The following is a 248,677-nucleotide window of genomic DNA, read 5'->3' as shown; positions in this document are numbered from 1 at the left end:
GCTGGGGCGGATCAGACCCAAGCTTGCATCCAGATGGTTTGCTACTTTGATGGTCTTGCTGTCCTCTCCTTAGCAAGAAGTCATCTGGAAGCTCTCTCTGCCACATCTGTGGATGACTCTCCCCTTCCTCAGTGCTCCAGTCCCCTGAGGGCTCGGCCTCAGGAACTGGCTTGGAACCCCGACACGTAACCTCCACTGGGGTGCACCTCACGTCACTACCTCCCTTGATAACAGATGCCCATTTGTACAATACACTTCCTTTCAAAGACCTCCTCAAGCAATATTCTGATCGGTTTGTCAGCTTCTGTGATGCCGCTTGTGGCCTCACGTATAATTTGTGGTGAGTGAGTGGTAGGCTGCTACATGAACGAACCAAATCTCCAGATCGTTTCTGTTCGATCGAAAAATGCCAGATCCCCATTTGGCTGGTTATCCAATAACTATTGGCACATGTAGACAAACAAACATTCACACCTACAAACAATTTAGAGTCTTCAATTAACCAAATGTACATCATATTTTAACTTGAGTGAAAGCCAAAGTAGCTACCAGCCAAGATTCAAACCCAGAACCTCCAAACTGTGATGTGTGCCAAGCATTAGTCTCCCGTTCACATTTAAAGCCAGATATTCCCGGGCCTGCCCAGCAGTTTTCCGACTCTTTTCTGATGCCCCTCTTGTGTCAAATTATGCACAACATGCCAAGTGAAAATGTACATTTTTTTCCCACCTTAAAACTCCAAAGCAACAAATCACAGTTCATTAGGAAAATGTGAGGTTATAAATGTATCCCACCTGATTGTTTGGTTGAATAACTTTTATGATACATATACAGCATCATAAACCCGGAGACATAGCGTCACCGTCGGGCAGAACCCTCATAAGACCTAATTTGGTGAATTGGATCATTTATTTTTCACAAATTGATACTACTGGTCAGTCCACGATGCAATTTTAAAAGCTGAACAAACATGTTTTGTTGTTTTCATGAAGCAAAAATGGTCCTGGAGATGCGACGATTTTGCCAACAGTGACGGGGGACTGATTTTCAATTAGAAGTGGAGCTTGAACTTGAGACAAGCTGTCGGGCGTATAAACACGAGTGCATCATATAATGTGTAACGTGTGAAACCACTCGAGCTTTTGTTCTTGGATCAATATATTTTCCTCTCCCATCATTGTTGTCACTCTTGATGCTCTGATGAAATCCATCGACTAAAATGAGCGGTTTTTGAATCTTGGTTCCTCCAGGTGTGATGGCGCTGGTTCATTTTGGGCGATATGATAAACAACTCGGCCAATTTGTATACAAAACAGATTCGACAGATTCAATCGGGAGAGGCAAACACCATGTGCAAGTGTATGGGTTGAAACATCTGCCCACTGGCATCCCCCACACACATGCTGTAGGATAGCGTTGTTGTTGTGAGAGGAAGAGGGGTTAATTACTTACATTCTTCAATTGGAAACATCTTTCCGCCTCCCCCCCCCTCAATGACTGATTTAGCATTTTTGTGCTTCCTTTTTTCTTTAATTCTTCATCCTGAAAGAAACCAACATGGGCATAACAAAAATGTAAATAAGGTTAGGAAACAAATGAAGAGTAGTGTGCTACTTGGTTGCCATCTCTCCTGATTCTGACATGATCAACCATAGCGATGAATGAATTGGAGGAAACCTACAACGCAAATATTTGAGTGTAGCTTCCAAAGAAACTAATTCAGTTTTGATGATAAGGCAAGTTTTAACGCAAGCAAATAATGGGAGGTTGTCATGGACTGGGTTGGTGCTCTGTAAAGGGCTGGACTGTGAGCTACTCGTTCATTTTGATGGAGCTTTGCTGCCATCGTGTGCTTGCAATATGGAAGGGAACTTACAGTTTGTGCCCTTTTTCTGCAATAACTTGACGTGTGGGTTTGTGAAAGTCAGGTTTCAGGAACCTAAACCATATATTATTATTTATAGAATATAGCAGGTATTTTAAAATGCGTGGCACCTTTAGTGTTTGTCATCTGTCCTTGTTTAGTGCTATTAAGAATCAATCATGACTTCCCATGACAGATTAGGTTATCTTTTTCAGTTTGTGAATTTAGTGTTCCGTGTTGTGATCGATGCGCTTTGCGCACGGCCCTCTGGGAGCGGACTAATGACAGGTAGTACGTGGTTTTAAATATATTCGTACTATACTTGGAAACCCACGATATCAAGAAGTGTCAGTCCCATGTGATGTGGTCATAAAAATCACTTCATATACAGAAAGAAGTCAGAAGTCAAGAGACTATTTAACTATAACCGAGCCATTGACCTATATTTCGCTGGCGTTGGGCCAAAACCTCATAAATCACATATTGGTGTAATTTATCTGGACTACTTGTAAGTCCACATGCGTGGGTGTAATTTTTTGTTTGCTGTTTTTCACGGCACAATGCTGAAGATTGAACAAAGTTGCCATTTTTAGGTTCTCCTGAAAAGTGACTATTCTGGAGGTACAAGGTTTTGGCTTGACACCAGTGGTATTTTTATTACAGATGGCAAAAACTTTGATATTCTTAATTTCAGACCATATTTATACAGCATACTCACACATAGGATCGAGTAAAGCAAAAATGAATGGTTGCAGGTTTCCATTTAGCTTTACTGCATAGCCAGCGGAGTGTAAGGAATGTAATATTTATCTCTCCCGGAAGCTGCTGCCATCTGCTCGTGTTTTGTTATTACATCATTGCGAGCTGTCTATTTCAGACTGGTGAAAAGCGAGGCGCACGCGGAGTTATCCAATGTGTCTATAATAAACAGATTGCCGCGAGTATGACTCATCATCTGACCTGAGCTCTTCCTCCGTTGGATTATTCCAATATCGGTTCCCCGTGTTTTTAATGGGCTTCATTAATACAAATGGTCCTGCCGGATCATCATCCTGCGGCTGGGAAAGAAAATAAAAGCACAAAAGGACTTTTTTTTTTTTTTAATTCATGGTTACAATGTGAATTACAAGGGTCCTAGTAAAGTCATAATTACAGTGAACATTTATATTAAAAACACTTCTTGGCCATGAATATAAAACAATCAGTACTGCAGTAAATAGGCAGGCCTTCTTGACCACATATTTTTTTTACGACCCCATACATGTAATGGAAGCAGTGTAACAAGGAAAAATGCTAAAGAGATTAAATTGATGTGAACAAATTCATGTAACAAATATGATTTACATTACAACTAGGTCAGTGCTTTTGGTAATGAGTAGCCAGCATCACTGAACAGTTTGACCCAATACTTCATCGTATTGGTGAAAATTGGCCTTAAGGAAAATTTGCTCTCTCTACTAAGTGATGCTCTATTTATTTATTTATTTATTTCTAGTTGTTCCTGTATATTGGGAGGATGTAGAAGAGTCTCATTCATATTATCCATTACGATAGTAAGGCTTATATTAGCTGCTTATTTACATAACCAGCCACGCACTTTGCTTCTGTGGTATTAGCTGAACAACCCAAAATAGAAACAGAAAAGAGCCCATTTTGGAAAGAAAATGCAGCCAATTACTTTCAGAGCACTCGCTAGCAACAGCATTCGGGCAACGGCCCAATGTGCGTGCGTGTGCGCTGGGGGGAGGCTAAGAGCATCTTGTGTGTCCCTAACCTATTCACTCTCTTTCTTTTTATCCTCGTCATGACCATTCCTTTGAATATCGCATTATTAATTCGGAATGAGTTGGCGTGGAGAAAACTGATTGACATGAGTACGACACAATGGCTTGGTAAGGGAGCGTAATCAATGCACGCTTGAATTTGCTCGAGCCTCATCTAAATCTTCAACCACATTCACGAGATAAAGCATAATGGAACAATAACTAAGTTTAATCAAAACATGGCATTGTATTTCAGGTACGGAATACTGATGAGGTAAAAGTCAAATAGTTCAATGCTCACAGAGAAGATTGACCTTCCAGACTAAGAGTGGCGACATTGATTTTGCAGGGGTCGCTGAGAGGACAGCTCATTCATACATTTCGAAATTGTATCACTGTAACACCATTGCTTTAACTGCCAAAATATTGACAACTGTATGGGGCCATCCATTATTGTAGCAAAACTATTTACAAATGCGTATTTCAATCCACAAATGTGTAAAAAAAGAATGCGTACCTGTAACCAGAGTCACAAATGTGTACCAAGAATTTACAAATGCGAAATTGAAGTCACAAACGTGTACTGATAATCTGCAAACGTGTACATTAATTAGTATGCGCACTGGGCCTCTTGATTGGCTGCGTTCTTACATGTGACTTTTGCAACAGTCCTGCCGTGAGCAAATCACAAATGCGTGTCGCGATTTGCAAAAATCTGGAGATTTGTGTGGCTCCGTAGCTACACATTCAGACCACAAGAGGACGCTATTACTCTAGCAGCTCAGTACCACCAATATATACAAGAATGGAAGAATGGATCGTATCGACCCACGGTCAAGTACCATTTATTTAACATTCTTTAAATTTAAACGAATGCAAGAATAAAGTGGAACTAATTGCATTGTTTGTACATCACACATCGTACTCACTTGGGCAGTGCGTTTCTATTTCCTCATTCCTCCACGTTAACATCCGGTCATAGAACTAAATACCTTGGGCACGATTGCCCTCTAGGGGTAGTAACGGGAACACTACATATCCATACGGTAACAAAATGACACAAATAATATGATCACTGAAGAAATAAAAACGGATGAAACTTCCCTACACCTGCCAAATAACACATCAACAATGCTTCCCTTTATTGCATTTACTAAACACTTCTTTTTTAAACCAACTAATTTATCTATTTATTCATTGAGTAAACATTGCACGTCATCTGATCATCTGTCTGGTTGAAGCTATAGAGTACTAGCGCAGCGCCCTCTTGTGGTCTGGGTGTATAGCTACGGAGCCGCACAAGTCTCCAGATACGCATTTGCAAATCGCGACACGCATTGTCAAGAGGGCCAGTGCGCATAGAAATCAATGTATGAGATTTTTGTGACGCATTTGTTACTTCAATTACGCATTTGTAAATTATCTGTACACGTTTGTGACTCTGGTTACAGGTACGGATTCTTTTTACACATTTGTGGATAGAAATACGCATTTCTAAATAGTTTTGCTACAATAATGGCCCCACACAACTGCCACTGACAAATTTTTGGTCTGAAAAGGTGGGTGGAAAGCTGTAATCCAATTACAAAAGTGCAGAATTCAACCCAATTCTCAACAAAAGTGACACAAAAAAAATGTCACCCCAAAAAGTCAGGCTTGGGGAGTAACAGAATAAAAAAATATGTGATGTTACAGGAAAACATGAATTGGATTACAGGTAAATGTTTTGGTGTCATGGTGACTATTGTTTAGCGTGTCGGCCTCACAGTTGTAAGGTTCTGGGTTTGATGCTCAAGTACGCCAGCTAAAAAGGACTTTAGTTTTGTGATCGGTATTCGGCTAAACTTAAATGAATTGTAAACAAGTTACGTTGCTGCCATATTATGGAGTTTGGATTACATACTGACAAGTTTTTAACAGATGACTCTCACTGTGACTAAAACCACACAGTGAATCAGCCATCAGATATAAATACTTACTCATTCACTGCCATTGACGAATATAGAAGGCAAGAAGTCCATTCATTTCACCTGGGCCGGCAGTGAATGAGTTAATTGGCTTTCTCGTAAAAATCGGAACGAATGTCTTTTCTTTCTTTTTAAGAGTCTCTTCCTTACAAGTGTTATACCAATTTGGATTGCGGAGGTGGAGGGACTCAACCTTACAAATGGTTGGAAGAACCATTGTTCCGTCATGTGGGTGTGTGGGCTACAAGAGGACGTGGGTTCAGACGGAGTCGAAAGAGCTAATGCAACAAAGAAGCCCACTCCATTTTTTAATGCCCTTATGCGATTGCGGCTTTTTACTTGCAATGTGGGCTGAGCTGTGATTCTTCGCCGGCTTCCTACTTGTTTTACTTTCAAGGCACCTGTGGAAGGGTGTGCTTTAATTAAAACAGTCATACGATAGTTTCATTTACAGTGACTTGAACTTTTGGCGGTATTGTAATATTTAGCTGCCACTCGTCTTTCAGCTCTGGAAAGTGAACATCTCTCAGCTCACTCCGTTTGTTTAATGAGCCAAACGTTTTGTTTTACTTAATGGTCAGAGTCATTCCAGCTGCCATGGCAACAAAACAGTCTCTCATAAAAAGTAAAAAGTGGATGAGGCATTAGCATGGCATCATTTTTAGAAATGTCTCTGTAATTGCACTTTTACAAAGAAACTGGTGATTTTCAGCCATTGTCCGGTGAGCAGACACATTTTTGCTCCTCCTGGAAACTGGAAAAAAACGCACAATGGAACAAAAACAGAATCAGCCTTTGTAAAAAATCTTCTCGATTTTATGCAGCCCATTTATTCGACATCCGCAGCAACCTGTTGCCATGTGATGCTGCTGCCAGGTGGCTGTGACATTGTTAAACCTCAAGGTAAAAACCACTTCTCCATTCTCAATGACTTTGGATATTCTTTAATCACAGCCACTTAACGCAAAGCGTGCAAAACAATCTCATTAACGTCGCGATCTGAATTCCACTCTCTCCCTGACTGATAATTAAATAATGTTGTTTATATTTTCTGCACAGCTTCCCCCTAATTGCAAATCCTGTGATGTGGTGTCACTTGTCCACACCTCACCGTATTAAAAATCAGAGCTATTAGCAAATGAAGAAATTGTTTCAACTAAGGTTAAGTGGTTAATTTGTTTTTGTTTTTACCCGTTAAGTGGAAGAAAGGAATATCATGAAAAATTCACCTGCTGACAGTCATCAGACACATTTCCGTATCGAAATGTATGGAAATTCCATTTATGTCTTTGAGTCGCACAAAAACACATTTTAATGTTTTTAATGAAAGACATCTCTATATAGCATTATCATTTTTTTAATTAAAAGCAATGACACAATTTTAGTCACTTGGTGGCATTATAAGAAGGAGCGATGGTAATGGAACTGGAGGCTTAAATCCTTCGTTGGCTTTATTAGTCATTCTTCACAGAGGATAAACACCGCCCCACAAACACCAATTGTGAGCCCTTGTATTTATTCTATCACAGCACACGAGTAATTCCGTTTAAATTTAGTGTGACAGCAACCCTATACAGCATATGAACAAGAATATTATCTAATTATATCTGCCAAACTCCTACTTGGGAAGTGGCTTGAGTGTGCAAGCTAGCCAAGTGGAAAAAAAAAATCCAGAATGGATCTGCTTTAATCATGGGCCCACTAATAATTTGCATTAGTGTATATACGTACAGTTGCGTGAAGCGATTTGTTTTTGAGAGGGGCCATTTTCGAAAACAAAATGCAAGCATGTGTAAACAGAGGAGCAGACAATCTGCAGTCTCCCTATTCACTAAAGCCTCGCCATCATTGTGTTCTCCCATTGTGTTTGGGGTGCTCACACTGTCAATTATGAAAGGACGCATGCCATTCTTTGCACAATTTATGCATTTTTATCTTGAGGGAGATTAAGGTGACAATATGATTAAATATGCTGTCGAAAGTCTTGTTAAATTGACAATCTACTACATAATCATTCATACATATATATATATTATATTTATTGATGAAAATGTTCATTATGCATCTTAGACTGAAAAATAATACTTAAAAGGTAGTTTAAAGTTTGACATTTCAATGCCCAGCATAATTATTTCGCAAAGCTAAACTTTTTTTGCTTTTGGTATTTATGGGGCGTTTGCGCCGTTGTGGGAGTGAGCAGAGCCATCTCGATTACCAACAGAAGCGACTTCAAATTCACTAAAATTACACCACCAGCGCCATAACTTAGACCTGCTTTGAACTAGTCTATTCTATCACCAAATTGATGTGATGAACGCTACTGGGCTAGGCTCATAAGACTTCTTCAGAAAATCAACGATGGGTCACAAAGTAGGAATAAATTCAGACATCAAAATTATGTATCAAAAGATTTATTGTGAATTATATCATTTACAAATAGATATTTATAATCATACAATTGTAAATTAGATTAGATTTTTAAATGAGATTTTGTGCGATTGCATCATGACATTCTCCCACCACAATGTGCCGCTTTAATTTTGGTTTCATACATTTACTGATCATTTTCTTTCCACTTTTGATTCCAATCAGCAAAGGCTGACTACTGTTGTTAAATAGTAATTATAGAAAAATTCACATGCATGTGACTACTTTAAAAAAACATTTCTCATGTTTGCAATCTTTTTGCCTCAGTACTGGTGAATAGAAAGCTAAACCAGCAATTATACTTCATGAAACAAAATTCACTTCCAGATAAAAGGTTTGCTACGCCACAGGTGGAGAGCATTTGAACATGAAAGATGAATATTATTTTTCTGAAAATAATTTGACCACGGACAACCTCCGCCGCGGGAGGGGGGGGGGCCTAGGGGGGAGTTTATTCCAGTTTTACAAATACATCATAATTAGCAAGTCATTTCAAAGGGCCACAGATGAACTTGGTCTTCATTGACCACACTATTTCACCAAACACAGGTGATGCAAATGCTTTAGATCCCTTCAGAAGACGACCTTTCATCAAGGACAATAAACAACCCTCCCATTCACACCCAGTTACTGCGACCGCCGACAGTAAACGTCGGCAGTGATAAATAGCTCCCTCTCAGCACAATGGGTGGCATTTCCGTCCAATTTGTGGCCGTCACAGATTATAGTGAATGCATGCAATTGCACAATTAACCAGAACAACTGGCCCAGGTACCGACACCAGAGCAATCTATTCTTCTTGCGCAAATAAGGATGAAGAGGATTTTATATATTTTTTACCTCTCCCTGCAACAAGATAATTTTGGCTGTGTATGTTTTTTTTTTTGTTTATTTTGGGCCTTGTAAAAGCAGTATATGCAAATAGGTTCATTTAGCATATGCAAAGTAGTCCATCCATCAGTAAATGATCCCGTTAAAGAGAGCAGGACTGAATCACGAACTGAAGGAAAATCACTAAACAATTTAATGAAAGAATGCTTTTGACTAAATCTTTAAAAAGAACAAATTCCCGTAGTTCTGTACAGTCAAATTAACTGTTGTTTGCATCACTAGCCTTCAAACATCATTAACACTTTTCAGATTTAGCAACCCCAATTTGGAATCTTAGTCAATCACGCACAACACACACAAAATTAAGTGCCTGCTATTTGGAATGTAAATCAGGCCTTTCATGTATTATTTGGCATAGAGACCTGTTAGTGTTGCCCCCCATAGGAAGTCTTGGTCTTTTTTATTTTTATTTTATTTTTCTATTTATTTGACCGCAGAACACATTTGCAAACAGTCTGTGCTAAACTAGGAGGGAGCGACGTGAAGTACATCAGATTAGAGGTCCCGCTGAGCAGCCTAGCAAAAAGCAAACCATAAAATAAATGTATTTTATATACCTGTCTTTATGGCTGTGCAACCATGCATGCAATATATTATTTTTGTTTAACTGCTTTAATTAAAGATATTTTCCCGCAGAGGAAAGAATGGCAACCCTCACAAGCACGCAAAAAAAGCAAAAATATTCAAACAATGCTGTAACTCTAGAGCAGGGGTCTTCAATCCTGTTCCCCGAGGTCCCCTGTCCTGTCTGTTTTCCTCCCCCCCCTGCTGCAGCAGATCTGATTAAAATGATCAAATAATCAGCAAGGTCTGCAGAAGCTTGATAACGATCCTGATCATTTGAATCAAGTGTTTCAGCAGGGAGAGATGGAAAATGGATAGGACAGGAACAGGATTGAAGACCTCAGTGCTAAAGCTACGGTTCATGGGTTTGAGGTCTACTTAATGTCATTTAATTTTCAGTTTTGCTTTCTATTCATCATCTGTGGAGCCTGAGTAAGCACAGGCCAAATGGATAATAACAACAGTCCTGTTCTCACACGCCAGGAAGACCGTGAATGGTAACAATCCATCAGAAAACCTGCAGGGCAAATGGCCAATCACTTTTCAAAATGAGCTGCTTATCTTTCCTTTTCACCCACTTTTACTGTAGCTTGTTTGAATATCAAACCATTTTGCTCCCTAATAGAAAATCACTTCCTTCATCCTGAGCAGATGCTACTCGGAGAGCGGTGCAAAAATCAAGCCTCTGCAAATAAAACAGAACCTGGACACCAGAATTTCTCCGGAGCTTCACGATGAGAGATAAGTCAGGTTAAAGATACACCCACGCCGGAGAATAGCTACAATCTCACAGGGGAGACCTGGAGGCTGGCTCATGCGTCTCACTGTCATGGGGAGAGGCGTGATAAACATGGCTGCTGACTGCATTTGGGAGGGAATGTCACACATGGCGGTTGGTCGTGAGGGGTGTGGATGACGCACACAATGGAAGTTGGTGGAGGGTGCAATAGAAGAAAAAAAATACATAGCAGATAGAGTTCTTATATGTGGACTTTAATTGCGTAAGAAAGTATAGTAATGGTCATTTGGTAATGTGAGTGCATTAAAATGGTACCGTAGAACAGCATGATTTTTTCCCCCCAGCCAATTAAAGCAATATCAATCATGCACTGTCGTCTACGACATGCACAGTATGTACTATACGTCTAACTCGGCATCCTCTCGTATCCTCTGCGACCATGAAAAATGCGACTTATCCTTCCAATAAAACCTCCAAAGATGTGAGCCGCGCAGTTAAAGTACACTCCACTTTTTCATGAGGCTCATGATCAAGTTGAATAATGCATCAGCGGCGCTGAATGAGAGCACTCAGCTATTAACGTCACCCAAACCCGTCCTTCCTGAGACCTCTCAGCTTCCCGAGCCTATCGCATCGCAGCAAAATTCCCACCGCTTCCGATAAGCCCCTCCCTCTCTCATCTGTGATTATAAAGACCCCGGACAATGGCAACGCGGGTGCACACGCACGCACGGCGCGGCTCGTGCTACGAGGCTGCAGTGAAGACATCACACATTGATGGACAGTGACGAAAAAGGGTGAGTGGATTCTGTTTGGAGCGTGTGTGCGTGTCTAGGTGTATGTGTGTGTGCGTGTGTCTAAGAATAACTCAGTGTCTTTAATTTCCATTCACTTAAATGCAAATGTTTTTAATTCTAATCCCCATACCTCTTCTCCTCCTATCTTTCAATTTGCAGGCACACGCTGGCAAGTAGTGAGGGCAACAACCAGAACAAGAGTGACACAGACAGTGTTGGAAGCGGCTTGTGTCGTGGTGCGAGCTCCAGCAGCAATCAACCACGACCACACGCTGCGAGGATCCCCTTCGTGAACGGGCGTCCGTTCCTGCATCGTTACCCAAGGACACAGACTCGGAGATGGGCTGCTCCTCTGGCCGCCAGCCCCCTGCCCCGGTGCTTCACCCCGACTTGGACTGCAGCCACGGAAGCGAAGCAAACACCTTACCCCAGGACTCGGAAAACCAGAATGTAAACATCTCCGGAAGTGTGGAGGGACGAGAAGTCAAACCTCCGGAGACTCTTCCCACGCTGGAGCGGCTGGCTCAAGCAACGGGCGGCACGGAAAAGTCCTGGTACCGCTGCGTGTTCCCTTTCGGGGTGATCTCGCTGGTTATCGGGATGGCGGGCACGGGGGTGACGTTCACTTTCAACAATCTGCTCCAGACCAAAGTGGTGTCGGTGGCGTTGCTTTGCATCGGTGTCGTGATGCTGCTGGTGGCTGCCGTCTGTTGGCGGGCTCACAGACTGAGGAGGAGGAAAAAGAAGGAGGGCGGGTTCTTTACCACTGATCTGGGTACTTTGTGATGGAAGGTGTCAGGCATATCCCAGACGGAACACTTTGAGCCAGACAGATGAATGACAATACATTTGGACCGGGTGTATTATTCTAAAATTGGTGTAATACTGTGACTGGACCGTACCATCGCAACGAGGTTGACACTTTAGCAGAGAGATCGCCACCACTTTGATCACTTAAATAGTGTGTGTCACACAAAATACACCATCATGCCACCCAGACTTTTCATAGCTTCACCCAAAAGTTGCCTCATCATGTCCGGGGACTGATGTAGGGATATGCAACAGTAGTGATGGGAAAATGAAGCTTCAAATTTGCTTCATGAACCAGTTGTTGTATTTTTGAGTCTTGTAGATGGCACTGTTGATTTAAGGGTTTAAAAAATGTCAAGTCAGTGTGCTTTCAGCCCAATGTTAAACAGAGAGCGCCATCTACTGGAGTCCAAAAATACTGCAACTGGTTCATGAAGCAGATTTGAAGCTTCAATTGCCCATCATTATGCAACAGTCCTGAATCCATCCTGATCCTTAACCTGAAACTTGATACAGCAATGTTTACCTCCAGGAAAATTGTGTAGCAAGGTAAATATGAGGGCATGAAGGTTTTTTTCTATGTTGACTGTCTAAAAATGTGGAAAAATGCAAGCATGGCATGACTGATTGTCAACCAGCGTTGTGTTGGAACTCGGGGGTTGCGTAATGTAAAATGACCCCTAACATTTGGAAGTTTGGCTCAACGAAGGCTTGTAGTGGACAGCTGTTCGGCCCAATTATTTGATGTCAAGAAGAGTCAAAACGTACTTTGTCATGGTAAATGGATTAAATGGAGAAAAACCAGAACCAATTTTAGAGCTGCTGAATGTACGCAATACCATTGATGCACGCGACAATGTTAATAGACATTCCCAAGGTAGCTTTACTACTTCTTGGCATGCTACAAATTGTGGCATTTATTTACTTAAATGCAGATGTTTGCCAGCGGTTAGGGGTAGTGAGTGGTATCGAGCCAAAAATCAGACCATTATTTGTGACAGGAGAACCTCGAGATCCACTGAAATTGTAGTAAAGGCGTGAATTTATGTCCCTTAAAGTACATTATCGGATATATGTGCTATATGTTACTATGTTCCAAAAGTCCAATGTCAAGGGTATAAAGCATTTGATGCAAAACCAAAAAAAACAAAACAAAACAAACAAACCCGTGAACAGAGTCAACCTTTTCTGTTTGGTAAAAGTGGGCTATTTCTTTCTTTTTTCTTTTTAATGACTTCACATCTATCGAGAATCAGGAAATATCCTTTTTTAAAAAAAAATGAATTATGCCTGTGTGGACAACTTCTAAAAGCTTCAGTCTCTCAAAGGTCAACACTTTCCCCCTGCTGTCCCCAGCGCTTTGTTGGGATAACCACCATCACGCTGTGTGGGATCAATAGAAACCGCTATGATGTGAATGATGAAGCCTTTGGGGGGGAAATGGACTGTTTTCTGTTCCTGCGAATGAAATTGCTTTGCCTGCTGTATGGCCTCTTGATGGTGACCGTTTTATTATATGGCAAGCAAATCCCATTCCAGACATACCTCAGTGAACACAAAGCAACAACAACAGGAAAAAAAAACAGCACGACTGTTCTGTTGATCCTAGCTAAATCAAACACAGGCTACTACCGCTGACGTTAACAGTTGGTGTACAAAACGAGGGAGCGCCTCTCTTTCAGTTCTCCCTCTGTCCAAGAAGATTCGCTCGTTCACTGCCATTGATGGGTTTAGAAGCTAAAAAGTACATTCATTTTATTCAGGCTGGCAGTGAATGAGTTAATATGGACGATGGCTAAGCTAATGTTAGCATTTGTGAGAATGCTATCGCTAGTGCTAGTGTTCTTTTTTTGAACACCCAACAATAGAACGTCTAAAGCCAGGAAGAGGTGATTGTGGAGCCGACATGTAGCATGTACTGTTGGTCAGCTTGTGTACAGTAGAGCACAATGTCGTGATGATGTAATAATGGCTTTTAGCAGCAGGTGATGTGGTTAGAAGACCCAGCAGCATCTACTTAGCTGTAGCAATGTATTTGATCGTTAATTGCTTCGACTAAATGTTTACTGGGTGTCACGTGTTTTTTTTTTGTTTTTTTTTTAGCATAATATGATGTCTCATATTTTAGAGATGTGTTCTCCCTATGCTTGGGGGGGATTATTCCAAACTTCATATTACATTTAAAAAACAAGCAGGTTAGGTTGATTGAAGACTCAAAATTATCCGCAGGTGTAAATGTGAGTGCAGAGAGCACTCCACCTCTCTCTCAAAGTAAGCTCATCCATGACCCCGATGAAGACACGCGTTTACAGAAAATGAATGCATGGATGGCTCAATTGAATCTGTTGCCATGTTTCCATGCCATGGGTGGTGACCCAAATTCTTAAACAATCCGAACAAAGCGCAAAATGAACAAACACGTGTCAAGAAAAAAAATCTACTCTAATGAGAACAAGTGTGTTTAAAAGTGGATGGATGGAACATTATAAAAATGAAATAACTTTTTTATTTTTTTATTTTTTTCCTCTTTTGTGCCCCTTACAAGAAAAAAATGAATGTACAATGAACAGTGTCTTATTTGTACAGGTTGTAAAGATGTATCTTCTATTTTGAATAGATAAAAAAAAAATGTGTTTGTATATCGGAATCCGTCTGCTTTTATTTTGTTTAATATTTCTTTCGTATTCCTTTCACCTGCAGTGATGTGAGTAGAAAGCGTTTTTAAGATAAGGCAACTGTCACTTCAGGTAACTGAAAGAGGTCAAATAAAACTCCTCTTTGCCTTCTCCTGTGTGACGGTTCGGGCCGGGGAGGAGGGCGTGGCAGTTCTGTTTGTTACAGGTTCACGATCCACCCAGCCAGGCTCTCCTCCGGAGAAAGTGGGCGTCGGCTCCGGCGCACCTGCAGCTCGTTGCCGGCAATCAGCGCCGGCTTAAGAACCAGCCACGCCAGGAGTCCGACGCCGGATTATCTTGTCACCTCACGTGGTACTGGCTCATGTCTCGTCTTGTTTCCCGTTCGCCTGACTCGCCTTGCTCTCGTGCTTGCTTGACCCCTGCTCTGCCGTCTCCCCCCTCTAGCCGACCTGAACCCGTCTGGTCCCGCTCCGCACGCCAGCGCCTCCGAGATCCCGCCCGGCAAACACCCCGCCAGCGCTCTCCGCTCCGCCGTGCTTCGCGCTACCACGCCAGCCCGACTTCGCCTCCCGACGCGTCTCGCTCGACCGCACCCTCGTCCGCGCCACCCGGCACTTGCCCGTCGGCTTCCTTCGACGTTGTCCTGGACGACGCCTGCCTTGTGGTGAACTCTCTCCAGCTCGCATCCCCACTCCAGCCCTCAATAAACCCTGTTTCCCACTCACCTGTCGCTTCCGGGTCCTCCTTCCTTCCCTCACGGTTCGTAGAACCGCGACAGAATAATCCGGCCAAGTTAATGGACCCCGCGACCACGGACCCCCTGGGCGAAACGCTTGCCCACCAGGGCAGCGTGCTCGAGCGCCATGATCGAATGCTGCAGGAAGTTCCGGGCTCCCTCCAGGTCATCCAACACCAGCTCTCGCACCTCTCTAACCAGGTGGGTTCACTCGCTCCCCCCTCCAACCTCCCCAGGGACGCGACCCTGGCCCCCCCCGGCCGCCGCATTGCATTATGCGGGCGGTCGAGAGCCCCACGTTCCTACTCCCGAACCCTACTCCGGGGACTTGGGCTCGTGTAGCCAATTCTTACTCAGCACTTCCCTGGTTTTCGACCTCCAGCCCCACAGTTACGCTACCGAGCGGGCCAGGATCGCCTATACCATCAACTTGCTTCGCGGCCGCGCCGCCAAGTGGGCAACCGCATTGTGGGAGGCGGCGTCTCCTGCGATGTCGACTTACGCGGATTTCAGCCAGGAGTTACGCCGTGTCTTCGACCACCCGGTGCAGGGGCGCGAGGCGTCCCGCCGGCTTCTCTCCCTCCGACAGGGTTCCCGCTCCGCGGCCGATTTCTCGGTGGAATTCCGCATCCTGGCCCACGAGAGCCGTTGGAACGAGCCGGCTCTCCGCGAGGCGTTTCTCAACGGGTTGACCGACGCCCTCAAGGACGAGCTGGCGATCCGAGACGAAACCACGACGCTCGAAGAACTAATCGCCCTGGCCATCAAGGTGGACCATCGGTTGCGGGACCGGCAGGCTGATCGTTTCCGACGCCCCGCCAGAGTCGCCGCCCGGGCAGCCATTCCCCGACCCGAGGTTCGCTCGCCATCGCCGGTTCAGCTATCCACCGGCGCGGAGGAACCGATGCAGGTAGGAAGAACTACTCTGGACCCTCTGGAGCGCCAGCGCCGTCGGTCCCATCAGCTCTGCCTGTATTGCGGCCTCCCCGGCCACTTCTTGATCCACTGTCCCAGTAACCCAAAAGAGCAGGCTCGTCGTTGAGGGAGAGCCCAACGCCGAGCCTGCTGGTCTCCGCTTCTGGCTCTTCTTCCCGGATGTCCATCTCCGCCCGGCTGCTGGGTCCACACACCCCCCGCTCGGTCACCGCGCTGGTCGACTCGGGGGCCGACGGCAGCTTCTTGGACCTGACCCTTGCCCGCCAGCTCGGCATCACCATGGAACCCATTCTGTCTCCCCGAAGAGTGGTCGCGCTGGACGGACATCTCATCGCCCGGGTCTCCCAACAGACCGCTCCCCTGACCCTCATCGTCTCTGGAAATCACCGGGAGTCCATCAGATTTTTTCTGATTCACTCTCCCCAGGTCCCCCTGGTCTTAGGGTTCCCCTGGCTCCAGACCCACAATCCCACCATCGATTGGAGGAGGTGCGTGCTGACAGGATGGAGTGAGTTCTGCCACTCCCACTGCCTGCGTTCAGCGGATCCGCCCCCTTCCTCTACGCTTCCCCCCCCCCCTCCCCCTGACGTCTCCTCCGTTCCCCCGGACTACCACGACCTGGCGCAGGTTTTCAACAAGGACCTTGCCCGTACCCTCCCGCCCCATCGTCCGTACGACTGCGCCATCGACCTCCTCCCGGGGGCCCCCCTGCCCAACACCCGGCTATACAACATCTCCAGGCCAGAGAAGGAGGCCATGGAGACGTACATCCGGGAGTCACTTGCGACCGGTCTCATCCGTCCCTCGTCTTCTCCTCTGGGCGCGGGCTTCTTTTTCGTAAAAAAGAAGGACGCCTCGCTCCGCCCCTGCATTGACTTCAAACCATTAAACCAAATAACGGTCAAAAACAAGTCTTCGCTCCCCCTCATCGACCCGTCGTTCGAACCCCTATGTGAGGCCCAGATTTTCTCAAAGTTGGACTTACGAAATGCTTACCACCTGGTCCGCATCAGGGAGGGGGACGAGTGGAAGACGGCATTCAACACACCATTGGGGCACTTTGAGTATCTGGTGATGCCTTTCGGACTTACCAACGCCCCCGCCGTCTTCCAGACCCTCATGACGGACGTTTTCCGCGACATGCTCAACCGGTTCGTATTCATATACCTCGACGACATCCTCATATTCTCCCGCTCTCTCGCAGATCACCGCCGGCATGTCCGACTGGTCCTCCAGCGCCTCCTGGAGAACCGCCTCTACGTGAAGCCCGAGAAATGCGAGTTCCACGTCCCTTCGGTGCCCTTCCTTGGCTACATCATCGCCAGGGGGCAGCTTCGCCCCGACCCGGCCAAGATCCAGGCCGTGGCGGAGTGGCCCCAGCCCACCACCCGGAAGGAGCTGCAACGTTTTCTCGGATTCGCAAATTCTACCGCCGTTTCATCCGGGACTACAGTAAGGTCGCCAGTCCACTCACCGCGCTTACGTCCACAGCCACCACATTCCAGTGGACCCCGGCGGCCGCCCAGGCCTTCACCCACCTGAAGAAGGCCTTCACCAGCGCCCCCGTACTCCGGCACCCAGACCCCGCCCTCCAGTTCATCGTGGAGGTGGACGCCTCCGACACCGGGGCGGGGGCCGTCCTCTCCCAGCGGGATCCCGGCACCCAGGTAGTCCATCCGTGTGCCTTCTTTTCCAGGCGCCTATCCCCCGCCGAGCGAAACTACGACGTGGGCAATCGAGAACTCCTCGCGGTGGTATGGGCTCTCCAGGAGTGGCGGCACTGGCTCGAGGGCACCTCGACCCCTTTTTTGGTCTGGACCGACCACAAAAACCTGGCATACCTGCAGTCCGCCAAGAGACTCAACCCCCGCCAGGCACGCTGGAACTTGTTCTTGAGCCGTTTCAATTTTACCCTCTCCTTCCGCCCCGGCTCGAACAATGGGAAGGCGGACGCCCTCTCACGTCAGTTCTCGCCCCCTGCCAGCCCTGACGCTCCGGAGCCCATTCTTCCCGCGGCCTGTCTACTGGGGGCGGCCACCTGGGACATCGAGCAGGTCGTCCGCAACGCTCAGGAGCAGCAACCAGACCCGCGCCCAGTCCCTTCCGACCGCTTGTTCGTTCCCGACACCGTGCGGTCACAGGTACTGCAATGGGGGCACTCATCCACACTCACCTGCCACCCGGGGGTGGCACGCACTCTCCGCTTCCTCCAGCAGCGTTTCTGGTGGCCCCGGATGGCTAAGGATACCCGGGAATTCGTGCGAGCCTGCTCCGTCTGCGCCCGCGGAAAGGCCTCCCACGCGGTCCCCGCCGGCCTCCTCCAGCCCCTGCCGATTCCAAGCCGTCCATGGTCGCACATCGCCCTGGACTTTGTTACCGGTCTCCCTCCGTCCAACGGACACACAGTCATCCTCACCCTGGTCGACAGGTTTTCCAAAAGCGTCCACTACGTCCCCCTGCCCAAGCTGCCCACCGCGCTTGAGACCGCCAAACTCGTCACCCAACACGTTTTCCGACCCCACGGCATCCCGGAGGACATCGTGTCCGACCGGGGCCCCCAGTTCGCTTCACAAGTTTGGCAGGAATTCTGCAAGGCAGTCGGGGCCACCGCCAGTCTCTCCTCGGGCTACCACCCCCAATCCAACGGCCAGACGGAGCGGGCCAACCAGGACCTGGAAGCCGCCCTCCGATGCGTGGTGGCCCGCAACCCGGACTCCTGGAGCGACGCACTACCCTGGGTCGAGTACGCCCATAACTCCCTCTCCACCACGGCCACAGGTATGTCTCCCTTCATGGTCTGTTTCGGTTACCAACCACCTCTCTTCAAGGACCAGGAGCATACCGTGGCCATTCCTTCCGTGGAGGAGCATCTCCGCCGGATCCGGGGGGTGTGGGCCGAAGCGAGGGCCGCCCTCATTCGAACAGCCCAGAGGACCAAGCGACTGGCTGATCGCCGCCGGTCCCCAGCCCCGGACTACGTGCCTGGCCAAATGGTGTGGCTCTCCTCACGCGATCTTCCCCTACAAGTCGAGTCTCGTAAGCTGGCTCCTCGCTTTATCGGTCCCTTTCCCGTCGAAAGAATCATCAACCCATGCTCTGTTCGACTCAAACTTCCCGACTCCCTGAAGATTCACCCCACATTCCATGTCTCCCTCCTCAAACCGGTATCCTCCAGCCCTCTGAGCCCTCCGGCGGCACCCCCCCCACCCCCCATGATAATAGACGACCACCCGGCTTACACGGTGGCAAAAGTCCTGGACGTTCGGCGCCGGGGCCGGGGCTACCAGTACCTGGTGGACTGGGAGGGTTACGGTCCGGAGGAGCGCTCCTGGATCTCCCGAAAACTGTTTTTGACCGACGCCCCCATCAGGGAGTTTTACGCACTTCACCCGGACAAGCCGGGTAGGACGCCAGGAGGCGTCCGTTAGGGGGGGGGTACTGTGACGGTTCGGGCCGGGGAGGAGGGCGTGGCAGTTCTGTTTGTTACAGGTTCACGATCCACCCAGCCAGGCTCTCCTCCGGAGAAAGTGGGCGTCGGCTCCGGCGCACCTGCAGCTCGTTGCCGGCAATCAGCGCCGGCTTAAGAACCAGCCACGCCAGGAGTCCGACGCCGGATTATCTTGTCACCTCACGTGGTACTGGCTCATGTCTCGTCTTGTTTCCCGTTCGCCTGACTCGCCTTGCTCTCGTGCTTGCTTGACCCCTGCTCTGCCGTCTCCCCCCTCTAGCCGACCTGAACCCGTCTGGTCCCGCTCCGCACGCCAGCGCCTCCGAGATCCCGCCCGGCAAACACCCCGCCAGCGCTCTCCGCTCCGCCGTGCTTCGCGCTACCACGCCAGCCCGACTTCGCCTCCCGACGCGTCTCGCTCGACCGCACCCTCGTCCGCGCCACCCGGCACTTGCCCGTCGGCTTCCTTCGACGTTGTCCTGGACGACGCCTGCCTTGTGGTGAACTCTCTCCAGCTCGCATCCCCACTCCAGCCCTCAATAAACCCTGTTTCCCACTCACCTGTCGCTTCCGGGTCCTCCTTCCTTCCCTCACGGTTCGTAGAACCGCGACATCCTGTCTCCTTTAATTTAATCAATTTAATTTGCTTGACATTCATGTATTTCTGTGCAAGTGCCAGAGCGCAGAAATAAAAAGCAAAGCCGTCACCATGCTTGGGGAAGCGCTGTGGAAATGCCGCTTGCTGCCATTTAAAAGTGTAGCGGCAGGTCAAATTCAAGCATCATTGCTCACTTTTTACTTATAATTGCGTCTGCAGGTGGTTGCTTTATACTGCGGATAACGCAGGTATCAAATCACGTTAGGCAATTTTAGCGCAATGCACAGATGGGGCAAACAATGGCTATAACAAAAGCCGTTGCTATTGGCAACTCTCTGATGGCCTTCTGTCCATTTTACATGTTTTTTTTTTTCTGAAGTGTTCAGGGATTATATTAACAAAGTTTTGCTTCAGGGGCATCTTTGGAATGATGAGAGAATTAGCAACCAGCAGGATAGCAGATGGGCTGCCGGTGACGACTGTTAAGTTTGATTATTTGAATAGTCATTTAGTTTGTAGTTTTCAGAAACAAGGCTTGTGCAAGAAAAGATGCCATGTATAATGAACAATATTCCTGTATATTAATATTTATTTATATATATATTTATCCTCTGCATAGAATGATCAATATTAGTGCCGTACTGATGAGCTGAGAGAGTAGCTACGATGTCAATATTAAGCAATTTTATATGAATCCCACTTAGTTCTGGGCGGTACACCGTTGCAATATGATTGTCAGCTGTTTAATTATAATTAATCAATTATAAAATAGTTTTGTGCAACAAGCGTGGTCACTGAACAATTTAAACTCAAATCACAAGGCACCACTGTCACTATTCTGTCATTCACTTCAACTCCATCCGGCAACTCAAAATCCTCAAAGAATTCAATGCACACTTTATCCTCATCACCTAAACGGTTGACAGGCAAGAACAGAACGGAACGTTTTGCCCCAGAGAGGCCAAAGTGTCTCTGGGGAACAAAATGCAGACCAAGTCTGATAAGAAAATTAAATTCATGAACGCTCCAATTAAGTCTTCTACTTAGCGATCTATTGATTTAACCCACCGTGTCCGTGCCCATCACCTTTTGTGAGCACAGCTGTCAGCATGAGTATCCCAATGAGAACACCCAGCCCCCCCAACCCGTTACGTGCCCACGCGTTCTTCTTCCCACTCCTCCTTTTCCTCCTCTTCACATCCACCCATTTATAAGGGATTGTGTCATCCCTGCTCCCTCTTTGCTCCCCCCCCCTGGAACAGTCTAAAAATAAACGGAGGCTGACTAGAAAGCAAAAGGAAAAGAAACTGGCTAGCTCTACAGAATTGGCTGAATGGGTGTCAGCTCTCTTATATGAAATGCTGGTAATATCTCTTGAAAATATACCCAATTGCTATTTTTTATGTTTAGTAGGAATTTCTCTCTCCGCCGGAGTCAGACATAAGCCGGTAAAGACAATGAATGAAATTTTCAGTTCAATAACAAACATGGTTCGTATGTAAATTATCCCCAACATTTTGCTAGGCGCGGCGGCACGGTGGCCGACTGGTTAGCACAATGGCCTCACAGTGAGAGACAGCATCGGCCGTGGGTTCGATCCCGGCTCCGGCCATCCTGTGTGAGTTTGCATGTTCTCCCCGTGCCTGTGGGTTTCCTCCGGGTACTCCGGTTTCCTCCCACATTCCAAAAACATGCATGGCAGGCCGATTGAACACTCAAAATTGCCCTTAGGCATGAGTGTGAATGCGGATGGTTGTTCGTCTCTGTGTGCCCTGCAATTGGCTGGCAACCAGTTCAGAGTGTACCCCGCCTACTGCCTGAAGATAGCTGGGATAGGCTCCAGTGCCCCCCGCGACCCTAATGAGGAGAAGCGGTACGGAAGATGGATGGATGGATTTTGTTAGGGTGGGCCGTGCATTTCTCACATCGGCCTTCAGTGAATCCTACTTAGTCTGACTTATTAGCGTCAATTATGACACCACGGCTGGACTAATAATATACAGAAACACACTTACGAACTACTGAGTGAGTGTTGGACGACCTAGCTTCTCTTGAAAGGTCCGTCTTGAAAATAGCCTTGCAAGTGTATCTGCAATCAAATCGCCGTTTCCCTCATTCCGCCATTGTGGTTTAAAAAAGCAACTGTAAAAGCCCCCTCACTCACACAGATCAAACGCCCTCACGATTGTATCTGAATACCTCGGCCGAATAGTGTGTGCTACTGATATTATGAAATCTGCCTGGCAACACGAGCTAGCTGAATTCTGATTGGATAAAAATTCTCCCCTAAAAATACAACCCTGGGATATAATAAGACATCAATGTGAAGAATATGGTCATGATTTCTTGATTATGTTCGGCCAGCATAGAAGGCCTTGACCGCCTACCACTGGGTAGAAATGCAGACCAGCTAACTGACTCATTTTCAGAAATAGGCAGAGGATTTTTCATTCATTCATTCATTCATTCATTCATTCATTCATTCATTCATTCATTCATTCATTCATTCATTCATTCATTTATTTATTTATTTATTTATTTATTTATTTATCGGGACACTTCAAGGGTGTATTTATTATTTATTATTTATTATTTATTATTTATTATTTATTATTTATTATTTATTATTTATTATTTATTATTTATTATTTATTATTTATTATTTATTATTTATTATTTATTATTTATTATTTATTATTTATTTCTGTAACATCAAGCAATTCTTTTCACAGTGGGGCTGCATCCACTCTGCAGTTTATGGCTGGTCCAACACTTGTTCGTGGACTTCACGTGTCTCATATCACCCACGACGCCTTCCTCCAGTTGTTACATCTTGTGCACAATGGGTAACCTTCTTCTCCGATCCTCCGTTTGATCTTTTAAATGTTGCAGTACTGTAGGTCAGCAGTTGCATCATTTATGGAGTTCAATCTCATCAGCTTTGATGATATGATTGGTCGGCACATCTGTATGTAAGGAAAGTATCAAACATCACATAGTGTTGAGGATGGAGGAAGCTGCTCTGAGTCACTTTGAACCATTTATTCAGCAGCGTTAATTAAAATGTACTTTAAATTTTTACCCTTATGCCTTCAAGCAAAGTAAATCATTCCTCTTATTTGTTCACCTCCCTTGTCTGTGTTTTCTGGGGGAAAAAAATCTACAATCAACAGCTTCAGCTAATTAGCCCACATTGAGTCCCTTTCGCTCACTTGAGGCTTGAAGATCCAGAGTTAAAGGTGGTGCATTACCGCAGGAAAAAGTCACCGTTGTGTTTTGTCTGCCAGCATCGTTGTCACTTCCTTTTTCTCTCCTCTTCAACCTCCTCCACTCGATTCGGAGAAGTACAAGAAAATAGCACCTCACTTTAAAAAAGGTTACCACTCATTTTCAAAAGGCGATAGAAGAGACAGGCAGACGTCTTGGTTTCGTTTTGTGACTGTTGTGACGCTGCTGCAGAAATGGCTCATTCATTTCCTGCATCAGCATTATGAGGTGATCGTATCAATTATTAAGTTATGTACACGCGTCAACAGATTCGCAATGGCTTATCTGCATCATTGCATGGACATTATTGTGGAAAATTGCAATCGGGGTCAGCATGTTTGCCGCGTGAAGCTTCACTGCATCATGTTTTATTTATTTATCAATTTATGACAGCTTTAATATTTAACCATGAAATGACTCATGAGATTCGGCTTACAAAGTGTCCCGCAGCGGCCAAATGTTTTTCCATATATTGCAAAGAGCATGACATTCAGAATATGAACTAGAAATGTCAGAAAGAATACGCAAATGAAGACCTCAACATGTCTTTTAAAATACTTAAAAGCATCCAGTAAGGCCAACTCTGAAAGTATAATAATAACAGTGCACTTTACACATCCTATTTTTTGTGTTGTTGAAATTAGCCCACTTGAGAGGGCTGCCCTGTCTCTTGCAAATGCGGTGAGCCAGTTTGGATTTTGTTGTCATGACAGTGTTTGCGGCACCACAAATCTCAAAAACAAGAACGTCATCTGCGAAGCACAAGTGAGCCCCGACAAGACAGCCTGGATTATAGTTTCACTTGTGGAAGCAGCATCAAGCCGCCAAATTATACTCATCAATTGATGCGCGGACGCTTGGATGCAAAAATGACCTGAGCAATCACAGCGGAGCACAGAATGTGTCTGCCTGCACTTCAATCGAATCCTGCAAAATCTAGACACCACCTGCGCCGCAACTTAGACCGGCTTTTCTCTCACCAAACTATCATGTGCACTGTGGTGATGTAAAAGAAAACACCCTCAGTCTGCCAAATTTCCAAATACGATAAACTAAACTAAACCTGTGAGATCAGATAGAGAAAAAAAAATCGCTTGCCCAGGTTTGTTCTAATCACAAATTGCCAATATCGATTGATTGTCTCAATGTGTTTAACAGGCCTGAAATTAACCCCAAAAAGATTCTGGTATGATATTTGTTTTTTAACGTTATTTAATGTCTATGATCAAATATGATTCTAATGTTACATAAATATATTTGGGGCATTGAAATAAGAGAACATTTGTGCTGTAGTTCACAGTTAGTTTTGGTTGTCATAGCGACCCTGGTAAAAGTGGGGAAGGATTGTCGAGATGAGAAGTATAGATAAATAGAAGATAAAAGCGGTGAACCTCCAGAAAGTGAAGAATTTGATGAAGCTTCTAATCAGACTATAAATGGTAAACTTCTTATATTCTAGAGATCATTTTGATTGATATTATTCATATTTTGATGACGATGGTTGCTTCTGATTAATCATCAAGAATAGAATAAGAACACATTTGGCGACTGTCTTATTTTATCCCTGTTGAATATCACCGTGAAAATCAGTCCGCTGATTGCGAAAGTGCTGCAATCGGGAAGTCAAAAATAAGAAGCAGCAATTAGAATTGAGAAGAGATTTTTGCGACATTGTGCTTTTTAAATATGATTTCGATGAATAGGAAATCAATCCCAATATGCAAAACGGTGTCGGATGTCCGATGTTAATTGGTAGCACTGATTGGCTGCTGGCTAGCAAATAGAAATCTGCAAATTAGTTAGTATCAAACTCTAAAATGGATTAAAAAAAAGGCTTATGAAGTATTATCTGGAAAATTATTTTTGATCCTGCGTGTAATTATAAATGTTTTGGGCAGGATATGTGTGAATTTATTTATATATTATATTATTCATACTTTATTCATTTCATGAACCCCTGGCTGTGGATGGTATGACAAACAATGACTTCTCACTTACGGAGGGTGTGAGAATGGTGCCCGGAAGTTCCCGCCCTCTGTTCTCAACCTTTATTTATTTATTTTCTTGTTATTTTATTTTACCATTTTTTTATTTATTATTTTTCTATGCCATTGTCATAACTGTAACAGACAAACAAAACTTTTCGACTAAATGGCAGAAGTTATCTCACCTATGTATTTATTTACCTGTTGCCATTCAAATGACAAATGAAGCTTCATGAAGCACTTGGGATCATTTTTGTCTCCTCTAGATGGCACTCTTGGTTAAACAACACAGAGGAAATGTCATAAATTTCCAGAGCACCTTCTAGAGGAGAAGAAAATATCACCGGTGCTTCATGAAGCTTCATTTTCCCAGCACGACTACAATTGTAGATCACTGCATTGGGTTGACTTTCTATTATTGGGAAAATGTGTTATTTATTTATTTTTTTTATTGAAGTGAGAATGCTTCCAAAAGACTGTCATAAATAGGAAAAAAAAAATCAATAAAACAAAAATAGAGCTGAGAGGAAGGCCAATGCAGGAGAATCTTAAAACCTGCATTATTTTTTTATGATCGGCAAGGGTGGTTTCTGGTGCTTTCCTCTGCCTTTCTTTTGTCCTTTCCCGTCGCCTCTCCAGATGACAGCCTCAGTGGAAGACCTGGCCTGCTGGCTGCGATCTGCCACGCTTCCACTCTCGCATTTCTTTGCTCACTGCCTGTGCCATTTGTAGTTTCAACATATAGGCTTGATTAACACTGCCGACCTATTTTAATGCCTGTATCAGATTTTTCTTCCATTATAACCAAGATGTATGCACAGACATCCAAATTGCCATACGGAACAGATGTGTTTTCATATTTAGAAGAGGCCTGATTAAAACAGTGTTATTATTCTATTGACTCTACCATTATTGTGCTATTTGAGAGCAAATTGAATGGTGTCACTTGAACCATGCAAGTGTAAATCCAGCCATACGCTCCACAAATAACACAGCGGCTGCATTCATAACTTGCGATGAGTGCACGTGTGGGCGTAATTGTGGAAATGACACGCAGCTATTCGATTTTGCACTCATCGACAACATCTCAAACACATGTAAAGAAAACAAGCTTTGACTTTGCATTTTCCACCTTGTGGGTTCAACAAACACAAATGTGAATTTAAAGAGGAATGTTATTAGCACACTGCTGGAGCTTGCCACCTTTTTTTTTTTTTATTTGGTTGTCTGTTATTGTTGTCACTCCCAGCCATGCAAAACACCCACAGGGGATGTGGATTGGAGTTTCCTCAAATGACAGCTTTTACTTCTGGAGAAGAGAAAATAAAAAGTGCAGATGACCATGATAGTGGAGCGTATCACAAGGAAAGTGATAATAAAAGCGATGCTTTCTTGATATAGCTTTTAGGAGGATATGGAGAATCACGAAGAAAGAAAAAGTGGAATTTCTCATTTTATTCATATTCTAATTGGAAGCCCTTGCTTCCAGTCGGTGAGTTTTCAGCTCTCAGATATTTTTTTAAGAGCTAATCGACTGAACAAAATGACGCAAAAACGTTTTCGGTCATGAAATTTGTTGTACTTAAGTTGGATTTTATGACATTTTGTTTCCTTGCATCAATAAAAAAAAAACTGATTGAAATGTTTGTATTGTATTATGAATAGCAAATTCTAAATTCTGGTAACAGTTATGTCACTTTCACTTGGTAAGACGAATTAATTAGTCCTCGACATGGTGAAGCAGCATGTGGCTCATTCCCAAAGGTTGTTTTCTTTGAAAAATCTCTCATCTATCGTTCAAGGAATAACGGAGAAAAACAACTCTTGGTCCTTCTCCGCATTCATTTACAGAATTTTGACACACATTGAGTCATACTTTATAAGAAAATAATTTCTCCATACGTCATGATGATATAAAGACCAAAATAAGAATGTATCACCGCTCACAAACAGAGCTTGTGTAGGCCCAATCTCATGTAAAGTGTGTAGGAAGGTGTGTCTTGAGTCATGTAACAGAACTATAAAAAGAGAATTAAAGGGAGAAAAAAAAAAGTCAACTAAATTGCCTTTGTGCCCTGCTGTGGGAAATTACTGTACCTCTTTTATGGTCCACAGCACCTTCCGCCTATTCATTGGCCCGGCCCACCGCTTTCGCGAAATAGGTGCTAATTACGGGGTCCCAAATGACACTTGAGGTGAGTTTTTGCGTTATGTCAAACAAGATGTGTTAACATGAATACATTCTTGTGTACTGGAAGAGCGATAAAACAAAAAAAATTACTGATATAACCCTGGCTTTAATGTGAAGACGTAATTGGCGTCACAAAAGCGGTACACGCTATATTATACTGGGGCAGCTGAAACCATCAACACAAAGGTTCGAGACAGCTGATTTAAGGGGAATGAGGCATAGGTGTGCGTAGAGAAGGCGTGGGCAAACTACGGCCCGGGGGCCACATGCGGCCCGTTAAATGTTTTAATCCGGCCCGCCAAACTTGAAAAAAATTAAATGAATCAACCTTGTTAATGTTTTATATTCTAAATATTGTGGTTTTACAAATACATATTTATTGTTGTAATGCTTTTATTCACATTCATTTAAAATTAAATGTATTTATTTTCTCTGATGAGGTGAGGTTACCAAAACACTCCGTCCATCTGCTCCTGGTCCGGCCCCTCTGTCAAATTTTATTACCCATTGTGGTCCGCCAATCAAAAAGTTTGCCCAACCCTGGCGTAGAGCAATAGCTGATTCGTTGGAAAATATTCATGGACAAGGCTGATGACACACAGGTGTGTTTCGATTCCATATTGAGAGAGTTATTTGTACCTCTCTTGAATGTTTTGTAATGTGTTGAGTGAATGTGTGTGACATTTACGCTCACGAAGCATCACAAAAACATCTGGCCATATCCTTATGTGGCAGAAATATTTGGATTACATCATAAATCTGCTGATGAGACATTAAGGTCATGATTACCGCTCATCATAATTACTTATGTGGTGGAATTATTGGATATTTTTTAATGTAGATTAATGACAATGAGGGAGTGCCTGAAGAGTGTGTGTGCATGTATTTGGGAATGTTGCGCACCTTGCATGCTAATTGGCATCCTTTAAAGAGATCCGAATTCTACTATGCTATTTTTCTTTATTTTTGCTGCAACAAACTGAGTGGATGTGGAATGAGATTTCAAGTTCTGCGCAACTATTATTGAAGGGTGCTTGAATGTTGTCATGCACACTCAACGGGCAGTTCACTCCGCACACCTACATGATTTCATCCTCAAAACAAGAGCTGGATCAAAAATTCGACTTTTACGATGACGGCAACGCTCAATTTGAATTGATACTAATCATTAACAAACTTTTATGACCTAAGTCAGGGGTGCCCAAGTTGTGTCCAGTTTTAGATGTTTCCCTCCTTTAATCAGGTGTGTTGGAGGAGGGAAACATCTAAAGCAGGCAGGAGAGGGGATCTCGAGGACCAGACTTGGGCACCATTGGTCAAAGTATTGCACTTTAGAGGCGTGGCAATGGTGGGAAAAGCATGCCTGAGTCAATCCTAATCTTTGATTTCTGCTCACCTCGAGTACCACCACCGCCACCCTCACTTTCAGCTGTTTTACATATTTTATTGTTTAATTTGGACATTTGTGCGTGTTTTTTTTTTTTTTAATATTCCATCCATGTCAACACAGCCATATCAGTTACTTGAATCGGTCACCTGGACCTACAGCTTTATTTAGCTACATGATAGTGGCCTCCCAGCGCATTAATGGCTTGTTTGTGCTCCGAAAAAAATAAATATAAATATGAGTATGATTGTGGCCAAGTGGCACTTGAGAGCACAGGAGAAAGCTTAATGGTCTTGACGCATGCGTCACTGTAATGTCATGTGTTGCTGAGTTGGCTCAGGTGCTGTTGAGGTTACAGCTCAGCTCGTATACTCTCGAAAGCATCATCTGTGGCAAGTGTCATGTGATTCAGGTGGTTGCACAAAATAATCATACGGAGAGTCTAAAAATAAGACATCTGGATCCAGATGATTATGTTTCGCGCAGCATTAGACGAATAAAATTGATTTAGTGTGGTGGTCCCCAACCTTTTTGACGCCACGGGTTGGTTCATACGACTTGTTCGCGCGTGCTATTGTTCGCTAGCTAGTGGGTTTAATAATAGCAAAATGTGACCGAGAAAATTAGCATCTTGACATGAGTCAATTGCAAGTTTAGTTTTTTTTTCCATCTAAGCAGCCCGGTCCGAAGTCCCCCACGGACCGGTACCGGGCCGCGCCCCAGTGGTTGGCAACCACTGTCAAATAATATCTGTGGCTGGACATCATCCTCAGGTTTTTTTCACACCGTTAAACCGCAGACTTGCAATGTCTTAGGTCTTCTCGCGCTTTCGATGATTAACTTGGTCATCTTGTCTGTGGGAAGAAAATGCGTTGTGATGAAACCAAACTTGCGTGGATGTGTCGCCCGTTATTTTGCTGCGTATTTTCCACAGTCTCCAGAATACACTATTTTTGTTTTGACGGCCGCATCCATCTGCTTATCGCCCAGTGTGACGTTACATGAGAGTTGGAATCAACAATGAAAGGATGGTTTCAAAAAGTAGAGTTTGTAGACGGTATACACACACACCCACACACACGCTCATCGTCAACTATCCGTTGCCTGTGGACAAAAGCACATAGTTTTATTCTTAAACTCCTGCTGTCTGCCAACACTCACAATCAAAGCATCCATTCTCTTCATTTTTTGTTGTTGCTCCCTTCGCAGAAGCCTGTCTGGGCCGCCGCAATAAAATAATTGCATTTTGCAAGTTCATGAGAAATTCTAATCAGAACTCCAATGATGATCCGATGATTACCATGTGCCTAACGTCGCCTGGAGAGCTCGGCTTTAATAAACCGTTTAAAATGACTCAAGTTGCATCACTGAAGAAATGTACGTTTCCCGTAATAGTTCATCTTTCCTCTCGGCTAAAAGACATCGGAATTGTCTTTATTACCCTCAAGTGAGACATCCTGTTATCATCCCGCCACTTTATTGTTCTTTGAGAGAGAAATACTTTGGGGATCTCTTCCGTTTTGTTTTGTTTGGTCTTCATAGCATCTATTGATTTGGAACGGGAACGTCGTTTTTTTTTTTTTTTCTCACTACAGATTACAATGCTGTGTAATAAACCACTGTTAACATTAAGATATGAAAGTGTTACATCACAGTCGTTCTCTTTTAATTAAACACTGAGCACATTTTCATTTGTGGAGTCAGCACTTCATTACCAAGCCACCAAAGTACCCTTTGGAATTAATCAGGGGATCCACGTTTATGGCGCATGCAGCAAAACTCCCAACCTGCTACTGTGCTATGTTCATTCCTATACTAAGCAACAATAGAGATCTTTAAATTGGAATTATAATTAAAAAAAAATCTGCTTTGATATCCACTGGTTTTATCTGAATAATTTTCATTAGATTTTAGTCGCCTTTATTTGGCTCATTTTTCTTCATACTAGTTTTTTTTTTGGGGGGGGCGGTTGTTTCTGTAATCAAATTCCAGATTGTTTGTCTGTAAAGGATGGCGAGTGGTTAGCGGTGACTCATCCACGCGCTCGCTCGTTCTGCTGCAACTGCCTCTCCCTCATTTCTACATCAGCGCCCACCACGCCAAGCTTATCCACCCGGAACTTTTATGTCCCACATCGCTCTTTACTGCGCAACCCTCCACACTCGTCTTGCGAACCCAATGCCCCCCATCTGTCCTTTTTGTAATCTGTTCAACCAAAATGGATGTTCCTCTTCTCCATGTCACGGGATGACTCACCGTATATTTTTTTTGTGGGCATGGTGGCAAAGTGGCCAAATGGCCGGTCTTGGCAGAGATGATGCAACAGGGGCAAGTAAGGATTAAAACCAAGAGCAGATGACAGTCCTGTTTCAAATTTCACATTTTTATTTATTTTTTTTTTTAAGACTGCATCTTTTTAACATTTGTCCAGCAGCCACATAATAATCATTTTTTTCATCATCACTAAGTGTGAATTATTTATTTATTTATTTATTTTTATGTCTACTGACAAACACAAATACTGTACAGCACCAGATTCTTAGCCTGACTTGATTTATTTCTTCTTCTAAGCTTACTCCTTCTTCTTCGTTGTACTTTATGTCCGTGAGTCAAGTGAGTCAGTGACTGGCTGCAATCTCATTGGTCATGTCTCTTAGCGCAAACAAAACGACAGGAGAGAAATAATCAGAAGTAGAGGAGGAAAATGTTTTTGCATATTTCGCGTGACATAACTCAAAGAGGAACGCATTCTGTGATTTACATGTAAGAAGTTTATGCGCCATATTTTAACTTCTAATATCCCTCCAGCTTTCTCCCTTGCATATTTGGAAATTATACAAAAATGCAATAATAAGCAATGATCACTGAGTCAGCACAGTGAAGAGAAACTCAAAGCTATTTCTGCCTCAGGATTTTCAGAATTAAATAGAATCTTGAATGCTAAATAATGAAGTCATTATTTCCAGCCTCCACCACTGAGCTGTGGCGAATACTTTTTGTGTCAAGGAGTTCCTTGTCGTCTTAAAATAACAGAATAAGCAGTGTGAACATGACCTTACATCACCATGTAATAGACCACAGACTATGCCTCAATTTGATTTTCAGGTTATGATTTTACTTATTATTCCTGGGTAGTTGATTCAATTCAATATGGCCGCTGGATTTACACTATATATGTTACATCGTATTATATAACGATTTAAAGAACCGAAACAACAACCTGGAGTTTGCATTGGTCGCCAATCGATCGCAGAGCATGAAGAAGAATTCACACTCACGCGCACTGGCCAAAGGTCGACATTAACAGTGGGCCGATGGCCCGGGGCCAGTTCGCGACTATGTCAGGCCACGCAAAGTTTACTGACGCTAGCCTGATTGCACCAGTACAAATTTAATGAATAAATAAGATGAAATGAACAATTGTTTGGGGGGATTCAATATTTTGAGTTTTACCCACTTTTTACTGTGCAGTAGATATTTCTTTTTACGTTCCTTCAGGAACGGCAGAAACAAGACATGCAGGCCAAAAAATGTCAAATGTTAAATATACTTTTAAATATATTTCTATAAAGTTTTGTGTTGCAAAAAAACAAGTAAAAAAGTAATATACAGAGGTGATGTTTACGAAAAGGCTTGCTAAACACTAAATATTAAATAAATCGTTGAAACGTTTTTTTTACAATCGATTATTGGATTAATCAAATAATCTGATCAACTTTTGTCGCATTAGGGTGTATTAAAAAAAACATTTTTCTTGATTACCATTTACCAAACAATCATTGTTTATTTTGTATTTTTTGTAATTAAAAAAAATAAACAATTAAGCGGAATCACACAAGGTGGGAATGATGCTGTCCTACCCCCATTTTTTTTAAACTTATTCAGTTTGACCATTGTTCAAAATAAAATAAGAGCTTTGCAAACGTTTTATTTTGATGAAATACACAATACAATCAGCGTTCTTTCACAAAGGACTACGATAACATCAACGAAACGACAAGGTCCGAAAGAAAGCATGGAACAAAAATACAGACAAGTTGACGAGACACAAGGGTAACAAAAGAACACAAAGAAAGCACACCATGTGCGTTCTTCAATACTTGTCTACCTGCACGACAGAGTTTATGAATCCGTTTCTGCACCGTAAAACTCTGTAAGAGTATGTAATCTTCCTCTATTCCTCAGCTGGTTCACAAGTCGAATTTTTAATATATTTTGGAACTCTGGGTCCGCCATATGAACTCGAGTGTGTATTACACGGCCTGACATGAGGATGATGACAGTGAAAAATGAATGAGGGGATATTGCAGTGGGGATTATGAAAAAGAGAATGATTGTGTCAGGACCGAGACGAGTGTGCGCTCACGTTGACTGTCGGCAAACAAATGAAAGCTTGAAAATCATTTGCTGGGCTTAAACCTACTGAGCCTCCATTTTGTGCTTAAAACTATTACAGCCCATGTATGTATATCCAACGCAAAATAAATAAAACCACACATAAAAACACATTTATGAAAAGTAATTTTTTATGTACCTTTCCGAAATTAGAGTTTATTCAATACCTCTGAGCCCGTTGCAGTGATAAACATAATAATCCTCTTGATCTTCACTTACGCTTGGCTACACCCAAATCGGATCCCTCGGAGGTGTGGGTGCCTCATTATGTTGGTAATGTGTCTCTTCGCTGCTAAAAATGTGTTCTGCCAAGAGCGATGAGGCTGAGGGAGGACCGGAGGTGATTTTTCCGTCATGGCAGGCGGCAGATAAAGGCAGCAGGGTGGGTGGCACCCGTAGAGCCGTCTCCTGTAACTGCCCTCGGTCTGCAGTCTGCACAGTATTTATCGCATCCAAGAAAATGGTGTGGGTGCTTACCAGGCTCGTGATGACCGACATTTTGTGGGCTTGAAAATGTGATCCGTCTTCCAAGGTCCAGTTAAAACATGAGCAGCAGCATTTTGCACCAGGTGGAGGCGCTTGAGGGAGTGCTGGCTGGCTCCAAAAATAAAGTGCATTACAGTAATCTAGCCGAGATGTAACGAAGGCATGGATTACTGTTTCTTAGTGCAGCTGGGAAAGACAGGGCTTCACTTCAGTGAGCAGCCTAAGGTGTAAGAAGCTGAATCAAACAACAGCACCGATTTGCTGATCTAATTTAAAATCACTGTCCGGTTTAAAACTTTGCGAGAAAATAAAATACAGTATTATGGCCAGTATCTATCATGCGTAATGCATTACCAAACAAAACACTGACCCGCCATAACTGATACTTGTGTGGCTTTTTAAAAAAAATCTTTATTAGAGTAGAAAACAAGTACAGAACAGAATATGTTCATTAAATTAACATATTTGAAAGAGGAAATAACAGTATATTAGTATGGAATGTAGGGGGAAAATAATGGCAGGGGTGTCACATACATTCAAAGAATTTAAAAGTTTTACAAGTATTAATAGTTTTCACAGCCTTTATGTTATTAGAGTTATTCAAAAATTTTATATCGTAAATAGTATCGATTACCATACTTGCATTCATGAATAAAAAAAATACCCTCAAGCATGAGCAAATTAATTATGAGAAATACATTTAATTAACATACTTCTGGGGAAAAAACAGACAACAATAATATCCCACTTCAAAGAACAGTCTTTCTTGTGTTGCACCCAAACACCCCCCCCCCTCCAGTTCAAGATGAGCTCCTTGACGTCATTCGCTTGGACGCGGCGCCTTTAAGGTTGCCAAGGGTTACGGGCTCACATGTCAGAACGAGGAGAATTGACGTCAGTGAACGCCTCTGATTGGCTTGCAGTCGTATCCGGTGGGGCTGCGGTCCAGGGCTCGGAAAAAAAAGATCGAAGGAGCGCTAGCTGCTAACGGTTACTGCCATTGACAAACGCCACCCGTCCCGAGTCGCTGTCGAAGGGCTCGGTAGGATTTTACGACATCTTGTGAGTATTCATCTTCCCCTGCGCTGACGCACGACATGACCTCTGCATAGGTGAAATTTGTTTTCTCTTGTCTCGCGTTTGTTTATGATGGAACCCAAGATGGCGTCAAGAGGGCTTTGCCTTTGCACGGAGCTAGCAAGCTATACATCAAAACCTCTAGCTCGCTTTTAACGCGGAATTTACACAAGGCAGATATGCAAAGCAATTCTAACGACGGCTTTTTATTGTCGAATGTAGGATATGTGTCGTTCACCGGTTGGTCAGGCTTTGCATTGGACAAACACTCCCTGACCTAGACGTCATTGCACACTGCACACAATGATAACTCCAATGATAACTTCATTGACCAACGGCGGTCTTTTCATACTGCATATTCAACTGCCGCTTGTTTGGCAAGGTCACTGAGCATCCCAATAATTTATTTCGAATAACTGACTAAAGATAATGAGACGAATTTAATGTTGTAGAAATTATTTCACTTGACAAATAAATATAATAATAATAATAAATAATATCTCTAGTACATCTCACCTGGTTTGTGTAGTATTCTGAATAAATTACCTGCCAATATTCACAATATACACCATGACAAAAAAATATGAACAAAGACTGTTCTTTCCAACAATGTTGATGAATCGCCGATGTGTCAAGCAGCGACTGCAGAGGAGCACATATTTGATGCCAGATTTATTTATTTTTTGCCTTCAGCATTGGTGGCGAGTATCAGCAGCCTTCTGATACCCGATACTTAATATCGGTTGTCTAGAAGACGCTCACGACTAAAAGACTCTGTAAGCTGCAGTGATATTTGTTTTTCACAAACCATAAAGAATATATGCTTGTGTACTAGTATATTGTTTGTCTACTTGTGTTGTTGCACCATGCGAAAAGGTTTATAACTGCCACAACATCTTGCTAATTTTGTTAATCAGTCTATGACATTTTGCATTGTGTATTCGCATTAAGATGAGGACTTTTGTAAGGCAAATGGATGTGGTTTGGTTAAATACACAATGTGTAAATCTCTAAAGTTTTAGTTTGACAGTAAATGTGTCTTGGCCTCTTTTTGGAAGTTTTGCTCACTGCGTGCCAAATTTCCACTTGTTGATAAGTTTATCTCGCAATTGTAATGAAAAAATTGTTGCGCAACTCAAGACAAAAAAAAAAAAATTAAATCAGCCAAGTCTGTTCATAAGTCAAGGTAGCACAGTGTTTATTTTGCCTTGTATAGAAACAGTGGACAGTAATTTTTGGGCTTGACCATGACCTGACGTTAAGCTTCTGATGAAAAATAGAATGTAAGTGGCTGTGCTTATTTATTTGTAATTCAAATTGCATGTAAATGACGCATAGTCTTGCAGGCACAGGACGGATGTGGTTTACAGATACTTGCAGTTTCGAAATGTAACTTTAGAGGCCTTCCTGTTTGATACAACTCCGCTGTCATCTAAGAGTTTGATCATATGATCATGACCAGCTTTTCTGAGAAGCAGTTTTGGAACCTCAAACGAGAGACATGTCACGCTTCTGGTTTGTGACTTGATTTAAAAGCAAAAATGCGCATGCGTTGTGCATGACGCACACACTTTCATAGCCAGTCTTTGTGACATCAAACTTGACTGGAGGAGATGAAAAATGTTGCGGTCTGAAGACAGACATCATATGACCGTCTTTGGGCCTGCTGCTACACAACAAGGAACGTCTCTTTGCCTTCTCGCTCCGGTTCTATTTTTCTCACATTCTTGTTATTTTTTTGGCCCATTTCTCACATTGAAACTAAAATAGACCTCATTTGTAATCCTGTAACTTCTTGTGGCATTGTGAAGATCTCATCATCTGTTTTTTATTTTCTTTCCCTCTTCCTGTTGGCTCTCTCTCCCCGATTCCCAAGGTTAGAGGTCATCAAGCAAGGTTGCGGTTGTCGTCATGGCTTCTGGAAGCACGAGCAGCGAAGAGGAGCGGAGCCTGAGGGAGTGCGAGCAGTACGTGCAGAAACACAACATTCAACAGCTGCTGAAGGACTGCATTGTCCAGCTGTGCACCTCCAGGCCCGATCGGCCCATGGCCTTCCTCAGGGAGTACTTTGAGCGGCTTGAGAAGGTGCGTACCACCACATTATTGCCCGCTGGACAGAAAGAAGGGGATTATAAAGTGAAAATCATAGATTTTTCCTTTTTATTTTAACAGCCTCTTAACTCATTCACTACCAGCCAATTAAAAAAAATGTATCTTTGACGTATTTATCCGTCAATGGTAGTCAATGAGTTAATTGTGTAAATGTAAATGGTCACTCATTTCTCATCTTTAACCTCTCAAAAGCCAATGAGAACAGCTGAACTTTATTTGGGGTTGAGCAGAAGCACTTTAAATGGTGCGAGTGTGTTCTGACTGGATATAGGCAGATATGCTTTTTTTTCGAGTTTGAAACCGATTGTTAGTGGTTTAGTAGGCCGAGAACCGATATATGGAGCCGATATTCATTTTCAGTTAGTTTTTGTTACTTTGTATGTAGAAATGTATATACTTTAATGTGTGAACATATGAGTCGTGGTTTCTTCGCGTAACATTGTTTCACACTTTTGCTTACTTAAGACTTCAGGAAAAAATAATTAAATTACATTCACAACATTTCTTAGCTCGGCATTAAACAAGGTATGGGCCATGTGCTTGATTTTTTTATTTATTTATTTATTTTTTTTAAATTAATTTATTATTTGACTGAAAAACTGTCACAATACACAAAAACATTTTTTAGTATGAAGAACTAGGTATCCAATCATTGTTTCCGTGTGTGTTTACATATGTTTTACTGCCTAAAAGCCGCTTTGGTATTTTTGACTGCAGTTCAAGTTTTCGCCACCAGATGTCGTTATCACTGAAGCCTTTAATCTTCAAACCATTTTGAGCGATTTCTTTAAATGGTTCCGTGGTTTATAAAATCTTCATTTGCCCATCATTAATCTACGCCATGGCTATAAATGCACAGAATCACCAACCCATGTCACATAAAACATTGTTTTGTTGTACTTTACACAAATGGTAAATCCTTAAACTCCCATTTTGCGATTTACACTCAACTCAAAATTTGCAGTTGAGTTCGTTTCCACGCTGTAGGAAGCAGTCACTCTATTGACTCTTGCATCCCTCCTCCCCGCCAGGAGGAGGCCAAGCAGATCCAGAACCAGCAGAAGGCCAGCAGTTCGCGCTCCGACTCCCGCGATGAGGAAGTGTCCCCGCCCATGAACCCCGTGGTGAAGGGTCGCAGGCGGCGGGGAGCCTTCAGCGCTGAGGTTTACACAGAGGAGGATGCCGCCTCCTACGTCAGAAAGGTGCACACATCAGATGTTCGGTGACATGCTTGGTTGAAGCGGTTCCTTCAATCCATAGTGACTGACACATGTTGTTACTTCAGGTCATTCCGAAGGACTACAAGACAATGGCAGCCTTAGCCAAAGCTATTGAAAAGAATGTGCTCTTCTCTCACCTGGATGACAATGAGAGGAGGTACTTGACGTGAACTTGATTTTCCTTCTAAGCTGAGGTCCTCAAACTTTTTGGGTCATGGGAACCATGAGAGGGGCGAACATTTTCCCCAAGGAGACTCTAAGACTCCTAACGTCAGTCAAACAAGGAACTATGTTGAAGTAAGAGGAGGAGTTTCATTTAGACAATTAATAGTGTCTCAATGTCATTTTGTGGCATCTTTTGGCGACTAGAAACCTTTTGGTGATTGGAAGGGGGGTGGGGGTGCGCATTTTTGCTATTTGCAGCAGGTCTCAGTCCTTATAGCTCGCGGCACCTCAGTTTGAGAACAGCTAATCTAATCTTCATGTTTGATCAACTCTGGCTAACTCCCAAACGTTTCTTTGCAGTGACATATTTGACGCCATGTTTCCTGTCACCTACATCGCCGGGGAAACCGTTATTTTGCAGGGTGGGTTTGTTTTGACGAAATGACACGATCAAATCAAGTCCCAGCTTTATGAGGGTCAATTGTGAATTATTTTCTGTCCGCAGGCGATGAGGGCGACAATTTCTACGTTATTGATCAAGGGGAGATGGATGTGAGTATTTTCCCGTTTGATTTCTGAAGATTGACAAAATTAGAAATCGGGTAAACAAGGAAGTGCTCTGTCATCCCACGCAAACACAATGCCTTAATAGATTTTAGGCGTCCGATTGTAAAAAATGTACCTCCTTTTCAATTGTCCAGGTGTACGTGAACAATGAATGGGTTACAAGCATCGGCGAAGGCGGCAGCTTCGGAGAGCTGGCGCTGATCTACGGCACCCCGAGGGCCGCCACTGTCAGAGCCAAGACCAACGTCAAGTTGTGGGGCATCGACAGAGACAGCTACAGGAGAATACTCATGGTGACCAGATTTTGGGATTCGCTTCTCGGGACAAAGTCACATGGTTGCTGAGAATATTAACAAAAATATGTTTTGTTTTTGAATGTAGGGAAGCACTTTGAGGAAGAGGAAGATGTATGAAGAATTCCTCAGGAAAGTGTCTATTCTAGGTAGGTTTTGTTTTTTTTTGTTTTTTTTCCCCCCACAATCAAGTGGTAGTCCGCCTTCTCAAACAATGCGTCATGGTGGCTTGTTCCTTTCTGCGTTCCCTTCAGAGTCACTGGACAAGTGGGAGCGCCTGACCGTCGCCGACGCACTGGAGCCGGTCCAGTTTGAGGACGGCCAGAAGATTGTGGTGCAGGGAGAACCCGGAGATGAGTTCTTCATCATTTTGGAGGTAAATGCCCAATCCGTTGCACCCACCAAAGAGGTGTGCTCAGCATCAGATGGAACTCAAGTGCGTATGTTTTGTCTTCATATTCCAGGGTTCTGCTGCGGTGTTGCAGCGTCGCTCAGAGAACGAGGAGTTTGTCGAAGTGGGAAGATTAGGACCATCGGACTACTTCGGTAAATTATTGTGTGCCTCCAGCTGATTTTGGATTTCTAGCTATTCCTTGTTGGGATTATCAATTTCTTTCATTGGTGCAGTGTTCACATTTTAGCTATTGATAGCAATACTTCCGCCTTTATTTTGAAAAAATTGACTGTTTTTGTCAAGGTGGTTTAGGATTCATTGAAACTGACAGATTTTTCACCACTAGGTACATGCGCTATTTTCATTTCATTGTTGTGCTTTTGTCCACTTTAAAGTGTATAAGTTTGCACGCTTTTCGTTCTGATGAGTTAATTTTCACCAACTATTTAATTTAGATGTGTGCTTGTGTGTGATTATTTTTTTTTTTTGTTTATCAACTAATATTCCAGCCTCCTATTGAGTTTTCTCAATTGTCTCTAATATACTGCCCCCATGTGGCCAAGACGCGCACACCAGAAGGAGACCACTGAACTGAAGCAAAAAAAAAAAAATCAAAATCACGTTTATTTCTTTGCATATTTTTATAAAGTTGAATATTATATAATTCTGTCTGTTGTTACGCTCTTCACGCAGGTGAGATTGCTCTGCTGATGAACCGCCCCCGCGCCGCCACCGTGGTCGCCCGCGGCCCCCTGAAGTGCGTCAAGCTGGACCGGCCTCGCTTCGAGCGCGTCCTGGGCCCGTGTTCGGACATCCTCAAACGCAACATCCAACAGTACAACAGCTTCGTCTCGCTGTCGGTCTGAAGGGGCTCGCGTCCCTCCCCCTCAAGTCCCTCCCCCTCAAGTCCCTCTCTTTCGCTCTTTTTCGACCTCGGGTCCACCAACGCAAGTTGCTTTCCGCCACTTTCTTCCTCTTCCCTCTCTCTTGCGGCTCCTCTTGAGTTACCCTCTTTTCTTTCCCACGTACCCGTCACCCGGAGGTGACTTTTAGCCGTTCACCAGCGCTTGTACCAGCTGCTGTAACGTTACCGTGTAGGCACAGTTGCATCACGCTACCTAATGTCATATATCCGCTGGTTCTGCTTTGTTTTTTCAGCGAAGGCAAAGCAACATTCGTTAGGAAGATGTGGGCTCTCAAAAGACAGGACAATCAAAAACCTCACATGGCGAATTTGTTACAGACCGATTTTTCTTCTTTCTTGACTTTTTCAAGTCCCGTTAGACTCATGCAGCAGAAGCTGATGATTGCACCAAATGTCAGTCAGTCAGACGTGATGGCTCCTTTTTGAATTATTTTTTTTTTTTGTTTCTTTGCTTTCTGAGCGATAAGATGAGTCGATGTCAAGACATCTCAAAGTTGAGTTTTAGTGTGCAGCTTCCAGGCTGGTGCCAAATGTTTATTGCGCGATAAAATGAAACGTTACCTTCTATTTGGAGCGTTACCGTGAATAGGAATTTTTTTTTTTCCCCCCGCTCAAACCCTTTTTTGTCCTAATCAGTAGAAAACCTCTACTTGAAGTGAAAAATCTGCGAAAGTATATATAAAGGGGCAAAAAAAAACACAAGTATTGTGTATTTCAGTATTCAGTTTTTTATTATCTACCAAATAACTTGGTCACTTATGCTATGGTTTGTAATCAAAATGTTCTAGTTAAATGATCCATGACTCAATGACTATTATTATTCTTAAATTTATGGTTTGGAGTGATGGTAATCTTAAAAAAAAAAAATCTTCTGTCTTTTGTAAACACTTATTTTTCCATAAATTCTATTTTAGCTGTCCAGTGCCACAAAGTAAATAAATGCTTCTTGTCAATCGACACAACAGTATGTAATTGTATTGTGTAATAATGGGTTCCGACTCCGCCCACACACAACTTAATGGACATCGGAGGTATTTATGTATCAGGAGCGAGTTATTTATTTCAACCTTTTGCTTTGTTGCTTACTGGAAAACGGCGGCTGTCTTTTCATCTGCTTGTGATTTGTTCTCTGCGCTTATTCGGCATGATGTTGTTCCACATCCTCAGCACGAGAACAGCAGCTTTGTGCAGAAGCGACAGCTTCATTGAATATTTGATTTGTTACTTCTTGAGTATGCTACTATCAAAGTGATTTCAGCTTCTCTTCATACTTGTCATTTTTTCCTGATACTGATTTGCCGTGTAGTCATGAGTGAATTTATTTTTTTTTTTTTCGATTACAACCCGATCATCCTCACGACGTGTTGCCCTAACGCTCAGGCGGTCCTTTAGTCGCTTCCTATCCATCCCGCGCCACAGGACAAAGATTCTCGGTAGGGACAAAGGCGTTTGTCGGACTACTGTCTCCGTGTAAATAGCAGCAACATCAGCAATGGGTTTTAAATGTTTTAGCCACACTGCAGTTGTCCCGGTTTGCCTTAGCTGAACTTTTCCTGGGCTTACAGTAGTCGTCAGTCACCCCCGCTGGTTCCGACCTTGGAGCGGATCCGTGTGGGCCTGTAGTGCTCTGAGCTGCAAGTGATCAGAGGACCATTCTTTTTCTATTCTTCCCTGTATTCAGTTTGATCTCCTATATGTGCAAAGATGTTTATCCTTTTTGGTATAGATTGTTCCAGATGGCAGTTTAAGCAATAAAAAATTAAAAAGAATTCAAATCTGCCTCAAGCGTTGTTTATTATGTGTATTACGTCGCAAGACTGATAATGAATTTAAAAGTGCATTTACGTTCCTTTTTGTTGTAAAAATGTTCATTTTCAAAATTGGCCACTAGATGGAGACAGGGAGCTGTTTACACATCCTTCCTATTAATTTTCCAGGTTTTTTGGATGCGCAAAAAGTTTAAATCATACCGCCTTTGTCACCAGTAGCTTATATAACACCATTGATGGAAAGCCAGACGAAAAATTATGTACATTCACAGTGAAACCGTTAAAAACAAAGTTATCACTCGTGCCAGCCTCTGATTTTCCCAAAATAAATTTCAGCTTTTCTAGATTTTTCTTGTCTCTAACAGAAGCTCGTTAGTTTATTATTATCACTGACGTCTATTTGGAATGGATCCTAACTCCCTTCAACTTGCAGATGGCTCCAGCTGAAGAATAAAATAACCATAAAAAGTGTTGGTGACCTCACCATTCTTCACTGCCGGTAAGGTGTTCTCTCTGTGATGAGCTGCATCGTGTTCGTGCAAAACATACCTTACGGAATTTTGGCCTTGGTTCCATTGTACCAAAAGGCAAGGCAGTCCTATTTATAGGGCACATGTCATTCATTCAAATGATGATGGAGCATATTTTTTCGCCTGGATTTAAGACTCTTGGTGCTGACTTTACTTGTGTTGGCAGTGTATTGCCTTTGCGTGCAGCATAACAGCTAAATGCTACTTCATCATGTTTGCTTCGGAACCTGGACCTCATTAATTGACAATGTCCTGAACTGAATCTCATTCTCAAATTTTGTGTTGCTGACATTTTAAATCCACTTGTGTCTTTAAAACCACAAACACACAAAACAACTTTGCTCGAAGTTTATTGCACACCAATTGACTATATATTCCAACATATTCACAATCAAAAATGCCCAGCCATTCCAGTGCATCTCATCCTTGAATAATAATATATTCTAACGAGTATGGCAGCAGTCTATCGCTTTCTTTATCAAAGTATGATTTATTTTCAGTATTTAGAGGTTATGATATGTGCGCTTGCAACCAACAGGCTTGTCAATAATGCACCGGTCGATGTATTCAGATTCCCTCACTCCACCCCCGTTTGTGGCATTCACAGCATCTTGCATTGATTCCTGGCTTGTTCCATTAAAATCGAAACGACTGCACTTCATCATGAAGTCTTAAAAAGCGGAGTAGATTTCCATCCCCCGTCCGTTAGCTGGCCTTTTTGCTCTCTGCGTTGGCCCAAGGATTCACTGTAGCTGTAAGAAAGTCATTAGTGATGACCCGGTCGTCGCCCAGCTTGCGCGTACAGCGTTGGACCGTCCGCAGGATCTTTACTAGGCGGCGATCCAGGGCTGAGAGGTGCGCTTCTGTTAGGATGGGCTGCAGGGGGTCATTTTGCAGGGATTCCCTCATCATGTCACTTAGTCTGTACTGTGGTTGGACCAACAGTTGCAGCCTCAGTAGGGTGGAACGCTTTATCCTGTGGAAGGCAAATAATATCATGGATACATAAACATCAATTCATTTGGGATTATAATTTTTTTTTTAGGATTTTTATTTTCGCAAGCAAGCATTTTCAAGTTGTACTTACATGCAGCATTGAGATAGGGGAGCAAGAATCGACATCTCATCTTGACTGTGCCTCCCAAATCTACAATCACATAAGGTACCACATTCACATTTTTTTTAATTATAAAGAAAATGTTTTTGCTCTCACCCTCTTGCATTGTCCAAATGGAGAAGAAATCCTTCATCGCCAAATTTGGTGAAAATCTCATAGTGGTGTCGGTCCATGTTGCCTGCAAAAAAAAAAAATTCACACATTGGCAGTGTTATCTGCTTATATGCCTCAATACATGTTTTGAAATTTATTCACGACACTTCCACAAACGTTTTTTTTAATGAGGTAATGCTTGAAAACATTGATAAAAGCAATTCTCTAAAATTAAAGGGCTAAATTAATACAAGTAAATTATTTTAAATGTACTCTTAATTATGTGAAGCACATTGAGATACCTTGTTGTGTAATACACTATGTAAATAAAACTGCCTAGCATTAAAATTTACTATAGCATAATTGGACTATATTTGTACTTACAAATATCAACATGAATCATCTCAATGTTGCTCTTTTTTTAATATAATTAAAATTATTATGGATAAATATGAGTGTTGTAATGAAGTGATCATTTATCACAATAGTAACTTACCCATAAGAAAGTCAAAGACGGACATGTCAATGATGTTGAGGAGCCGGTTACCCGAGTTGTAAGGATAAAGCTTCTTTACGGTGTCGCAGTAGGATGGATTCACCTGCCACCTTTTACGGGAAATTGACAAAAAAAATGATCCAGAGATGTTGACGAGGTTCATAAAATAAAATAGAGGATTCTTACTCTTCCTGTCCCGTGAAGGTGTAGGAGCGTATCCAAGGGTTTGGGATGGAGATGCGGGGGGCGATGCTGAGGCCGGGCAGGTAGGCCGAGAGGGAACCTTCCAGTAGGTCGGGGCTCCCACAAACTGCGTATTCTGTCTTGCATACATACAGGCATTTGGCAAAAAAACAAGTGTTGTTTGCTGTAAAGAGAGGAGAAGAAACAAAAAATATGTGAACAGCATTCACAAAAATATATATATAACTTCAAGATGTTCAGCTCTTTTGTGATATTGGGATCAACTTTCCTCATTTAAAAAAAAATGCCATGTTTTCCAAGATATTTCCAAATATGAGCAGCCATTTAACATGTTGCCTTCCTCCTTCTACGTTTCTGTGATTAGGGAACATTTCAGTTTATATTCTTTATCATTTTCAATTTGATTTGTTCCCTTGCAATAATTCTATGTATTAACCACGCTCTTCCACTAATCCCTAATCAATCGACATTTTACACATAGTCCTCCTGCGTCTCCAATTCAAAACCATTTCAACTATTTTCATTACTTCACCGTTTTAGAAACTCTCCATTCTCACATTGTATATTTCAACATTTCAATTAATTAAGCATTTCATTCCATCTTCAGATTTTCACCATTAACACAATTTCAATAGAAATTTCATGCCAAATTTACAAAAAATATCAGCCTTCTTTCCATTAGGATGTGTTCTCTCTTTAGCATATTTGTTGAGTAAATTTGTGTTTCTAATATTTGACTTAGTGAAAGACGTTCCTTCTATCTGGATGCATTGCTGTTATTTGACCACTAGGTAGCGCTAATTCCCCACTGGATAATGCGGCGTAAATCGAAGAAGCCGAGCTCAATAGTGTCAATGAACGTGAATAAAAGTGAACGACAAATCCGTATTACATGGCCTAAAATTAGACTACTAAATTATTTATTTATTTATTTATTGTTCTACCAGGTGAGGTGAAAAAGACAGCCCGTAGGTCGTCATTTCGGGTCACTTGGAGCACTTCGCCAGTGACGTTCAGAAATCTGCCCACAACCGGTGGAACTCTTCGGAAGTCCAGGATCCTAACAGGAAAAAATAAAGTAAGTTGTTTTATTATATAATTTCAAAGAAAAATGGTTATCTAATGAAACATTAAATTGTGTGTTTCCTGCAGAAATTACAGGCTTATTTGACTCCTTCCCCCTCTCAGAAAATGACAATAACAAACTCAAAACATATTCGGTATTTAAACCATATCAACATTTTAAATGTCAATAATTTAATATAAAATTGTGCCCCTCTCGTATCGAGTTTTCAATGCGATATCGCGAAGTCATTGCATCTGCAACCTATGCAAACCCATGTTTGTATTTTGCCTACATTGAAAAAGTGTTTTGCGCTTATATTTCTGACCAATCTAACTAAGTGTGATTCCAATATTTGTGTGTTCCACCCAGAAGGCCATTCACTCCCCCGAGGAAACATTTTAGTCATTGATCAAACAATTCAAGTGTGACGCTGGAAAAGTGCGGGAGATGGTGAGTTAATGAGAAAGACCCCAGGCAAGACTGAAAAATACAGGACATGAAAATAAGAGTCTTAGAGAGGAAATGTGTTGGTCTCATTTGTGTTAAGTGAACTGTTTGCAGCATAATAACAGCCTGGATGAAATTATAGCCTCACAGTGTACAAAAAAATGTTTTTGTGACATCTTAGTTGTTGTCTGGTGCTGAATTGATGATTTTGCATCCTTATGTTAAGTGCCATAATGATAATGTCTAGTCCTCATGACTGTATTTACGTTAAATCACCCTGCCACCCTGTTGTTAAAATGAAATTGTCTTCATCTGGGAAATTCTAGGCTGACAAACATTTTGCAATCATAGTTGTCGGCTATGTGTTCTGCAATTGAGCCATTTATCTATTTTTTTTTTTTAAAAGTGCAACAGTTAATTGACAGTCATTCATCAAATTTAATCGATGAGTCCACACACACTGAACCGAATGAGCCGCATGAAAAACCGATGGATGGATTTATTTTTATCAGGTGTTTTTATGCTTAGCTTACTTTTTATGTCTAAAAAATATATATAAAAATAGTACTTTATTTATTGACTACCTAAAATATTATATATACTCACATATCCTAACGCTTTGCCGTTTTAGTACTTTTTCTGAAATGCCACAAGAAGGCGCTAAAACACTGTCTAAATAGGAAAATAGTACAGTAATTGGTCCAAGGAATTTCACCTAAGTGATAGATACTTTGATGTGAGGATAAGCTAAGTATGTCATGGAGGAGGTAACTTTAGTCTGGGTTGTTACTGGAAGTAGTGGGAATTCTCTGCCACATGAATTGACACACACACTTTGGGTGCATTTTTTTAAAATAAAATTATGAAAAATTAAACATTTTAGGGAGTGCCAATTGCAATTTTTTTTCCAGTTTGAGGCGTTGCTTGGTCTCTTCAAAGTTTTTTAAATGACAATTTTAACCATGTATTAGATTAGCATTAGAAACTCTAAACCATGTGTTTTCCTTAACGAAGAAATTAAGCATATTGTGTTCCCATAAAAGTAAGATTCAATGGAGGATGTGTATGCAGGTTTTGTACCTGTCCAGGTGAAAGGCAGCAATCTCTGCATTGTGTCTCTGGACATCCACAAAGAAAAAGACGTCATCTGGAGTCTCCTCATCCCTCCGCTGCCTGATGCACAAAAGCAAAACATACATTTGTGCTCATGAAGAGCTTCATGAGGCTCGGCAGACGTGAGCTCACCTCATTGGCTTGAACATGGCCTTGCCGAAGTTCTGCATCTTCAACGCCAGTTTCAGGTGGTGTCCACTGGGCTTCACCACTGGATAGATAGACAGCAACCATTACCCTAAAACTTCTTAGAAAAGGGGTCACTTTTAGAAACCTGATAAACCCGATTAGTGTCAAGAGTCAGTATTTGTAAGCGTTAGAGCTGGAGGACATTTATGAAACTAACTGCGGTGACAGCTGAGGGTCGTTAGGAATTAGTTGGTTGCATTATGCCCCATTCAACTTAACAAGCACAGCATAAAACAATTTTTTGTACTTACAAAGAGGATCAGACGGAGATAAAAAGTGTAGTTGATGACCGTTGTCACCAGATGGTGAGACTTAAGTCGCAGATGTTTGTGTGATATGAATTGATGGACTAAGCAGGGTTATTATAGTTAACGAAAACTAACAAAATAATGAAAACACAGACGTAGTTAATATATTGCACGTTGATAAAACTAACCCATTATTGTCTTTGTCAATAATTATCATACGTTTAGGGTTTAGTTTGAAAAAGAACATTAATTATTACTGTACAGATGAAGGAATGTCAAACAGTTTATAGGGAATTGTTTATTAATTGCTAATCGCTTTTGAAATGAATGTGAGTGCCATTAATCTGTATCAGCCTTCCCCCCCAAAAAATATTTATTTATTTTTTTTAAAGGCTAACAGCGCTCTATAATGTATTTCATGAAACATACACTACTGACATTCATAAAGTTACATTATATTAAATGGCATGTAAAGAATGAAACATTTTTGGCCCCAATTCAATAGATATTATGCTGCTCCTTCTGGAGTCTGCGCCATGGCCACCAGGGGGCAGTGTAATTCACATATCGACACAAGAAAGGTTTTACAAGTGACTCAATAAGCTGCAATTTTTTTGGGGAACTTTACATGAGGCTACTGTAAATTTAAAGGTGAACTGACCTTACCTTGGCTGCAGTCACACGCTCCCTTCAGGGCCTTCTCATCTTGAGTGTAATCTGGAACAAATTTCCATGATTACAACCGTGGCTGTTTTAATACATGCAAAAAGTGACAATTTGCGAACATTGTCCATCCCGTCACCTGCGTTGACCACTGTCATCTCGCGCATGTCGAGGAGGAGCCGTGTAATAGCGGGGTCGTGGCGGGAGTACAGGGCGTGGCGGTTTATTCCCGCGTGGAACTTGAGCCAGTTGGCGTCGGCATCGAAGGCCACTTGGTATTCGGTCACAGTGATGTTGGAAGCGGCTGCGGCTTCATTGTACAGCTTCATGTGTCTGAGGAAAAATTGCAGTGCAGACAGAAATAATTATTTGACAGTTTATTTATTTTTGTAAAAATAAATTAAAATAATGTTCATCTGTTGTCATTTGAAGGCAACCTAACCACGCTTTAAACGGCACTAGAAAAATGCAAATAGCCATAAAGTACAGCCCGACTGCTCGTAATTCTTCTCCCTTTCCACCTCAAGGGTCCAAAACTCTCCCAATCTTGCTGAACGAGCAGACAGACAAGCGTCACAAGCCAAGACCGCTTTGTCTCCCGCAGATGAAGATGGGCGTGAGTTCTTTCAAAACCCTGTTTACCTTCAAGCGCGCCAGACGTGGGATCTCAAAATAACACGTTTGCGGTATGGACTGGCTTGGCGCACGAGGGTTGCCTTAATCGCTTTGCTACCAAAGCAAACAACTCGCGATTGTCTGTGGGATTTTACAGCTGTGGGAGCGCATTTGTTATCAGGCGCCGATGCAAAAGAGCATTCAGATTCCTGGGGGTCTGCGTGCGGTGGGTTGAACGTCCGTAAAATCAGTGACTCTGCCCCTTGACCGTCGCCGGTGCGAGATTTGACCAAATATGTTCTTCCTGATGCAGTATCACATGCAACACGTGTGGCAGACATTCTTCGGTAAACATCTTAAAATAACGAACACGCACGGAACATAAACCACGTGGTTGGATCAATGTGTGTGCTAAGAGCGGGAGGTCATTGCGTAATTTGGCTGAAGCGACAGAAAAGCTCCCTTTTAGACTTCCATGAACTTGCTCCCTCTGACATGTTTCAGTCAAAAAGGAACAAGGAAAATGTCATTTAATTTTGAATTTGAGTATCTGGTGCCCAAAAAGTCAGGAAGTTAAACATAAGTCTGACCTCAGAAGTTCAAACCCTTTGCAAGGATCTCGGACTTTGTACCTGGGAAAAGTGCTTCAATTTGGAACGCGACAACCTCTAATCAAAACTTCACAAGGAATTTTAGAACTTGGAATTTGGGTTTCTAATTTTAAGGGTGAAAAATGTGAAATATGGCGCGGTGGAATTGATATTTGCTTCCTACAGGCGGACCCTAGACTCCGGTTCCCTTGAGAGCAATATCCAGCCTGTTTTAGCGCTCCTTACTCCAAACACACCTGATTCAAATAATCAGGATTGTTTCAGGCTTGCTGATTGTTTGAATCAGGTGTGTTTGGAGTTGGGAGGCAGGATATGGCTCTCGAGAATCCGGAGTTCCCCCCCCTTGACATAGATAGATGAACATTTTTAAAGCAGTCTAACAATTTTCAGACAATGAAAGTGAAACAGGATAATTTCTCACGATCTCCCACGCCACAATCAAAGCCCTAAAAAGACCGAAGCTGACCTTTCCCATCGTGTCACTTTCTTTCTGTAGTAGTCCATCAGCTGATCCACCTGGAGCAGCTTCTCCTCTTGTCCTACCACGGGGTTGTGGATGTTATACAGAGGATGGGCGAACAACCCGTCAAGTTTGGAGCCCCCATTGCTCTGTCCAGAAGGGTCCGGGTCCTGGAGCGTGAAAGAAGTCCAGTTGGAGAACTGACTCGGGAGGCTGGAGTTGCCTCGGCGGCACGGACAAAAGTGTCCCGATCCTTCTCTTGCGTTGCGCAGCTTTGGCAGGAGGATGAAGTAGAGATCAGCAGAGAAGATGACGGTGAGGGTTACGGCCAAGAGGAAACGGTCTTTTCTCATTATTGAGAGGGGGAGAAGAACAAGTTGACTATCGGGGCGCTCTCCGGAGCGGGCGAGGCATCACTGCATGGTTCGACGCCACTGGTGCACTGAGTTCCTGTGTGCACTCACCGCCGGCACGTTCCTCGGCAGCCACTGAAGAACTGATAGCATGCGCGAGCGTGCGTCGGCAAAAGTCGCTGACAGCTGGGCTGCTTCCCGTGAACTGCTGCACTGAGAGTGAGCGAGGGAGAGACTGTGTGTGCATCAGAGTGAGAGAGCGAGGGAGAGAGAGGAACGGGTGGAGGCGCCTGTGTACACCGATTAGGAGCGTCGTCGGGGTGGAGATCTGAGTGACAGCATGTTAGGCTTACTCTGTGTGCAGTTTTACAGGTCCAAGTTTGGCCTTTCGTTATTGGGACTGTTTGCATTTGTGCTGGTTTTCTAAAGGATTTTGTTTTCTTTGACCAGGGATGCTTTGCAAGGGAATACTTTTTTCCAAGGATTTCTTTTGTAATAATAATAATAATAATAATAATAATAATAATAATAATAATTATTATTATTATAATAACAATAATAATAATAACAATAATAATTATAATAATAATAATAACAATAATAATAATAATAATTATTATTATTATTATTATAATTATTATTATTATTATTATTATTAATTTTATTATTATTATTATTAATAATAAGAATAAGAATAATTAGGCCAATTAATAGTATCCATGCTTAAACGCTCGCCAATAAAAGACGATCGGTTTGTAATCTCGATATATAGAGTGGAATTTTTTTTCACAGTTTGGTTCCGTTCTCACTCGAACTAACAACCTTGTTGCGAAATGAGAGGAGCTGATTTATGAAAGCAAAGTCCGTATGACCAACCTAGTGATTTGGTCATCATAGTGGACATCCCGCTGTTTCAGGGGGATATGCAACCTTGCTTGACCGTGTGTAGTGAAACTCCGCAAATAATTGACATCGATGTCAGATTTATGCAATAGAATTTCTGAATCATTTTAGAGATTTTTATTGGCTCAGGATATGGAGACATAATTTATTTTTTCTATTGGCAATCCACAACTGTATGTATGCACATTTTTATAGAGGACATTTATTGCAAACTATTCCCTCATCTCCATAAACCTCATTACATTCCAAAAAAAAAGCTAAAACCAAGACTAAAACTAATGAAAGGCCCATCCTGGAAAAATACATAGGCAGGTTTGTTGCTGTACTTCAACAACAACAAATAGTGAAAACATCAAGCTGCCTTTTTCTTGACTCTCCCTCGGCCTGGTTCTTATGAAAACACTCCGCTTGCTGGCGATGTTTGCTCTTTCTAGCCCTCAGCTCCTATAAACTGAGCTAATGAAGATCTCGCACAAGTCGTGTGCACGTGTGTTGTTGTGGCATTTTGGAATAAGTGTCATCTGTTTGGGTGTTTGCACGTCTGCTCGCGTGGGTGTGGGTAGAGAAAAAGCCACACGACAGTGTCTGGGAGTTGTTTTATTTTTTCTGGAGGGATAACAAAATGAGAAGCATTTTTGCCAGCATGCCTTTAAACCAGATCAGAGCACGCAGGTCTCGCCAGCACAAAAATAAATTGAGTGGGTTGATGTTTACTATGAAATTTTAGTTTTTTTTCTTTAACCAGTGTGAACAGTGATCAAGCACAATTTTAATTTTCAAATTTTAATTAACCCTTACATGCTGTTTTGAAATTCGACAGCAGTTCAAAGACTCTAAATGTCATTATTTCATCCTGAAATTTGAAAACTTGTCCTAAAGTGACAAAAATTCATGAAGATGCAAGTAGAATATATATTAAAAAAATAGTTATTTCCTCACATCCAACAATATTGGAGGTCGTCTTGACACAAATTTTGACTTGTCGACCAAAATGGAGTTTTAGTGTCAGGAATCGTGAAAATGATTGTATGGCAACAAAAATTGTTCTAGATGGGAGCAAAACAGTCCAGTTCTTGCAGAAATGTGCACCTGTTGGTCTTCAAAGGGTCATAGGGGGGGGATCTTGAAACAGTAAAAATAAAGGGAAACAGCATAATCTAGAGGTCACGTAGAGGTCAGCGGGTGCCTTGACACAGATCTGTACCTGCAAAAACAAGTACCTGCAACTTAGTGAAGAGAAAAAGGCCATAAAAATGTCATCACTTATGAATATGTATTACTTGTCCACATATAGATGACGCGGCCGCGGGGTCAAAAATGTCTGCACACTTTTGCCTCTTCCTTTGCTTGAACAAAAAATGTTTTTCACGGATGGCTGCATTTCAAATGGAGGCAGAACAGACAAAAGCGGAACACCAGCGTGTGCAGTGAGTCCAGCTAAATTGATAGGATGCACATGGAAGAACAATTCTGGAATTGTGAAATAATTAGATGAAGATGAGCCAGATTTTTTTTTTTAAATGTGTTGATTAGATTTTGTGGAAAATGCAAAGCTAAAAATAGTCGCTTAAGGGAACGCCCGCCTTGCAGTCATGAGGGAGTTAACGTCGGGTACCCTTTAATTTAAGCTGAAATCGAAAATATCATTATGTGATTTCTATGTTTACACTGTCACAGAGAGGGGAATCTCGGCATGTCTTCTTGCACATTTTGTTCTCATGAAGAATCAAATTTACAGCCAAGGAGAGGTTTTTCAAAATATATATTACTTTGTTTGCAACAACCACTGTTATCACATTACACGCTTTTCTAAAAAATCGGTGTCACTATTAGTAGATAAGTCACCTAAACTCAGTGTCTGGCATAAGCAGAGTACAGCTTTGGAATGAAAATGTGAAAAAGAACTTTGTGGTGCGTACGCCTACACCCTGAAAAGGAATCTTCCCCTCAGATGGTCGCTTTAGAGTGCCTCGTTGTAGGCTGTGAGTGTGAGCAAATCATGAAGAGAAATTCGGCAGTCGGAGTCAGATGTGATAGCCAGCATGTGGACCAATAGCGCGGCTGTTTTAGAGTGCCTCGTTGTTGCATTATGGAAAAGCCTCAGGGTGACACGGTGGAATATTTCCAGCTACTGGAAATGGACTGTACACAAACTTGTAGTTATGTGTAGGCAACAGAAAGATGCTGGACAAAGTAGGATAATTTAGAAAGCACTCATTTTTACTTCACGGGGACTTTATGGTAAAATGTTTGTTTTTAAATTTTACCGTCAACTGTGTTTGTTTTCCTTTTACACTTGCATGACTTTTCAGGATACCAAAAGTTTGGATGTAATTCATTATCTCATTACGCCTTCACTATTTAATTTAGTGAAGGCAATACAAGTTTTACAATGTGGACCAATTGAGCCTGAAGTGAATTAATTATATTTCCAATATTTCCTGGTGCCGTTGAAAGTGTTTTATCTGAGAGGGTCCGCTGTATTCAATTTACCTTTACAAAGTGATAAAAAGCAGTCCTTATGGCTGAATCTTTGAATGACTGCAAAGAAAGCTCATTTTTCTCCAGCTTTGGCTTTTTGACAACTCTCAGGGGGCTGTGGGTAAATTTTCACCCGCCTGAAGACGAATATGAAAAAGGAAGTAGCGAGACATCCCCATCAAAGCATTCCTTACATTTCCCTCGGACAGAAGATCTTTTTCACGTCTTCTACAAGCCCACAGCAATCGGTCTAGACGACTGGCACTCTTGGCCACAAACTCACAACGAAAGCCGAAAATCACAGTTTAACAGAAAGTAAGACGGACGCAAAGAAGACACGCATGCATTAGAGGAGCCCAGCCCGGACAATGAAAAATATACTGTGACTGGCCACAATTGGAGGAATATTTTTTTTTGCCCTACCCCACATCAAACACGCCTAAAATACAAGTTATTCCTCTTCCTTCCTTTCCTTGCGGGCAACCAACGCCAAACAGTGCAAGTCTGCAGCCGGAGTGCTTGCCCAAGAAAGTGGCCCACTAGTTTGGCGCATTCCTGCACACTTGATAGAGCCTTTTATAGCGACTGACTTTTATAGTAGCTGACCACTGCTAGGTGTGCATAAGCCTAAAACCTGCACACACATGGCAATTATTCTTACTGAGAAAAATGAAGAGCATCTTTGCAGAGATTTATTTTTGTATTTATCTATTTGGGAGTTTATTATGCACCTTACAGTCAAAGTTATTGATGGAAAGAAGAAAAAAATGCAATGAATTTATTTTTTAATTTATTCCACAACTCAATGAACAAACTAAAAACAAACTAATGAAATATGAAGAATATTTAAAAAAAGATAATTAAACATCAGCATTCTGTTTATGAAAGTAATTAAAATGAACTATAATTAAAGTGGTTAACACATTTTTATTGCATTTTTTTTTATTCAGAAATGTAGATAAACCTTTCTTAATGATTTGTTTTTCGCGCTCATTCCAAATCCGTGCAATTTTTTTCTCAAGCACATGAGGTTATAATAATAATAATAATAATTATTATTATTATTATTATAACAATAATAATAATATAATATGTAATATAGTAATATTCATGAAGTAAGGGTTGTTAGGTTCAGCATGTGTCATTGCTATAAATTACAACACACTTCTCAGTTAAACTTAAAAACAAAAATGTTTTTGAATGAGAAAAAAGTAAAGATTTGAAATCAGCGTCAAAAATACATTTTGGGACACATGTAGCTATCTCTGACATTTGTGAAAGTAAACATGGCTCTTTTAAATTTCTTGAATTTTACAATAAAACTGTGCCTTTTTTGGCTTTGCTGAAAAATACCTTTAGGATGTTTTAGCATAAAGCTAAAACTAATACTAAAACTAATAAAAAAAATCTCTGAAACAAATTAAACAATTTGGGTTGAAATGAAACCCTAAAAACTTGCAAAACCGCTCTATAAACAAACAGAAATAAGAGTCCAAAGAAAATCAAAATAAAAACTAATGACGAATCCCAAACTACTCCACCCTTGGTGTCTGTCTCTGCCAGAGAGCGGTTGCAAAGCACCTATTTGCTATTCTGTGCTCAACGAGTTTCCGTGACAGGAAAATAAATTGTTTGCAGACGACATGTGCACACCCCCCCTGTATCACTGCCATATAAAACATCTGCACCTCCAGATGGTCTTGACTCCGCATATAAAAAAATCCTCAGGCTAAAAAGTGGATTAAAGGGGAAAGTTGAGCTGGAGACCTTTAATTTTTTTTGTGTACTAAAGGACTGGATTGTTCCTGTGAAGTGTGGTGGCATGAAGTGGAGCTCCTCAATTCACTTTTGGCCTTGCTGTCATCAAGCTTGAAATGCATCACTTCAGCATACTTCCTTGACACCGATTCCTATTTAGAAAGGGCTTTGGTAGCATCGAGTGGCAGGCATCTTGTGTGTGTTTTTCCGTCTATTTCTTTCCAGCAGCATTCTTTTGAACATGGATATTTCTTTGATAAACCGTTTGAAAAGAAAAAAATGTTTCAACACAGCCTGAACGGAATAAGTTGAATTGCAAACCCACAGAATTTGGTGCCATGAATGTCCCACTATGCAGCCAAACATTTTCTGTTTCTCATTTTCTCTGTTTCTCCCTTTTATATCCGACATGTGTCCCAAAAAATGTAAAATTACTGAGCCAAACCCGAGTTTATGAACTTAAGTCAGACTTCAACTTCTGGAAAAGGAGTAAGAGCATGTGGGGTGAACAGAGCTCGCTGAATTTAACTTTGAGTTCACTTTGTGCCCCATATCAGCTGAGGTAAGGGACCTATGATAGGTATAAAAAGTCTACACACCCTTTGTTCAAATGCCAGGTTTTTGTGATACAAGAAAATGAGACCAAGACTATTTGTCCACCTGTAATGTGACCTATAACATTCATCTGGGAAAAAAAAATGGGAATTAAAAACAAATCATGGACATTTTACATTTTTCTTCATTATTCCTTTTTTTTTTTTATATCCAGAGAATGTCTGCCCTTTTCCCCGCAGAATTCGGACTATATAATTTCAATCCTTAACTTTTGTTTGTTTTGAGTCCTTTTTTAGCATTTATGACTTTGTTTACAACTTCGATGACCGTGCACCACCTCGACTTGTACACTTCAACTGGTGGGTCACACTGTTAACCCTCAGTGGCCCCAATAAAAACATCAGTCCGCTTTGTTTTCCTCTTATGTCTTAACGATTAACGCATACTTTTGGAGCAACCACTGCAATTCTAAGTATGCCCTTAAACATTTGGCTCTACTTGAGATTGAGCCAATGTAGAGAAATTTATGAGGTTCACCTCTGGTATGTTGTTGGCTCTATGACGTTTCGCATCAAGTTCTGTCTAGAAGAACCCACATGATCGCCCTCCGTCGTTGTCCACAGTCCAACTGAGCCATCTGTGCAGGCCGTGAGGACAAAGTTTTTCTCTGCCATCTAAAATCTATCAGTTTCACCATTGTGATTTTTTTGGAGAAGAGGTGATTTTGTGAATACTATAAACCGGGATATTTTGGACTTTTAAAACAAATTGTTGCCTTTGTACTTACTTTTGTTTCGTCACAATCTCATACTATTTTTCGGAACGTAAATGCCTTGTACGCCACAGTTTACTCCACTTCCCCAGCGACCACAGTGCACCAAGCCCACACTGCTAAACACAGTTCTGGAAAGGGACATAGCTGTGGTTTACTGGAATTATTATTCTGGTTCAGTTCAGGCTAAGTGTCACTGCTGTTACGGCCCAGATGCAGTCGGCAGGCTCCGCAAGCCATCAAGGTGCCACCACATCCCATCTGCAGGTGCGCCATAATAGTGGAAGGGAGATAGGTTGGAGAAAGCCAACAAAAAACTTTGATGGATAGGGTTGTGCATTTTGCAAAATGTATGATTTATAAATTTGACGCTGATGTCTTTGTTTTCTAGTTTCTCAGCTGCTGCCCAAAGTTGAAGTCAGACGTGAAATCAACTGTAGATGCTGCTGGACTTCCACGTATTTTTTCATTTTTATTTTAAGTCCTTAACTGCATACTTATGAGGTAGCGTTGATTGATATTGAAAAGTCATTTTTTTACTCCCCTCAATATGGTGATTGTGATTTCATGTGAATATTTCATCAAGGTCCGCTTCACTTGTATTTTTTTTAACAAACACATTGGCCTAAAGTTTGAATTCATTCATCACTTCCTGTTGAATTGTGGCAATGCTGCTTTTTTCCTTTCACCCGAATTCAGTGATACAGTCGAAACGTCTGGGCAAAAAAGTTGCAGTCATCCTTTTAAAACGGACTCTTGGAAAGCTCAGCATTGTAGATGCCAGTGAAATACTGCAGCACGTGATTCAGCACAAACCTCCTCCATCTCGCCAAGTGTGTGCCGTAAATGTTATTTTATCTTTCACCTTAAAAGCTAACCCTCTGCAGGATTCCCAGGCATTAAAATCCCTCTTTAAAATGTCCAAAATACGAAGCTAATGAAAAACTGAGTTTCCGAATTTTAATAAAAACGACTGTCAACTTTGAGGAATGAGCCTAACCACCGAAGAAATATTGGAGACGAGAAGGTGTAACACAAGAGCGTGAGGTGATAAAATATGCACATCTGCACAGCCAGACTGTCCAGCCTGTGTGTTTATGCTGGCTCATACATCATTGGATTCGATGTGGACAGAAGACGTGGGAGTGCAACTCCTCGAGGAAACTACTCCAGACATGAACTCTGGTCGAAATACTGAACACTGTGAGGATGACAAGACATCCATTTAATAATGACTGCATTTTCCGGGCTATAAGTCGCACCAGTATATAAGCCGCAGCAACTCCTTTTTGGGTGAAATACAATTTAAAAAACAATAAATAAAAAATAAATAAATTAATTAATTAAAAAAAAAAACTATATACAAGCTGCACCAGACTGTAAGCCGCAGTTTAAGTGGAAAAAATGTGTTGTTTACCGCAACGATTTTGGTACATGAAAAGATTCTTAAAACAGTGCCTTTTAACACGGCAACAACTTTGCAAATTAAAACAGAACAGACCCAAGAGAGAAAAAAAAAAAATCGAGATTTATTTAGCGTATTTTCTGAACTATAGCGCACCCCTAGAGGTGAAAGAAAAATCTACAGAAAAGCTGCACCGTTGTATTAGCCGCATGGTTCAAAATCTAGGAAAAAAGTTGTGGCTTAAAGTCCGGAAAATACGGTAGATGGAGCCTTTAGTTTGATGACAGAATACACAACACAATGAAGACATCAGAATCATTTTTATTGGCCAAGAAAAAGTATACACTATGGGATTGTGAGTGAACAGTTTCGGGAGTTAATGGCTTGAGGACCTATTGCGCCTCCCTCACGAAAGGAGCTGGAAGAGGTGGTGACCAGGATAGAGAGGGTGTAGTTCAATTTGATTTTGACACTTACAAACCCCAAATTTTTCCCTCGAATTATATCAGAAAAATTTGAACCAACTAAACATGCTGAGTTAAAGCCAAATACAAATTTATTGAGCGCCACGCCTGGAACAATGACTATCTCATCAGCGCTATATCCTTCATGTTAACAGTTTTTTTCTTTTTTTTTTCCACAGGAAAAAAATTTTGCAATGGAATCAGGATGATCAGTCTGCACCCGTCTCACGATTGGGCTATATAACGAGAGAAGGGGATGGCACAGCTTCCCGTCTATCATCAGTCAACCATCCTCCCTGCAGCCTTTGTGTGTTTGTCGGGTGGAGCAATGCCAGGTAATCATTGGATTCTACCACTAAATTGGGCTCAGCAGGAAGTAATGATAACATGAAAATGGATGACACGCGCCGTGTGGAGTAGCTATGGAGCTATCGTGAAATATTCAACACGGGTGGAAAGCATGTGCGGGTACATATCAAATCCACAATTGGACGTTTCGGTTGCGACCTCATGTGAGCCGCCCGCTGGAGTGAGGCATTGTTGCTTTTGTTTTTGGCTCCCTGAAGAGCAAGACAAGACAGAAACTAAAGTATGTGGAGGTTTTAACTGATGCTGCCCACAAAATATTCCATACATAAAATGTGGGATCATTTCAGGACAATGCAGTCTGTTGAAGTTGCAGCAACAACAGCATAAATGGGACCCAGTAGCTACATTTGAACATCCTTGCACATTCTACAGTAATTGCAATCGTACTTTTGCAAAGACATTAATGCTTTGTTTTAATGTTTGAGAGGTATTACTTTAATTTGTAAGTTTTTATCGCTTTGGGGACCTCGTTTTGCAACAAGTCAAAATACAAACACAATATTGTCAAATGAGTACCTCTGAATGTATCAATCAAAAAAGAGCTAAATATTTTCAAAATATAAAGGTAGAATCTTCCATGCAACTCTTGCGTGAGTACCTAATGCTGTGGCAGAAGAGTGTTTTTGTCTCGTAAAGCTCCCATTTCTAACCCCTTAGCTAGCGCATTATAATTATTGTGCAGTCACTCAATGGAAGTATGCCAAAGAATGAGCACCCCGCTTAAACGCAGCACGTGTTTGATGATGAAAATCAAGAAGTTACGTAACAGTCCGGTGAGAGCACAGCCTCTGCTTTGAACACGTTTTAAATTGATTGCCAAGAGATGACCCGTGATGTGAGGTCAGGATCACCTGATGTGGGAGAGCACGCTGACAGAGGCCTCTCTGACCGCAACCTGATCAGAGCTTTCTAACAATTACATGTTTAAATTCAATTAAACTATTTGGTTGCGTTTTTACTTCCCTCCTCAAAAAGATTTTAAAAAAAATCTATTGAGTTGTAACAGGTCACAATAATGGTGAAAAAAGTTTTGAAATGATCTAATTTTGTCTCGTTTTAATATTTAACAAACTTGCCTTTGAACAAGGTGTGTAGACTTTCACAGTTTGCAGCTTGTGCCACGTCCAGATTGGAGAAAAGTACGGTACATTTTATGATGATAACAGGTCGGCAGTGGGGGGTGGCAGTGCTCTTGAGATATGACCGAGGAAGTTTATGGATGGCCTTAAAAGTCAGGATGAGTATTTCAGATTGGTTGCGGTATCGAATGGCGAGCCAGCGGCAAGGCCGCAGTACGGGAGTGATGTGGTGGATGGAGGGGATTCTGGTGATAACACAGATGGAAGAGTTCTGGAGAAGCTGTAATTTGTGGAGTGAGTGATGGGAGACCAAACAGAAGAGAATTGCAGCAGTCGGTATGGTAGGTGATGAGGCTGCAGACCAGGAAAGCAGCAGTGTGGGAGGTTAGGGATGGGCCGACGTGATTAATGTTTGGTAAATGTAAGTAAGTGGACCGGTTGCTTTTTATTTATGTGGGCTACGTGTTTGTGTTTTTTTTCCCCACCTTTTCCTGTAATGTCATTTGAACAACAAAGTTTTTAATTTGTATGTGTTTATCACAGTATAGTATCTGCAACATAGGCCACAAATGGCAGCTCTTAATTTCCCTTTGTGACATTTTGTGATGAATACTTCTGAATCTACTTCAGGTGAATTGCACTTTCATCCACTCGGCAAATGGAATGACTGGTGGGATGCATTTTTTTAGAGAGTTAAAATGACGTGACCTCATGAAGCAAACCCTACAATAAGTTACAAAGTGGCAGTGCATGGAAGTTGAAACTGTGGATTCGGGTTTAAAGAGATTTGGCGCCCTCGAGTGGAGAAGTAAGGTATCGCACCATCAATGTGATTTTTTTTTTAACCCACAAATACCACATAAAAAAATTAAATAAAAATACTACACATAACTTGTGCACTGTATACCATTTCTACCTAGGCTTAAAACAACTATTAACAGCAAAAACAATCTCACAAGTATATCAGGAAACACACCCAATGCACATCTTACAAAAACTGGTCTTGTAACATAATTTAACACTAATGTGTAATATTTGAAAGCATAACGGCACTTGGTTTGAAGAAACTGTGAATTTGTCTTCGTCCATATATGTGATGATGAGGTGGACATGCTACATTTGTATTTATTTAGTTATCTTTTCTAGTTATTCATCTGCTCTGTGTACATTTTGCATCTCTTACACAAACACACATACTCACAGTCATTAACTTCAACACACACTTAAATTCCCACATTAATTTTTTTGTGCTTGGGTCGCTTGAAATGTGCCTTATAAATCATATTATGTACATAATAGTAGATGTGATTTTTTTTAGCAAAAACTCTTAAAAACGTTTATAATATAATAATTATGATGATGATAATAATTATTATTAGTTTATCATGTGTTCTAGATCAACATTACAAACGCAAATAATAGGCACGAGAGCAATCACGTGACCAGGCAGCTGGAACCAAGTGTATATAATTTGCCACCTTGCAATGAAATGAATGTAGACACCAACAGGAGGTGGTTGGCGGGTATAAATCGGTGTTAAAAGTGCAATGGAAGGTATTGTACTTTGTATTTAAATTAATATCCACCTTTTGAACTGATTTTTTATTTTAACCGTACACAAAAAGATCGAGATCCACGGTACAGTACTCGTGGGTTGACGGTGTAGTAGATCCATGTGGCCACTAGATAGAGACAAAGTAAAATATATTCGTTCAAACTTGTTGGGGTGGAGGGGAATGAAAGTGAAGGTTTGTAGTTAATTTTTGTTTAGTGCTGCCCAAAGTCGGTTTTACAAAATTAATATTTTACGAAATTAAAACTTCCCCGATTACGTATTTGCTAGTTTAAATTCATGTCAGTGTCAATGGCCTCGTAGGAGGTCAGCAGCTGCCCACGATCTGTCCCCACTCAGGATAATTACACGCCCGTGGTCCGCCCTCATTTCCACTTCCCAACGCTACACTTGAAATCAACTTTTGTCTGCGTCCCGGACGCGTCTGCGAAGATGACAGGGTGGATTATTTCTCCAAGGATTAACCATTTCTCTCACTAACCACCGTTTGTTACTTTTTTCCTTTCTTTCCACTCTGGATCATCATGTTGCGGATTTTGGTAGAATCAGCTTCAGGTCTGCCAAAAAAGAAGGTTGGAAGTCCTGATCCAATCACGACAGTGGTGTTTAGAGGTAAGGCTCTTTAATTATTGCTACAAGTTATTAAAACAAAAGAGAAGTGCAGGCAGGATTAAAAAGTAAACAATTAGAAAACATCAAATTATTCTGTCTTCAATGTCATTCGTGCTGTGATATCTACTTTTTTTTTGTAACCTGTGCTTCAATTAATTTAAAAGTTTTCAAAAGATACTATGTCATCTAAGGATAAACTCCAGCAATCAGTCCCAACATGTCCAAACATTCCCAGTTGGATGTCAGACAGGAAAAAGAATGCAGGGTCGGGATGAGACAAGTGATACATGGCTTTCAAGTTGGGTCACAGCTTTCATAGTAAAACAAATGGTGACCGCGGGCAAAATGGCTTCAATCACTGAAAATGTCAGTTCAGCAGTCACCTATAGCCTACAGGTGTGACTGCTTGTCTTTTGTTTTTTTTTGCTTCCCCTTATAGACAAAAATGCAGCTCACTGGTTTATTTTTCCTTTTCAGATGAAAAGAAAAAAACGAATGTTGTTGATAGTGAGGTGAATCCGGTGTGGAACGAGGTAAATGTTTGTCCAATAATACCCTGCTTTGATATAGTGGATTTTTTTTTTTTTTTTTTAACATTCATTTATTTCTTTGTCCAATCAAATCGTAGCCTCTATCTGTTGCCATGTGACTCAAATCTGTCAATGCAATTTAAGCTATTTGCAGTGAATTTCAAATTGGCCTTGCTAGCTCGACCAATAAAACATGAGCAATTTTACCTCCTCTGATTGGCTGTTCTGAGCAAGCCAAATTGGATTAGCGGAACATATTTGTAGCAATTTGCACACATTTAATAGATTTTAAATTCAGCATCTCTAAAGAGTATGACTTTATATTTACAATTTTAAATGTTTGAATCATATTATTGGATAAAACCTGATCACTGTTTGGCAGACTCGCCGCTACAAGCCCCCGTCCCCCTTTTTTTTTCCTTTTAATAACAATTATGGTTACATTTTATATGAAGAGACTCACTGCAGTCTTTCTTTACCGTAGCTGACGCTTGCTTAATTTTCCCTCCAAGGTCCTTGAGTTTAACCTGAACGGAGCCGCGCTCGAACCCAACTCCCATATTGATGTGATTGTGAAAGACTCCGAGACCTTTGGGAAAGATAAGTAAGTTGCGTATAACCCCGACTCCAGAGATTTGGCTCCCTGTTTTGGCCTCTGACTTTGTGCGAGGGGGTCGTTACGATAGAATCACCTCCTGGGATGAACAGCCCCCAAAAAAAGTCTATAAATTGAGGCAACTGACTGAATTGATTGTACAAATCTATGTGGCTTCTGAGATAAGTAGAAAAAAAAGTGTTTTGTTGGTTGCCCCTGCCCCCTCACACCCTGCTTACCATGCCGAGACTTGCCGAGTCGTGTGGGACGACTGATCCTGATTGGGCAACAATGGACGGATGAATCGCTGTTTGTGCTCTCAGCCAGCGGGGATGGGGCAAATTCTCTCCAGGATTCTAGTTCAATCATGCCATGTTAATGTTCGGGACTGTGCAAGAAGAAGTGTGTAGTTGCTCCAGAACAGCTTGTGGTTGGAGTTGAAACTGTACAGTCGCATATGGGACTAATTCGGAGCAGCCTCAAAGAATGTTTCCTCTGGCTCACTAATTACTGCTGTGCAACTCTTGAGTTTATGAACAGATTTCTTGTTTTTTTTTTTTCCTCTGTATGTTTCTTTGCATGACTTTTTTTTACCAAATGTAAAATCCCCCCCCTCCTTGTGTGTGACAGTCGTAAATGTGGGAGGAGCATTTCCAAATGTCTCCACTGCATGAGTCCACGTTGAGCAAAGTTTTCCACTGGCTTGTCTGACACACTCCCCAAAGATGTACGCAGTCATAGCACAGGGCTTTCCCCCCCTCTCCCCTGAGTAGTTTTCCAGACTGTTTTTGTGTTTAATCTGCATTGGTATGGCAACCCAAAAAAGGGGAGGGGACACACCAATCATTGCCCTCTGGACTGATTAGATTTTCCAAATTAGAAGCAGCACTGTTGTGATGGAATCATGTGATTGGCAGATTCCTTCAGTGATGACCCTGCTAGGTTAAGGTCACTGTTCACACTAGTAAAAAAAAAAATGTTGAAGAATGGCGAAATTAGTTTGATGGGAACATTTATTCATAAATGACAGAAGCTTTATTAATCATTTCCATCAACGCAGTGATTTCTTTTTAAAGGGGAAGTCAACCCAAAAATGTTCCGTACATGAAAACGTTCCATGCAGGCCCACTAGTCGAAGCACGGAATTTGGATATTTATTGCGTTTGTGGAATATGATTTAAGAAGTAAAATCCGCCCGTTTTTGTACATCTCAGTGGGCGGCCCTTTTGCATCTTGATGTCGACCAAAAATGATATCACAGTTAATGGCCAATCGTGGCTCAGCTTCAGAAAACAGGTCAGACGTGATTGGTCATTACTTGAGCCCTGAGCAACTGATGTCATTCTCATTGGTCGGAAGTGACAAAATGGCCGCCTGAGATGGCTTAAAAACTGGATTTTGCTGCTTAACTCAAATTTTACAAACGCAAAATTAGTCAGAATGACGTTTTTAGACTCATGACGCCGCATAGAACATTTTATTGCAAATATTTTGGGGTTGACTCCTTTTAATGATTGTGCGACAAAAATTCTCTTCACCCATCACTGATTAGCGCCTTTTTCCTCTTGTACCGGCTCTACCTAGAAATAGCCTGCTTCCGCTCTGTGTCAAAAGTGACGCCAACTTTCCGTGAATCTTCCATCGATGACACACAGAGCAGCCGGAAATTTGTGGGAAAACCTTTGGTGAAGGCTCTTTTCTCTTTGGTCATGACTGTGCCCCTAGCGACACTCCTGAAACTTGTGAAAAGATTTAAATGCATGGTTTGCTCGGAAAACAATTCAGCCATGGTTCAACCTAGCACTGAAGATCATCAGATCACCGTCGTTACTTATCGGCTATTAACTAAACAGGCCTACTCTGTGATGCAATCCGTTTTAGTCGGAAAGCAACATAGGAAGAGAAGATAGAAGATATCCAAGGCCACCTTCTTGACTTGGGGAAACATCCGAAATGTTAGCTTGACTTTCAATGGGCGGCTTTGCCATTAAAATATCGTCGGACACTCGCGCGTCTGAGCAAACATACCAGGCCTGTGGAGTCACTCACACAAATCAGCGTCCCTCTTGATGAGGGACGCAAAGTGCGGCCAAAACCGCAACACTCTGTCTACCCCAAAAAAAGGCCTTGTCCAGCTGTTTGGCCGCAGCTGGAACATGCGCAGCTGTTGGCATCCCTCACGAAGAATACAAAAGTGTATGTTTTTGTGTAGATTAGGGGCTTTTATGATGCGTTGTCATTTTTATATTATTTAATTAGCTGAAGGATCATTTCTAAGGGATGCTTTAAAGAATTGCATCACCTCTCAGCAATTGACACAAATTATCCATTTGGGGGTAAATGGAAGAAATTGCTCCAATGAGAAGCTATTTTATGGGTTTCTCTTGCTCACTATTTTAGGGATTCTATATTTTGCAAAAATGGATGAATCCAAAACTGGCTGAATGTTGAAATTGTTTTTTTTATGTTTTGGATCGTGAAGTGTGTTGTCACTGGCCACATATAATGGGAGTCAAGACTCCATTTTGGCTTTTGATGTTCAGTGACTGAGATTCACTACTCCAGACTGAATTTGTATTCATTTCTCATATAAATTGCTGTACTTAAAAACAAAACCTCAATTTCTCCGTGACGTGCCTTAAAATGCATCTCAAGTCGACAGCAACTTAGAATGCAGAATCGCTCTTGACTCTTTTCGAGTCAAGTTGCTCAACTCTGCTTGGTTGTTGAAATTGTCGATTAAATGTGCTAAATGTTGTTTACTCGCTGCTTTGTGAGTGCTTGGCTTCTGTTTCTGCGTTTGTTTGCCTCTGCAGGCAGGGCTTGTTAGCTCTGGGTGGTGACCTCCATCGTGCCGCTTGTTGTGAATGACGTCTTTTGAGCACATGTACATCATTTAATGGCTACGAAGGGGGGGCGGCGTACATTTATGGAGTTGACTTGACACAGGAAATCAGTGCAGAGGTGTCACAAAGTATTTTTTTTTTTCCTGGTAGATTCATCGGCTCAACAAGAATTCCTTTGAGAGATCTTGCCTCTGGCCAACTTCGATCCCAACCGGCCAAAAATGTGCATTTGCTTGATGAGAATGGCCACAATATTGGTGTAAGTACATCTCGCGATGTTGCAGACGTTTGAAGAACATAAAAAGATGAACGTTCCCTTTTGCAGGCGACCATGAACCTCGTCATTGGCTACGATCCTCCTCCAAATGCAAATGCAGACCAATCCCCTGATGGTGACTCCACCGTGGATTCGGGTACGTTCATACGCAATCCTCGATTTCAAGGGCAACACCAAAATGTGTGTCGCCTTCATGTCTTAACATTCAGGCGGCGGAGAGCAAGGTGACGAGATGGTACCTGATGGGGCTCCGAGTGGTTCGGCAGCCAGCCCCTCCAACCCCGGGCTGTCCGCTAGTCTCCGCAGGCGGATCGCAAGGTCGCAGAATCGACACCGGCTTGTCAACAAACCGCAGGACTTCCAGGTAAGTGTGACTGCGAATTGAGATTTAAAACGATGACAATTTGTGGTCTGGCTTCATTGTGGATTGGTTGTCATTTGAGTTGATTAAGCTCCTGACAGCTTTTCAAGATGTCGCCTGAGGAAATGCATCTGTGCTTGTGACATATATTGACAGGCAGAACAATAAAATTAACCTTGAACACACTTTCTTCTTGGATGCTAAGTCCACCCACATTTTCCGATGTCCGGTTCTCAGATCCGCATCCGTATCATCGAGGCCCGTCAGTTGCCAGGCAACAACATCAAGCCGGTGGTCAAGGTCCAGGTGTGCGGCCAGACCCACCGGACAAGGATTAAGCGAGGAAACAACCCCTTCTTCGACGAGGTACTCCGAGTTTTATTTCTTTTTTTTTTTTTTTCTTCTCCCCTAATCCACCTGAACGGGTTTCAAATATTGAACACATTTTGCTTTTTAACAGATGTTTTTCTATAATGTCCACATGCTTCCATCAGACCTGTTTGAACAGAACATCAGTTTTCGGGTGAGTAGATTGAAATGAGCGTTGCCTACTTTGGAAGGTGATTTAAACAAAAAAATATATATAATATATAATATAATATATATATATATATATATATATTTTTTTTTTTTTGATCCTCCCTACAGGTTTACAATTCCTACTCCCTGAGGGCTGACAGTCTCATGGGAGAATTTAAGGTACCATTCTGAATTTATAAGAATTTGTTTAGAAGTTGTTTGGTGCCTGTCTGTGAGTAGTCTTGCTCATCTGTTTTCGTCTTCTCACACAGCTTGACGTTGGCTACGTGTATGATGAAGCAGGTAAGCTGTTTACCTACACTTTGAAGTCAAAATGCTGTAATGTATGGCAATTTATTAAAGTACAATTCAAGAAGTCTGTCGTAAAGTGTACACAAATGTGGACTTTTGCACAGAGGTATTCCTTTAAGAATGTTGTTGTTGGATTTCATGTTTGCAACGGAGTGCAACCGCCATGTTTTCCCAAACACGAGCAGCCAATCAGACGATATGCATTATCTCAAACTGCAGGCCACTGTGTCATGAGAAAGTGGCTGCTCCTGAATGATCCGGATGACTCCAGCTCTGGAGCAAAAGGATACCTGAAGGTTAGCCTTTTCGTGGTCGGGATCGGCGACGAGCAGCCGGTAAGAAAGAAAGAGCTTGTACTATCTTTCCTTTTTGTCGCGTAAATAAATGTTGGCCCTTTTCTCACACAGTCGGAGAAGAGGGAATCCAATGATGACCAAGATGACATAGAAAGCAACCTGCTGCTTCCAGCTGGTGTCACGTTACGATGGGCCACGTTATCGCTGAAGGTGTTTCGGGCGGAAGACATACCACAAAGTAAGAGACACCTGGATGAAAGCTGTTGGATTTAAGCCAAAAGAAGACGGACTCACGGTGGATTGTCTATTTTAGTGGATGATGCCTTCATCCAGTCACTGAAGGAGGTCTTTGGTGGAAATGAAAATAAGAAGAACCTGGTGGATCCTTTCATAGAGGCCCGTTTTGCCGGCAAAAAGGTTTTTTGAAACGGCATTCTATTTATACGCCGGGTACCGTGAGAAGACACTCATGACTCCTCTTGTCCATGCAGCTGTGTACTCAGATCATCGAGAGGAACGCCAATCCCGAATGGAACCAAGTGTTGAATCTTCAAGTCAAGGTAATGAATTGTACTTCTTGTACCAAAGTACGTCATGACGAAAGAATGTTTTCCGTTGTAGTTCCCCTCCATGTGCGAGCGTGTCAAACTGACAGTCTTTGATTGGTAAGTCGCAAATGAACTGCCACATTTCAGCATGCACCATTTCTGCCATGTGCTCAGCTTTCCTTTCCAGTGCACGGGTGCGCTCCATCACCAGCCATATGAGAATTATGTGGCCTATGAGTCAGACTGTGCTGGCCCCTCCCTTCCCTCACAATAACAAACTCTGTAATCCTGTTGGCAACGTCTTCCTGCTCATTTTCATCACCATGCACTCCTGAGCGAACAATGTCTGATAAGGCAGGAGGGAAATAGGTGCAAGAGGAAGTGCGAGAAAACCGTTTGACTGATTTGCTGGTGAAAGCTGCCCGAAATACTTTGCTGTCTACTACACGTGAATGAGAAGCTTTTTTTTTTTCCTATTAAATAAACCAGCAAACTTGCAGCTCACATTATTTAATGACATCACTCAAATTAACCTTAAAGATAATGTGGGAGTGGTTTGTTTAATATTGTGGCTGGTGATTGCAGATCTACCAAACGATGATTTTTTTTTTTATACAAAAAAAAAAACCTGGTAAAAACATTATAGGCTTTACACGCTCTCACTCACATGCATGAGTTTATCTTGCCACATGAATGTGTGCGCTGAGCTGTGTGTTAATGAATGTGAGTTATGTGTGACTGCAGGGATCGCGTGACTGGGAATGATGCTGTTGGCGCCACATACCTCAACCTGGCCAAAATCGCCTCATCTGGGGGCGAAATAGAAGGTGTGTGTGTGTGTGTAATGATTCTTTTTTCCTTTTTTTTTTTTTTTTTTTCTTTTTTTTTTTTTTTTTTTAAATCCAGTGCTTTCCCCCCCCCCCCCCCCATCTCACTTGAAGCAATGTTAATGATTTTCCGCTAGGGGAAATGCAAATCTGTAAATAATAATAATAATAATAATATTCCTCCCGACTTCTAAATGGCGCCTTCATTCTTGTCTTTTTCCGGAAATAGAGGAACATGCAGCAAATGCGGAATTGTCGTCATATGAAGGTTCACCTGTTCTCTCTTTTGCTGTGTTGCACGTGTGCTTTTAATATTGTGCAGGCTAATTGCTCAGTATATATTGCAGTTCATCCGCTATGTTCGTTGAGTCTCCGTAATTCAAATGCTGTGTCACAGTGCCTTTTTTGTGCTTTCGTTGTCAAACATGATTCCCCCCCCCCGATGTGCAGTCTTGTCCTCCATCACACCTGCCTGATCAAACGCTGCTTACATTGCTTACCACCAAGCTTTTCTCTACCTACTAACAAGCTTTCTATTCTGCACCGTAACATTCAAGTCTAAGTTGTGTTTGTATGTACATGAAGCCGGAACGGGAGAGTCGGAGGTTGGTTTCCTGCCTGTTTTCGGGCCCTGCTACATCAATCTCTATGGCAGCCCCCGAGAGTTCACTGGACTACCCGATCCTTATGAAGACCTGAATTTGGGAAAGGTAATGGTGACCAACGCACTGTTGTGCAACCGTTTTAGACAGAATTACCTCATTTTGGTGTCGTCCACAATTTTGCAATTTATTTGGCAAGCTGCTGAATATTGAGATTCACCTTTTCATGGGGGAAATGTATCCTGTCGATGAGAACTATGAAACGTATGACAGAAAATGAGTTGAAATTGAATTAAAATTCTCAACAATGCCATGCTTTTGTACAGGGTGAAGGCGTGGCCTACAGGGGAAGGGTCCTGGTCCAAATGTCTACTAAGTTGGAGGGCAAAGTGGACAAAGCAGTTGACAGCATCCCTAGTGATGACATCTTGGTCGTACAGGTAATTCTCAGTCTTCGTGGCGAAAATACAATATTAGAAAATGATAGATTTAACTTTTTTTGCTATTTTCATTTCTTACGTTAGAAGTACCAGAGGAGACGGAAGTACTGCCTCTGTGCAGTCTTCCACAGCGCTTCCATGATCCAGGAACCAGGCGAGCCAATTCAATTTGAGGTCAGCATCGGTAACTATGGCAACAAGCTGGACACCACCTGCAAACCGCTGGCCTCCACCACTCAGTATAGTTGCGCCGTGTTTGATGGTGAGTGAGCCACAATTTGGATGATTGCTCACTTCACGATGTTTTATTAACAGCTGGTTCTGTTTCAAGGTAACCACTACTATTACCTGCCGTGGGCGGGCACCAAGCCAGTAGTCGTGGTCACCTCATTTTGGGAGGACATCAGCCACCGCATGGACACTACCAATATCATCCTTTACATCCATCGCCGCTTGGTAATGCCGCATTTTATTCTCCAATCAAACATTCCTGTTTTTGTGACAATAGCTCACCAAGGCAGGCTGCCAGGATGGCCGAGTGGTCTAAGGCGCCGTGTTCAGGACCCAGTCTCCCCAGGAGGACTGGGTTCGAATCTCTGGCTGCCAGGATGGCCGAGTGGTCTAAGGCGCCGCGTTCAGGACCCAGTCTCCCCAGGAGGCCTGGGTTCGAATCTCGAATTTCCCCATTGTGGGACTAATAAAGGGAATATTAGTATTAGTATTAGTATTAGTATTTGGTTCCTTGTTATAGAAATCTAACCTGGAGGTCTTCAGAACGGCTGTCTTGGCTAAAGCACCCGACAACCAGCTGTCTGGCGTGTGGGTGAAGTTGCTCAGTCAGCTGATTGAAGACTTGGAAACGTAAGTGAAGGAGAGAAATCACATTAGATTGTGAAGAAGGTTTGGTCCCACATTGTCTACGTTCTCCAGTTTGCCGACGCCGGAGCTGGAGGGCCGCTCCAACCTGACGTCCTTGGACTTCCAACTCAAGAATCTGCGAGACAGTGGCTTGAAGAGCATCACGCAGGCAGCCAGACGCATGAGAGAGGAGGCCCAAGACATCGCCGACACGCTGGCCGACATCGAGTCATGGGCGGAGAAACTCGCAACGCTTGCGGAAGAGGTGAAAGCACAAATGCTGAGAATCTAATTAGAATATTTGTTTGGTAATGCTTATTTCCAAGTGGTTGGGAACTTGCGTTTGTCGCGTCATATGCGTGATTCTCCACTCTAAGATGATTTGTTAACTTCAGCCCCAGAACAGCATGCCCGACGTGATCATCTGGATGCTACGCGGTGAGAGGAGGGTGGCTTACAGCCGCATACCAGCTCACCAAATCCTCTACTCCACTTACAGCGAGCATGCTTGTGGGCAGCACTGTGGCAAAACGCATACCGTCTTTTTAAAGGTACAGATTACGGTCAAAATATCGATCCTGTCGTTGCAAGTCTGAGCGGCTTGTCTTGTTCCTTTCAGTACCCCATGGATAAAAACAGAGGCTTGAAAGTGCCTGTTCAGATCCGAGTCAACATGTGGCTGGGTTTGTCTGCACATGAAAAAAAGTTCAACTCCTTCTCCGAGGGGACCTTCAGTGTGTTTGCAGAGCTGGTAGGTTAAATCAAATAAATGTCAACGTCAGGCACAAGCTTGGCGCGCAGAGAATGCAGCAGGCGGAAAGGACATTGTTCACTTTGTTTTTATTATGAGTCCTGCAGCAAGTCCGCAGTTTGAAACTGACTTTTGGTGTTTGCAGTACGAGAACCAAGCCAGTATGTTTGGAAAGTGGGGAACCACAGGACTGGTGGGACGCCATAAATTCTCTGACGTAACAGGCAACCTCAAGCTGAAAAAGGAGTACTTCATGCCCCCCCGAGGATGGGAGTGGGAGTCGGACTGGTTTATAGACCCGGAGAAAGCGTGAGTGCAACGACGGACCACTCAGCCGGCAGGCATTTGTCCTCCATAAAAGCGGAGAAAAAAAAAAAAGTTACACTGCTTATGAATGCTTTCAGGATGGTTATTTGTAATGCTCTGCAGCGGAAATGAGTCGGCCTCTTGTGTTGACATTCCTCTTGTGCCACAGACGGAGATTTATTGAGAAAATACTAAGTCCTGCCGGGGAGGTGAAAGGGTTACTTATAACTCTTTTTGTCTTGATGTGTGAATACTCAACTTTACCGATGTGGCGACTTTTGAATATCAGGTCATAAAGAAAATGAACTTGTGATCACGTTCTGGCTGAAATGTGGCTGCGGGTTTAGTCACTCAACATGTAAATAGCTTTATCTCAGTACACGCAAACCTTTCTTCCTTCAAGCTGTTTTGAATTGGATTCCGTTTTTGGTGTCATATGCTAACTGTGTACTTAATTTTGGCTTTTTGGGTTGAAGTCTCTTAACGGAGGCGGACGCGGGACACACTGAATTCATGGATGAGGTTTTCCAAAATGAGACCCGCTTCCCTGGTGGAGAGTGGAAAGCGGCCTCCGAGCCCTTCACCGACGTGGTGAGAAGAACGTAGACATGCAAAGAATTGCACTCGCAAGCATGAACATAGGTGATTTTCTTCTCGTCAATAAAATGTCTTGTCACGCAGAATGGCGAGAAGAGTCGAAATCCCGGGGAGTTTGATTGTCCGCCTGGATGGGCGTGGGAGGACGAGTGGACGGTTGATGACAACAGAGCTGTGGATGATCAAGGTGCTGTCGTGAATCCACCGGGTTGGGTCGTGCAAATTAATTCTGCCACTGTTAATAACTGGCACCGTTGTCGTCTGGAGTATTATCAAATAAATATTACACACCCTAATATTTTTTTATTTTATTTTTTTTAATTTATGAGTGTACGTTGCTTTGTATATTTCAAGTTGAACTTGGCTTGCTATTATAGTTTAAGTTACATTGGCCAGAAATGCTAATTCTGAAGCCATGGAGCAGAGCAGATTAACATAGCAACACATAGGCTGAAATCTGATCGGATTAAAAAAAGAAGAATAGAAAAAAACAAATTGAATAACACAAATTCATGGAGCAAAAAATGAACATTTTTATTGTGTTTAGGCCAGCTGATAAAACCTGACTGGCCCTGCCGATAAACTAAAGGGAAAAATGTTTTCCACAGGGTGGGAATATGGACTGACCATTCCCCCAGATGACAAGCCTCGGTCGTGGGTGCCGGCAGAGAAAGTGTACCATGTCCACCGTAGACGACGCGTGGTGCGACCTCGCAGAAGAGCCGCACTTCCCACAGGTGCAACCGTAGAGGTCAGCATCACTGATTTTTCATATTTCTGAGGTGAATGTTTCGAACAGCATGTCGCTTTGTGCGCAGAAGCGGGACCACGGGGATCCGGAGGGTTGGGAATTCTCTTCGCTGATCGGCTGGAAGTTCCACAGGAAGGAACGGTCGTCAGACACGTTTCGTCGGAGGCGATGGAGGAGAAAAATGGCGCCGGAAGACCGCTTAGGAGCGTCGGCCATCTTCAAACTGGAGGGTGCTTTGGTGGGTACAAATCAGCAGTCGCTTCACTACACACCTGACAGAGATCTACACTTGTGGAATAAGAGGAAGTCGGAAAACATGAACCAGTTCTAGTTTTAAATATTTACTCATGTATTAAATGGGAAGTGGCGTTTTCCCTCCGCAGTCTTTGAATTGGATGTTGATTTACTTCACAGGGTGTTGATACGGAGGAGAAGGAGAAAAGCTCCAAGGGCGATGTCACCAAAATGTTTGGCGCTAACACACCCACTGTGTCTTGCTCGTTAGACAGTGAGTGATGAATGTAGGCATAAATAGAACTGACTGCTCACAGCATGTTCAAGTGATTGTCCCCTCCTTCCCCCTTTAGGGTCATGTATGTATCACCTGCGTGTTTATGTCTATCAAGCAAGAAACATGACATCAATGGACAAAGACAGTTTTTCTGGTATGTTGGCACCTTTTGGTGAAATATATTCATGCAAACTTTGGCCAAAATAGAAACTCTTTTTATTGATTTTATTTATTTTTTTTATTTTGCTTGACAGATCCCTATGCCCACGTCTCCTTCCTGCATCTAAGTAAGACAACCGAGAAGCTGCGTGCAACGTTAAACCCAACTTGGGACCAAACCCTCATTTTCAACCATGTGGAAATTCACGGGGACCCGCAGGCTCTTGCGCAACATCCCCCGGATGTTGTCATCGAGTTCTACGACCATGACCAAGTGGTAACGCTACACAAAGGGAGTCATTTCGTAAATCCAGTCTGAGGGGGGGGGGGAAAAAATATTCCTCCACTGACGAGATAATCACTGTCCAGGGCAAGGATGAGCTGCTGGGTCGATGCGTTTGCGCTCCAATGGTGAAGTTGAATCCCAACATGGATCAGATGCCCAAACTGCTATGGCACCCTATCATGCAGAGGGGACGCGAGGAAGGGGAGGCACTCGTGGCCGCTGAACTTATCCTCAAAGATAAGGTCTGCAAGCTAAAATTGATTCATTTTCAATTTTTGCCAACTTGCAGATAATAAATTAAATGACATTTTATTCCAGGATCATCTAACGCTTCTTTACTCCATTACCTTCTTCTCTACAGTCAGGAGAGTCAGATCTTCCTCTTGTTCCCCCAAAGAGGGCAGAGAACCTCTACATGGTTCCGCAGGGCATCCGACCTGTTGTGCAGCTCACTGCCGTGGAGGTAGTAACACCTTTCGTTTGGTCGTCCGACAACTTTAATCGCGAGGTCTCTGAATGCTCATTTATAATTGCCACGCGCAGATTCTGGCATGGGGTCTGAGGAACATGAAGCCCTATCAGCTGGCCACGGTGTCCTCTCCCAGCCTGGTGGTGGAGTGCGGCGGGCAGAGGGTGGAATCGACGGTCATCAGGAACATGAAAAAAAGCCCCAACTTTCCCAGCTCGGTGCTCTTCATCAAAGTGGTAACGTACAACCACAGATTGTGTTGAAATGGGCATGTTTCCTTTAACGCCCGGCTCCTGAGCTCATTTTAATCAATCCAGCGGCATTGTCAAAACTTGTGGAGTTGGGTTAATTGCAGCTGATTTAAATAAAAAAAAAAAATAAAAAAAAAAAAAGCTATGCACATTTAAAACAAAGTAGATTCTAAAACAGGGTGGGTTCTAAAATTTGACAGAGAGGCCGGACCAGGAGCAGATGGATGGAGTGTTTTGGTAACCTCACATCATCGGAGAAAAAAAAATACATTTAATTTTCGATGAAAGTGATCAAAAGCATTACAACAATATATATGTCTTTGAAAAAAACACAGTATTTAGAAACTAAAACATGAACAAGGTTTACTCATTTCATTTTTTTTCAGGTTCGGTGGACCGGATTGAAATATTTAATGGGCCGCATGTGGCCCCCGGGCCGTAGTTTGCCCACGACTGTTCAAAATCTTTTTTTTAATTTATTTTTTAATAAATCAAAGCGGCACACACAGATTCAGTGATGGCATTCTCGCTACTATTCAGGAAAGCAATAAAACACCATCTTGTTTGAGTGTACTGTCTTTTGACATCTGCTGGCACAAGCCGTATTCTTTAAAAAAATAAAATAAAATCTTTGATTTAGGTCAGAATTTAAGTTGGGCATATCACATTTTTTTTTCTCAAGTCAACAAGAACAAAACCTGTTTTTAATTTACCAGTGTTTGTTCAAGCGTTGCCGCAACCGTTGCAGGTACCAACGTGTTTAATGTCTCTTTCCCATCAACCCTCCAGCTTCTCCCAAAGGATGAGATGTACACGCCTCCCATCGTGCTGAAGGTGATCGACCACCGGCCATTTGGCAGGAAACCGGTGGTGGGTCAGTGCACCATCACCTCTCTGGAGCGCTTCCGTTGCGACCCATATGTCATCACGGCCGAGGGAGCAATGGCTTCAAAGAGTAAGGACACGAAATCACTCCGGTGACTGAGCATCTCGACAGAATGAGTTTACTGTGCCAAAAAAAATCATCGGTCATGAATGCCAAGTCAAAGTGGAATCGTGTCTTTTACAAGTTGTAGCATACCGAGTCCCAAATGTTAAAATTTGTTTTTGTGCTCTTGCAGTGGCCCTCATGGCAGCGACTCCTTCCAGACACATCTCCATCAATATGGAAGAAACGAGATTACTGTTAGAAACTCAGGTAACTGATATGAAGACTATTTCATCAGATGTTTTAATCACACGAAACCTTTGACTAAAAAGTCAGAATTTGACCCGTGGAGTCAAATTTGACAAGTGGTGTCACTCTGGCTTGCAGTTTACGTGCAGCATGTCAGCTGCTGTCAACAAAATGACTCCCCCTACCTCCTACGTTGTATGTATGGATGCACGTTGTTGCTTTTGTTGCTCTGTCACAAAGCTGGACACTAATGACACTGGAAAGCGCATAAACCACAGCTCTAATCTGTGCAGGAGATTATTGATCGTTTATAATTGCATTTAATGAGCACAGCAAACTAATGCAGCTTTTCACTGGAGGGGAGTTTGCGTGACATTGGCCTGGAGCACACAACCAGGCTTTGACATTTGTATCAGTAGCAAAATGAAAAAAAAAAATCCAAATATCCAAATTGAATGCTCATGTTGAAGTCATGCATTTCGTTGACAAAAAAAAAAAGGTCTTGAGCAACATGACTGGTCTACGGTTGGTGGTCAATGTGCCAATGTGCTGTGATACAAATGCGTTGTTGTAGGCCCCCTAGTGGCCTTGTACACTGAGGGCTTTGTCAGTCCTCATTTTCACAACAATTCACTGCCACTACAATATTTGTCATTTGATAAAAATGTGTTTTAATAATATAAATGACTATCTTTCTATTCTTTTTAATCCCATTTGCATCATGTATGCCGTATGCACAGCGCATAGAGAAGGTACGTAACTGTCCATTGATTTCTTTTCAAACTGAGAATGGATTGATTGTAAAAATTTGTGCGTAATCCGTTTCTTAGGAAAAGCAGACGGTGGATTGGTGGAGTAAATTCTACGTTTCAGTGGGAGAGAATGAGAAATGTGGCCCTTATCTCAAGAAAGGATATGACACCCTCAAAGTAAGATAACGCGTTATCATATGCATGCAAGTTGTGGCGTTTCTAGTTATTTGGGGCAAAATATTCTCGATAAAAGCAGTTCAACACCACTGTAAGCAATTATATAAATCAGGGGTGGGCTAACTTTTTGATTGGCAGGCCACAATGGGTTCTAAAATTTGACAGAGGGGCCGGACCAGGAGCAGATGGATTGAGTGTTTTGGTAACCTCACCGCATCGGAGAAAAAAAAACCAAATTTAATTTTAAATGAAAATAAACAAAAGTGTTACAACAAAATGTCTTTGACACACCAGAGCATTCAGAGAATAAAGCATTGACAAGGTTTATTCATTTGATTTTTTTTTTTTATTTAAGTTCGGCGGGCCGGATTAAAATGTTTAAAGGGCCGCATGTGGCCCCCGGGCCGTAGTTTGCCCACACCTAGTGTAAATGGTGTAATACTTCTTGAACTAGACTGTCTTAGTCTTCTTGGTGATTTCATGAGCTTTGTCTTTTCAGGTGTACGACTGTGAACTAGAAGACATTCCACAATTCAAAGGGCTGACAGACTTCTGCAGCACTTTCAAACTGCAACGAGGCAAGAACGAGGATGGTGATGATGACCCGAGTGTCGTCGGGGAGTTCAAGGTGCTTTGACACAATCACATGTATATTTTAAAAAAAAAAATTTAAAAAAAAATGGAACTCGTAAACCGTGAGTTGGTATTTGTGTTTTTTTGTGTCTGCAGGGCTCGTTTAAAGTGTACCCGTTGCCAGATGACCCCAGTGTCACGCGTCCTCCCCGGCAATTCCGAGAGCTGCCAGATAGTGGTCCGCAGGAGTGTCTGGTCAGGATTTATGTGGTTCGGGCCATCGATCTGCAGCCGAAAGACAATAACGGCAGAGTAAGGATGAAGTGGCAATAAAATAAATTTTTAGAACAGTCTACTCAATGTGTTGAACTTTTCACTTTCCTGTAGTGTGACCCATATATGAAGATATCCCTGGGAAAGAAAACAATAGATGACAGAGACCAGTACCTGCCCAATACAACCAACCCAGTCTTTGGAAGGTAGATAATTCAATCGAGGGATTCGTAATTAACACGCGGCTCAAAGATAAATGCAATTTTTTTTTTTTTGCTTTTTGTCATAGGATGTTTGAGATGACATGTTTCCTACCCCAAGACAAGGACCTGAAAATCTCCGTTTATGACTACGACCTCCTGAGTCGTGACGAGAAAGTCGGGGAGACGGTGATCGACCTGGAGAACCGCTTCCTGTCCCGTTACAACTCCTACTGCGGCCTGCCGCAAACCTACTGCACGTAAGGCAACTGTGTCCAGGCCGATTAGTGACATTTGCTCGTCCTTCTTTTCCTACTTTGTTTCGGATATCATTCGGACAAAAATTGATAGTTTCAGCTTTACAAATTTTGTAAAAATATTATTCTCTTGCTGATGGCTAGCCAATTGGAAAATTGTCACCTAGCAAGTCGCTTCTCTATCCCTGACAGAATTTATCCTATCCATAGCAAGTTTTGTGAAACAGGATCTGTTCTTGACAAACGCATAACGTTCAAACAACCTGAAATCGGGACGGCTAACGTTAATGTCGTGCACATGCATATAGTCTTTTCAGATTTTTTTTTTTAATTATTTATTTGCTGTCAGTTCTGGAATCAACCAGTGGCGGGACCAGCTGAAACCATCCGAGATCTTGGAGAACCTCGCTCGTCTAAAAGGCTTTTCCAAACCCAGGAGCGAGGACAACGGCAATTCGCTCACCTATAATGGAAAAGAATACACTCTGGCTCAGTTTGGTCAGTTCTTCTCTTGAGTTCATGCGAATTAATCCAAATTTGACGTGCTGCACTTGAAGCCATCATTGTTTTTTTTTTTTGGGGTCTCAAATTACAATTGGAACACTGCATGACTCGTTCCCCCTTCCAGAGGGCAAAAAGGAGATTCATGAACACTTGGGTCCAGCTACTGAGCGTCTGTGTCTGCACATCCTGCGAACACAGGGACTGGTGCCTGAGCATGTGGAGACCAGAACACTGTACAGCAGCTTTCAGCCCAATCTGTCCCAGGTGTGTCCACATTGTCATACACGCACTTGCACTTTTAACTTTTTTAAGCGGCTTATTCTAATAATAAAACTGTGCGAGTATAGGGAAGGCTTCAAATGTGGGTGGACGTGTTCCCCAAAAGCATGGGTGCGCCCGGGCCTCCCTTTGATATCACGCCACGCAAGGCCAAGAAGTGAGCATACCTAAAACGTCCTTTTCGCTCACCAATCACGCCACCAATGCTGATGTCAGCTTAATTTCATTGTTTTGGTTCATTTCAGGCATTTTCTTCGCGTTGTTATTTGGAACACGACAGATGTGACTCTGGATGAGACCAGCCTCACCGGAGAACACATGAGCGACATTTACATCAAAGGGTCATTCTGCTTTACCTTCTTCCCACATAAAAAAAATAATCCCAACCCCAATCAATTTTTTAACACAATGCTGATCTGTTGTAGTTGGATGCCAGGAATGGAGGAAGACAAGCAGAGGACCGACGTTCATTACAGGTCTCTCGACGGAGACGGCAACTTCAACTGGAGGTTCGTCTTTGAGTTTGACTACCTTCCCGCGGAACAACTCTGCCTCGTCTCCAAGAAGGTGAGCACCACTCCTTGTCAGTTTATAAACCTCTGGAGTTAAGACCAAGTGGTTCTCAAAGCAAATGTACAAATGTGGGAGGGGGGAAAAAATTGTGCTGGAATATCCAACTGACAGTCACAAGCGGTTTGTTTCAACAGGAGCACTTTTGGAGCCTGGACAAAACTGAGTTCAGAATCCCACCCAAGCTGAGTATCCAAATATGGGACAATGACAAATTCTCACTGGATGATTATCTTGGTGAGACGTGTCCACTTTAGCAAACATTCTGTTTGCATTAGAATAGCATATGTTATTACATGTTATTACAATGTAACTATTTATTACAGATTGTACAGTGAGTTAGTGTGAAATGCAAGTAAAGTAGTATATAAGCATATATTAGACGTATGCCGCGGCCTACAGTAAAGCTTGAGAAACTCTGCCAGTCAACTAATTCCCCAATGTGTTGTTGCTTGGATCCCAGGAACGCTGGAGCTCTATTTGCACAACTTGATTCCTCCTGCAAAGACACCAGAGAAGTGTACACTGTCCATGATGGATGACGTGGACACGGACGTGCCACACAAGCCTGAAGCTGCCAAGTGTCTGTTTACCCAGAAGTCAGTGAGAGGCTGGTGGCCGTGTTCTATTGAGCAGAATGGGGTCAAGTCCCTCGGGGTGAGGATGGACCAAATTGGGCTCGATCAGCTAATAATGAGATAAGAGTCTCTGAGCTGTTGCTATGCGTCCACAGGGCAAAGTAGAGATGACTTTGGAAATTGTGAGCGAGGCAGATGTGGATGAAAAACCGGCAGGAAAAGGCAGGGATGAACCCAACATGAACCCAAAACTGGACCCTCCCAAGTAGGAGCCTTCATATAAACCTTTCTATTCTTTAGTAGATGCCATTTTGTAAAACATCTCTGACCAACAGGCGCCCTGAAACATCCTTCTTTTGGTTTACAAACCCATGCAAGACCATGAAGTTCATTGTGTGGCGACGGTTCCGCTGTCTCTTTGTTGGTCTCATCATTCTCACCATTGTCATCCTCTTCCTCGCCATCTTGCTGTACTCTCTGCCGGTAAGCGTTATCACTCTTGTAGGTGTAGCATCCAACATATTATTGGTACTAACGCTGCAAAAACTCAAATCTAACCAAGATCAAATATCGTAAGGCAAAATAGCATCACTCACGCATGTCAAAATGTGGTTAATTTCATATTTAAAAAAAAAAAAAAAAAAAAATGCCAAATTGAATTAACATCGTTTGCTGTTGCACTATCAAGCAAATCAACATGGTCATAATAAAAAATAGCTTGGAAAAAAAAATGTATCTGCAATGCTTGTCTTCCTGCACTCTGCAGGAGCCGTGCAGCATTACAGCGCCTTATGATGAATGAAAACTGTTTTTTGCAGGAGCATTTCACATTTTAGAAAAAATCTCAAGATATGAGTGTTTAGGAATTTATTAGTGGTTATGAATGTTTATTTTGAAATAGTGTAATTTTAAAGTTGTAGGTGATATACACTATATTTAACACATTTTTAAAGCTAAGAAATCTTGCCAAGTCCAATTTGCCTGTTTTATTGGTAGATTATCTTAAATATAAAAAAAAAAAAAACATTCCTCATGTCATTATTTTCAAGCAGTATATCCCGAGAGGGCTTTGTGCTTAATGTTTGAGTGATGTCAAATGATTCCATTTCTTTTGCATTTTCCAGAACTACATCTCAATGAAAATAGTGAAGCCACTAAAATAGTGTACAGCGGACAAGATGCAGTCGACCAGTCGAGGACGATGGCAATGTCAAAAGGATCAAAATGCAGTACCGCCAAACAATCGCCGTCTTTTTAATCGCTTGTAGTTTTTAAGAAGAAAACAATTGTGAATGGGAAGGGATGCTTACTTGTTGCACTATTTACACATTTTGCCACACACACAACTGTGATTGACTAACCAGGAATGGTGATAAACCTTTCCACACAAACACTGGGAGCACTCCAGGGGTTCTATAAACATTAAAAGCACAACACTTAAAAAAAAAAAAGTTATAAATTTATTACATTTCTTAAATTAGGAATATCAAGATGTTTTACATTGAACATCAGCCAACGTTGTGGTATTGGCTTAATCATAATCAAGATGAGCTACAAACTAAACATTTTAACATGTTACCATGTTTTTTCTGTGTTATAATTGTTAATAAACTATGAACTATCCATGGCTGGATTTATTCTTCTTGTGAGCTATGCTGGTTGCAGTGTTGTTGCAATAACGCTTCCACCTCCCCTCTTTTCGCCAGGCTGTTCGCTTTGCCTTGGAAACGGCCATTTTTTCCAGCTCCCTTCCCTTGAAGCAGCTCTAACAACCTGGGAGGATTTTTAAAACGGATATTGTCCGATAATTGGCACTTGAGGACAAGAATACTGCAGCTTGGGTCATTATTATTTTTCCTACCGTGGTCCCATCTGTGTCACTTGCTCGCTGGGTCCAGCCAGCAGAAACAAACCTGGCCCCTTTTCCTCTCCGACAGTTAGGAAAACCAAAGTTTCCTGGGGGAAAAAAGTCAAAAGAAATGAACAAATCATCTAATACTAAAATGGTTTTCCATTCTTACCTGCGTGTTTATTTCATTGACAATGATGTTCATGAACTCATTGTCCCCTTCTTTTCTGTGGGTTCAGAGGAGATTTTTTTTTTTTTTGACGCTTAGGAAAAGTTGACAATGTAATGTGAAAAGAAGCATCTCTTACTTATGCAAACTCAAGAAGTTCCCTCTGTGCGGGTCATTCTTAAAGTTGTGAGCGATGAGGAGGGCCATGTCCCGAAGTAAGCTCAAGTTAGTCTGCCCAAACAATTTTTTTTTTTAACACGTCTCAACAATAAAAAATGATGACAATGACTACAAAGAAAAAAATTCTGCACTCTCACTTTCTGCACAAGCTTCATAGACTTCTGCAACTTGTCCACAGCCTCAACGTGATCATCGGGGCCAGTTCTGGCGACAACAGAAGCGGTTTTATTAACACAAATGATTGATGGTGTGAAGTAACAACATACCAATCCTTTGTCACTGTATTTAAGTAGTACTCTAATTTCCATGACCATGTGCACATTAAAATACAACTCAGTTCATGGCATTGCTAATTAGGAAAAAGAATCTTTTTAAAGCTTATTACAGGAAAAATGGCCAAATTATTTTCTGGACCATCTTACTTGAGCAGAGCCACCAAAGAACGCTCGGTACTGTAGCTCTTCTCTGCATATCTCAGCACCCTGTTTCCCGCCAGGAATATCAGGTTAGTTTTGTTTTTCTTCCCTTTCTCTGTCCCCAGCAGCTTAACTACCTAAAAAAAAAAAAAATGCTGGAAGTTACGCTAACAATCTAAAACCGTAGAGTTCTAAGCAAATGGGAATAAAGGCAAATGTATTTTTAGGTACCTGCAAGTGACTGAGATTCGCCACGTGTGTTCCACAACACATGTTGGTGTCGACTCCCTCAATATCAACAATTCGAATAGGCCACGCGTGGTCGTCTGGCAGTCCTCGACTCCTCACCTGCATAGTACACGCATGACACAGATAAGCACTCAATGATATCCAGATAAAAAAAAATCCAAAATCGGTGGGGGGGTTTGAGGTTAGCTATGCTATTTTAAATATTGTATTGGCAGCAAATTTTACTTCATTATTTTTAAGACTAATTCCACCAAGATCTGGATTACCTGAAAATTAATGCACCGTCTAATAGAACTAATAGAAGCTGGGGGTGGTTGCTTTCATCAAGCTCTTCCCCTCAGTCCAACATTAGGTGCTTTGGTATCAAGATGCCACCAAAGCAAAATTTACTGAGACACAATTTGGCCTAAGCACAAAAGCCTTAATCAATTAGACAACTTTTGATATTAAATTGAAGATGCTCAAAATATTCAATCAAGCACTGACATAGACGCACCTTTTCCAACTCAGGGCTGTCATTATAAAGTAACTTAACATTGACAGGGATGTGAGCTCTGATCTTCTCATTCGCAGCTTCCTCCAGTGCTTGTACTTGAGCTGCTTTAACAGACGGGGTGTCCAGTTCAATGGTGCTTCTCTGACGCCCAAGCTCCCTAAAAAACAAGGATGCGGGTGAGTACAGGCAGAATTGTGACAAGTGGTTTCATTTTATATATGCAGCATAGTGTTCCTGCGCTATATAATGATGCAAATACTTGCTAGGCTGCATGTGAAATCAGCACATCTGCGTGAGTGTCGGGGCGTGCCAACAGCCCCTGTGTGAGTGTACTCAAAGGTAGAAATAATATTTATAGAAAATACAGTACACAGTACAACCAGGTTTAATATTTCTCAACAGGAATTCAAGCCACAAATCCACTTTAGAAGTTGTGACTATACCAAGATGTGGTCATGTATCCAAGCATATTTTCTGCCAAGGCTGTGATCAGATGTTGCGCTAAAAGGGGTAAGGAAAAAAAAAAAAAAACAGCCATTAGTGTAAATATTTGAACTGGGAGATTCTTTGTGAGGCTCACCTGAATGTTGCTGCATGTGGTCAAACCTTCTCTCCCAGTCCACCTTCACTCGCACCTCCTGACCCACCTCCAGGGGTGAGGCCACGAAGTGAGCGGCGTCTTGGCCCTGTCGGGTCACCCTCAAAACGGGGATGTCCGCTATCAGCCCGTGATCATCTGGCTGGTGGAGAAAGCGGTGAAACAATATAAAGCTCCAAGTGGAAAATAATTTGCTTGTATTTTGGCCTGTTTTACTGCGGCGCCTCCCCCCCCCCCCCCCCCCCCCCCCCCCCCCCCCCCATATACCTGGCCGCCTCCCTCAGGAAATAAGATGGTGTCTTGCAGCTTCACAGTGAATCCATTCATGGTTTCTTTCTTTCCACCGATTTCCTGCTTGAGCTCCGCAGGGCAGCAAGAAGCTACAGTTGTGACAAACTGAGGAAGTCATGAAATTAAAATGTGCACCTGCAAAAGATTATGTAATGTTGTCTATTGCGGTGTTGGGAAATTAAGTACATAGTCTTTGTATGAAGTTGAAATTTCACAAACTGTACTTTTTACCTTTACTACATTTGAAGCAGATATTTGGACTTAATAATTTGTAAATATAGGCGTGTTTCTTTTGTTTCACCTATGCAGATAAAATATGTAATAAAAGACCTTTTGGAAAGATGTCATCAGTTGTGGTTGAGAGTTTTTGCTGAGGTTTTCTCCATCGTGCGAAATTATCAAAATGATTGTGTTTAACTGACTGTAACAGTTAGATGTGCTTTTCACTTTTGTACTTGTGTACATTCAAATTTAGTCAGCACTTTTTTTTTTTTAAATAACTTGCACACAATTTGAATTAGTACTTTTACAACTACGTCTACTGAAATACAAAGAGTGAGTCCTTGAACCACCTCTGATCTCTTATACATTAAAAAAAACATTCTTTATGCCAAAACTCGGAAATACTGTATTGTGCATCAAATAAATGTTATCTAATCTTTACTCGTATATTAAAAAACACGAACATGTAGTAAAACTTGAAATGTGACATCATAGGTCCATGAGGGCGACTTTGAACATCTTTCACAATGAGTCATTTCTTTAAACTACATTTGAACAAAAAATAAATAAAAAATAAAAAATATAGAAACGTAAACAGCAACTCATCCGATCCAATGCTAATAATAATACAAGACAGTCCTGTCACGACTTTTGACAGCCGTTAGCAACTCTACTAACCACTCTAACGTCATTGTGATAAACAATTAACCGTTCACATATCACCTGTAAAATGTTTTTACCTCTTTCATATAGCAATCCCGCTGACACTGGAAAGCCATACTGCCTTATTTTGTGGGGAAAGGTCCTAAATGATGAGACACGAGCTGGGGCAGTGGGGGTGTAGCTAGAGAGGAGACATTTTTTTACGGATACTGGGAAGGCCAAACTTCAAATAAACGAAACCTAAAAACATAACTACTCTTCGATTTCTTCATGTAATAAACAAAAAAGTTACTTCATTAGAGAATAAATTTCAAACATACATACAAAGACAAATATAAATTTATTAAACGTCTTTTAACAAAAAGAAAAACGATGTTTTGGGGATATGCCTCATTTATACATTATATTTAATATTTCTACGGATAGCGGGAAGGCCAAATTGAACAGAACATGTTTACGTGCTGCTACCGGTAAAGAAAAAAAATTATCGCAGCAAAACAAACAAAATAAATGAATAAAAATTTGAATTAAAAAAGAACAACAACATAGGAGTAAATTAACACCAGGACAACGTTTTATTCAAATGGACAATGGTTGCCGGTAATAAGTACTTTATACAAAGAAAAACAATCAATGAATACATCAATTTACAATATACAATCAAATTTAAAGTTGAATAATTCAAAACACAGTCACAAGCACCAACAAACGTTCTCCTGTGTAACCTGAACAGTAAACAGTTGAGCGGGTAGCTTCCACCTATGGACCAAGATTTTTTTAAATGTAAATTGACAATGATATACTGTATGCATGGGGGGGGGAAACACAATGAATAAAAATAAAATTGAAAAAAATTCACATTTCTAAATTCTTCTCAAGCATTTAACAGTGTGGTGTTTCCAAACCGCAGAAGAGCCTGAGAGTCTCAGTCAGACTGTGCCGCAAGTGAGATGATGACATGTTCAGGACAATGTATTATACAGCAATTTTATATTTGCATCCAACTGGACTCACATCACTAAGATCACCCATGTCTGGTGCTGCTCCTTTATTACTGGTGGACATGTCCTGGATCATCTAAGGGGGAAGAAGTATTCCATGCGCAAAAATGCTTTGAGAAATGCTACTAAATGACTTTACTTACATCAACGTATTTTTCATACTCTTCCCTCCCATCATCTTCTTCATTCTCCCAATCCCTCCAGTTATCAAAGTCTACAGAAATCCAACTGGGCTGCGTAAGACAGGAAAACATGCACAGCTTTGTTTTATCTTTACTGCAAATGCAATCCTACTGCAGTTAAAAAGAAAACATTAAAATAAAGATGTACCCTTTCTGGATCCTTCTGAAGACGAGGCCACGCATAATCAGGCTTTATTTTCCTCAACAAGACATTGATGGTGCGGTCATATACTCTTTCCCTGGAGTCCTTAGGAGAAATAAAAAAGATACAATCACTGTTTGTAATAAATGTGTTAGATTTGATTTGATACGACTACTGACATGGATTTGGACTTTTTCATAGAAGTGGATTTCATTGTAAATCACATCATCTGTGTCATTCTTGCAGCTGTTGGGAAAGATAAAGCAAGGCAGCTTTATCCAACAACACAATTTGTTTGCAATTTCCAAACTAGTTTGACATTTTTAAACTCACCATAAGATCATTTTGTCTGTTTGGATGTCAACTTGGACATCTTTCGGTTTCTGCACCTTAAAATTAATGGTGACATATTTTTTCCTGTCAAACCACACTGCATGTGCTGGCTGACTGTAGGAAAATAGAGGAAAATGTGGAATTATTTTCACGTTATAAATAAAGCCAAAAAATGAATTACTTACCTTTCCTCTGGTCTAACAATTTTTGGTTTGTTCATTGTAAATTTTTAGGCAAAACCACAACAGAAACAACTTTACTGGGTAATCCTCACTCTTCCAAGTTGTCTGCTCAAATGCAGTAGAAAGGCCTGGAAGATGCTATTTATAGTATCCCGGGGAAGTTGGTATCAGCTGTTGGAGGGGTGGTTCCCCACAACCTTCTACGGTCATCCAGTGGATTTCTCGAGGACACATGCTTTTCTGGATCTTTTTAGGCTACCCACACCTGTGCGGCGCAAACACAGTACACCTACCATTGCATGGTTTGTTAGTCATAAATGTATTGTGCTGTTGTTTGGCTTTATTCATTCATAATTCAAAGCACATAACATAAGATAACCTTTATTAGTTCCACAACGGGTACAAGGACGCTTGAAGATAATTAAAATACATTAATATTCAGCAAATTCATGATGAATCCATCTTAAATAAAATGCAGTCATTTATTTTACTCGTTAATAAATCTTGCAGTAACGCACCCTTCTGATATAAATTCATTTCTGCATTTCTGCAATTTTTGAGACGTTTATGAATAAGGGCCATAAAACTAACAATTTAAATCAATGAAAACAAGTGAATGAAACATGCGCGCAATCTACACAGCTATCCACTAAGTGGCGGTAATGTATATTAAGTTGTCTGGCCCACTGGTAATATCCACCACAGAAGAAGAATCAAAAACAGAAGTTGGCGCGAGGTCGCTCCCTGCTGGCCGGTTGGTTATTTGTTTTAGTCTGTTCGGGCGATGTGGCGCCAGATCCAGACTACGCTGTTTGCATTGAGCTTATTCCTGGGCGGTTTTACATTCCTTTAACTACCTTTAATTTAACGGAATAGTCTCAATTCTTTTGAACGCGCGTCGGAGCGAATCCTCCCCGAGCTGAACATGCCTCGCAGACGACAGGTACGAAAAATGAGGTGTGCTAGTGACAATGTTAATGGGTTAGCTTGTTAGCAACACCGTTTAACTCGCCTTGTGGGAAGAATGTTCCACCATTTCACAATACACGTCTCACTCTATATTTTTTCTAATTTAATTTATGACGTATTTATATGTAACAGCGTTAGCATTTTACAATTAAAGATTTCCGTTATAATTAATTAGAAACCCTCAGTGAACGTTCGCCGCGACAGCTGGTTGACGGAAGCTAATCAGTGTCTATCACTTTGCTCTTGAAATGTTAGACAAAGCGTGTTTTGGTGAAAAGGAGAGACGCCGAACTGACGGAAAGATCCACGGTAAATGTTCGACAAAGGAATTGTTGCATACATGGTTGCTGGAAGTGAAACTAGTCGGTGTAACGTCTGAAATGTTTGATTTGCTGTTGCTGTTTGGTAAGTGCGGGCTCGAAACCGGGTGCGAACACAGCTGCGCTAAACGCATTAGGATACAGTGACACAAAAGTCTACCCTTAATGTGATTTTTTTGTTTCTTTTTTTAAATTACTGAGTGTTCTGTTGGTCACATAACATAGGCGGCTAGCTGTAGCCTATCGCAAAGCGTGCCCGCACAGGTTTCGTAATAAAGAAATGCAGTTCTAAATTACCACGTAATTAGTTGCTTTGTTGGATAAACACAGTTTTCAGGTCTAAACAGAAAAAAACTTGGCAGTCATTTGAGTTGTTTATGTCACACACACAACAATGTCTTACATTCATATTTGTTCATCACAATAGAGAAACATGCCAGGGAGTGGTTCGGATGGAACTGAAGATTCGGACTCCTCTGCTGAACGAGAGCAGACCAACAGTTCGGAAAGTGATGGGACCCGGACCAAGAGGCAGCGTCTCACCAGAGCCTCCACTCGCCTAAGCCAGAGTTCTCACGGTTTGTGTACTTGAAATACCACTCTCGTAATATTCTCTCGCTCTCTCTCTATTTGGTGAATAAGTATTGTGGTTTGACTTCTTTTTCCACAGATACGGCTGACTTGAAGCAGGCTGCGGATCACGATGAATCCCCGCCACTGACGCCAACAGGAAATGCGCCATCCTCCGAGTCTGAGCTGGATATTTCCAGCCCGAATGCCTCTCATGATGAGAGCCAGGCCAAAGATCAGGTTAACAGAGACTCTGATAAGGACCTCTCACACCGACCCAAACGTCGCAGATGCCATGAGACGTACAACTTTAACATGAAATGCCCGACACCTGGATGCAATTCATTGGGTAAATTTCTCTTACACTTGGCTCAAGCTTCTTATGAACATGTCTAGCAATTTATATATTGTTTCAATGTCTTCAAACAGGTCACCTCACAGGAAAACATGAACGACACTTTGCTGTGTCAGGTTGCCCTCTGTACCACAACCTGTCTGCAGATGAATGCAAGGTGAGAATTTGGAAAGTTGTCATCAGTTTTTATGTGCACATAACAGATCGCTTCACATACATTTTTGATGTAGCTAACGCCAGCACCTCTTGCTTTTTATTGTCAGGTAAAAGCTGTCAGCCGTGAGAAGCAAGACGACGAGATGAAGGGACAGGAAGAAAGCAATTCCCGCCATGCAACCCGCCACCAGGTCTGTTTATTGGCGCAATTATAAGCAAATTTAGTTGACTTTGTAAACTGTAGAATTGCTTATCTGGATGTTTTTGTGTTTTATTTAGACACCAACATCGAAGCAAAGCAGATACAAAGAGCAGGTGGCTGAAATGAGGAAGGGGAGAAACTCTGGCCTGCAGAAGGAGCAGAAAGAAAAACACATGGTACCACAGTGGATCTTCTCTGTTACCATAGCGACTGGGGGTTGAGTTGGTCTTCATCTGGTCTTATCCATGATTCGCCTTTCTGCGCGATCTGCAGGAACATCGGCAGACGCACGGCAACACCAGGGAACCTCTGCTGGAACACATCACCAGCGATTATGACTTGGAGCTTTTCAGGAAAGCTCAGGCTCGTGCCTCTGAAGACCTGGTAAAAATTCAGTTATTTATACAATGTTTTATATTTGTCTCTACAGTGATCCACTAAACTGCTTTGAGTTGTTGACATCCTTACATTTCACAATGAGTTGAGTGCTCGAGTTACTTTATGTTACATGTGGCTAATTTATTGAAATGTCTAAATGTTTTGCCATGAGCATCAGGTTCCTGTGCCTAAGAAGTTGTAAATATATTTTAAAACGATTGATAGAAAATCATTTATTAATTGAAGAAATATTGCAAATATTGAAAACAAAATCATATTCCAACATTCAGAATGACACAGCAGTACTAAACTAAGCAAAGGATACCCGCAATTTATATCCATATGTTTCATTCTTTATTTTGGGCCCGCCCGCAGGAGAAGCTGCGCATCCAGGGTCAGATCACGGAGGGCAGCAACATGATCAAAACCATTCTGTTTGGCCGCTACGAGCTGGACACCTGGTACCACTCACCCTATCCTGAGGAGTACGCCCGCCTGGGTCGCCTCTACGTGTGTGAATTCTGCCTCAAGTACATGAAGAGCCAGACCATCCTCAGGCGGCACATGGTGAGAATGGCAAACGAGTGGCGTCACTACTGTTAACGCCTACAGTATAAATTGTTTTGTATTTTTCCATTTTTCAGCTGTTGACCATTTAAACTGTGTGTTTGTCAGGCCAAATGTGTTTGGAAGCATCCACCTGGAGATGAAGTGTACAGAAAAGGTGGCATATCTGTGTTTGAAGTTGACGGCAAAAAAAATAAGGTGGGCCTTTGCAGATGAATACGCAACTGTATCATTTTACTAATTGATGGAATTGGGTTTGCCATCTCCACAGATATACTGCCAGAACTTGTGTTTACTCGCCAAACTCTTCCTGGACCACAAGACGCTATACTACGACGTGGAGCCTTTTCTGTTTTATGTCATGACCGAGGCCGACAACACAGGCTGCCATTTAGTGGGATATTTTTCCAAAGTAAGTACAGAACCGAGCCCTGCTGTCAGTAGTGAACAATCGCAAGTCAATGAATTAAATGAAGCTCCTCTCATCACGTCAGCTTGGTTCCTTGACATGAAATGCCACAGGTTGATGTCAAAGCAATACTTCTGTTAGACAGGGATTTGGCCTGAGCACAAAACGGCAATAAATGAGTTTGTCAGTGAATAATGGCAGATCGGTTAAAGAATCAAATAACTGAATATGAAATTGCAGAAATGACACGGAGATAGCTGCATTGCTGTCACATTTTGTTAAAATGCCAACAATAAGACCCACGTGGTTTAACTTGAGCTTTTTAATACACTTAGCATGGGGGGGCATACACATTCAGCAAAGACACTCCACTAACAACCCGGGCTAAACTTGACTCTGCACCATAATATGAAGCTTTTCAGTCTCTCAGGTGAGATTAATCACAATTGTGACACCAATTAGTACTTCGAGCTTGTGCTTACGTGCCAATTTGTAGTACCTTAAGGCATTACAGAAAGAGCAAAAATATGCAGTGAGCCGTGAATCTGACGATAGGTTCTACAGGAAAATAAAATGTGAATAGTTGAAGAATTGAATGTTATTTCATTTGTGTTTCTAGGAAAAGAATTCCTTCCTCAACTACAATGTTTCTTGCATTCTGACGATGCCCCAGTACATGAGGCAGGGCTTTGGCAAGATGCTCATCGACTTCAGTATGCGCCAACTCAATAAATTCCTCCTAAATATGAAAAGTACACCATGTTGACTGTTATCTGCTTTTCTTTTAAGGCTACCTGCTGTCCAAAGTGGAGGAGAAGGTGGGTTCGCCAGAGAGACCTCTGTCTGACCTCGGCCTCATCAGCTACCGCAGCTACTGGAAGGAAGTGCTACTCCGATACATGCACAACTTCCAAGGGAAGGAGATCTCTATCAAAGGTAAGACCGTATACACTGATACATACAGGCAGCGTGCACGGTTACAAAAAAAAACAAACCAAAAGAAAAAAAAACCAAAAGTACTTAAAAAAAATCAGTTTAGCAAAAGGCTTTGAACCAAGTTGTGCTGTCTACTTGATGCACAGAGATTAGTCAGGAAACTGCCGTCAATCCCGTGGACATTGTGAGCACGCTACAGTCTCTTCAGATGCTCAAGTACTGGAAGGGGAAGCACTTGGTGTTGAAGCGGCAGGTAAGATCTTCCACCAAGTGGTTGTTTTTCAATTTCCCTTTCCATCGCATGTAGTTTGTTTGTGTAGTCAAGGGCCCCCGATCATTGTGTTGATGCTAATGCATGTCATGATATATGTAGACTCTCCATGCATGTAGACTTAAATTTGACTTAACTAATTTAATCTTTCGGCTTTTAACATGTGCCTGTGAGTTTTACTTAAGCATGCAACGTCATTGTTATTCGCTTCAGCTCATACTAATGCAAATTAACGCATGCTCCTGTAGTTGTGCCATGTGATATAAAAAAAAATGGATCTGACACTCTACATACGTCGTCTCAATCCTTAGTTTCTTTCTTCTTCGCAGGACTTGATTGATGAGTGGAAAGCAAAGGAGGTCAAAAGAGGCAACGGCAACAAAACCATTGACCCCAGCTCACTGAAATGGACCCCTCCCAAGGGGACGTAAGCACTCACGTCCTCAAGCTACTCGATAAACTCGCCTTCAGCCTCACCAGTCGCAAGACACCAAACCATCTTTCTTTGTTTTTTTTTTTAAGCTTTTACGTTTTTTATTGGACCCATTTTGTTCATATCTCAGTCAAGTCAAAATGTGCAGAATCTCAAATTGAGTTTTGAATGTTAAATGATCACGTGAATGTTTTGCTCTTACAATACATTAGGGAGAAGTTCCTGACTTATTTTTTTCTAACATTTCACGCAATGTTAAGCTAAAGAAGAATTATCATTGGGATTTCAATCTAAAGAAAGCAAAGCAGAATAACAAAGGCCTTGTCATCATCTTTGATTGGTCTAACATTGTAGCAGTCTTTATTCCTTTTACACTCTCCCTCCCATCAATACAGGATTCATACCCATTTATCTGTTTAACCTGCCTAATGAAAGAATATAATTTTTGATTTGCTGCAAATTGAAATTCTGAAAGTACCACTGTAAAAAAAAATGCACATAAAATCAAATAAAAGAACCTCAGGTTTTTATACTGATATAAACAGCCTGTTTGTGTGGTTTATCTAAAGTGTGTGTTGTTGGGAAAGGGGGGAAATGTGTTACAGATACTATTATCCTATAATCTATTCGGTCTTCACATGGATTTGAAGGATGTGATGATTTTTATATTGCATTTCAGCAGTCTATTTTTTTTGCATTCTTGCTCACCTCTGGGGATGTTCCTCAATTGGCTCGCTATCTCCTCTTCTTTGTTGTCTGGGAGGAAGAAATTAGGTGTAAAAGTGCTTCTGAAATATGTTGTTCAATTCCTTGCTCAATAATTGGCTACTTAGTCACATATCTGCACAATTTTCTACACTCGTGTATCTTGATGACAACGTACAACCAAAAGTGGCCTCGTAATGAAAGATGACATGCACAAATACTTGCCACATGCTATGCTTTTTCAGGAGGCGAAGGGTCACCTGAGCGTTTCCCCATGAGTCCAAAGAAGCGAAAGGCTTTAGATCTTTTCACGAGGTTTGCAATGGGCTGCAGCAGCACCAACTCCAGTGATTTATCTTCCCCCTATAACCCAGTAAAAAAAAAGTGGGGTAAAATCAATGTAAAACGCCGTCTAGCACAAACAAACCCACCTCCCTGTAATGCGGTAACTGCTGCTGCTCTTCCCCGTTGTGAGACTCTCCTTCATAGATTTGCAGCAAAGTGCAAAAAAGCACAAAAATGAACACAAGCCGCCATTTATCCATTTCTCTTCCTTAGCTACGGAATGAAGCAGCTCAGTGTGAAAACGTTACAATGCGCTAATACTTCCCTCTCATCTCCCTCATCTGGAACTGCTGCTGCCTTTATACCTCCGTCTCCACCCCATGCCGCCAGACCCCGCCCCTCTAGACAGGATTATGCACAAGTCTCCAAATTCAGGCCCTCCCTTCAAATGTGTCAGGGATGAAGGATTTAATTAAGATTAGCACATTTCATTTCCCTTGAAGCTTCCATGTCGATGTTCCGAGTTGATGGAGTAATTTGCCAGGTTTATTCGACATCTGTCATGTCATTGATCTACAAATATTCTCCGTGTATGTTTGTGCTGATTTGGAATCACAGTCAGCAGGTGGACGATCTGAGTGAGCTTTAAATGTTAAATTGGCCGTCTGTGATTATATTTCCAAATGTATTATACTAGTTGGAAGAGTCAATCTTTAGCAAAAAAAAAAAAGGGCAATTACTGTAGCCCACAAATTGCTCATGGTAGGAAAAAAAAACACTTGTCAATTACTTTATTGTTTAATGTGTAATCCCATCATACTAAATAATTGCCCTTGCATTTGATAACACGGAGAACACAAATTTTGTTCTCTGATCTGACAGCGTTTCCAATTGTTGTGTGTGGCATCCAAATCTGGCCTCAGTTTTTCTCTCCTATCAAGTTTTTGAGCTATAGGATCCTTGTTTTCTTACATATGAAATGTGTGCATGCGTAAATAAAAAAAAAAAAAAACTTGAAACGGTATATCATGGCTCCGACGATGCTTGCTTTCTGTTTTTAGATATTGATATTACTGACCTATTGGGAGCTGCACGCACCTCTCACTCGTAATAAGATAGCAAGTCATACACTGACTGCAATTTGTGCAACGCGACAGAATTTTACTTTTCCAAATTGTTCCCCATTTATCATTTTTATGATAAGTCAAGGAAAAATTGCGGCAAGCTTTTTCTGACCCCATAATTACATGGAAGGCCGGTTCTGCCCCGCAGGCCTTGATTTTTGACACCGCATGTAAAGCTTGAAAATTATATTGGCATATCAAAACTGACAGTCGTATCAATACTTATTTCTCGAACGGGTTCATCACTGTGAGATGTGTGCTCTCTGAAGCCTCACAGGCTTTCATCTAAGCGCTGGTGCTTTGAGAAACTAGAAAAGCCGAGGCAATTAAGCCTGAAAGGCAATTAATTACAGCCGGCTTGGCCCACGTGACCTCGCGGTGTCGGGCACAGTTTAACCCGGACTGGCGAATCAAAAGAAATGCATATGCAAATACTGCCTGCATTTGCATTTCAAATAGTTGTCTCAAAGACCTGTCGTGATGACTGAGCACGGCATTTTCAAATGACGCAGTTGAGCTGGTCATTTTAACGTGTTCATCTCACTGCTTTCTGATGTATTAGAGGTGAAGATATTGATCTCACCAAAGGTCAAGTTAGTCATCGTGTTCTCGGTACCATTTAGACCGAAGAAATATCTCGTAACATATATTCTGTTCCTTAAGCTGTGGTTGCATCGCAAGCATGGTCTATACGATGCGGTCACACTGGGCTGAAGATGATCTAAAATTTGTTTCAAGTTGAATTGATTTATTGTTGCTAAGATTAAAAAAAAGTGTTGAGTTTGAGATTGCAATGTCGACGGAGAACAAGATGCCGTCTCCAAATGGCTTGATTGGGATTTATTTTGACTGAACGGAGTCGCGTTCTGTGACATAACCTCATTTCTTTAGCTAGTGGGTCTTTCAGCATCGGAATAACCAAGCAAACCGCCAGAGCAACAAAGGAGTGCCTCAAGAAGAAACATGTCAAAGTCCAGACCTCAACCCTGTTGAAAACCAGTGCAGGGCAAGCTTCCATGTCCAAGTGGCAGACAAGAAACGTTAGAGAATTCCTGTGGGCTGAAATCTCCTCTTCTTCGCTAAAATATTTGCGGTACTTGGGAATTAAATACCTTATTTCACTGGGTATGTCTATTTTGTATTTATAGTGCACTTTTTGGTTGACCGTCTCGCTAGTAGCATAAAGACCAATAAAATTGAAACTTATAAACGTGCAAATTCAGTGGAGGTTCAAATAGTTTCTCTCATTTTGTATTCGACGTTATATCAAATATATAATGACGAATACAAGATGGGAGGTAATATTTGCTGAACAAAATATTTGTGCTGGAAACAATGAACACCAATTCCAGTAGGTGGCAGTGTTGCCCTACTCATACGCTGAGAGCAGTCGTTTAATTGAATTTCTTTTGGGACAAAATGCTTCCTCCTACACATTAAGGACCTATTTGTAAGTTATATCCGGAGTATTATTTTTCTAAATAACTGGCCAATATGTATTTCTGTACTTTAACGTTCTCTTTGCCAAAAGACAAATATTCTATCCATTCAATAAATACAGAATATTTAATATTTTCCTGTAATATCACAAAACTATATTTCCCCAACCCCGAAAATGTTTATATTGAAATGACAAAAGTGGTCAATTCTGAGCTTATGAGATTCTAGACTGTGTGTTATGACCCTTCAATGCTTTTTTTATTTTATTTGAAAACGATCATCTTTGGGGTCAGTCTTACTCTTCAGAGTTCAAACGAAAAACGTTTGGAGCAAACAAACGAATATGAATAATTGATTTTAACTTTAAATTAAATCAGAGGCACAAGTTTGCACCAGATGACAAACTAGTTTAATGTTGGCGTTCAACACACCAAACTAGAGCAGTCATGATGTGATGAAGACTGCATCCATACAATGGTAGGCGGTGCAGCCTCGCTGACATGACGTCGTAAATCATGGTAGTTTTCACTCAGTTGCCCGAGTGCCGCCGACTCTCTGGTTCCCTCAGTTGTTTTTCTCGTTTGCTGCCCTGTGGCACTTTTCTGTGGGTTTTTTTTTCCCTCTGTCGAGAAGAAGAATAAAAAATGGCTCATCAATGTTCTCTTTTGAGTGAATTACTACTTTTGCGTGTTGCTTTGACGGGCTGCTTCAAACTTCTATCACACAGGCTCTGTATGCACCGTGATGTATGTGTCTTTTGGGTCCCTCGGCCAAAGGGCTGAAAGAGATGCAGTGTCGTCGACATCACACGCTTCGACATCAGCAGTCACGCTTTTCAGAGGCGATATCATTCGCAAACAGATCACCCTCAGAGGCCTGAAAAGCAGCTGACTTAAAGTAAATCACAGTGTGTCGACTTGTGACTATGCGGTCATAGCCGGTGAAGTGATTCTTCATACTTCATCCGTGTTCCACTACTGCTTTGGCGTCACGCTTAATTAAAATGTCATTCTTTCTGAGCCTGACGCTGCAAAGTAGTACAGCTTCAGTTTGTTTTACAATGCCATGGCAAGGTGGCAATACTACTTAAAATAGCATTACGCTATAACGTGCATGCACTTCTCTTCTGGGATCCTCCGCACCGCCCTCTTCATGTCTATCTTGATCCTCCACGTCTTCAGAATGGGTCCCATTCTGAACTCCTTGAGCTTGTAGAGGGGAAACAAAAAAAAAAATAATAATAAAATCCTCTTAGAGTCACGTCAGGTGAGTGGGTGGGTTCTACTCAGCCAGGAACTGTCCGATGCTCAGGGCACTGCAAGTTGTCATGGTAGCCACAACTCTAACCTCTTCTCACGCACTGAACAAAGCAAATGGAACAGGATATATTTTTAAACTTGCTGGTTGATTGTCTGACCCACGTTAAAGCAAAATATAGTTTGTAGTTTGGGTTTGAAATACTGTGACACCAGTTCTGCAACTTTTCCTGACGCACCTCGCCAATATCAAGCTTAACGACATATTCATTACAGTTGTGGTTCGCAGTGGTATAGAATTGCACTGCGTTATACCGAGAGCCGTTTGTTTTATCTTTGCGCCGTTGATTTGACTGCATGATAGGCTCAAATTATTTGTCGCTGCTTTCTGCTGATGCAGTGTAATTCTACATCATTCAAAACTTAAGCATCGTTAAATTTGGACATTCTTTATCTAAGAAAGATGTGATTGGTCAATGTATATCGGCATTAATTCCGTCAATTTTATTTTGGTCGTTGCGGTTTGGAAGCGTCATGTTTTTTTAATTAGTTCTTTTGACATAAAAGATTAAGAAAAGGACAAGCAGCACGCCATAATCCATACAAGGGAACATTTTTTTTTTTTATCTTGTTCTTACATTCACTTCATCCATGCCTTAAAGCCATCTTTGGGTTTTTGGGTGAAATTATTTTTCAAGGCCTTGAATTTGACCATGTTATCAGAGTTCTTGTTTGTATGTGTCTTGTGGCTTCCTTGACACTCTCAGCTGATGGCACAGCCTACTTTGGTCAGATGTGCTTACTTTGTCCAGGAGCCACTCACCGATTCATTCCCAAAGCCTCAGAGGCTCAGAAGCCAAGTGCGTAATTGCTCCTTAAGTCAATCTGCAAATTTTGTGGCATCCGAGCAGCAAACATTTGGCCCGGAATCATTTATTCATAAGCAGTGGCTGTCCGCGGTGTGTTTAAAGTTGGTCTCGGAAAAATCACATTCGAATCAGAAAATATACCGTAAGTTCAATTATAGGATTGCGGCTTGCCTACATTTTTCATTGAGCTGGATGCAATTCATTTAATTTGTGCGACCTTTCTGGGCATCATTGTGTTTTTGTGGTTCTGTGGGGAGAGCAGTTCTGGACCCTGAAGGTTTCACCCAAACTTTTTGAATACCCCCTTTCTAAACAGCTGCTGCAAGTTTGTGTGTGTGACTCATGAGGCAACAGTGCGGTTGCAGCAGTGTCACATTAAAAAACAGATGCATCTCAAAGCCCTCCATCTTTCTAACAGCTCTTCTGACACTCGGCTTTTTTACGAGTCTCCTTCAGTGTCCACCGTCCTGCCCGCTGATCCTTTTCTTTCTCGATATTTCTTTCTGTCTTCTCTATCCCTCCTTCCGTCATCCTCTCTGTCTCCTCAATCCGCCTCCTTTCCCTTGCTGTATTTGCAGGCAGCTTTAGTGCCAGACACCCTGAGGCAGCGGTAGCGCCAGCGAGTCTTCCCACCTCTGTTTTTGTGGTGGGAGATGACATGTCAAAGCTTTGAAGGGCAGGAGGGTGGGAGGGAAGGAGGGAGGAACTGGAAGGAGGGGAGGGAGCACATCACTCGGCGCAGAGGCGAACGAAGGACCCGGAGAGAATGTCATGTGGCTTGCAGTCAGCCTCAGATACACTCTCTTTCTCCGTCTGTCTATGTGGGCAGGCAGGAATGGCGACAGGAAGCAACCCCCTCCCCCCCCCCCCCCTTCCTCCTTCCCACACCCTCCCTCTCTTCCTCCCTTCCCTTCAGCGCTCGCTCACTCCCCACTGTCAGCCACCATCCACCTTTCCCACCACCCCCTCCCCAACTCCGAACGTGGGCCCGATTTTGGCGTAGGTGAATTTCCCTCATAATTCCTCTCGTGGCCCACAGGCGTGCCCGTGCGTCGTAACTCATTCTGTGATGAAGTGTGCTGAGGTGTATCGAGGTGTGGTGAGGTGTGAACGGAGGGCGGTAGCAGACAAAACATGTTGGGTTTCACGTCCTTGGGCATTGCTGTAGCCTCGTGTAAAGGGGAAGAACAAAATGTGCAGCAGCCATACACAGTACCGTATGTGCAATATAAGGCCCACCGCTATTTATTTTGCCATTTTTAGTTCTTTCACCTCTGACTCGGTTCTTGCATTTCTACGTTTGCTTTTATATCATGTGAATTGGTTTATTAGCGACAGGTTCGCCCAAAACAATTTGGAACATGTTCTAAATTTCCTTGCGATTCATCGCTTCGCTAACAGTCGTATGCATTTGGAAACCGTCTTCGGGACTCTGAAAATGCAAAGATTAAACATCGGAAAAACATGATTTTCTTCGGAACACTTGAGATACGGATGCATGTTGGGTCTCGATTGGTCTCGGCAGTCGCAAGTGCGTCACTGCAAAAAAATGGTGAGCCATAGGCACCAAAAAAGGTTCACGGCTCACCGCTTGCTCCCTTCTACTGTGACAATTTAAATGCCCAACTGCTACTGGTGTGGTATGCATATGACGGCATTTTGCTTCATAATGACTTTTTGCTCTTCCGTCGTAGATTTCGCATCGATTTTAAAAGTCTTTTGTCATAATTGTGTCCATGATTGTGACTGACAGAGCTTGTCGTTTGTGGTTAACTGTTTCTGCGTTAATTTGAGTATCAGTGCAGCGAAGCAGACGGGCTGGGACCACACAGTCTTGATCTTATATCTTCATTGATGTACTCGGTTTAAAGTACGGCCTTTGTCGGCATAAATAGGCGATCCAAGTGATTTTTCACAGTCAAATAAAATGATGAAAGGAAAATGGAGGCCTTTACTTGTGGGCCTTGAAAAAAAGTTTACATTTGGCTTTGATAAGGCGCCACTTGAAGTCTACCTTATATGTGGCTTCTTCTAAGTTAAAGGTTTTAAATCGTCATCCAAAGAGAACAACAACTGGGACATTTCTTTCACAAGTGTGTTTTTCAAATATACAAAAAAATGTACCTGACAACACACCTTACAATATTTCAGTTATTCCTCTCTCACTTTGAGCCGGAAAGACCAGCTGCAGGCCAATAACCTAAAGCTAAAGCAGAAGCCTTGCCTCTCTGAAATACTCTGACAGGATGCGTTCTTTCCATGAGGCTTAACGAGGCCATGCAAATATTTGAAATGCTCTTTGCATGATTCAATGCAATTCTACACAAATAAAATGTGGAGGCAGAGGTCTAATTTGATTAGACGCTTTCTGAGTGCAAACGTACATTGTCATGTGCATTTTAGTACTCCTTGAACAGTTCTGGGCTAGTTTGATATTTCTTAGTCATTACCAACATGTGAATAGTGAGCGATTACAGGGTAGTGTAGCACTAACATTCACCATTAGCAAGACAAGGTGTTATTATGAGATGTCAGCCCTTGTGTCACTTTTACAATTGCTGTATCAGCACTCTTGGCATCATCCACAATTAAGAGAGCCATATAAATCTTCCCTGCTGACAAAAGTCTACATTTGATTAACGGTTTATTCATTGACAATGATTCATATCATTTTGGGACGCCGTTCTAGTCACCAACTATATCCACTGTGTAGTTTTGCCCCATTCCCTTTTGCAGTTAATGTGCTAAAACCATTCAGAAAACGCTCTTGGCTGCAGATGTGAATGAGCATGAGAATGAATTCAGCCTACGTCTCTTTTTATTCCCACCACCCTCCCCGACATCTTTCTTGTTGCGTCTAAATTTTCCATGCCTGGCCTCCCTACTGCTGAGAGTGCTGTTCCTTGAAGCCGCAGTATATTTTGAAGCAAGGTCGGGAGAGAGACAAGAGTCTCCAAAATCAGGCACAAGTCTCCTAGTGTTCCACAGTTCGGCTTGCTTTTGGCAGCGACTCCTGACCAGAGAGGTCTAGCTGGCCACAGCCTCTCTCTGTGTGTGTGTGTGTGTGTGTGTGTGTGTGTGTGCGTGCGTGTGCGCTTGTGCATGACCATATGCGTCCCCCAAGCCCTCCTATAGCCAAATAGCTTTGGTTGACTCATTTATGAGCTCGCCCACGCAGCAACAGTACCTGGATGTGAGTCAGACTTTTTTTTTTTTTTCTTTTTAAGCCAATTTTTTATTTGAATCCCTAAAATCCATACCCTTCTCCTGTCGCACCCACAGCAGCAGAAGGGTGAACATGCAGGAGAGTGGATGTGGCTCTGAACGTCTTAGTTTTGACAAAGCTGAACCAAACGAATGATTCGGGGAGCTCCCCTAAATTGGTTCCATACCTTGTCTGACAGTGGTGAGGTCATCCCCCGAAGGAAAGGCGCTCAACAGAGTGATTCTGACGACGCTCAAATTGCATGCATATTCTACCGCTGCCATTTTGACAATCACACAGAATGTCGAGTCATAAAAAAAGTGGGGCTGTTTGTCTTCTCTCATGGGCTGACAGACTCTGGATTTAAAAAGATTTTAAAAATGGGGTATGGACCACACATCAAAACCTCACATTTGATTAACACATACAATATGGCTGTGACATTAATCCCGTACAGTTTGTTTAGTTTATAGTTATAGTTTTTATTATCTACATCAATGGAACGCCATCCATCCATCTCCATCCTCAGATGGAATATCCACCCAGGGTCTGGAAGTCTAGGACGTAACACGCAAAACCACAGCGAATATAAATAAATTGGCAGTATTTCGCTCCCTGCTTTTGTCTGGTCAGGACAGTCCATGGAGAGTCTGCCAAGTTGAGCATCTACATTTGGGTTTGGCTGTTCCCCTCTCCTGACAGCTCAGCCCGGGCCAAACCACAGGAAAAGGAAGCAAAAGGTCCTCTCTGAAGGGCTTGTAAAATATTATACCGAGTTGAAATGGCCGAAATGAATGGCAACCCTCGGTCCTTTCACGACAAACAAAAAAGTTTTTGAAGGAAGATGGTAGAGGCAACCGTTTTTCCTTGTTGTGTTCTCTCATGGCTCAGGCGTTGAAGTTTGTTTATATCTTGTTTTGTCTTTTATATAATACTGGAGCACTTTCTCAAGGAGGATTTAGATTAATAAAGTAATATTTTGGGGTCACTGAAAGGGGAAGTCAGGCTAAAAAAAAATGTGTTCTGTGATCCCAGACTACTCTTAAAAACAGTTCTGAATAATATTGCATTTATGGAACATAAATGAAGCAGGAAAATCCAACCATTATCATTTTGCCACTTGTTGTCGACTGAATATGACATCACGCTACCTCAGGGCTCATCTCGTAAACATCACATGATCAAAGTAAACAGATGAGTCGCGACGGTCGTTACCTGAGCCCTTAGGCACTGTGATGTCATTGTCCGTCGACAGCAAATGTCAGCACAACTCAACCACTTTCAGACAACAACCGCCAAATACAGTTGCTAATATATGTGGCCTGCGATTGGCTGACGCCTCTCAGCCTAAGTCAGCTGGGATCGGCTCCAGCTCACCCGCAATCCTGGCTATGATAAGAAAAAGGATGGATGGGTATTCGTTGTCTTCGTTCAAAATCCATCACAGCAGCTACAGTCTTCATTAAGTAAACCCACAAATGACAGACAAAATGATGTGCTAACTGCTGCGTTTACTGGAGAGATAACTGATCAGTTTACCAATTAGTGAGTCCGTGACACAGCATGTTGTCCTTGAAGTGGGTGAAAGTTGCTGATGCATGACGGCTCATTAGTGCATTAACGCGTGGCTACTCGCACGTACGTCAATGCGAGGGCTCGGCGTGCACAAACGAACTGAGCCCAGGGCCATCTGGTCACCGTTGCCTTGCCGTGGTCCTTGTGAAGTGCTTTCTGCGTGGCCGCTGTGGTCTTCCGTGGCGACTGGAGACTTGCTGTACAGCACTTCCAGGCCAGGCAGCAGACCTCAGAAAAGGAAATTTGGGTCGCTGAAATGGAGGGGTTGCTCCAGTGCTATTTACAGAGTCTTCTACCGGTCCAGCGCCACCCACGATATTCCATATGAGAATTGCTGTGTGTGTGGTGCCTGTGGTGTGGTATGTGAGTGTTGGGGGTTTAGGAGGAGAAGAAAGGCGGGGAGGGAGGGTTCGTTTGTGTGAGTACACATAAAGTTTATGAGGAAATGCACAAGAGTATTTCGCGATCGTCCGTCTCTTGCATCTGCATTCATTTTTTAAATTAAAATACCAAGTCTCCCTCACATTATAATCACAACTAATAGAAGCAAAAGTTTGGCTCTCAGGTGCATATACATGTCAAATGTGACAGAGCAGATCCCCCTCATAAAAAAATCACAATAAGAGCATCAAACCACAGTTCATATTCCTTTAAGAGACACCTCATGAATCACTGTCACATTTCAGGATATTGACTATTCAGCATGCCTTCTTGAGCCGAGGCTTAGTTGATCCTTCTCTAAACTTGCCTGTATAAATATCTGCGGCGTCATGGTTGGTGGTGATGGAAATAAGATGAGGATATGGAGACGAGGAGCCTCTGATTAATGAGAAACCTGCATGACGGAAACTTTGCTTCTGGTGAGCTCATGGGCATTTCTCTTGCGATACCCATCGCTGGGCTTGGTGGATTTTTCGATGAGCTCAGTTTTCTATGACCGTGGTGCAGAGGATCTGCTGTCTATTATATATGGACTTCCAGTGATGAACCACATTTTATGGCGGATACAAACATGACTCATAATGAGAGTCTGGAGTGGATGTGTAGATCATGCTCGCTGGATGTATTTGGGAACGGTTCACGTACGGTTCATTGAGCAATCCGTCTACAAGCCCTCGATGTATAAGGAAGCTAATCAAGTAAACAATCTCCGAACGACCTGCGGTCTTAAGACGCAGCCCACCGCCACCCAGGGGGAGACCTCCAGCGTCTCTCAAAGTCTCTCGATGTTGTGAATATTAGGTTAAGGTTATTTTAGGGTGACCCACTGCAGAAGCAAATTACAGTGCAAGAAAGGGGGTGAAAAACCAAGTGGGTTGTCCACCATGTAATTTTCCTGTTTCTCTTTCAAAGGATGAGGTATTCCTCGAGGAAGCCTTGTGAAATTTACAAGCCATGACCCCACATCAGCGGGGAGGAGGCTCCTCTGACTAGGCAGTAGGAAAGCAAGGATGGAGCGTCAGGATTTCACATCTTAGTGCTTTGTGGAGCTTCTTGGATCTTAAGCACGTACAAATGTCTCACAACACCCTCTAACTTCTCTAGTCGGAATGGAAACGTCTTTCTTTACTGCAAAAACAGCTTCCGCTCCTCTCTAAAATTCTGGAGTGGAATCTGGGGGAATATCTTTCCATTCATCCAGAAAAAAAATTGTGAAGTCAGAATTGTTGGGGTTGGTCTTTGTGGATTGTCAACAGGATTAGGGTCTTCCCTAAATTTTTAATTTTTCATTCCACCGAGACCTTGGTACCTCCAGAAGCAACTAGTTGTCTGTCACGAGGCACCGAGTGTAGGGATTGCAAATTTCATAGCGGTAAGGTGGGACGAGACCATTAAAAAGGAATGCAAGCATCTTAAAATGAATTTAAAGATGCACATGCAGCCCGTGAAGGGAGTTATGTGCTTTATTTTCGGCAGCATTATTTTGAGCCAAAATCTTAATGAACTGAGGAACTTTATATGAACTAAAGCTCAGGTATCCCAATGCCGGCGTCGTCGTGATTACGATAATAAAAAAACCTCACCTGCATACATCTCAACCACAGTCGCACTAGATGCTCCATCATTGCTTTTAATACACAAACAACTCCTCTTATCATACGCCAGTGCTTCAACTCTTTGATGTTTGTTGCTTTAATTATATGTTCAATATTGCGTGCTCATTTGCCACTAAGGAATTCATGCCCTTTAAGAGAGTGTGACGGCAAGCTTAAACAAATAAGACTTTGACTTTCTTTGCTTGCACACATAATGTACAAACTCATGAGTCCAGAGCATCCTACAGTATTCGGTACGCGTTTCAAAGGGGGCCCTCGCAATACTGTGGGGAGTGGGGTAGAGGATGTGCACTGCAATGCGGCTTGCTGCTTAATTATGGGTCGCGAGCTGCAGCTCGGTTGGCCTGGGCGGGTGTTGGAGCCAGTGGGTCTGGCACAGGGAGGTCTGGCCACAGACCCCGGCGGTGACGGCATGAAGTCTGGGACGAGTCAGAACACCAGCCTGGGGTTTGGAGCATTCCTCACATTCCCTCCACCAATGGCTGCCTGGCTGTGTGTGCGCTGTGTGTGTGCCAAATGGCGAGGAAGGAAAAGGAAATGAGTGAAAGATGCAATGTTTGTGCATATGGATTAGTGCATGTACACAGCTGTCCCGTGTGCATGCGTTATACATCATCGTTGCATGCGATGTGATGTCATGATAAAATATTTTGGAAAACTTAAGTAATCTTTTGGCAATGTTTTACCAGTAAAACATCTTACATTATAATTGTGAGCTGAATGTAACTTAGTCCAGAGTATGCAAGTCTTTCTTTAACCTAAAAGTGTAAAAAAAACCCAACATATATGACACATATATAACACACATTTATTTATTCATTTCTTTTATTGAATTTATTTATTTATTTATTTATTCCAAAGCAGGTTTCCTCAGGACATGCTGTTTAGAGGTGTGTTTGTTCCATCTGTGTCATCGTATAACAATGTTGTTCACAACCTTTGACAGAATCTATTTTTAAATCCCTCTGACAATTGGTGAGTGATTCTATTGCAACCTACTTGGACACCTATCTTGCGCAGGTGTAGCTACATTTATGGTCAGTAAAGTGTTGGCACATTATTTGGCAAATTGGCAACTCTTGTTTTGTGTTCGAGAAACATTGGTGGTTATGTCTTCAGTTTTGTGTAAAAATACATCTAACGGCCAGACTTTGTGGTACTTGCACCCACGTCTCCGCATCACTCAGAAGACCTTGTTGGCGGCTCATTGGACCTTCAAGTCATCGTTTATTGTTCATAAGTCATCCTTACCTGCCAGTCAGACTGGCTCCTCGCCACTCCCAAATCCAAACAGCCTGCCTGTCATGTTGTCTTCCAAAGCAGGTGTGGCGAAAAAAGGGATGTCTGAGCATTGCGTGATTCCACTCGTGACATTTGTTTTGTTTCCATCGTTACAGCAGCTGTCAGGGAGTGGCTTTGCAAGGCAACCAGCCAAGTGCATTCTGGTTGTTCTATTTTTTTTTTCTTCCTTTCCTTACTTTTTTGAGCAAGTTTTATAAATAGCCTTTCCAGGTATGTAATGAACCGTAACAACCAAACCGTACGGATGAGTGACTTTACACTTATGTCTTGCCTACAAATCAGTAAAACACACACAATCTCAATGTTTTTCCCTTACATCTTGCTATGCCTTTCAAGTACAAAAATATAATACGATATAATAATATAATTACAATATAATAAAAACTATAAAAGCCTCTCTGGCAGCGCTCAGTAACTGTATCGGTGGCAAGTATTGTCAAACGTTGCCCAGTCATCTGGGTTAAGATCCAGTTTTCCCATGAACAGAAAAATTAGTATTTAGAAATGTATATTTTATATTTTTCCTGGAATAGAGGCACCACTTATGCACAACCTTATTCAGCTAATAGTCCCAATTTTTTTCTTTCATATCTGCTGTTCATGAGAGGAACCAAACTCCCAAGTGACTTATCACAAAACCACCCCATACTCATGTCCAATTGCTAATTTATTTTAATTAAAAAGAAATACATCTCACTTGATTAAAATGGTAGGACATCATTAGGTGAGATCCGGCACTCACAAATGTATGGACCTAACCCATTGAAAGTGTAAACTTTCCCTTGCATTAATTTGTTTGCTCTCCACACTAAGATTAATTTCGATAATAGAAATGAAGCCCCGAGAGAGGTCATTGCCTTTCTTTTTGTGCCTTGTTTCCTCTGGATAATTATTGTAGAGAATGGGTGCTGATAACTAACTGAGTGGCGAATGCTTGCACATAAATGAGACGGCATGTATTGGAACCGTGGTCATGTGGTCTTGAGCATTGAAGAATAAAAAAAAAAAAAAAAAAAAGGAACTTTGTGGACACATCTTTGAACCATTCACAAATGCTTTTGTTTCGCTAACACTAAACACTGTTAGCGAATTCATTTAGTTTGCAAACATATTTGCAACCTTTTACCAACCCTGACAAAATCCCAAATTTGCTAAGTTTGCAAGCATTCTGCACTCAGTGAGATACAGGTTTTAGAACCACAATTGATGCAGCTTATAAAACAATGACCTGATTAAGCACTTTAATAGATGAAAATGACACTGTACATGCTTACTGTTGTGCCTGACCAAATTATTCTGTGCAGAATTATTACAGCGCCCCGTTTTAAATAAAACAGGCTTAGGCGATATAATGTCTGTGTTTTACTTGACGCTTCTCAGGTACCGGTAATTAAGTGTTCAAGAGAGCTAGTAGATTTGAGCTCAGGCTGCTTTCAGTAACGACACCATGGGGATAGACCAATAGTACCGATTTGAGAGAAATTGTGTAATTGACCCCAAAAAATGCAAATAAAATATACAAGACGTGAGCTACTGAAATGGGTTCATATGAGTCTTCTTGCTCTTTCCTCTTTGTGTATTGCATTTATAAAGAGAACAGTCAAGAAAATAATAAGCAATCTCCCGTCTGTGGTGTCATTGTGGTATAAGAAAATATACATTGCTATAAAATCACATTTTTGAGTGCCCATTGAATCCAACTTTTTTTTTTTTTCTTTTTTACTTCCAGTAGAAGTTAAACAATGACGTTTTAGCGTTTAAGCCGAGTGTACCTGTCAGAGGCAGGTGACGAGAGCCCTTTCAAAGCATTTTTGAGTGGCGACTAGACACACACTGTAGACACAGACAGGTAAGTGCAATGAAAACGAGGAAGTCTCAGCCCACTAAAAACACACATCAAAGCGCTCGCGCATCAACAGTATCTCGTGTACTCCCCGCAGCTTAAGGCCTTTCCATACACGTCACACTCGCATCACATCAACTCACCTCTGACTTACGTGACCAACGTGTCAAGTCAAATACGCTACTGACTTGCAACATTTGTTCACTTTAGTTTTAGAACAAAAAACATGCATTATTTTTTGGGGGGTGTTGACCTACACTTGAAAATAGGAAGTAACCTCCTCAAATATGTCTTGATTTGTCATATCTTCGCAAGTTCACCCGCAGTTAGTTGGCTCCAAAATAGCAACAAAGTGGGGACGATAGGCACCAAACCAAGCCTTATTTCTTTCTTCCCGCACAACCTTTATTTTGACAAGGCTGGAAGAAAAGGGTATTTATATATGGGGCTGTATGCTGTGGTTTCTCCACAATTACAGAGTGGCAGTGCTTAGACTGGGAGGCGTGCTCAAGGTTTATAGAGGGGGACATGAGGTAAACGGCCCTTACTACCTGCTATATAGACACAAACACCACACATTCAGACATTATCATGACGGATGCATAAAATACAGTAAAGCACACAAGCGCTGCAAACAAATCACCCGCTGAAGTGACGCCAAGCTGTTGTTATAAGAACACGTGTACACCGTGTTGCCAGGCAAACTCAAACCTCAGTAGCCTCAAAACGTTACATTGCAACGAGGCTCAATTTCTTTGTTTAAAGGGTGGTCAGTCATGTTTTGAATGCGTCGGGTTTGTAGGCTGGAGTGCCTCTTTGTAGACCTGCTGTATTATGGTTGCGATATAAACAAGGAATTTCTACCAAACGTCTTGCACAACCGCAGCAAGCCACGTCGGGGAGATCAGCGGTAGTTTGTGTTTGTTTCGTAAATGCAGTGTTGAATCTGGCGTCGGCCTCTGTGGGGGTGAGCGGAGGGAGTTGGAGGGAGGGAGCGAGTGGGGTGTGGGGCAGGATTTTGCGGTTCTGCCGGGGAGCCTGGAAGTCACTCAGGGCGGTGGCTGCACCACCTTCCCTCCACAACATCCACCTCACTCCTCAAATGTACACACACAAGCATTCTAAAGTGAACACGCATATTTTCATATTACAGCATTCATGTACAGACAAAATCTCAGTGTTTGGCTCCTCTTCTCAGGGTGTTTACACAACAATAAACATTGCATTGCAATTATCTTCTATATTCTATTATGTCAAATGGATTAAAAAAAAAGGAATAAGCTCCCGTAATAGCCGTTCCCACAGAAAGAGAAAATACTGTGAGTATTGCAAACGCTATTTGCAGAGCTGAGCACTTGACCCTCTTTTACCAGTCGGTCCTCCGCCCTCTGTCCGCAACCTGGATAACCTTCCGGCCTCGACCTTGCGGCCTTATTCAGAAAAATTGTCACCCCGCACCCCCGTTTTTTATACTGATTTCTTTAGCCCGTCTATGGCATCCCGTATTAAGATCGATTGTGTATCTGGATGCTTTGACCTTTTCCACTCCATGCCTGCCTTTGCTGCGACCATTGGAGACGTATTATCCACAACCCAATAGGAGTATTGTCGCAAAAAAAAAAAACAAGCTTTTGGTTGGGACAAGAAGGTCACAATGGTAATGGCCCAATTGCAAATTAAAACGTTTTCATGTGTTTGCTTGAAAGTGAAATGGATCCAGGGAAAAGGCATGCCTGGCAGGCAACAGGAAATACAAGCCGGCCTTGTTTAGAGGACGCTATGTTGCAACCAGAGCGACTTTTGCCACACGAGTTTAACATTAATTATAACGCCCTGTTCCTTGACACTTTCAATCTGAAGCACTTTTGATTACTTTTATCCCAGTGTCGTTCTTTCAGCTTGCTCTTGCTTGTATGTCTCCAGGGGTGTGAGCGACCACAATAACAGGCCGAATGCTTGTTGTCTCTGCTACGATGACACACACTTACAAGGGCAAAGCAAACAAGTGGAGCAGGCGATGAGAGATTCACCTTCAACATGTGCCGCCACTTATGTTTTTTGCTAAGCTGCTATTGGTGTCACTTAAGTGTTACTTGGTGATGGTATACTGGCGTGGTAGAGGGAAATCAACAAAATGAGACCAACGTGGTTAGGAAGTCTTTATATGGGCACACTGGTAGTTTCTTTCAACACACAGGTCTTGAACTACTGCAAACACCACTGACGTCAACTAAATGAAATGATAATGAAATTTCAAGAACAAAAAAAAAAAAAATCTAACAATGCACTTTTATATAACCACTTACAATACTTAACTATATGTAATAGCATGCTTACTTTTTATACTTATGAGCTGCAAATATTGGATACTTTAAAACTAAAGTGATATTCTACAAGGTGACATTTACGTCTCCCTAAGTGATTTTCTGTTTAGATAGTTGTACCGTATTTTTCAAAATATAAATTGCTCCGGAGTATAAAGTGCACCGGTCAAAAATGAATCATTAAAAAGATAAAAACAAAAAAACATATTAGTTGCTTGGAGTAAACGTTGGACCAGTCAGATAAATGCCAACCTGTTAAAGTAAAAAACATGTAATTCCGATGAGTATTAGTCCAAATTGAATTTTGAGGGAATTTTTTTTTTGACAAAAACGGAGACCAAAAATCGTAGCACTCAAGACGCACACCCAAAATTGCCATTTCCTAATCTTGTTGACGGCAGCCAATGAGTTCTGGTTAGATTAAAAAATTCCGCTTCTAACGACTGAGATGTTTTCTTTTTAATTCAAAATTTCTTACTTTAATGAGAATCTTGCATTACATTGTGACCAAAGGTAGAATCTGGAAGTAGTAATTCATTAAGTGTTTTGGGTGCCAGTCTCAGCTCTAATTTTAACATACACAAGTCGTGCCTGAGTAGAATTATTTGCAAAAAAGAAAAGTGTGCCTTTTTTTTTTTAACTCTAAAAAAACAATACTCAAGTCACACTTCCAGTTACTTCATACAAACTGACAGTTGGTTAGTCGCTTTAGTTTGTCCAAATGAGAAAAATCTTCAGATTATTCTCCGAAGGATTGGTTCAATGTGTGGCATTACGATTTTAGCCCCTCAATCACAAACCGTGCATTTCTACCCTCATGAAGGCATCTTGTGGTTTCACGGTGGAAACAAGGGTTCATCAATGTGTACTGGATGCTCTGTTTGACTTTGTGGTTCTAAAGTCTTAGGCCGTGTTGCGATACACACAACCTGGTTTGAAGTCAAATGAATATTAAAAATAGAAATGTAGTGTGTAGTATGTGGTGATCGATCACATTTTGTCAAATTGTTTGAATGCCCCATGCACATTTGTACCTCCACTCACTGTTTGCCTACAGGCGAGCCATGTTTACAGCTTCAACCCCTGAGATGTATGCACAGGAATTTTATTTTTTTCTGCTCCTTCCTGTTCTCTCAGCACTCGCTGGCAGATCAAATGAGAGCTGCGCCCGTCACCTGTCAGCGGAATGTTCCAGCGCTCTCATCCGTCAACACGACTAGAACAGGCATAACTGTGACCCAGTGTAGGCCTCAGTGAGCCCCCAGGCCACATCACCTTACCTGGCGGATCAGCCGCGCACAATGTGTATGCGCACAGGTTTACCCTCACGCGTGCTTAGCGAAGGCCTCGAGACAGCCACTGGCTCCATCTCGTAACCCGACGTGTTCTGCCCTGCTTGCCGGCCTATGTGATGTGTGAGCTTTAAACAGGGCGTTCCTGTTTCTTCACCACCAACCTGGGAGAAAAGAGGAGGATTTGGCATGTGTCAACAAGCATACCTGTAACCCAGGAGATGCGCCCCGAGGCCATCTTGTGATTTGCTCATGATTGTGATGGCCAGACGCAGACGACAGGGCTTGCAAACGTATACTCCTCAACAGGACCGAGGTGGCTTAAAGTGGCGTCAGACGCACATGCGCCACGGCATTCTGACGGGATGCTCGTTTTGTACAAGAAAAGAACGTAACTCCGTGCATGTACGCTCACATGAATGTTTGCGTGGGTCTTTCGCAATAACTGTTTGTGGCCGCCAAGGGCCCACATGCCCAACCCTGAGAACATGAGGAACCCGAGTAAATGTCAAGTGATTAAGAGAGTCTAAGGGGCTTAAACCCTGCCCAACAAAACATTAACATACTGTGTTTAATGCCTCTCTTTCACTGTGCGTTGCGTACTAGAAAGCCAAGGGGTACCCCAAGGCCTCTTTCTGGGCCTTAGCTTATTTGACATATCTCATGCAACTTTCTTCAAACACATAGAAAGTATTTAGAAACACATTCTTAAATTCACTGGTCGTTTTTTTTTTTTCAGTCATGCAACGCTACTTTCGGAGGCAACCAAGCTAGTTCGATGGCCTATTTTCAAGTCTGGGAATAAATCAGAAATACAAGAATACAAAAAGTCCTGGAAATGTCCCTATGTTTGTTAATGGTGCCGTTTTGCTTCTGGGGAAGGACTGCGAACAGTTTATGCGTCTATGGATCTGCATCAAATGAAAAGGATTTTAATTGTTTCATCCTTGTGTCACAGCTTGACAAAAACAATGAGAGTGGTTGGAAAAACCTTATAATGTTGCAGTCGGGTTGCGTCACTGCAAACTACAACCACAATAATACATAAATGGTTTAATGAATACTTTTGTGAATGTCAATCAAATCTGAAAGTTGGATTTTTGGATCTCATTAGATTCGCTAATAAATTCACTTTCAAAACTTATATTATTCATCCCCAGTAGTTTTCAGCATGTCACGTGAAGGTTATTAATGTACCTCCGGCATTCCAAAGACAATTGAATGTTGCGTTAATGGATGATGGTTGCGTGTGAAAATCCAGGGTGGGGTTGAAGGGGCGTCTGTGCAACAGGTTACGTTGCAAGACGGGCCAATGATTGCTATCAGCTGTCATGAACCTCAAGATGATGGCAAGCGACAAAGACTGCCGCTGCTGTTTGAGTGCCGTCACTTCTAACGACGCGCTTTATTTGATGTCGCTTTTCACCTTTGCAAGTAACAGACAGGGGTGCCGGCACGTACGCTTTGTTCTTTAACTGAGCGCTTGAGCCTTTCAGGCCGCACATTTCTATGGAAACATGCATGCAAATAACGATCAATCAATTATTGGGTTGTCACCTGTGTTGGGCCTTTATACCTTCGGTACGCATAGTTCACACTATTACTTAATGTGCATGTTAATATCTTCGATCTCGTTTTCGTATCTGCCTCATGATAGCAGTCATGACTTTCTCCTCTCACTTATTTAAATCAGCTAAGCATGAGTTGTTCTTTCATATCGACCCATGCAAACTGATATGATAATTAAGATAAGGCGACTGCAGACCCCCTGAGGAGCAGCTTTCTGTTTGAGTGTGTTACAGTAGTAGCGGGGCTCCTCCACAAGCAGGCACGGTGGAGTAGGGAATCTCTAATTGCCCCAATTATCGAGGGAAACCGCCATTCCAGCTGGGGGTTGCGTGGACAGAGATCGCTCTTGAGTGTTATGTCATTAATTGAGTCATTAACCTCTCGCAAAATTACAACTCTTAAGTGACTGCAGCTCAGATTCACCTTAGCTCTAAGCTTTCCGGCTCTGGATTTGAATCACGTTTGCATTTTTGTCAGTTCATGACCTAGCCAAAGAAATGATGACGGTCATTTAAAAGTCTCGTGAGTTAAAACAAGATGGCACGAACGCCATTTGTAAAAAAAAAAAACAAAAAAACAGCATACTGACAAAATTAAATCAAATATTTACCTCAGATGAACCTCATGTCATTAACTTGATGTGCTGCTTAAAGCAATGTTCTAACGGCCCGTTTCTGTGTTGTGCTGCCAGGTTGTCACTCTGGTTGGATCAACTGGTTTCAAAGTTGACATTTAAAACAAAGCAGACATACGTGATGGTTTCAAGATTTGACTCTTGCCGCTCTGTAGTTTGAATGAATAAATGCTCCTTTACTCCAAACATCTCTAGGTTATTTGATTAGAAAAATACAATTTTAAAATAAAAATGTTTAAAAAAAAAAAAAAGTCACCCAAGGTGAATGTGACACATTCCTGTTGCGTGTCAAGAGGTCTGGGTTAGTCACACTCATTTATCAACAGGTCTCCGTTCTCACTTCCCTCCATACCGCCTCAGCCAGATTGTTAGAATTTATACCTCATGTCTTGCCGACAAGCACGTTAGAGTTAAGAAAATTGAGACCTACAGTAGCTAGACCCACAATGTCTTCGGCTATGTCCGTAAGCGCTAAAAAAAATGATCAAAGTTGACAGCAGTCAGCAATGATGTGTGAAAAGTGCAGCGGCACGGCATTCTGATGCTTGCGGTGGGGAGACACGCTCTCTTGTTCTCAACAAGCTACACAGTACTGTTAGGCCAGAGGTCTTGGAAGAACTAATTGGCGCCGGTGAAGGAGTTTCCGAGTTGTGATGAATATTTAATAACGATCAGGTGTCCGCTGGCGCTTGTATACATCCAAATGTTCAGGCACATGGGACCGAGACCTTGGTTCTTCTTGCACAGTGGAAAGAAAACTAACACCTGTAATCCCTACAAGATCAGAACGTTGAGTCCCGAGTGTATTTTCCGCATGAGTGTTCCACCACGTGCATGTACTTATCGAAGATGAAATTAGTGCCGGATTTTCCGTCATTTATTGAGCCATGGCAGAAAAATGTCACGGCGCACCACAAAACAAATAAATGCCAGCTAAAAGCGTTGTGAAATAATGTCACGTCTTGATTTGCTCACAAATTACTCAATGTCAAATCTGGCCTTATTTAATTGAACGGAAAGCTGAGACTTATTCTTTTGTATGAACGCCAATGGGTGACACTTTTATTGTCACCTTCAGCCATCCAATTGAAGAGCGTTTAATTATTCCAGCTGCCATATATGCCACTGGCATAGTCAAACAAATGTTTGTCATGAATGACAAATTCCAGACTTAATTTGGTCAAATTGAATCATTTCAGTGACCCACGCATAACGTGGTGATTAAAAGTCTCATTTAATGATTCCCATTTAATGTGTTTGTAAACCAAATGGAGGGGGAGAAATCAGCAGAAGTCCACTTTGAATAATTCAACCACCTTGACCGTCTCACATCTCACGCACCCACCCCCCCCCCCCCCCTCCAGCTCCTGTTTCCTCCCGGTTACTAATTACAGCAACATTCTGACAGCTCGTCTGCCTTCCCACTAATGAAGTGCTTTCTATTAAGATAATAGCGGAAGACAATGTATGAAGTCTTTGAAGGAGAAACCATTTTGTTAATGCCTCCCAAATTAGTTGCTCTGTCCTTTGCCTCGTTTACAGCCCTCCACATAAGTGAACATCGCCATTTGTCATTACCTTTACCCCCTCTTCTGCGCTGGTGTTCAACCTAAAGACGCTTTCTTTGGCGCAATTAGTAAATACGTCCAACGAAGCAACAATTGGCTAATTGCCCTTGCTTGCGTTAGGAAATAATTGCCTTCAGTGCACATTGCCGAAAAGAAACTTGCTAAGCTACTTTCCGATGCCAGCGCGGCCAACTCTGTTCATACACATCATAGCTGGAACGCAGGCCTAACAGACAGTCACCGCTGAGGAATGTATTTGAAGATTGGAGTAGGACGGAGGAACTCTTTCTGCAACCTCCACCCTTTTTTTTTTTTTTTTTTTTGGAGAATAGTAACAACACTCATTTTGAGAGATTTTCAGAACACTGTTAGTTTATTCTGCGTGGATAATGTGAGATTTAGGGTGCAATTAAAAATCTCACCTCCATTCTCTCCTACTTTTTTTGACTGATGTGATGTCTACTTCAAGACAGCAGACTGTTAATACTCCAGGCTATATCACTAGGGGGCAGTCTTGAGCCAGAATGGAGAGAAATGGTAGTGGGAGGGGACAAACCTCCATGCAGACACAGCAAAATATTTCCACACATGATAGAGCAACTTGAAGCTACCAGTTGGCATCTTTGTCCTGTGGTGGGGGGGGAAAAAAGAAGACATTTGGTGACTTTGTTGGGAATATGCACAAAAAAAAGAAAAAAAAGAAAAGGAAAGCCATAGCCGTCAGCCACCTGTCAGCTTTAGGTGTAAAGGCAGTCAGTACGCAGGATGCCCGCACAACACAATCTTTTGGATTTGAATGAGAGCATTGTCCCACTGGGGTCTTGCGAAAGACTGGGTGCATTGTGCGCTGCCGCTAAGTCTGAAGGGACTTAGCTGTCACCAGCAATAGCCCAGAGGACACGCCGCTGTCTCTACTTTGTTTTAGCCGGTGACAGGGGGACAAGGGGCTACTTCTAGCGGGGAACCTCGTTTCCCTGATCAAATGATCAAGTGAGCTGCTCGGGATTCCCAAGCGTCGATGACGGCTGTCAGCGCTTGTTTGATGCTGGATGTCTCTCCTAAAGGCCAGCGGATTGATAGCTGATCGAAATCAGGGCTAGAATAAGACCTTGTGTCAATGGGTCTCTGTTTTACATGTGTCCCATTTGTTTTTGGACAACTACGTCATTATTTCATAACTTTATTTCTTTTTTTTTTTTAAAGCTCAAATGACATCTTTCAGATGTCTAACCCTTCGCATGCTTTTTGCGAGTCTCTCAGTCAGTCTCAGTCATTCTGGAGTGGAGACATGCCCAGTTCTCCTTAATGGCCCTTTGTTCAACCTGCAGGCTTAGAGGTCAGGGGTCAACTGCACCTGAGGCCGATTCCCACAAACAAAAGCGCTTGTGTTTACTGGCACCAGGCCACCACTTCCATGTCTCCTGCAGAAAGGAGCCCGCTGAAACGGACGGGACATCTTGATTAAGCACCTTCTGCATGATAATGTGACGATTATGCTTGTTTGTTGTAAATTGCGTATTTGTAAATCATCCTCAATTTCCAATTGTTTTTAATATATTTTTAAGAGGATTTGATATAATGTCTTATAGTTACAGTTTGAGAATATATAGAAATTACATTTATAAAACGTCCTCAGTATCCTTAAGCTATCATACTAAAATGTAAAATAACGCTGAGAGATGCAGTCATTGAAATTACAAACAATGCAAGAAATTAAAGACAGTATAGTGTGATTAAAAAAACCCCACAGCATTTATATATCATTGTTTTTATGTAGGCAGCAAATAATCCAAGAATAGTTATATATAATTTTACTGGAAGGAAGTGATTGAAGGCATTAAAAAAAAAGTGTGCAGGTGCGCCTTGGCTGCCCACATTTTTTATTTAATTGCGATGAAAATTATTTACTACAAATGCATGTATGTATACTTAAAGTTATCTATGCTGGTGACATTTAATGCAGCACAGGCACAATTAAATGCTCTTCTATTAAATGGCTGAAAGTACAGTGGATTTAAAAAGTCTACACACCCCTGTTGAAATGCCAGATTTATTTCATGTAAAAGAAAATGAGACCAAAACAAATAATTTAAAGACTATTTACACCATTGTGACCTATAACCCTGACAACATGATTGTAAAAAAAAAAAAATCATTTTGAGATGAGAAATTAAAATAACTGAAATAAATATACGGTTGTAAAAGTGTGCACACCCACTGATAGAGTAGCTGGGATGTTGCTGCGTACACAATTAACCACTCACTTTTAAACTTAATAGTACATCTCATTAATCCCCAAATAAGTGTCAGCTGTTCTATTGGACCACAACAAAATCGCGCTAATTTTATGGTCTGACGAGACCAAGGTTGAACTTTTTGGCCATAATTCCCAAAAGTATGTTTTCTGCAAATGCCACCAAAAGAACACCTTAGCAATGAAGCATGGTGTTGGTCACATCATGCTATGGGACTTTTTTTTTCTTCAGCTGGAACTGATACAAAATTGACCTATGTATCCACTTTTCGTCCCATTTTCGTTTGGTGGTGTGCCTTGATATTTTTCTAACGTCATGTGCCTTGGCTCAATGAATCTTGTGTTAAGGTATCAACATGTCTTGACCCCCTTATCCCCACACCTGTAAAAAAAAAAAAATGTACATTTTGCAAACTAGTATGATGAATATTTGTGCTAGCAAAAATTCTCACTGATTTTACCAAGTTTCCTCAAACCTGTTGAGAGATGACCGTCATCATTAAATTACAAAACTATAATGATTTTTTTTTGTTTTGATGCAGAACAGCATGTGAAAGCTTTTCTCTCAACTGCCAGACAATAACTGACTCCATGTTGCTGCTGTCGCTATTTTTATGGGACATGTGCAACAGTGAGAACAGACACATCCAAGGAACGATTGCAAGCAAGTTTTTGATATTCCAACAACAATGACAAGTATCACTATTTCCCTCTGACTCCAACCCAAATCATTGAAGGCTTTCTCGGATTGATCATGGAAGAAAAGTCAACAATTCCACTTCCTGGCATTCCCAGCTTCTCTCCGGCACCGATTCAAGGACAACAGATGGGAATCTTTAAGCTGCCACACATCCGCGCCTGAGCTGAAGCATACTAGGGGGTTGAACAGGACAGATTGAACTCCAGGACGGATGAAAAGAATTGTTGGGTGCTGGGGACCGGGTGGCGGTGGTTGCGATTGGGGGCGGGTTGATGGAGGGTGGGTCGTACCTGTCGGGGCATGAGCGCAACAGGTGAAGCTCGTCCCTGAGGCCCTGCCTGGAACACCCAAATGGGCCAGCCCCCTCCACCTGTCACATTGTCACTCGGATTGGGAAGCAGCAGGGTGCATCATCCCCGCTTTGCCCCCCACCCCCACTCCTCTATTGCTGTTTGTTACTCCCACTCTTAATGCATCAGAACCTACATGCTTGGAGATACCATTCATTTTTCAAAGTGATGCAAACTTTGTTTTTTTTTTTCGCCAATTTTGCCAACGTAAACAAGAAAAAAAAAATGCAATTATTCTCTGCGTTGACTTCCAAAGATTATTCTGCATCTCACATTCTCAGTGACGGCAGTTAGCATGAGAAGTGACATCTGCTACTTTTGGGAAGCAAAATAAAAGAAAGACAACATGTGGAGAAAATCCCAAGAAGACACCACTGTTCTGCCCAAACTCTTTGATATAGCAGAGGATGTCATTGCTATAAAGAACAGAAATTCTCAGCACCAAGACTTCAGACCGGTAATGATACAGATTTGCTCTGATGATCTACGACTCGGAATCCTTTGTGACATCATGCGAAAGGACCCAGCAGCTACTCGTCAGTACTCAGTTGGGGCTTTCTCATGTTGTTTGACTTCAGACTGCGGGGCAGGCCTAGCGAAATCCTTGACGCGTTTATAAGAACTGATTAATTCATTTGCGAATCACATTGGACAGTTCCGTGTCAATTGCGCTTTGATTTTTTTTTTTTTTTTTTAGATCTAAAAGCCTCAAAGACAAACTTGCAATGGAACACATTACAATGGAGAGTTGAGTCAAAAAGCTACAACAATAAATAGCACATTATTATGAGTCTTGGGCGAATGGCTTTTGAGGATCTTGTGAGGATCGATTTTAGTGTATTGAAACAAAAATGCAATAATCAATGATTTGCCGCAGTACGGTCATCAATATGAGCAGTTTAATGTGATTGTGTAAATATTTGTTCGTGAGTAAGAACAACACGCGTTGAAATCGAATTTTTTCATTATTCTAACAAGCAATTTTCTTTAAGTTGCTATAAATTGAAAACTGTGTTCTAGATTTTACAACCCTTGCATTTGAGTGATTAAAAAAAATAAAAAATGGGTTCAAAATCTTGGAAAATTACTTTCTGAATGCTCTCAAATCATGCTCCACTGAACTGTCAACTGTCAATCAAATGCCTGTTCAACTACAAAACATGAATGCTACTTTTTTTGTGACACAGCTACACATTTAAGCGTGAAAATATATCAATCAAAATCCTCCGGCGGCTGTAATCTACCCCGCTGTGCTTTTTCCACGTCACTATAACAAGGTGCTCAAAAGTTTCCTCACCAGTGTGGAAAAAAAAGTCCCTGATCTTTCTCTGTGTAAAATGCATACACTCACGATTGACAATGAGGCGCTCTAAACCAGCCAAACAGGCCCAAAGCTCAGGCCCACACACTGTTCAGTCCGACTCCGCCCCATTTCCCCCCTCCCCCCCCCTTGCTATTCCGCCTCTCACTGCTTGACATTTGCTTATACACAGTTGACAACGAGGCGCTCTAAAGCAGCCTCGCCACCGTACTATCCGAAGGCTGTTTTCAGGGTGTATAGGCATAGCTACACTTGCTAGCTAACGGCACATCAGAAATGTGCCAGGTAAATCCTGGCGCCAAGGAAGGCGCTCAAGTTCTTATAAGTGACAAAGTGGGTCACCGAGTTTTATTTTAGCCGGAGCCCCAAAAAATCCCAAAAATTTAAATGGTGGAAAAGAGTCACTTTTAACTCATTCACTACCAGCTAAGTGAAAAAAAAAGCGCTTTGACGTCTTTAGCCGTCAATGGCAGTAAATGAGTTAAGTGAGAAATTAATAACTCAGTCATTGCACATTTTCTGGAACTACTGTCTCCAAATTCACCTTACAAGGTCTAAAAAATCTTTCCAAATTAGGGAACATCTGCAGTTGTGTGCATCTTGACATTCACTTTTACGGGATTTGTAATCGCAATTTCTTCCTGAATTCTGAAATTCAGGCTGCAGACGGTCGCTTCCACCCTTAACACCCAAACGAGGCCAGTTAACGTCACTAACGGTGTTATGGCGGTGAGATGACAAGCTTGACTCACCTCAACTGCTCCACAGCTGCAGTTTCGTACCGAGTCGTCATTTGAGTTCCTTTGCTAACGTGCATGCTGAAGAAGAATTCCAATTATTATTGCGGTTACGAAGGGTGGCCCTACTTGACCCGCCCTTTGCGGCTGGATCAGCTAGCTAACACCCTGATTCTCTTTTGTTGAACCTGATCTGCAGTCTCTGCTCTACGAGCAACCCTAAACATACCAAATTCTTCTACATTCATTTCCACCCAACCTGGCTGGCAACCAAAAAAAAAAAAAAAACTTTTTCAAAACATGCAATCAAATGAAGTTTATTTTTATTCACTTGACTGACTTATCGGAGAGGATTTGTTGCAACAGTCGTGTTCATATCATAATACCTGTATGCTAAGTAAAGTTTCCTGAGGTGGTTTGCTTGTTTTACGCGGCCTTTTAAAACTTTCGGTGGGATTAAAAGAGGTTTGATGCGCACAACACACTGCTATTTCCCTCTAGGCAGGAGAGGAGGAACCTTTCCACTCTCGGCTCTAACACTCCACGCTAGTCACGCAAGCCTCATCAAAAACACACACCGATATATACACACACACACATATACGGAGTCACAGAAATACACACAGACGAAACCTCACACTCAAAGAATGAGTCAGAGTTGCAACCGGGGTTGGTGAAGTCTCATATTGTGAAAGGTTGTGTTTGTGTTTTATGTGGCTATTTGAAATTTTAACCACATGTTACTGTTACGACTATGTGGGTGACTTAGCGTTTGTTGCATTGCTTTGCAGCCAATTGACTTCACGATTCAGAGGTTGCCATGTCATTTCATGTCACATTTGGATGTATTTGCATGCCAGAATGTACAGTAGAAATATGCTGCAGGCACACTGAATTAGATACGCTTTTGCATGATCCGATGAAATTGAATACAAATATAAAAACTATTCTATAGGGAGGGCAATTTGTCTTACCGACACACATTTCCACATGATGGAGCACAAAATACAAATCCTGAGGTCTCTGTAAATCACAAGTGAAAATACAAATAGCTCCAAATTGTTTTAAATGTGTTTTGGAGATATTCACAAAATAAAGATTTGGAGGGAAATGCTTTTCATTGGATTGTTAATTCATTTCAAAACATCATCGCATTGTTTTAGAATGCAATTTTCAAAATCACCAAGGCTGTATTTCGGGTCCAAAACAATTATGTATAAAAACTCTGAAATTGTCTCTTGTAATTCCGATTAATTTATTGCTTCTGTTTGTTCAACAAAAAAAAAATACATGGGAATAAGACACTGAAAAAAAAAATCAAAATCACATTTAAAATTGCAGTATTGTGCGTGTGGTGGGGAATCCCAATTTTTTTTTTTTCAAAATCGTTCAACCCTTTTTAATGGGCAGCACTGATACATCAATGATTGTGACCCAAAAAATCCAAAAGCTCTCAGTAGTGGAGTTCAAGACAACTACATACTGCGACCATCCTAATTAAACATTTTTTTAAATGAATCCCAAATTTTCATCTGAGTCTTTGTAACGGGAGAATCTGCAATACTTGTGTTGGCTCTTTCTGATGTGCATGTGTACCGAATAAAGTGTCCTTTCAGTGTGTATTGCATTGATTAAGTTGGATGGCACTATGTTAACATTCTGGCTTGCCAGATTGTACAAAAACAAAGCAGTAAAAGCAAAGCTGGCAGCGCGCTTCAAAACGACCTAGAGGGAGGGCATTCATTGCTCAATGTCTAAATAGAATGATGCACCACACCACAGTCGACGAATAATAGAAGTCACATCCCCCCCCCCGAGTTCACATGAACTTGCCGTCAGGCCGCACGGCATTGACTGTAGACACGTAATTCAAGCGGCTCACGCATACACAAACACTGTCATTTTTCATCATCTTGTCTACACAAAGCAACCATAGCGGTGTGTGTGTGTGTGTGTGTGTGGGGGGGGCTTTCAAACCCGCTATTTTTATGCATGACGAGCCCCCATGCCATGTTCTAAGTAAGAGGTCAGACGCTGTCTTATTTGAGGTAGGAAAGTCCTTGAGCGCACATCTAAATTTCAACTCTGCAGTGGTGGGGTGTCGACCGTCCGATTTCAAAAGTTGTTTAAATGCTCTCAGATGTGTGTGGTGTTCGTGCGCGTGAAGGTGGGCTTGCACCCATCACACAGTCAGGATGGGGGATGAACAAAGATTGAAAGTGAGTCTGACTTTGGCTTTAATTAAAAAAAAAAATCAGTCGCTAAACCGGCTTGAGCTCTAATGCCTATTAAAAAAAAGAATACAATCTTTCGTCTGTTCCCTGCATTCACTTCATTAATATTTGTGACTTTAGACCAAGTACTACCTAAAAATAATCATTTGCTCTCGGAGTAGCACGATCATGACCAACATTATAATATACATTTTAATATAGTAAGCCAGTTTTGATTAAAAACATGTTTTTGTTTTTATTTATTTATTTATTTTTTATTAAAAGCATGTTTTATTCCTAGAATTGTTAATGTAAGCCATTGTAAAAAGTTTGGTCATCAACACTCTACTGAAATATAGTAAAATGTACATAAAAATGTCTCAAAATAGAAATAAAAAATCAGTACCTCAAAATTAAATGGCATTGTACTAAAAAGTTAAATACAACTGAAATGCACTTTATAAATGAGACAAAATTGAAAAAAATAAATGTTTTAATGGCCTCATAGAAGTCTGCTTCGCTGCCTCCAACTTTGTCTCCTTAATGAAAACTTCATTAATATCTCCTCCATGGTCATCAAGTTTTGTACTCTTTGTATTTTGGGGAGCTCCAAATCCTTCGAACAGCTTTTCTCTATGCGCTCGTCGTACGGGAACGCTGTATATTTGCCATTATTAATTTGCAGAATTCATTTACATAAAAAGTCTGCATTATTAATGCCGCCTATGATGGCAGAAATAATTTCTTCAATAGTTTGTTTCTTCAGACAACAGCAAAAGCCCAATTTGAAATGTCCCATTTGCGCCAAAGCCGTTGCGCAACTGAACTCAGCGTGGTAATGCATTTTTGGACCTTACCCTATCAAGGTCAATCTGTGCTTGCTGTTCCTGGAACCACACGTTGTGTCAAATGTTTCTCCAAGTCTGATGATGCAGAATTTTAGCACATTGTGTTCTAAGCCGTTAGAGCCGTCAATGCGTGACGATTGGAAGGAATCCGATACTTCTTTGCCTCCTCTGCATTGAGAACCCAAGATGGCAGCTGGGCCCTTGGTGTCGTTCACATACAGTGCCGCTGCAGGAAGTGATTAACAGTAAAAGATCAAAGTCAGCGAGTCAGGATAAACACTCCTACTCCTCTGGGGTAAACAGCACCACTTCCTCTTTTTACAGACTGACGGCTGTCTCCTCTGCCACAGCACAGCGCACACATTGTCCCCACATGAGGCGCTGAACCAGCAGCCAGGAAGCGCGTGTGACAGCCTGGCACCGATAGAGAGACGGAGAGGTTGCCCAAATAGTAGGAAGGGGAGGAGAGTGTCGCCATGGAAGAGTGCGTCTGAGAGATTCAATCTACAGTTTTGAAATTTCACTCTGCACTTAAGTAGAAGTACAGATTCAGATACTAACTTGCATCGTGCTCTTGCTGAGAGGGGGGGGGGGGAATGCTATAAACGCTATATCAGGCCACGATTCAGTCAATCGAAATCTCATCCAACTTGACGTTACGTCGTCCTCTGCGAAGGTTTAAAAAAAAAAAAAAGTAACGAGTAACAATAGAAAATCCGACAGAAAAACCCTCAAGAAAAATAGTACATATTTGTGCTTGAGTACTCGCAGGCTTATATGCTTGATCCTCTGTGGAGAAAGAAGAAAAATGACTCCAGCTTACTGAGTCACAGTAGATGTGAAACTCTTCTTTAATAATGGCGCATTAACTTCATTTAAAAAAATTTTTTTTTTAGATTCTCTTTTTATTTTTGCAGTGTGTTTTTCATGAAGTACAATATGTGCTGAGTGCTGCCTTCCCTATTAAAAAAAAACAAACAAAAATATTCATTGCTTTTTTGGGGGAGGACAGTGGGGGGGCTGAAACATATTCATGGCATTACCATTTATTTCATGAGGGAATTATGATTAGCCATACGAGTGTTTTCTACGTACAACTTTCTGAAATTTAATTCCTGAAGTATTTGACCGTCATTACGTCCCACCCAAGTCCTTTGTGCATTATTTTTGCTGTTGTGACCCCACATTATGCAAATTTTCTCAATTGGATGCATTCACTGGTACCTCACGAGGCAGGAAACAGCAGCAGAGGCTATGAAGTGCAAACTCAAACTAAAGTAGTCGTCGCGGTGCATGTGAGGGTGTCAATAACAAAAATCAGGGCAACTGTTACACATTCTGATGTTGAAAATCATTGTAACCACATTTTGAACTGTTTCTGGAAAGCCGTCCTACGAGATGTTGGAAGAACATTTGTGTGGTCAGAGTTTGCTGGGCTTTGCTTCTAGTCTCTCCCAAGTCAAGTTCTTCCAAGACTGTGCTGGTCGAGAATGGTTCCCTCTGTGAGCTATCTGTCCCCAAAATGTTGAACACATACGAATGCCTAAAATGTCTTCACAGGAATAAGTTGGGTCCGTCGTATCTCAAATCATCGCTGTCCATGAATCGTTAACATTCTGATCGTCGGAAAGAAACCTTTTAGATATTTAATATGGCGTTCGGAATGACTACATTCCACATAAGGTGATACAATTATTTGTCTTGAGAATCTCGTAGTAATCTTTTGATCTTGATGCTATGTTTACATCAATGTCAAGGCGGCCCTTGTTGAATCCCCCACGTTCCCCCCTTCCCGAGGTGAAACATAACCTCCTTTCGGGCTCAATGGATGGCAGATCACAGGCCCTCGAGATCTAAAAGAGACAATTATCCTCAATTGAAGGTTGACAGTAAGAACAAACACCGTGCAAGCGGCGCAGGGGTCTTTCTTCTCTCAGGGAAGGGGGCAAGTCCACTGACCAGGTCAAACCGAAGTTTCATGAACGACCTGGCCGGGCCTGTTAAAACATTCCTGGGAAAAAAATACAAGACAAAAGTGCGAGTGTTGGTAGATCCAGACTGTCACTACTCAGTCAGTCAAGGTTTTGCAAGTCAGTGTGGGCGAGAACCGGAAAGTAAAAATACACTATTTGGCCTTGTTGGTGCTTTTGAGGCTCCAGCCTTTGACATTGTCTTTGCGCTTGGCTTCCATGATGGATCGAGCAGCCTTTGCTGTGGTAGGCACGCGGCTCCGAGGCCAAATGTGGATTTAAAAATAGCGAGCCCTGTGGATGTGCGGCTTGCTCTCACTGTTTCTCTTGGCGCGTCGAGGCCCCAACATATTGCCGTTAATCCGCTTCATATGCAAAGCAACACAAAATGATTCCTTGTCATTGCAGCTTGCCAGCCCTGCTCACAGTCAATCACATTTGAGTTGCTGATAGAACAGCGCTGACAAACTGAGGGTTTGGTCCCACTGTTTTTCTGGAGCCACTCACCAAACACACACCAAAAAAAAGAAAGAAAACCTTCACACACAAATGACTTCCAGTAATAGAAACATATTTGTGCTTCTCTGCTTGCCATTAAGAAAAAAAAATTAATCTAATAGAATCATTTGTCTTTGCGCCTGACAGGTCCAAGGGACGCTTCCATCGTTTAATTGGACGAGAGGTTCATTGACATCACAAGAGGTGAAAGGTCAGTGCGGGACAACCTTTACTGCTTCTTTTGGTGCCAAGTTGTGTTTGAGAGTTGCCAGGTGTGAAAGGTTTTTGCCTTTTTGGGCGGGACTCTGATGTGAACATCTGCGCCGGAATTCGAGTTTGTGCTAAAGGTGCAGGATTCGTGTTGAAGCTCAAATGTGGACTCGTTTAGATTGGGTGGGGGTTAGATCTGGGGTTGTGTGCGTGGAAGTTTTTTTTCACATTTTTAAAAGTCCAACCAAGAATTTGCCTGCAAAGAATCCTGCTCTTCCAAATGTTCGGTTTACTTGACATCACGCTCTCCCATGACAATATTTTTCATCTTTTCAGTTTTGTGATTTTTGTGATTGCAAAAATGCAGCTCCCTTGTGGATAGTCCGCCATGGCCATTTTAGAGCGCCTCGTTGTTGTCCGTGAGTGCGCGCACGTCATGCAGAGAAAGGTGGAAGAGCAAACGGGGTGGGAGAGTTATTTTTGGGTTGGGTCTTCTACGACGTGACAACTAGGGGCTTCACACCAGCAGTGCCACTTTAGAGCGCCTCATTGTATTCCAGCCACTCGAAGCTTTAAGATGATATATTTTCACGCCCCACAATGAAAGAATGTGTAGTCATAAGAAAGAAAGTAGCATCCGTTTTTCCAGGTTTTAGTAGTTGTATTTGATTGACAGTTGAGCAGAGTGTGGTTCCGCTGCCTTCGGCGGACACGCCCACTGTGTTTGAGAGGGGGGAGAATGGCTTGATTTTTCATGATTTTGAAGCCTCGCTTTAGATAGAATTTTTTTTAGCCATTCGCATCTCTGTGGGGTGTCAAATTTAGAAGACATTTTTCCTTTACAAGGATTTTTAACATCAACTTTTTAATGAGTAATTAAATCTGGTTTACGTACTGTCAGTGGTTGGTATCTAGGACGTATTAAACTTGATATTAATCCAAATTATTGTATCTTTTTGGTGAGTCTAGTCTTAATTGTGTTTAGCATTTTCTTCCCATCACCAATTTCTGTGAATGACAATCAATTTCCACATGCATTGACTACATCCTCTTCACATAAACCATTGCCAAGAGCATATAGACCTGGTGCCACTGTTGCATCCAAAACACAGCCCGCTTTCAGCATCCTGATATAAATAGACAATGTTTACTCACACGTCCAGTTTGGCCAACAACCGTCTAACTCTGCGCCTGACCCCTAACATAAACACAACATGGCTCCTTTCCCCAGCGACCCAGAGGGGTGCAGGTGGTCCACATGGACACCTCTATACGGGTTCTGACCCGGGTTCAAAGGTCAACACCCCTCAAATGACGACCTTCCTTGCCGCCCCTAATTGCCCTGTTTATTTTTAGTCCACACCGGGCTGTGTTGAGCTATTATAAGAAACATGAACATGAGGCCGCGTGCTAATTACCGTTGGGCTAGCAGACCCCCACTTTCGCTGATTGCTCCCATATGCCAGCCCACTCAGAGAGCGCGGTCTCGTCTGTCACCTTCACTGTCTCTCAGTGCTGCGGCAGGATGGCACTTTGCACAGAGTGTGCATTATTACGAATGCGGGTTGGAATCAGTGAAGTGTTGAATTTCACGGAACAAAAGTTTAGCACTTAGTGTGTTATCCAATTTCTGCATGTAATGTGGGCAAAGCACGCTGGTAGCCAACTTTTAAGTGGTTCAAATCAAAAAGTATTGAGCCCATAATGCATAAGTAAGGTTTTCTGACCTGTTGAGTCAATGCAATACAAAACATTTTTTATTTTATTGAAAATAACTAAGTCAATGTAAATGAGCATATAAATGTAGAATAATTGGGTTGCATCATCAAAGTTAAAAAATGTCTTTTAGACAATTGCTGATTTGGTTGCGCGAAAATAGAATAAAAATGCAAATCCAAACACAAATACGAAGTTGTAAAACGGTCATTCTCGGTTTGTTATGACACCCTCTAGTGGTACGTGGAAGAATCACTGCCTAAGTACAGTTCCGTTGTATTTAATTTGAAGCTCATTTAAACTTTTTGCACTTTGTCAGCATTTATTGAGCTACATTTTATTTAAAATTGATATGCAACACTTAAAAATCTGATTTTTTAAAATATTTTTAATTTCCAATATCTGAGGTGCAATATATGTTCAAACTGTGCTTAAAAATCAAGTGGCTTACTGTGCAAACACGACAGTATATGTGTTGGAAATAAATCCCAGATTTTTGTAATGTTTCCCAGTGATGTTGGATGGCAGCTCACAAGCGGAAATCAAATAAAAAAAAGAGCACATTATCACAGAGCCCGTTGCTGGAAAGGATCAGTAAATGTGGTGCAAGTATTTAAAGAGGCACTAAGTAATTGGGTCGATTTAGGCCTATTTGTGGTCTGAAAGAGGTTTTGAAATAAAGCAGCCGAGGTGTCGCTGGCGCTGAAGTTGTGAAGTTTACAAAAGGTTTGATTGGAGTAGGAAGCTGGTTGTGTGGATTAGCACAAAGAGAGCGCATGCTTCTGTTTGGCACTGCGGACATTCGATCTGACGATTACCGAGCTGTTAGAGAATGAGCGGCGAGGTGTAGAAACTCTCAGTTCCAGATTAAAGTTCAATCATGCGGATCATTTGAGTTTGTGTTCATATAGCTCTTCGTGTGTTCTGTAATATTGGATGCTGAGCTTTCATGAATGTTTTGCAATTTCAACCTGAATTTTCTCTGTGATATAATATATAGTTTCCATTCCGTTTTTAATTATTTTTTTCCATACATTTTCATAACCGCGTCCCCTTTTGGCCTATGTAACGCGTGCATCAGTGCCGCAGCAGGAGCTGTCACCGAGGCGTCTGGCCAGTATCAGACAGCGCAGGGCCACCCGCCTCGATCTTCCCTGATGGATTAGGTTTCCATCGTGCCTCAGACCTGCAACTTCCTGCAGAAATGAATCACCGGGTGAAAGAAAACAATACGTTATGCTTCTTCTCAGACCTGCTAGTTAGCTATGATGTGATGTTTCCTGAGTGTATAAATAACTTCAGGGAAGCCAATAGCACACCTGTTTCACGGCCCATTTGGGGATATATATATATATATATATATAAGACTGTCATTTTATTTTATTTATTATATTATTTGTTTGCTATGGGTTTAAAAGCTTTAAAGCTAAGGCTTTAAAATGCTCTTGAAGCAACAGATATTTGAACACAAATGGTACCTCAACACATGTAGACGGACAAAATAACAATCCTCGCGAGCATATTTTCTTGATCCTGTGCGAAAAACGATTTTTGGTTTTTGTCTGCGTGACAGTACACTGCCCCCTACTGGCCAAATCACGCAAATGAGGAGTCACCGCAATTAATTTCTCATGATGCACACACTGTTAAATTCCTTACATTTTAGTAAAAAAATTTCGGAGACAATATTTTGCGACACAAAAAGATTAGTATTTTCCCTATTAAAAAAAATAAATAAAACAAAACATACTAAGACATTTTTAGTATTTTTTGCGGAGGAGAGGCTCGTCCATTCATTTCAAGAGGATTTAAGATGCAAATGTTTTGAGGTACAAGCATTGTCATTTAACAAATTAAACGTGACTCATTATTTTGTTACTCAAATTCATCCACATGTCACGTAAAACGCTTTATCTTGAGATTCTAACGAAGGTGTGAAATCCAAATCCTGGTATTCACATTTCAACAGTAATTTGTAATTCCGTGGAAATTGGAGGGGCAACATTCTTGTAATCAATGGGGAAGAGTCTCAAAATATTTAAGATGAAATTCTTTTGCCATGTAAATATGCAATAACAGTCCAATTTTTCACCGTTTGTTTTGCACCGACATTAAATTTCTTGTTTGTAGTAAGTCGATGGTTTACAATGGTAGCATGCAGTGCACAGGTGGGTTTTGCAGCTTCAGCGTTACATTTACGTTAATGGCGCCTTGCCAATGTAAGGAGCTGGAGGCTTTTTATGACCTCGTTGCTCCTTTTTTTTTTTTTTTTTTTTTTTTTTTAAACCCTCGGGTATAACTCCATTTACACAACAGAAACAATGTCACACGCATTCGTTGAAATATTAATTTGAATGATTAATATTCCATATATGTTTAACCAATGTTTGTTTATGCAAAGACTTGAAAGCCAAGATAGGATCGAGCGCTAGTCGTGCTATTGAAGCATCTGGCAACACTTTGCAGTAATGGTTGCTAACTTTGGTTATCAGGACTGAGCTCCCTGGATTAGGCTTTTATCCCAACGCTGGAATTTCAAACTTTCTGCTTTGTGAAAGCCTTAATTGAGGAAAGAGGGTTTTTTCTTTTTTGTTGTGTTTTTTTCTTTTTTTTTTTATTTGGTCTGCTGAGGTCACACCCAGCTGTTGACGAGATGTTAATTTCTAGAGTGTCTCGGGAGCTTTTCTAATCACCTTTTGCTGTTGTTTGTCTTTTCTGCTTTTCTTCTACTGCTGCTGCGATTTTATTTGGTTGAGGTCATCCTTCAATGTGCCAGGCAGCTGTATAGTAGATTTTAGTGTCCTAGTCTTTAGTGAAAGACTTTGTTTGCCACCACTCAACTACAAAAGGGACGTGAATGCATAAATATCCATTATTTCATTCTTGACAAAAATATGTTCAATGCATTGATCAATATTGTGTTTGTGGAATATGAGTTGAGCAGTAACATTTTTTAGCCATCTTAAGGGGCGACTATTTTGTTCCTTGCTGTCAACTGAAAACGACATCCCTGCTAATGACAAATAATGTCTCCGTTTCAGAAAATGTTGAGCCATGATTGATCGTCACCTTAGTCCCGAGCAACTGTGACGTCATTTTCAGTTGACAAAATGGCCGCCCCCCTGAGATGGCTAAAACGTGTGAATTTTGCTCCTTAACTCATATTCCACAAACACACTATTTTTAGACCACTGAATGCAATTGGAACATTATAATATTCCCTTTATTAGTCCCACAATGGGGAAATTCGAGTTTCGAACCCAGGCCTCCTGGGGAGACTGGGTCCTGAACGCGGCGCCTTAGACCACTCGGCCATCCTGGCAGCCGAATTCGAGATTCAAACCCAGGCCTCCTGGGGAGACTGGGTCCTGAACACGGCGCCTTAGACCACTCGGCCATCCTGGCAGCCACGAGATTCGAACCCAGGCCTCCTGGGGAGACTGGGTCCGGAACGCGGCGCCTTAGACCACTCGGCCATCCTTATATTGCAAAGGATTTCTTTTTTGGGGGGGGGGGGGTTGACTTCCCCTTTAAAAACCTGCTTGAAACATCGGCTCAGGAAATAACTTATCTTATTTGTTTTTTTTTAAAGAGTAACATATACTGTCTCTTAACCCTTGGTAAATTAAAGTTTCCCAATCAGTGACGTGACATCTGTTGTGGGCCACCTGATGAGCACCTAAGCAGGACCAACACACCTGACGGCTCCCCCTGTGGTTCTGTCCTCATAGAAGGCTCCCAGACGGCCCAAAATCTTTTGGGCATCGCTCCAACAACAACAACAACGGCAACACAGAAGTCTCTAGAACTCTGAAAATAAATCCCAGCGCCTCACCACTCGCCTTTCAGTTTGGGATGTCTGCTGCCATTGAGGAAAAGCCCCTTCAATGAGACTGAGTTTGGTTCTTCATAATGGAAGGGCTGGTAATAGAAACCTGCTGTCTCGCTGCGAAATTGGTTTCACATTTTTGAATGATAGCCAAAGCAGTGAAAGATAAAAAGCTTGCAAGGTTGTTTCAATACAGCATGAAATTCAAGACATGAGTTCTCCTAATTCGATGTCTGGTCCTCCTCCAGAATAGTGCAATACTCCCCAACCAGGTTTGACTGCTGCACCCAATTCCTGGACTTTTTTTTTTTTTTTTTTTGTCCCCTCGGTAATCTTCCTGAGAAACCAAGGTGGGACTCTTGGTTGAAAAGGTCACTGTCCTCCAGCATTCTCGGCTTGGCAGGGGGGCAAGGGTTGGGTTGAATTGGAAGGGCAGGTAAGGAAGGGCATTGTATGTCCAGGGGGAGGTACCTCAAACGGGTTTGGCCCTTTGGCTTTTGTTGATGTTTTGTGGTCATTGTTGGTCGGGTTTAATGCAACATTCCTCCCTGGCCCAATAGTCCGTTTATACAGCAGGAAGGTAGACGCGAGTGGGGGGGGGGGGGGGGTGACCATTTAAAAGACGGGCTTTAAAATCTTATCAGAAACAATAGACGCTCACCCCTGAAGCAATTTTCGCTGTTCGGTATCTTGAGCAAAAAATCAATCATGTGACATTGAAGGAGGACGGGTTTTTCCGTTATCCTGCTCTGATTGCACGCAGCAAAAACTTTATGGCTGGCTTAGGCAGAATTATATTTTGTCTTTTTTTTTTTTTCCTCCATATTTGCTCCATTTTCAGCAAATATTTCCTGAATCTTAATGGCAGAATGTCATGAACATTTGACTAATACCTCATCTAGTTTGTCAATAACTCTAAAAGCGACTGAAAATGACAAAACTTTATTTATTTATTTTTTTTTCTGGTTCATCATGCGCCTCAGAGTCGAGCGGCATCAAAACAATGCCGTTTGCCTGAAGGGAGGCAGCCAGAGCAAATGGGGTCAAGCCGTGGTCAATTGAAGCGCCACGTAACCTCTCGTCTTTCTATTTTCCAACACTTGACGAGAGTCTCCTAAGGCAGAGCTCTTCTTAGACAGCTTTGTCGTCGTCACGGGCCCGCCTCGCTCCTCCTAGGCGCTTTTTAAAACGGATTACAGGTAAATGGGTTGTTTCCCCCTGGAGCCTGCTGTCATTGAAATATGGATGTGTTTCAAGTGTTCGCCCGTACACAGTCAGCTCAGAAGTTACATGTTTTGGTATGAGCGGGATCAATCATTCCCATGGCGTTATCGTTACCTCTTTGTCATGTGACGGTGAAGCGTGGCCAAATTCCTCGAGCCACTTGCTATTCTCCGGTTACTGCTTGCTCATCGCTTTCCCTCTGTGGCTTTGTGGAAATGAGAGATGAAGCCAAAATTTAAACTGTGGATTGATGGATTGGTTTGTGTTGATTAATTAAGGTCTGCTTGCAAAACAGCCTGCCCACTGCAAGGGACTGTAAGTATCTGCAGTTTTTATTCTCAGAAGCCAGATCTGTAATCTGCTTCCATACAGGAAAAGTTCCAAAACCTCCATGCATCAGATAAGCGTTTTTTTTTTTTTTTGTTTTTGTTGATCTGGGTCAAGCACATTTCGCTCGGAGCGTTTGGAGCGATGCCGTTGCCAGACAGAAGTTATTCAAGGCTTGCCTACAGGGAGCTGATTATGACTAATGAGTTCCAAGTTAATGTGACCAACCAGAGGCGGCAGCTGTCGGGAAAAGCGGGCCCAAACTTTATCGTGAGATCTCGTCACGGGCCAGACTGGAGGACCAACCCACAGGAAGCGCGCCACTGCCGACGCCGGTCACGTCCGACGAGATGTTGTGCGCTACTTCGACTTATAAGGAGATATGTTAAGAAAAACGTTACATCTCAGATATTTTCATTATTCTTATGATATTCAGTATTTCTGTACGTCAAACCAGATGATACAATGTAACCACCTGTTGCCTTTCCTTAATCGTCCGATTCCACACAATGGCATAAAGGCAGAGCGTCACATGTGGCGATATTTCAGCTCCAAACAGGCAAGATGTGCTTCGTGTTTGTTGTGGAAAAATGTTAAGCGTTGTGGGAACACAACAAACCTCAGGTTAAACCATAAACTATAACACCAGGCATTTACGACGATGTGGCGTCATGGAAAGCGCAGTCGTTCCTGCACCGCTGCAGGCAGGCGCTGACGGAGAAAAAGTCTTACTTCTGAGTTTAAAATAAATATATTTTTAGATATATTGAGACACAGTAGGTGCATTTGCACAAATGATCTGAATCTGTTGAACATCACTCGTTACTTTTTATAGCCACTATATGGAGTCTTCAATATGGACTTAACTGTTATTGCTTTGCACGGTTAATTGAAAAAAGAAAATGAAAACTTCAACACGTATATGTTCTGCAGGCAAGCTGACTCCAGTTTGATTTTCCCAGAAGGGAGACGCGATCCCAAAAGGTCTACTTTTGTTTTCCCCTCGACTAGGTTTATTGAAAACTGCGGCAAACAGAAATAAGTGATCAGTAATTGCTTTGTGGTTCAGGGCCCTCGAATCAATTATTTTGCCTCGCTGGCAAAAATGACAGCGGTTTATTTGAACACAAGCTCCCTTTAACTGAGTCATCAGGGTTAATTGAAACCTGGGGATTGTGACACTTAGAGGCAAGCGATAGAAAATGTTGGCGTGAAGATACCAAATTGACACCAAAAATGAACTGAACTGTGGCACAGGACAGCCGGTCAGACTAAGTGAGAGCAACAGGTGTGGAAATAATCCGTTTGCCGGGGCTCCTATTCACCCCTCACCTAAACTGCCGTACGGGCATTGTGGCTGACGAGGAGCAGAGGAACATGACAATTATAACATTACGGCTGGCTGACTGAGCAGCGTTCGCAGCTGTTGAGAAACAGAAGGGAGAGAAGGGCCAGCACGAGCGAGAGAGCGAGCGTTCCCACCGGAAAGCAATCCAGCACATACAGTCTGGAGACTGTGTTGATGTGCCTCGAGAGGGCCGGGGGGTGGTCTATGATGCCACACCAATCCTTGGGGAGCAAAGGGGTGTGACCATTTAATCCAACCGCGATTTGCTGTAGGTTGAAAATCCGCCATTTACTTTCATTGTGATTCATTAGATTCTAAATATTTTTAGGAAATCATGTTCCTTCCTAATTGAACCCCTTCAAATGTGGGGAAAAAAAAAACCTTTGAGGCTCTCTGACTTTCAGATAATTACTGCAAATAATTCAAATTGCAGCCTTCGTATCGGGGTGGATTTTCAAAAAGTCGAGGCCATCATTTGAGTTGCCCAGATCATACTATGAACGATCACGTGCTTCAATAATTTACAATATTGCATATTATGAGGATGTGCAATGTCATTTATTTCTTTTTCATAATGCAACACAACATTTAATCAAACAAATCAATTGGGAAGCTTCTGCCGTTTTAAATAAATTCAAGTCATCCCGATCCAACTCAGATGGACTCACCCCACCTGAACTTGACTCCACCCAACTCATCTTAACTCCCCATACTTCCCTCTAAGCAACCCCCCCCCCCCCCACCCCGCCTCAACTGCCGTCTGTAGCTTCAATTCCAATTCCAATCCAGTTTTGAAGTGAAGTCACTGGCTACATAAAGGCTATACTTGTCAACCAATTTATGATCAATTAATTAAAAATAATTTTGTGCCCAATGTTCAGTCCTTTTTAATGATCATCTTTTTTTTTTTTTTTTTTTGCGCTCTCCTGTGTCCACTTGCATACCTGAACTGATGCTTTAAGTAATAAAATAGGGGCCTTTGATGTGATGTCCCACCCAGAGGCTGCTTCTTCTCCCTCGGAGGAGACAATACGCCAATTCATTACCGGAGCTACCTCTTCAAAGCTCAACCACTCTGCATCGAGAAACTCTAAACTCACATCCCAGACAGTGCTCCTTTAAACACCCACTCAAACCCCCCCTGGGCGCTGAGGTGGCGGCTGGATGAGTCCACATAAGTCACGGTAGCCTGCACATATCCCCTCCTTAAAGCCTGCCGCGCCACACCTATCCCCCTCAGGTGACAGGTGGATTATTGGGCACTGGTATTTTTTTTTTTTTTGCATTCCCTTGCCCATCTTGAAACACGCCCGTTAACTGCGGGAAAGGCAGCCCTTAAGATGTGGGCGGGTTGCAGCCCTGATGTTGAGTCTTTATGTGAGATTGAACTGTATTTTAGATTCTAGTGGATAGCGTCAATTTCTCACAGCCACCCGTACAAAAACCACAACTGGACGATATATTGCATGTAATAAAGTAGTATTAAAGTAATCAAATTATATTATCATACTGGGGGTAATGTAATAGTTGACCAGTTTCAATATAGCAATTACTAATTGGTCTCAATATTAATTACCACACCACCACCATCACATGTTGGTACCAGTCATTTTAAAAAGAATTCTAACCAACTAGTAGCGCCAATTGTCTTTGTTTCATTCCTTAGGAGGGAAAAAAAGGGACTTTAGATGAGGTGTTCATTTGAGGCAATAACTAAGACCCCCTATTTGAATGATGATGTTTGCTTGTTGTAACGCGCTCAAAATTAACTTTTAAATGAACATTTTTTTCCCCCAACTTTGAATCTGATATATAGACTATAAGTAGCAAGTGTTTTAGCCTAATATTATCAAGTAAATGAAATATAGCTACATGGCATTTATTTATTCTAGTTATATTTAATGTCGCATTTGCAAAAAAAAAAAGGTTGAATTAAAAAAAAAAAAAATTTCTACAGAGCATATTACAGTGATTCAACCCAAAAGAAAAATGTAACAGGAATGTGGCAAGATTTTTATCCCTCTCAGTCAAAATTGGATTATCATTTAAACATATAAAAATGTAAAAAAATGGTCTGAACTTACTTTTGGCCTGCAGAGGATCTTGATGATGTAACTTCAGGTGGAGCGTTCCAAATTTTTCTGAATGAGATGCCAAGGACATGACTAAAGTTTGAATTTAAGTTTTTTTTTTATTTTAATAAAATAAACAAAGTGAAATTGTAAATGAAGTCATGCAAATTCTGTATAACATTTCTCAAGAATTTTAAGATAAAGTCCAGTTGTGTTGTTTTCCAATGTTTAAGGTCTACCAAACAGGTCGTCAAGATCTTTAATGCGGCTGTAATCAAGATTGAATTCATAGAGTACTTAGTCCTCTCATCAAGCGCATTCAAAGTAACTCCTTCCACTGTTTGTTTTTGCTTCGTAATCCTTTGTCACGACCTCAGGAGGCCATTGAACCACTTGAGGGGAAACAAAAGTCGCTTGACCCGTGCGGTGGAAGGTATTTATGAAGCCAAGCACTATTTGTTCACGACCCGGGTTTGAGCTTAACTCGGCACGCGTGGTTTTGTCTTGGTATTTTGATAGCGCTTTAAGAAAGTTTATTTATTTATTTTTTTTTTTTTACTATGAGGCTTTTTTTAAGATTGTAAAGCCTGAATAAACACAGCTCGCTTTGACTGAGCATCTTTTCATCTCCGGAGCCAAGTCTCATCGTTGTTATTCTTTGGGGACATGTTTGCAACTCTGCAGATTAGTTTTAAGCACGCTCACAATGACACAACAATTTAAGAAGCGCTTCCCTCAGTGGGTGGCAGAAAAATCTCTCTGACTTATTGTGTCTCTTTTTCTCTCCCAGTTTATCTTGTTCTTTGCCAAGTCTGATGTCAGTCCATAGCGCACACGTGTACAGTTTCTGTTTTGACACCCGTTCCTAATTACACACGTAAATGATTGATCACCTGGTCTCTCGATAAAGGCGGGTTGGGGGCGGTGGGGTAGCGTAGATGGAGGTCCTTGTTACAAAGATGTTTTAGTGGTCATGCCCAAGTTCAGGACATTATTTCTGCTGCCGGGCACGGTTGAAAGCGATATCAGCGCAGGCCCGTGAGGCACCTGCCATTTGGACCAAAGTTTATCCCTATTAGTGGTCTCGAGGTGCGAGCTCCACAGGTGTGATCGGACGCCTGTGGCTTTTTGTTTGGCCTAATCCCGCACAATTTAAAGCCAAGCTGGCCGCTCGCACCTTTAAGCCGACTCTTTGACACCTGAGGGGCCTGACCGCTTGAAGGCACAACGGAGCGACTTTTGTGAAATGCGATTTGGCTAATTGATTTTGGAGTGGCTAGTTCAGAGCGCCCGTGGTGGTAAACTGAAACCGCTTGTGCTTCAAATGAGCCCCTCTTTGTGAGCCGAAAGGATGCTGGATGCAAAATTCTTCTTGCTCATGCTGTCGGGGGGAAAATAAACAGAGGGACAGAAGTAGCCACCATTCACTGCTTTCACAGATGGGGTTAGAAGCTCCGTTTCCTTTCTTCGCTCGGCAACAGCTGTTGATTCATCTGCACTTTGACTCAGGTATGGAGCCAATCTGCGGGCCAGGAGGGTTTTAACCCCAATCTTCTCCTCTCCTCCGTCTCGCAGCCTGGCACACATGGGCCGAGCAGCTGCGCTTCCCATTGATGTGCCGGGCTGCCTGGATGGCTGCCTGGCTGGAGGGAGATAGATTGGAGGGGAAATGGCTTAATTGTCCTCACTCTCACTGCTGGAATGCAAATCGCCCTCCACTGCTAAGCCTCCTCGGTGAGGAAAACCCCACGCTGAGGAGCAACAAGGGTTTTTTTTTCCCCCCTCCTTCCCATTTTGTAGTTTTTCTTATTTTGGTGAAGAGGGAGACAATGACTGCTTTTTCCCACCCAACAATTCCACCCCCTCTGTAGTGCTAATGCAATTTAACGTGATTTTTTTTTTCACGGTCCTCTTTCCATTCATTTTATTTATTTATTATCATTTTTTTTTAGCAAACACAAGCAATACATTAATCTCTATTGTTTTATATGCAATATTACATATGTAGAATATCAGGAGTGGAGGGTCTGTGGATACCCCACCAACACCTCCCTTGCGTGGATGCCTGGGGCCCCTACCCCTTGGGCGCCCCCTCTTTGGCACACCCCTGCTTTATTGGTTTGCCAAAAGATTACTGAATTACATGTTCAAACTGTGCAGATTAAATTTTTTTTTTTTATTAACCAACACAGTACGTTTAAATACAGTTCAGTTCTATTTAACTTTGAAGCACAACAGAATTGAATTTATATGTTAAGGGATTATTTATCCTATACGTGTCATACATTTTAATTCAATCATTTATGCACAGTTTGTACAAATCTAAGTCAACAGTTGATGCTGTAAACTACCAAAGATTCACATGAATTCCCATGGATAGTTTCCAAAGTCAATTAAAATGTTCTGAGAGTGTCCAAAGCATTAAACTTTGGTGAAATCAATCAATATTTTATTTATTTATTTATTTTAATCGCACAAGTGAAGCTTCTGTGAAAATGAGAATGAATGGCCATCGGTACCCACTTTGTAATGCGCATTACTGCCACCTGTAGGACTGGAGTGGAACAGTATTGACCAGAGCATCTTCAAAGGAGTCATGTTAAGGATTGTTGGGTGTCGTTATACCTGGATTTCTTTTTCTCGTCATGCAAAAATCACCTTTTCATAGCCCAGTAGGCTTCACCAGTCATCATTGGGAGGTCAAGCAGATAGACAGGTGAGGGGTCGTGACTCGTGCAGAAAAGGTTGGAGATGAAAGAGTTAAATGCCAAGGCCTATGTATCCTGTCTGACTTTGATCTTTGCCTCAGGTAGCTCCTTCCCGGCCATCAATCTTGGCCCCGAGCTGACGGGAGGCTGCGCCTTTCTCAGAACGGGCTTGCTCAGACTCAGACCGTGATGCGTCAGCATACACGCGAAGCTACATGTGTAAGAAGTGTTCTTCAATAAATTTCACTTCGGTCGCATTGTTTTGGTGATTGTCAGCTCAGTGTTGAAGCTTTTAAAGAAAATAGGCTCGAGTGCAGGGAGGGGTGGTGTGTTTTGTTGCGGTTCTGGAGTGACGTAGATATCAGGCGAGCTTTGATGTTTGTTGGCCGGCTTCAGACAAACGCTGACAGGCTGATGATGCAGCAGCCCAGGCGGCTATTTTGACTTCTGTCCCATCCTGGCCTCGTTCCTCTTGCCCTCAAGTCACAAACGCTGTTATAGGACATGCTTAAACACTTGAAGCGCTCCAGCAAAAAGCGCATGACGAAGATGGGGGTCAAGAGAGCAAACCTAAAATGGCGGCCATCTTGGTGAATCGTACCTTACCTACTATGACTTGTTGTGTCATCCTTGAATTGGGACATGTTGGATGTACAAGTGTACTGAAAGTGAATTATGCTAGGAGTAGTTATTGGGCATTTCTTTAATTATTCCTTTTATTTATCGGCTGCTTTAAAATGTCTTGCAAAAAATCTTAGATGAAGAAAAGTAGTGAAATGACACATAACCCCAAGTGTAATATCTGATCGCCGCCCTACTCTCTGAAAGTTATTCTATTGTCATTTGATCATCCGTGAAGTTGAGTCTGGCTGCTGCAGAGCCTTTGTGTCAGATTGTACGTTACAACGGAACTTAACACTTGAAAGAACCAAGGCTTCTTGTCTGCAGCTGAACTTGATCCCCTCAACTTGTTCTCATCGAAGAGGGAAAGACAAGAGATGTGACTTCATCTCGATGTTGACACTATGATGACATCTGGCAGCCTTTTTTCTATCAAGGGCCATATTTTTTTAAGTTCTCCAAGGGCCATACAACATTTACTGTATGAAAGAAGATGATGCATTGATTGAACAAGTCTTTATTTTACAAAAGTTATTTTTGCTTTATATGAGGCTGTAACAACTCTTTAACTTGACATATCACTCTACTTGGTGCCTTCCTGTTAATTTGCCGTACATAAACGGTTTATGGTTGTCTAATATTACTGCGTGGGTTACCCCACAGATTTCATCGGTGTGTGAACAAGTATGCAAAAAAGTCACAATTTCAAATACGCAGCTCCTTAACACAGCTCAGCAATCATAAAAATAATAAATCAATAACACAAAACATCAACATCGGAATGACAGAGCGTGCCAAAGTGACCAGTGAAAGTCTCGTATTTCATGGCGACACTATTCATGGATGCATTATCGTCAGAACTATTTGTGTTGGCTGAGCTGAATAACATAAAAACAAACAAATCCTAATTTGCTTGATCACTGTTAACTAAAACATGTCGCTTGTAGCTTGGCTTGGCCTTCACATCATATTGCTTAAGTACGCGCATTTGCGTTACACCTTTTGCATGGCCAACCGGATCAAATGCCCTCGAGCTGTATATTATCACCCACCGTTTGTAGTGTCCTAACCTTTGCTCTATGTTGAGCCAAAACATCAGTGAAGTGAATTTTTAGATTTGAGAGTGCTCTCCCCACTTGTTTTGACATTTCCCAACTCCCTTTTAACGGGGAAACGTTGGTTTACTCATAACCGCCACTTGTCCAGAAGGCCAGACAGATGCCCCCTTCCTCCTCCACTTGTCATTCTCGTCACCTCTGGCATTTCAAACTGACGCTTATCTCGCACATTGTTGGCAGCCTGACCACAAAGGTGGTCACATTACCCGGGGGGGGGGGGGCTGGTAACTTCAGAAGGATAATCCTTGGACCTGGTAAACCGGTCCTTTGGCGGGACATATAGTCGTGTTTCATTGTTTCTGCGGTTGTATGTGTGAGTCCCCCGGGGTAAATGATTGTCCGCTTGCTTCGCTATTTCCACCTCCATCTGTCAGCTTATTAAAATAAATGTCCCAGCCCGAGAATGTCTTCCCATTTTACATGTAAAAACATTGGCGGCTTGTTGAATGTGTTATCGATTATTATTTGATGATTTCAAGGCACTATTAATTAATTTCATTATTTTGAGTCTAAGGAGATTGTATGTAAAATCTTTTTTACATGGGCGCTGTATCCAAATTTCAGTTAAATTAATTTCAATTGTTTTTATCTCGGAGTCCTTTAGGTTAAAAAAAATGTTCATGCTCATGGTAATAAGAATGTAAAATTGGTTTTAGATGAGTACACTTGTACTGAAAAGTGTTTGTAATATTTTGATAAAGGGAGCATTTTGTTTGTTAAAGCTGAATTAGGGGTTTATAGAATTTTATAGAATAGATTGCGCAAGTTCCAAAGGCATTTTCCTGACTAAGACACTATGATTTTTTTTTTCTGAAGTGATGCCAGACTAATCATTATTGACATTTTTTTTTTTTAAAAATCCAAAACACATTTTTTTTCTCCTCCGTAATGAACCCACCAGTATCGTGTCTCGTGAAACCATGGCAGGCCTCACAGCAGGCAGGATTCCAGGTCACAGTTCTGCTCACTTCTCCCCTCCCCCTCCTTGTGAGCGATGCGTGCCAGCTTTTGTTTTTTACCCACCTCCCCTGGCACTGAGGTTAAGATTTACAATGGAAAAACATAGTCTATATATTCCCCCCGCCATGTTGAGCTGGTGAATCTGGAATGTGTGCTTTGGCAAGATTCTATGAGGAGCGTGAAAAAAACAAAAAAACAGAGCAGTAAACACCCAATATGGACCCAGACTGGCTTCTCTGTTCCAGATGTGCAGCATGCATGCATGAGGCGGTGCTATTAGTGCAGCTACACTCCAGCTAGCACAGTAACACAAAACACTACCACTACTGTCCATCAGCTGGGCCTTGGACACTGGATAGTAATTGTGCCAGCTCCCTGTAGCGAGAAATGGCACCATGTGCACTCGCAAGCATTCATCCAAAGTGGAAGCAATGCAATTTCTCTAATTGTCGCTATTTAAAGCACACGTGACCATGTGACACTACTATGCTCATTATTGCACAAGCTTATTTACTTATTGTGCCTAATTGATTCCAGAAGTCTGCTATTCAACTAATCAATTAAAAGTTGACACCGGGTGATGATGCTGTCTGGCAGCCATTATGTAAATGAGTCATTTAAAACACCGGCTTAACATGAGCTTCAGTTTATAATAGTGGTTTGATGTTGAAGGGAATCACTTCAAACCAATAAATCTAAATCGGGTGCCAAAAAGGAGTAATCAAAGATATTGCATAACGTTGCTTTTAATTCCCTCAAATTTCTGCCACAACATATAACACATAATTGAACTTTGCTGAGCTAAACACATTAGTCACCTTGTATGTTTGTTTGTTTTTTTTGTTTGAGGTTTGAAATACAACCAAAACAAAAGAGAAAAGTTTTTAATGTTTTGTTAATTAGAGAGTGAATGACATTAGGGAGTCAAACATGGACCCGTTGGGAACAAATGAGCTGCTTCCATGAGCAAATTTAACCATTATTGCTATTTTATTTTTATTTGATTATGTATTTCAAAAAGCAACAGCGCACACATTCCCCCCCCCCCAATGTTAGTCAAATAATTCCTTCAAATCTAAATTCTGCTTAACCTCATTAAAAAAAATAAATAAAATGTTTTCAAACATTTCATCTCAGGTTCACATGAGATCATGTGACACGCCCAAACCCTGCTTACGCACGTCGGAGCAGCGCAGAGGCACACTTGAGCAATGACAAACTGCCGCTGCACATATTAGTGTTCCTTTATGACGGGCGCCTGGAGGAAAGATTTGGTCAATCATCCTCCGCCACCTCCTCCTCCTCCTCCTCCTCCTTCTCCCGCTCTTTCCCGAGGCATAAAACAGTCAAGAGAAAAGCACGAATCCTATTGTTTGCCTTGGCTTTGTTGATGCACAAAGACAGAAACAACACTTTGCACCACAGAGGATGTTTTAATAGTGTAATCCAAACACCGAAATGCAGATGCTTGTCAAGCAAGGCGAGATATCGTCGTGGAAACGGGGCTCATGTGTGCGCAATAGGACCACGATTGGATACGCGCTCGCAAATCAAATGCGTGACTGTTGACCCCGAGACTCTTATTCTGTTGCATGCATCACCTTTTGCAATAAAGCAACTTTAAAGTAAAATTCAACTTGGCCAACCCGTTGAACCTGTACGTCTTTATCCGCGGATGCAAAACGATGAATGCCAAAGCTTTGCTTCGTTGTCAGGCTGACGACCTGCTGTCCTTGCAGGTGAATTTCCTTTTGGGGAATTGCGTTTTGGTGTAGCGCCAGTCAACAACAGCTGGATAAGGACCCATGTCGTGGTCATCTGTCTCGTTCTTGGGATGTATCTTGGTCTTCTCTCCCGAACTTTGATGCTGGATAATGCGTGTCCTCTTTAATATATATTAAAAAAAAAATAAATAGGATCCTGACGCAAGGTTGAAACATTCACAAGTGCGTAGCGTTGAGGGGCACATTTTTTTAAAACTGTATCTATGCTGATGTCAGTATCAGATCTTCCTAAAGAGAGAGACCAATAAAGTAAAATCATATAAAAGGACAATTTATGACCTGTGTGTATGTGCGTGTTGTCCCAAAAGTCGCTATACATTTTTTTTTTTCCCCCCAGATATCATTCAGACCGACATGAGTCCGTCGCCATTTAGCAGCTTTGAAATTTACATAAACATTCAATCATTCCCACACACGGCTCGCCAATTGACATGGGAGAAGAGTTGGGTTGATGATCATTATAATCTTGCACTTGAAACCATTGAAGCTTCGTCCTATTTCCAGTCAAGTACCGAGTCTCAAATTTTTCATTTTTTGTCAGATAATCACGTTATCAAAACAGTGACTGGCGTCGACATAAAGTCCATCTCTGGTATTTAGTCTTGCCTGAATCTTACAGAATCATTTGAGGATACACAGTAAAAATGTCAATATATGTTCAACAATAACAACAATAACTCAACAATAAAAAAATCTTTCTACTCATTCCTCTTAACTGGGCTTACTTCAAATGGTTTTCTTCGGGTTTGGCAAAGCACTTCCCCCAATCGTCACCTTGGTGGATCCCTTGGAAACTGTCTTCTGGACTTCATTATTGTACTTGCAGTAGCACTTAAGTAGAACATTTCTTGGCTGTTATTTCGGGTAATGTGCGTGTGGAACAAGTCATGGGCAGTCCAGGCGTGAGTGCACTTTTGGAACGTTCTATATTGGAGACCATTGTTCTTGTCCATTGTTGTGGTTGATTTCCAGTTCTCGTTCAGACTGATGCATTCAAAGCGCCATTTTTTTCCTTTGATTTTGGAGTGTTGCTATTTTCAGTTTCATGTTTCACACACCTCTCAACAAAGTAATTTGTGTCCACCTTCACCTCGAAAGCCCCGTGCTGAAATGGGTCCACGTGGGTCTCCTGTTCACGATGAGCCGAACCTGTGATCATACATGCCGGCATACCATCGCGAACCCACGGCCTCCCAATAAGCGTGAGCGTGCCCCGGCTGCTTTCGGGCCCCCAACAGAGGATGACGTGCCAGCTTGGAAGATCAGAGCTGCTGCAGTGGCGCGGGAATGTGCTCTTTGGTTTTAGGCACAAAGAATGTTGTCAGTCTGCGTCACGACAAACTTGACTGGTGTGTGTTGGTGTGTGCACTGAGACCACACACACACACCTGTGTGGAACACGCCTCGACGCAGGCCTAGTGTGTGGCGTGTCGGAGACGCCACCGAGTCTGGGCTGCATTGGGGAGCGCTGATGTTTTGAAAATGTTTGTATTAAGAGAGACATGGCGTGGACCCATCCCTTTGCCCCATGACTGCAGGGCTCGCCTTTGTTCTTGGCTCGTTGTACAGACGTAATTACAAGCCTGGCAGGGCCTCCCGTCCTCCTTGTGCGTGTCTATGAGTGCATGCGTGTGCATACACACCTGAGATCTCATGCAATGTGTTGTCTTCTCTGCTCGTCTCTTCAATGTCGGAGACTAAAAACTGTCTCCGCGAGTCTTGCAAATGATTTTAACCTCTTTGGACTTTTTATTTTAGCAACAATTTTGTCTCTCCTTGCTTTGCTCTGCTTCTTTATAGGAGACTAAAAGCCCTCTTCACTCGTTCTATAATTTTTTTTTTTTAAACCACTTCGCTGAAGTGTTTTTCTGGAAAAAAGTAAAAATAATTGTTCTGTTTTACCTTCTTCCTTTAGAAGTTGAAGTCACTCACAAAAGGTCATGCACCCCCAAAACACTAGGTTCTTGTTTTGACCGGCATCATCCTGCCAAGAAAATTGCTTTGATGTTAAAACCAGAACAATATGAACCCACACCTCTTTTTTTTAATTGTCACTAAGGCAATGCGTCACATGCCTGTGACCAACTATTACCATGCAAATTCATAAAATGAGGTTGCAATGTAGCTTTGTTGTCATGCCCCTAGAGAGTCGTCAAAATATAATTTATACCCTTTTGATCTGTTTTCTTCTTGTTTGTAAATAAAGAGTTCACAATCTTTAATATTTCACCATTTTTTTATAGTATTACATTGTGCCACATCAAATCCAAGATCTTGCCGCAATCTGAGAAATCAAAAATAATTCTCATCATTCTCTACTTCAAAGCAACTTGTCAGAATTCTCAAATATGTTGACACACGCGCCACCTTATCAGTCGTATCTACAATCTTGACATCAGTTTGTACATACATCGACTCACCTCAATTTTTGAGACGTGCATAATCCGTGGAGATCCGCAACAAGCTAATTCTGCCTTAATACTCATTAATACTTAATTTTATTAGTATTAATACCTTAATACTACCATATATATATATATATATATATATATATAGTGACGGAATATTTCAATGTTCACACTCAATATCTGAAGGCTTGACAATTTCTAGTTCAGAATGAAATTGCCCCATCATAATAATAATTTGTGGCTTTGTTCTGGCGGACTCTTTTGGCTGAGTGAGGCTCGGGAAGCAGTCCAGCCCCCAGCAGGCCGGCAGGCCTTCACGATGGCTGTTTAGTAGGAGCTGACCAAAATGATGGGTTTGAGCAGCGCAGCAGCATCACGCTCAAGCCACCAAAAGCTCTTTCGAATGACACCATATCTGACTGTAGACAATATGTATGTGCGAACACATGATGGCTCTATTTTGAGCAACAAAAGCACATTTTTTATATGTCAGCATTTTTTTTCCACTTGTGCATTTTTGTCTAGGTTTCGTGAGAAAGCATGACTCTTTAAGACTTAGGTTTTTCATTTTTCACTCATTCTGTTTGTGTGTGTCCACGTGCGTTTTTTTTAACATTTATTTTTTTTTTTTTTGCTGAAGCTGCACCACTTTCTCACCCTCTTTTACCACATCCGCGTTTCCACTTTTCTCAAAACTGTTTATTTTATTTGTCATTTAGTCACAGCATTGGAGGGCTGATTTGTTATTATTCTCTCACGTTCGTCTTTTTCCACGCTCCCTGAAATGTTTAGAATAGTATAATTCATTAAAACACGTATGGACACGAATGCATTTTAATTAAATTAATGTATGACCGTAAGATGCAAATAAGAACGTTTTGCCATTTGAAATGCTGCCTAAGCATAACGTGGATTGGGGAAATAACTGTGAATTGAGCTGCCGTGGATACAAAATTAAGACTAGAAACATTATCAGAATTTGTGGAATTTAAATTGTTGTAAAAGCAAGACGGGTGTAATTTGCTTTAAAATACGGTAGTTTTAATTTAGATTAGAAATTCTAAAAAAAAATAATAATAAAAAACAATCAATTACTACGTTTTGCAAAAATACAAATAATTAGTCCAATATAATGCTTGTTTCTCATTCGATTTAATTTGTATTTTTTGCAGTAGTTTCGATATAACTCTTGCCTCGTGGTGAATTCTAGATTTCGTTTTTTTTTTTTCCTCTGGCTTAAAATGCCCGTGGTTAGAAATATACTCTTCAGATATTTTCAAGCAATTTCCTCTGCAGAAATTCTATTAAAGAAATTTGAAGAAATCTCTTAATGCTATTCGTTATGCGCCCGAGGCGTTATTCGGACGTTATTGAGGACTCGAGGACGGCTTCTGTCATTGAGCACGTGACACGCAGATGAACATGATCGAATGTGTTGCTATTATATTGGAGGAGGTCCTTGATGCGAGCGTGCCAGTGCAGCGCTGCATCTTAGCGCATGTTAATGAGGTTCCAGCAGCTCCAGTGACAGTTTGCGGCTGAAGGCCAATCAGAAGGAGAGAGAGAGAGCTTGCAAGACACAAGACAAGCAGTGTGTTAAAGCTCTGCACGCAGGAGGTGTTTGGCGAGCATAATCAGCTTTTTACTTTTATTGGATTTTTTTATTTTTCGAGGGGGCTGTGGACGCGCGCACTTGGATCTTCTCGCTATTTCCGTGTGGATTGTGTGCAGGTTCCCCTCCTCAGAACTCATGAAACCGTTTTCTCCCCTGTGCGGACGCTCTAATGATGTCTATGGCTCTCATGCCTGACACTCTCAATGGCCCCGACCCGTCCAAATCAGCCTTTCTCGAGTTTGGACACGCACACCCGGCTCACCAGCAGCGCTCCCCGGGGCTCCCTCACATTTACCCCGTGCACGGCTTCCACGCTGCCGGCCATTCGCAGCACGACGGCTCCTTACCGGCCAGCGCGTCTTATGGCCGCTCTTTGGGCTACGCCTACCCCGGCGCCTCGAATCCTCACTCCCAGTCTGCTTACATGCCCTACCAGCACAACAACAGCAGCTCCAGCAGCAGCAGTTTGAGCCTGCACGGACGATTAGAGCACGCAGGTATGCACTCGGAAAAAAACGCCTTCATTCTTGGACGCAAGGATTAAGCATGTTGCACTCATTTAAATCAGAGCAAATTGTCACTAGATGGCTATATAGGGAGGTGGGTAGGTAGATAGCTAGTTATGTAAATGGATATAGGTCGATAGATAAATTCTAGAATAAATAAGTTGCACATATTACCAACATTCGATTCTTTGGCTTGTACATATGTGTATATTAGGCAACTGCTTTTGATTTCGATTTGGCGCCCACTCTTAGTTTAGATCGAACCAATCATACAGTACCAAATGGTTGTTTAGTTGCGGGTTTAAAGTACTCGATGGTGCTTGAATCATATAAAACTAGCAGCTATCTAAAGAACCAGTAATGAAACCATGTAGCCTGCAATGCTGCCATATCGTACCAGGAGTGAAGCACACCTTTCTGTTTTTAGAGTACATTTGATTTTTTTTTTATGTTTTTATATCCATTGAAATGAAAAGATTTGGTTAGAATACAAGAAAATTTTAAGTCAATCTGCTAAATATATCAAAACATGAAGCTCTTTATCTTATTCAGTGGGCCACAAAAAAAGACGATGTGGGCCAAATCTTGCCCCTGCGCCTTCTGTTTGACACCAGTGTTTTACAGCAAAGGGATGTGGCCAACTTTTTTTTATAGTAATTCTCGGTAAACACAATAGCATAAAAAAATCCATTTTATTATTAATAACGTAGGCAAATGTATTCTCAAATATAGACAGATAAATGTAAATAACTGTGCATTCATTAGCAAGCGTGTCACTATAATGCCTCAAACTTGCATCACTTTTCCTCTTTGCACAATATCCTTCAAAAGGGTCTCATTTCATCTTGAACTGATTTATTCCCAGATCACGACAAATCCCCCGCGCTGGAAAGCCGGGACGTGCGTTTAAATGGCAAAGGGAAGAAGATCCGGAAGCCCCGCACGATCTACTCCAGTCTGCAGCTGCAGGCTTTGCACCAGCGCTTCCAGCAAACCCAGTACCTGGCTCTGCCCGAGCGTGCAGACCTGGCGGCCAAACTGGGACTGACACAGACTCAGGTGGACGCCCCAAACTGTCACTTTTAGGCAAATTAGAGATATGCTTAAATTAATGTGGGTCAAAGCAGGAAAAAATAAATAAAAAAATGTATCCCTGCCAAAAATACCGACTTGTTGCGGGTTAAAATGATCAGGGATCATTCCAGACACGTGAAGAGATTGTACGTGGGAAGAAAAAATATATTTAAATAAATAATAATCCATTAATATAATTGTGATTTGTAACCGAATTTCATAACACCTGACTTGTTACTCCGCTAATTACGCTGTTTGATTAAAGCACCCTAACCAGTTAAGAACAAACACACAAACTGTTAACACGATAGATCCGATATGGTGTGATAATTGAACGCTGTTTAGTTACATGTCGCTACCTGAAATTGGTTTTGGGTGAAATGAGCATTACGTTTGATTACGTGTGAGAATGTCAAGGCAATAAATCTCATGACGCAGTTTTTTCCCCTCTAGAAAAATCACTCCCGCTGGTGATTATAGGCCTGCAAAGTGTAATGAGAAAATAATAATGATCATTTTGAATAATGGTAATTTAATGACGGTGTTGACGCCAAAAGAGAGCTGGTTCTAATATTTTGACTTTTATCTTTAATACTCTACACACTGCAGTGCACCTAATTAAAAATACAACATCGTTAAATGACAAATTTTCTAACAGTGCCAATAAAAATGATTACAGCATTATTAGTTTGTGAATATTTTTAAAATGTCATTTTAATGTATTATCTTGGCTTCTATTGTAACGGTGTCGTGCAACGTTACACAACCAAGCGATATTTAAAATTTTAAAAATCTCGCTCGCCACATTATAATGTCCCAAAAAAGTTTTGGTGCAAAGAGCATTTTTTTTTTGCCCTGTCACTATACGTCGCTGACTTGGATTGATGAACAATAATAACAGCACATATTCACCAATCACATCGAATTTAATATTTTGATCTACAATTGATTGCACAATAATATGCATCGTTTCCCTCCCACCCATGCAGGTGAAAATCTGGTTTCAGAACAAACGCTCCAAGTACAAAAAAATCATGAAGCACGGCAGCGGACCGGAAGGCGAGCATCTGAGCAGCACCAGCTCGGCCTCTCCGTGCTCGCCTCACGGCATGCCGCAACTTTGGGACGTGTCCATGCAGGCCAATAAAGCAGGTGGCCCGATGTACCCCAACAACTACATGAACAATTTGGGCCACTGGTACCCCGGCCAACATTCTCACCAGGACGGCATGTCCAGGCATCCGATGATGTGAGTGGATCGTTTACTGCGAACGCCACAACATGAATTAATTCAGCAAGTGGCGCGTTTCTGGCTGGATTACGCGCTAATTACGCGCATCATTGACGGGACATTAAAAAGACACTGAAGAGGACCTTTTAGTGTGTGCAATGTCTGGATGAATGCGTTTTGAACACGACGTGTGCATGTGTGTGAACAGAGACGTTTTATTTTTCATTGAACACATTGTCTGAGTATTAAGCGAACAGATGTTGGATGAGCCTTGTTGTGACTTTGGAATTATTGCGGAGATGGCTCATTTAAATGCGCAAAATGGCCCACCAGCGTCTACAGCAAGCGGACATTCGAACGGAACCGAACAAATTCGTGTGAGCTACAAATAAAACACTGTCTGGTTTGAAATGAACACATAAAGATTGGTTAATTGCTGCTATGACTTTGTGATGAATATCGTTTTTTTGTTTTTGTTTTTTTTTTATTCCTTTTACGAACAAAATATTTCATGCTTATATTATATATATATATATACACACAAGTAAAAAAATATATGTATATATATATATATATATACAAGTAAAAATATATATATGTATATATACAAGTAAAAATATATATATGTATATATACAAGTAAAAAAAACATATATATATATACCTTATGCCATTACTAACTTAGTTTGTTCATGTCTACATCATAGTGCCGCCATTTTGGTGTAAAACCGTTCTTTTGCATAACGAGTTTAACATTTTCCATCAATTGCTTTTCAAATGGGATCAGATCTAAATTTCTTCCCTGTTAAAATCATAGATAATGCAAAATTGTTATACTCAAATGATGGATGTTTAGCTCAAATAATTTGCTATAATGTGTGTAATTTTATGTTCATTACAAATAGCTTGACCCAGTCACTTCAAAAGTTATATCTCAGCATTGTTTTTTTTTACATTTGTCACTATGCCTTCTGGCTACTGGGAACATTAATATACAAAAATAATCATTACCAATACTGTAATTCTCAAGTGTGGACACTTGTTGCCGAAACTAACATCATCAATGCTCTGTTGCTATTTAAAAATAGAGAACCTGACCCCTCCATTTTACTGAATTTCAACCCAAATTTCTTCAAGGATCCCCTCACCTTGTTTGGTGCTCCATTTGTCTTACTTGAGTCAAGTCTGCAGCGGAAGCACTGAAGAAGTCACTTTGGACTCCCCAAAACTCAACTCTTTTATAGTCCTCGTTGTATATGCAATATGCAAGGCCTTTCCTCATAGATGATGATTACGCGCCTTGTTGAGCATTGTGACTGGACGTCTGGGAAAATTATAGGCAATTTCACATCTCCAGATTAGAATAATGGCTTGTATAGTTGAACAGATGAATCTTTCAAAGCAATTATCACGCAGGCAGAGTGACGGGGACAGTGAAAAGGCTTTGTGCAGATTCGGTTCGCTTTTGATTGTGCAATCGCAATAAGAGGCCAAATATCATAAAGAATCCAAGCAGGCCTCTGGGGTGATTATCATCATTAACTGCAGTGATGTGACAGCATGTGAGCGTTTGAGTGAGCAATTTGGTTTCCTCTCTGGAGCGAGTCTTGACTTCACTTCCACGGGACACGACGCGGCGTTCTGCCGGGATTCAAAGGCGGAATCAAGTTTGGCAGGCGTCAGGCTCGCGAGCGGAGGACACACAAACACACCATTGTGTTTACATCCCTGCAGATGACATTATGTTGACTTATACTCGCTCTCTGGAGACTTCCTCCAAACCATAATCACTACGTTGCATCTCCAACTCAAGTCCTCACCCTCAAATGTAATGATTTATGTGATGGAGATTGCTCTTTGTTCCCGGAAGGGTTGGATTGGAGTCACTATGATGTGGGTCAACGCGCTGTATTCTTATGAGTAATTCATATGATATCCAACAAAACGATAAGTATAGCTTACAAGCATTCAAAACATCCAAAACAGTGAGTGTTGCTGTAACAAGACACGCCAAAAGCGACCGTTTCCCGCAATATTGCATTGAAATCTATATTTTTTCTTGTCATTTATGCTGAGCTTCCACAAGGTTATGACCACGTGCTCAGGCTGCACTCCCAAACGCGAGATTTACAATTTTTATTTATCAGAATGGTTTGCCGTTATTATAGCTGTCATCATGCGACGATTATTGTTGTTGACGCGGCTGTTGTTGTGCCAATTGTTCTCTAGTCTCGATATGCACTCTGTCCATCTTCTGTCTTAACCATCTTTTCGAACCACACGGTCGCTCTACAGTTTGGTTCAAGAATCGCTAGGTTCTTGCTCATGCGGATTAGGGTTGGTTTTCCTTCCGTCCATTGATCGGTATGTATATGAACGTGGGTAAATATTTGTGTATGTATGAGTACATACATAAATATCTATATATACTTATGTGGATATGTATATCAGTGTTGCGATCAGATTAGAATTTCAGATGGCAATCGCATTTTTCCATTTTAGAACTGCTCAATTTTTTTTAATAAACTGATTCCTCATTTGATGGAAAAAAACAAACATTCTATGCAAATGTCTATGACTTTATTATACAAAAACAGGACATTATTTCATATTGACATTGTAAATGCACAAACATATGATTGAGTTATTGGTTTGGTCTATAACATGTCAGAAAATAGGGAAAATGTTGATTCATGTCTGTCTGGTTTGGCGTGCGTCCGTGCAGTGTTCAGGAAAGGGGCGGGGCATGCTACACTGCACAAAAGCTGTTCTCTACTTGGCTGCAACCTCCAAAATTTGAGCTACAGCTGATTTCAATTTTGTGATAGGCAATGAAAGACAGATGGACATATGCCGATATCGTACATCTCTACGGATATCGTCGGATCACGATCGTGTCAGATCCATTGGAGCTCCACTAATGTGTGTGTGTGGGACTGTGTACATACTGTATATATTGCATATATGTATAATTTAGTGTATGTGTATATATGTATATATTTATACGTATTTATTTATAGGAAGGCATTTCTAATATTTTGATTGAAGTAAATACCTGTCAAAATATCAGATACAACCTTCAGTATGTTGCAAATAATCTATTTTGCAATGGCAGGGTTTTTTTTGTGCAAGTCCGGTATGTATTTTTCCATAGTTGGCATGAAGGCACGTTATTTTTCAAGGGACATGCTTGGTATGGAATCCTATCATGAGCATGTATTTATATATGAGGAAATTTAGTCCACACACACACACACACAAGCGTCACTACTGTACCGATTTGCAGGCCAGACACCACATGGACATAAATAATATTGCAGCATTTACACGCTTGTCTTTTCTATAACCTAATATATGCTTTATGTGCTTGGGGTGATTACATGATTTGTTTATCTGCCTCATAATTTTGGGTAGTGGGTTTGAAAGTTCTCCTTGTACTGTTTGAGGTGGCTCCTGGATTCCTTCTGGTGTTTAAGTTAAATCCCACCTGGAGGAGACGGCGAGGAAGGCCCCAGAAGAGAGACACTCGTGAATGTTTTGGGAACCCCTCTTCCCTCGAAGAGATGGATGTCTACTTATGTTACTGTTCCCACGGGAAGCGGAGAGAATGGATTGATGGAGAAAACTGGATGGGTTCATTGGGAAATAAAAATTGTCCTTAGGTGTGAATGTGAGTCAACTGAGCAAACCCTTGACCCCAGTCAGGATTATAAGTTTAAAAGATGGAAGCTCATGGTCAAGTTGCACGATAGACGTGGACTGGACCAGCACGTATACACGCTCAGGGTCAGCAAGGGTTCACAAGTCCACAGCTGTCCCCTCCTCGCCAATATATTTCTTTCGTGTTTACAGCAAAGAGCACCATTGAGTGATCCTGAAGCAGCCGAGGCTCGGTCCAGACCCGTTCTACGGGCCGGACAGCTGCTGGAAGTCTTTCCATCGTCGCGTCGGCCTCGACGAGGAGCTCGCAACCTCCACCTAAACCCTCGTTGTTGCGCCCCAGAGACCAGCGCTGACACCATCTTGTTGACTGCTGAACGAGGTAAAGGCCTCACTGGGACCTCACCACCACGTCTATTTAGAGCCAAGTCTTTTTTTTTTTTGCAGTGCAGGATCACATTCAAGTTCAATAGTTCACCTTCATGGCTGCCTCCACTTGCTCATATTAAGAGATAACGTGAACATTGGAGGGCCCACACACTCACACGCATTTGTCTTCAGCACAAATGGTTGTCCTGATGAAGGGTGGGCGAGGACCACACATGCCGGGTGGTGTGGCAGGTGGGGGGGCAACTGAGGGAGATCACATGACCTCTTGATGAGAATTAATTGATAGGGAAATACAAATAATTCACATCTGCTAGTGAAAGCGCATGCAACACGCAAAACATAACGATACACGAACGCAGCTGGTGAATTTAGTGTGTGAAGTCGCACGCTTACTCTTTGGAATTAAAAAAAAGGCAAAGTCGCCAATAACAGAAATCCTTTGCAAATCAAAATATACAATTTTTAGAAAAAAAACTTACTTTGGAATGAAGATTAAATTAATAAAAAAAAAATCTTTTAAGATAATATAAAAAAACAGTGTAAAAATGTATGTTATAAAATTTCTTGAAATATTCTCATGATATCAAAATAGGCTGACAGAGGATTGAAGACAAACATCCACTAAATATTAACTGACTCTTTTACTGTGTACTTTTTGACAATGTTTAGAATCTAGTAAAATACATGTCTAAGTAATACAATTGATTAATCTTTTTTTCCCCCTTTTTGTTGTGCCTTTATGAATTCCATTGCTAACAAGCATTTTTGAAATCTTGCAAACACAAACTGCCCATGTGGATGATTCTTTTTAATTATCAATATTTGCCCCCCCCCCCCGCCCCGACAATATTTAATTTTACTGATCGTTTTCTTGTCAGTCGGCTCGCCCAGTGTGCAAGAATTCAAACCCCACACACCGCCACACGCACACGCGCTCGCTGCACGGAAAGCTGACGAAGAGAGACGCAATAAAACCGAGCGACTCCAGCATGTCTGCAGTTGCGTCGCCTCCTCCTGCATCCACCGCCAATGCTGCCAAAACTCACTCGATGCATCTGCACAACTTGTTTTCTGGCTGTGTCTTTCTTGACGTCAACATTGTTCAGCGCTGTCAACAACCAGTTTATTAGACAGGTTGACCCTACCAGGAAACAAATTGCAAATTAAAACAGCAAACAAATTTGACTTCGGTGATGTTATCTAATTGAGTGTTTCAGGTGGGAGGCAGTTAAAAATAAAAAAAATAACGTTAAATTGTCGTCTATTTTTTTAAAGGCGCGTGCACTGCACAGGACAATTCATTAGGTACGCCTGTACAATCAATTAAAAAAATACGATACGAGCTATATCGATTGGTATGATTATTTTAAATGCGTTTTTTTAAATAGGTATTTTCCTAACGGAGCTATAACGAGTCAGTTCTACTCCACTACAACCGCATTATTAAATATATTCATTCAATGATTACCCATTAAAAAAGTATATCATTTGTATTGGTTCTTATTCGATTTTGGATGAAGGGTCTGGACACACAACGTGTAATTAACACCTTTATTCGAAGGACAAGAAGGCAATGAGTGAGCTACATGAATATAAAAAATGACTTCTGCATTGAGAACCACAATTGAGTCGTTCAAACAAATATGATCATAATAGTGGTTCTATATAAACACGTATTTACAACCTTCGACGCTTTGTACAAAACCTTATAAATATGACCTGAGTTTAATTAATATGACGCTCTGCATGAATTCTTATCATTTGAACGCACTAACTGCACCGTTTTTCCATTATTGCGTGGTTACTGTTTCACAAAAATAACGTTGCATGTCTTTTTACAAAAAGAGACCAAACATGTAGACTATAACAGAGGAGATAAATTATATAGATATAAAAAAAAAAAAAAACACGTCAGATGTCCTTTAAATATGCCGTTACAAGTGATCACAAATCCCTTTGTGAATGGAACAAGAAAAAGTTGGTCTGGATGACTGGATCATCTCTTCAGGCTTGTTCCCGGTCCAATCGTGTTCAATGTCCTTTTTTGGGTAGACCTCGTTCAAAAAAAAAAAAAAAAAAGACTTGGAGTCACTGTTAATAAACAGCTCCCACGCTCTGTGGTGGGCCGGGGTGGTGAACGGTACCCGAATGCTGTAGGTGGGATCCCTGCTGGTACCAGTGGTTGCTATAATCGTCCATGTAAGGCGGCGACGACGAGCTGTGCGCGGGCTGCGGCACCTGAGCTCTGCTGAGGGGGGTGCTTTGTGGGGTGCTGTTGTCCCACGCAGCGGGGGAGGGCGGGGAATTGCACGCCATGGAGTCGCTGGCGTTCGGGCTGTGGTCCAGGGGCACCTCGCCGTTCTTGTACAGCTTCTTGAACTTGGATCTCCGGTTCTGGAACCAGATCTTGACCTGAAGGAGAGAGATTGTACTCTTTAAAGGGAGAACAAGTTTGCACCGTGCGTAATTTCGCCAGTGTTTAAGAGCTAAAGCGTGAAAAAAAGAAATTAGTTGAATGAACTCAAAATTTCAAGGCAACAAACTTTTATGTTTGAAGTTGCGCAATTCAACAAAATTGTTTTTCATCCCTTCATCAATTTGCTCTTGTTAAAATTGGCTTTCCTGCATTTCACAACAAAGAAATAAGGGTTAAGTAGAACCAACTACGCAAATGGTTCTGATTTGCTTGCTTTGTTGTGCGAACATTTTTGCCATAAATTTACATTTTAAAGTTGTTCCAACTTAAATTACTGTTTTAGAGCCCCCCCTCCCAAAAAAAAAATACAAGTTGTTCTTTTGTTTGTTTACAGTCCATTCAACAAACTGGAAAACCCGATTTTATTTGTATTTATTGTAATTAAAAAAAACATGTATTTTTTTTTAATGGACTTTCTCAGTCCAGGTATCGTACCTGTGTTTGGGTCAGGCCCAGTTGGGCCGCCAGTTCGGCTCTCTCGGGCAGAGCGAGGTACTGCGCCTTTTGGAAGCGCCTCTGCAGAGCAGCGAGCTGATAGCTGGAATAGATGGTCCGGGGCTTGCGGATCTTTTTCGGTTTGCCATTCACCATGCGGACCTCGGGCTCTGGCTCCTCTTTTACTAAAAACATTAAATAAATTACTGTTAAATAAAGCCAGTACAAATCAAATAGTTTAAAATAAAAAAATAAGCACTGCAGGATCGTTAGACCTTTATGCAATTAGCACTACTGAACATTTATAACTCATATATATATATATATATATATATATATATATATATATATATAGTGATTATTTTCTTACCTGAGCTTGGAGGTGATGCCTGCAGGTGATCTCTGTTGTAATGTCCGTACTGTCTGTAGCTGTTCGTGTAAGGGTATTCTGATTTCGTGGCGTACACTCCAGCGGCTCCCATTGCGTTCAGGTTAAACTGGTGGTGATGGTGGTAAGAGTTCATGGGCTGTCCGTACGCTTGGCCCTGGTAATATTCGTGATGGCCGTGGGCCGACTGCGCCGCGCTGTAGTAGCCCATGTCCGTCACGGAGGACTCGGGCAGAGTCGGGGAGTCCTTGGAAGTCGGGTGGGAGCTCATAGATCCGGGAAGGTCGGTCAAAATACCGGCGATTTTCTTCTCGTATAGCTGCTCGGTACTCATGCTTTTTTTTTTTTGGGAAGGCTGCAAAGTGGGTGGTTGAGTGGGTGGGGGCTCCCTCGCACGGGTAAATCCACGCGTGGATGAAGGGAGAGAGCTTCTTTTTTGGGGGGAAAGTCCACTTAAAGTCTTCCAGCTGCAAGAACTTGGTTGTGGCATGACTTGGTGTCTGTGACATGAAGTTATAGAGAAATGGGCGGGATGCTGTTCTCCCATTGGCTCCAGTGCCCCCCCCCCCCCCCACACTACTCCACTCCCTCCCTGCTGACTTTAAGCCAAGCGCGCCCGCACGCAAACCTCACGGTTTTTAATGACGTATTTGCATTTACCTGTTCGCGGTAAGAAAAAGTACAAGATCATTAGGGACTTCATTCAACAAGATTTACATACAACTTCTCGTTCTGTATTTAATTTTCACAACTTTCCAGTAATAGCCTGGAGCTTTCGTTCATTCTTCTTCTACTACTTCAACCTTTTTGTATGTGTGCGTGTATGTTTTAGAGACTAATCCTATTGCCAGACCGTCTCCTTAATGTTTTTATGCAATGTTTTTCCAGGAGATCGCACTTTTATTCATTGAAATGAAAAGGCTCCCCGCTGCCTGCCATTGTCATTTAAAAGTATTTGGAGAGGCCCAGGAGTCAACTGCAGGGTGAGAAAAAGCGAGATAGAAGCGATATAGTTTTTTTTTAAAAAAAAGTTGCTTCAGCTTGCAGCCCCCAGGGTGAATTCCTCTGAAGTGTTTATGCGTCTGTGTGTGTTTTCCTGGAGTTTGGGTGGAGCGAGTGGAACTCTTTTAAAAAAAATAATTATATCATGTTGAGTGAGATTGCGTAATAATATTTAAAGATTTATTTCTGAACGGTTGTAATTGTATTTTTAACTTCAGGGTGACCTTATTACCTCCAGTGCCCCCTGCTGAATTTGATAATTATTATAACTTAATTTAAAATACTTTGCGCATATTTCTTAATAATATCTTCCATTATTTCCAGGTGACTCACTTTTATTTTTTTACAATAGAACACTGCCGCAATCTTTTCGTGTGTGGCTTTATCAACCCTCTTTTCTGATAAAGTACCGCCCTCTACTGGTAGATTTGCGCAGTGCAGATCCGCGTTTCAGTGGGAGCAGTATACAAATGTGGGCCGTGGTGTGTAGCGGCATGCGGCAGATAAAATATATTAAAAAAAAAAGCACTGCCATGTTATATAATCTAGGAACGGTTTTAATTTATGGGGCAAAAAAAAACTGTGCAATACTTCTCGGTATCTCCTTTTAATCAGCTTTCATGCATTAGTTGTTCGCCCAAGAAATTCATTGGGCCCATCATTGCTTTGTATTTTAATACATGCTGTGCCTTTCTGTGACCCTTCCAGTGTCTCTGTCTTCCGATGTTCAGGACTGTTCAAGTGTAATTATAAAACCAAATTGTAATCTGATTGATACACAGAATATCCTTTTACCATACTAGATTCAAGATTAATCGCGCGTCCAATACAGTAGGTGGAAGTGGCGCACATTGTTTCTTTCCTTTGTTTTCATTCTGCATAAATTAATATTATACAGCCACCTTTGACAGCTACTAAATGAAAATATATTGATGATGATATATACAAAAAAATGTAGTGACAGATTCAATCCAGTTCCGTGTACATTCACACTCATGTCCAGTAGATGGTGCAGATGGACCAAATATGGCGTTGCACAAATATGCCAAGCAAAACAATTAATGGATTCTTTACCTCTGTTGAAATTTAGATTCGATTTCAAAAAGCAAATTTTTCCCCAAGTGGCTTTTTTATTGAGAGTGAGTGAAAGACACTAATACATAAAAATTGCCTCTCATTGTCCATTCAAACTGAGCATTATCATCTTTGTCATGGTAGAATTTTTGCTCCAGTGCTTGCAGGCGTGCAGTTGGAATACTTAACACAAATAATGTTTCCCTTTTGTTTTTGTATTGTAGCCTCCACCTGTTCGGATTCAACCATGAGAAGGTTCCAGGCTGTTGCAGATGAATTAAAGTAAGACTTGCACTTTCACACGTCCAACAATATATCTTTGTGCGTGGGAGGTAAAAACAAATTAAGTCCTATATTCCTTATCAGTCAACTGACCAACCAAAGCTCAGCGTCCCGGTAACTTGTGAAGGCTGCAAGGTAGGTTCAAGTGGCACTGTTGGCCTGGTTCCAACCTTGGACAAAAGCTCAACTTACTAAGAGGTTCTCACTAAAAGCAACAGCAAAATATTGGAGGAAGTTTAGTTCAAAATCTTAACATTTGGTTTCTGAGAGGCACAGCATACCTCCAAAGAAAAATATATGCACTCTGATTTTTTTTTGTCTCACTTTCCACACACATTTGCTTACTCAAAATGAATTCTGGGCCTGTTTTGTTTAACATAAAACTAATGATAATTAGAGTCAAAATGTCCTTCATTTTCATTATTTGTCAATTATTAGCATACATGAATTCAACGTATTTCTTTATTGTTGAGCGTCTGAACAAAAGTAATAATAATACTAAAATGAATTAAAAAAAAAAAATTAATTGCAACTTCTGTCATGCAGTTTTTGCCATCAACTTAATCTCTTCTAAATAGGTGACCAACGATAGATTAAGTCAAACTGTGATTAATATAATAAGAATGATTTCTGCGGCACCACTAATGATCTTTCACACACGAATGAGCGCCGAAGTTGGGACTCATTGTTTGTGATTGTCATATATCTCTTCTCCATTGTTACTGAAATTAACGGAGCACATCTAAAAGTGAAAGCGGGATCACACTTGACCCCCAGACAACACAGTTCAACCATTTTCACAGGACCTTGAAAGATAAAGACTAAAGTTATCAAAAATTCCACCGGGGAACCAAACCTCTCCCTCTCTCTCCCTCGTTCTCCTTCCTCCCATTCCTTTGTTGTCGTTTTATTTAAAAATACCAGCTTCTGCATTCCACTTTCAATTGAGTCTCCTTCAGGCTATCCTGGACTGCATTGTAGAGCCTTCAGGCAAGAATATAGTAACAGATTTTATAGTGCCATAAAAAGGATTACAGCAGACAGTTATACTGGGGAAGTACTGCATACATATTGTTTCATGACTTCATAAACGCAGAAGTGTCTTGGACCTGTCTTTTATTGTATGGCCAACAAAGGGAAACATTACATACCATACTATACAAAGAGTATCGCGGCCTCTATGCTCTTATCATCAGGTGTCTTGGAATACTATATTTTCTCAAACGGTGAGAAAGTGGTCGGTTCACAGAGGGTTGGGCATCAATAGATTCCTCATACATTATGCAGTTGAGGAAATAAACCCATCCGGGCACCATAGGATAACTGACTTGACTCGAGTCAGCCTTAATAATGCACATACTATGTTAAATCCCACTGCAGAGGATGTTTACATGTTGTAATTACGAGGGGGTGGGGGGTGGGGGGTGATGGCCACACAATCGCTTCCTATAGGCGCTTTGAAAACTTCAAGCAAGACTCCATAATGAAGCGCCACGGGCTAGTTTAGGCTGATCTGATTGAATTGGGAGTCAAGCTCTCTGGCGAGTGGGAGAGCTGCGACTCTGATTTACTGCCGACTCTCTCGTTATCTTTCCCCCTCCCCGCTCCCGCAACTCTCTTACGGCCCCCTTGTCATTGGTTCTGACCTGAGATAAAAAGAGGCGCTGGCAGTGAGATTCGTGTTTATTTGTTTTGTCGCGAGTGTGGCATCCACACTACTCCGGTGCTACGGCAAACTGGCCACTCTAACAAAACATTCATGACCATACAAAAATAATGAGTGACTATGAAGGCCTTCCTAAAAACTGGCCACTAGTACAACACAAAAATGTTCACCTCTCTCCAAACTAAAAACACAATCAGATTATTTTGTTGTTGTTGCAGTATCTCCGCAGTGCTGTAAATGCACAGCAGTTGCTTGTGTGACCCTGAGGTTTCCATGTTCTCGGGTGGCTTTGCACCAAAGGCAGCTCTCTGTGGACACGTGTGTGTGTTACATCGTGATACAAATGAGAGGCAAGAGTCCAGGTAAGATTTGTGTGTTGAGTGTTCCCGCAGGGCCCCGCAGCTGCCCACGCAGTCCAAAACGCTAATGGAAGACAGATGTAGCCACATGTGAAAGGGCATGCCCTGTCCAAATATACACACGCACGCACGCACGCACATCCACAGGCATGACATGAACATATCCTCAACAGCTTTAGAACTTAATGCTCCCCTACCAGGCTACCTCCACTCTTCTCTGAGGAATAATTAGTAGTATAGCCTTTCATGGATCACTTAGTGCTTCGATCTATCTGGGTCTCCATCACTCTAGACCAGGTGTGGGCAAACTACGGCCCGGGGGCCACATGCGGCCCGTGAAACGTTTTAATCCGGCCCGCCAAACTTGAAAAAAATTAAGTGAATAAACCTTATTGTTTTTTTTCTAAATGCTGTGTTGTTTCAAAGACATATATTGTTGTAATGCTTTTGTTCACTTTCATTGAAAATTAAATGTATTTTTTTTCTCCGATGAGGTGAGGTTGCCAAAACACTCTGCTCCTGGTCCGGCCCCGCTGTCAAATTTTAGAACCCATTGTGGCCCGCCAATCAAAAAGTTTGCCCACCCCTGCTCTGGACTCTTCAAGACATTTTAAAACATCACTGAAAGTGCAATGAAAAAGCCATTTGTAATATTCCTAAAACTCCCCATTTTTGCATCATTCAATTCAAATTGCATTCTCTACTTTCGTATGAATTCGCATGAGAACGTGTAAGTCCGGGCAGAAGAATCCTTCTATTCTGCGCATCCACTTTGCCAGGATGAGTGACCAAGGGGGAGCGGCCAGCGCAAACAGCTGTTCACCGGACTGATCAAAAGACAGAGAGAAATGTCTTTGATTACGCCGTCTTTGTCCGCCCGCCACTCAACTTGCGTATTCAGTGAGGAGGCCGCTTCCTGAAAATACGGCTGCAGCAAAGTAAGGGAATGCCTCATGAAAGTCTCTTTATGGGAACAAAGCTATCCCTTTGCGTCTACAAATTCCCAACCATCTCTCTTCAGTGCTAATTTAATCTTCTTCATAGTTCCCAAGTACATCTTGACCCCCTCACCCCCTTGTTACCATCCCATTTGGGGATTATCACAGCAAAATGTGTAACCATGGTGACATTTGGTCTCGTGTTGATGTTGTCTCTCGCGTGGTTCAAGCAGGAAACTCCACCCAAAATCGGAGCATGTTTTGACTCGGGACGAGATGAAACTGCTCCCGTGCGACTTGGGAACATCTTTACAACGCTGTCCTGTCCCAACATTCCATCATAAAATCAAGTGCTAAATATTTGAACCAACATCCTTAAAAACAAAAATAAAGCATAGAATGTAATGTACAAAAGTAAAAACATACAAATTATGCGCAGTACCTGTTTTAATAAATTGGCACAATGGAGATGAAAAGAAAAAAAACAAGATCTGCCCCCAAAATTAGGGCTGCATTGATCCTGTATGCTTGTTCTCCTCTTACTCGTAAAAAAAAAGCACTTCGATACTCCCGGACCCGAGACCACTTACCAACGTGTCATACAGTGTAAGTGAAAAGCAACTAGGCATTTTAAATTGCTCCTAGATTTTGGAGTGCTTGCAGTCACGCATCCACCTTGTCATTTGCTGCGCTTTTGAACACCGCGTCAAAACTAGCTATCTATCTAGGCATGCCTGAGCTTGGCCCATCTGGGGGAGTTCCCGTTCTAACCCGAGTTTTCTCTCCCGACTTGGTTTGTCATCTCTATTTCATAAACATACAATTTTGAAATGAAGCAAAGTGTGTGTGTGTGGTGTGCCGAAATGCCACTGAATTTGCATTTTTGTGTTCAAATGTTAGCACCTGTGAGCACATTCATGGTGATGATGACTGCAAGTACTTGTCCAGGATAAAAACAACGCAGGAGGACGAGTGATTTTTGGGCCGAGAATAGTTACTGTTCAAAAAAAAAAAAAAAAGTTTGTTTGATCCAAGAATAACAAATGAAAGCACTGAGTTGACACAACAACCTTTAGAATGACCTGAGTAAGAAAAACATATTGAGAAAAACACGTGCTAACCTGTTGAATACGTAGAACATGTTACATTTAATTGTAACTAAACTGTAAAGATTAAAAAGATGGACATTTTTGGAGAAAAAAAAAATTCTGTTATGAGACTAAAGTCACATTTTCTTTACAAAAAAGTGGTAATGTTGCAAACAAAAAGGACGTATTTCGTCAAATTAAGAGGTCATAAAAAAAAAAATTTAAATAAACATTTATGGAGGAAACAAAGTTCGCAAATTTAAAAAATTCTTCCTTAATCACTTTTATTCTGTAAAGCTACCAATAGATGTTTGTATTCTCAAAAACACTCTGGAAAAATAAATACATTGTTCATGATATGACTTGAGCTCCTAACGCAATTTAAATTAGAGACTAAAAATACTAAGTCCAAACAATTAATTGCCACCCATTTATTCAACTTGAATTTTTAAATTGAACTTTTGATTGGCCCAAAGTTATCGTAGGGAGAAGTAATTTGTTTGTTTTATTGCCACTTTTATAAAATTAGAATTAGAATTAGAATTAGAAATCCCTTTATTGTCATTGTACTCAAGTGTGCAACGAGATTAGAGGGCTCCCCTCTCCAGTGCAATACAACAATAATACAGACAAATATATAAATTAGATAAATAAATAAGAGAGTGCAATGGAATTTAGTACTGAATAGTGTATATAAAAAATGATATGGCATAAAAACTTATTGCAAAAAAAAAAAAAAGACAATTGACACATTTATGTGAAACACAAATTAAGATTAACGGAAAAAAAATGACTAGGATTTATATTAGGTAAAAAAAAATAAAAATACCTCAGGTGAAATTCCGAGTCCAACAGCTATTTACTTGAATAATATCTTGGATTTGATGCAAAATCACCAAATATGAAGTATATTTAATTCAAAGACTGTTCTAATAGCGTTCTTGGATTCTTGAATACGATCTAAATGGAGACATCTTTGCAGACATTTATTTTCGAAACATTTCTCAAAACTGCCCACAAGCGCCACTCTCCAGCAGTGTTGGTTTGCAAGGCCCAGTGGTAACTTAAACACAGCGTTTTGTTCTGAGACGCGCTAAAGACAGCTAATATGGCACAATATTTGCAAAGTATGTAAAGTATTTTCAAAGTAAATCAAACTGAGTTAACGGAGTTAAAATATTTAACTGAGTTAGGATTTTTTGAATTTATCACCTGAGTTAATGCTTTAATTTTGACAGCCCTGATATATATATATATATATATATATGTGTGTGTGTGTGTGTTTATTATTTGACTTGCACATTAACTCCTAAACAAAATGGCACCATGTGGATCGGAGCAGCAGCTGCTCCAAAGACGAAAGGAAGGAAATGTCTGAAGGATGAGTGCTGAGGGATCGAACCCTTGCAGCAGACAAAGGTGGTCTTTACAGAGCAACATTTTATATCGTGTAAACTCACTTTACATCAGTAGGGTAGACAACCCAACGTGGGGGCGAGGTGATGTTGTGTTTACTGCTCAAGTGCCATTTTTCAAGTCTGTCCGCAAGATTACATTTGGCTTAGCACAGGTGCCGAGCTTCAAATGGAGTTACTGTTGATGAATGTCGATGGCGATGTGATCATTCGACAGGATTTTTGATTCAATGTCCATTTAGACCAGGACAAAATGTGCGTTCAATTGTCACCAACCCACATGAGAGAAACTGAGAAACTAATGACAATCAGTCATGAGGCAGGAAAGGGAAGGCAGCTTTATTGATATAATACACAACATAACTCGATGCGCTTCACAGAATTAAGAGTACAGTATTTAAAAGCATTTACAAACAAAAGAACGAAAGACAATTAAAAACAAACCACTAAAAAACTAAAATAATGTCCAGGGGAAAATAGTTTAAAAACTGACACATAACGGCAAGCGCCATAGATGGGCTAATGAATTGCTGCTATCGTCCAGTAAGCAGTGGAACAAATTTGAACAAAAACATAAAATGTTGAGCAACAACGTAGTTAGATTGTCTAACAGTACTCACAGGCATATATTCTTTATCCTTTGTCAAGAACGAGATCCCAACCCACAATCAGTAGACGGTTAATTAACAATGCACTTTAGCGCACAGTAGACTATCTCTTTGTCACCTGAAATAATTCTGAAACCCGATAGCTGGTTTCTATTTCTTTCCTGTGAAAAGTGTACAAGCGTGCCTAATGAAGTGGCCAGGTTGATCTTGTGAAGTTACGAGAGAACCGTAACGCTGCGCCTTCAGTAAACATTGCTGACGCCAGTTATTGTGTGGGCTTCAACGCTCGGCTTGTTAAGTATCAAGTTCTGAGACAATATATCTCGCAGGAGCGGGGGTACGACGTTGACCCGGGCCTAATGCTCTCAGCATTGCAGTCAATTTCAATAAATTGAAGTGTTGTGAAGGTGACGAGAACACGGGGAGAGAGTGCGTGTGACGAATGAACTCTGGGTAAAGGTCAAGCTGGTGTCATGCTTCACACACACGGCCGCTTTTTTACCCCCGACTCCTTCCAGAATGTACGCATGTGGCACATAAAGAGCTACTTTCTTTGGGTAATATTCTTGATTTTAAATCGGTGACTCCTCTGCACATCACAATCTACAGTGATTCATTTTGAACAAGAGGAGGAGGAATTCGCTCTTGAACTACTCCCCTTTTTTTCAATGATTAAACACCACCTCCAGTGCACCGTGACACATCAGGTGTTGACTTATTTTTTTTTCTTGCAATAAATCATTAACTCATGAAAGACTCTTTTCATCGTTAATGCAGTGAAAGTAGAGGAAGTGGAGGTGGATCGAGGAAATTATTCTGTTTTTGTCCTTAGGGTCAAACCAAACATTTGACCTCTTTCACCGTGAACCATTAGAATTTAGCCTAATAACTTACAATCGCACAAAAATATGGTGGTCCACAATTTTTCTCACTTCTGTTTCAGGATCATATTTTTTTTCTGCAAATTAAAGTGTTGAAAACTGGCTTTCATCATCAAACTGCATTGGTCTCGCCTTGGTAATTCTGGATTCCCCGCAGGTTTGCTGTGTTAGGGAGCTCCATAGAGTTCAATTTTAGAGCCGCTGCTCTTTTGGATTTGCAGACTCCAAGGTTTTATCTTTATCTTTCATGTCTTAAAGACATTAAAGCCTCGTGGCCTTGAACTTTTTCAGCTTTAATGAAAAGAAAACCAAAGGGTGTTGGTGTTTGGTCAGACTGACCCATATATATTCCCCAAAATGAACTTGACCACACTTGAATGCAACAGTTTCAAACCTTTAAATAAAGATTTTAAATTGCCATGTCTTACTAGTGCCATCACTTAGTACAACTTTTTTCTCCCTGCTGGATTATTGTAATCCACTTTAGTTTGGAGCCAGCCAGCCCTCCCTCAACCCTCTCCAGTTAGTTTACCGTGCTGCCCCTTGCCTTTTAACTGGAACACTTAATTGTAAGCACATAAATACTATTCTGGCCTCGCTCCACGACTGCCTGGTAATAATAACACAAGATGTTTTGTTTGCACAACATGCTGCGTGTGTCCCACTGACTCAGAGTCAGGCCCAAAGCTCAACCCAAAAGACAGGTGCCACTGGACAGTGGGAGCCTTCCGAGCCGCGCCTTCCTCCTCAGGCTATACATTCCTGGGCTCTGCACAAACCCGAGACCTGAAGAGCAAGTGGGAGACCTTGCAAGGGTCCCAAAATTCCTTTGCTGCCTTTTCTTTCCTTCTCCACACACACACACACAACCAACCCACAAGTAACGCCTATGTGGATGCTGACGTGCAAGCTTGTAAGAACCATAGTGCCACAAAATACCAGTTGGATAACATCCGACTTTTAAAGTTCTGGAGAACTTTGACTTTTATGTTAATCGCCACCCCCAACCCCCCCAAAAAAAAAAAAAAGAAAAAGCGAAGCAATCAATGTAAATCAATTGAATTTGGCTAAGTTAAGGATCTAAATTAGCCATAGGCAAACTACGGCCCGGGGGCCACATGCGGCCCGTTACATGTTTTAATCCGGCCTGCTAAACTTGAAAAAAAAAAAATGAATAAACCTTGTTAATGTTTTATTTTCCAAATACTGTGGTGTGTCAAACACAGATATTTTGTTGTAAAGCGTTTGTTCATTTTCATTTCAAATGAAATGTATTTATTTTTCTCCGGTGAGGTGAGGTTACCAAAACACTCCATCCTTCTGCTCCTGGTCCGGTGTCCCTCTGTCAAATTTTAGAACCTAATGTGGCCCGCCAATCAAAAAGTTTGTCCACCTGTGATCTAAATCATGATATTAATCACATTTAGATAATTTTCCTGGCATTTAGTGGTACGAATAGTAGGTGTGGTTAATTGGCGATTCTACACGCAGTAATTTCTCCACTCACGGGGTGCCTGGGCCCAAAAAGTTCGAGAACCTTGCAAAAGGCATTTCTCATTGCTCTAATCTTATTTCGTGCAATCCAAGAAGGAACTGGCAAATTATTAGATTCAACTCATTAATCTTTGATGATTTTCTCCTGCAATTAGATTTCATGCCATGCCAGCCTGATCGAGTTACAACGGGAGAATACAGACTACAGTATGCCCAAAATTCTGTTTGTGTTACCGTCTGGACCTGCATTTGATTCCCATTACATGGTAACAAGTGGCAGGCTCGCTTTCAGGAGATCAAGTTTGATTCCTGCGAAAAGGTCATCCAAGCCCAGCGAGACTCCTGGTTGAAGTTTAAACAGGCCACGCTGTCTTCCTGTTGTCCAGAACATACTGGCTTCATAGCAACCCCCAGCGCCATGGCAACGGCAGCCTATGTCATCGCGGCGGAGCGACGACTCGGTGAGTGAGAGCGTGCTGTGTTTCATATTCAACCAATGTCCTGCTCGCTTTATTATTCTCCCTCCTCCAGTTATTGTGGGTTAAAATTCATAAGATACTCAACACAGGACTGACGTAATCATCAGGTTTATTTACTCAATTCTTACAATCCGTTTTTTACAGAAACACTGTTTCAACTGGAGAGTAACGGGGCCATAATGGAGCATGTTGTGTGATTTTTTTTTTTCTGGTTCGAGATGATCTGCCACCCCTCATAATAATCATACATTTTGTATGAGAAACTCCCGCATCTGAGGCCTTGCGCTGACCTGTTTGCTTTTGTTTAAGCTACTTAATCATGGTTACCTTTACGTTTTTTTTTTTTTTTTTCTCTGTGCCATGTAACTGTAGCAGCTGCTGAGTTGAGCAGGAAGATGTTCTAAACACGAGGCTTAACCTCAATTAAAGCCGTCGTACGAGACAGCAGAAGGAGGAGGAGGAGGAGGAAAAGAACATTTCCTCATTTCTTGTGGTGGTGCGGGGACAAGAAACACAGGAAACGGGAAGATACTGTCAATTGCAAATTACATTCCATGTTTGTCCACGTGGGCCGGAGTTGAGGTTGCAAGAGCAGCACACTGTGAGGTCCTCGTGGTCCTACGAAAAAAACCTACTCAATCATTGCTAACAAGAAAAAAAAAATAATCGGAAGGCCGGCTCTAAGTTCCTTGTTACTAAAATCACAATGTCATGTTTCTGTTTAAGTGTCAGTCGATTAGGGCAAGCAGACAACGGGATGTTGACAGTGTACACACTGGCATTTGTGCACTCATCGAGCGAGACAGTAATATACAAATGTCGGCGTGATAACGGTTGAAGGTCAGGGGTGGGCAAAATCGTCCCAAATCAGTGTCCCTCTCATCCCTTACTTTACTGTCGTTTCAATTAAACGCATAACCATCAACTTGAGTTAATGACCGGCTATTAACTGAGTTGGAACAACTCTTAACTTTCAGTCGCAGACCTTGCATGCTGCCGTCCGCTTTTTTTCCCCCCAATTTCATCAAAATGATACTCGTTGCTGATCCTCAATCATGTCACAATTGAATGACGTGAACCTCTTCAATTATCATCTGGACACGATGAAAGTTTGCACACAGCTTTGGAAATAAAGGCAAATTATGGTAGAATTAGGTTACGGTGCTGTTTCCTAAGCCGTTGTGAAAGTGAAAGGCGACTCAGTGGACTTAAGGAAAGCTGCCTCCGCGAACTCTCAAATTCTCTGGAAAAGGATTAAGGGTTTAATGAGCAGACGATTCCGGGTCACAAGTGTGGCCGATAGGTGGGCAGTGGGTGGGCGTCGCAAGAAAGCTCACGTGAACATGGGCCACTTGAGTATTAGTGGGATTAGCCGAGTGTTTTCAGGAGTCCCAATTTTCAAATGCAGACTGTTGGAATACTTAAATTGAAATAAACTAAACACAAACGCAACAAAAATGTTTACTATTCTTACAGAATTCAATTTATTGACATAATATTGTACATTGACTTGTATCAATTCAGATGGACACCCGAGTTATGACTTGGTGGAGACCCCCGCAGAGGAGAGAGGGACGGACGGAGGGAGGGAGAGAGAGAGAGAGAGAGAGCGAGAGAGTGAGCGAGCGAGCGCTCACCTTCTCAATGAGTGTACGAGCGCGCATCGCGACTGCAGTTCTTTGCGCGGGGAGGTCCCTACCGTGTGTCTACCTGTCGGATCCACGCAGATCGTGGATCTGCTGCTCCTTTGCCGAAACAAACAAAATGTCCTCAAGGCTACTTCTTTGTGCTTTGCTGCTTTTCTTCCACCCAACGCCGGTGTGCCGTGGATTTAACGTGGATGAACGCTTCCCTGTGATCAAAGAGGGCAAAACCAAAGGCAGCTTCTTTGGATTGTCCGTGGCCATGCATGAACAGACGAAGGGCTCCAGGAAATACCTGTAAGTTACTTTTTCTTTTTTTTCCTCCCCCTCGCCACTTCTTTCTGTTTTATGGCTAGTGGCTTGGAAACAACTGACACCTGCTTTGACCCAGTGGGCGGAACCAGATACTACCGCCTTCCAGCGGACTCATTCTCATTCAGTGGCTGACTGAGCACATAGAAAAACAGCGAGCCTGCCTCCAGGACTGCCGTACTGCAAAACCTGTTCTCTGTTTATTAACTTTTTATGCTTTACTTCCACACTCAAAGAGAGGAACTTCAAAACCGTGGTTCTCAAATTGTGGTCACTGGCCCATTTAGTGTCCTTGAGCTGGCGTTTAGAGGTCGCAAGATCATTTGCAATCAATTGTTTCAAAAAGTACATACAGTGTATGTGGCTGGAGCCTTGGCGTCAAGAGTAAAATGTGTTAGTAATTGACCCTTTAAAAGATTTACAATCGTCTAACGCGTCACTGCATTACATTTGTCCGATTGAAACTCTTCAACTCACTTTGACGTAGTTCCCAAGCACCGAGATGCAGCATGATGTCACTAAAATATAATTTTTTTAATTTTTTTTAGTTGGCTTGACCTTAGAGCTGGGCCAATTAAAAACTCTTAGGTAATTGCGACCAGTCTATTTTTTCTAATTTATTTATTTTTTTTAAATATTCTTTTTTTTTTTAGGAAAATGTGTAGTTTTTCCCCACAGCATACACAAGAGCCAGTTGTATTTTTTAAATTAATTTGTTCAACATGACTTTTTCCATTGTTTAACTGTATTTAATATCACATTTATTTTCATATAAATAAGCCACTTCAAGTTCATGAAATACATTTCAGTCAAACAAATTACTCCTGAAAGCTTCGCAACTCACTGCTGAGGCTAAATGACTTCATTGAATGCATTGTTTGTGTCGCTGCAGGTAAAACAGCTGGGCCAGGTGAATTGTATAGCCGGAGGCGTAGCGCAGTGGCTACGTGTTTTAGTGTGTCTTTAGCTCTTCTTTGTGCATATTGAGCCATTTTGGGGTTCACAGACCGGCGTCACCTGATCTATTTTTTTACACACCTGAGCTTGCTCTCTGATGTTTCACTAACACAAATGGCTTTGGGTTTTATAATCCAGTTATTTTCATTAATTTATGCTTCAACATTACATTAGGACGCATGCAGACAGAGCCTACAACAATACTCACCGACATATATTCTTTATCCTCTGCAAAAAAAAAACATACTTTGTAAAGTGTGAGAGAAATGCGCCCCATTCTTACTCGAGTCTTTGACCAAATGAATGATGTCATTGTTTATTTAATGTGAGTCCCCCCCACACGCACAGACACACACACACCTCAACCGCAGCCCCAATTACAGTGCCCCCCCCCTCCCTGAAACTTCTGCATCCACGATCACACCGCACACACACCCAGCTGTTATCTACGTCCCGCCTCCGCTTTGAGGAGTCAAGTGTGACGAAAAGTGGCAAACCGCTACACACTTCCTTTCCAGCTCCACGTCTGAGAAGATTATTAGTATCAGTATCAGTCTGATCTCTGTGAAGAGGGACAAAGCCGTGCATTAGTGTGAGAAGAATGGAGAGCAGTGTCCAGATGACACGTGATCGATGTGCCATCTTGGACAAGTCCCAGCTGAGATGCAGTCATCCTCACTGGACTGACACTCAAGAAGTGGACCACATGCTACGAGGGTCCCACTACTCCTCCGATGAAATGTAACAGTGCGTTTCATTGCAAAAACAGTCAAGTAGTAGACACAGACTGGTTTGGAAAAATGACGCTAATGTGAATATGTTAGTGCAGTTAACGCAATTAAAAGATACCGAGCGCAAAGTGGCTAATGTGCAAATTCATTTTGTGACTTCTCTCTGCGTCGCAGTCATTACTCCTCTGCTTTTTTTCCCCCCAAATACTATTGAGCGCACTTTTGAAAAATACAAGCGTATGAACCAGCTTCAACAAGTCGCGGCACTTAAAGTGGGCATTCTTTCATGACGGCGTGAGTCAGACTGAGGATGCGATGCAAGTCGAGAGACAATTGCCACTCCCACTTCTGCAGTAAAGTAAATGCAATAAAGTTGTGAAACCCTTGACATCATGAACCAATTAGTCTGAATCTAGAACTGTATCTTGTCTCTGTCAAGCCAGTTTAAGCCAGAGTAATTTTTTGGTCAAAATTGAGCATATACGAAGCTACCTGAGGCTAGATTGTACAGGTCCCCACTACACTAGCAGTCGTCTATTCAAGTCTCCTCGGTGGGCTTTTTTGTTCTCTTTTGTAGCCAGGAGGAGGGACTGGGCAGTCAGCTGGCCACCTATTGGCTCTTCCAGTCCCCTGACCCCACGGTATGTGTGGAATGTATTAGCCTTCTGTGCAGAGTCACAACCTGCCAGGTTTCAGGTTGAGACAAGACAGGAGTCAGGGTGATGAGGTGTTCAGAAACTCACATGAACCCACCAAAATCTGGAGTTCACTTTGATTTCCCAGCAGTGATAATTCCTTCAATTTGTAGTCAAGACTCAAAAGTGGTTCGGAAATGCTCAAATGAAATTCCTCAGACATCTCATTATGGATTCCAAATTGTAGTTCTTCTGCTTTTTTTTCCCACCTCTGTCTGACTGTATCCGCCCCAGGACATGAAAGTCCGCCATTTAATTAGGTGGTGCCGCCCCCACTTTTTTTACTGTGAGAGCAGATTAGGCAGGTCAAACTATGCTGTGAGCTCTACAAACACAAACAAGATCACGCAGACAATTTCCAACATGTGCAGTAACTTTCTGTTAACATGAAAAAGTTTCAAATTAAACTCAGAAGTGAACGCATTTTAGCGTGTACAAAACATTAAGCAAACCTTCCCTTCCCTTCCCTTCAGGAGGGCCAATACTCAGATTTGATTGACATGGTCAAATATCGCTTTGTCTTATTGGTCTAGATCAGCATTGTTCAAATTCATTCCTCGAGGGCATCTATCTGGCATTTTTTAGATATTTCCCTCCTCCAACACTCCTGACTCAAATGATCAGAATTGTTACCAGGCTTCTGCAGAGCTTGCAAATGAGCTGATGGTACGAATCAGGTGTGTTTGAGGAGGGAAACATCTAAAACGTGCAGGACCGTATTTTGGACACGCCTGGTGTAGATTATTATAATATTTCCTTAACAAGTAAAACCTAACCTAAAACCTAACTAAACGCCTTCCCTAATTGTAAGTGTAACCGGAAGCCATTTCTGTGACAAATTTTTAGAATGATGCCGATTCCCAGTATGGCACGTGTCCGAACATTCTTTATCTCAAGAGTTCTGGTGGTCCATGTGCCAGCGGGAGGCCTCCTGGAGATCTACTGTCATGCTCAGTGAAACGCAGAGATAACGACTCATTCGTGTTCATTGCACCCTCATTGCACCCTTGACTGCGACTGCCTCACATTTGCCAAATTTACTTGGAAATGAATTACAATTTGATAAGTACTTGCAAAATAAAAATAGAAATGTCATCATTTTTGAACATTTTTCCTATCTTAGACTCAACAAATACGCCATATATTAAAAAACTAAATCTAATATTAAAACTAACAAATAAAACAAAAAAAGAATCATACCGCAAAGGGAAAAAAAAACTATAAAACCAAAAAATGTACATATAATAAATCTGATGTTGGCCATTACTGATTAAATCATTTGGTCAATTGTTTATTAAAAAAAATAAAAATATGGGGAGAGGATCTTGAAAAAAAATCTCATATTAAATCACATTATCGGCAAAAAAGATTAAAATTTGATCACTTATGTTTTTAAATCTTCGAGTGATTTAAAGTCAAACATTAGTCTGTCCATGGTGATTGCTGCTATGCTATTTATAGCATGTCCAGTCGGTATGTTGCACTTTGTGTTCCAATTGAATGAATGACGGCCTCTAATAACATGTTGAAATGGATCCCAGCAGGATGTTGCGCCTCCTGCTATTCCCAACAGAGACGATTTTCTCTGGCCCGGGGCTTTCATTACCACTACCTGTAGAGTCAACTGTTTCACCACTGTAAGAGATCCTTTTCCTTTTTGCTCCTGTACGGAAAAGAAGCTGGTGTAAGTTGGCTGGCCTCCGGGTGGATGAGGGTCACCTGTCTCTAGACAGACCATTTTTCATCATTGACACGGAGACCAGTGTTGGCTTACACTCGGTATGAGTCTGTGGACCTGTATGTGCATAAAATGAGCTTTGGAAGACCCTTGATAATTTGGGCGAGCTTATAAACAAGCTTATGTGAGGTTTTGTTTGTAATGTTTGCATGTGGAACCAAAAAAAACCATAAACAAACACGTCCGATAAAGTTTCACTAATTGCTCATGAAAGGTAAGTTAATTGATTATCGGGGGAAGACCTGCCATGTTTCATTTGTCGCCCAGGTCCTCAATGAGTTTGTTCTCTTGTTATTGTTTCACTGGCGGCAGATGGTTGGCTGCAAGCAGGATGTTTGGCCAGCTGAGATGTCTGCTTGGCAGGTGTTTGAGAAGCTGGGAACAACACGGGTTCACAACTGTTAATCATTGAATTTAAATGAACGTTTTTGTCATTTGATGTGATTCGTTTTGTCGCCACGTTTAATTTTTTTTTTGTGGGGTCAAGCAACGTTAATTTCTTTATGAATTGTTAGAAAAGCACATATACATTGTGTTCATTTAGTTGTAGCATAAATTAGCGATGTTTGTTTAGCTTGTGAATAGGGCTGGGTTTCGATTCAAATTTCCTCTTTCCATTCGATTTTTGATTCGCGATTCACTTTAATTTTTGATTGAATCGCATTACCGATTTTACTTTCATATGCAAGGCATTCTCAAATATTAAAAAGATTCATATTTACATTAAGAATTGAAGCCAATGCAGTTACATTAATCATGTACGTTTTATTTGACATGACCTGATCAAAACAAGTGTGTTGGCACACAATTTGAGTGTACACAACTTCAGCCCAGCCTGTCATATTTGTACATATTTGTTTTGCGGATTACTGACACTCTTACAAGGGAATCCACGCTTTATGAGCTCTCTTTCATATCCGAAATGATTCCGTTTATTTTCTCGGCGGACGAGTGACAAGATGTCATTTTTGTGGTTGAGGGCTGCCGTTTGTGCGATAATCCCTTGTTATTGTTTGCCCGACCTTCGACTGAATTGAATTTACTTTGAAGATTGTATCTTTCCTTCTAAGCCGAGAGGTTTTCGCACATCATGAGTTTGGGTTTTGTTTCCAACTTCCTGTTCACAACTTTTCAAATATCAGCATGATCTTTTTTTTCAATAGGGATGAAACGTAACGTCATCATAATTGATCGACATTTCAAACAAGAAAATAATCATCCATCCAGACTTGTTCAAGATTGGGAATTTCAACTCATCTTTGCGCTCATAATTTTTTTTTTTTTATGAATATGACATTGAAGGATTCCATAATTTTTAGAATGAAGCCTTTTGTTGCTACAGAGCAATTTGAATACGTTTTGCAACTTTCGGCTCCGTCACTGTTTGTCCATCGCTAGTTCACGCGTGAGTCAGCACACTCAGTCAGTGGCAAGGCATGCTTGCTCTGAATAGTCAGATAGCAATGTGTGTATTTACCCTCTCCTGCCGCTTTATGATTCTGTTTCATGAATATACGGAGTCGAATCATCACTGCGCTATTGTAGCATTCTGGTTGTGAACTCACACACAGAAACCTTTCCCTATCATTCCTTTTATTATCTTCTTTTATAAGGACATAACTATGAACTCAATGCACACGTACAAACTATATGCCTGATGAGAGTCCTTGATTAAACACAACACAAGAGCAATCAAGCATGGAAGTGTTCTGTATCTGGGTGTGTATAGGCAGGATTTAAGATTTCTTGTGGTTTTCCTTGTTTGCACTTGTTTGGTAGCTCATAGTGCATCACTACTTTTTTTTTTTTATACTAAGTATCGAGAGACAGTGGCGGCCTGGGTGCCACCCGATAGCTCATCATAAAAGTTTAAATACAGAGGAAGTAATCTAAAAATATTTTTGATTCATTTTCAGATGAGCAGGATGTATGTTCATGACAAGTGAAGTCGTTTCGTTCGTCTGTGTTGTGACATTTCTGCCCTGATAGCACAGAAGTCTTTACCCAGTAGGCCTCTTTGGATTCTTTTGCCTGTCAAAGATGTTTCCTCCATATTGGCAGCTCCACGCTTTCCTCTGATATAAAGTTGAAGGAGACTTAGTTCTCCCAATAGGTCCGTAGTCTCCTAATAGCTTCCCTTCAATAGAAGAGAATGGACCACGTCAAAAGGTTCATACGACAAACTTCCCTTTCTGTCATTGAGCGTGGCGGATTGGTCAATGCACCGTGATCATTTTGTCTGCTATAAATGGTGACACATGTAAACCCTGCAGCCGCTCTCACCTCACCTGGTTGTGCACACCACGCTAAAAAACAAGCAGTTCACATCACCTGCTTCGTAGAAGAGGGCAGATTTCAACACGTCCCGTATATTCAGTTTGGAATGTGAGAGCTCGGTGCCCACTCGCTTTCCCTCCCGTGCGCTCTTGTCAGCGTGTTTATGAGGAGGTGATGAGCTGGCAAGGAGGCGGGAGGTGAGCACGCATTGTTGGACTTGGCACTAAGCAGGATATGAGTTGTGTTGTCATGGCTGAGTCAGGGCCTCTTTGGAAGTGGAGTTGCACAAAGTTCTTGCGAAGACCTCATTTGTTTTGTTAAAAAAAAAAACAATCTTTGTCTTTTATGATTATGGTTTTAGAAGGTATGAGGTTGTGATTAGATAAAATAGTCGTTCCTTTACTTGTTAACTTGATGAGATGAGGCTACAGAAGGGGCGGCCACATTTGATTTTGTAAACGGACGGATGTGCCAGGACATTTTATGATTTTTGTCCTCGGAGCATGGATCAAGTGACAAATAACTATCTGCCTCATTAAAGTTTGATCCATATCACTCAACAGGCAAAATGTATTCGACACAAACCCACTGTTGGTTTGATTCTTCTCATACTGTAACTCTCAGTAATGTCTACAAACCTTTGTGGAATCTCATTTATCAGAAGCTCTAATCGCCACCGGCGGCCATCTTGGCTCCTGCTAGTTGTCATCACTCGCGCCAGCTAATTGATTCAAGGTTGATCAGAATCTCCTTCTGGTGGCAGAGTGACAGGATAATTGTTACGTTCTGAAGGATGCCATTGTATTTGTAGCAAAAAAAAAAAAAAAAGGGGGTTCTCTAAGGTTTCTATCGCTTTTTTAATTCCAAAAAGTAAAAACATCCTTTTCCCACGGCATTCTCAGTGGGGAGACATCACAGAGGACGCAGTTGTGTCTGGCTGCATGTTATGTTGTTGATAAGATTGCACGTGCCGATGGGGGCAGTCTTATTTGAGACTGTAAATCGAATATTAGTGCATGCTACAAAATCTCCCAATCTGTACTGAAAACCGAACACACAAATCTGATTCACTAAATAGTTCCATTGCTAATATATTTTAAATTTAAGGTCCGAGGCAGATTCGATTGGCATGGCAACAAAGAGGATGAAATCTGATAGGACCCCCAAAAAAAAAAAAGAAAATGTAACATCCTCAAACATGATTTAGAAGCAATGCAGCTAAGAAATGATAAATTGAAGAGAAAAAGTGAATATGGTGCGAAAATACGTTTTGTCGCTCTACTTTATTCTCCCTCCACACATGATTAAACAGGTCAGCCGCCATAAACAGGTTTTTCCTCACTTTCTGCCTACAAGTGCAGATAATAAATCTGCTGCTGACAGTCAATAATGTCTCAGCACACGGCACCATGCCTCAATCCTTCCACTTCAAAGGTCACTGTGTTGAAAGGTGCCGATGCGGGGCGTGTCAAAATGTGCACGACAAAAAGATTGAGGTCCACCACTACCAACCTAGTGTGTGCGGCGTGCATGGTGTTGCACAGACCTGCAAATGCTTCAGCCCTGGCTTGCCCTCTCTTGAGACTCATTTCTGCTTGTAAACAGTGAAGCCCCATTTGCCATGGGGGAGACATTCCAGACTCGTGCTTCTTATTTATTTTTATTTTGGAAAAGTTTTACTCCTCCGACATGCTTTAAAATCATTTAAACCTAATAAAAGACACATTTTAAACACAATTGGACAATCAGAGAGATCTTCATTTGTTTTTTTGTTTCAACTAATTGCAACTTTATGTCGTCTGATAATCAGGTTAGCTGGCTAGAAAATCGATTGAATGTATAATATACGTCTTCCTTCCACTTATACACCACCAGTAAATTAATTATGATTTTTTTTTTTTACTTTTTATTTACTTTTAACATTGTTTTCCTTGGCATTCCCTCTCCGCTGATTAGACTCACATGCTTCTGCCACCTTTTAGGAAGATTTCTTATTTATTTTTTTGCACGTGGCTCTTTTTTTTTTTTTTTTTTTTGCTGCTATCGTCTTTGTATACTATCACCCGCCATGACAAGGCTACGATGTAATCTTGTATTTTTTTTAATCTGCCACTCTGTCTGTGTGTATGTCTGTCCAGGCTTTTAGTTGGCGCGCCCAAAGAGAAAGCCTTATCGCTAACGAACGTCAATGAAACAGGTGCTGTCTACTCCTGCCCCATTACTACAGACGCCTCAGACTGTACCAGAATGGACTTGGTCAGCTCAAGTGAGTAAGGCCAAGAGTTGCCAGGCAATTCTTGCCACCTTTCTCTTAATCTTCATCTTGATCTGCATCATGGCTGGCGTGCCTCTGCATTTTTGTGGCTTTCTTTGATTGTGTGATTCCCTCCGCTTGATTCTTGTCTTTCCTATTTCGTCAGAATGTGATTGACAAAATCCCTTTTAATAGTGTCACTTTTATGATGTTTACAGCAGACCCGTCGGAGATGGTGGAGGGCATGTGGCTGGGCGTGACCGTGGCCAGCCAAAGAGTGCAGTCGGCCGGGCGCATACTGGTGAGTGGGCGGCCATGTTTTATTGTCTCCCTTTGAATTCAAAGTCATGCATTCAGTTCCTTTCACTTATTTTACTTTCTAAAATGTACTTAAGAATTTCCATTTTTTTTGAAAACTTATTTTTAACAGTCTAATCACTGAGGTGGTCCAAACAGAACATTTTTGTAGACATCACACCTGTGTCATTGGTGCAAATGGCGGCACATCCTGATCTTCACATGACCTGCTGCACATTTTTGCTAGTTTGGCCGAACAGTCCCTGCTAAGATAGTCGGCTGATGCCGCAGTAGGAATGTCTTCTGTGTTTGATCAGTGGGCATCAAACCGTTTGAGAGCCTATCACAGGTTTCTTCAGACAGCAGGCAGGGTACACCCTGAACCTGTTGCCAGCCAATCGTCTGAATCAGTGCGTTATCATTTTTAAATCATTCCAATATGCACTGTTTTCCGTCATATCGAGACTCTAATGCATGACTGGCATGCTGCATTCAATTCGGAATGAAAGGAGACGCTTTGTGATTGGGCATGATTGCCAAATGTGACCACTCCCACAGCGGTGCAGTCGTCCCTCTCGCAGATACAATCCGCCACCCTCTGTTGTTCTGCAAAATTGCCGACATTGGGTCAACTAATGCGCCATCCATGCTAACCCTGATGCGTTTTGATGAAAGAATATCGGAGAATATTTTTGAAAAATTCTCTTCTCTTCCCTGCAGGCATGCGGCCATCGCTATATCAAGATTTTCGGAAGTGGCGCAGAGGAGCAGCGACGAATGATAGGAAAGTGCTACGTGAGGAGCAATGATCTGACCTTCGACCGCAATGACGACTGGCAGACTCACACCTACGAGGTGTGTGACCCCACTTCCGATATGAGAGACGAGGGCATGTGCAACATGGGCATCTCGGGCGGCATGACGGAGAACGAGCTATACATGGGCAGCCCGGGCAGCTACATGTGGCAAGGTGGGCACTGAGATGAAGATGGATTCTTCTCACGCTGTTATGCATGAAGCTTTACTTTTTTTTCTGTTTCATATAGGAAATGTACATGTTATATGGAGAAATCCTGATCCTGCCAATTCATGGGACTCCATTGAGAAAGACTTTGGCTCTCTGAAAAAACAACATAAGCTCTACTATATGGGTAAATGTCACTTTCTACTTTATATGCCTCAAAAGGAAATTTTGGAGAATTAAAAAAGGAATGTCGCAAGGAGAAAGTCCAGATAGAAATTCCCGTGATTATTGCCCAAGTAGGAAATGGATTGACTTGCATCAAGGATCAGCTCTAAGCCCCTTCTTGTTTACTATGGAACACAAATAAGTTATTATAATTATACCCTGAAGATTTAGATACCAATTCATCTTTAAATCTTTCCCTTTCAGGTTATTCCGTTCTTGAAGAGAAGCGCCTGCTGCTCTTTGACAGCTACACGGTGGTGACAGGATCTCCCAGGTATGAGTCCAAGGGTTCCGTGGTCCTCGGGCTAAAAACTGACAACAACATCGAGACGGAGCTCATCATCCCCGGGGAACAAGTGGGCTCGTATTTTGGGAGCAGTCTTGCTGTCACCGACCTCAATAACGACAAGTATGCAAATTAACAAGTTTCTCACCAAATTAAAAAAAAAAAAAAAAATCATGTTTAGTATAGAATTAAATATTTATTTTGTGTTGTTTATAATAAAGAAATTCTAATATCACCAATTTGCAGAGGGAAAAATGCTAAATAAAAAAAATTATACCGCAGGACCTTACATGGTGTAAATGCTCAGTTGGGCCACATTATTGGTCAGCGGCCGCATTTTGCCCAGCCTGGTTTACCTTGTCACAAAAAAATCACAGTACTTTATCTTCATGCTACCAAATACTCCAATTGAAACCACAAAGTTCCAGAGGGAGACTTAGGGCGACCTTGATGCTGTGTTATCTTTTGGCGCTCGAAGCTGGCGCACTGCTTGAACACTCTGTGGCCGTGAGCCGTCGTGTTATGTGGAATGTGCACTCAAGTACATCTAAGCAGAGTTGAAAAGCTGTCAGCAAGCCCGCTCAAGGTGTTTGCTCTGATATCATGACTCAGTCGCCTTCTGCTTCTCCCTTTCATGCATGGTTGGAACTTTATGGAGTCTGACAGTAGGGCAAGCGTTGACATTAGACGAGAGATTTCCTATTCATATTTCCAGCATTTCAATTTGTGTTTCGTGTTTCCTTGTGCTTGCAGTTGGAACGACTTAATTGTTGGGGCCCCGTTTTACTTTGATCGCATGAAGGATGAGGGAGGAGCAGTTTATATCTATCGGAACATAAATGGCTCATTCAAGAAGACTCCTACTATGGTGCTTAAGGGTCCTGCATCCTCTGCGTTTGGCATCGCAGTGGCCACCATTGGTGACGTCAATCAGGATGGATTCCAAGGCAAGCAGATGCATACACATATACACACACCCACACAGACAATACATACCGAATATATCTGTGTCAGCGACTGATATTAACGGTAACATTCTTCTCAAAAATCAATCCATCCATAAGACAAAAAGTTGCTCTAATTTGCACATTAAGTTTAATTGGACAAATAGTAAACCGATTTTGAGGAAAGTATATTCTGAGGGCCACGTATGGCATGCTCTGTTCCTTTAACTGACCCACTCAATGTATACATGTACAAAAGTATTATATATTTGATTATTTTTTATGTTTTTCACCTTTAAATTGGCCCATTATATTTATTTATTTTTTTAATTAATTTAATTCATTTCATTGGCTTAGTCATTGTTCTTCAGTACCAATTATCACCAGTACCAAAAAAAAAAAAAAAACAATCTAAGGACCATCAACATGATGAACAACATTAAAATGCATTACCATCATAAGCCCAATTATTCATCAAAAACAAGACAGTGATTCAATTTCTGAAAAGTAGATTTAATATTGTTGTTAGCCACTTGCGCAGTTTGAACATTAACACTGCGCTTAAATGAAAAGAATAACTTAATGATCCACTAAAATTTTTTTGCACATAAACATTAAATACAAAATAGACCTGAATCAATGTTTAAAAACAAATTAGTTTCTTATAAATAATATAGTAAAATAGAAGAATTAAGAAATTTATTGGAATTGTATGATTGGTTAATTTGTTTATTGTAGATGAATACAATTTTTTAAAAAAACTGTATACACACATTTTTAAAAATGAGTTTTATTAAATAAACGGGTCGTTAAATTAGATATATATTGAATAACATGTCAAATGAAAATAAATTAATTTATTAATAACTATTTTGCATATTTATTGGACCGTGGCTTCAAAAAATAGAATATGGAACAAGTGTTTCCCCAACCTTGTGCTTAACGGTGTCAAGTGGCCACCTACTGGGCTTTCCCTGTCATTGCATGTCTTTATATCTGCAGACTTTGCCGTGGGAGCTCCGTTCCATGGCACAGGCAAGGTCTACATCTGGATGGGAGGCAAATTTGGAATCTCAAAGGAGCCCAGCCAGGTAACACATGTCCCGATTTAAAGAACACTTCAAGCTCTTCTTCAATCAACGTTTTTGTCTTCCCTCGAAAGGTGATAGAGGGCAAGTCGGTGGAGGGCGGCAGCTTCAAAACGTTTGGCTACTCCATCAATGGAGGCATGGATTTGGATGACAACGGCTACCCTGACATTTTGGTGGGCTCCCTTGACGACCGCATCGCCCTACTCAGGTAGGATATATAGTTGGCTTTGAATAGTGACCGAGGTGCAATGTTGACGGACAGGGCACCACGTTGGCGTAGTGGGTCACACTTGACAGGCCGAGGGTTGAAGGTGTACCCCTCCTTTCAATTTAGGGTAGCTCACGACAACACTCATTGAAGAGAAATTGAATAGATGAGTGCTAAGAAAAAGCAATGCTCACTAATTCCGGTAAGTAAAAGTAAATTATTTGTCAGAGAAGAAAATCAATGCTGGTCTCAGCCACTAGAGGGCGTGTTTACATTTTTGGCTGGGCATAGCTATGATATGTGACCCATTCAAAAAGTGCTCTTGTCCTTTTGGAGCCTACATACTTTACCATTAGGTTCATTAATATTGGGATAATAATTTCAGTTTACCTGTTTAACGTTGATGTTTCAAAAAGTTGTTTGCATGTCATGCTAAGGCTTCATTAATCCGCAACCTAAAAAAGTCTTCAATTCATCACCACCTTTCAGCATTCTATCACCATCAAAATGAATTGTAATTTGTAGGTATCCTCAATAATGGTTCAATTAAACATGTCTTTATTTATGACAGATCTCGGCCTGTCGTCCGCTTAACTCCTCAGGAATTTGATGTGGAGCCAGCGATTGTGGATCCGAATAAGTGCCAAGGGAAGACGCCCTGGTGAGCAAGTGTCACGGTCAAAGTGGCTCGTTTAATAGTGTTGCTATTGTATTTTAATCTGTTTGTGTTTCCCAGCATCGTGGCCTCTATCTGTATGTCTTTCATGTTAAGCAACGGCAACGAAAACTTCAAGAAAGACATTAGTAAGTCAGTCCTCCGTAATCCAATGCTTGTTTGTGTGTCTCCAAAAATCAACAAAAAAAAAACATGTGCACTTTTGATAATGTTACAGCGGTGAAGTACACAGTGGAGGCCGACATTTATAGAAGAAGGAGCCCACGGGTTCGTTTTGAGGACAACGGTGATAACGAATATACGGGCCTGTTGATCCTGCCAGCCTCCAAATTTCAATGTCATCGTTTGAACTTGTATGTTGTGGTAAGTTCTTGGTTCACCAAACAGGGTCATTTCACATAAATGATGTCATCATATCTATAGTCTTATTCTTCGAGGGACCCATATAGGACCCCTCCTGATGACAGATTATATAGTATGTTGTTTAATGTTGAGGTCATGATTGTGTGAACAAGCCATTTCCAAAATCAAGGCAATGTCCAGCTAACACAAGATTCTTGGATGTGTTCTAAGGCCCCCGTGAGGGACAAACTGGAGCCAGTGGTCTTCTCCCTCAACATGTCCTTAGATGAACAAAAACCCAAATCAAGACGCTCCATTCAGAACCTGGACTCATTCCCCATTCTCAGTCAAGACCAGAAACTCACCCAAAGAACTGAGGTAATACTCAAAGTTCATACAGGTCACATTACACTCCTGCTGCTTTCATACCTGTACCTAATGACGTGTCAATGCTTTCTAAATGTCAAAACGACTTTGTTTGTTCCCAGATTAACTTCCAGAAAAAGTGTGGCACTGACAATAAATGCACTAGCAACCTGCAGCTAACGGCCCATTTTGCCGACAATAAGGAAAAGCCGTTCCCCAGGTGCACAGAAAGAGCAAATGGTTTGAAGATCAAAATGGAAGTCAAATGTTATATCATCAGTGTGTTCCTGTGCCCAGAAAGGACAAATCCCAAGTCCTCCAGTTTAACACCAGTATGAAGATAATAAGGCTGATGGTGGAGGTGACCAACTTTGCCGCAAGTGGCAAGCTGGCGGAGGACGCACACCAGGCCATGCTCAACGTCACCATCCCTGATGCGCTCAAATACTCTGGCGTCAGATCCCAAGTATGGTCAACAGGGGGCAGCAGATGACACTGTAGCTACGCGTGCACACACAGGGATGTAGAGTATATAATGCAGCTTCGCCATGTTTCCTTCTCTGTCTCTGGGCTCTTCAGAACCCTATTGGGTTTGTATCCATAAGAGACAAAGAAGAACATAGAGACATTTGGTCTCAATTTGTAATATTGGAGCACTTTTAAGAGTCCAGAGTACTTTACGGATTTATGGCATTGGGACAGATACTGACGCTGGCATTCATATCAGTGCATCCCGAGTGTGTGTATAGAATATCAAAATTATTACAATTCTTTCCAGCATTTATGTACGTATACGTTAAGTGTTTTTTTTTTTTTTGTTGTCTTTTTTTTTAACGTAGGACCACGATGTTGAATGTCGCTATGACGGCACCGTCCTTTGTGAATTGGGAAATCCACTCAAAAGCCAGGAAAAGGTGCGACATCTCAATGCTGACATTCCCTCAAAGTTGAACAATTTTTTGGGGGGCATCCTCTAAAAATAAAAATCTTTTTTTTCTTTTCTTTTTTTTTTGTCGACAGGTGTCTCTCGCCTTGAGGTTGGAGACATCAGGCATAGATTTGTACACGCAGGAGATCCAGACTCAGTTGCTTTTGTCTACGTAAGGGGTTAAAAGTTGACTCCCTCAACATATATGTACAAATAATAATAATGATGATGACTTTCATGTCACTTGATTGGTTCCTTCAGTCTCAGTGAGCAGAACGATTTGTTTCCCGTGCCTGTCACCCTGCTGATTGAGAACACCATCCTACCATCCTTCTCCATGTGAGTTGCTATTACGAGCTCAACAAAAGACAACAACAAACAGCCATGAAATTAAAACAAAAAAAAATCTAAAATAAAGCAAAACAAACAATGGAAATGACTAAAACACACAAAAACACTTTCAAATGTCAGTCCAATAACAACAAAAATTATACTTTATCCATATTAGTCTTAATTGGGACCTAAACATTTATTTATTTTGTATATTTTTTATTTATTTTGTATATTATTTATTTATTTTGTATATTATTTATTTATTTTGTATATTATTTATTTTGTATATTATTTATTTATTTTGGGTATTATTTATTTATTTTGTATATTATTTATTTATTTTGTATATTATTTATTTTGTATATTATTTATTTATTTTGTGTATTATTTATTTATTTTGTATATTATTTATTTATTTTGTATATTATTTAAATATTTAAATATGTATTATTATTATTATTATTAATAATAATAATAATAGTCATATTTAGTCTTAAAATGTTCTATTTTTGACGTTTCTCTCCGCTTCCCCGCGCAGTGCAAATGCGCTCGTCCAGACCAAATTTGGCGGGACGGTGATGGGCGAGTCGGCCATGGTGAACAGCAGCGACGTGGGAAGTCTGCTCCAGTTCACCTTCAACGTGAGTCACCTCGACCACTCCGCTTCACTCCCTCGTTGACGCCTTTTACTGTCAGATGGTTAATATTATTTTGGGGAAACACGTCATGGCTTGTGGCGCAGCCGTATGCGTGGGTGGACGCTATTTAGAGCTAAAGAGGAACTGCGGCTGGTTCTTCACGCCATGACTTTCCTCCTCCCTATCTCTAGGTCAACATGAGGGGGCCGCCCTTAGGGGACTTGGGGACCCTGGCTGTGGAGTTTAAGTGGCCCTTTGAGGTGTCCAACGGGAAGTGGCTCCTCTACCTGACTCAGATCATCATCCAGGCGCAGTCCCAGACCGAATGTCGACCGCCTGGAGACATCATCAACCCGTTGAACTTAACTGTGAGTTTCCTTTTTGGTTTTGGATTATCCTCTCCAGGATTAGATTTTATTTATTCTCCGCACGTTGATAGACAAATATGGGAGCTCTGGGGGCTTCAAGGATACTTGATGATTGTGAGGGTGTACCTAATGAAGTGGCCGCTTTATGTGTGAATGGCAGTGGTGGGACTGACTGAGCAGTGGTTTTGAAAGTGCTTCATATGCAGAACAAAGTCCTTTAGGGAACAATGTCCGATCCACCGCATTTGAGCCTCTCTGGGCCGCAGATTGAGAATAGAAGTGACGATGCTATTCTGAGAGCCTGATGTCTTGATCAAACCCACTCATTTCGCCTCTGATGTCATGTCTCCGTCTGCTCTGCTTCCTTCCCCGCCTTCCTATTGCAGCTGTCAGAAAGTCCACCAAAACGCGTGAAAAGACAGATCGGGGCAGACGATCCGGAAGATAAGACTCAGATGGTCGAGCCACAAGCGACCGTCACGCTGCTCTCGCCACGGAAAGAATCACACCTGTTGGTGAGCTTGGACACTGGTCTTATTGAGTGTTTGTGCGTGCGCGTGATTTTACCCATCTTGTGTCGCTTCCTCTTTATGTTTGCAGGAATGCGCCAAGGACACGGCGAGATGCGTGACATTTACGTGTCCTTTGTTGAACATGACCAACTCGGCCAAGATTCTCGTCCGGGCCCGTTTGTGGAACAGCACCATGCTGGAGGTGCTTTCATCAGCTGCGACCATGCGGCTCACGATCATTACTAATCAATATTTACTCAAGAGCAGTAAATCTTCCCTTTAGAAATATAAGAGCGATGTTAGAAATGTAGCATTTCTAAAGAGAAATAAGGCTCACTTTGACAGGAAAACCATGTTTTACTTTTGAATGACATCATACTGTGAGGTGAATTGGAGCTTTTGGTCCTCTTTAGCTCAGTGTTTCCAAAAATGCTTCACGCCCCAAAAAAATATAATCAGTCGACATTTTCCACGAAAACGGGATGGAAATGATGAAGAGTAAAACATTGGCAAAATTTAAAAGAAAAACAGCCGCGAATGAGTATGCAGTTGCCGACTGTATCTAAATGTTTTATTTGCGACTTTACAGGACTTTGCCAATGCTTTGTGGATCAAAGTTGTAGGAGAAGCCACTCTGAAACTCATTACAGACAAACCTACCCTTAAAATGGAAACCCAGACCACTTTGGTAACACTGGTGAAATTAATTTCATCTACTATTAACATCTTTGCAGTGACTCTAATTGACTCCTTTCTTCACTTCGATGAAGTTCACAGTGGATATCGAACCGGAGGCTCGGGTTGAGACGCCCTATGAACTTCCCCTGTGGATCATCATCTCTGCCATCGTCGCAGGTGTTCTACTTCTTGGAATCATCATCCTCATACTTTGGAAGGTGAGCCAACCGCACATATCGTTGGACTTGCACACACTGCCACTTGAAAAGCTAACCAGATGGGGGTATTTCTCAACCTCAAGCATGCTTCCTTGTCACTCACACTGACCAATGGAGTCTAACTTTTCACGTCATCCTCCACCTCCATGCAGTGTGGCTTCTTCCAGAGGGCCAGCAGGAGGGAGATGTATGAAGCCAAAGCCCAGAAGGCTGAGATGAAGATCCAGCCCTCTGAGACAGAGAGGCTGACTGAGGACTACTGAGACCCATTTTGGGTGCACAGCTGCACACACCAGTGGGGCTTTTGGGTAACAACACCCCTCCAATGAACGGATTTAACGCCTTCATCCTTACTCGTGATTTTGTGACCTCTCACTTTCTGACTCTTAGCTTTTGCGCATTATGTCTAACATCTCCTTGCTTCCTTTTAGGCTGGAGCTTAAGCTGCTTATCATTGTGCCAATGCTGAGAGTATTGCTATGATACACTAAAACATACTCGTCGAGTGTAGAAATGCAAATTCAAAGCTCAGAATATTTTTGACCCTTTCGGAGCAGTTTTGCCAATAAATGGCTTCATTTGAGGAGCAACTTTAAACTTTGCAGTTTTTTTTTTTTTTAATTACACAATAAAAAGTGGTAGCCCGTTGCTAGTTAGCTGGTGCTGCATAAGTAGCACCGAGTTTTGTCTCAACCTTCGACTATCCGCTGTGAGTGCCATGAGCGACTCAGCCCAGCGAATCGTGTTAGGACCTCTCTGAAGTTGATTGTCTTTTCACTATTCAGTGTTTTAATGAGGCGCAATATGAGCCGTGGGTGTTTATTTTGTATATTCACAACAGGTGGCTGTTTGGAACAGAGTAAAATATTCTTTAAAACTCAGGTTTCGAGCTGTTTGCCTCTCCCAGTTGAAAATTATTCCCAAACTAAACGAAGAAAAATTACACTTTTTTTAATTATTTTTTTTATAGAAAATAAATAATAATAAACTGGAGGGTCATAGAATGTAACGATGTATCGTTAATCAGTTTCTTTCTCAGCATTTACACGCATTTTCTATACGAATGAGTGTTTTTGTATCCCTTGCTTGTGCTTTCTTTCCACGTCTTCCTCAGTGGAGGTGGTGGGGGGGGCCCCCTTTGCTCTTTCCCGACACGCCGTCTCTATAAGGAATCTAAATCTCCTAAATGTCGTTCTCAAGCCGCCATTAAATCTTAGCTGTGCTTTAGTGTCTAATGTCACTTCTTTTCTCCCCAGCTTGGATTCTTCAAGCGATCCCTCTACTACCGGATAATGCCAAAGCACCGTGGGGTGAAACTTCGCAAGGCCGATCGCTATCAGTTCAATGTGGGATTTGAGCCCGAGGAGCCGCACAGAAAGTATTGGATCACCAACTGGACAGAGATGCAGAATTTCTACTACTGAGGCCGTCACCTCTCAGCCACGGACTGACATGGACCAAATGAAAGAACACTGGACGCAGTCTGAACCAGCTGTGGATAAAAATGTGTTGATTTTATTTGTAGATTTCTCAGTGCAATATATTGAACATTTTTGTCTCAGAGATTGTAATTATTGAGTATTCTTACTGACTGCACTGTTGTGAATTGAATATTTGAGCTTTCAGGGCACTGTTTTGATGTTCAGGATTTGGCGTGATAGCTTCTTCTCCTTTTTCTTTCTATTTACTCATTTTTTTTTTTAAATTATTATTTTACCCCAAGCAGCCTCACATTTTCTCCATGATTTTAAATACAGTGATGCCTTGAGATACTCGTGGCCAAAATTAACAAGAGCTTCATGCTGACGAATAACCCTCATGAAGAGCAGCAGATCACTATCGCTAACGGTACAAAACACATGCGGACAATAATACAATTTAACTACTTACATCATGCATATTATTTTTTTTTTTTTTTATCTTCTACAAAAATGTCTAATATCAGTGCAGCTTACTAAGCCACTTCCAGTAATTGTGAAACTTGTCTTTATGTGTATCACTGTCCGAATCTTCCCCAAATGGCATCAATTAATTAATTTTGATGCACAAATTCTTTGCATTCGCTTAAATTCTCTAGTTACATAATTGTTGTGTAAACCGCAATATTATAGAACAACACATTCCAAAACATTTGGAGTTTTTACGCATTATTGACATCATTCATTTCAATGAGGAAAGATACAAGCGTGCTCATGTAACGAATGAAACTTGTATCTCAAGGCCCCACTGGACAGTATTTGTGCTTCTGTGCCATTGCTGCATTTTTTTTCTTTTTACAAAGCCAGTCATTGCACTGACCTGTGCAAAACGATGAGTTCATTTTGTTTTGTTTTAACAACTCTGTTTTTTTTCTATGTGACGTGTCATCGGTACATTATCGGTCAGCACCTCCTTTATGCCGATTAATTACAGTGGCCCTTGGATTGTACTAATGAGGGAAGCGAGTGTTTCATTTTCTCACTTGACTGGAGCCGTTTTGAATCACAAGGCCTTGACTTGATGACTATTTATTGCAGTCCTGTGCAAACACAGCAGGAGCTGATTTTAGGACGATGTCACACTGGATTCCATGTTGTGATCAACTTGAAAATGTGTAGTTATGTCATAAATGTACATACGTTTCATTCTCTATTTGAACGAACATACATTGTATACTCACTGGGCACTTCTTATTCCGTTTAATACGAGGGCAAGTCCAAGTTTGACCTGAAAAATGACATCCTCGTGATATTGTAGTGGCCAGTGAGTGGGTTTCATTTGTTGTGTATATTTGTACGGGACTTTGGGATGCCGTCCAGGTTTTTTTTTTTGGCAAGCTTTCATTGCCAAAAAGCAGGCTGGACTAAGAAGACATTGATTCAGTCGTTTCTGCTGGGACAAAATGTTGCCTAGCTGCTTTTGCTCATGTTACCTGAGAGCTGCCAGGTATTCTGCTTCGACACTGAGAACTTCAAAACCTTACAGAGGCCCCTTTGACTCCTCTGGATACGGTGGGGGGGGGACTGCTAAAGTGCATCAACTCTGATGATTTTTATACTGTGCAGTTTTAATGTAATTCAGTTGTTCATAACATCTGTCAAATGAATTTTCTGCAAATGTGCCAAAGTCGGTCACTTTTCTTTTTTTAATTGTAGAAATAAGAAACAACATCAAAAATGCTTACACAATCAATGACTTTACAAATATTTCCTCCCTACCTATTAACATTACAAATAAATTACAAAATTGCAATGTTTTTTTTTTTTTTTTTGCATAGACAAAAATATAATTAGAGTATACAATAAATATACACAACTTAATAGGAAGGTATAACAAATGTGATCAGATGAACTGTACAGAATGACAAAACACCGATATTCACATTAGGCTTGATGCTGTGCAGGATGCACTTGCCATGTAGTCTTTTTGCTTGAGCTCTATCGTCGATAACGACTTGTTGGACCTCTTTGACTTGCTGTATTTGTAGGCCAGGAAGATTGTGGCAACCAACAGGACCAGACCCAGGACCAGCAGGACCCATTGACCTGCAATGGCGGCTGCACTGTTCACGTCCATTCCCAGGAAGTCCACTGTGCTGGTCTTGATCTCGGGGTCACCTGCTGGAAGTGCGAGGAACGATAAGCAAGATTTTCAGATGTTTTTATGATGACTAAGTGACTAAATAAACTGCAGTGATTTTATTTATTTTTCTGATATGGTCTAAGCCCTCATTGCCAAGAGTTTGGACGGGACTGTTGCAGGTTCCCAAATCATAAAACACAAGTGTAATGGATAAATAAATCAATGAGGCAAGCATCCTGAGTGACTAACATTTGACTTTTGGTCATGCAAAGTGTCAAAGGCAAGGTAACGTATGGGAGTGTGCTGACTAAACCCAAACTGCGTGTGTGTCTTTGTGTGTGTTGTCCAAACAACAGCTGCGGTTGTCTCTCCCTGGTGTTCTCTTTCACTCCCATCAATCTAATCTTTTCACATCCTTTCAACAGAATCTCATCAAAAAAACAAGCAGGAGGAGAAAGATTTCACTGGAAACTACAACCCAAAAGAAGTCGAAAGTCTTCCAGCTGATACTTTTACTATTTCCTCTTGGAAGGAGATTCGCTAGGACATGTGCTTCCCATATGTTGGACTCGATCTTGTCCGCATTTGTCCGGAACTTTTTTCAGTGCAGTAACATTCAAGACTTACTCAAAGGCTTCCAGTCGTAATCGGGCCATCCGCGGATGTCCCTGTTCTTGTCGTTCTCTTGCTCCAGCCATTTAATGAGAGGTTCGAAATACTCCATGAGTGGCTTGGCGCTCATCTTGGGCTGGCCTGTGATCATGGACATGGCCTCGGGCCAGGGCTTGCTGAAACCGAGCTTCATCACGTCTCTGCAGATACGAGCGGGTCGTCATGACGACACAACAATGACAATATCAGAATCACTGTCATGAAAATCACACACGTGACATGATTCATGTCCGTCGTGTTCACGCACCCCAGCAGCTTCCCGGCCTCCTTTGATTGGTAAATGTCACACGTGTGCAGGGGCCCCACGTGCTTGGCGGCGTTACACAGGGCCTTGTGGAACTGAAACTGGATCACGAAGCTTACAAAGTACCTGAGGGATGATGAATACATCCTTGTTATAAAAGTGCTTGAAAACCAACTCACGCTAATGACTGATGATTCATAAGTTGGGTCACATGGAAAATATCGTCACCAACAGCTCAACGCCCTCGTCTGTTTCTTATCTCATCGCCACGCGTGTGTTCGCACAATGTTGGTTCATCAGTGATTAATTATTTGATGCATTGTTTGTTTTAAAGGAACAGCACTCACCTCACGTAGGGAACATTAGCAGGGATGTGGAACTTTGCACCTGGGTCAAAGTCATCCTCAGTGCGGGGGACAGGTGGACACAGGCCTTGGTACTTCATTCTGCATTAAAAACAACCAACACATCCGTTAATGGGTCTCAGTGGTTCTCAAGCTGGGATCGAGTCCCCATTGTCTCAAGTCTCCCGTTTACCTGAGGTTCCACCACTCTTTATTGTACTCAGATGGTGGGATACGTCCATCAAACACCTTCCATCTCCACTGGTCCATGAGGTAGCCAAAAGGTAGGAAGGCGATTTTATCAAGCGCCATGTTCATCAGGAAGTTGATGTCACTCTCTGTAACATCATAATAAGGAGTTTGAATTAGTATATATATATATATTAGAGTCTCTGAATTAAATAGGAAATAAACTTCTCATTTGGTGAAAAATTCAATTCATCAAAAAATTCACTTGATGTACATGATATGTATATTATACAGTATGCACGTATTTTGGTGTGTGTGCGTGCAAAAAAAGTGGTACTGGTGCATCCACCGTTCTAACAGACACTGTCTGAGTTCATGCTACCTCACCATTATTGTTCTCCACTTTATCCAGGAGGCCGATACTCTTCAAGTGTTTGGGTGTGGACACGGACAAGGCCAGAACATCGCCGATGGCCTCGTGGAAGCCCGGGTTGGCACCCTCACGGAAGGCCAAGGGCTGATCCTTATACTGCAGGAAGTACTCGACGTGGCCCATCTCGTGGTGGACGGTGATCAGGTCATCCATGGTCACAACAGTGCACTGTTTGATTCTGAATGGAAAGACATACAATGACATACAGACACCGCAGAAACATTTTCAAACATGTAAAAAAAAAAAAGAAAATGCTGCTTTAACCTGAAGTCTTTTCTGTTGTAGAAGTCCCATGCGGAAGCGTGGCAGACCACTTGGCGTCCGTCGGTGGGCTTCTCCAGCATGGATTTGTCCCAGAACTCCTTCGGCATTGGCAGCAGCCCCAGAGAGGTAAAAAAGTGGTCTGATTCCTGGAACATTCTCTTGGCATTCCAGCCCTTGTTGCCGGTAAAAAAAAAAAAGAAAAAGATGTATCAGTGAAGTTGAAAAAGCCTTACACGTGCAACAGACTTGTCATTGGTCAATTTGAAATAGGAGTGAAATGAGAATGCAGACGTTTATTTTTGCCGTTTCAGTCACAATGGATCCCACGCCACAGAACGCACAAGATCGAGTCCCATTTATCTACTCTTAACATGATGAAATTCTCCTTGAATCGCAAAGTAGCCTGCTCAGACAAGGAGAAACAAACCAACACAAGTACACATCATTTCTCTCCCCTTTGTTTACAGTTCAACCACGGCTGAGTGCTATTTTCGTCAGGCTGTTTGCATCAAGTACCAACAGAATATTTTCTGTACCTTATGAAGGCGTTTTCTGGTTGACTCATTACTAGAAAAGTTGCTTTAAAAAAAGATTTGGAAGGTTGAAAGAATTAATTCATGGAGACTTTAAATTATGACTTAATTCTTCCCGCACTGCAAGTTCTTTTCTGTAAAATCTGCTCAAAGAATGCATGCAGTTAGTATATTCACCTGTGCCACCATCGCTGGCGTGGCATCAACTTGCGTGGCGTGTGGAAAAGGCATGATCAGGTCCATGATGCCGGACCACGTCTGCGCCCACATGTTACCTGAGGCGACACACGACTGTCAGAATCCGCTTCTGCTCCGTTATGTTTATTCACCGAGCTGCATTCTTGGAGCGCCAGTTTAATTCCTAACTGTGTTCAAGTGTCACACACAATCTCACGCTTGACGCTCCTGAAAGAAAATTAAATCCTTTGCAATTCCAAAGGCATCTGCAGCCAGCTGCAGAATATTAGTCGTACCCGAGTATGCCCCCACACAAAAGGAACATTTTGGCTGGAGTGTTTGTGCAAATTCCACAGCACAGTTCTGACTGCCTTGTGGTTTTGTACGGTCTGAGCAAATCAAATAAACACTTCGACAGATCCAAATAATAAAAAAATAGTTGACTTTTGTGACGTCCATTCCGGTTGCGCAGCCTCACCGAGCAAGTGAGCAGGTATAGGTCCCCTCAGGTTGATGTGCTTCGGACCGTACTTGTTGTACAGACCCCTGCGAACGTAGGAGTGCACGTTCAGGTAGAGCGGCTCCAGTTCCTTCCACAGACTCTCCAGGTCCTCCTCAAAGGTCGGCGTTTCATACAGTGAGCGCCAGAAAGCACCATTGTCAGTGTGACCTACAGAAAAGAATAGATGGTGATAACTATCATACCCTGAGCTCATTTCATTACTGCGCAACCTAATGAGAACTGTAGCATTAATTTAACCTTTTGAAAATTCCTTCCAGACCCACCCGCAATAAATTAAACCTGCTATATAGAAATACCGTATTCAGATGCTCCTTAGGCATGTTTTCTAGCATTTATGGCACTTATTTTTTTTAAAAGACTTAATAATTGAAGATCATATGATATATTGACAGCAATAACAACGGATAACACAATAATATTGTTCGAGCGGCATAATAGTGAAATGATCCCTCTAAGTTTTTACAGTAAATGAATCAATTTAACTCCAAACCGGCGAACTTCAATTATCATCTCACTATACGTGTCAATAATCATGCCCAAAGATGTGCATTAAAAAATAATCCCACAACTGTTGCTTTCTGTCGGCGTAAAAAGCAGGATTAAAGAGGATATGCCGTTCATTAATCTTCAAACAAAACCATCATGAACTGAAATATTCCGATTTACACCCTTTTTGACAGTAAAATCCGCAAATTTTCCAGACCTGTAAAGCCGCAACACACGATGAAGGGTTGTTAACAGTAGCTTCCCTCCCGCAAACTTTAAACCAAATAAACCGCACTTTTTATGAAAACTATAAGCCCTCCTCAATAAATTGCGAAAGAAAATACGATATAGAGTGGGAACAAGTGCATCTTTTGTTGTATCGTATTATATCTGAGATGCAAAACAGCTTCCGGTCATACCGTTGAGTCTGGCAGCTTGGTTGGCCAGTTCTACGTATCGCTCGTAATCCGAGCGAAGTACTTTGCCAGCTGCGTCTCGCCAGCCCTTCCAGGCAAATAGCAGCTCGTTATAATCTCTGGACTCCGCCATGATCTTCTGAAGGTCTGAAAGATAACGGAACATGGTCACTGTGGCATCACCTGCCAGATATGCCCCAATGTATCATTTTTGTGTTCTTACCTGGATCCAGTGGATGGCATTTTCCGTTATCCCTGCAGACTTCTGCCACACTATATTTGGTCTCCATGTTGGACAGGAGATTGTTGTACTAAAACAGTAACGATCAACATTTGCTTAGTCTGAGCCCATTCCGCAGCAGCTGCTGTGTACAAATATTTGTGAGGTGCAAAGAAACATTTCCACACCTCTTCAAGCTGCGCCGGCGGCAGTGCGGCCCGCTCGATGTCGCTGAGTTTTTTAATGATGCGTTTGACCGCGTCGTTCTGGAAATCCGTCGTGTCGAACTGCCGTGCCCGTTGGCCATATTTTAAAGTGTGGCTTGACATTTCCAAATTCTTCTGGAGCTGGTGAACAAAATTGGCTTTCATTCAGCAGGTGGATGGATGGTTGGAAGGAGAAGGTGGGATTGGTGACTGCTTGTGTTGTATTTGACGATGTATGGAGAAGAAAGAGTGATGGCAGGATCAAGAAAATAGTTGGATGTGCTTGACGATGATGACGTATTGGATATTTAGCGATTTATTTATTTTTATTAATGATGGATGGCAAGAGGCATTGCTCCAAATAATTGATCCATAACGGATGGATCAATTGACGGATGTATAGTTTTTTAGTGGCAGATTGATCAATTGATAGAAAAGGTTGGATGGATCAATAAACTCCTGTTCAAAGGTTTGGGGTCACTTTGAAATGTTCTTATTTTTCTATTTTTTACTGGCCCCAAACTTTTCAACATCACTTTTGTTGAAGGTCTCACCATGTTCTGCCTGTTGGCTTCATTGATGTCCGTGTTATACGCCCAGGAGGCCTCCGTATACGCATTCCACACCACTTCAGCTGTACTGTTGTACTCATCCAGAAGATTCGTGGCATCCAGCTCATCTGTGTTTTTATCTACACGGGCAAGGGCAACATTAGCCACGACGCAGAATCAAGGAAACCCTCAATCGTGTGGTCTGGGAGTTTACCGATATCCTCTGGGTAGCCCTCAGGAATGGGCGGGACCCAGTTAAACTCGGGCCATCCCAGGACTTCATTGACATTTTGTTTTTCCAGCCACTTGATAATTGGATCAAAGTATCTCATCAGTGCGCCTGCGTCCATCTTGTTCGTATTTATAGCCTCTTGCAGCACATCAGGCCAAGGCTTAGAAGAACCGGCCTGAAGAAGTTTTCTGAAAGACAAAGACATTGTGTCACCATACCACCACCTCTCCGGAGCTTGACCCCGCGTCAATATAAAACTTACTTTAAAATGGCCCCCGCTTCTGCAGAGCGGTAGATGTCACATGTGTGCAAGGGTCCAGTATGTTTGGCTGCCTGGCACAATTTTTCGTGGAACTGGAACTGCAGGATGAAGCTAACAAAATACCTGCAGACCAAAGAATATTAGTATTCAGGTTGCAAATGTAACTTAATGCTTGTGATAGTATTTAGGCCGGCAAGGAAGGCTTTTAGATGGCCCACAACTTTTGCACTTCAATGCCGCGAGCACTGGGTGAATGTGCAAACAAACCACAAGCGCCACTGTGCTGCCTGACTAAAAAAAAAAAAAATAGAATCCCCTTAAGGTAGGAATACAAATATTCCTTCTTCGATTAGTCATGTTCTTTTGTGGTTAACTAAGTCCAGCTTGTGTCCATGCAGCCCGTTTCCTGCTATTGTAAAACGTTCGTATTGTTGAAAATCCCATTACCGGCAATTCTGTTGACTGCATTCAGATCAGCGTATACAATAACACCTTCATTCCCCATCGTGCATGCATTGTTAGTGTTATTCCCATCTTGCCTAGTGTGTTTTTGTATGTGAACGCATGAAACGCCTTAAGGTACTCACATTTCTCCATTTATGGCTTTGTTGGGTTTTGGATGCAAGTCAGCGCGATTACAAATCAGACAGCCAGAATGCACATGCTGAGGCATATCGACACCAAGTGAATCGCCTTCCCTTTTGCCTATTTTAAAGTGTTGTGAATAAATAAAACATGAGGCTACCTGATGTATGGTGTGTTTCCAGGAATGTGGAATTTTGCGCCGGCATCAAAGTGCTCCTCCGTGCGCTTGGTGGGTGGGCAGATGCCTTGATATTTTGTCCTTGAGAGAAGAATAAGAAACAGATGGATTACATAACCGAGACACCGCGGGAAGTTACTCCATTTATGAGTTTTGTTTGTTTTTTTGCTAAGTCTGCCCATGTGACAATGCGTGACTCCATCATATTAAGTGAATTCAAATAATTCAAATTCATTCTTGGAAAATTCAGAGCAACCCTAAAACCTACCTGAGGTACCACCATTCTGCGTTGTATCGCTCCGGGGGGGTGTTGCCCCCAAATACGCCCCATCTCCATTGGTCGATAAGGTAGCCAAAAGGAAGGAAGGCTATCTTCTCCAGTGCCATCTTTAACAGGTAGTTGATATCAGATTCTGCAGGACCACCATTTGGAACTTGAGTTCAACATTCTCATTTAATGATCTGCATGTCGATCGTGTCTCTTTACCAACGTCAGACGTCACCGACTCCAGCAGCCCGATGGTCTTCAAGTGTTTGGGTGTGGAGACGGACAGAGACAGGACGTCGCCGATGGCTTCGTGGAATCCCGGGTTGGCCCCGCGACGGAAGCCCACCGGTTGGTCCTTGTACTGGAGGTAATACTGCACGTGGCCCATCTCATGGTGGACGGTGAAGAGCTGCTCCATCGTCACTGTGGTGCACTGCTTGATCCTGCAGCGCGAGACACAGATAATGACGTCTCATGTCCTTATTGACTGAAGAAATCCTGCTGACATACTAAGTGTGATGTTACACACAGCCCCATGAAAGCTACGTATATTTTAACGTCAAATTACCGGAAGTCTTTGCGGTTGTAAAAGTCCCAGGCAGACGCGTGACACACCACTTCTCGATCATCGGGCTTCTCCAGCATGGATTCCTTCCAGAATTCCGGCGGCATCTCGGCTAAGCCCAGAGATGTGAAGAACTCCTCTGCAACACGAAACATTGTCGTGGCGTTGTAGCCCTGCCAAACACAGGAAACAAAAACAGGGGTCATCTCCGTAGGGTAGGTTGGGTCTCCTCACGCTACTAAAGTGGGTTGCCAGGGACAAAATTCTAGATTACAATACATGAGAGAGAGATATCATTTCTAGCCTAGGAGGTTAGAATATACAAGAGTCAGTAATCGTACTGAAAAAAAAGCGTTTCAGTTGTAGTTGAGTGATTCAGTAGCGTGTGACAACCCCTCCCATTCCCTTACTTTTTTGACCATTTCTTCAGTCACGTCTATGTTGGGTTTGTCAGGAAACGGTATCATCAAGCCGTAGATATTGTTCCAGGTCTGGGCCCACATGTTTCCTGAGGGCGAGGAAGAAAACACACTTAAGCAACAATCCATCCTTGTTATGGGATTCCGTGCTGGCAAATGCGGCATAGGAAATTGCTGCTTGAAGCGTGTACGTCCTCTGCGACGAGATAAGAGCGTGTTGGTTATTGTTTTTTCCAAGCAGATTGCCAGTAAAGTGTGCTTGTACCCAGAAGATGAGCGGGAATCGGTCCTTTTAGGTTGATGTACTTTGAGCCGTACTGCTTGTAGAGTTGTCGGCGAACAAAGGCGTGCAGGTGCAGGTAGAGCGGTTCGATTGTTTTGTACAGGCGCTCGATGACTTCCTGGAAGTTGTCTGTCTCGTACCAAGAGCGCCAGTCAGCCCCCGTGTCTTTAAACCCTATAAAGTTAGTTATATACATGTACATTAGGGGTGTCTTATCGCGATACATGAGGTACTTTGCAATTCAAGGACAGTGTGTGTGTGTGTGTGAGATATTATTTTTTATTTATTATTTATTTATTTATTTTCATGGGGGAAAAAAATGAGGAATTTTGGGGTGTTTAAAAAAAGAAAAAAAAACTCCCAATGTATTTCAATGGTCGTCAATTATATAGAGATTTTCTGACCCCTATCCCCTGCAAATAAAGCTTGACATAATCTCTCCAATAACTCTTTTATATATGTCTTTATAACTTCAAAGTGTTACGATTCGATTTGGTTGACTCGATACACTCGCATCTTTTAAATCCAAACAGATTTTCCGATTCAAATACGGTTTTATTACACCCTTAATATGCAATCAGAAATACCTAGATGCAAATATTATCTTTTCATATCCAACCACATGTAGTCTGTGTTTTAGTGTGAATTTCTTACCATCAGCTTGTGAGGCTTTGTTGCTGAGCTTCACAAATTTGGGGTAGTACTCCTTGAGTTGGACGCCTGACGCGTTGTGCCAGCCCTCCCAAGCGTACAGCAGCTTCTTGTAGCTCCGGGAGGTGGCCATGATGTCTCTGAGATCTGCAAGGGACCACACACGAAAAGCTTCTTTCCAAAATCATGTCGATGAAAGACCAAAGGAACATTATTATTTGCTTATTCTTTCAAAATAAATAGCTATATATTGTTTTTCAAAATTACACTTTTATTTATTTTATTTATTTATTTAGTTAGTTGATTATTATTATTATTATTAATTTAATTAATTCAATAATGTTTTTAAAAATTGTTCAGCTCCAATCATGATTCATTTCTGATATTTTTTTTAAAGCAAATTAGTTGTCATCGCATGCCAAATTGTGGTGACAGTTATAATGATAAAACCAAAAGAATGCATTTTCATTCATAAGCGTAACGTCACACCAAAAAGCGCTGTTCTGTATTTACCAACGTGTTTGAATAATGAACAAGTTTTGTCAGTGTAGTGATGAGCGTCAATGAAAAAAAAAATGTGATCAAGACAAACAAAGGTCACTAGAATGAAACCGGAGCAAAACTATAAGTAGTAGCCTGTTGATATCCTGCTTCAGACACTTCAACGATGGCATTTTTACATACTTTGAATGCACATATTTGAACAACGTAAAGTTTTCTGCCTTTAAAATCAGTGTGATCTGTTCTAAAAGCAGCAATAAAAATGCATTATTAATAAGAAATGAATAAATTAGTCTCGAAAAATTAAACTAGAATGTTACATAAACTACGTAATGCTTACAGTGAACTATGTTGCAGACGCTACATAGGGCCTTTGTTCCCAACTCACACCACAATTCAAAGCTGTTAGCGCGCATTTTACTCAACACAAGCATCTCCTCAACACTTCCTCTGTGAAGTAACTTTCCCCATCCTGTTCACAGGAACTGATAAAAAGAGTTTTCACAAAGATTTGCTCCCTAAACGTCGCCTTTACAACTGTTTTACACCATTTATGCGGATTTTACTCACGGGGTTCCAGGCTCCAGCTGACGTTTGGCTGTGGATGCACTTGCGCGGTTGAATAAATATTGTCCATGGTGCTCAGAATGGTGTTATACTGCGCACATAGAGAAAATCAGAGTTCAGTGCTTATAGGGCGAATGAGTCAAAACCAATCGAGACGAACCTCTCCTCTTTCTTCTGGAGGCAGGTTGGCGGCTCCAAGAACCATGACTTTGCTCATCAGTTTCTTATCTTTGGGGTCGAGCGTGTCGAGCAGTTCGGGAGTGAACACCGTCTTGGCCTTCAGCCCCCAGGCCTCAGTAAAGGCCTGCTCCCACATGGATGCATTTACCTGAAGACACCGTGAGGGGCACATAGGAAATATACAGTCAATTTGATACAGTGCAGTTGGGTGTGGCCATTTGCTGCCTGATGCTCCGTTTTTTTTTAGTGGCCCGCCGCATATTCTAATACAGGGATGGGCAACTAGTGACCTGAGGTAGCTGAGACATGATCAGCCATGAAAGGTTATCAATCTAAGTCGCCTTTATAACACCAATCTTAAAAGTACACAAACAAGAACCGTTGACAGTTCGTTTTAAGTGAAGAGTTACAAAATTTGTGTTATCAAATGTGTTTTTTTTTTTAATGATACGACACAAAACAAACATAGAATTATTTATTTATTTATATATATATATATAAACACACACACACCCACCCACATCTGAAAAGCAGAGTTGGAAAGAATAGAAAGGAAAACGTGTGTCGTGTCAAAGGTAGTGTGCATATTGAATATTTGGATAAGATTCGGAACATGAAGCCTAATTAATTTTGTTTGCTTAGTCAGATATTGAGAATTCAAATGATGGCAACAATATTTTGACTTGAAAGGGTGTTCCAAAAGCACACGTCAGCCTAGTTTTTCGTTGAAGATTATTGAATGTCAAATCCTCATCAATCCTGATTTTTACGCCGACAGAAAGCGATGGCTCTCGGTTAATGTTATAATGCAAGTTTTAGGTCATCTTTCATGCTCTCGTTATATTATGTTTAAATGTGTTTATATTCATTTAAAAGTGTGCTTAAAGACCTCGAAAAAAATGATAGGCTATAAAAACATGCCTAGCGAGTATTTAAATAGGGTTCTTCTCTAATCGCGAATTTGACTTATTGCGGGGGCGGCTTGGACTGAAACCCCGGTGACGTAACGTTACCGTATGAGATCTTCAGTTCAGCATTCCAGAATGCTAATGCAGTGGATTGTTGTTGCACAAGGAGGTTGTGCAGGTGCAATATTTCAATCCCCTCTTAAATTGTCACAGGACCACTTGACTGTACATTCCCATGCTGTGTTTAGTTTAGTTTTTTTTTTTTGTTGTTTTTGTTTTAGGCCCAAAGAAACGAAACTGCTATGTTGCAACCCTAATCATTTCACTCAAGGTCAAGAGTGACAAACACTGACTGGCTCAATCACAAATGGGGAAAATATTTGCACACACATTGTGATTACGCCGCGGCTTCTTTCCAGCCTGGCTCTTATCTTCAGTTTTCTCAGCAGGCTGATGGAGGGAAAAGTGGCGACGCTGAGTTGAAGCATTAACTCTAACCTTTGTGCACTTCCCCTCCATTGCGCTCTTTTACTCAATTATTTTTTTTTTTTTTAACTGGCCCCCACCCATGCATGCAATACAAGCCTAGCGTCTTCTGCACTAAGGCAGTAAAAATTAAGAAAGTGGCTTTAGCTCCTGTTTTACCGCAATATACAACCTGCACATGACCGTGCATTGAATGACAGTAAAAGCATTGCTAAAATAATGAATTACAATAAAAGTTTTAATACAAGGTTTATGGCAAAAAAAAGTATAAATGCTCAGTCTGATACCTTTTTCCCTAAATAATTTTATTTATTTTTTTTGCTTCAGTTCATTGGACATTATGCTGATCCTTCTTTTGTGTGTCATTAGGCCTGCAGGGGGCGGTATAATGCAGACATGCAAATATAAATAAAAATGATCTCAGCTTCTCAGTAAGCCACCGTAACATTTCTTATTCTTTGCGGAGGATAAAGAATATTTGACTGTGAGTAATTTTATTTTAACGGTTTGCAACACCGATGCCATTTGTTAGCCTGCCTACGGTGTTTTCTATTGTTGGTTCACATTAGGCCAAATGGGATTCTTAAGGTTGTGTTGAACTGCGGTGTATCACAATCATCGTCATTATTCCTCGTTTTGTGACTTTTTAGCCGTGCATTGTTAAATGACTAATTGTACTGAGCAAAATTGCACTGGCTCTTATTAGCTTGTTCAGGTGTCAGATAAATGCAATTACTTCTGTTTATAACACCTTGTTTTTCATTTTGCCACATTAAAATCTTGGTAAGGCATCTTATATAAAGATGTAACCAGCCAATTTAGCAACATTAATCTTTGTGAAGCCATTTTACGGCGGCGTCTATTAGTGGGCCTTGAAGCCTTTCATAAACGTTAACTATTTGTTTCCTGTTAATGGCTTTTATTCTGATGCCAACCGGAACCTCATTTGCCCTGAAACCAAATCCTCCCTGCCTGTGATGCGGCGGTGATGGCACTTAATGTCTTCTCCATGTTTGTTATCTCCCTAACCGCAGCCTTTTGCTGTTTCCAAATGGGTTCCCATCGCTCTTTATGATGCATTCTGCTTTGCCGTTCACCTCGCAGGCGCAACACATTTCGACTCATTCTGCACCGTGACCCTGTTGGCTCCGGCATGGCGGGGGCCTGCATCTCCACCTGTTCTCCAGGCCTGGATGTTATAGACTAGAGAATTCCTGTTGTGACAGCTGTACAAGCACGGACATCACAATAAAAACCTCAGAGTAAGTGTTTTTTTTTCTTTTTGCCCTTCAACCATTCGAATCTCTCTTGGTGACTCTTTGGCTTCATGGATGCGTGCAGCTGCCTTTTTGCTCCTCAGGCATCATATGAAGCCAACTCTACCGTTAATGTCATGCTTGCCTTTAGAAAGCCACTGCAGCAAAAACTAACCATGTCTTTAGAACTGTCAAAGGTTGTACGTTGCAACATTTGCACCTCATCCAAGCTGTGACTTGGCTGCTTTTAAAAATCATGGAAGTAAATTGTGGAAAACTCCAAATCAGGCAAAGCTCACTTCACATGCACTGGAGTGTACAGCTTGGATATTCCAGGAGTGGTTTTTTACCTGCAGTTGAGAGTTGTATTCTGTCAAGTTGGTGTTGTAGTCCCAGCTGGCAGACACACTGAAGAAGAAAGCCTCCTCCGCTGTGCTGTTGTAGTCGCTGAGAAACCTCACTGCATCGGCCGCCGTGCTGCTATAGTCCCCCGGCAGCCAGCTGGTTGGCACGGATTCACTTTGTTGCACCGCTTGCAGCACGAACACAAGCGACCAGACAAACTTGTCCATGTCTGCCTCCTAGCAGCAAGTGCCAATAATAAAATAAATTTTAAAAAAAAAGTTGGGAGGGGGAAAAAAAAAAAAAAGGAAAAGAACACCTTTCACTGAAGCTCCTCGCCACTGGTCACCGAGCTCCGCGAGTGTCTTTTAAAAGACGAGTGTGACCCAGCCCACACGCCTCTGCAGCCTACACTGGCACCCGTTTACAACACAGAACATAATCCCCACCCTAGAACACGCACACTAATGCCTTACTTGTCTCTCTCTCTCTCTCTCAAGTCCCCCCTCCCTCTCCCTTCCTCCAGACGGGGCAGCATCAGCATCTGGAGGCCAATCCGAGCACAGGGAGATAAGATACGACACACCAGCCGAGCCGAGAAGAGACTTGTCACTTCCTAGCGGACCGGCACGAGGACGGACGCAGAATACGTTGCTCTCTGCTGCCTCTGTCAGTACAAACGCACAAACAGGCTCAGAGGGGGACGGAAGAGGGGTGTGGTGGAGTAGCCATTGAGGGGGTAGAAAGCAGAGGCATGACGGGCTGGGGGAAATTAGAAAGGTGAGACGAACGCAAACGCTAAAATTGACTTATATACTCGCTCGCTTTCTCACTCAAGAGATATTCGCTCTTTGCCCCGATTGGTTTTGACATTTATAAACTGATATTCTAATTTTTTTTGGGGGGGGGGGTCTCGTAGAAAAGTAACAGAACATACAAAAATGTATACAGTGGGTTTAAAATCCCATTTTACAGTCATTGAAAATAACTAAACAAATATAATCGTTTCTGAATGGGAAGTAGAAACAAGTGTGTTCATTTAAAGTATCATTTAAAGTGCCTCTAGTTGCTCCAAAACGAAGTCCAGATGTTCTAGTCGGCTATTTTGTTTGCTTCCTAGTAGAAGCCTGAAGGTTGTCAGCGAACACTGACTGCGATTTGGACCTAAATTAGCGAGTAATTAGAACACAAATTAGAGCACATAAACACATTTACAATCGATAATGTGGTTTAGCGAGTGTAAAGGAAGACAAAGGGGGGAGTGGAATGGTTGTCATATGTTTTACATTTAGTACCAATTAAAAAGAAAAAATAAAATAAAATAAAAATACCCCGATAGAAATTCAAAAGACAGAACTTTCTTTGAGAATAAATGCAATTGTACACCCCCAAAAATTCATCGCCTCTTACTAAGCTGCCGTAATAGTAATAATAAAGAAAATATGCCCGTGATTATTCTCATCACGAATGGTTTATTAATTGTCCATGTGAGTTGTTTAATATAAACTCCCTTGTCTAATAATAATTCCAGATTGCTTCACACCTCCGATGACAGCGCACATGTCAGCCTAAACGTTTCCTGACCTTGACGTTTTTGTTCAACTGCATCACGAATAATCACAAAAATCGTCATCTTTGCAGTCAAATGTTAATTTTTTAAAAAACAACTGGATCCTGCACTGCTTTAATAAACCGTTCAAAACAGAACCTATGGAAGGGTTTCGGTCAAAGCGGTCAAGTTATTATCATATGCTGTCAGACGTTCACGGTCACATTGGCTTATCTTTAGACTGAAAACACACAAAAAGAAGACCTTCTGTTGGATCGCCATAAAGATTTATGCCGGATATTTAGAAGATATGCGATATCGGCGCAGATTTGGAGATGTCTCCGCAAACCAAGCTAGCAACTTATTGACGCGACTGATAACCAACTGGCGTTTGGCTACTCGGCGCGCAAGTTAAGAAACGTTGCTGGGTTGGTTGGTGATTATTCATTGTTTGATTTCACAGTCCGCGCGCGTGCACTGATGTGTTCTACAAGTCATCGGGCTGCAAGTTTGAGAACGGCGCAGCGGGGGCGAAGTGATAAAAGTGTTATCCACCGACAAAGTGTTTACTGCTCTTTTGTATTCCGAGTGTGTGCATGCGTGTTAGTCCGTGTGTGTCCTGCAGTCTTCCAATCCCCAAATAATTGAATGTGGCTCCTTCTGTAATGGAATTCTGTGAGGTGTGAAGGGACCGTGATAGCCTCGAGAAGCAAATCTTGGGTGGAGGTCGCACACCACTGCTTGCGGATACTGCTGTGTAACGTGCGTTTGTTTGTGTGTGTGTGCGTTGGGGTGAGGTCGCATCTTATCAGGTGTCACATCTTATCTTTTATTAAAGTGTTATTCACAACCCAGACGGTGCTCGGTGCGTGGAAGGAAATGATCCAATTTGACTTAATTGGTCAAAAAATGACTATTTGTTTATTTTATCTTTGCCTGTGACGTATAGTGACAGGCAGGGCGATTAAATGTTCTTAAACAGGATGGCAGATCGCAATTAATCTGTTTATCCACCGGGGTTGTAATAGTTTGGGATTTTCCATCTTAATTAGTTTTTATTTTGTTTTGACTGGTTTTTAATTAGTTATTTTTTTAATTGCACCCCCCCCCCCAAATTCTTGGTTTTATTTTAGTTTATATATTAGTTTTAGTTTAGTTTAGGGGCGGGGGGATTAGCGGCGCTCGCTCAGCACGGCAAGTAGGGCGATACTTCGGCAATTAAAATGTTAAAGTGTTTGTTAAGGTTTGTCTTCAAGCAGTTTACCGGGACCTCAACTAGAATCGTGCATTGCATTTCGTCCAAAGCTCCATGTTGATGTTATTGTGCAAAGCGAAAGATGAGCCATGATTACTTCCAGTGACAGTGCTACTTCTCCGTGGGTTTTAAATTGCATTAATGCACCAGCATTCCACCTTTGGCTAACGTGTGTGTGTGCTCTTGGGACACATCTGTGCATTTATCTGATGTAAACTACGTGCCCCGGTTCTATATCCATCTATCTATCTCCAGTGTAGATAGATACAAGGATAAATGTGGAGATAGATGGGTGTTTCAAAAGCGCCGTATCTTTTTGTCGCACGTGTTTATTCCCAAGCCGGGAAGGAAACATCATAAATGAGGCTGCTTATACGTACATCGTGCCATCTAAATGCTGCTAATCAGCGAGGGAGGAGGCCCAACGATAGGATATCTTGACTCGATAGTGCTGTCATGACCTTTTGATTAATTCATGTTCACTTGCAAGACACATTCCCCTTTCAAGACCGGAGCCGGTTGCCGCGTAATCGTTCAGTCGCTTGTTAATATTTTCCACAAGGGCAGCGTTTTGCGTCGAGCTTTTCGTGAGTGTGAAATGATGATTGATGGTTAGCAGATTCCGCTTGTGCATTTGCGGCTCTGACACAACTGACATCACGTCTGAGGTCGCAGAATGTGACTAATGTTTAAACTGTCATGATATTTAAAGCAGTGAGGAGAACTTCTGCATTGAAAAGAAACATTTGAAAGGAAACGGAACAGAATTTTTGCGCGGTCTGACGTCTGCTCGGGTGAAAGGTTATTTTTGACAACGCTGATTTCTGAGAGGAGACCAATAAAATTAGATTGCATTAGATTAGATTAGGCTGAAACCCAGAAAAGGTGGGGGGGGGGGGGGCAACCAAGAACTGTGACTTGAAAGTTCTTTTAACCATTTAGTTTGATCTTTAGCCTCAAAATGAGTAGATCAGAGGTTGAATTAGTTAAAGTTTAAAGATAAAAGTTGACCCTTCTCTCGAAAACCAGCATACAAACGTTTGCTGACCATGTTTACTAGAAATAATTTCCACTATTGGAAACATCCAATCTCAGGGTTAAGTGATGTTTTACTAATAGCAATAGGAATTCATCATTAGTCGATCTGCAAAATCAATATTACCGGTTGAAAAATACCAGCTTCAGATAAGTTAAAAAAAAAAAATGTAAATGGTGGCAGATGTTTGGTGACTCCGATTTAACATAACTTTGAATGCGTTTTGTTAAATATACTCCACCGAGAAAAAGAAGTTCGTCTAAATCATTGAAAAGCCCTAAATGAATTCTTTAAGACATTTGTAAATATCACTGCAGCAGCATATCGTTATTTAATTAGTTGAAAATGAACTTAGCATGGCACGTGTGCCTTGTTTTGAGACTGAGCAACAGGTTGTCCAATCTTATCAACATTGTGAATTTTCATTTGCATCTGGGCTGATAGGTCAGTTTAGTTTTTTTTATTTGGAGAGGGGGGGGGCACAGCTCATTGCAAAAGGTCAACTGGATTTCTTCTTTTTGTTTGGAGAAGCACATTGAAGAGGAATTATGACATCCTTGAAAACGAAAACAAGACTAAATGAATGCGATGCATCTACTAAGCATCGAACAGCTGACACATTTATATGTCGTCATTCCCTTTTAGTCAAAGTTCATATCAATGTGTTTACACACCTGTGGTTGTGCTTCTTAGCCAACCAAATATTTTTGCACTTTGTCACATGGCTCAATGCGGACTCGGTGCCAAATAGTCAGTTGATAAGCTCACACATGGGAGTCTCTGGCCCATGGTTTGTTTTTTGTTTTTTTTCAATGTCAGATAAACAAGCACCACTGTCCAACTCGAGTGGAATCTTGCTGAATTTGAAACTGTGGATGTAAACGCCCACAGGAACACACACTCAGAGCTATTACACTGCAATTAGTGGACTTCCAACTGTTCGGACAGGATTTCCTGCAAAACATGAAGCGGTTTGACTCTGCTGTCATTATGCAATGCTGTCCCACGTAAAATGCCTCTGATGCTTCTCATTATATTGGCTACTCTTTAGAAACCACAAAAAAATATATATATACTCCTGCCTTTATATTGTACATCAGTGTGAACGTGTAGTCAATATCAATAACATGACTACTACCAAAAAAAAAAGGATTGCTTGATCATCATGAAAATAACAAATATTAATATTGAGTGCAGTGTACATGCGTCTGTCAATTTTAACACAGAGCTTATTACTTCTTGGGCATCGAATAAATGCAAACGTGCTGCCAGTTTCATGCACACTACTGAAACGAAAATAAAATGTTTAATTCACCTTTTTCCGCATTTAATAATAATAATTCATGATTTTAACTTTGTGAAGACACTGATTTAGTTTAATTTCACACAATAATTACGAAACGAATAAATATTTTACACAACGCTATTTCCATGAATCACTTTAGTATTTATATTTTCAAATGATCACGTCATCACTTTTCATTCCTAGAAAATCAAAAGTTCATAGTTTTTAAATAAATTACTATAAGTGCTATTCGTTTTAATTATATATTTGTGTATGTAATATCAATTCTTAAAGGTTATTTTGTTGCACTTTCAATTGTTTTTTATATCATCAAACGTGCCAGAAGTCACATGCTTGTCTTTTTAGTTTATACCTCCCTCTAGTGGACAAATATTTTAAATGAAGCTAGGCTGTCTTTTCAGTGCACTTTCTGTACTGAAGCTCTGTGGTGTGAGGAAGATTTGTCTCATAATTATTCACACGAATACATTCGAGATTTCCCATATATAACCCCAAAACAAAAATATAGCTTGATTTTCTTGTTTGTTTTCTGGAACGAGTAAAGAAAAGTCTAAGAAGTTAAATGTTCAATTATAAAATAATATTGCGTGGGACACGGTCCTCGTCTCTTTTGGATATTTGGATATTACGTTTGAAAACAAATTTTAAAAACAGAAAAACGACTACTTATTTGAATTTGGTTTTAATATCAAAACACCGAATTTTGAAAACATCTTTGTATTCCAGTCTGTTGTCTGAACTAAACAGTTTGACTTTTATTTTTTAATTCTGAAACGAAAATAGAATATAGCACGAGACAAATCGAAATACGGCTCATGTTATTTGTTTGAGATTCCCGGAAGTTGTAACCGACAGCATTTCTCCTACTGACCGGTAGATGGCAACAATGTGGCGCCTGAAGACGAAGTCGTATTGTGTCGCCATAGCCAGGTTGTACTTGACAGCATGTGATTTATGGAGGACTTTGCCAAAATTAAATAAATAAATACACTATGAAATGTTTGGTTAAAATGTAATTAATTACTTAAATGCTTCATTAATTAATTCAATATGGAATTAAATAAATACGTCATTAACTAAATTCCCCATGATTATATGTAAAAAAAAATTTTTTTACTTAATTATGCATTTAATTATTTATGTATTTATTTATCTCTTTGGAGAATGCCGAAATATCGCGTACAGGATGAAACGTTGCAGCAGCAGAAGGACCAACTTTGATGCCGCTTAGAAAGATACAGAACAAAAAAAAAGACAAGACTGGCTTTATTTAAAATGTTTGTCCACTAGAGGGAGGTATAGACTAAAAAGACATGAGTGTGACTTTTGGCATTGTACTTCGTGGATTAAACTTCACAATCAAATCTGCAACAACATAACTTTTGAATATTAAATGAATATATAATTATAAATAATAGCAATGGTATTAATCCTATCCAGATTAAAAACTATTTACGAAAAGAGCCACGGAACCCCACACCCCGTCCCGCCCTCCTCAGTCATGGAGCAACGCCTCTGTCAGACCCCAGAACCCAAACCATCCTCCTCCTTCAAGTAGCAACATGAAATAGTCAGAAGGATTTAAAAAAAAAAAAAAAAAAAAAACATTTTAAAGAGCAATGGCGGACACCGAAAACATTTCTCAGGTTATTTCTCAGATTTTCGAAGAGGCGCCGACAGCCAGGAAGAATCTAATTGAGAACCAGAGCAACCTGCAGCAAGTTGCAGACTACTGCGAAAACAACTACCTGCAGGTGACAAATGACAAACCACACGCGCAAATATGCAGAACACGTCATTAGGTACACACACACAACATATGTTTAACAATGCACATGATGCTTAGTTTTGAGGAAGACTGCCAGCAACAATAATGAAATGCCAAATGATTAAATTGCAGTTTTACAATGCATAAAACCGAAGACGGTTCTCTTGCTGTAATGCAAACTTCCATTATAGGGGGCGACAGAATTGACTCCATCTCGAAGTATTGTACCTGCATCATTACATATTATTAAAAATGCCAACATGTCCTCAGAGCAATTCTACCTGAATACTCTTTCAACTCGTCTCCAAGGAAAGGCAAACGCGGTGTGTTTTTAATAAACTCCTGCAGGCAGATGAGCCAACGAAGGCTCTTGAGGAGGCCAAAGCTTTGGCCATTCAGGCGTTGGCCAGCGTCACCTATCAAATTAACAGCGTGGCCACTTTGCTGGTCCAACTGCTCGACTCTCAGGCAATTCAAGTCAAGAACATGGAGTCATCAGTCAACCTCATGTCACTGGTGAGAAGCATCATTCAATTTTTGTCTTTTTGTACCCAAGTGTCGGTAGTATTGAGTGTTTCTTTTCCCCCACTTTGGTTCAGGCTGCTTCTATTCACTATGAGAAAGTAGCCAGGCGGGAGATCAGCATCTTCACTACATCCAAAAACAACCAACGGGCCAAGCTTGTGGCTCCGCCCCCTTCGGGTAGGGAGCTCGAAAGAAGCTACTCAAGAGTACCTATATCGTACCGCAGCTTGGACGCCATTGGACACAGTTTCCAGGTAACCTTAAAGGTCACATTTCGAGTGTCATGTGACTGGCTGTAAGGAGGAATGATGTCATCCTGTGTCCCACAGGTCTCACAAGAGACCCCCAGAAGCAGGACAGGGACTGCCGACAGCACGCTGAGCAATGCCGATGCCTCGATGTACGTAAAAAGAACAAAAATACATGCACATTTGCTGAAATCTAATCTAAAAATACATTTGCGGAATTAGTTTTACGGATTGGCATAGTTTCCGACACCAACAGGCTTCAGGGGAAAAAGTAAGAAAAGTCGACTAGAACATGTGAAATTGACTTGAGGTGAATCAGAAGCACTTTAAATTTTGATCTTTAAATCTTGCACAATACTAGATTTTCCATGCATTGTAATTTCAAGCTATGACGTTTCAGGAAAAAAATTCCACCCGTTGTTGAACCTAACCTTTAATTCATGAATGTTACTCAGTACATATGGTTTTATAAACCTTATGTGCTAGAGGGAAAAAAACTCAGACTCGGCACAAAAAATATCCAGAAAAATGTTTACTTGTATCTCAGATTTTCTTTTAATTGTTGACTAGTGTTATTAATTCAGATTTTTAAATTGTATCATTTATATAAGCTGAATTTTCAATTTATCAACATTCTGAATAAAATTGTTCATTTTATAAACCTTCAAATTTATATAACTGACCGATTATTTCAAAATCCAAAATAAATTAAATACAGAAAATTGTTTATAATAATAATAATAAATGAAATAAGAATTGATTCACATTCTTAGTCAATTATCTATAATTAATTGATTAAGAAATTAAATGCAAAATTGTTAATAAATTCGTTTATCAAATATTTTCTGTCAGTTATTAAATAATTGAAAAATCTATTAACCTATCATTTAATGAGGTAATTGAATACAATAACCCCCAAAAAGGAACTGATTTTCTGGAAACAAAGCCTACAAAATGAATGCAAAAAATACAAAAAAAGTCTTGATGATGCGAGTGCTCTGCATGCTGTGCAAAAGACTGGAGAAGGTTCGAATTCAGATTCAGAAAATTTGATTTATCCCAAGTGAGATGTGTCCGTCCGTCATTTTCGAACTGCCTTCTGTGGCGCAAACCTCATCACATTCGACAGGCCTTGATTTAGCATTTTTTTGTTTTCATTTCTTGCTGTAGATCCAACCAAGGCATCGCTGTGCCTCTTCCATCAGTCCCCACCTTGCCTGCTGGCGACAACCTCACTCCTGACCTCCCTCCTCCTCCTCCACCTCAAGCTCCAATCGGCGCCGGGTTGTCTTCTCCTCCTCCTCCTACCAATATGGACATGGGCCAGCCCCCTCCACCTTCTTTGACCTCACCAACATGTCTGCCACCACCTCCTCCGCCACCACCAAGCAATCTCTGTCCGGGCATGTCTTTTCCCCCTCCACCACCTCCAGTTGCAGGAATTGATCCTCCTCCACCCCCGCCACCTTCTGTCAATGGTGGTACCCCACTCCCTCCTCCCCCTCCCCCTCCACCGCCACCCATAGCAGGAGCTGCCACTCTTCCTCCTCCTCCACCCCCGCAACCTTCTGTCAATGGTGGTACCCCACTCCCTCCTCCCCCTCCCCCTCCACCGCCACCCATAGCAGGAGCTGCCACTCTTCCTCCTCCTCCACCCCCGCCACCCACTGCCACCGCTTCCTGTATTGTGCCGCCTGCTCCTCCACCTCCCCCTCTGCTCCATTAACATCCATTCGTTTTTTTTTTTTCATAACTCTTGTCCTGAATGGAGTCACAAATGAGCTACGGCCAATACCAGCTGGGCTCACTGAACCGGCTGCCAGCCAATCGTTGGGCACATATCGACACAACCAATGGCACTTGTGAAAAATTCCGAACTAAGCATGCTTTTTTTTTTTTTTTTTTTTTTACTGTGGGCAAAAAATGAATTTGGGCAAAAACCTGGATAATCGTAAAGCACAATAGATTTTCCTTCTGAATGGTGACATGCAAATAAACTTGCCATGCCTTGGACTGGTAATAATAAAACTAATAATGTGGAAAAACAAAAACTGTTTTTTGTAGTTTACGCCTTAGAATAACTCTCACGTTAACATATTTGAAGGCAAATAAAAAAATTTAAAAAAAACCTGCAACATAGCAAGACCACAACACGCAAAGCATAAATCAGGGATTACGATTTATGGTATACTCATCGCATATTAAAATTGGCATACAGTGGCTGCGCACATCTCTTGCCTGTTCGGATGTTGTATATTTTCAAATATCTCGATGTACGGTCCTCATCATACACTTGCATAGAAAAGCAGCAGAGATGCCTTCAACATGTTTCAACAATGGCCCACAACATTCCAAAGAAACAAGCTCAAACAGGGATTCCTCACTTCGTCAGTATCCATTCCCCTTTAGTAGTTCTCCATGTGTACATGTTTTCTACTCAGCAGACGAGCCACCCTTAAAAAAAAAACAAAAAAAAAACAAACCTATAAAAATACCGAACTGTGATGACAAGTGACAGTGATGATATACTTACTAAGATCTCATATCAGCAAGTCAATCTTTTTACATGCAGTGCGGGGGCTGAAACGGAGGCAACGGGTCGTTATCCTGCAATTAGTTTAAGAACATGTTTGCATTATGTTCAGTTCGCCCTGAAATGTGAGCGACAAGCTGATCGTAAGGTTTTATTTGCCCTTTTAATGCTGCCAAGAGGTATTCATTTACGATGTTTATTATTGCGGGTGTTAGTTTTTAAATCATAAAGATACTGTGCATTGGGAATGTCATAATAAACAATGTTCTAAATGATTATTTAGTTCTACTTATTTCCAGAGGAAGAAACGCATCAGTGATGCCCCAGCATTGTAGGAATATCACAGCGCTGACTGAATGGCCAATCAGATTGCTCTCATCATACCCTATTCTTTTGACGATCAATAAGGGAATATTTACAAGCTACTGTCACCTCTCAGCAAGTATTGTACAATAATGGAATTTGAATCTTTTAAGTCCATACAATTTACTCAATCCAGCATTTAATAGCGTGGCGAGCATCATTTTTGCCAAAGTGTCGCAGTTAGTTAAACATTCATTGAGCAACATAAACTTCTGACATTACCCAGGAAATGTCTTAAACAGGAAGTTGAAGTCCTGCAGCTTTAAACGAGACAATAACGTTGTAAAAAGCCGCTTGAAGATGGGAACACATTGCCAGTGACGGATTACACCTTTTTTGAGCCACGCAAAGCTCAGGACATTTTAAGTTATGTTTGGAATTCCTTCATCAGGTAAGACTTAATATGTACACATTAATTAGATATCGATTTATTAAGTAAGTTTTGTTGAATTTTGTTCGAAAGTTTTTAAATGAGTTCTATGGACTCAGCAGATATGGAAAGGGGCAATGAGCCACAGATTTATAGGACGAAGGTCCAAAGAGTATGTTGCTCATTCACATTTGAAACACAATTTCAGTGGTGCACCTGTGTGATTTTGAACGTAATCGTGGACAGCGCAAGGCCTACGGGGGTTATTGCAGGTCACACACATGGGACAGTTTGAACTCAAGTCTTTTTGAGTTTGTCGGCATAAAAAGAGGCGTGACACAATAAGTTGAGGTACCGAACCACCTGCACGATGCAGGCACATTTTTAACAGCTCACTTGTTTTATGTTGTCATGATCAAAATGGACTGTGGTATGTTTGTTTGCTTTTTCTGTACACGTGTTCATTCGCATCGCCGTTTTGATATGCAGCGCACAAAGAGAAATGTTACGGTTCAATAAGTTGGAATAGAAAAGTGAATTTGAGTAGTACTACCCAAACAGTAAACGACAATAAAATCGAATATACGATTATTAATATTCTTTTTTGTTCGTTTTCAACAGCATCTGTGTGGGAGCCATGACCATTGGGAATATATTTCAATATGTGTGAGTAGTCTTCAGATCTTTTTCAAGAAGCTGGTTGCCATGCGCATGATTTATTTATTTTGACTTTGGCAAATTTGAGACGCAAGTCCCATATAGTGGCGGTGAACACAACTCACTGTATGCTGCCAATTTCATGTTGCGTATTTAACAACCACGTTGGTCTGCAACATGCCATAGTGGGGTCAATAAATTGCAATTACGTGAGTGTCATTTTAAGCAAAGGCTATTGAAACAGAAAAGGTGCCAAAACATGTAGATTGACAAAGCAATACTCACAGGCATATATTCTTTATCGACGTTTCTATTCATATCACTGACCAAAAATGATTTTAAAATACAGGTGGTGCAAGTCACCAGATTGGTAAAGAAATAAATTCAACTCGTATCTCAAGGCAGTGCTGAAGAAGTAATAATCACATAACTCACCGGCTGCCAGATTCCCTTGCTTGGTGGTGTCCATCGCCGTGGTGCTCCTCTGCTTCTATTTGCACGCCAAGAAGAAGAGAGCGGCGTTTGATGTCACCGTGGCAGCTGTTCAAGAGGACAGCGGCGCCTCCATCCAAGCCATTTCGCTAGCAGAAGGTCCGGAGGTTGTGGAGAGACATGACGACAGAGTTCCTCCGCGCTACAGCACCATTGATCTCCCGCCGCCTTACTCACTGGTGGGTAAACCACCTTATATAAAAGATCTTTAGACCAAGGACTTGCAAACATTTTGAAAGGAATTCTTTAGAATAAGAATAAGAGTGATGCAGTGTCATACTAAATACAGATTATTAAAGGACTCGTACTATGTAAAGTTGATTTTGCACCACTTTGCGGCCAAAACACGATCACACCAAAGCCAAAAGGTAAGCAGAGCTGCGGTGTTAGTAAATTATTTCTATATACAATTTACATGCATTAAGGTTGTCAAAAGCAGCCCGTTGATAACGAGTTAACTTTAAGTTCTACAACCAATTCATCCGCCTTATTTGGAGAGACCTGGCCTTGTCTACTATTACAACTAAAACAAGCCGATATCACCATGGCAACAAATAAGCCGTTAAAATGAATTTCTTTTTTTTTTTTTTTCTCCCTAACTTTGCAAATTTAAATTCAAATCTCTTTCAGTTTGACCCCAAACTGACGAGCGTTTGGCCAGGAGGCCCGCCCCCCGCTTATGAGATGTATCCAATCACGCTGCCTCTGGCTCTTCATCACTGGAGGAGCCCGTCGAGACCGCCATCACCCTCTACCAGCAGCCACGTGCGCCCACCCTCCCACGGGGCATCTTTCAGCTGAACATTTATCGACAGACAGTGCGATTCTCTGATAAACATTTTGTTGCTGTGCGTCAAAGATAAAAATGTACCATCAGTCACACCAACACTCGTCTTTGAGTGACATTAGAATCTTTATTACAATACACTACCGATGAGGTGAAGGTAAAATAAATACGTCGAAGTTGCCAGTATTGTTGGAACAGGTCTTTAAATATCCTATGAATCCTTGGCTTTTTGAAGCGTGTTAAGGCAAAAGTATAAGTATTGGACTGCTTGTACGTCACGAATAACGACATCAGCTGTAACAGAACATGAAAAGGTAACTAATGTCTTCAGATTCCTTTGTCTACCTTTCTGCGACCATCATATTTGCAATTGGCAGCGCTACAAATGCTTGTACGAGTAAACCAAGCAGGTTGCGGTCAATTGGTCGATATTGGCTAGTTTTCTACGGTTTAATGTAGACAACTGGAGCAATGTGTATAATGTGCTAATTATTTCTATTGCTGTTTTTTTTTTTTTTTTTGTTCCCAGATGAGTGAAGAAACACAAATAAAGCACATTTCTTAAATACAATCATACTAAATGATGAGGTGGTAAAATACACGTAATTCAATACAAATGTCCCATTTGGTATGTTACCGTCACCTACTTTGTCTGTCTGATAGCAATCCAATGTAAACATTTCACTACATTACATATTTAAGATTTGGAAGGCAAAAAGATAGACCCTTCCGACATAACTGACTTATCAACGATACGTTACTCTCGACGATGATTGGCCATTCCAATAGATTTCAATCAACTCTGGGGAAAACTCATCAATCTACCGATGAATTGTTCACTTTGAAATAATTTGAATGGGATGGGAAGGTTCTCTGAATGTTCTGAACTCCTTGGCAATGATAATGCCATCAGGTGGATCTATCTTAAGATCATTTTGCTGATCGCTGCTGTTCTTTTCACCCCCCCAAAAAAAAAACAGACTCAAGAGCACCTCTGCTGGCCAGTAGCATCAAGATGCATATTTGCGGTTCTTTGCAGAAATTATTCTTCGTTATTCTCTGTTTTTGTGCCGAGTCTAACGGCCAGTCTGATACAAGCACTGCTCTGGCGTCATCCTGGTGCTGCAGCTGATATTCGCTTCCATTTTTCACAAGCTGTACTCAACCATTTAGGACTTTTTCTAAATCAACAAAGGAATTATGTCTCAGGCATGGTCCACAAATCTGTCTAAATTTGCATTTGTGAGCATCTCTCTTTTGGCCAAAATAGCATCACCCTCACGGGTATGACATCGTAAAAGAGAAGTCTAATCAAACATTTTCTTTACAATGTTTATGCATCTGCAATTGTCTAAATATCATATTCTGCCTAAGAATATCCACCGGTTTTTATCCATCTCATGGGACGGACAACTGCAAATTGCATTGCAGTGCGTTAGGGCCCAGGTAACGAGCCGTAACGGTCCGCCCGTTTTTCGGGTTTGGGCATATGATGTTCGCAACCTCAAAAAAAAAAAAATTTGACTCAAACCTCAGAATTTTTCTTCACAAGCAACTGGCCTCTGCTCCAGTTCCTGGACCTGCACATAAAGCGTACAACTGCACATTTTACAGCAGCCTTACGTGGTTGACAACAGAAGAACACCCGTGCAGTGATCATGCTCTCTTAATCATCATCTTTACATGCTACACCTGTGAAGTGGAGTGATGAACTCACCAAAGATTCAGACAGAGTTGTGAACAACATTTGAGAGAAATAGCCATTTTGAAAAATGTGTTTCTATTTTGTGTCAATTACTCACGGACTGTTACGTCCCTCTCAATTTCAAGCACACTCTAAGAATAAATAAGGGTGGTGGTGGCGTGCATGGCAATCAACAATCAGTCCCACACAAATGATGGCCGTCCCTACTGTACTGTGACCGAGTTTGCGATTAGCGCACACCCACGCACACGATTGCACTAAAAACCGAGAGCCCACTCTAGAACCGTTTCAATCTCAACAGAATGATGACAAATTAAGAAGAACACCAAGTCCGCTCAAAGACGCCACTTAACATTTTTGGCCCCTGAATGTCTCAGTGGGCGTTAAATGAAATGGTCCGCCGTTCTCCAGCTCTGCACTCAAACTCAAAAGACCCAGCTGACAGGCACCCACTGCTGCTCGTTTAACAGTTTTTCCATGGCGGCGCGTAGACTTCGGAAGGTGGCTTCTAGGCCGTCGTTGACAATACAGAGGTCAAAGTAATGTCCGTAGGCCCTCTTGATGCGCTCGCTCTCGTCCACCGTCCTCTTCAGCTCCGAGTCCTGAAGGGAGCACGTCGAGGAGGATTATGTTAGTGCGTGTTGGCCGCTTGGTAGCCTTTCGTTTTAGAACATTTGCACTCACCGTTAACTGTTTCGTGACCACTCCCGACTCTATTGCCGACCTGTTCATGGCCTTGAGGACCTCAAAGTCGGGAGCCTCAATGAACACGACGTATGGCAAGAACTCAGACGTCCGCAGAACTTTAAGAGCCTTGAGAAAACACATTAGGTATTTGAGCGATTGTAGTTCTCACCGTACAGGTCATTCAAAACTTTGGAGGTCAAACATTTCACCTGGAAAGGTTCTAGTTTATATTAGGTTGTTCCCTGAAATTTCAACCAAAGCCCAAAATCCTTAATTTTTTCTGTGAGTGGCACATGATTCCGCTACCTGAGGGTTGACATCCAGGATGCAGATCTTTCCCGTTTCCGTCACCTCGTGAATGGAGTTGATTTTCGTACCATACAAGTTCCCGTCGTATTCGCCGTGCTCCAGGAAACGCCCGTTTTTGATGTCGCACTCCATTTCGCTGCGCGTCATGAAGGAATACATCTGACCGTCTTTCTCGTCCACCTTTGGTTTTCTGCTGGTGACTAGTGACAACAAACGGAAAGCTCTGAGAGGAAACTTAATGAACAGGATGTGCAGTTTTGGATGTTGTTGCGCATTTGGACTCACAAGGGATGGTGGTGCCGTACCGCTGGGGATCCATCACCAGCAGCTTGTTCTTTAAACTGCGACGGCCAACGCCCTGCGCACCAATCAGGACCAGCGTCTTCCTTCTGAAGGGAGGCACCTTGGCGACCTCTTCATAGATCCGAAGCTCGTGACGATCAAATTCTTGCAAAGAAAAAAAATGAATTAGGAATTTGATACTGTGTACGTCAAGCAGTCTTTTAAAGGGTGGGTTCTTCACTTTTGTGTACGGGGACCATTTTTCCAAGGGCCCCCTCATAATCCTAACGCCAATTAAACAGCACACATATGCAGCTCTAAATGTCCCAGGTATCGTAAAGCTGCTTATTTTCAAGAAAAAAAAAAGATAAATTCCCATTTTATAAATGAGAATTGTCATTATTTTACTTACAAAATAGTATATTAAAATTAAAGTGTAACAAAGGAAGAAAATATGGCTCTCTAACAAGAGAATTTCAAAAAAAAACTTTTTCACTTTGAAAAATTAAGGATGAGCAGTTTTTTTTCTTTTTTCCCATTCCTGTAAAAGAATATGCAATTTTAAAAAAGCCACCAAGCTCATGCACCCCAGTCTGAGATCTGATTCAAGTACCTGCGTTCTTGGTGGTTAAATACATCATCTTTTTCTTCTTCTTGCCACCCACTCCAGCACACAAAGGACCTGAGATAATCCAAAACAGATTGAACAGGAGTTTTTTTTGCCAGCTATTTCCATACAGTACTAAGGAACATGTCCGCATTCTCGATTTTCAACGAGCAGTGGAAGGAGCTGATGTTATGTGGAGACGTGACCACTAGATGGCACCATACAAGCACTCAGAGCGTTCCTTTGTGTTACCTAATTAGATACAGGGAATGATGTCTTTTGTTGTGAGGCATACATTTATGTGTTAACAGCTCCGCCTCCCCACCCGGGAAAAAAAACAAAAAAAACAAAAGACGTTTGGTTATATCACTTGAACTTCATTGGCAATATTGTGAAAGGGCCAGTTGGTTGGTTTTCGATGAAAAGTGACGTGTCCTTCTGTGGTTCCAAGGGCACTTACAGTATGTCAATGACTTGTTCTCCAGAAAGTGAAGTGCAATTTTGTGACTCACCACACAGCTTTTGTCTGTTGTTAATAAGTGTACACAACACATCAATATAAAACAAGGCCGGGCTCAAGGGCCATATCAGATTTTTTAAATAAACAGCAGGGCCAGGTCTGAAATGCATTCTGCGTATATGATTTTTTTTTATTTTTTTTTTACAAATTTAAAAAACATACTTTTAAAAATAATTAATTATCCAATTACATAATAAAATTAATTATATGTATTCAGCATATTAAGTAATTGTTTATGTTACTGAATTTTTGTTGCATTATTTATAGACAATTGGTTATAGTGAATGATATATTTACAAAAAAATGCATCCAATTTAAGATTGCAAAATTAAGGCACCAAATAATACAGGACTCTAGATAAAGTAAATGCAAACATGAGAAAAAGGCCAATTGTTAATTTGCGTCGAAATGAGTATTGATCGTCAATCGACAATCCAAGCGCAGCTGATTGCAAAGTTTAATAACCGACATCTTGAGCAGGGCCACCCGAGTCATGCGGGTGCTCATTACCAGTACTCTGGCGCTCGCAGCCAGACTGGAGAGGTGACAGCACGGGTGAAATGCATACATGATGTTGAGCGGAGCAGATGTTGTCTTTGTTCCCCGTGTGTTTATGCAGCATGGGGTCAAATCTGCATAACTGGAAATGTTTCTCTCCTTTCCCTCTGTTGTTTGCGGGCTGCCGAGAAGAGGCGTGTCGTCTCGGTCGTACCTGTGGTAACAAGCTCCAGATCTCTTTTCACAAACGCTTTCCTCTTCTCCTCGAGGAGCTGACTTGGAATTAAACCGGCGCTACCTCCCTGGATGTGGCAGGCCTAAGAAAGAGCAACAAACAGCTCTCATGTGCTTTTGAACAACCCTGTGCATGTAACTGTATGCGGGAGGCTGTAATGACCTGCCACCAGTTCAGGTCTTCCTGGTTGAAAATCTGCAAAATGTCTCCACTGCAGAAGCTCAGTCCTGCTTCTTTACATGGGATCAGGTTATCGTGGGACGGGTCGTAGTCGAAATGGCATTTGACGAAAGCCTGCAATGACAGACAGACAGATTTGGGATAACGGACAAGCGAATTCAAAACAAATGGGCACATACTTTGGCTTACTCTTAAATGAAGACTGAGCGTTATTCACTTTGGCAGAAGAACAATCAAATCTACTCTCCGTCACAGCTTAAGGCTCATAAGCACAACGTTCAAAGATAGGACACCAACAGAGAGAAAGAAGGCGCGAGAGAGAGAGAAAGAAAGAGAGACAGTGATACAACAACGAGAGAGACAAAATGCGTCACCATGGAAACCATTGCCCCCCCCTTTCTGCTCTTGACGCCTTTTCTCATACTCCAGTGATGTATGATCATTAAAAAAAAAAAAAAAACACACTGTTGTGTGCGTGTTGCGTTTAAACAACGTTTTCGAGGCATGAGCTCAGCGGCTGTGGCCGAGACTGTATAATACTCGGACTCATGCAAATATATTAAACTGTCTAGAGGACTGCACCTTTTCAAATCCAAACGGAGCGAGTTTACGTTTTACAATTGGGGTGTTCGAGGGCACTTCTGACAAGCCCACTTTATTTAATACATGTCACTAGAATAGAAAATGTCCAAGACAAAGATCAAAATCTTAATTCATGGCGTTATCAGAGGAACAATTATATTCATATCGATGGCGTCTGTGCTCGGGGCAAAAAGAGCCTTTCTTTGCAGACCAATGAATTGGAAAGCTGATGTTTATTGGCAGACAAAACACAATTGGCAGCCACTTTCCTCTTCAATGCCATCACTGAAAATATTAATATTGAAACGCTCACTGCATATTTGATTAAATGTCAGACGAGGACTTCGGTGCCGTGTGAATTGGGTAGCTCTCCGTTTGTAAAATGAAATTTCTAGTTTATTAAAATATCGCTTTATTTTTGGCTATAAAAAAAAAAAAAAAAAAAAAGATTCAGCTATTGGAGACAATATCCCACTGCACAATTTGATTGTCAGCGTAAATCCATAAATGCCTTATTCACTTTATCTTACGGTCACCAAATCAAAATGTTCATGCACGTACTAAAAATTGAGTTCTGTCTGGGCCATGGAAATCCGCAAAGGTTGACTCAATGATATCAAACTCTTTGTTGATTGATTTTTTTTTTCTTTAAAAATCTTCAAAAACAACAACTAGGTTAGCTTCTTGACCACCGTTTTGACAGTCCCGCTCGGCTCGGTCACGCGATACAGCAGGAAACAAGTAAACGCATGAGCTAGCAAAAATGATGCAAATGATTAAATGAACAACCATGAAACAGTAAACAAGAATTAAGAGACTATCGGGTGTCCTACTTAAAAAACAGGTTTATCACGATAGGTGATTTTTTTTTTCACACCAAGTCAGCTGTGCATAATCCGTGGCGACAACTTGCAAATGAACCAATAGAAACCTGCGTTGCGCTAAGAAGACCAAGCACCCGGCATTAAAAGACAAGCCTCGATAAATGAATTCCTTATCTCCATTTCCTACATCCCATCTGCGAAAGGCCGAATTCGGCAACAAAAACAAAATGACGGAGTAGACGGGAGATAAGTGACACACTATGTGACACAGGCACTAAATGTGAATTGAATACAAACAAGTGAAGGGCTGCCACTTATTTATAACGACAACATTCTGCGTGATTGTGAGTTGTATTCTGAATTCATTTGTATTTATTAAGGCTGGGTCTGCCAAAATATTGCAGGCTGCGGTTTCACAAAAAAAAAAAATAAATTAGCATGCAAGTGACCACTTTTCATTGTCGCCCAAATGATAGTTTGCCCAGACAATATTTTGGACAAGCTCTTGCTGTGAGGACTGACCTGTCTGGGTGTGTGCGGCTCCTGGTAGCTGGGCAGGATCTTCAGTACAACGCTGCCACTTGCCTCCTTGAGCATCTCCTGCAGCACTTTGGGGTCGTTGCCCACCTCCTTGCCATTCACCTCCTTGATGATATCCCCCACGTGCAGCAGACCTTGCTGGTCAATCATGCCGCCGTGGAGGATTCTGGCAATCACAAGCTCGCCACTCTCCACGCGAAACGTCACTCCCTTTAACGCAAAAGCGTTCCATACTGAGCAAAATTGCTTAATATACATCAGTGCACCTCCAACAATGTTTAGAATTCATACTTGAAAATGGTGATCTTACCCAAAACTATAATCCTGAAGCCATTTAATCTCATTTCAATGTCATTTGACAAAATTACCCTTAAAAATAAATGTTTTACAGGTGATTTGAGAAAAACTCAATAAAAAAATAATGCACTGCAATTGTGCGTGTAGACTCTCTGTAACTTCGACTATGGACCCAGGCTAAAATGCACCACCTCCCCGGCTTGCATAGGGTGTCTGTTTGGAAGGGTCATAATAGCTTTGGAGTTTTCAATATAGTTAGTTTAGTTCGTGTATTTTTTATTGTATTTTTTTTAATCAGTTAGTTTAAAATTTGGCTGGTTCATTCATTTTTATTTATTTTTTTAATGCTATGTATTAGTTGATTTCCGTAGCGTTAACCAAGCATTTTATTTTATAGTAAACTACAATTAACAAACAACTGTTTTTCTGAACAGCCGAACAGTAATACGGAAATACACTTAAAAAAAAAAAAAAAAAAACACAAACCGAAAGATCATATATGAAATAATTGACAAAGATGAAAATGAACGCCATTCGAGAATTATAGTTTTAGTTAGGTATTAGTTTGAGGTTGTTTTTTTTTTTTTTTTTGTAAAGCACTCATTTTTATTTAATTTCCTTCACTGAAATGCTTTTTGATTTTTGTTTTATTTAGTTGATTTTTTGTTAACCATAAAAACTTTGCTCTGTATCACGGCAACATGTGTCCTTCACACCTTTTTAGACGGGCCACCAAAAAAAAAAAAAAGTTTTCCCAATAGACACAAATAGGTGACATTTTTGAATACTGAAATGTGACTATGTGGGGATTTCTCTATTTTAAGGCAGAAAGGAGAGCAATTACTAAACTTGGCAATGACACAGAGTATCGATGAACAACCTAATGAAGTGACAACAGATAAATCCACTCTATTTTGTGTCATGATGTGGAATCATTTTTTCCCTGCTTTTCAACAGGGCGACAAAATAAAAAAATAAATAAATAAAAAAATCCTCACTGCACTGCAATGTGTGTGGAAATTTTAAAACATTTTATCAGCTTGCTGGATTGATCACTCTTCTCTCCTTTCATTTCCAGCGCGAGTGAATTTATCATCCACTCACCAGATGCTCGCCGGACACCTTGCGGATGCCCACCATCCTCACAGCGTCAGGGGGCACGGGTTGGTTGTTGAGGGCTGCGTCCATGAAGGCACAAGGACTAGGAGGAGGAGTCTCGTAGTTTTTGGAAGCCACAGAATCATGAGTCTCCAGCAGAGACTTTAAGAGAGAGAAAAAAAGATGGTGTAAAATGTTGAGAATGACAACGAGACGATGGCAAGATCATGCTACAATGTAAATATAAAGACGCTCTGGCTTGAGCTCACTTCACTCCAAATCAATCGCATCGACGCTGGCACAGCATGCGTCATTAAGCATAAACTCCGGCCGTTCCATGCCGCACGCCTCTAGTTTGCAGTGAGATTTACAGCTCTTGTTTTAAAGACCTGAAAGTGAGGCTCCTTCAGGATGCGGGCCAGCTCGTCGGCTGCTTGGCTCCGGTGTGCCAGAGGACTGAGCTCCTTGAGGATGTCCTGGACCAGCTCCACGTTGTTCTCCCGCACCGCCTCCAGCTTGGGCTCCTCAAAGCGCTCGTGAGCCTTGGTTTTGATGAGGAGAAAGCAGATGGTACAACGAGTTGAAGTCTTACCGTACGTATATTTTCCGTCTTTTCTTGGACTGCTCGTTGGCATCTAATTTACAGTGAAACCAACATGATATGACAAATAACACTTTCATCACGACTAATGTGAAAATACACACAAAAAAAAAAAAAACACCTCAGCACAAACTTGTGCCTTGATCCCATGCCATGTACATTTTGCCTGTGTGTTCCGAGACACATTAATATTTCAGGGAAGCATCAATCTTTCACTTTCTCCTTCTCTACAGTCAAGGACGTAGGGGTTTTATAATTCTGATCCAGGTTCAGCAGCAAATGAGTTCTTCGCTCACCCTATGCAAGTTATGGATCTTCACGAATGTGCCTTTTTTTTTTTTCCAAATTGAAATCAATGAATCCTGCAACTGTGTGCATAATACACATATGCTTTATGATACATAAACAGCAATCTAGCATGACTTTGAGCTCCAATTAAAATTCTTATTTCCATGGACCAAGACAATCGTTACTCATTAAAAGCGAATCAAAACAAGCGCAATTTACTGTAACCTGATGGAGCAATCTGTCAGCCGCTGGCTTTTGGACAACATGCAAGCATGGCCACGTTGATTCATGCAAACTTACAGAATCTCTAAAGCATTATATTAATAACACCATCACGCTTGTATATTATTTATTGTGGTCTGTCCATTTCCAATAGGATATACAGGGTGTAGGAATAAAGCGTTGTCCTCTTATTCTCGGAATATATCAAGTCATAAAATTTCCCGATGAAAACTGATTGCCGGCCCGGTAAGTGTTATGAATGATATTTCATGGCGCCATCGACACGAGATTGCCTTTCAGTTCATGAGCTCCGATTTGATCTACAATACGTTCGATCACGGGTGATTGGATTGGTCACTAAAATACCCTGCAGACAACTCAACCTAAACCTGAACGTAAACCTTAACGACCTGATTTCTAATGCAGCACTTCCAGCTAAATGTCACGCTGTCATAAAACGGGGAAAGAGTATTGTTTTTATCAAACATGCTTGTTCGGGGAAACCATGAAAGGTAATATGAAACGTGTCCAACTCTGGGTGCATTTGACTCACTCGGTCAGTGAGTTTGAACTTTCAGCCTACCGTCTTGTGATGAGTCACGTTGAGCGTATTGTGACTCCAATCACTGATCGGGTTCAGTACATAGTGGTTACGGACTGGGCTGATTGCTACATTCTATTGTGAGCGCGGTGCAATCAATGCAATTCAACAAAGTCATCTCGCGGCAGAATCACGTGAGGCTTCTCGCTCAGCACGCCACCGTTTGTTAAGTGTTCATGGATCCAGCAAAGGAGGAAAGAGTGTCTATAACCCTGGGAAATAAAAAAAAAATGTCCGGCATCATTCCACGAGCCACATCCACTCATAGCATGCCTGAGCACATTAGTCTCTTCAAGTTAATCTCTGAAATTTCCTCCAAGGTGCTCGTACCTTACAAAGCCGTTCAGGCCCGGTTTTTCTAGATTGAGGTAATAGCTTGTTGCTCGCTTTTAGAAAGAAACACCGTCATCATTATTATTAAGACAAGACATTTCATAAACGAACATGTCTTTCCTTGAATGCATTTGCAATACCACAGCACATGTTACTTCTTGTTTTGTTTTTTTGGTCTTTACTCTTGGCAAGTAAAGCGACAGAATATGAGAACAACCACCGAGAAGACCGTCTGTCATTGCAGGGCCTATTCAATTCGTGTATGGATATTTCAAAGGTAAATTTTTTTTTTAGGTTAATTTTATGTGCAAGTTGTGATTCGTAAGGCAAGAATGGGTTTACATCATCGCTGCAAAATTTAATTTTTTTTAATAATGCACTTCAAAGAAGGAAGTCGGAGAAGTTTTAGGGCGGGACAACGTGTCAGAACTGCGAGGCACTTTGTAATTGCGTTGGTTACTGTTAGGTTGAAGATATATTTTATCCCATATTTTACTCTATTAGTATTGCAAAAGAATTGTTCCACAGCGTGACCTATGTTTGACCATATGGATGATAAGACTTCACTGAGAAGCGGATGCCTGAGGACTGGATCAACGTCTGCAACATCAAAGGAGGTGTGCCGATACACACCTCTGAAACAAAAGGACTGAGACTTTAGTACCAGAGCATTAAAAGGCATATCTGCCTTTTCAATCAGTGGATGACTGACATTGATGTCTGTCTTTCCTCTTGTGTCTGAGATGTTTACATGTTCCTGCTGGTGCGCCCCCCTTCATCCCTTAGTGCAAATACATTGTATTGTTAGGGACTTCCCTAATAAAATAGAGGGCTCAGCGGAGTGTGCTCCAGAACGAAGTTGGAGATGTAACTGAGCACACCTCCGTTCGTTCTCCTCGCGAGTAAAAGATCAACTCTTGTCTTCCTTCCATTAATTTAGCCTATGTTCAGTGAATGCTTAGGTGATTAAACCTGACAGTTACATTTTGGAAAAGCTACACACTGAGATCGAAATTCAACTTTTATTCCTCAGCCAAGAGAACAAAATGTAATCCGATCAAGGGTAAAACCATACAACCATCACAAACAGCTTTATAAATAAATGGACTACCTCATGCTAATGCCAATCTTGCTTTCAAGGTTTTCAACAAGGACCTTAACAAGGCTCCACTTCTAGTGACAATAGCACTACAAAACTTATTGAGCACCAAATGTCTGCCACTCACGGACATAACTGTTTCCACGCCACTTTGAAAGAACAATTTGTTGAGTGTGTTCACACTACAAATTTTGGAGTATGATTTTTTTTTTTTTTTTTTTTGCTCTCACCATTGGGCTCTCCATGATGCCTTTGAGGAAGATGAGGTCCAGATCGTTGGCAGTTGTAGAGCTGATGCTGTCACTCAGCGTGTCCAAAGCCTGATGCATGACTACACAAGACACAAAACAAGAAAAGAACTTATTTAATAATTCAGTCGCAGCTAATTTGTTGGCTTAACGGTGAAAACACAGCTTTGTGCAACTGGTCTTTCAGACAACACAAACTTGCGGAACAACACACACACGGATAATTGGAACGCTACATATGAGTGGACAGTAAACAGATGATCACTCAAGACGAACTTTTTTTCTGTTGTTTTATTTAGCACATGCATTTAATATGAAGTGGTTTCGTCTCCACTAACAAGCAAGCATGTGTAATTGTCTTTGTGTACGTTATTTAGCTCCTTTTCTTTTGTTAAGACAGCAATACATATTTAATGGTTGGGAGAAAGCCTACAAATAACTGTGAAACTGAAAAATACTGCCAACGTACAAGCGCTACGTCAAACAACTTTGTTTTACGAGCTCACTTGGACCAAATAGGAATAACAGCATGTGATAAAGACTCATACGTCAACGCGAAACAAAAATCACAGAACTCGGTATGAGAAGCTGTCACGATAATACAAAGCTACATCAATATTTATCTTCAGAAAGAAACGAACGCAACTGTCTGACTCAACTCAAATATCACAAAAGTAGCAGTTTTAAGTGGCATAAATCTTTCCCCGACGAGGATGGGATTCAAACCCGCACGTGCAGATCACAATGATGCCAACTGAGAATCGAACAGGATAAAACTAACGAAATTTGACATTTTACAGTTTCGCCAATTATTCTTTGTCTAGTGAGCCTGTCACATCAAAGCAGCACATTTACATATTATGCAACTAGAAATGGCAAGGTAAACAACATGCAGGGTTGTGCGTGCGGCAAAATACATCTACTGTATTCTCTAATTTACGTTGGCAATCGAAAATCTAAAAATGGAAAAGGGACCAATTAATTTGCCTTTTGTTTTTATTCTAATACAAAAAAAAAAAGAAACAAAAATCACTTCCATGTCAGACATAATCCAATGAAACCAACATTACAAAATACACTTCCTTATCTTGCCTTCAGAACACACAAACCTATCCAGTTAAAAATAATCAAATTTGATTTTTAGTGTGGTAGTTTTTGACTTGAGCCTTTTTTGGTTGTTGTTGTTACAATAAAAGAAATAAACAAAACAAAACACAAGATTTAGCAGCCATCTAAATCTGTCCATTTAACCCAAAACAGAGTCTTTCAGCCTCGGAGGAAATTAAATGATTGGCACTCTATTGGAGAAAGTGTGATTTACAAAGGGAGCCGAGTGAGTGATTACAAGCACTTTAACAATTCGCACTTCGCTTCACGTCTCCACATTTAGACAACCGCGCTAATCGGTGCCACATGTTGAGCCGGCCCTCAAAGTCAGAATGAGGACACAAGTCACATCTTGGCTTTCCTCTCGAGACGAGACGGAAGCCAGACAGGCAATAACAGCGACAGAAGCCGATGACCTTGATCATTCATTACGCAGTCCTTCCGCCCTCTCGCAGGATAATTTCAAAGTAAATTGAGTTATTAATTGAAGGAGTCTTCTGCAGTCAAGTGTTTTCTTTGCGTTTGGCCTCCAACAACAGGAGCGAATGCCAGATTTGCACCCGACAGCGCACATCAGAGTAGCGGGCTCATTTTACACGTCCCTGCCTAATTCTCTTTAATCACATCGGGCTTTTTCTTTTTGCCGCTTTTTTGGATGACTCTCTCTGTTTATTCTTCACAAATGCGACAATGTACAGTGTTCTCACTAATACCAGATCGTTTTATGCGGTTATTGAAAAACCAGCAACAAGAGACAAATTGACAAAATAAAGAGCAATGTCTGTCCACGATGGACTGCGGTAAACTAAAGCGAGCCAAGTGGTCGTTTTAAATGCACAGTGTGTAATTCTCTTAGTTTTATGTTTAGTTGGACTGTAAACTTTAACTGGGCGTGCCAACGGTCAGCTTGAAGTCTTTTTTTGAAGAATTCTTCACCACGTACAAAACGGTTGCTAGTTGTGAACTGAATTAGGTCACTCGAATCAAATCTAAATAAATAAATAGTCCAAACAATGGATTGGGTGCCGAAAAGTCGGTCTCGACTCAAGGCACTATAGTGCACTTCATTTCAGGAAAAAAATAAATAAATATAAATACACACCTGAGCAAGCTTCGAACAGCTAACAGGTTGAGAAGTAAATTCGCCAAGCACATGATTCATGACTTCAAATCACACCCTTGAAGGAAAGTTCAAGAGGACGAGCCATTCAGATCGCTTCTAATAAGAATACAATGTCTTGTCAACAAATAAGGACGTGCAATTACAAGCAAAGCAAATTAAAAGTGGCTGTTGGCCGCTCCAAGGAGAGTTACAATTAAAACCAATGTCACAGAGGCGGCTAAACAATCTGGGCCGATCGTTTGTGCTTAGAGCACAGCAGGGGGGGGGGGGGCATGAACCTCTTACAAAGAATTTAGTGAAGGGTGTCTTGTTGCTATGGAGTGGCAACGAGGGACACAAAGAGGAGGCTGAGAGGTGTGCAAAGCTGATTCTCAAGGGGTCCTTCGAGCCGCCACGTGGTACAGAATGCCGCTCACTTCGATTTCTGACGGTCAAATAAATCCTTGCAGATAACGTCACTATGACCAACTTCTCAGGTTGCTGAAGATGGATGTCTAAGCAAGAGAGAGAGTGAAACATTTTATTGTGGCTTCATTTCTGACTTAATGGGGTGTTTATTAGTTGTTCTACTGAGTGTTGAGACTTTCCACGCTGACGCGCTTGCAGAGTGCAATCAGTCGGGAGCTTCAATGCATAAACATTTGAAGATAACAATTTAATATAACTGAGTCGACACGCTCGTCAACGGTGTTGATATAAAGAGAGAGTCAAGTAGTGAAGAAGAGATTCTCGGACTTGTGGGCAGTGTAAGAATTTTCTGAAAATGAATTCTTAAATCCGGCGGAGTGTGGTCAGATTCGGAGTTGCATGCTCCCTATTTTGTGCTCCAGTTAAGAGGTGATTTAAGGGATGACTGGCTGACTCCAAAATAGAGGAAGGATTTTTAAAAACGCCAACGTTTCATCTTCAGAAGAATCAATGACAAGGACAGTGGACTTTAAAAAAAAAAAAAAAAGTGTCCTTTCAAGCAACCCATCCCTCACTCATCATGGCCAATCATCTAACGAGCCGACTGAAGGTCAGAAGGAAGCGGTCCAACGCCACCCAGTGCGACGAGAAATGTCACAGTGAAGATTTCATCCACACAAACTCCTAATGCAATCAATTTTTTGTTTCGAGCGCGGCCTGTCCGGTTTGTGCGCAGCTCGACTGCTCTAATATATTGTCAGCGAACAATGTGGCGAAATAATTGCAAGTGTCAGCACATCAGCGCGTATCGGAAGCCCGAGCAGATTTCAACTGTCGCGTTCTCTCGAGAGCCCAAAAATGATCTCTGATAGGCTAAACCAGCCCACTTTCTTCAATGGTACAACACTTCAAATGTGAAAACTATTTTGCAGGTCCATGTTTCACCGTGAGAAGCGTATGGATTTGCATACACTTGTGAGATAGAAAGCAAAATGTGACAACGTGAAGGTTGTGAACAATGACACGTTAAGACGTGGTGTCTCTCATTAAAGCACGACTGCGTGAGAATGAGCTCATCACCCATCATGAATGTACAATGTGCGCGCACACACAAACTCAGATGCTTTTTTTTTTTTTTTTCCAGAAAATGGGATTCATTACGGCTGTCACAACTGTCAAGTCACATTACAACGCAGAAGCTTTGGTGCAACACAGAACACGGCGTGGCATATGCACTACACTTACAACAATGTGACTTTACGCGTATTTAAAATCGACGCCATGAGCCGTGACGCCACCTAAATTAATCTGGCAGCCATGACCATTTTAGATGTGACTTTAACAATTGAAGGCAACCCTTGCATGGGTCACAGCTGACAATTTATGTAGGCACATAGCATGTCAATAACGCTGGACACACACACACGCACGCACACAGAGGATATTAATGTACAGTATGGAGCACTATGCAATATTAATGAACTTTGTCAATTAGAAACGGCACGTGTATGGTATGTTCAACTCTATGTTATTGGCAAATGCGTGTTTTAAGTCGACACCAAAGGAAAAATGCATTGTCACCGTCCAGTGACGTTAATGTATTTCCACAGTTGTGCTTTGGACATTGCAAGTTTAAAAAAAAAAAAAATGTGAACTGCGTGTTTGTGTGTGCGTGAGAACGGCTTCCCATGATGAACGGACAATTAGAAGCAGTTTATAACAATAAGTAAGGACATATAAGCACATTATAGAAAAGGCCAAATAAGCCACACAGCAATTTTGACACGCAGATATCAACTAAACTTCAGCCAAACCTTTATTCTGTCCATCAGCATCCAAAGTAGAAGAGGCTGCGTCAAAGTAACTTTTCACAACAACACAACTTTATCCCACTTCCTGTCACGCTCCATTGCACTCAAGCCGGCCAATGCTAATGAAAAGACAGCACTGCGACCGCTGCTGACACCGTGTGACAGTCTTGCCATCTTTATGCATCCATCGCTGTCCTTGTTTTGCGCTCCTGTGCATGCCAATGCTGCCCTGGGGCCCATTCTGTCGCTACTTGTCATCATCGCTAAAGATGTACAAACGGACTCCAGGTCATTGACTTAACCGTGATGTCAACTTTTTCGGTGCATTCGTAAACCTGTGCCAATTATTGCATACAGGTCATCCTGGTTAACACGCCACAAAACATTTAATGGCGCACACGCCCCGTGCAGGTAGACAACCGTGTTCTTACCTTCACCCCCGAGCTTCATTTCCAGGCCCTCCAGGGAGAAGGCAGAGTCGCCCTCCTCAAGGGAGAGTCTTCCAAACAGACTGCCAGCCATGGTGACCAACACCTCACTACGGTGCGCTCACACACACACACACACACACACACACACACACACACACCCCCACACCCAATAATGTGTGTGGGAGGCTGCGCTCACTCCCTCCTCCTCCTCCTCCTGCCAAATAGCTCCTGGCTCTTTCCTCCCTCTCCACCTGCTCTTGACGTGCATGTGTGTGAGCTACGGCTGACTGAGCGTCTTCTCCTCCGCATGAATGAATGCGGATGACAGGCTTGTGTGCACGAGTGGACCAAGAGAAAGCGAGAGCGAGAGGGCGACACGTAAAAGGGGAGTGGGGAAGAAAATAGGAAGTGTGATGCGAATTCGGGGAGGAGGAAGGGAGGGAAGGGAAGGAGGCGGGGCAATATAGCTGGAGGCTACCCTGTGGGGGTTAACTGGGGGGAGACGAGTAGCACTGAGCTGGTTTGCGAGAAACAGATTGGTCAAAGGAGGCGGTACAAAAGGGAGAAGAATCATAAATGAGCAATAGACCGTCGCTGAGATGACATCACTGACGGGCAAACGTCACCGCAAATCGGCAGCCTTGCCAACGCACATTGAGAATCATTAAATGAGTGTTTTGCGCACGAGGGTAGAAATGTGTGAAGGTGACGAATAGGTCAGCTGTTATAATATAACTTGAAAAATGCCTTTGTGAAATGAATAAAGTACTTACGCTGGCTTGGAACAGTTTGTTTTGTAATGCCAAACTGAGCCCTTGGCTTGAGGACAATTCACACATTTTAAATTCACTCCCAGTCAAGCGGACCGCCACACTTTGTGCGAATGCTGAACAGCAAAATATTACACCAAATACTCAGCAACATTATGATATATTATGCTACCTTTGCTGTTTGACTGCGATACATTAGAGCAGGTGCGGCCAACCTTGTGGTGGGACATTGTGATTTCCAGGATAGCCGTACTTGTAGAAATGATCATCTGTAAACGTAAACACTTGCAGAGATTGAAATGACGTGTTGCAAATTGCTATGCATGCATTCCGTACCTTCCTTCCTTGTTGCAGCATAGCTGATAATTCTCGTGAAAAATCACGATAGTAAAAGTGTCTTCACAGAGAGCAATAGACTTTGTCATTTTTTTTATTACAGAAGTGTGTAACAAACTGATAGCACTTCACATTAAGCCAAGAAGGAGCTCGAATTTCAAAAGACCTTTCTTGACAATCGCACCATGTTTTTGTGGTTCGATGAATTATACATTGTATGAGGAGCCTCAAAACCTGATCGGTGTGCGGCAGGCCGAAGTGATTGCTCACGATCCAGACGGAATTAAAGATTTGAAGCGGCAATGCTTTTGTCGCCAAGTGGAGGTCTAACAGTGACGTAAAGTGGATATGCACGAGTGGCGGGCTTCAAAGCGTACATCAGAAAAATCCTCTGAGGCGTGGCTAATTTAGGACTGGAGTTGGAGCGAACCATTATCCAGCTCATTAAGTCACATTAGAACTGGTGAGATGAGATTCACGTCTGGAGTGCCGGATTAGACACAAAGCTTTCACTATCACTCGCGCTCTTTCAACACGCTCCTCAAGGCACTCGACATGATAGGCATCATCAAATGATTAGCTTTTCTCATAGTGACCATGATATTTGAAAATTATTTGTTGTCTTGGGCTGCATTAATTTACTATGCAGGTGTGCAAAGAGTCCCCTGCTGAGAGTCCACATTTTACACAGATGCTCTTGTCACAGCTGAAGAAGCAACTTACCGGAGTCAGAAAAAGTGGTTGCCACGGGCATTTTATGGTTTGTTTCTTCTTTGTGTCCTCCGCCAAACTTGCTTGGTCACACCTGTGAAGCAAAAGAGACATGAAAGAAAAATTCAAGACATAACTTGGCAAATGAATGCAAACTCTCCGGCACAAAGACAGCTTGCTGAAAACAAAGAGATGCGCGAATAATCTTGGTGCTGATCTTTAAATCCCCGCATGAATAATTTGGTTGAATAATTTGTCTCCAATGATGATCTGAAGTCTAAGGCAAGATAATCTGGCCAAATTTGATCTTGACGACCAAAGTCAACAAAGGCCTGATTATCAGATGGCTCGAAAGATTATCCTAAAAGATTAGCCAGAAGGGTGAGGTGTGTTGCAAGAGTCAATCCACTCGCCTCCAGAAATGTTTCCGAAAACCGCCATGCCCAACAAGCGAATGTGAATCGTGTCCAGTAATTACGATTGTGTCCGTTGCCAACCGAGGAAGTACAAGCCGTGGACTCTGTGATTGTGATGTTAAGTAGAATGAAAGCGTTCCTACAGCGAGCAAATTGGATTGGATGCTCTGTTGCACGGTACTGCCACTCACTGGTCAGTATGAGTACTACACCAGAATGCTTATGCAGGAGAAAAACACAGATTTTTAAGTGTGTGCTATGTGATTTGGTACTCATTTTAAAATTTGTCATAAGTGAGGTTTGATCAATTTTATAAATCAGTTAAGATGAAAATTCAGCAGACTGTGCTACTCTTTGCCGTGATAACGATATCAAATGCCTTCTTTCCATCACAGCAGTCACAACTATCGTGATTCCAATCTGTCTAAACAAGCTCCCACCCACACTAACTGCTATCTAACTCACTTTGGAACTATTAATAGACATCCCTGCAGTTACTGCCCTTGTGTCCGTGGGGGAATATTACTAACAGATGGAAAGACTGAACGAGCGGGTGAGTGGGCAGGCTGGCCAACGTTTGGCTTAGAGAGGATCTCTTCATTCTAATTGATCCATTTAACATCAGGCAGCATGAGAACGAACACCCGGGAATCCAAAACTGGCTAGTCGGGTGATGTTTGGCGAAATCCACACTTTAAATCGCGATATGGGCTCGCGGGAATATAAACAGCAGATAGTCATGCAATAAGGAGGAGAAAAAAATAAGACTGCGGTAGTTGTGGCAACATATCAAGTGGGAGGTCTGACAGGAGGTGAACGGGTTGAAATAATAGGGATGACGAAAAGTACGCAGCTGTTGAACCAGAGATGCCACGGGGGGAAGATGCTAATTTCTGGTTGCTATGACAATATCTCAGAAGCAGTACTACGGCACCCTCAACCCTCGAAAGGGTCAATCTTGAATAAATAAATGAGTCCCAACCTCACGTACAACTTTTAAATGATTGCGTCATCAACACTGAACACCAACAGCGTTACCGTTCATTTCCAGTCTTCTCATGGTTTGGTTAACCAAAGTAAGCATCGATCACGCCAAACACTGGATCACATAATAAGGAAGAGTCTTACGTTATTTAATGATTTAATGGTTGAAGGGCTGTAGTTACACTTACAAGTATTGTGATATTGATTGATCGCTCTCAAACGCTGTAAGGGCTTTGGGAAAATTGATCGTGGATTTGGTCCTTAATGCCACGTTAGCGTTCCGCCCACGAGATCCTGTGTTTGCGCAGGGAAATGACAAAGCTCGTTGAAGTATGTAGAGGCCACACGGCAGCCAAAGCCGATTTCAGCAGAGGTTTGTTGGGAATTTGGAACAAACTGGAGTTGTGAACTGCTTTTTTCGGATCACTGATTACTTTAGCATTGTGGTAAAATGAATTGCATTGGGATTGCTTCATCTCGGTTGGTTTCAGTTTTTATTTAAGTTTGTTGTGGCATTGACAATTGTAATCAAGGTCTAAAATAAAGAAGTTAATAGGTATCCTTGAGGAGAGTAGAGAGACGGAGATTGATTACCTTTTTACATTCAGCCTGTGCAATATTGTAGTAAGATACAGGGTTTGTCGTTGGTTTACAACAAATGTCAAAAGTAGGGAGCGGAACTGAAAGTAAAAAAAAACAAAAAAAAAAACACAAGCAATAGTTATAAAAAAAAAAAAAAATTTAAAAAAATCTAAAACTACTCTGACAAGTGCAACGTATCCCCAAATTTACTTCAACAAAAGTAGCATGTGATTCACTACCCACTTCTGGCTGGAGCTAATCACTAACGCAATTTAACTGTAAAGTCACATGCCATTTCTCAGTTTGTGTTCTTGTCCATTATTACGTCCATGTAACCTCATAAACGGCATCAGTCGCGCTCCAAGTCCTGATTCAATTGTAAGTACACAAACCAAGAACGTACTGAAAGCCCAGATGTTGTAACACACTATGTCAAAACAATAAAAGACTGTTTAAGATCTCGCTTAACTTCAAGGAAAGAACTTTATTGTCGCTGGCACAATCTTGTAGGATTCCTTTGGTCAACATGTAACATTTCTGAATTTCTTAGCTGTCAAATGTGTAAAAAGAGCCAATTAACTACGAGCCAATTGATGACATGCGACAGAAACTAGCAGCTCACGGCACACCTACCTTGCCATGCCTGGACTTTTACTATGTCGTCATTTTCAAAAACATTGCCATGCTCAGTCATCCTTGCGGCAAACTGCTTGATCAACATTGCGTCATCTCCAGCTGGTGACACCGACATGCTCAGGAATGCTGATCACTTAATTGGGACGCACATTGAATGTCAATCCGCTTACATAGGAATCTAACTTCCAGGGTGCAGGAAACCTCGCTGCTCAGGAGCAAGCTCCGACCTAATCTCGGAAATTCAAGCATTGGACAACCCTCCTCAAATTTTTTAGAATTGCCCGTAATAATGCTGTAAAACCTGAATATCGCACAAACAAGGATCCTGTTAAACACTAGTTGACAGTGAACTTGCTCTACCCTTAAAAAAATAAAATTAAAAAATAATTAGCAAACAGATGAGTAATTTCATCCCCCCCAAAAACTAAATAAAATGAATAATAATGAAAAAAAATAATAGTAAAATATATATATATATATATATATATATATATATATATATATATACACAGATTAGTTCACTGCTTGTGTTTGTTAAAAGAAAAACATGGGAAGAGAAACTAATTGCAAAATTGAGGTGAAGAGAAATTACAATAACGTTATTTTTATGAGTCGTTCAGCCCTTCTTATGCAAATACTAAGAAATGTCATGCATGCCGTATACATTCCAGGCCTTGAGCAATGACAAATGCTAGCCCAGGTGTCCATGTGACAACCGCCTAGCAGCGTGTAAACACACAAACACGCACACACACACAAAAGCAGCAGCCCAACAAGTCTTAATCCACATATGGAGCCTGGCGTCAGGCCTAAAAATAACCCCGTGCTCCCACAGGTTCAACTCCTCTCATTACTTTACAGAGAAAACTGCCGTATCCAAGACAACCGTGAGCGGTTCCTCACTTTTTTCCCCCCGGTGCATTGCCATGGCAACAAGGGAAATGGCGTAGAACGATGAGAGCGGAATTAAAACTGCTATTTAAACGCTTGATCATCTTAATTACAGAGTTGATCAGATTTACAGTACATTGCCAATTACCATAGCAACCAGAAAATATATAATAATATAAAATATGCAAAATACCCAATTGGCTAAATTTTTTAGCAAAAAACAAAAACAAATAAACTAATAAGAATAATAAACCACTTACTACCATCACACCTAAAATAATCCCGATAGAATATGAGCAGCTTCTAATTAAAAAATTAATGACATGTATAGCGACTAGCACAGTATGGCTCGAGGCAACATGCTGCGATCCCTCCCAGGAGAAGTGTGTGTATTCACCAACCAACTAACACACACTATAGTCCCCATGACAGACCACCCATTAGTTGTTGAGATCTTTCAATGTGCGCGTGTCTGTGTTGGGCGACATATTTTTAGCATTTTCTAAAAGTAAATGTGCTATTTTTAACTGTGTAGCGTACGTAACTACCCTGATGACATGATTCAGTCGTCAATGACGAATGAGGTTGAGGCGACGCTGACGATTGTTATGAATAACGCAAAAATAGTCCGGAATGCGCACACGATACTATAAAAAGGTACACCCCGCAAATCCATCTGATTTAAGAAATGTGAGGCAAAGGACAAACTGGCAAAGTACTGTATTAAGAATACACTTGTAATAAGTCATGAAAAATTATATCATTTCAGTCAGGGATTTCAGAGACAGCTTTAGGAATACTTAACTTAATCCTCTAACACCCAAATTAAAAACTGATAAGAAATATCTTTCGTCGCGGCAAAAGCTAAAATGAAAGATATGTGATATACGTTTAATACACAGTCATCATTGCAGTTCTTTCACATTTTTAAACGAGCAATATTAATTAAAAATATTGGCTATTTCTACACAGTGGATACAAAGAGTTTACACACCCCAGTTGAAATGTCAGGCTTTTTGTGATGTTTAAAAAAAAAATTAAAATAAATAAATAAATAAATAAAAAGCTACCTAACTATTGTCAAAGGTTCTTCTATCAATGTCACCAGTAACTTCAACAACTCAACTTAAAAAAGTCAGAGAGAGATTTTAGAGAGGAAAAGTAAAAAATAAACAACAGAGAGAATCTGGCTGCACAAATGTGCATATCCTCTAATAAACTGGGATGTGACCCGTCTTCGCGATTAACTAATCACATTTGAGTCAACACACACTGGCCACCATTGAAAGTGCCTCTGATTAGGCGTAACTCAAGTTCTGATGTTCTGGCAGGCTTTTCCTGGTATTTTATGTATTCTAGAAGAAGCCCGTAGGTTTTGTTTTATCACCTTGACTACAGCAGCTTAAGAAAAACAGCGCAAATGCATTGTGCTTCCTCTGTGACGCTTTACTACAAGGGATGATAATTTTCTTTATGTATTTTTATTTTTTTATGGTGATGAGGAATATTATGTTTTCACCAAATACACATTTTGGTATTACGGCCAAAAAGTTCAACTTTGGTTTAATCACCTCAGAAAACCTTTTCGAAAGTGTTTGGAGGATTTCTATGTTTATTTTTTTTCTTTGGTCTTGCCAGACATTCAGTATGAAGAGGCCAGGAGATTGTGGTCACAAACAGATAGTACTTGTCAGAAATTCAATGTTGCGTTTGGCCTCTGACAGCCTACATCACCAGTTATCCTCTCATCTTTTCATTGGCTTTGGGGTGGGGGGTGTTCAGGTCTTGGGAATGCACAATACAAAGATTTTTTTTTTTTTAAGGCTGCATTTTCTCCACCGTGTTCTCCAGCACATTTAATGCCTTGCAAATTATTTTGAACCTTTCTTCTCACCGATACCGTATAACAACCTGCCGGTGATGTGTGAACTCTCTGCACTCCATGGCTGTCATTGTGAGATGTCTTAAGCTTTCTCGTCTGAACTCTATTCGGGGTTAATCAAAGGCACGTTAAAAGGTGCTGGGTGTGTGCTAACTCCCATTTAACATGTTTGAATGCAGGTGGTTAATTCTGCACACAGCCACACTCCCCACTTATAATAAGGTATGCAACCGTAGTATCTCAGTTCATTTTATAGATTGACACCCATGAAGTTAGAGGTGGTTGAATTATTTGTTTTGGTCTTATTTTTATGTACAGCATCACAAAAACAGACATTTGAACAGGGGTGTTCAGACTTTTTATATCCCCTCTCAGGTATACATACAGATATGTGTGTTATGATTTACTTTAGTGGTTCAATTCAGTGATTCAGGGGTGAAGTGACCATTATGTAATCTTTATTTTCATTGTATCATTTTTGGTGAGCAAAAGCAACACATTCACCATCTGAAGAAATCAATTACCATGAAAAAAAAGAACAAGAAATACTGACCCGTCTATGCCAAATGTTGTGTTCACGTGCCCAGCATGTGCGCATGCGCAGGCTTCCAGCCTTTAAAAAATTTATAATTTGAACATTAGTGTTCTTTATACTTTTCCATAACGACATTTCCACACAGAAATATTTAGGAAGACTAATATATCGGAAATATAATTGATTTATATATTTCACGGAGAAATCGACGTTTGACGACACCGCACAGGTGCAATGAGGTCAATTACTAACACAACACATATTTAACATATCCACTAATTGGCCTGTTTAAAAGCATGCAGTCAAACCAACGTTTCTATTTGTGCATTCACATAGGATTTAGTACAGGGATTTTCCCCATCATGGGTTCAGTAAAACACAATTACTCGCACAAAAACGAAAATAAAAATGACAAAAACGCCTTATTGTGTTCTTTGTTCGACGTTCCCTCCGCCGAAGAAAGGGCATTCCCCGCTTACCTTTATCCGGCTGCTTGAGGACGCCACTCGGCTCGGTGCTGCTGGTGTCGGCGGCAGGTCTTGGTTAATCCGCGCGGACTCTTGCAAGCGCCAACTGCAACCCACTCAACGCGCTTTTTTTGTGCAAGAGCTTGCTTGCCCGAAGACAAAGAAAACACTTAATTGTGGTTTAAACAGTCCCAGTTTCTTCAAGGTGGTTGAATAAGGTTCGGTGATGGAGAATAAACGTGACGGTACTGCCCGACAACACACACGGGAGTGCGAGTCTGGCGTGGTTCGGAACCTCCTGTCAGCGGAAATAAATGAGCTGCCTCTTGGTAGGACAGTGGCCTCTAGTGGCGAGAAGATGCATTACACCCAACTCGATAAATACTGCACAATACTGTTTTTTTGTTGTTGTTTTTGTTGAATAGGTGGGCAAGAAATCAATGAATTATTTGACAATATATTGAATAATTTTAAAGGTAAAAATTCAGTTAAACAACTTTCCAAGAGCCATCTCCATTCTGAACTCTCACACACAACTACCCTTATCTTGGAGAACTGCAACATAATGTGTTTTATTTATTTAATTTCACATTTATTTCATATTATTTAATCTTTAATTAATTTAATTGACCCATTTGATAAAAGTATTTGTTGTATCGCACTGGATCTGTGAGCTCTCCAATCTCAGACACTGAGTACAATGACAATAAAGGGCATTCTGGTTATCAAGTTAATTAAGTTTTCTACTATATTTATACAAAAGAGAAATCAATATAAAATGAATAATGTAAGTAATTTTTAACTAACTATTAGTGAGAAAACAGCTAAATTAAAGTATAGAATATTTAAATAAATATATTCGATTGTCTGGTCGCAATTAAAGAGTTTGACCAAGCCTGAAAAGAAACTGTATTGACGCATTACTTTTATGCCATTATTTCCTTTATTGTAAAGTTAGTCACTTTCCTCATACAAATTATTTACATAGTTGACCAGAAAACAAAGAGGTATACAAAGAGAAGCAATGCAGACAAACAAAACGAGAAACATGCATGCATATTGAGAAATTGAAACAGATTATTTAGCTGAAGGTTGACCCTCCAAGGAAATCCCATCTTTCTTGATTGTTGTTGGATGTTGGATCACCTTTCGGGTCGATTACCAACCACTGTTGTAGTCCAAACTGTAAAAAAAAAAAACAGCCACAAGCAGCTTGGTTATGTACACAACATTCATTGTTCCTTTTCTTAACTGGTATTAAATGGCTGTGCTTCCAAAAGTGCAATACAAATGTTATCCTATTACAATAAATAAAATGGAATTCAATTATGTCAGTATTAGTTGTAGAAATACAGTGAACTTAGTCATATTGTGGTGTATATATAACAGTAGAGACCATTTCAAAAATATATTTTTTTTAATATATTGACTTACCCATCCCACGTACTTTAGCATGAGTAAACATTTTTGCAAACAGTGTAAATGCATTTCAACATAAAAAAAATAAGATGTATATTAAAAACTGTACATTCTTTAGCATTTGTGCCTATGCACGTGCCTTTAAGAGGCGGGGTCTGGTGAGTTTGATTGTCTGGGCATGAGCTGTGGCCAACAGCAGCTCCTAAGCGAGTTTGCTTAAACTTTCACTCAAGCAAGGTCATTACAGGATATACTGGAGACCGTAAAAGCCGTTCAACGATTGCCTAAAAATTTGGGAATGAACCGTGATACAGCAAGGAAGCACTGAAAATAAATAAAAATGCACAGAATTGAATTAGCATGATATTTGATCCAATTCACTGCATCATCTGATTCTTGAGCTCTCACCGAGGTTCGGCATCCTGGCTTGCATCCACACCATACAGGAGCCAGGCCACCGCCTGCTCAGGGGATGACCTCTTCCCATATCTGGGGAAACAAAAAAAAAAAAAAATCAAATGCTTTACAGGACATTATTTGCACTATTGCAAATGGAAGCATGGTGAAGTAGAACATAATATAATGACAAGTTACTATCTCACAATCTAATCACACAGCCACTGAACTGTTATTTGCAAACAAAGGAAAGGGACAAGCTTGTCTGTCATCTCCTTTCCTTAAATCGATGCTTGGCTACTGAAGAGTAAACGATGCGTGACAACATGACGAATCCAGCCTGTGTAATCACACAACAGGAGGATAGACGATGCCTCATGTACTAACTAACACCCCCCCCCGCCCCCTAATTTATTTATTTTTAAATTGAGTAGTCTTGTCCTCATGTGACCAGTTTCCACTTTATTGCTTTGATCGCTGATGCAATGTTTGGCAAAGCTGAAATATGAGATTATGTATTTGATCAGGGAGCTGTTAACCTTTTAGACTGAGACACTTCATCACAAGTTGGTCATATGAGATGTCATGCGGCAGACGTCAATATGAGAAAGCCACGGCGCTCTGTTAGTCAATAAAAATCTCGTCGCTCAAGGGGAGCGCTCAAAGATAGAGGGACATGATGCATTTGGAGACTTTTGTTGGAAATTGATTCCTATTGTACCCAATTTCTAACACAATATATATTGTGTCAGTTATTCAAGTCTTGGCAAATATCAAATTCTAAGAAGTGAAACTATTTTGGGGGAAATCTACACAAGATAATCCAAATAAATTAAGATGTATAAGAAAGGCTGGCAATGTTACATCACCCCATATTAATGAAATGTATGCTGCAACCTTGCTTAAGTTTTAATGATGGATTTAGGAGAAGTTTCAGCAAATCACATTTAACACTGAACAGATGCTTCTAATCTCTTTTCAAATCTTAATTTGTTGCGTGAGGTAGGATTTTACAGGAAGGAAGGAAATCTGCAAGTTACAGTTGTCTCGTAAATAGAAAGAAAAGTACAAATGCATCATACAGTGTGACTGTCCTCACCTCTGTCTGGTGATAAGGTTGACATAATGCCTGACAGCGGCCTGGTACTTGGCCCAGTCCTCCGGGGAGGCGTTGCTGCCGGGACTCTCGGGTTTGGGAGGGTACGCGTCGGCCAAGTTGCTCCAAAACACCAACAAGCACAAGAGGAGCGCGGCGAGCATCACGCACGGTTTCAGCATGGTGGGTGGACCTTTGAAGAGGAACAACATCGCATACATGTATTTTTCTTTTTTTGAATGACACAATTAAATTAAATGCTACATACAGTAAAATGCATCAAGACATTCACCCCCACCCAAAAAAAAAAAATCAAACCTACTTTTTTTTTTTTTAAGTCTTCTGAAGCACACTGGATGGTTGTTGATGATGATGATGCTGCTGCTGGTGGTGGTGGTGCTGCTGGTGCCCTGACTTGCTCCTCTCCTCCGTTTGCCGCCTTTTATAGTGAGGCGTGCATACCTGATGCGTGCTGCTGACTAACACCAAACCACACCTCTCACTTTGTCGCTACGCCAGCAGCCGGAAAGAAAGTCATGCATCAGTGCATTGCGCAACTTTGTATCATCCATTCATTAAAGATTGTGTCCACTATTGTGCTTGTGGATTGAACTTGAAGTATTTTAATACATTTTGGTAACGTTATTCAGCAAGAGAGGAGGATTTACATAACTGAAACACATTTCAGTATGAAGCGGTGTCCCACTAAATGCAAATTACAGCAAAAATAATACCTAATTTTATTAATGATGATTTTTAAAGGCAAGTTTTTATTGCTGTTCTACAGGATCACGTTCAATGGGGCAGGTGTATCTAATGTCGTGGCTATCAGGGTTGCTAACATTCACAGTTAGTGATCTCAAAAAGCACTTTTTTTTTTTTTTTTTACAAGCTCAGTTGATGAGCAACCTGGTTTCAATGTGTGACATAAGATATTTATTAGAGCACTTGCTGTGTGAAACCTTCAT

The 248,677-nt window shown here is 41.6% G+C and overlaps 16 protein-coding genes and 3 long non-coding RNA genes across 32 annotated transcripts; 10 read left to right on the top strand and 9 right to left on the bottom strand.

Annotated features, from left to right (window-relative positions):
* Window positions 1–1,451: 1,451 nt before the first annotated feature.
* Window positions 1,452–4,197, bottom strand: LOC148317240 (uncharacterized). The gene is made up of 3 exons (XR_015839998.1): window positions 4,145–4,197; window positions 2,825–2,922; window positions 1,452–1,542 (listed from the first exon to the last, which is right to left on the bottom strand). It is a non-coding gene; the product is annotated as an uncharacterized LOC148317240 (long non-coding RNA).
* A 6,724-nt stretch (window positions 4,198–10,921) lies between these two features.
* LOC148317239 (transmembrane protein 100-like) lies at window positions 10,922–14,608 on the top strand. The gene is made up of 2 exons (XM_088283637.1): window positions 10,922–11,012; window positions 11,172–14,608. Exon 2 carries the CDS (start codon window positions 11,352–11,354, stop codon window positions 11,796–11,798), a length of 447 nt encoding a protein of 148 aa, XP_088139763.1. The 5' UTR covers window positions 10,922–11,012; window positions 11,172–11,351; the 3' UTR covers window positions 11,799–14,608.
* On the top strand, window positions 12,679–16,236 carry LOC148317238 (uncharacterized). Its single transcript, XM_088285235.1, has 5 exons — window positions 12,679–12,699; window positions 13,179–13,306; window positions 14,636–14,809; window positions 14,903–15,395; window positions 15,577–16,236. Exons 1-5 carry the CDS (start codon window positions 12,679–12,681, stop codon window positions 16,234–16,236), a joined length of 1,476 nt encoding a protein of 491 aa, XP_088141361.1.
* Window positions 16,237–34,782: 18,546 nt separating this feature from the next.
* Window positions 34,783–42,415, top strand: prkar1ab (protein kinase, cAMP-dependent, regulatory, type I, alpha (tissue specific extinguisher 1) b). Its single transcript, XM_088284585.1, has 11 exons — window positions 34,783–34,949; window positions 36,841–37,049; window positions 38,108–38,278; window positions 38,362–38,453; window positions 38,822–38,883; window positions 38,967–39,013; window positions 39,163–39,321; window positions 39,410–39,470; window positions 39,576–39,697; window positions 39,786–39,867; window positions 40,409–42,415. Exons 2-11 carry the CDS (start codon window positions 36,876–36,878, stop codon window positions 40,579–40,581), a joined length of 1,143 nt encoding a protein of 380 aa, XP_088140711.1. The 5' UTR covers window positions 34,783–34,949; window positions 36,841–36,875; the 3' UTR covers window positions 40,582–42,415.
* An 858-nt stretch (window positions 42,416–43,273) lies between these two features.
* On the bottom strand, window positions 43,274–50,846 carry fam20a (FAM20A golgi associated secretory pathway pseudokinase). Of its 3 annotated transcripts, none has more exons than XM_088285118.1 (11): window positions 50,268–50,846; window positions 48,715–48,908; window positions 48,579–48,629; window positions 47,608–47,686; window positions 47,443–47,535; window positions 45,794–45,909; window positions 44,832–45,012; window positions 44,646–44,755; window positions 44,153–44,234; window positions 44,027–44,086; window positions 43,274–43,915 (listed from the first exon to the last, which is right to left on the bottom strand). In XM_088285118.1, the coding sequence occupies exons 1-11, from the start codon at window positions 50,612–50,614 to the stop codon at window positions 43,645–43,647; spliced, it is 1,584 nt and encodes a 527-aa protein (XP_088141244.1). In that variant the 5' UTR covers window positions 50,615–50,846; the 3' UTR covers window positions 43,274–43,644. The 3 variants fall into 3 exon arrangements, with proteins under 3 accessions (XP_088141244.1, XP_088141246.1, XP_088141245.1); XM_088285120.1 differs by lacking the exon at window positions 50,268–50,846 and adding an exon at window positions 49,823–49,952; XM_088285119.1 differs by lacking the exon at window positions 50,268–50,846 and adding an exon at window positions 49,781–49,902.
* LOC148317235 (uncharacterized) lies at window positions 46,285–59,276 on the top strand. Its single transcript, XR_015840078.1, has 3 exons — window positions 46,285–46,365; window positions 57,475–57,587; window positions 59,132–59,276. It is a non-coding gene; the product is annotated as an uncharacterized LOC148317235 (long non-coding RNA).
* Window positions 59,277–61,864: 2,588 nt separating this feature from the next.
* On the top strand, window positions 61,865–82,640 carry LOC148317234 (myoferlin-like). Of its 5 annotated transcripts, XM_088284344.1 has the most exons (56): window positions 61,865–61,954; window positions 62,517–62,585; window positions 63,063–63,118; window positions 63,628–63,719; window positions 66,707–66,815; window positions 66,882–66,969; window positions 67,043–67,197; window positions 67,432–67,560; window positions 67,655–67,717; window positions 67,843–67,893; window positions 67,986–68,016; window positions 68,245–68,360; window positions 68,433–68,559; window positions 68,635–68,738; window positions 68,813–68,881; window positions 68,943–68,986; window positions 69,614–69,696; window positions 69,926–69,964; window positions 70,282–70,406; window positions 70,625–70,738; window positions 70,823–71,000; window positions 71,070–71,194; window positions 71,490–71,599; window positions 71,669–71,861; window positions 71,992–72,147; window positions 72,216–72,347; window positions 72,493–72,656; window positions 73,130–73,244; window positions 73,335–73,437; window positions 73,859–74,001; window positions 74,069–74,239; window positions 74,416–74,509; window positions 74,589–74,666; window positions 74,767–74,948; window positions 75,041–75,199; window positions 75,319–75,420; window positions 75,501–75,662; window positions 76,467–76,632; window positions 76,799–76,875; window positions 76,993–77,049; window positions 77,595–77,606; window positions 77,685–77,783; window positions 78,283–78,411; window positions 78,513–78,668; window positions 78,744–78,835; window positions 78,919–79,089; window positions 79,436–79,584; window positions 79,715–79,854; window positions 79,938–80,026; window positions 80,115–80,210; window positions 80,295–80,436; window positions 80,577–80,676; window positions 80,903–81,096; window positions 81,173–81,282; window positions 81,353–81,500; window positions 82,142–82,640. In XM_088284344.1, the coding sequence occupies exons 1-56, from the start codon at window positions 61,948–61,950 to the stop codon at window positions 82,178–82,180; spliced, it is 6,204 nt and encodes a 2,067-aa protein (XP_088140470.1). In that variant the 5' UTR covers window positions 61,865–61,947; the 3' UTR covers window positions 82,181–82,640. The 5 variants fall into 5 exon arrangements, with proteins under 5 accessions (XP_088140470.1, XP_088140469.1, XP_088140471.1 ...); XM_088284343.1 differs by lacking the exon at window positions 61,865–61,954 and having other exon boundaries at window positions 62,282–62,585; XM_088284345.1 differs by lacking the exons at window positions 61,865–61,954; window positions 69,926–69,964 and having other exon boundaries at window positions 62,282–62,585.
* aarsd1 (alanyl-tRNA synthetase domain containing 1) lies at window positions 82,455–86,345 on the bottom strand. The gene is made up of 12 exons (XM_088284355.1): window positions 86,228–86,345; window positions 85,242–85,370; window positions 84,957–85,116; window positions 84,820–84,877; window positions 84,377–84,533; window positions 83,863–83,979; window positions 83,638–83,768; window positions 83,353–83,419; window positions 83,175–83,266; window positions 83,039–83,093; window positions 82,879–82,973; window positions 82,455–82,790 (listed from the first exon to the last, which is right to left on the bottom strand). The coding sequence occupies exons 1-12, from the start codon at window positions 86,264–86,266 to the stop codon at window positions 82,652–82,654; spliced, it is 1,239 nt and encodes a 412-aa protein (XP_088140481.1). The 5' UTR covers window positions 86,267–86,345; the 3' UTR covers window positions 82,455–82,651.
* Window positions 86,346–86,951: 606 nt separating this feature from the next.
* Window positions 86,952–88,114, bottom strand: ptges3l (prostaglandin E synthase 3 like). The gene is made up of 7 exons (XM_088284356.1): window positions 87,994–88,114; window positions 87,809–87,922; window positions 87,655–87,721; window positions 87,482–87,580; window positions 87,295–87,384; window positions 87,165–87,227; window positions 86,952–87,084 (listed from the first exon to the last, which is right to left on the bottom strand). Exons 1-7 carry the CDS (start codon window positions 88,026–88,028, stop codon window positions 87,076–87,078), a joined length of 477 nt encoding a protein of 158 aa, XP_088140482.1. The 5' UTR covers window positions 88,029–88,114; the 3' UTR covers window positions 86,952–87,075.
* A 598-nt stretch (window positions 88,115–88,712) lies between these two features.
* Window positions 88,713–156,236, top strand: kat7b (K(lysine) acetyltransferase 7b). 3 transcript variants are annotated; one of them, XM_088284354.1, is made up of 15 exons: window positions 88,713–88,933; window positions 89,215–89,268; window positions 89,707–89,857; window positions 89,950–90,198; window positions 90,279–90,361; window positions 90,468–90,551; window positions 90,640–90,738; window positions 90,836–90,946; window positions 91,316–91,507; window positions 91,616–91,705; window positions 91,779–91,919; window positions 92,536–92,629; window positions 92,706–92,852; window positions 127,643–127,706; window positions 156,098–156,236. In XM_088284354.1, exons 1-14 carry the CDS (start codon window positions 88,916–88,918, stop codon window positions 127,666–127,668), a joined length of 1,539 nt encoding a protein of 512 aa, XP_088140480.1. In that variant the 5' UTR covers window positions 88,713–88,915; the 3' UTR covers window positions 127,669–127,706; window positions 156,098–156,236. The 3 variants fall into 3 exon arrangements, with proteins under 3 accessions (XP_088140480.1, XP_088140478.1, XP_088140479.1); XM_088284352.1 differs by lacking the exons at window positions 127,643–127,706; window positions 156,098–156,236 and adding exons at window positions 92,999–93,105; window positions 93,453–94,098; XM_088284353.1 differs by lacking the exons at window positions 89,215–89,268; window positions 127,643–127,706; window positions 156,098–156,236 and adding exons at window positions 92,999–93,105; window positions 93,453–94,098.
* Window positions 94,073–94,877, bottom strand: LOC148317231 (uncharacterized). Of its 2 annotated transcripts, none has more exons than XR_015840033.1 (3): window positions 94,693–94,877; window positions 94,487–94,624; window positions 94,073–94,312 (listed from the first exon to the last, which is right to left on the bottom strand). It is a non-coding gene; the product is annotated as an uncharacterized LOC148317231 (long non-coding RNA). The 2 variants fall into 2 exon arrangements; XR_015840032.1 differs by having other exon boundaries at window positions 94,522–94,624.
* dlx4b (distal-less homeobox 4b) lies at window positions 149,370–152,603 on the top strand. The gene is made up of 3 exons (XM_088284540.1): window positions 149,370–149,932; window positions 150,807–151,000; window positions 152,005–152,603. The coding sequence occupies exons 1-3, from the start codon at window positions 149,605–149,607 to the stop codon at window positions 152,266–152,268; spliced, it is 786 nt and encodes a 261-aa protein (XP_088140666.1). The 5' UTR covers window positions 149,370–149,604; the 3' UTR covers window positions 152,269–152,603.
* Window positions 156,237–157,888: 1,652 nt separating the features above from the next.
* On the bottom strand, window positions 157,889–160,045 carry dlx3b (distal-less homeobox 3b). Its single transcript, XM_088284522.1, has 3 exons — window positions 159,577–160,045; window positions 159,207–159,391; window positions 157,889–158,707 (listed from the first exon to the last, which is right to left on the bottom strand). Exons 1-3 carry the CDS (start codon window positions 159,926–159,928, stop codon window positions 158,390–158,392), a joined length of 855 nt encoding a protein of 284 aa, XP_088140648.1. The 5' UTR covers window positions 159,929–160,045; the 3' UTR covers window positions 157,889–158,389.
* Window positions 160,046–172,521: 12,476 nt separating this feature from the next.
* Window positions 172,522–192,124, top strand: itga3b (integrin, alpha 3b). 2 transcript variants are annotated; one of them, XM_088284351.1, is made up of 26 exons: window positions 172,522–172,820; window positions 181,372–181,499; window positions 181,706–181,788; window positions 182,505–182,754; window positions 182,831–182,935; window positions 183,178–183,382; window positions 184,013–184,206; window positions 185,206–185,294; window positions 185,366–185,502; window positions 186,074–186,163; window positions 186,239–186,306; window positions 186,396–186,541; window positions 186,752–186,898; window positions 187,009–187,106; window positions 187,184–187,352; window positions 187,726–187,800; window positions 187,907–187,986; window positions 188,076–188,153; window positions 188,686–188,788; window positions 188,977–189,153; window positions 189,540–189,668; window positions 189,754–189,867; window positions 190,255–190,353; window positions 190,436–190,561; window positions 190,714–190,869; window positions 191,818–191,966. In XM_088284351.1, exons 1-25 carry the CDS (start codon window positions 172,525–172,527, stop codon window positions 190,822–190,824), a joined length of 3,297 nt encoding a protein of 1,098 aa, XP_088140477.1. In that variant the 5' UTR covers window positions 172,522–172,524; the 3' UTR covers window positions 190,825–190,869; window positions 191,818–191,966. The 2 variants fall into 2 exon arrangements, with proteins under 2 accessions (XP_088140477.1, XP_088140476.1); XM_088284350.1 differs by lacking the exon at window positions 190,714–190,869 and having other exon boundaries at window positions 191,818–192,124.
* A 1,542-nt stretch (window positions 192,125–193,666) lies between these two features.
* ace (angiotensin I converting enzyme (peptidyl-dipeptidase A) 1) lies at window positions 193,667–207,668 on the bottom strand. Its single transcript, XM_088284349.1, has 26 exons — window positions 207,383–207,668; window positions 207,072–207,302; window positions 204,052–204,219; window positions 203,895–203,982; window positions 202,827–202,970; window positions 202,155–202,346; window positions 201,881–201,978; window positions 201,474–201,643; window positions 201,125–201,348; window positions 200,906–201,050; window positions 200,620–200,718; window positions 199,875–199,997; window positions 199,595–199,800; window positions 199,384–199,520; window positions 198,812–198,970; window positions 198,627–198,714; window positions 198,407–198,550; window positions 197,457–197,648; window positions 196,979–197,076; window positions 196,269–196,441; window positions 195,959–196,182; window positions 195,576–195,720; window positions 195,386–195,484; window positions 195,042–195,164; window positions 194,750–194,934; window positions 193,667–194,160 (listed from the first exon to the last, which is right to left on the bottom strand). Exons 2-26 carry the CDS (start codon window positions 207,291–207,293, stop codon window positions 193,919–193,921), a joined length of 3,888 nt encoding a protein of 1,295 aa, XP_088140475.1. The 5' UTR covers window positions 207,294–207,302; window positions 207,383–207,668; the 3' UTR covers window positions 193,667–193,918.
* Window positions 207,669–213,538: 5,870 nt separating this feature from the next.
* On the top strand, window positions 213,539–217,467 carry abi3b (ABI family, member 3b). The gene is made up of 5 exons (XM_088283746.1): window positions 213,539–213,963; window positions 214,326–214,493; window positions 214,577–214,756; window positions 214,832–214,902; window positions 215,921–217,467. The coding sequence occupies exons 1-5, from the start codon at window positions 213,829–213,831 to the stop codon at window positions 216,474–216,476; spliced, it is 1,110 nt and encodes a 369-aa protein (XP_088139872.1). The 5' UTR covers window positions 213,539–213,828; the 3' UTR covers window positions 216,477–217,467.
* A 438-nt stretch (window positions 217,468–217,905) lies between these two features.
* LOC148317224 (uncharacterized) lies at window positions 217,906–220,305 on the top strand. Its single transcript, XM_088283747.1, has 4 exons — window positions 217,906–218,037; window positions 218,638–218,682; window positions 219,119–219,344; window positions 219,796–220,305. The coding sequence occupies exons 2-4, from the start codon at window positions 218,654–218,656 to the stop codon at window positions 219,964–219,966; spliced, it is 426 nt and encodes a 141-aa protein (XP_088139873.1). The 5' UTR covers window positions 217,906–218,037; window positions 218,638–218,653; the 3' UTR covers window positions 219,967–220,305.
* mpp2b (MAGUK p55 scaffold protein 2b) lies at window positions 220,043–245,110 on the bottom strand. 3 transcript variants are annotated; one of them, XM_088283743.1, is made up of 13 exons: window positions 244,811–245,110; window positions 238,418–238,499; window positions 231,691–231,791; window positions 228,706–228,858; window positions 228,323–228,478; window positions 226,904–227,131; window positions 224,958–225,089; window positions 224,775–224,877; window positions 223,549–223,617; window positions 222,939–223,100; window positions 222,651–222,853; window positions 222,342–222,470; window positions 220,043–222,259 (listed from the first exon to the last, which is right to left on the bottom strand). In XM_088283743.1, exons 2-13 carry the CDS (start codon window positions 238,446–238,448, stop codon window positions 222,083–222,085), a joined length of 1,644 nt encoding a protein of 547 aa, XP_088139869.1. In that variant the 5' UTR covers window positions 238,449–238,499; window positions 244,811–245,110; the 3' UTR covers window positions 220,043–222,082. The 3 variants fall into 3 exon arrangements, with proteins under 3 accessions (XP_088139869.1, XP_088139871.1, XP_088139868.1); XM_088283745.1 differs by lacking the exon at window positions 244,811–245,110 and adding an exon at window positions 241,021–241,061; XM_088283742.1 differs by lacking the exons at window positions 238,418–238,499; window positions 244,811–245,110 and adding an exon at window positions 236,589–236,899.
* Window positions 245,111–245,722: 612 nt separating this feature from the next.
* On the bottom strand, window positions 245,723–248,215 carry pyyb (peptide YYb). Of its 2 annotated transcripts, none has more exons than XM_088283749.1 (4): window positions 248,032–248,215; window positions 247,713–247,902; window positions 246,626–246,706; window positions 245,723–245,981 (listed from the first exon to the last, which is right to left on the bottom strand). In XM_088283749.1, the coding sequence occupies exons 2-4, from the start codon at window positions 247,889–247,891 to the stop codon at window positions 245,957–245,959; spliced, it is 285 nt and encodes a 94-aa protein (XP_088139875.1). In that variant the 5' UTR covers window positions 247,892–247,902; window positions 248,032–248,215; the 3' UTR covers window positions 245,723–245,956. The 2 variants fall into 2 exon arrangements, with proteins under 2 accessions (XP_088139875.1, XP_088139874.1); XM_088283748.1 differs by having other exon boundaries at window positions 248,035–248,215.
* Between the last annotated feature and the right edge of the window lie 462 nt (window positions 248,216–248,677).

Source organism: Idiotropiscis lumnitzeri, chromosome 20 (assembly GCF_059441095.1).
Source record: "Idiotropiscis lumnitzeri isolate Australia: NSW breed Sydney's pygmy pipehorse chromosome 20, RoL_Ilum_1.0, whole genome shotgun sequence".
Classification (NCBI taxonomy): Eukaryota; Metazoa; Chordata; class Actinopteri; order Syngnathiformes; family Syngnathidae; genus Idiotropiscis; species Idiotropiscis lumnitzeri.
This window is presented reverse-complemented; position numbering and strand designations above follow the sequence as displayed.

Coding starts and splice junctions, on each gene's coding strand:
- LOC148317239 (XM_088283637.1), top strand. CDS start 11,352: ATGGGCTGCTCCTCTGGCCGCCAGCCCCCTGCCCCGGTGCTTCACCCC.
- LOC148317238 (XM_088285235.1), top strand. CDS start 12,679: ATGTTAATAGACATTCCCAAG. Junction 12,700..13,178: donor TGTTAATAGACATTCCCAAG/GTAGCTTTACTA, acceptor TGCTGTCCCCAG/CGCTTTGTTGGGATAACCAC. Junction 15,396..15,576: donor TCTCGCACCTCTCTAACCAG/GTGGGTTCACTC, acceptor TTCGACCTCCAG/CCCCACAGTTACGCTACCGA.
- prkar1ab (XM_088284585.1), top strand. CDS start 36,876: ATGGCTTCTGGAAGCACGAGCAGCGAAGAGGAGCGGAGCCTGAGGGAG. Junction 39,471..39,575: donor CAGGAAAGTGTCTATTCTAG/GTAGGTTTTGTT, acceptor CGTTCCCTTCAG/AGTCACTGGACAAGTGGGAG. Junction 39,698..39,785: donor AGTTCTTCATCATTTTGGAG/GTAAATGCCCAA, acceptor TTCATATTCCAG/GGTTCTGCTGCGGTGTTGCA.
- fam20a (XM_088285118.1), bottom strand. CDS start 50,614: ATGAGAAAAGACCGTTTCCTCTTGGCCGTAACCCTCACCGTCATCTTC. Junction 45,013..45,793: donor TGTCTTTTTCACCTCACCTG/GTAGAACAATAA, acceptor CTCTCTTTACAG/CAAACAACACTTGTTTTTTT. Junction 44,087..44,152: donor CATTTGGACAATGCAAGAGG/GTGAGAGCAAAA, acceptor ATGTGATTGTAG/ATTTGGGAGGCACAGTCAAG.
- LOC148317234 (XM_088284343.1), top strand. CDS start 62,498: ATGTTGCGGATTTTGGTAGAATCAGCTTCAGGTCTGCCAAAAAAGAAG. Junction 70,739..70,822: donor ATGACATCTTGGTCGTACAG/GTAATTCTCAGT, acceptor TTCTTACGTTAG/AAGTACCAGAGGAGACGGAA. Junction 71,600..71,668: donor CTGATTGAAGACTTGGAAAC/GTAAGTGAAGGA, acceptor TACGTTCTCCAG/TTTGCCGACGCCGGAGCTGG.
- aarsd1 (XM_088284355.1), bottom strand. CDS start 86,266: ATGGCTTTCCAGTGTCAGCGGGATTGCTATATGAAAGAG. Junction 84,878..84,956: donor CCACATGCAGCAACATTCAG/GTGAGCCTCACA, acceptor TACCCCTTTTAG/CGCAACATCTGATCACAGCC. Junction 83,267..83,352: donor CTATGAAGCTTGTGCAGAAA/GTGAGAGTGCAG, acceptor TTGTTTGGGCAG/ACTAACTTGAGCTTACTTCG.
- ptges3l (XM_088284356.1), bottom strand. CDS start 88,028: ATGAACAAACCAAAAATTGTTAGACCAGAGGAAAG. Junction 87,923..87,993: donor ATTGTTAGACCAGAGGAAAG/GTAAGTAATTCA, acceptor ATTTTCCTACAG/TCAGCCAGCACATGCAGTGT. Junction 87,385..87,481: donor TTCAGAAGGATCCAGAAAGG/GTACATCTTTAT, acceptor TGTCTTACGCAG/CCCAGTTGGATTTCTGTAGA.
- kat7b (XM_088284352.1), top strand. Junction 89,269..89,706: donor AACTGACGGAAAGATCCACG/GTAAATGTTCGA, acceptor TCATCACAATAG/AGAAACATGCCAGGGAGTGG. Junction 90,552..90,639: donor GCCATGCAACCCGCCACCAG/GTCTGTTTATTG, acceptor TGTTTTATTTAG/ACACCAACATCGAAGCAAAG.
- dlx4b (XM_088284540.1), top strand. CDS start 149,605: ATGATGTCTATGGCTCTCATGCCTGACACTCTCAATGGCCCCGACCCG. Junction 149,933..150,806: donor CGGACGATTAGAGCACGCAG/GTATGCACTCGG, acceptor ATTTATTCCCAG/ATCACGACAAATCCCCCGCG. Junction 151,001..152,004: donor TGGGACTGACACAGACTCAG/GTGGACGCCCCA, acceptor CCACCCATGCAG/GTGAAAATCTGGTTTCAGAA.
- dlx3b (XM_088284522.1), bottom strand. CDS start 159,928: ATGAGTACCGAGCAGCTATACGAGAAGAAAATCGCCGGTATTTTGACC. Junction 159,392..159,576: donor GGCATCACCTCCAAGCTCAG/GTAAGAAAATAA, acceptor TAATGTTTTTAG/TAAAAGAGGAGCCAGAGCCC. Junction 158,708..159,206: donor TGGGCCTGACCCAAACACAG/GTACGATACCTG, acceptor TCTCTCCTTCAG/GTCAAGATCTGGTTCCAGAA.
- itga3b (XM_088284350.1), top strand. CDS start 172,525: ATGAGTGTACGAGCGCGCATCGCGACTGCAGTTCTTTGCGCGGGGAGG. Junction 187,353..187,725: donor ACTCTGGCGTCAGATCCCAA/GTATGGTCAACA, acceptor TTTTTAACGTAG/GACCACGATGTTGAATGTCG. Junction 187,987..188,075: donor ACTCAGTTGCTTTTGTCTAC/GTAAGGGGTTAA, acceptor TGGTTCCTTCAG/TCTCAGTGAGCAGAACGATT.
- ace (XM_088284349.1), bottom strand. CDS start 207,293: ATGGACAAGTTTGTCTGGTCGCTTGTGTTCGTGCTGCAAGCGGTGCAA. Junction 201,979..202,154: donor GATTCCCGCTCATCTTCTGG/GTACAAGCACAC, acceptor CCTCGCCCTCAG/GAAACATGTGGGCCCAGACC. Junction 197,649..198,406: donor CCAAGCTGCCAGACTCAACG/GTATGACCGGAA, acceptor TCTTTTCTGTAG/GTCACACTGACAATGGTGCT.
- abi3b (XM_088283746.1), top strand. CDS start 213,829: ATGGCGGACACCGAAAACATTTCTCAGGTTATTTCTCAGATTTTCGAA. Junction 214,757..214,831: donor CCATTGGACACAGTTTCCAG/GTAACCTTAAAG, acceptor TGTGTCCCACAG/GTCTCACAAGAGACCCCCAG. Junction 214,903..215,920: donor AGCAATGCCGATGCCTCGAT/GTACGTAAAAAG, acceptor TTCTTGCTGTAG/ATCCAACCAAGGCATCGCTG.
- LOC148317224 (XM_088283747.1), top strand. CDS start 218,654: ATGACCATTGGGAATATATTTCAATATGT. Junction 218,683..219,118: donor GGGAATATATTTCAATATGT/GTGAGTAGTCTT, acceptor ACCGGCTGCCAG/ATTCCCTTGCTTGGTGGTGT. Junction 219,345..219,795: donor TCCCGCCGCCTTACTCACTG/GTGGGTAAACCA, acceptor AATCTCTTTCAG/TTTGACCCCAAACTGACGAG.
- mpp2b (XM_088283742.1), bottom strand. CDS start 236,679: ATGGCTGGCAGTCTGTTTGGAAGACTCTCCCTTGAGGAGGGCGACTCT. Junction 231,792..236,588: donor AATGAAGCTCGGGGGTGAAG/GTAAGAACACGG, acceptor TGTCTTGTGTAG/TCATGCATCAGGCTTTGGAC. Junction 228,859..231,690: donor GCATCATGGAGAGCCCAATG/GTGAGAGCAAAA, acceptor ATCAAAACCAAG/GCTCACGAGCGCTTTGAGGA.
- pyyb (XM_088283749.1), bottom strand. CDS start 247,891: ATGCTGAAACCGTGCGTGATGCTCGCCGCGCTCCTCTTGTGCTTGTTG. Junction 246,707..247,712: donor AACCTTATCACCAGACAGAG/GTGAGGACAGTC, acceptor TTGTTTCCCCAG/ATATGGGAAGAGGTCATCCC. Junction 245,982..246,625: donor AGCCAGGATGCCGAACCTCG/GTGAGAGCTCAA, acceptor TTTTTTTTACAG/TTTGGACTACAACAGTGGTT.